The 288,358-nt window shown below is 40.9% G+C and overlaps 9 protein-coding genes and 2 long non-coding RNA genes across 11 annotated transcripts in view; 3 read left to right on the forward strand and 8 right to left on the reverse strand.

Annotated features, from left to right (window-relative positions):
* Window positions 1-2,127: 2,127 nt before the first annotated feature.
* Window positions 2,128-5,548, reverse strand: maip1 (matrix AAA peptidase interacting protein 1). The gene is made up of 5 exons (XM_034186894.1): window positions 5,235-5,548; window positions 5,070-5,141; window positions 4,274-4,400; window positions 2,596-2,731; window positions 2,128-2,440 (listed from the first exon to the last, which is right to left on the reverse strand). The coding sequence occupies exons 1-5, from the start codon at window positions 5,523-5,525 to the stop codon at window positions 2,362-2,364; spliced, it is 705 nt and encodes a 234-aa protein (XP_034042785.1). The 5' UTR covers window positions 5,526-5,548; the 3' UTR covers window positions 2,128-2,361.
* Window positions 5,549-5,743: 195 nt separating this feature from the next.
* tyw5 (tRNA-yW synthesizing protein 5) lies at window positions 5,744-21,918 on the forward strand. The gene is made up of 8 exons (XM_034186884.1): window positions 5,744-5,892; window positions 7,309-7,463; window positions 7,542-7,611; window positions 7,687-7,731; window positions 9,867-10,004; window positions 17,752-17,839; window positions 17,954-18,070; window positions 18,771-21,918. The coding sequence occupies exons 1-8, from the start codon at window positions 5,812-5,814 to the stop codon at window positions 19,079-19,081; spliced, it is 1,005 nt and encodes a 334-aa protein (XP_034042775.1). The 5' UTR covers window positions 5,744-5,811; the 3' UTR covers window positions 19,082-21,918.
* lrrfip1a (leucine rich repeat (in FLII) interacting protein 1a) lies at window positions 21,847-149,335 on the reverse strand. The gene is made up of 28 exons (XM_034186097.1): window positions 148,898-149,335; window positions 112,616-112,702; window positions 91,230-91,247; window positions 90,973-91,044; window positions 87,482-87,532; window positions 75,877-75,903; window positions 75,251-75,380; window positions 71,702-71,893; window positions 51,553-51,689; window positions 50,555-50,638; window positions 50,329-50,391; window positions 49,408-49,485; window positions 46,211-46,309; window positions 45,682-45,708; window positions 45,060-45,185; window positions 44,260-44,331; window positions 42,813-42,983; window positions 41,785-41,877; window positions 41,506-41,598; window positions 41,254-41,346; window positions 40,901-41,042; window positions 32,030-35,834; window positions 29,315-29,358; window positions 29,122-29,171; window positions 25,427-25,547; window positions 25,262-25,341; window positions 22,168-22,272; window positions 21,847-22,059 (listed from the first exon to the last, which is right to left on the reverse strand). Exons 1-28 carry the CDS (start codon window positions 148,985-148,987, stop codon window positions 21,952-21,954), a joined length of 6,258 nt encoding a protein of 2,085 aa, XP_034041988.1. The 5' UTR covers window positions 148,988-149,335; the 3' UTR covers window positions 21,847-21,951.
* Window positions 54,492-58,012, reverse strand: LOC117525065. The gene is made up of 4 exons (XR_004564946.1): window positions 57,763-58,012; window positions 57,305-57,355; window positions 56,152-56,187; window positions 54,492-54,685 (listed from the first exon to the last, which is right to left on the reverse strand). It is a non-coding gene; the product is annotated as an uncharacterized LOC117525065 (long non-coding RNA).
* Window positions 80,762-84,847, reverse strand: LOC117525064. The gene is made up of 4 exons (XR_004564945.1): window positions 84,814-84,847; window positions 83,469-83,516; window positions 81,738-81,797; window positions 80,762-80,824 (listed from the first exon to the last, which is right to left on the reverse strand). It is a non-coding gene; the product is annotated as an uncharacterized LOC117525064 (long non-coding RNA).
* Window positions 149,336-166,995: 17,660 nt separating the features above from the next.
* On the reverse strand, window positions 166,996-175,109 carry LOC117524639 (macrophage mannose receptor 1-like). Its single transcript, XM_034186456.1, has 6 exons — window positions 174,057-175,109; window positions 173,789-173,843; window positions 168,365-168,748; window positions 167,931-168,269; window positions 167,767-167,855; window positions 166,996-167,686 (listed from the first exon to the last, which is right to left on the reverse strand). Exons 2-6 carry the CDS (start codon window positions 173,838-173,840, stop codon window positions 167,579-167,581), a joined length of 972 nt encoding a protein of 323 aa, XP_034042347.1. The 5' UTR covers window positions 173,841-173,843; window positions 174,057-175,109; the 3' UTR covers window positions 166,996-167,578.
* An 8,731-nt stretch (window positions 175,110-183,840) lies between these two features.
* Window positions 183,841-203,830, reverse strand: LOC117524339. Its single transcript, XM_034186098.1, has 6 exons — window positions 203,768-203,830; window positions 196,281-196,409; window positions 189,492-189,619; window positions 188,460-188,816; window positions 184,305-184,381; window positions 183,841-183,873 (listed from the first exon to the last, which is right to left on the reverse strand). The coding sequence occupies exons 2-6, from the start codon at window positions 196,307-196,309 to the stop codon at window positions 183,841-183,843; spliced, it is 624 nt and encodes a 207-aa protein (XP_034041989.1). The 5' UTR covers window positions 196,310-196,409; window positions 203,768-203,830.
* Window positions 203,831-204,446: 616 nt separating this feature from the next.
* On the reverse strand, window positions 204,447-222,630 carry LOC117524340 (gastrula zinc finger protein XlCGF57.1-like). The gene is made up of 4 exons (XM_034186099.1): window positions 222,555-222,630; window positions 218,191-218,321; window positions 210,466-211,584; window positions 204,447-204,472 (listed from the first exon to the last, which is right to left on the reverse strand). The coding sequence occupies exons 2-4, from the start codon at window positions 218,306-218,308 to the stop codon at window positions 204,447-204,449; spliced, it is 1,263 nt and encodes a 420-aa protein (XP_034041990.1). The 5' UTR covers window positions 218,309-218,321; window positions 222,555-222,630.
* A 13,358-nt stretch (window positions 222,631-235,988) lies between these two features.
* Window positions 235,989-238,634, reverse strand: LOC117524516 (zinc finger protein interacting with ribonucleoprotein K-like). Its single transcript, XM_034186318.1, has 2 exons — window positions 238,591-238,634; window positions 235,989-236,952 (listed from the first exon to the last, which is right to left on the reverse strand). The coding sequence occupies exon 2, from the start codon at window positions 236,948-236,950 to the stop codon at window positions 236,036-236,038; it is 915 nt and encodes a 304-aa protein (XP_034042209.1). The 5' UTR covers window positions 236,951-236,952; window positions 238,591-238,634; the 3' UTR covers window positions 235,989-236,035.
* Window positions 238,635-244,765: 6,131 nt separating this feature from the next.
* LOC117524341 (gastrula zinc finger protein XlCGF57.1-like) lies at window positions 244,766-253,212 on the forward strand. The gene is made up of 5 exons (XM_034186100.1): window positions 244,766-244,808; window positions 248,601-248,728; window positions 251,312-251,613; window positions 251,695-252,483; window positions 252,736-253,212. Exons 2-5 carry the CDS (start codon window positions 248,614-248,616, stop codon window positions 253,210-253,212), a joined length of 1,683 nt encoding a protein of 560 aa, XP_034041991.1. The 5' UTR covers window positions 244,766-244,808; window positions 248,601-248,613.
* A 21,541-nt stretch (window positions 253,213-274,753) lies between these two features.
* Window positions 274,754-288,358, forward strand: part of LOC117524708 (gastrula zinc finger protein XlCGF57.1-like) — a 21,603-nt gene continuing 7,998 nt past the window's right edge. Inside the window, exons 1-2 of the mRNA XM_034186523.1 lie at window positions 274,754-274,793; window positions 277,559-277,686. Coding sequence (XP_034042414.1) covers window positions 277,572-277,686 — 115 coding nt within the window. The 5' untranslated portion in view covers window positions 274,754-274,793; window positions 277,559-277,571. The remainder of the gene's footprint in view (window positions 274,794-277,558; window positions 277,687-288,358) is intronic.

The raw sequence follows: 288,358 nt of genomic DNA on the forward strand, positions 1-288,358 counted from the left end.
TGTCCTTTGATGGAGTGAGGATGAAGAAGACAGGTGGGGACTATATAACTGTAAATTAATGTTTTCATTATTATTATTTTTGCAGTTTTATTGTATTAAAGTAACGATTTTCAAATGGAAGAGTTTGCGTAGAAGCGCTGTCAGCTGAATAAAATGAACTCTTGACACGTTGCCATGGAGATGTTTGGTTCCTCAACTCTGGGTTCATTTTGATCAGCAAAGTACAAAATAATTTCAAGTACCTATTTATACCTTGGCTGAAACTATGCTCATGCATTTTGGGTCAAGGATGAAAGCCGCAATAATGGAAAGTTGATAAATATTTTAGAAATGAGTGATTTTTAGCTAACCAGTATCGACGTTGTACTGCACCATGGCAGATCAGGGATTTAAATGTTATTGTGGTTCATGTTAGTTTAACAGGGTTGTTAGTGTGATTGTGTTTTTGTAGTTCAATTGGGTTAGTCAGTTAAGTGTTATGTTGCCATTACCATGAGTGAGTTAAGTGTCGTGCTTTGGATGCCTTTCACCGCTGTTTCTGTTTGTGCATGTCTAGTAATAGAAGTACCTGTTTGCAGCAGAATGCAGAAAAGGCAAAAAGCTCTCTCTGTGTGTGTATAACTTTATTACGGACAAATTGGGGAGAGCTGACATTTACCATTTGGTATGCTTATGTATTTTGGGGCAAGGATGAACACCGCCAAAATGCTATGGATATTAGCTAACAACACTGAACAGCGGACACTGCTACACTCTGGACTAACATGCCATTCCAGGAGGGGGCAGTAAATCATCTTTATATTAAAAGCATGAGTGCGGGTGTGTGCGTGATTTTGTTTAGTAACTTCAATGTAACTACATAATATAATTGTAAATACATTAAAATATATGGATGGCACAAGAAAGAGAAAACACTTATTTCCATTGTGGTCCATTTAAAAATCAAATGACAAAATAGATGTAATAATAAAATAAAATAATAATAGTGTGTAGATGATAACAAAAAACTAAACAACTTATAAATACATTAAGACAGCAAATTAACATTTAAAAATTACATAATTAAGAGGAAATAAAAGGACTGAGTTCTTCTTCTAAAATTGTTGGTCTAAGGTTCTAAAAACATTCTGGACTCACACCACTCCAACTCATTAAACAAGCTTTGCTTAATTTATTAACACCCTGGAAAAATGTCAGCTACCAAACACGACCCAATCTAGACCCATGGATCCCCACAGGCAACATAGTTATGTAATAATAATAGGCAGCATGGTGACTTAATGGTTAGCACTGTTGCCTCACAGCAAGAAGGTCGTGGGATCGATTCCCACCTGTGGCCTTTCTGTGTGGAGTTTGTGTGTTCTCCCCGTGTTTGTGTGAGTTTTTTCCGGTTGCTCTGGCTTCGTCCCACATCCAAAGACATGCAGGTTAGGTGAATTGGAAATGTTAAATTGCCCATAGGTGTGAATGTGTTTGTCTGTCTACAAGTATATGTGACCCTGCAACAGAGTGGTGTCCTGTCCAGGGTGAACCCCGCCTCAGGCCCTAGGACTCCTGGGATAGGCTCCAGCCCCCCGTGACTCCCAATTGGAGTAAGCGGGTATAGAAAATGGATGAATAATATATATATATATATATATATATATATATATATATATATATATATATACACACACAAACACACACTGGAGAAAGCCTGCAGGACATCCCCTGTAGGTTTTCCCATCGAGACTCGAAACAGCTGACACGAAGCTCGTGTCTCGATGCTGATTCATGATAAACTCACTCACTGGAAATCTAATAGTGAACAGTAAATTGTAATAAATCTTGAAAGTATTATTTTAACACAACTGCACCTAAATGAAGCAGATGTTATGATGGACACCACACACATTATTTTGTAACATCAAACATGTAGAGTTGGAGAACACTGAGGTTGAAATGACTGACACCGGAGTGTATGCATGCGTTTGGACTTAACTGTACACATGCACATACAGCACATCAAGCAGGATCAGCAAATAATACTCAAGTGTTTATTCTGAGTGTGGGAACACTTAATCTCAGTCTTCCACAGCAGTAGTTCAAACCCAGCTAACCAGTTGGGTCAACAACACGAGACATATAAAAAAAAAATAAATAAATAAAAAAAAACTATCTCAGAGCAGATGTCTTGCCTTTTCAAATGTGAGTTGTGTATGACTGAAGACTCTGTTGAGGCTTTCCTCAGATGTCCTGTTGTAGACTTTATTTTCTGTTTTCTTGTGGCGGACAATTAACTGTTTCCATCCAGGTCCAATTAAACGAAATACGGATGGAGCGCTGCTATCTTCAGCTAGCTTCTACGGTCACAAAACCACCTCAGTCCAAAAATTTGGAGTGCTCTATCCGTGTGATGGTCCAGTCTGGTGGCACTCCTTTAGTAAACTCCCTCTGAAATCTGACAACAATCCAAGTCAGAAAGAAAGATTACAAGAGGGTCAATCAAAGTCATGCAAATGTTATTTCAAACAGAAATTCAGTGCGTTATATTAAACTGCATTTATTATTATATATCATTGGCTCTGCCTGCTCCAAAATACACTGTATACTCACTCATATTTTGCATGTAACAGTTTCTTAGCTTCGTCACCAACAGCTACCGGAAAGAGGCGTGCTATTATGGCATCTTCAGGAAGCTGGGCACTTGTCAGATACCAGAAACTCATCAGAATACTCACAAACCTTCTCCCTGGGGAAAATAAAGTAAAATAACAAACAGTGACATAGGGTACTTCATCCTTATGCCAAGAGGAAAACGAGAGAACCGTTGGTTCAGTAGGTCATCTGGCAAGAATCCTCAGATTCATGAAGAACTGAGGACAGAGATGCATTTTCTATGGTCAAGTCTGAAATTAGTCTGATAATTAAAATTTCTCAAATCTGTAAAGACGCTCTATGCACTTGTGACACAAAACTTTGCTGGACGATATCTATACTGCCTAAGAAAATATTGTGATAAATGACAAATCATGATGTAATTTTAAGACTATTTTATGCCATAATATTGCATAAAAATGCAAATAATTCAAGATTTGTCTTTCTTTTAATTCTATTGTAAGAGCCACAACTTGATCCAATTCAAGTTAAAGTTAAACTAGCGTGTTGTCCGTGGGGATCCACGGGCTCTAGATCGGGTCGTGTTTATAAAATAGATAGCTGACATTTTTCAAGGGTGGTAATAAATTAAGTAAAGCTTGTATCATATACTGGAATGGTGTGCGAGTTCAGAACCTTAGACCTCAATTTTAGAAGAGGACCTCAACTCTTATTTCCTGTTAATTATTTTTTTTATGTTAATTTACTGTTTTAATGTATTTATAAATTGTTTAGGTTGCTGTTATCATATACACACTATTATTATTATCATCATCATCATCATTATTATTATTTTAGTATTACTTCTATTGTGTCATTTTATGTTTAAAAGGACCAAAATGGAAATAAGTGTTTTCACTTTCTTGTGTCATCCATGTATTTTTAATGTATTTACAATTATATTATGTACTTACATTGAACTTACTAAATAAAATCAGGTACGCAGTCACACTTTTAATTTAAAGATGATTTACTTCCCCCTGCTGGAATGGCGTGTGAGTCCACGAATGTAATTAGCAACATCCATTGTTCAGCGTTGTTAGCTAATATCCGTAGTTTCTCCACAAATATTAGTCCCATCAACGTTTCGTTTTGGCAGCATTCATCCTTGACCCAGAATACATAAGCATTCCAAACGGCAGCTGTCCCTTGATTGTCCGTGATCAAAATTGTATGCATGCATGGAGAGCTTTTTTGTCTTTTCTGCATTCTCCTGCAAGCAGGCACTTTTATTTATTTATTTTTTACACACCCACAAACAGAGACTACATTCATGGTAATGGCATAAGCATACCAAACGGCAAATGTCAGCTCTTCCCAGTTTCACACACACACAGAGACAACTTATAATACAGATATAATGCAAATTTCATGTTTCCTCATTTTGTTACAGTTCATGTCATTTTATGTTATACAGAGCTCATAAATAATGTTAAAAACTGGTTGAAAAATGTCATCATGTCGCTTCAGCTGGCTGTTGCATGGGCACCTCCCACACAGAGCAGAGCATAACTGTATTGATTTTTTTCTTTATGGCTTTGTGGTTATTAAATCATTCTGTGTATAAGCCAATAAACAAAAGTAAAAACAAACAAACACACACAAAACAGATGCTTCATGACACAGGTGTTCTCACCGTTATCATCGTAATAAATTCCTACATCTTCAGGTTTTGTGTACATTATATCATCCGGATCTGCAGAAAGTGCCTTCTTGTAGCTTGATGGAAGCAGGTTGCACTTTTCCTCCAGTTTTCCAACCAACTGCCAGGAAAGAAAAATTAGGCAATACTGAAATGAAAGAGACATCAAAAACTGTGGCCTTTGGGTCACTGTGTGACAAAGTCTACACTCAACACCACGAGAAAGACAAAATAACACTCAACACAGCACAAGATCACTGAATATTCCTCATAAAATTACAGTGTTCATCATGAAACAGAAAGAACACAAAAAACAGTCTCATTAAGACACCACCACCACCACCACCACAACACCCCCCCGAGTTAGAAGCTGCCCTGGCTGTGATTGGCAAGTCGACTGCTGCTTCATCGGTTCATAGTCAAGTCACCCCACTGTGACCTCACCCCAGGTGAAGTCACCCCACTCTAGTAACACAATATTTCAATTCTGATATGTTCACGTACTAAATTATTTTTACAAACCATAGACATAATAGACTGTTATTACTCAGGTTTTGTTAGTGAGATGACGATTTAAGGTAGAGAAATGTAACTGTCAGGTAAAAAGCCCATTGTTCTATATATCACACTGGCAGGTACCTAATTTCAAAGCATGGATAGTGGGGGTGACTGCTCCTGGGGCCAGTTCACAGTGGGGTGACCTTCACCTGGGACGATTTCGCAGTGGGGTGACTTCACTCGCTACACGCTTCATCGGTCACAGAAAGAGGAACTGGATAAATTTACTCACATCATTTGCCACCAGCCCCTGTAGAGCTTCAAACTGACACAGTGACAGCAGCCTGGACACCTGAGAGAAAGCCTGCAACACATACCAACCAATCAATATTAAAATAACAAATGAGCAACACCACTAAATCTTCCACAGATTTAATTTATTTACTTTGACACAGACCTGCTTCGCTCCTTGTATGAACTCTTCGACGTTGAATTCGTGGTCAAAATAAGATCTGATCAAAAAATAGTAAACGCGCGTGCGCAGCCAGTGCACGGGGTTGGTGAAGTTCAAGAAAACAACTTTGTTTTTTCTGTGTCCTTCGTGTTCAGAGCTGAAACAGCGGCCCGCGGTCACCGGCAGGGCCGGTCCCCGTCTCAGCACCAGGCGACCTTCCCGCTGTAACCGACAAACACCGAATACCGACGGAACAAACCGGGAACAACCTCTGAGCCTCGGAGTCAGCGACATCTTTGTTCCTCCCGTCCGTCCCACCGCGTGTGTCTTCCGACGAGGAACACCGACAACAACACGTCTACTAACAAACAGTGACTGTCAGTTTATTAACATTTCTTTAATAAGCGCATTGATGTTAATTAAAGGACTATATTCTAAACTCTGTAGTCGACTCCTTCATGCTGTTTTGTTTGTTTTGTTTGTTTTGTTTCTACGGGGGAGACTAACAGTGTGACACCGCTGGAGCTGCGGACTTCCGCCTCCGAAGAGTTTCGTCTTTTACCGAAACAAATCAGGAGAAATGGACCTCCAGGACAGACTGGACGTCCCCGTGTTCACACAGGTAGACAGAGACATTTTTCTGCGAGACATTTACCCAGAGGTAAGGATGAACTAAATATATAACTCGGATTAATAGCAAACATATGTACGCTACTTAAAAAACCTCTTTCTAAAGATTTTTTTGTACAGACGTGACTATTTGAAAATGCCCAAAAGTGCATTTAAAATACGCATATACAAATTCTGCACTTGAAATCATAATTTGAAAAGGATGCTTATTCCTGCACTGACCAGTAGGAGGCAGTGTTCACCAGACGGCAGCTCCTCGTGGGCCAAAATACGAAATGGAGCGAAATGGGGACTGATAATCACGAAATGGGGGTAAAATGTAACTAAATGGAACAGACCGACCCAGACTGAGTCGAAATAAGTACTTTTATTTATTTGTTTGGCTTTTGTTTTTGTTTTTTTTTTGTGTGTGTGTAGGGGCAGGTCCGCCATCTGGCGTTCAAGAGATGAAACTTCAGTCAGTGGGTCATTCTGCTCCATTTTGTAACGTTTTAGCCCCGTTTTGTTATTATCAGTCTCCATTTCACTAAAAAAAAATTTAATAAAAATACTTAATTTAATTATATTTGGAGTCACTTTGATCTATTTAGCTACGTTTTACCCCCGTTTTGTTATCAGTCCCCATTTCACTAAAAAAAAATTTAATAAAAATACTTAATTTAATTATATTTGGAGTCACTTTGATCTATTTAGCTACGTTTTACCCCCGTTTTGTTATCAGTCCCCATTTCCCTAAAAAAATAATTAAATAAAAGTACTTAATTGAATCATATTTTGAGTCAGTCTGGGTCAGTCTGCTCCATTTCGTTACATTTTTCCCCCCATTTCATGATTATCAGGCTCCATTTCGAACCATTTTGCTCAATTTTGTCCATTTCGTATTTTAGTATAGCTGGTTCCGGATTGTTCCTTTTCTGGGACAATCTTCTAAACACTGGTGTTTCAAATATATAAAAAAATGTATTAGATTTATTTGACAACAACAATAAATGTCCATAAAATACTTAAATTTGTATTTACCAAAGATAACACACACAGAGAGACACACACACACAGAGACACACACACACATGTTTAGATTGTGGTTCTCAACACAACAAAACAATCATAAGACAAAAATACAATATGACACAAATGTCAAATAAAACATTTTAGGTCAGTGTTTCGAGTTGGTGTTGTCATTTGCAGTACCATCCCCAGTCACAGTTTCTACCCATTGTTCAGTTTCAGTTTTCCTGTTTAGTTGTATATTTTGTACCATATTTGGTGGCACAGAAGAGAAAAACCCTCAGCACTGTTGAGCTGATCAGAATTCTATATATGAACTGAAATGATAATTTCCAATTTAACAAATGTATTTGGCATAATTTTTTTGTTATATTGTGTCTTATTATGTATTATATTATCTCTTTAAAAAAACATAAACACCAAACAATTTATTTTCCAGCGGCAGCCAGCTGTGCTCAGAGGTGTACCTCTTGGACCGTGCCTGGACAGGTGGACAGTGAAATACCTCGGAGAGAAAGGAGGTAACAAAGAAGTGAAGATTCACGTGTCTACTGTGCCAAAGATGGACTTCCTTCACAAAAACTTTGTGTACAAGTAAGTTCTCGCATCCTCATGCTCACAAACGCGCTTCACTTTTTCTGCCTCTTCCTGAACTACACTTATTATTCTTAGGACTTTGCCTTTTAATGAATTCATAAGCAGAGCAGCTGAGAAGAAACACAGTGTCTTCTTCCTCTGTGAGGTTAGTTCATAACAGATAAAGTCACATGCATCACACAGTGCAGCACATGTTGGATTAACAAATGTTTCTGTGTAGGATGAGAGCTATTATCTACGATCGCTCGGAGAGGATGTCCGAAAGGTATTTTTGTCTTATTAAATGTGTGACACCAGGAAAACTATTTATTTCTGTATTTATTTTTTAATATGAAGTGGTACTGCTCTGTAAACATAAAAATAATTGTGCAAACAGCAGAATTCAAAAGTTTGGGAAACCTTGGACTTTTACACATTTCAAAGTTTTTTTAGAGGATATTTTTACAAGATGAATGCATCTTGTGCTTGTGTGTGTCAGTGTGTGTGTGTATTTTTATTTTTTTTAAGTGACTTGTTCAGCTGATCCTGCAGTCACTTGGCAGCACCTCCCTGAAAGCATGCATCCTGTTTTACATGTTATATAAACCTAAATATATAACTAGTGATGCACCAATACCACTTTTCTCCAGACTAAGTACAAGTACATACATTTGTGTAGTCGTCGATACCAAGTACCGATACAAATACTTAATGATACCATTACAGTTATATGATGACTTTGAAAACATGTTTTATTCATCAATTACTTTTTGACTGTAACTGCTACCAGTATCAGTAGCTTTGTTTCTATTTACAAACATTTTACTTAAATCATGTAACTTCACTTTTTGACTACAACAAATTGTCCTTTAACATTAATTGTGTGTTTCTTAACAAACATGACACTGACAGACATTTCACTGAAGTGTAACCTGTGGACTTCAGCACTACAAAATATACAACACCGGGAACTGAACTGAAACTGTCCACTAAGGGCCCCTTCACACATAGTGCAAAGTTTGGTCGATGTCTGGTTGATTACGGTGAAACAGCGCAAAACAGTTTGAAATTAGCGCACCATGGAACATTACAATGACGGGTGTGCACGAACCCGGTGCAAGAGTTCATGCACATGCTAGTGTCTTTCGAGGAGGAACAGTGTGAGGTGGAGCACATGGCGCTGCTTATGTGGAAGAAATAAAAGTAAAACCAGCTGGTACGTGTGGAACCACATTGCGCCGCTTATGTGGAATAATAAAAAAAAACAAAAAAAAAACCACACCACCCACTGGATGCGAACTCGTGCCTATCAAAAGCTCTGATTGCCAGTCAACAGTGTTACCACTGCGCTATGCAGCTGTTCTTTGAAAGCTGCGGGAATCTGCCTCATATCAGGAAGGACATGGAAGTATTACCAAAAACATTTAAATCACACACCATATAAAAACACCGCATTTATCAAGCGAGCAATATACGAGGTCTATTAGAAAAGTATCCGACCTTATTATTTTTTTCAAAAACCATATGGATTTGAATCACGTGTGATTACATCAGACATGCTTGAACCCTCGTGGGCATGCAAGAGTTTTTTCACGCCTGTCGGTTACGTCATTCGCCTGTGGGCAGTCTTTGAGTGAGGAGTCGCCCACCCTCTCGTCGTTTTTTTCATTGTTTAGGAATGGCTCAGAGACTGCTGCTTTGTTTGATCAAAATTTTTTCAAAACTGTAAGGCACAACTGAGTGGACACCATTCGATAAATTCAGCTGGTTTTCGGTAAAAATTTTAACGGCTGATGAGAGATTTTGTTCTGGTAGTGTCGCTTTAAGGACGGCCCACGGCGCCTGATGGCGATCTGTGCTTCGAGGCGGCAGCGTCTCGCCGTTTCAAGTTGAAAACTTCCACATTTCAGGCTCTGTTGACCCAGTAAGTCGTCAGAGAACAGAGAGCTTTCAGAAGAAGTCGGCATGAAAACAAAATGAAAAAAACAAAAAACAAAATGAAAAAAAAAAACAAAACAACAACAAAAAAAAAACCCAGAACAAAACCTCATCAATAAAAGCTGCATGAGCAGGATTCAAACCCAGGTCTGGATATTGGCAGGCCAGCTGCTTATCCACTGATCTACCTGCTAGTTAGTATTATTGTTATTAAAAGGTTGTAATACTTATTTATTTAGCATTATTAAAAGGTGCCATGTATATATGTTTTTACAGTGAGTTTATATGATTTTTGGAAATTTTTATTATAGAGAAGTCTTAAACTTTGTTTTTTAGTCATAAAAAATTCAAATGTTTAAAAAGCCAAGGACACCCACAGTGGTTTGTGCTATTTATGATAACGTCTACATTTCTTCATGTACAAATACTGAGTGGTTGTTTGAAAGTCAGAATGAGCTGTGACACATTTCATCTGTCTTGCAGGAACCTGCTGACCTGAGCAAACAGTTCCCCGACCTGGCCCAAGACTTTCACGTCCCACAGTTCTTTGAACCTCATCAGTTTTTTTCCAGTGTCTTCCGGATCAGCTCCTGTGGGCTGCAGCTGTGGACGCACTACGATGTGAGTGTTGGCGACGCCCACTGATGGTTATAAGACCGGTATTAACGCCGTTCTTTTTTCAGTAAGGAGTGATCTAACTAATTACTGTTTCCATCGTTACAATGTCATTATGGTCACTGACAGTAAAATGTGGTGCGTTACTATAATTAAGCTCATTGAAGCTGTTTTCATCTGCAGGCTCTCAGCAGAGCAGCAAGTGTTTCTCTTTTCTTTGGTGGGGGCAAGACAACCACATAAGTGATGGTGATTGGCTAAAACCTCCTTCACACAGGGACGGGGTTGTACAGCGGTCACGAAATTGAGTTGAACACCACATGACACCAAAGAGGTGCTTAGCTGCCTTCAGCACCTTAGGTCCACTAGGTTTCCTCTCAAAAACCACCATGATCACGGTGAAGTATGAAGCTGGACCTGATTTCTGCAGAAGGGTCGCCAAGCCCAGAAGACGCACAAATACCACACAGGGCACCCCATGACTGCTCGACAGTTGCGCCACGGCAACAGCACATCATCCTCTGTAGCATGACCAGAGTTAGTTAGTTAGTTAGTTTATTAAGATCCCCATTAGCCACTGAAAATCAGTAGCTATTCTTCCTGGGGTCCTTTAAAATTCATTACATTCATTTTTCAATACATACACATAAACACACACACACACACTCCTTAAGTATGAAAGCCCATTGTTAACTCTAAACTCATGAATTTCCACTTCCATTAAAATCAAATCTGAATAACGTAACATGCAAGAAAAAGTACAGCTCATTTGAAAAATGTACAAAAAAATATAAAATTAAAAATAAATATAAATATACATACACATATATATATATATATATATATATACATACATGCATATATGCACATACACATAAACATAATCATAATTAGAAATTCATAATAACAGTAAAAAAAAATATAAATAAATAAATATATATATATATATATACATACATACATTAGATCATTATGTGAATAGGAAAAGTTTTTTCTTCTGAAACAACTTTTTGTTTGTTTCTGACACCAAAAAAGTAGGCAGTGCATTCCAGGCGACCATGGCACGATAAACAACAGTGCATTGCATTTGACCCGTTCTACACACAGGGAGCAAACCTCTTATGTTGCTGCTTTGACAAGTTACATAATTATGAACATCAGAGAAAAAATAATTTACTAAAAATAATTTCTGGACTATTGGTTATAATAACATTTCTAATAAATGTTAACAAAAATATTTTCGTCTGCATTTTACCATTAGCCAGGCCAGTTCACTGTGCATTGATGTTACACTGGTTCTGTATGGACAACTCAACACAATTCGTGCCGCTTTGTTCTGGGCAACCTGTAACCTGTGCAAATTATTTTCAGTTGTATTTGACCAAACCACAGAAGCATAATCCATCTGGGAGAGCACTAATGATTGAACTAACTGTTTGGTTAAATGCTGTGGAATACATTTTCTGCAGTGTCTGATCATACCCATACTGCGACCCATTTTCTGCAACATATTTATGTGACTAGTCCATGATAATTTAAAGTCTACTATTACACCTAATAATTTTGTTTCTTCTATCTGTTCAACTTTAGTTTCCTTTAACTTTAAATGGAATTTTTGTTTATTTATTTTTAACATATATTGTGATCCAAGTAACATACATTTAGTTTTCTCTGCATTAATTACTAACTTATTACTTTGAATCCACTGTTCCACTACTGCCAACTCGTCATTTAAGATGTTACTGAGTTGTTCTACAGTCGGTGCAGATGCATACAATGTTGTGTCATCTGCATATATCACCATAGTTGCATGTTTTAATACAAGTGAAAAATCATTGGTGAATATAGAAAATAACAGGGGTCCCAGACAACTGCCCTGGGGCACTCCACAACTCATTACCTCAATCTCAGAATAGCTACCATTGAAAAAAAACGTTATAGTCTCGATTACTTAAATAACTTTTAATCCATTTTAAAGCCGATGACTCAAATCCATAGCAGCTCAATTTATTCAATAAAATATTGTGATCCAACACATCAAAAGCTGCACTTAAATCTAAAAATACAGTGCCTATGAGATTTTTATTATCAATTTCATGTAGCCAATAATCTGTTATTTGAGTGAGTGCAGTTGAAGTGGAATAACCTTTTTTATATGCATGCTGATAAATAGTATTTAGCCCATTAACTGAAAAATATAATTGGATTTGGTCATATGCCACCTTTTCCATAATTTTACTTAACATAGGTAATAAACTTATTGGTCTACTATTTTTACCTGATAATGGTTCCTTGTAGTTTTTAATAAGAGGAATTATTTTTGCAGTTTTCCACTGTGTGGGAAAAATACCTTTAGTTAATCTTAAATTTATTCTGTGAGAGACTGGTAAGTCAATTATATGAGCCACCATTTTTATTAATTTAGTTTCAAGGTTATCAATACCAGCTGGTTTATCCTTACTATTTAGGAGCAATTCTTTAATTTGATTTTGTGTGACTTTATTAAACTTAAATTTGCTTTCTTTCTCCCTCATAATATACTTCCTTATTAATTTATAAGAAATATTTTCATCGTGTACTGGTCCCATGTCATTTCTTAATTTCTCAATTTTATCTTTAAAAAACACTCAAATAATTTGCAATATCTTTTGGCGTAGTTGTTATTTTTTTCTTCCCTAATATCTCATTTAATATTCCCCACACTTTTGCAGGATCACATTTTGCATCTCCAGTCTTACTCTGGTAATATAAACGTTTTTTTCCTTTTATTCAATTTAGTCACATAATTTCTTAGTTTACAATATTTATTCCACTGTACTAGATTATTACTTTCCAGTGCTTCCTTTTTGGTTTTATCTCTTTCGGCCATATATTCCTTAAGTTTATTGATCTAACCACAGAGCAGAGATATTTCTTACAGCTCGCTTTCTTATAGGAGCATGTTTATCCATAACTTGTCATTAAGGTATTAAAAATCTCCACATCTTTACTTGGGTGCTGTTCTTGTGTTACTTCTGAGCAGTTTATGCTTTGTACATCTGTAACAAAATCATCCTTGTTAAAATGCTTAAGAATTCGTTTACTAATAAATTTTTGACCAGGTTTAGGTACTTTTGTTTTTCTTATAATTGCAGTTAAATTGTGGTCACTGCAACCAACAGGAACAGAAATTGCCTCAGTGCATAATTCTGGAACATTTGTAAACATTAAATCAATTAGAGTTGCTGAACAGGTTCCATCAGCTTTTACATTTATTCTAGTGTATTTACTGACAAGTTGTCACATATCACATGTTTTAGCAGTTGAAGATAATTTATCTTTTAAAGCACAACTTTCAGCTTTGAAATCAATATTAATATTATCTCCTAAAAAATAAATTTCATTTCCTTTATCACATACACCATCTAACATTTCACGTAGTTGGTCAAGATACATTACTGAAGCATTTGGTGGTCTGTAACAGCACCCAAGCAGCACAGGTTTTAAATGAGGTAATTGTAACTGATGTTGTGTGGGCCGCTGAAGAGGAGGTACTGCTGGCCCACCACCACCAGATGGCGCCCTGCTTAAAGTGCGGGCTTCAGGCACGAGAGGGCGTCGGAGCCACTGGGAGTGACAGCTGTCACTCATGATCAGCACCAGCTGTCACTCATTCAACTCATCACCATCACCATAAAGGCCGGACTGCAACTCCACCTCCTCGCCGAGAAATCAGCTACCTTGGAGGTAATATTCTCTGCTGTATTTAACGCTGACTAATAGTCTGAACTTCTTTGCAGCCGTTTTCCTGTGGTGTTGCTTTATCTGTGGGATTGGCATTTGGTGTGATCAGCGACGGCTTCGCTTCACACCCCAACCAGATAAGTGGTTAGACAGGAGCTGCACGAGTGTGTGACTGGAGGTGGAGGTGCTCCCTCCCAAAAGAACACAGACTGTGGGATTACTGAGTGTGCGTACTCACACTCACCTGTACTGTTTCTGTTCTCTGCCAGCAGTACCAGGTCTGACAGCTGGAGACGATGACCACCTGGGGACACCAGGACTTGGCAAGCTCCGGTGTTCTTCAGATCCGTTGGCGGTGAGGGCCGTGTGGGATCCGGCTCGGTTCTGGACGGGCGTCTCCTATCCTCAAGCTGTCCACACGTCACCCAACGTGTAATTGACTGTAGTTCCAAACGGTTGTTGTCTGTATTCCGTTGTGCACAATTTACAACATTAAATTGTTACTGTTTGGCTTATCCATTGCCTGTTCTTTTACGCCCCCTGTTGTGGGTCCGTGTTCCTACACTTTCACAACAACTGAATCCACATAATTTCAATTCCTTGATTAAGATCATTTCGGATTTTAACTGGAATGTGGCTTTGAACATAAGTTACTCCTCCACCATTTAAATTTCGATCTAATCTATAAAAATTATATCTATATATACTTAAAGAGGAGCTGTTAATAGTTGAGTCCAAATAGGTTTCTGACAATGCAAATACATGTAAATTATACTCCTGTATTAAATTAAAAACTTCATTCACTTTATTCCTTAAACTGCACACATTCAAATGAGCTATTTTAAATCCTTTTTTTTCTACATAAAAATTCATCCAATATTCTTGCTATAATTTTACTTTTAATGTTACATAGAGCTTTCATAACAAATAAACACTGATAATCACACTCCATTCAACCACACACTCACACATAAATTCACCATGTAATAAAAACATATCAACTGAGCTGCCTGCTCTGATATATATATTATATAAAAAAATTATATAGACGTATATATATATATATATATATATATATATATATATAGGCTTTATAACTATGGTTGATTACTTCCATTAGTCCTTAACTTATATTTCCATATCAAGGATCAAAAATTAAGTGCCTCCTGCGCTCAGTCCCAATAGACCTAGGCCCTTTAGTCCCGTATGTCCCGACATGTGTCCTCGTCCCCACTTGTCTCTGGAACTTGTCTCGAGTTTATCCAGTGTTATTTATCCCTGGCTCAATGGCAGTTTTTACATACGTGTCCGCCGCGCTGTGCTCAGTAAACTTTTGTCTCACCTCTGAATGTTATTATCAGCGTGGCTGGATGAAGCATCCCGTGCCTCACTCCAGCGTCCCGCAGTTTTGTCCTGATCTCCCAAAAACTGGCTCGTTTCTTTGCCATCTCTGCAGATAGGTCCGGGAAAATCCTCAGTTTCATTCCTATGTGTATCACCCCCTCTTTTTTCACAATTTTCAGAATCTCCTCTCTCGTCGATCTTTTCTGAAGGCGCACAATCATTGCTCGCTCCTTGACTTTCCCCGCTGGGCCGACCCGGTGCGCCATTTCCACCTCTGGCTCCGACTGTAACTTCTCTTCAAACAATTCTTTAAACAACTTGGACACGTAGTTGGTCGGATTACCCTTTTCAGTGTCCGTTGTTAAACCAAATACTCGCACATTCTGTTTTCGACTGTGTATTTCCAGCCGCTCTGCTTTATCTTTTAAGTTCCACATTGACTTTACGCAGCCCCTCACACACCGTCTCCAACTTTGCCACTCGCTCCTCCATTGTCAATAAAGTTTCGTCCACTTCATCAAGCCTTTTTACGCAACCAGAAATGTCGTCTTTGATACTTTTATATTGAGACAGCACCACACTTATCTCTCTTATAGTGCGGATCAGATCAGCCAGTTCAGAGTTGCTTAGCGCACCTGTTGCTGCTTCGTCATGTGCCATGGCTTGTTGTGTCTCACTTTCTGCCTCTCCTTCGCTTGCTTTAGGCTGCAGCCTTTGCTTTTTCGGCGACATGGTAATGAGTGTCTCTTGCGTTGATATGGAATTTTTTAAGGCACTTTGCCTAGTTTAAGAACCTTAATTTCACCAATTTACCAGAGCTCGGCGGCCTCGCCGTGTTCTCAGCTGCTGCGCATGCTCAGTAGCTCTGCTTGTGAAGGCACAATGATGGCAGCAAAGTGACATGAGTTTGGACATGAACTCTGAGGAAAAAAAAGAGCAATATCATAGCCAAGGGGCGTGCGGTGATTGGGGCTGTGCAACATGATTTTTATGAATAAAGTTAATTTTATAAAACACAGTGAGTTTGTGCAGAGGTGGCAGACTGTCTCCTGTGAGTGCTTTGGGGCAGTGGAGGGCTCCAGTCCCATGGCACCACCCGCTGCTCATCGAGGACAAACACATCGGTCTCAATAACACCAGGAAAAGTCGCTAGATTTCTCGCTAGTCTCTTTTTTGAAAAAAAGAAAAAAAAATGCTAGAAGGGTCTGAATAATTGCTAACTTGGCAACACTGCAAAATACAACATTAAAAAGCTTCCAAAAAATATTTTACAATGCTGCAACAAACAGAACAGCATTTTAAATTAAAATCTTCAGCCAAACAAGTTAAGAAAATTAAAATCATTCAACTGCACAGAAGCACAATACAAAAAAAAGCAAACGAAAATCATTTTGGCACAAAATGTTTTAAGTATACTTCTGTTATGATGGAAAAACAGGACACTTGACAAATGACAGCATGTGCACAAAGGAACACTCACTGTTACAAAGCATTAAAGCAATAACCACACTGGTAGACTGGCACCACCTACTGGCAAGAAAAGTAACAGCAAATGCTGCCTTCTGATTCTTCCACTGCTTGGTTCTTCAGTCTTCTGTACTCCTCAGCCTCCATGTCGGTGGCGTCCCTCGGTGGCAGAATTCCACTGAGGGAGTGTTAGCAAGGCGTTTTGGCTGAAATGTCATCCATTTTCAAACTTAACTGAGGTCTTGACCCACTGCACCTTTTCTGTTTGGTGACCCTAGAACCTCCATTCCAGAGCATGTTGCGCCATCCAGTAAAATTTTTGACTCTGCCCGATAGCTGAGCAGCTAAGGTCATGACAAGACGTCTTCAGTCTCTCTTATATAACGCTGAGTGGATCCTTGCCATTTGATTGCTGCTTTGTATGTCACGTGACATGGATTATTCGCCCCATTTGTGTTGTGTTGGATTTAGCGTGCAATTTGGTTCCATTTAGTGTGCAAATTTGGTTCCATACATTTTGTACCATTGCATGCTGTGAACCCTGCCCACTAGTGGGGGCAGTGTTTAGCTAAACATGCAGAGTTTGTTTTGCTAATTGATGGTGCTAATTATTCTAACACACACAAAAAAAAACCCAAATCTACTCCGTTGTAAGCTGTCTGGAGGCATGAAGAGCTGTTCAGATGAAAAGATGAAGCGATTTTTCACTGGACTGAGGAACTACACAGTCTTTTTTTTTTTTTGAAGTACACGAAGTCAGTGCAAAGCATCACATTTTATTCAGTGAAAGCTGGAATGTACCATTTAACTCGGCTTTGCCTCGTTGAATGGTACATTCCAGCTTTCACCTCATGAAATATTTTCACCATTGAACTCAAACATTCATTATTTGTATAATAGGTGAAGGGATAACTGCTTTACATTCGTGCAGTGGACAGAATATTTTCATGCATTGAAAAGCAGAACACCAGCTTTCAACACAGGCAAATATTCTCACCATTGCACTCACAGAAATTCATTATTTGTATAGAATTCCATTTCTTCCATTTAACAGCCCTCAGTCTTACATGCTGCAGCGTCAGTTTAGGGAGATCCAAACTTGTGCCTGCCGTGGTGCACCTGTTGATCTGTCCAGTGAGTGTGCAGGCTGCAGCTTTCGTGGTGTTTTCGAAGGATACAAGCTTATTTGGGGCTTTCATTCTTGGTTTCATTCTTTCAGGTGATGGATAACCTGCTGGCTCAAGTGACGGGAACAAAGAGGGTGGTTCTCTACAGCCCCCAGGATGCATTGCACCTCTACCTGACAGGCAAGAAGCTGTGGAAAGATTCCAATGGCTGGCTGAAGGCTCATACTGGAGTCTGCTTGAATATTTTAGGGTTGGCTGCTGGGTTTATTTTTGTACATGTTTTATTATCATCAGGGGATAAGTCAGAGGTTCTGGACGTCGACTGTCCAGACCTGAAACAATTCCCTGAGTTTGTGAAGGCCAAGCGGTACGAGTGTGTGCTGGAGCCTGGAGATCTGCTGTTCATACCTGGTAAGAAGATTCATCCACAGTTCTACGCTACCCCCGAAACTACTGCACGCACCCAACGTTTTCAGTGAAACAACCAAACCCGTTATTACAAATATAAAGTTGATAGATATTAACAGAGTTTTAAACTGTCATCAGAGTTTTCCACATATGTAACAACATACAACAGGTCATTCCATAAGATGTCAACTAGAGGCTCCTGTGTATTCTTGTGTGTGTGTGGGGGGGGTATGTACATGTAGTAGTCTCATGGACAACTCCCAAAACTGTAAAATACAGAACATTAAAATATTATCCCCCCTCCATTGTTTAATACATTTTCCGTCCAACTTTGAACTTCACTAACTCGCTGCTTTCACATGTAGAAATGAGAAATGATAGAATTCAAAAAATCTGCCAAATTTAAAGTCACTTTATCCACACTGAAAGTATGGCTCCATAACTACTACTAACAATAACACCCTAAACCAGCTCTGCCAAAGAGCTGAAATCTGATTTATATGTTCTTACCTTTGCGCTTCCAAACATCACAGTGTTCTCCATGTTCATACATCTGCTAGAATTATGAAAAATGTACACATTTTGAAGTTTTCATAATTTTTTAAATGTTAACCTCACAAATACAGACAAAAGATTAACCCCAACTACTATTAGTTTCATGAAAATCTACGGTGCCTAAAACAGTGCTGTGTCCCTTTTCCAGCCCTGTGGTTCCACAACACGCACGCTCTTCAGTTTGGGGTCGGCGTTAATGTGTTCTGGCGCCATCTACCTTCAGAAAGCTATGATAAAAAGGATCCTTATGGCAATAAAGACCCTTTGCCTGCAACTCGAGCCCTGCAGGCATTGGAAAGAGTCTTACACATGCTTGATGAGCTCCCACCAGACTATCGAGACTTCTACAGGCGCCGAATGATTCAACGCATTCAACAGAGGGCATTCTGTGATGGTCAGACAAGTACAACACTCACTGACACAACATCAGAGTGTCGCCCATCAACTCAACCTGGATAAATGTCCAGAACTGTGACTGTGGCCGACACTCAGGTCGACTCCTATTTGGAACATAACAGCACCAGTTTCAGTCATGTGGCCTCTGGAAACGTGCATTTTTGTTCACCAAAAATTAGTTTGACATGGATCATGTTGATTATGAACAGACAATCGTGAAAGGGATGTTTGTTTGTTTTGTGGTGACAAGAAGTAGTTCACTCATTTTTTGTGCCACCATTTAAAAAAAACCAAAACGGTACACAAATTTACCTTTGCTATGATGAGATGAAAATCTGAGTCTTGACTTATTATGATCTCGTTCACGGACCCGCAACAAAGTATTTACATGCCTAATGAGATAGTTGTAGATGTCCAGTTACTGGATATCAAGGACAGATTTGCATGCCAGCATCTCCACATCATTGGCAGTAAATATGGGTCCTGAAGACTAATCCACACACTCTGCGCTATATGTTTATACTTTGCTGACTTCCCCACAAGAAGTATTTTGCCGTTAGGTTACATAATTTTGGAACATTCATCTGCTGTAAACAATTGATTTCTTTCCACATTTCCATCCAACATGGAGGTGTACCATGTATACCATAGAGGGTGTGGTTTGATGATGTAAGTGCACACCTTTTATTGGTAAAAGTGGCAGAAACAGTGCCATGGATGTGTTCAGTCTGTATAACTGATTGAAATGGTGCATTTACACACGGCCAAAACCAAACTTTTTTTTAACTTATAATTTCCAGATAAGGCATATAATTACATAAATAAGTCAAAATGGTTGCTTGTTCATGGTATGTCACGGTGTAATGTGGATCAGGACTCTGATCCACCTCATCTTGGTAGACATCTGAGGTACAATAAGTCCTTAATATTATAAAAATAAAAAAGCTTTTAGCTACAGTGTGTAAGGTTTACAGTATTTTCTGGACTAAGTTGCACTGGACTATTAGGCACACCTGTACAAAAAAATAATAAAAAAAATAATTGGCCCATTATTTATCTACTGCATTATGTATTTACAACACAAACACCAGGTTGGCAATCGAAAGTTATAGAGGTAATTAATGTTAATATATGAAGCACAAAAAAGAGTAAATTACTTCTTGTCACCACAAAAGAATCAAATGTGCATTGCAATTAAACGTTTGAAAAGAAATGTATATTTGTTTTTTGTTTTTAAAAGATCAATTAATCACTGATATGTTACATCGCAGGACTTCTTGGTTGCTGCTACTTTAATTCAGTCCCAGATTCCTTTGCAGTTGAAAGCAGCTGAAACACACGGCCTGCTGCAGATGGTGAAATGATGCAACAATCAGTGAAGCACAGACTTATGTGGTTTGAGAGTTTATTGCACAAAGATTACAGTTCTTTGTTTCCTTCCAAACATTTTAAAGCTTTGTAAACTGGAGCAGCATGGTGTCGATGTGCACGGTGTCTCCTTATAACTGAGTCCCACTGTTGCCACAGTTCAGTCTGTCTCAGCATTAATGTGCACAACGCACAGAGAGCCAAACAGTGATGTGATCAGCTCAACAATCCTCCTGGATCTTAGAACAAGTGCAGTTACACATGGTGAACCCGGCCACACTGAGCGCCAACATCAGGTGAATAAATGAACTACGTGTGAAAGCTGGTGATTTGTTTAAATGCATTTTTTTTCATCTATGTATTACTGACTTTGCAGTGCTGCATGTCCTCAAAAAACCTCCAAAACGCTGTTTCAACACAAAAGGCCCTATATTCACAATCTATTCCACACGGCGTAAAGTGCACAGCAAGTGCATTTGGGGCTTGTCCAGCAGAGCATAACATGAGCACAAAGTAGGACACAAATGCCTGAATGGCCTCAGGAGGTCCTCATGAGATTCCACACAGAGACCCCTGCAGCTGTTTTAATGGTAAGATAAAAACTGTTCACTCTGAGATGTGCTTTGATGCAGATATGGGTTTTTTTCTGTTATGTTTGGAGTGATTAGACTTTATAATGTCTTTTGGTATCAAAGCATAGACATTACACATTTGATGATGCATTAGAAGTTTATACTGTAAAAAAGTATAAAGAGCACTTTTTAAGCTGTTTGTTGGTGCTCCCTGCCCGCAGACCTGGGAAGTTGCGTGTGTGTGGGGGTACAAACCACTTAAGTGGCCACTTATTGTGTATTAACATTTGTTTATTTTTTTATTTTTCTTGTCAACTTGCTTGCATTTTCGTGTTGCACGCTAACATACAAGTTTGTACGTGTGTTATGAGCCCACGTATGTATGGTGCATCTCAATATTGTCATAAATACCAGAAAAGTCTGTGTGACCACTTCAAAAACATGGGTGCTGGACATGAAAACGAAAACTGCATCGGCTGGAAATGAGCACTATTTGCACTGTGCACCCACTTTGCACCGGGTGGAAGATAGGGCCCATAGCTGACGGACATTTAAACAGGTTTGTTGTGGGTGCAAATGAGGAAAATACATGTAGATTTGCTGAAGACATGACAGAGACATCAAACCCGATCTCAGCTGTGAAGAGGACGGGTCATGTTAACTGTCTGACGGGTTTGTCTCCAGTATTTCTGCGCTCCACGTGAGCAAGGCAAATGAACGTGTTGACTCTTAATCAGATGCAGAAGCAGCATCAGGAGAGACGGCAGTGCAGTGGGTTTTTTTTTTTTGTCTGGAGAAAAGTGTTCTTGGTACCGTTCAGTCCCAATGCACAGATCCATGAGACTCACGGGTCAAAGACACGAAATGGCACATTCCTGGTTGGGTTTCTTTTTTCTTGGACTTGTGATGACCCTGTTTGTTGATTTTGTTCTTTTTATAGTGTCGCTATCAGGTGGACAAAAAAAACAAATCCAAAGTGAAGTCGGGTTGCTGCTACGGAGTCTGTGCCATGCCACGAGTGGTCTTCATCTTCTCCAGTCTTTTTGAGAGGTGGCTGTTGTTGGATTCGAGTTCGTCCACCTTGTCCAGTGCAGACCGCAGCTGTTGTGTCAAACCAAGGAAAGATTTAAAAAATAAATAAATAATAATACAACAATTCCAGCAGAAGCTAAGACGCAGGATTCCCCCGAACGGTAAAAGCAAACGCACCTCTCTCTGTAGCCGTCGTTTCTCTGCCTTCAGCTCGTCCTCCACCTTCTCCGAGTTCTCTGCTGCAGACTTGTAGCGGATCACCTGACCCTCCAGTCTGGTCACCTGGACAACACAGATGCAGTCACATTAACTGAGTTTAGCATCCAAGCTCCACGCTTCAGCCATAGTTATTGAATTTATTGGTTTATGGATTTTTCTGGGACTTGAGGGCCAGGTTTGGTCAGGAAAAATAATAAAAAAAATTAAAAGTTTAAATAAGTGTTTTTGGGAATTAATGGGTTTGACTTTTAAATGCAAAATTATGCACCAGGACCAAAGTTTTCTAGTTTTATTGTGAACAAAAATTTGCTGCTGATTTAAATGTTAACATGTCGATGTGGCTTTTGGACACATAAGAGGTCAGAACAATGTTATTGACGCTGTGCTGGCTGATGAAGACCGTGAAAACAGCCATTCATGGTGGAGCCGCGGAGCAATCCACGGAGTCGTGTCACAGATGTAAAAATCTTTTTGGGAAAATTTAAAAAAAGTGGAAATCCACATTTCCACGAAAAACTTACATGCCTGATGGCGTCCAGGAGCTGCGTCTCTCAACTTCCACTGACGTCCTCACAGATAATGAAAATACAAAAAATCCTGAAGGCCTTGTCCACATTCCCCACACAAGTAAAACGTGCCATCACTGCGTGCACGGGGGTCACTGCATGCACGGGGGGGGGGGGGGGGGGTCACTGCAGGCCCAGAACCATTAGATGTATTTCCACAGCAGTCCTCAGAAAAATAAATAAATACAACCCCAATTCCAGTGAAGTTGGGATGTTGTGTAAAATGTAAATAAAAATAGAATACAATGATTTGTAAATCCTCTTCAACCTGTATTCAATTGAATACACCACAAAGACAAAATATTTATTGTTCAAACTGATAAACTTTATTTTTGTGCAAATATGGATGCCTGCAACACATTTCAAAAAAGCTGGGACGGGGCAACAAAACACTGGGAAATTTGATGAATGCTCAAAGAACACCTGTTTGGAACATTCCACAGGTGAACAGGTTAATTGGAAACAGGTGAGTGTCATGATTGGGTATAAAAGGAGCATCCTCAAAAGGCTCAGCCATTCACAAGCAAAGATGGGGGTGAGGATCACCACTTTGTGAACAACTGCATGAAAAAATAGTCCAACAGTTTAAGAACAATGTTTCTCAATGTTCAATTGCAAGGAATTTAGGGATTCCATCATCTACAGTCCATAATATAATCAGAAGATTCAGAGAATCTGGAGAACTTTCTACATGTAAGCGGCAAGGCCAAAAACTAACACTGACTGCCTGTGACCTTCGATCCCTCAGGTGGCACTGCATTAAAAACCGACATTATTGTGTAGAGGATCTTATCGCGTGGGCTCAGGAACACTTCAGAAAACCATTGTCAGTTAACACAGTTCGTCGCTACATCTTCAAGTGCAAGTTAAAACTCTACCATGCAAAGTGAAAGCCAAACATCAACAACATCCAGAAATGCTGCCGCCTTCTCTGGGCCCGAGCTCATTTGAAATGGACAGACACAAAGTGGAAAAGTGTGCTGTGGTCTGATGAGTCCACATTTCAAATTGTTTTTGGAAATCATGGACGTCGTGTCCCCCGGACAAAAGAGGAAAAAGACCATCCAGATTGTTACCAGCGCAAAGTTCAAAAGCCAGCATCTGTGATGGTATGGGGGTGTGTTAGTGCCCATGGCATGGACAACTTACACATCTGTGATGGCACCATCAACGCTGAAAGGTACATCCAGGTTTTGGAGCAACACATGCTGCCATCCAAGCAACGTCTTTTTCAGGGATGTCCCTGCTTATTTCAGCAAGACAATGCCAAGACACATTCTGCACGTGTTCCAACAGCGTGGCTTTGTAGTAAAAGAGTGCGGATACTAGACTGGCCTGCCTGCAGTCCAGACCTGTCGCCCATTGAAAATGTGTGGTGCATTATGAAGCGCAAAATACGACAACAGAGACCCCGGACTGTTGAACAGCTGAAGTCGTACATCAAGCAAGAGTGGGAAAGAATTCCACTTACAAAGCTTCAACAATTAGTGTCCTCAGTTCCCAAACGCTTATTGAGTGTTGTTAGAAGGAAAGGTGATGTAACACAGTGGGAAACATACCACTGTCCCAGCTTTTTTGAAACCTGTTGCAGGCATCCATTTCAAAATGAGAAAATATTTGCACAAAAACAATATATCAGTTTGAACATTAAATATCTTGTCTTTGTGATGTATTCAAATGAATATAGGTTGAAGAGGATTTGAAAATCATTGTATTCTGTTTTTATTTACTTTTTACACAACGTCCCAACTTCATTGGAACTGGGGTTGTAAAAAGAGAAAAATACAATAGACCGAACAGGACGCATCCAACATGCACGGACAACCGGACTGTGAAACAGCCCGTCCACGCATTGAGACTTAATTCCATTAGATGGCGCAGCTCCTCCGTGGCCGGACAGGACACACTGACACTGTGATCCTTTGGAAGCGCTCCGACAAAAATTCTGTTTAATCCATAATGTAGGTCAGGGGTCACCAGTCCTGTTCCTGGAGGGCTCCTGTCAGCATGTTTTCTAACTCTCCCTGTTCCACTACCAGGCAATTAACTCTATATCAGGTGTTCTCTGCCACTCAAGAGCTGGAACTTCACAAACCCAGGACATAACACCACTCCTGAGTGTTGAAATTTTTTCAGAGGCATACCAAGCATTCGGCAGGAAAACCTGCAAAAAAGACACCAAGACGCCCAAGCAGAGGATCACCCCTTTGAGTCTGGTCTGCTTGAGGTTTCTTCCTCAGAGGGAGTTTGTCCTTACCACTGTTGCTCTGGGGGTTAGTAAAGTTAGACCTTACTTGTGTGAAGCACCTTGAGGCAACCTTGTTGTGATTTGGTGCTGTATAAATAAATGAAAATGAAATGAAATGAAAAGTGGTCAAGGGGCAATTTTTTCACTGAATGTGATTTTTAGAGCTGTCAGCGGATCGGTAAACCAATAAATGCAATAACTATGTCCTTATTATGGATTTCCACACGTTTTGCCTTACATTTTGTTCTAAAGCAGTAACTTCTTGCTCCGCTTTCACCAGTTTGAACTTCAAGTCGCTGATCTGTCTGCTGGAATCTCCTGAAAGGTTTAAGCAAAGACCGTTCAGGTGGAAGAAAGTTCAAAGCATCAAATCCACAGAACACACACACACACGTAGACTCACTCTGCACTTCTATCACATTCGAATCGGGTCCATTGGCCAGCGTTTCGCCGTCGGGGCCGGAGCTGCCATCGGTGCCGTTCCTCTGGGACTTCAGCTCCAACTGGGATTTTAGTTTTTTCACCTGTTCACATGAAATTCAGAACTATTCACAAGAGTTTTCAAACTGTTCAACAGCTCACGTACACAAGGGCTTCAGACTGTCGATACAACGCACACAGACCCAACATCGTACTGCAGCCCCCTGGTGGGTTCCAAAGGTACTGCAGAGAGATCAATAAATATCGTTCTGAGACCCAGAAAAACACGTGTTGCAATTTTTTGCTGCTTTGTATTAAATTGTCTTTGGTGAAAACAACATGCTACAACAGTTTTTTGTTTGTTTGTTTTTGCCAGAAACATTTGTATTTTTATGGAATGTCCTTTGCAGGAGAAGATCAAGTGCTAAACTAAAAAATTCTTTGGAAGGAAAGACGTGAAACTCTTGTTCCTTACAGAGGACAAAAACACACTGCTGGGTCTCAGGAGGATATAATAAAAAAGTAATAATAATAATAATACTTTTTAATTCATATCTTCTATTCTTTAATAATTTAAAAATACCAATAAATAAATAATATGTGATCACAAGTCCTAAAACAAAACTGCAAGATTTAAATTAAGGAGATTAACATGTATACAAAAATTTTAGGTTGTTGTTTTATCTGTCAATCAAAACTGTGATTATGGGTTTTCGTTGGGCTCCAGACGTTCCCGTCTTGAAAACACATTTACATAGAAAAAGTTGTTGAAGCTTCTTGTGTTCAAGCAGCAGTGTGCTCGGTCACTATCAGACCGTCACTGTGCAAATGAAAGAAGGTGACGAGCTCATTTCAAGGTACATACAACTTCAAAACTATACATAGTTTCCATATTTTCTTCTGTTACAACCTTATTCCAAAATAAATGAAATTCATTTTTTCCCTCAAAATTCTCCTCACAATACCCCATAACAACAATGCGAAAAAATATTTTTTTATTTTTTTTTAAAGATTTTTGCAAATTTATAAAAAAAACAAAAAAAAACAAAGAAATCACATCCATAAGTAGTCACAGTCTTTGCCATGAAACTCAAAATTGAGCTCAGGTGTCTCCTGTTTCCACTGATCATCCTTGAGATGTTTCTACAGCTTAATTGGAGTCCACCTGGGGTAATTTCAGTTGATTGGACATGATTTGGAAAGACACACTCCTGTCTACATATAATTTCCACAGTTGACAGTCAGAAGGAATTGTCTGTAGACCTCTGAGACAGGATTGTCTCAAATCTGAGAAAGGGTACAGAAACATTTCTGCTGCTTTGAAGGTCCCAATGAGCACAGTGGCCTCCATCATCTGTAAATGGAAGAAGTTCAGATCCAACAGGACTCTTCCGAGAGCTGGCCGCCCGTCTAAACTGAGCGATCAGGGGAGAAGAACCTTAGTCAGGGAGGTGACCAAGAACCTGATGGTCACTCTGTCAGAGCTCCAGCATTCCTCTGTGGAGAGAGGAGAACCTTCCAGAAGGAAAACCATCTCTGCAGCAATCCACCAATCAGGCCTGTATGGTAGAGTGGTCAGACAGAAGCCACACCTTAGTAAAAGGCACATGGCAGCCCACCTGGAGTTTGACAAAAGGCATCTGAAGGACTCTCAGTCCAAAGATAGGTGCACCAAGCTTGTGGCATCATATTCAAGAAGATGTGAGACTGTAATTGCTGCCAAAGGTCCATCAACAAAGTATTGAGGATGTGAATATTTATGTACATGTGACGTCTTAGTCCCAGTCAGCCTCTGCACACCATCAACAGCAACCAGAGGAGCCCCTTCAGCCACAGACTGCTCCTTCCCAAGTGCAGGACCAACAGACTGAAAAACTCCTTTGTCCCTCAGACCATCAGACTGACCAACCCCTCACTCAGGGGGAGGAGGAGTAACAGGAAGACAGAGAAGGATCGCCATATATTAAAATTTGCAGATGATTCTGTTATAATCAGTCTCCTGCATGGTGGTGAAAGGGAACATGGCCCTGTCGTGGTAGATATGGTTCAGTGGTGTGACGACTCCTTCTTGCAGCTGAATGTTATTGACTTTCGGAAACGGATGTCCTCACTGTCATATTTTCAAGTGGACAGGACAATAATGACCCTATTTTATAAATCTTGTATTGAATCGGTTTTAACTTTTTCGATGATGTGCTGATACAGAAATCTCAGCATTAAAGCAAGGAAGCCACTTTCGCAACATTGTAGAATTGTACAGCAAGCTTTTGGGGGCCCAGCAGACCTCACTGTCTGACTTGTTTTCCAGACAGGTGAGGAGGAAGGCTCAGAGAATTTTATCTGATCTGGCCCACCCTCTCCATGGTGAATTTTGTTATTTGCCATGTGGAGTGAGGCTTAGGTTTCCTACAGTGAGGAGTAACAGATATAAGCATTCCTTTGTACCTGTGGCTATCTCTGTTCTGAATGCTGACCAGAGGAGAGAAGCAGGTACTTAGGGTTGATGGCAAATCGTGTTAGGTAACTCGGTTCCTTTTCCATCGATCCAGGTCTGTACTGTGTCCCCCTTGTGTACTGAATGTTTGGTGTGTTTTGCTTTTCTTTTCTTTTTATTCTGTGCTTTTCTGTATACCCATTGCTGTACAGCTCGTTGCTCCTTTGGAGACATTGAATAAATAAAGTGAAAGTGAAAGAGGATGGGAAGGAGAGGAACAGTAGTAGCCAGTAAACCAGTATTGATCAGTATGTCTGGTATTTATATTTGCAAATTGTTTTTTACTTTCACTTTTGATGCTCTGTGTGCTTCTTACCCTGTGTGTTGCTATACAACGCTGTTGGAACCTCAGTTTCCCTGAGTGAGTCTTATTTATTTTTAACATTTATGAGTGTAATGGTAAGAATATTTGCATTAGTTGAAAAATTGAACATATTTAATGAAGCAGATAGTTGAAAACAGATGAAAATATTCTTGGAGACATTGTACAACAGTGCAAAACGTTAATTGTTTTATATGACACCTAAATAGATCCACGGCACATTATTTATTTTATTGATATTTAACTTAAAATTGCAGAGGTGCTACTTCTCTGACCAGGAATAGGAGGGCTGTGGGACAGTGCAGTTAACTCCAGCTGGCAGAAGAAGAATTGGAAAATTGGTTCTTGTTACAATTTTTTGCAACAAGAAGTTGTCCAATTCTTCATCTGACAGGGCTTGAAGAGCTGTTAAAGACGTCCCTGCAGACACTGGGGCTGCCAAATTTAACATCCTCGTATCATGGAGGAATTTTTAGGAGAAACTAATGGAACTGTGCGACAGAGTGAAAGGGATGAGACAAAAACGCACAGTAGTGATGTTTCCTATACAACGGGACAAATAATTACATAGAATCTACCAATCAAATGATAAGGCTCTACTTAGGCATTATATCAACCCGCTTACTCCAATTAAGGGTCAGGGGGGCACTGGAGCCTGTCCCAGCATTCACTGGACAAAAATGTATTTTTGGACAGGGGTTGTTCATTTAGACTAGACTAAGGATTAGAATTTTATTTTGGGGCTTATTTTAAACTAAAGGGGGCCTTGTGGACTTAACGGTACCATACACTCTTCTACAGTAGTCCAAACTAATCATCATTCCACTTCACACTGCTGTAACCTCTTTAATCAGTGACCCACCTGTTCTATCATTTTCTCACGCTCATCCACAAGTTTCCTCAAGCGAATCTCTACAAGATAAATCACACACAAATCACATCTCAGAGCAGCGTGTTTAACGAAATAAATGTCATTAAATATAATGTACTGCAATGTCACAACAACTCTCAACTACAACGGTTTATCTTCACAAATGAAAAATGTGTTGACATACCAGGGTGGGAGGAGCCAGGTGGATGTAGGGAGGGTGGGGGAAGGCTGGGTCAGGGTGGGAGGCTGACACATGCAACACAGCGGGCATCCGGCAGGAAGTGATGGAGCGCAGCACGAGGGGTGAAGCCGACATGCAAACTGACGGGTCAGTGACACGACACCAAACATCTCACACTCCCTCTACGGCTACGTTCTCACGTATGACGAAACGTCCGATTGTGACTGATGCTGACGTATTTTAATAACTGTCGTTAGTAGCCACCTACATGCCGTAACCAAACGTGGGTGTCCCTTGGCATGGCTCCATTTGGGGGGGGATCAATGTGCTGGATTATGCCCAAAGAAATGTGCCACATGACCAAAAGGTTGTAGCAGACATTCACAATACAAATTGTACGCATCATCTGAGCCTCCCCATGACACCAAGTCATTCCAGAGGTACCCAAAGAGATCCAGTCATTACCTTTGGTCACTGGTTAACAGCCAAGCCTGATAAAAACAGAAAGCACCAGGACCCTAAAGACTTGGACCTTTGACATCGGCAAACACTTCTGTCAAGCAAACTCATAACTTCAGAAGGCTCTTCTCAAGCATCTCTCAATCTAAAGGGTCAAGGATCGAGAAAAGTAAATCTCTCAAGTACCACACTCCCACTGATTAGATTTATTTCTGGTGGCTGAGTCCAGGACACCTTTGGCAGCCTAGATCTTAGTCTTGATCCAGGAAAATAGCAAACTCAGACATTCTGACGTGGCTTTACAAGTGCTGCCATCAGTGTCCACTGACTTCACAAAGATCACACTCTGTGAAGTCAAGGTCAGTGAACCTTTCCTCACCAACAAGGTCACTTGAGCTGCTGTTTTCCACAACCCACTAAGCATTTGACGCCTTATTGACACGCAGATCATGTCTATATTGTGTTTGTAGGGCCCATAGAACATCCATAAGACGTCTAACGTTTAGAACCACTGACCAGTGTAGGAACTGGAGCACATCCCAACCAACACCAGTATTCACTGGTGAAAAACTCAGACACTCTGCTCCATGCAGCACATTTGGAGATGCTGCCTATGACATCCAGAAACTTCATGGGGATCCCGCAAATTCTCAGGATGCCCCAGAGAGCAGCCCAGACAATCAAAAATAAAATAAAGTCCTGCAGATATTCTTGCTAATGTTCAATGAGCAGAAGTGGGATGTGGTCAATGGCTGACTTTTTGAAACCAGACGCTGCTGTTGGTGAAACAGTGACCGTTATTACAACAACAATCACAACGGAACCATTAATGGGGCTTTACCTTGAAATGTGTGTTAACATTTTGTGCAAAGTACTGAACCATTTCTTGTTTTATAGATCAAATTATTCAAGTCAATTCATTTAAAGAATGTGTTTCAACCAACGTTTGAGATGAACAGGCTGTTTATTGCCATTTCAGTGCAGATGCACCACACCCATCTTTACCTTCAAACGCAACAAGACACTTATCTTACATTTATGTGCTTCAGAATGTGTACTCCCTGCAGACAGAACAGGTTTCCAAACTTTTCCCATTTTAACAGACAAAACACTTAAGAGCCAGTAAAAAAAAAAAAAAAAACAACAACAAAAAAAGAATTCTACCCTGAATAAAAAATAAACCACAAGGAGAAAATAAATGCGCTTGTTGAAGTGGAATGTTCACCCACACAGAACAAAACAACAGCTTTAAGAAACAACTGCAGATCAATATTCTTTATGAAAAGTTGTAAAACGTGCATCAATAACAAAAAAATGTCCCGTGTAAGTTCAGCATTCTCTTGCCGTCTTAATTGCAGACCAAATTAGATTTTTGCATGTCTGACCTCAATGAATGGTGCAAAATTAAAATGATACAAAACTCTGAGAAAGCACAAAGTGTTTGATGTTTTGCCTCCACAGTGTATTTTTTAAGAGGTCGAAGCAGCTAACACTCCGTCACACTGTCACGATTTAGCCAGCATATGCCGATTGTATTAAAAATGCTGCCATACGTCTAATAAGTTATGGGTAAGTTTTGTATAAAATAAGAGAACATTGAAGCTCACTGATATACATCGTAATACGCAGAGTACCTCAAATACTTTTGGGCATGTACAACATTTTCGACATATGCGAACGTATGACTCCTACGTCCTGCACACGCAGGACATAAGTTGTAGACAGTCCTGTGGTTTGGTCCTGTTGTTTGTTTCAGTCGGATTCATCATCACATCCTGATGAAAACGTATCCACATAAAGCGTCCTAATTTTGGAAAACAACATCTGAAAATACTTTAGTTCCTTGTTGTGGCTGAAGAAATGTAGAGTTTTAAAGCAAGTCCCTCTGGGGTTTTTCTGTTCCAGGTGTGTTTCAGCTTGAACCAGATAAGCCAGGAAAATTAAATAAAATTAAAACTAAATAATGTTAAATTACTCTGTTTGGTCTCTGTGTAGCGAAGAGACGCCGCACAAGAGCGTACACGCGCTTGATGACTTGCTCGTCAATATTTAAAAGGTTCCACCTGCCAAACAAAAGGGTTCCACTGGTATTGGAAAGGCAAACTAAGCCAGAATTAACTGTTTTGACCTGGACCATACTGTGCAGCAGCGAACTGAACCACTCGGTGGAAACGGGACTGCCAGCATAAGCTGGATAAATCGTCAAGGCGTGACAGGGCCTTAAGCAAAGATGGGTACAGACCAAGCTACTCTAGAAACTAGGACATCTTGCACTCATCTTTTCCTTTGCCTTTCTTGATGTTCTTCTTTGCATCTTTCCCTGACTGTGGTGGTACTTTGCTGAGACCTGTTTGGTTTTCGCTCTTCTGGGCTACAGAGTCCTCACGGTGAACTTCCTGCTTCACAGCACCTGGTTCTTCCTCTATTGACACCTGATTTACGTTGTCAACGCTGCTGCGGTCAACAACACCCAGTTCCTCAACATTCAAACTTTTATCTCCTAAATTCTGCCCCGGCTCCTCAGATCCACAAATTTCCACCGCTGTCGGAGCTTTCGCCTCCTCCCCCGTCGGAGCTTTCGCCTCCTCTCCTTCTTCATGAGCCAAAGAGTTGAGTTCTTCCTGATGTACACCACACATCTCGTGGTCCACCTTGTTTCCTTCGACTGCACACTTCTCGTCATTCACCTCCTCCGACTCCTCTGGTGTTTGCAGCTCTGACTCTGACTCTTCATTTGAAGCCATGTTACTTCCACTTACCACTATTTCAACCTCCTTCTCAGCTTCTTCTTGCGTGTCACAGACATCCATTACTATAGCGGCCTCTAAATCCATGTCGTCGAAATCAAACGACTGCCCTTCATCATCGTCATAGTCGTCTTCTTCCTCATCACTGTGCTGGTGGACGGGTAGAGAGGATCCACTGTTTTCTGACTTCTCCTCACCAGATTCAGGCAGTTGTTCAGCTGAAGGACAAAAACACATCTCACTTTCTTGGTCTTTTCCACCATTGTTACGTTCGTCACCTTCTTCAATGCTTTGTTTCTGTTCAGTAAACGAACTGTGTTCTTGTGGGTTCAGTACCTCAACGACATTGTCCTCTCTTATTCCTAATGAAAACCCTGCATTTAATTCATGGCTTTGATCTGCAGCCTTAGAGATCTTCCATCTGTTGTATTCTCCGTCATCCAAGTCTTCAGCCTCAGTTACAGTCTCCAAATTGTTATTTGTGTGTTTCATTACCTGGTCATTAAAATCTAAACACAACCCTTCCTCTTTCTCCTGCTCTTTGTGACTGTCCTTCTGGACAGCTTGAAATGAATCATTTTTAGACGCGTCCTCATCACGTTCATGCACTGACTCAGCCAAAGGACAAAGAAATGTCCCACTCTGACTAACTGTACTTGTACCTTCCTCATTACTTTGGTCTTGCTCAGTCACATCACACTCTGATGTCTTCAACCCCTCAATACCGTGCTCTTCTATGTCCAGTGATGCTTCTGGACTCAATTTATCACGTTCAGCCTGAGCTTTAGTCTCCAAACGGTTTTCAGCTCCACAGACATCTGTCTGTTTCATTAAAGTTGACCCTTCCTCACCTACGCCTTCATCTCTGTCACTGTCCTGCTGGGCAGGTTGAGGTGAATCATCCTCGTCGTGTTCATGCACTTGCTCAGTCAAAGCACAAAGAAATGTCTCACTTGGAGGAACATTTTGACTCGTACGTGTAGCTTCCTCACTGCTTTGGTCTTGCTCAGACAAACCACACCCCGAAACCTCGTTTAAGTCTGATGTCTTCAACACCTCAACACTGCTCTCTTCCATTTCCAGTGATGTTTCAGGACTCAGTTTATCACATTGATCCACAGATTCTGATGTCATAAAGTTGACGTTTTCTCCATCAGTCGAGTGTTCAGCTAAGCGGTTTTCAGACACACAGGCATCTGTCCGTTTCATTAGCGACAACTGTTCCTCACCCACGCTCTCATCTCTGTTGCCGTTCTCCTGGACACCTTGAAGTGAATCATCATTTGCAGAATTTTCCTCCCTTGATTCATTCAGTTCTTCCTCCACAGGACAACGTGTTGTCTTGCTTTCAGGGCCATTTTGATCATTTCTACTTTCGTTTTCGTGGCTTTGGCTCTGCTCAATAAACAAATCTGCCTCTGGAACTTCTTTCGAGTCCTCTAGTATCAACATCTCAGCAATATTCTTCTCACCATTTTCCAACAGACTCTCAGCACTTGACTCATTACTTTGAGACTCTGATGTTTTCATAATGTGAGATTCTCCATCATCCATGTGTTCATCTTGACGTGGAGTGTCCACACATGTTTCTCCGACAATCGTATCACTCAGTCTCACTAATGAAGCACCGTCACTCATTTCATCTTGTGTTTGGAGAGGTTCTGTTAAATTTTCACATTCTTTCATTTCTCTGTTGAGCTCTTCTTGTGTCCTGACAAGCTGAAGCTCTGAAGGATCATCATGAGCTGAAGAAATAATGCTGGGAGAAAGTGATCCTTGTTCCATCTCTGGTTCTGGGCCTTCTTCTTCTTCTTCTTGGACCATCTCAGTTACCTCATTACATTGTCCGTCAGAAACCTCAGTGGCAGAGAGAGTCTTCTCAGACTCTGGTGGTGTCTCAATGGTGTTTTCCAGACCATCACTGCATGTACTAGTGGATGACGGTGCTCCCAACATATTGTCCTGACTCTCAGAACTGCGTTCAGATCTGTCAGTGGATCTGTCATTAACTGGAACTTGAGCTTCAGCACTGATATTTGTGACTTCATAACTGCCTTCAGGGCTAATAGATGTGCATTCAAATTTCACATCATCAGCACATTCATCCTCATGCTTCATTCCTGATTCAGCGTGGACATCACCATTTGGTGATAAGTTATCCAAACAGGAAGTGGACTCTCCATCATGGGCATCGATCCTCTCCGTACCGTCTGAGTGTTCAACAAGATGAGACATACTGAGATTAGCTTCTGTATCAGGACTCACAACACTTTCTAATTGTTCTATGTTTTTAGTTTCCAAACTCTTGTCCTTGTCCGGGTCCTCTTTGGGATCCATTCTTAGTTCCATGAGAGTTTCTATCTGGGTAAATGTTTGAGTGAGCTTTAATGTTTCTGCATCTCCTTCAGCTCCTTCCAGAACCTGTTGCTTGTCCAGCTCCTCTTCGTCGATCATTAATTCCTCAGGAGTTCCACTGGCAGAACCAATAACCTCAGATTCTGCGGGTGGCCCACTACCTCGTAAAGCTGATGCCAAGTCTTCTGTTTTTTTGTTTCCTTTCTGTGTTCTGCTCTGTTCATCTGCATCTTTTTGTTGCTGAATCCCTGCTTTCTTTTTGCCTTTCTTCTTCTTTTTCTTTCTTTTAGCACCGTGTGCTTGAGCTTTACTTGAAACTTTCCCTGCCTCATCATTCTCTGCCGTTTCTGTGTTCTCCGGCTCTTGTTCATGTTCAGTATTTGCTACACCTGAAGGCAAATCATCTGGTGAGCTTTCTTTCAAATCATTTCCTCCAAAGTCTTCCTGAGGACACGGGTCTGTGCTGATTAAGTTGCTTTCATCAACTACTTCTGCTCTAGTTTCTTGCTCTTCAAAAATGTTACTTTTTGTCTCTACAGTTCCATCAATGTGTGTATCCACACTCACAGCTTTGGTTTCTAGCTGATCTAAATAACTGGTACTTTGTTGTCCTAAAACTTTGGCCTCAGGTTTTTCACTTCCTACAGTATTCTCCTCAGATGTTACTACAGTGTCTGGAGGCTCTGGACTGCAAACGGTATCATTCTGGTAATCTGCATTTGGAATTTCATTCATTTCAACTTTAAAGGCTTTGCTAAATTCACCATCTTCACCACCATTTTCCACAGTTGGAGAACATGACTGTTGTCCTCTAGATGTTTCTGTTGAAGACAAATCAGCATCTTTACAAAGTCTGTCAGAGCTCAAGTGATTTTCTTTAGCTTCTTCAAGTATTCCTTGATGCTGCTCTGGATCCACCTCTTCCTTGATGCTAGTTCTCAAATGAGCCTCCGGTGTGTTGCCTGAGAGATCATGAAGAGCACATGGTGATAGAAGGCCAAAAAACTGTGGCAACAGACAGTTTAAAAAAACTGTAATCTTTATATTGCTGACTGGAAAGATGACAGGCGTCAAGGTTAAGCAGAATCACTTCCAACTGATTCAGGAGCAAAAGAAGGAAAAAGATGAAGATCAAAAACAGAAGAACAAGAAGAAGAAAAGCAGGAGGTACCCTGAAATGAAGCTCTTGATCCCAGTAAACCAAAGTGAAGGAAGTCAAGATGAAATCTAAAAACCATCTCCTTAACATATGTTGGATTTGAGTTGATGTTACTTTATTCCAGTGAAAACACACTAATGATGCTGCTAGTGTTAGAAGGATCACACTGTACTTTGTAAAGTACCACTCAGAGGCTTTTGATGGGTAGCATATGCTTATGGAATTATTCAATGATGCTACCAAAATCACAAAAAACTGAATTGACATTCAATGCCAGCGTGTGTTTGTTAAATTCAGAATTAAAATGTATGAATTGTAATGGAAGAAGAAGAAGAAAAAAAAAACTAAAACACAAAGGAGTGATGAGTTAGATGGATTTGAAAGCCAGGTGATGTTCAGTGATTCTCAGTGCAAATGAAAGCAGGAGACAGAGTTCAGCCATGAAAATTCTGCTTTCACACAACTGGAGGTTTTACTTTTGAAATCTAGGAATCTGGTAATGTCACTGTGAAGAGGTCTGATGAGGTAAGGAACATGAGGGGCGAGATGTTCACAGATCTTTAAAACAAAATCATTTAAATAGACTCACTGGAAGAGAAAGAAATTCATGATCCATTCTGCACGCTGTAAATGTTAATGAGCTTCATTTTAATTGATAATCTGTGATCCTACATGCTCATTGTGGTTTTGTTTTTAACCTCGTTCTCTCTCCATCCTGCGTTTGAGGTCTCCTAAACTTCAGACTTGTCAAGTGTAAGGTTACTGATGATGCCATCTAAAACGGACCTTCATCTCATTATTCATAGTTTATTTCTGCACATCGAGATGTTCAGAAGTGGACGGTTTGATATGTTGACGAACAAACATTTTGACATCTTAGACTGAAACTGGCCAACCCCACTTACAAGATCTGGGTAAAAATCAGCATTTGAAGACCTCACACGCTAAATAATATCCAAAATGTTACAGTCTTCAGGCTGTATTGTTGTTCTGGGCCCAAGTGTTTTCAAAATATAGAAGCAAAGAGTAACATCGTTTCAGACTGTACAACCTTAAAAATTAACATCAAGGAAAAGATAAGCAGCTACTTGCTAAGTGCCTTGGAGTTGGTTGTAGGGTGAGTCAAAAAATTTTGGGCCTAGTTCAAGTAATATAGATTTTGCACTTACTAATGGATGAGCATGCAGCCAGTCTGACCTGTGAGAGCCTGATCCCGTCACAGAGCAGCCTGATCCCGTCACAGAGCAGCCTGATCCCGTCACAGAGCAGCCTGATCCCGTCACAAAGCAGCCTGATCCCGTCACAGAGCAGCCTGATCCCGTCACAGAGCAGCCTGATCCCGTCACATCGCAAAAGCTAAGGAAAGTGGGTCCTGGTTGATATTTGGGTGGGAGATATCTTTTGAAGACCAGGTGCTGTGTGTGTTTCTCTGCATAAACCTGGAGTTGTGTAAGGAAGGGTATCCGGCGTAAAATGTAGAAAATCCCAATGTGGATCTGTGCTGGATCTGCTGTGGCAACACTAAAACGGGTGACTAGTCCCACCTTGCTGGGACTAGTTTTGTGCCACATTTGATTAGTTTTAAACCAAAGGCCATGGGGATATGAGGGCTTTTGTTTTTTTCCACTGGAGGAACTTGCAGACCATTTTAGGGGGCCCAACACCTTTGCACGTCTCCAACCCAGGGACCATGGCCGAAAGGTGATTTTTTGTGAGCCTTTTTCAGGAGCAAAAGTCTCCCTCCTGCAGGGTTATGTACTTTTGAATGGCCCTGACATGCATTTGGGTGGGGCTCAATGGTGATTGGTCAAACTCACCAAGAGAAGCTGATAATGAAACAGAATGGATAGAAGAGGTGACAGATGGACCAATGAGGAGGTACCATGATGGACGATGTCCAGTGAGGATTTGAGCCCTCAAGGAGGAATGAGAAAATCTATCTTAGCACACCTGGATACTAAGGGTGTAACGGTACATGTATTTGTACTGAACCGTTTCGGTACAGGACGTTCAAATCAGGGCTGTGCACGGGTGAGTTCGCATTGTGTGTGTTTACATTCAGTGTTGCCAAATTGATGACTTTCCCACTAAATCTGGTGACTTTCCAAACCCTCTTGACAACTTATTTTCTCAAAAGTGACTAGTGACAAATCTAGCTACTTTTCCTGACCTTACCGGAGACTTTTCTGATGTTTGGCGACTCAAAGTGAAAGTCTCTGTTGTCACCGAGCGGCAGCGGGTCTCCCCCTCCTCCGCTGCCTGCAGCAGTCTGTAAAGCGCTGAGCGGAGGGATATCTACAATCCTCCTCACTCGGACTCACTCAGCCTAGGGACGTCGTTTGCTGTGCTGTGATTAAATAGTACCCAGACTTTGAGAAGCCCTGGCCTTGAGAAGTTATTTAATAAGTGATGACCAATTTTAATGACAAAATAAATAAACAAACCAAGAATCAAGTTTATTTGTGGTTCTAAATATTTTTAAGGTGGTTTAATTACTTTTATGCCTCTCCCACGTTTTTGTTTTCAAGACTTTATTTAAAAAAGATATATTAACAAACATTAAATGAACAGTTAAGGCCACAGTAACATTCATCGTATTATTATAAATAGAAAGAGATAGAAAATAAAATAAATTGTACAAAAGTAAAGAGATTCTTTAATATTAATTCTCTAAAAAAATCCTTTACAGAGTGTGACAGTTTTGGACAAGTTAATTTTTCTGGCAAAAAAATACAAAGGTTGAATAAAATTGAACAGGGCTTCATGCTGGAACCGTTGTGCTGCTCTTTACTTTTTTGGGTTTTAGGTTTTGTTAAAAGCTGTCTACTAGGAATTTATTTTTTTATAATATTTCATATGTTTGTTGTTTATTTGAGAACATTTCATTTAACTTTTAACATTTAACCAGGTAGCACTTTGCAATTATTTTATTTTCCTGTTTGTATAATGTTACAATAAATTGTTGGTTTAAACATTAAGCAGATTTAGGTTTTGTATTTTGTTCCCATACTGTACCGAAAATGAACCGAACCGTGACATCAGAACCGAGGTACGTACCGAACTATGATTTTTGTGCATTGTTACACCCCTACTGAATCCCCATGAAGGTACACACACCACGAAACAGAGGACAGAGAGATGTTGAAGCAGGCCTCAAAGCGTTTGAACGACCACAATGAAAACAGTAGACTGACCGTAACAAACAGAATACTGGGCCAGACGTTAGCGCACCGGCAACGTAGGTACATACGCTGTTTTATTTTTCTTTCAGTAACAATGCAGTTAGCTCGCAAACACACTTTTTTTTTAGTTGCCTTGTATTCAGCATTACAGACTGCTTGCTAGCTATTGACGGCATTAGATGCTTGTTGTCACTGTGAGCTCGAAGTTTCTTATGGAGCCATTCCTGTAAGCGTTCGTCAAGTCTGAGGAGTAGGTCGAGTTTCTGCAGTGGAAACGCGGCTACTGTTGGGTTTTACCCGATTCACGTATTTCATTTTATGTTTTAACTGCATGTCTTGGAGATATAATGGTGAATGGTTGCACGCACACCACTGAATGTTGTTTTGGATGAATCTTTACGATTGTCCTACCATCAAAGCTTCTCACCCCATCAGACTCAGATCTTTGCTCCCTGAAGTTGTTCTTCCAGAACCCACTAATGGCATTTATGGCAACATGCAATCATAACAATGGAATATTAATCAAAGCTATGCAAAATTCAAAAAGACCCCAGTTGTAATGAACACAAAATTTTCATTAAGATCAGTACAAATGACCAGAAGGACCAGTGAAGGTTTAAGTTTACATACATTAAGACCAAGTGAAGCGTTTACTCCAAAATGAGAAATCCACTCACGCACAACTCCAACACTTAGAAGTACAGTTTAGTAGGTGGTGAATTTTTAGAGGACAGACACATCCACGTTAACCAATCTCACCATAAGTTAAAGATGTATCCACATTGAATGTTAATAACAGCCACCGCAATTATCTACCAATAATCATCTTATCAGATATCAAACATAAATTATAATTAGAGAATTTTAAAATTTTAAATTTTAAAATTAGAGAACAACCCCCTTGTGTCTGATGATTTGCGGATGTTAATGCTGGATTTTACAGTTGTAAACTGAGTTTTAAAACGGATATTTGTGACCATAATCAAGCATTAACATATGCAAATCATCATACTCAAGGGGGTTATTCCCATTCTAATCCAATTCCATTGTTTGCACGGTTTATTTTTCTATAGGTAATTCAGTCAGTGAAGTTGACCGTAGCAACAGCATCTTCATGACAAACTGGAAATTCTGTGAGCACACCCACAGATTTCTCCATCTCATCAGCTGCACTGAGTAATTCTTTATCAGAATCCACATCAGTACTTTCGTATGGTAGATTAAATCCACACATTTCTGCATCATTGTCGTTCTGCCAGCTTCTCTCGCTCTCAGCTGACAGTGCCAGCGTAGCAACGCGTTGCGGTCAGGGCGTGGAGTAATACATCAAATGTGAAATGGTCGAGTATTTTGCCACCGTCAACGAGATATTTTATGGTCTCAAATCTCACACGATTAACCAATCAGATTTGCGGAACAAATGTAATTGGATTAGAATGCGACTTTAATACTGTTGTAACAATTAAGTTACAATACTTGATATTAGCACCAAGATTTGGATTTTTCCCCCCTTCATGAATGACTCAAAATAATCCATTTAAATTAATCATTTCTTTTTTTAATCAGTGGGCGGAGCGACGGTCCACAAACAGTTTCAGCACCAGTCAATCACATTCTGGAGTGAACATCTCCAGTTTGTTTCATGCTGAACCATGCAGTAGGTTTAGTTTGTTTAACACCGTTTTACCGAGCATGCTGTTTCCTTCCACAGGTGAAGTCTGTGAAACCTGAGCCAGCTGAAGGGCGGAGTCTCCACTGGACTCGCCCACTTCTGTTTCACCAATTTCCCCGTTAATATTCAGATCAGGTCCCAACACTATTCCATGTTTCTAAAGAGAAGAAGACAAAACATACGTTAGCTCTGCAGATCACACACACACACGAAGCAAATTAAAATGTCAACACGGCACAATTTGATTTTGGAAAAATAAAACATTAGTGAAAAGACTGAACTCAAAGCCTCATGGGTAAAACACGCCGAGCTGAACATGGAGTGGGTGAACGCTGAGGGTACTTTGATTTCACACACAGACTGTGTACCTTCAGAATGTCTTTCAGCTTGACCACCTCTTCTCTGAGCTCATCTCGCTCATTTCGGATTGCATCTGTATATTCTTTCTGTCGCTCTAAGGCCTGAGCACAACGCCCGAGAGGAAGAGCATGCAGACCATTTGTGCAAAAGCAGTGAAAGTGAAAAGCAGAGGAGATTATGAATCCACTGTTGTCACAATTTAGGACAAAAATAATAATGATGATGTGTTTGACTCAAATACAGCTCAATCAGGGCAGTACCCCAATTTTTTTATCCTTCCATTCCACAGTCTCCTGAAGGTCCAATATTTCTCTAACAAAACCGTCCTGTTTCGTACGGAGCTGACGAATCTCCTAAAGAACAGGAAAAGGAGAGCAAGTAGGAAAAAAAAGGAGTTATGTGAACAGAAAGGAAAGCTGGAAAACCTGTGCTCACACATGCAGACGTTCTAAATGAGTAACTGAGTGAGAAAGTAGCAGTTTTCCCCCTAAATCAGAGGACAGTTTCACATGGTGAATAAATGGAAGCTGTGAACTCACGTTTAGCAGCTCTTCACTTTGTTTTAATGTTTCTTTCATTTCATTGAACTGGAACTGAAGGGTACTGTGGGCATGTTTCTCTCGATCATGTTCCTGTAAAAAAGACTGGAATTAAAGTTGATCATGTCGAGCCAGAAATACACCGACTTCACCACCAGGACCCAAGGAGGTTCTATTTTGACACCCCAAGGGATGTTAACTGCTGGGATAGGTTCTATAGTCAGGTTTTATGGCAACATGTGGCACCAGTGCATGTTTGCAGGCCTGACCAGTGTACATACAGTGACAAGAAAAAGTATGTGAACCCTTGAGTTATTACACGTCTTAATTTTGAAGTTACATTAAAAAAAACAAAACAGTCTTGTCAATATAAAAGTTCTCAGAAGATGCTCTTTAAACTCTCAGTGAAAACTAATGTCTGCAACACACAGACAAAATGATGGGCTGTGTAAGTACCTGCACACTTTAGTGTCATATGTAATCATCACTTTACAGCCAGTTTTCTTCAGACAAGTCAAGGGATGGATACATGTACATTTCCAAGTCACCGAATATGTCTTGGATTTCAGTTACATCAAATACAAACAGCACAGTCCAGTACTTTGTGTAAACCTGTCTGGATTAGACCCTTCTCAAAAAGTCACTGACTGTGCAAGAAGACTAGTGAGGAAAGCCACCAAGACACCCAGAAGACTGCAAAGAAGTTACAGGCTTCTGTGACTGCGATTAGACTGCAAACTTTGCACTGTGCATCACTAGTTATATAGCTTCATGATGAAGAGAAAGAGAGGAAGATTTTCTTAAAAAGAAGACTTGAATGCTCAACTAGTTTGCCAAAAAGCACATTTCTGATGCAAACCTTGTTTGGATCTGATTTGTGGGATAAAAATCCATCTCTGCTCTCCTCCACTGTGAAGCTGTGTGTGGCGATGGAAAATAAAAGGTCTGAAACTGAAGGACGTTCCTGAAATGCAAACTCTAAACTCTGCCCACCTGTTTCTAAAATGTACTCTCTCTGCTTGCTGTACCTTGAGTTTCTCCTCATATTGGCGGCGTGACTCGGACAGGAGCTCCTCCAGCTCCATCAGGGAGTCCTTAAGTGTGTCCACCTGGTACATCAGGTTGTTCTTCTCGTTGTCTAGCTGGGCGTTCGACACCATGGCCTTACGGTACTTCTCCTCGACTTCTGCTAACGTATCCTAATAGGAAGTCATGATAATGAAGATGATTATGATGATTATTAATATAGTACAGAACATCACTATATAAAGGTGCATCTCAAAAATTTGAATATCATGCGTTTCCATGGAGACAGAGCACTCTGCACAGCCAGCGCTTTCAGCAATGACCTTCTGTGGCTAACCCTGCCTGTGGAGGGCGTCAGTGAGCATCTTCCTCATGAGTGCGGTTGTGGACTGAAGCAGACTGACAGATTCATGGCATTTACACTGCAGAAAGTCACTTACTCAAACTTAAAATGCAATATTCTATTATTCTGAGACACATTTTTCTATATTTACATTTACAAACCTTAACTATGCAAATTCAAATAAAAATTTTAAAAAATACTTGAAACATTTTTGTTTATATGAAATAAATCTTGAGGATATAGATTTTTTTAAGTTCTGAAATATCAGACAAAAATATTGAACTTTTACACAATATTCTAATTTTTTGAGATGGACCTTTTACGACATAGATGTTGTGAAATAATGCCAGAAAAGTATAAACCTCAAAGCTTCAATGGTGATAAGTAACAGTAAAAACAACAGACTAAATAAATGGTAAATGGACTGCATTCATATCGTGCTTTTCAATCTGCATCAGAAGCTCAAAACGCTTTACAATGATGCCTCACATTCACCCGTTTGCACACAACGATGTCAGGGTGCTGCCATGCAAGGCGCTCACTACACACCAGGAGCAACTCGGGGATTAAGGACCTTACACACAGGTCCTTAGTGATTGTCTGGTCTGGCTGGGGTTTGAACAGAGGATCCTCTGGTCTCAAGCCCAACGCTTTAACCACTAGACCATCACCTCCCCAATAATAATAAAAATTATTTTACCTGCAGATATGAGATATACACACACACACACACATATATAATGGCAGTGACATGCAGCTTGGTGAGAAACTTTGCAAGTTGCCAGCTAAACAGCAAGTTTAAAGCAGAAATTACAAACTGCAGCAAAATGGAAAATTCTGTATAATCAAGGAAAATTTCAATCAAAGCTTTATTGCATATCTTCAGTTTATAATATTGCACAAATTCATTGTTTAGGAAATTATCTGTTGGTTTAAATCTGTAAGAGACATTGTGGCTTTTCATTTCTTAGCAGCAGAGACACAAAAATGAGCCGAGAAGCTTTTCTTTCATGCAGAACAGCCGCAAAGGCGGTGCCGGTCAGGGACAGCAAACCGCCTGGCTAACAGTGATGTCTGCACTTGCTGTGAGAGACTGAGGCTGATACCTTGACTTCTTTTAGGTTCTGTGTGTACTTGGCTTCCACATCTTGAATCTGATCTTTCAGTTCATGAATCTCCTGTGCAGGAAGTGCGAGCAGAGAAGCACGGCGGCGTCAGAAACAGTGAAGCAGGACGTTTGGTTACAGGCCAGTGACAACAGCGACAGGGAGAATGGAGAGAAAAGAAAAAAGCACAGAACCTAATGGAAGAACATGGGTATTTTCAGACAGCTTGACAGTGGAGCAGATCATGGAAAAATCATGCATTCGGTGGTAGAAGCACCACGTGTGGCACGGACACACTCACGATATTACTCAGCATATGTGGACACATCATGCACATGTTCACATGATGTGAGGCAGCTACTGTGTGAAATTTCACTGAATGTTGTAAAAATGTTTTAAGAGCATCAATATCACATGATCCTGCCAATGAAAAACAAAATTCCCATCGTCTCTTCACTGAAGACGTCAGATGGGAGATGTATTCCCCCTCGAAGTTTGCAATAACTTGAAAAATACAACGCGCACCAATAGATTTTAAACCACAAGCACAATGGCTCAGGTTTTATATTCTTTGCAAATTCATTATGTTGCTCAACAATCACATGTAATAATAACTATAACAATAATAAGACAGTGCTCATGTTTAAAATAATGTGTTTTTGGAATCATCGGTTTCAGTCGTGTTCAATAAACCTACGCTGGATCGGACCTTTTAAAAAACTTCTATTATACCCTCTTAAAAACCTTTCCTGTCCAGTAACGTGACGTCTGTGGGGATTTGTGGGTTGTGTTTTTTAAACCTTGATTTCTCGTATGGAAGCCTCTGTGTCTAAGGTTATGGCCGTGTCCCCGCTGCCTCGCCGTGAGGAAGTCCCGCCTAAAGAGGTGAGGGTCCCCGCTGTCAATACAGAAGCTGCTCGAGATCCCTGAGGAAACATTTGATCATATAACACCAGTTCATTTTAGCACATGACAGAAGTACAAGTAACTGTAACTGATTCATTTTTTAAAGGCCCATAACTCAGATACCCTTAAGATTTTCCACCTTAAACTTTGCACGTGTTCATTATATATGTAGAGGCACCAACTGTTTTTTTTTTTTGTTGTTTTTTTTGCCAAATCTGAGTTGGTTACCACGGGACATCTGACTGAGTTCATGGAATGACCCAGTTGTAAAAAAATTAAAAACAATACAAAACTGTAAGTATGACCAGAGTGGGTACATCTACCCCCTCGTTTAATTTTTTTAATGGTTTCTACTACAGGCCAGACAATGTTTTGCAAAATCTTCCTACAAATAAACCAACTAAGAAAAAAAAGTACAACTATTTTAACACCTTTTTTCAAATCATAGCTGTATTTGATGGAATGCCTTCATTTTATGTGACAACTGAAACAACAGTTTTAATGTGATGTACTCACCTTCTCAAGATAATCTCGGTCCTCCACCTGTTGAGACAAAAGAAAACAGAGTCAGATTGATCAGCCGATTTAAAGGCCACCGGACCAAAACAGTCAGGGAGGAAGAAAAAAATCAACATCTCTAAAGCTTCAAGACAGCCAGGTCAGCTTCAGCAACAGAGGGAAAAAGACGGTCTTAAAAACTGCATCGTTCTCATGACAAACATAAATAAAAAGTAAATAAAGATTTCAACTGCAACACATGACACTGATACTGCTTCAGGCGCAGTTATTACTTTGGTGAAATCCATGTGCCTGGTTACGTGTTAATAATATTCATCAATAGTTAATTCTCAATTTTCACACCACATCATACATATAAAAAAAAGCTGTAAATATACAAATTCATGTTAGAGTCCAACACACAAATAAGAAGTTTGATACCATACAGTGTTACAGTCAGCACTCTTCAGTTAACAAAAAAGGATGGACGGCAAAACTAGGAACCAAACAGGAACTCGGCTCAGATCAGGACGGCAAACACACTCACGTTAGAGAAATCTGGAATAACAACATCATCCACATCCCGGGGAAGGCCACTGTTACTGGCTGCACTTCTCAAAAAACTGGCCACAGAGCCACAGTTGCCCTACATTGGCCACCAGGGGGCGAAAAGACCAACAAAGAAGCTAGTCAGCAAATCAGCTAGTTAATTTTGTCAAAATAAAAATATATACATTAATAAATGAAGAATGTGAGATATCTCAGGCCAAACACAGCGTTGCAGTAGTAGTTACTGGGAATATTGGTCATTCCATTTACCTTAGGGTTCTCTCCAGACAATAGACTAACGGTGCCACGCTGTTATACTGCCATCACAGGTGCAGTTATGCTGTGGCATCATCTCACGATGTTTTTTTAATTTGACAGTTTACTGATCAGCCTTCATCAAAGCCATTTAAAGATACCAATAATGACACCTTTTGGCTGATTAAAGTCACTAACTAGGACTCTTGTCTGTTGTTGTGGCAAGAAACGAGAATCATACATTTCCCACTGGACAGTTTTTGTTTGTTCCTCATTACTGTGCTTTTTTGTGGGCAGCCAACAACAGCTCTCAGGCGTGGACTGGACCATTAATATCTCCCACTTGGCCAGGTGGTAAACTGAAGTTACGGTCCCTTGTGTAAAGGAAAAACAATAATAATATCCTCTGTGTGTTGTTATGGGACTTCACCGATTAAACACTTTTCCTCCAAATGACTCGTTCTCTGTTGCTGCCACTGTCTGTTACCGACTGTGCATTTCTCTGGGCTGCAGGTCCGACTGATTAGAAACTCTCTCTCCCTCTCCGCTCGACTCATTCCTGCAGCTCTTCCTGCCCAGTTCTGACTGTCCAGGTGTTCCCTTGTTTCGGGCTGTCGGGTTGTGAGCTCATGAATTGCTTGTTTTGTGAGCCTAAGTACCTGATTGTCCAATATCTTGGAATCATGTATGTAAAAGGTAAAAATATCATGGGCTAAATTCCAGAGCTATTTGGTAGATTTAGAGTGGATTGTGCAATAAATAACATTCATATCATAAGAAGAACTTGGTGTTGTAGATTTTCTTATGTCTCTTAAGTTGTACAGTAGTGTTCAGAATAATAGTAGCGCTATGTGACTAAAAAGATTAATCCAGGTTTTGAGTATATTTCTTATTGTTACATGGGAAACAAGGTACCAATAAATTCAGTAGATTCTCACAAAATCCAACAAGACCAAGCATTCATGATATGCACACTCTTAAGGCTATGAAATTGGGCTATTAGTAAAAAAAAAGTAGAAAAGGGGTTGTTCACAATAATAGTAGTGTGGCATTCAGTCAGTGAGTTTGTTAATTTTGTGGAACAAACAGGTGTGAATCAGGTGTCCCCTATTTAAGGATGAAGCCAGCACCTGTTGAACATGCTTTTCTCTTTGAAAGCCTGAGGAAAATGGATGTTCAAGACATTGTTCAGAAGAACAGCGTAGTTTGATAAAAAGTTGATTGGAGAGGGGAAAACTTATACGCAGGTACAAAAAATTATAGGCTGTTCATCTACAATGATCTCCAATGCTTTAAAATGGACAAAAAAAAAACAGACGCGTGGAAGAAAATGGAAATCAACCATCAAAATGGATACAAGAATAACCAGAATGGCAAAGGCTCACCCATTGATCAGCTCCAGGATGATCAAAGACAGTCTGGAGTTACCTGTAAGTGCTGTGACAGTTAGAAGACGCCTGTGTGAAGCTAATTTATTTGCAAGAATCCCCCGCAAAGTCCCTCTGTTAAATAAAAGATGTGCAGAGGTTACAATTTGCCAAAGAACACATCAACTGGCCTAAAGAGAAATGGAGGAATATTTTGTGGACTAATGAGAGTAAAATTGTTCTTTTTGGATCCAACGGCCGCAGACAGTTTGTGAGACGACCCCCAAACTCTGAATTCAAGCCACAGTTCACAGTGAAGACAGTGAAGCATGGTGGTGCAAGCATCATGATATGGGCATGTTTCTCCTACTATGGTGTTGGGCCTATATATCACATACCAGGTATCATGGATCAGTTTGGATATGTCAGAAAATACTTGAAGAGGTCATGTTGCCTTATGCTGAAGAGGACATGCCCTTGAAATGGGTGTTTCAACAAGACAATGACCCCAAGCACACTAGTAAACCAGCAAAATCTTGGTTCCAAACCAACAAAATTAATGTTTGGAGTGGCCTGCCCAGTCCCGGACCTAAATCCAATTGAGAACTTGTGGGGTGACATCAAAAAAGCGGTTTCTGAAGCAAAACCAAGACATGTGAATGAATTGTGAAATGTTGGTAAGAATCTTGGATTGGAATAACAGCTGAAAGGTGCCACAAGTTGGTTGACTCCATGCCTCGCAGATGTGAAGAAATCCTGAAAAACTGTGGTTATACAACTAAATACCAGTTTAGTGATTCACAGGATTGCTAAAAAAGCAGTTTGAACATAATAGTTTTGAGTTTGTAGCATCAACAGCAGATGCTACTATTATTGTGAACACCCCCTTTTCTACTTTTTTTTACTAATAGCCCAATTTCATAGCCTTAAGAGTGTGCATATCATGAATGCTTGGTCTTGTTGGATTTGTGAGAATCTACTGAATCTACTGGTACCTTGTTTCCCATGTAACAATAAGAAATATACTCAAAACCTGGATTAATCTTTTTAGTCACATAGCACTACTATTATTCTCAACACTACTGTATATTTAGAGAAGACTGAAGGCTGAAGTTGCAGGAAACGGCCTCCATTTGTACTTGAAACAGTCAACATGCTGGAGCTTCGTCCGGAGGAGGAGGACCTGCTCCCCGCGCTGCCTTGGGTGATAATTACCAACAGCACCGCTACACTAAAAATGTCTGGGGAGAACCCTGTACCTCCATGGCTTCAAATGATTTGAATGAGACTCAAATTGTGCCTTAAAATACAACATTCTGGCTGGTGTGTCACACAAAGACAACAGGTTTCAGCAAGTATAAATTATGCTTTCACAAGTCATGCAAACATCCAAACAGCCCAACAAACAGAAGTGAAACGGTCAAATTATGACTTAAATTTGTGAATATCACGTCTATGAAGTCACACACTTATTGATTACAAAGCAGCGTGCAGCCTCATGTGAGCACTTTTTGTGTGGTGCGGCTGTGACGGGCTGAGCTCGGCAGCAGGGTGTGCGGGGAGGCGAGCTCACCACTGGGCTAGCACGGGCTGAGCTGGCCCTGCTGGAGGCTCTGGAGCCGGAGCTGCGGTAACTGCTGAAATCTAAAGGCTGCAGAAATAACACACTTGTAAATGATTTTAAACAAGCACGTACACATTTAGACCAATACACCAGTTGTTCAGTGTGCCACGTCTCTGACCAACGCCAAACTATTGTGTCCAAATCAATATCAGCTTTGTTGCAAAAACTAGCGAGAAGACACTGCAGAGAAAGAAGGCTGATTGCTGTCTTTGCTGAACACCACCACAGTGGAGACGCCGCTGTCAGTGCACGAACATAATACAAAAATATGACATCATGATCCCAAGCTAGCCGGATTCGGTCCACATTTGCGTTCAGACCTCAATGAACCCCGCTCAAATCTGGCTCCCCCAGTGCCCGTTTGTGTTTCGAAACGGTGAAAATCGTTCTGCTGAACGCAGCTCTCTGTGTTGCCAGTGGAAATGTGACATCATCCGTCCATCAGAGCACCAAGTCCACCAGAGACCGACGGGTTAAACGATATTCGCCATCGGACAAATTATTTCAATCTGTTACAAATCAGTTCAGTCATTCTGTCAGTGTGAAAACACCATATTAGGAGAACTACCCCATGTGTAACAAGCACCCCTGCACCCACACACACACACACTCATAAAACAAGCAATATGCCCAAACTTCAGGGGTGTGAACAGACAAAAATGTGACAAAAGTGACACTCTGCATTCACTGTCTGATGTGGTTCCATTCAAAACAAAGGTGTACACTCACATCAGTCCAGAGTGGCTGAATTTAACTCATTCACTCTTGAGAAATAAAGTGAGATTCAAGTGCATGTAAAGAATCATGTTGAGAAATCATCACGTCGTGTGTTAATGTGGGTAAACAGTTTGGATAACGCATGAAACCAACCCTAAGGCAGAGCTGCTGGATGGTCTGACAGTGTGACCTGGAGAACTGAAATAGACAGTGAAGCTGGAAGTAAGAACGAGATCTTTAGCAGGATAAATTCAGCAGCCTGTAGGATGTTGTGAAAACAAAAACTCCGTCTGTGAGATGATTGAGATGACAGGTGCTAAATCTGAGGCCTTCTGTGCTCGTTCATGTGCACCTGTCTAGTATTTCTCTGCATACAGACCTGGAAACCATTCAAAGCTGAACTTGGGACTCGAGCAGAAGACAAGTCAGTGAGACTGTACAAGTCAGAAGAAGCATAAGATGCCTGGAAAGAGGAGAGAACCAAGTTTGACAGGAAAAAAAGACAAAGTTAGAACATGACAACATGTGTGGTTTAACCCAAACCTCATGCAGGCACACACGCTGTATAGATGTTTATCCTCAGGGCTGTGTGTGTGTGTGTGTGTGTGTGTGTTGGGGGGGGGGGGGGGCTAAGTGAGTTAGAACTGTTAAAGATTAAACACTTCAGGTTAATATCTGCTGCCTACGTGATTAATCCACTGAACAGTCTGAAACACTGTCACCATGACGAGCCCAAAGTCTCCACCAGCAGGAGGCTTCGTTCACAATCAGTGTCAAAGAAAATATTAAAGCCAGCTACCGTTTTCATCTGCAAGGTCGGTCAACATTACAGTGTCGCTGAGAACATCAGCTCCCAAACACAAATACAACGCTGGAGAAGATATGGTCCATCACTGTGACAGCTGCAGTCAGACTGACTTATTACTCAACAATGAGAAACCTGATTTTGAAATCATTTGTTAAAAATGTAGAGGAGTGATAGTCATCACAATGTGCACAGGCGCAATAGTCACATCACAGCATATATATTTAGGACTTTTTTTGTGAAATATAATAGCTTGAAGAACTGTGCATTTTCTTTGTCTTGGATTTTATTGAGAAAAAAGCTCTTCTCGATGGAGAAGCAGCAGAACTGTGCTGAAAATGAGTGAAACAGGAGAAAAACAGAAATGGCAGCAAAAAACAAAATCATATACTGTATTTTGTGTGTATATATATAAAAATCATCCTTTGTTCATTGGTGCACTCTCCCTTCACATCACTGTCAGCTAGTAAGTAAGTGAGTAAGTAAGTGAGTAAGTAAGTGAGTAAGTCAAAACAAGACATGAGCACTGCAGAGAGACATGGTCATGAGAAAACCCATGCAGCGCCACCCACCGGCTGCAGGGCTAATCTGGATGCACGAGATGCTCTGCTGTCATCACTCAGTCTGGAGCTCTGAGAGTCATGAAGCACAGATGACATTGTGAGCTGAGCAGCACTCACACAACAAAAGCAAACAATCACATCCCAGACTCAAGAGTGGCCTGTCCCCTACCAGAGGCATGTATGGCCACCTTAACTTCATGGTTTGACATGTGGTGAGGAGTGGCGGTGTGGACTGATGGTCACCTCATATGGTCCCAGTATGATGAGATAAATACGGGTCACATATCACCACGTGGCCCGAGTGCTACATGTCATCACATCCACAGCACTATGAAACTGTCCAGGGCTCTAGATTGCAACCATCCCAACAGACTAATGGTCCATCTCCAACTTTTGAATGGAAACATCTGCTCCAGTCAGGTGTGTGTCCACAATTGTAATTCTTCCTTCCAGAACAGCTCTTAAATAATCATTTGAATCATCTACCTGTTGCCACATGTACAGAAGGGCTGGATTGTCATTCCTACACTCATGTTGTTATATTTAATAAAAATAATAAGCGCACACAGGAGCTGCTGCTGCCGCTGTGTTCAAGTACCTTCGGAAGTTACATGACTTTTTTTGTTGTTTCAAATTCAGCAGTTTCTTGTGGCAGGAGCGTGATTTTTGTTTTATTTTTGGTAAAATAATTCAGTGTATCCACACAAAAGATTAATTCTTCCCTATATAAGGTGCCTGAGCCCATTCAAGCTGACCCCCCACCCAGAGAAAAAATCCAAGCAAACAGGCTGAGTTTGCCCTGTAATTTCCGACGGTACATGAACACAGCTGCAGCAGCGCTCACAAACCGGCTTCCGCACTGTATGAAAACATTCAGCTGGTCGAACGAAGTCAAACTAAGCGCTATCGTTACAAAAACTAAGCAATGATAAGAAACCACTTAGAACGACAGCAAAACGAAATACGGGCAAATTGAGGTTTTTGGTGGGATTCGTTCAAATTTTTCAACAGTGTAAAAATCCTGACGAAGCAGGAACAAAGCTGAGCGAAGGTTAAATGATGCCAACAAAAGTCAACAAAAGTCCAGATTTCTTGTTTGTTTGGGCTTCGTTGCCCTTCATTAAGTGCCATGTGACCGGGCCTTTAACGTGGGGAGTTTTACCCTCAAAACAAAGCAGACACAACAGCATGCCCACGTTTGGGAACCCCTGAGCTTTCACGTGCATCCCTGGTCAATTTTTTTTATGCCATCACATTTTTAAAAACATACTTTGACTTCTTTAAAATTAAATGTTTAAACCTGCACCTTTGAAAACAGCATCATCACTAACAGCCAGTTTTCTTGAGACAAGCAAGGGAAGCGTTACAAGAACATTTCCACATCACTGAACAAGTCTTGGACTTAATTTACACCAATCATCAAGAATTACAAACAATATAGGACCGTTTGGTAAAACTGGGGTAGGCAGCTCTCAGAAACTGAATGCTTCTATGGCTGTCTAAATCTTGTAGACACAGTTTAGAGGAGTGAGACAGTTGGACACATTCTTGTTAGTTGGTCTTGAGCTCCGAGGGTGTGAAAAGTAAAGGACTGTTGTGAATCTGTTGTGATTTGGTGCTATATAAATGAAAATAAATTCAAAAACAACATGCTAGTATTCCCTTATTATACAACAAACCAAAAGCAAATGACTTAAAATGATAGTTTGTCTCCGGTTTCACACAGCGGCTACTGACCCTGGTGGAAACGCACTGTATCATCATGATCATCACAGCCATTCTTCTGTGAACAGGGTGAGAAACACAGCAGTGAATTCTGTGCAGGTCATTTCTGCAGACTTTGATACTTGCACGACTTTGATCCGCGCACTTGCATGCACGTCGTCGTGACGTGCGTCCCACCCATTGTGTTCCCAGCTGGACGCCGTGCTTTGTTCCACTGGCTGCCACGCACTGTGTGCTGGATGCTGTTTATATAAAATAATTATTTTGTAGCAGATTAATCATTTTCTCTGCAAGTTGGTTGTTAAAAATGGCTCTAATCGCTTCCTGAATCACAGAGGGGCGCTCCAGCTGCTGAACGAGCTGGAGAAAGCATTTGGAGCTGTCTAAAAAGGTAATCATTTGTCATGTTTACATCGTCATGGCTGGTAAAACAGTTGCATGTTCTTTCCCCTCTTGTGAGGCAGCTGTAAAAACTATGTTTATGACAGATTTAACATCTCATTATAATCATTCAGATGAGCTGTGCTCTGATGCGATGCGCTGACGCAATCACTTACACTGTTCACATTCTTTTCTTGACGAGTCAATCGTGCAAACACTGCACAACATTTATGCATGAAAGATTTTTTGAACATTTCAAAATTCTCTTTGTGCAATTGCATGCACCAGCGCCCCTCTCATGTTCAGTCTACACCTGTTAATGGCGAGTTTACTCTCCTGCATGACACAGTGCCTGCAACAAAGTCGTGCAATTGTCAGGGGGCCTTTAAGGCACCTCGACAAATTGATCCCTGAAATTATCAGGCCAAGGCCTCCGGTTTTGTGCCGCTTGATGCCACTCTATATAAATAATGATTTTGTAGCCGATGACTCATTTGCTCTCAGAGGACACCACCTCTCATCGCTCCGAGAATTACAGATAAATTATCTACAGCTGCAGTTGTCTCGTGCACGTCGTGCAGTGGAGAATGCATTGGAATCTTATCTCAAAGGTAATTATTTACAATATTGTAATGGATTGGTAAAACAGTTGCATTTCATTCCTTCTTATGCGTTAGATAAGGTATCTGTAAGTATGTTAATTATAGATGCAACATCTCATAATCTAATTTCAGGTTCAGATGCCGTGTGTACAGTAACACGCAGTGTTGTCTAATAGGTTGCGCAATGTTCACGACAAGTTCACGCAAGTGGCACAAAATGCTCAAAATTTTGAACATTTAAAAATTTTCTTTACACACTGGCATGCAGCCATGCACAGTTAACAGTTTACTCACTGGCACACAAGACCGTGTGCCAGTGTGGGGATCAAATTTGTGAAAGTGTTAAGGTGTCTTTTGTTTGAGCTTTTACGTACATCTCTGTGCTTATGTTTCTTCTTTTTCTTTGACTTCTTGTGCAAGTATGAAGAGGAGCCCTTAGAGCAACAAAGAGAGAAGAGCAGTAACGTGCTGAGCCTTGCAAATCCCACCAAATCCAGTATGCACAGTATTGTCAATATTTTCTTGACTAACTCGACTTGCCATCTGTAAAACTAATTTAAATACATTACAGACAAGTAAATTGCCCATAAGGGGCAGGGGTACAACTGTAAGGTGATTTTTGGCTGTCAGCCCAGCTTATTTTGCCAAAAGATAACTTCTCAAGTGAATAAACAGTCAAGATCTTGCCACACATTTGAGCAGCTTTTGTCACCATCTAGTGGGTGATGTGAGCGTTTTAGGGCTTCTGTACATAGCCTACTTAAAACCCAAAATTTTGTGAAAAAGCCATTTAAAAATGTTAGAAATGCATGATTTTTTGACAGGCAGATCTTTGACCTCCCAGTATTAAAGTAGAAAATTTCAATTTTGAGAGGTTTACGGTTCTTGAGTTTTAAGATGCGGAACGTTTTGCCATCCTGACAGACAGAAGGACAGCAATTTCTCTTGACAAGCACAACTTAGAGTTGTGAATAAATACTGCAACCATATCAGTAACAATACTATTATTACAGAAGAACTGCACATTTTTTCATGTAACAGACATTAGAACAAGTACCAATAAATTCCGTTAAGGGAAAATGTCTACTAATTCATGAACATGCTAACACACAACATCGCAACATGAGACACTTTATCAGATTTGCAAAGTATTGCTCACATTACCATATTAGCAAGTTAGTATAATTTTGCAAGTAGTTCAGAGTGGCAGCCACTTAAACACACACATGGATCCACTGGAGCCAACTTTAGTACAACAGCACAGATACACGAATGTCTGAGGTTGGTAGTTTCACAGCAAACAGACACACCGCTGAGGGCTTAGTCAAAGAAACTCTCAGAACTCTGAATCTGTGTTCATCCAGGAAACCAGTGGATCCAGACACTCCAAGTCTTGAGTGCTGCAAACAGAAGATCCACTGACTCCACTGTCCTTGAATACCAGGTTTAGAACCACAGCCCAAACTCTAACCCACCCAATAAGGAAAGCAGGTCAGTCACCTGAAACATACACTAAGGAAAAACAAATAGTGGCTGCAGATGCACTGTTGAACTCAAACGTGCAGTGAAAGCAGCTGAAATGCAATTAAAAATAAATAAATAAGTTGATTCCAAGATATTACAAAAATTCATTCAAATCTAAAAATGCGGCATAAATGTTCTACAAAGCTCAAACTGTGAAATAATGAACCACAAAAAGACAAGACTCGCATGCAATAACGTTACGGCAGCAAAAAACTCCAAATCACCAGAAAATAATGTCACTCAGTGTCAGACAACTTTAACACACAAATACAAAATGCTTTGTTTTATTGGATGTTATTAAGCAGATGTTAGACAAACATTGACACAACCCCTCAAACAGATGGTGGAAAGTAATCCGAGAACAATCAACCCTTACCCCTCCACCGTAGGCCCCAACTGCATCGAGATCTGACTGCAAAACGTATATCATCATCATCATCATCAGTGCCACTCACACCAACACCAAGCAGAACCACACTGCCTTCTCCGTTAAAATGTTCAGGAACTGCCTCTTTGCAAATCCTACTTCACTAAAGCCCCCTTCACACTGGGCCAATGCAGAGTTGCGTAATGCCGCGTACCAACTACGCCAAGTATATGCAGCCCTACGCAAAGTGGTCCATGAAATGGACACAAAAAATTAACTATGTTTAATTTTTTCCACTTACTGTCAGCGTAGAGCACGGATGCAGTATTCTACACACGTTTACACAACAACTGCAATTGTATGTAAATATCGTACACCAAGCCTCCGCAATTGTACACAACCCTACGTCAGGGCGAAAAATCCTTTTACGGTTTTATTTATTTATTTATTTTAAATCAGTACATACCTGCATTGCTAGATTTTATTCATCCTGGCAGTGAAGCTTCAAAACCACAGAAGAAGAGGCGGGTTGCCAAGCTTCCATGTTCACCAACTCCTCACAGAGAGATCACCAGTGAGACGACATGTCCACTGTCCACTCCTCCTGGACGGATCACGCGTGCATGTGACCACCAGCTGCAGCTCCACTGTGCTTTCACCTCCCCAAGTTCTCTCACGATTGTGGCACATTAATTAAAGTCCATTAACTCCAGCTCATGGACCGATCACCAGCGAGAGGATGTTCACTTCTCACGGACAGCTCGTGTGTGCCATCGCCGGCTGCAGCTCTGCAGCGCTTTCACCTTCTTAAGTTCTCTCACAATTGCGGCACATTAAAGTTCATTAACTCCTGGTAATAATGTATTCTGACTCTTTCCAATGTATTAAATCCATCTGTGTGTCCAGGCAGTCTGTAGCAGCGTCATGGAGCCAAGATTCTCCCCCCTGTACACAAGGTTTTTCCCCCTGCGCGCAACTTATGCAGCCATTTCTGTGTACTAGATACGCAGCACAATGCAACTCTATGCAGGCCCGGTGTGAAAGGGGCTTAACTCACTAATTATTTGATTATCTTTTAAAAAGAAAGAAATAAAGGACAAAAAAAAGGCTTTACTGGGACACCAGTGGATTTTAAAGAATGCAAGGTTTGTGTGAAACTGACCCTGATGCTGCCTCGGTTCCCGACAGACATCCGTTCATCGTCATCCGAGAGCTGTGGGACAGATTGGAGAGAGAGGTCAGGATGTCAAAGATACTATCTGATTGAAGTCCATCCTGAATCCGCCTGCAGGGACACAGAATCAGACCATGTTTGTTCTCTGTGACTTCATTACCATCCTGTATGAAAACTATTTTCCCAAAAGTAGTCAACATGAATGCCTGTAAACTGTTTCTGAATACTTATGATGAATATTGCTTTTTTTTTTTATTTTTATTTAAGAACCCGGTTTTAGACACTGGCTAAAGCTATCAATTTGAACTGAACACTGGATTTTGAGTTGCATCTTGTCGTCCTCCACCTATGAGGGTTATATTTCTTGGCAACATTCCCCGAGTGTTGGGGGAGAGGGTTATGAAGATCAGGCAAGAAGAGACAAAAACAAGTAGAACTCTACAAACCGTTTGTATCCGTGAAGGGCGTGAGTACCTCTCACTGTCCTCCTGGATGAAGGAAGCAGGGGGTGAAGATGGAGGAGGAAACGAAAGGTGTGAAGGAGGAGAGCAGTGTTAAAGATCGATGAGACAGGCGGCACAACGAAGGTAAACTTCGTCTGAGGTACAAATGTACTTGATGACAGTTTTTCCTTTACTTCAGTGGTGTCCAGTCATCTTTTACAAGCTGCAACGTTTCATTCAGTCAACAAGTGCTGGTTTTGATTGACTGTTTTTTCAAATTATTATCAGTTTGGCCTGTGCAGGGGTGGTGGCCAAGTGGTTAATGTGCTTGGTTTCAGTTCGGAAGGTTCTGGGTTCAAATCCCACCCCTGCCACATTTGTCCATGTAATGTGGAGTTGCGTCAGGAAGGGCATCCGGCGTAAAACCTGTGCCAAATCAACATGCAAATCCACCTTGGATTTGCTGTGGCGACCCCGAGTACAAACAAGGGAGCAGCCGAAGGGACTTACTATCAGTTTTGGCCTGTAAAATGTGAGAAAATGTGAAAAATGGCTGCGGGACCTTCAAAACTCTTGTCTAAAAGCACAACAGAACACAAATATACAGTATCGATGTGCAGGAATATAATTTCATTGTGTGGCATCTTAATGCATGTACATAGTTGTACAAAAAAACAAACAAAAAAACAAAAAACGCCTGTAGCATTTCCTACATTTTAATGTAAATAGTTCAATAAGACTTTTTTTTTTTGCTACATTTGTTCCATTTTATACTTGCATTCTAAGTTATAAAAATGGTGTTTGAGTTCATATGCACTATTTTGCACCATAGAGGGCTGAGTTTTAATTTTGAGTTTTGAGATCTGCACAATAAATGTTCTCAAAATTACATTTTAGCTGTTTTTGTTTTAGCTTTTGTAAGGGAATATATAACCCATTAGAAACACTTCCATTAGTTATATTGTGATATATATAACATTACCGCAAAGGATTCAATTTACAACCCCCATTCCAATGAAGTTGGGACGTTGTGTAAATTGTAAATACAAACAGAATACAATGATTTGCAAATCCTCTTCAACCTATATTCAATTGAATACATCAAAAGACAAGATATTTAATGTTCAAGCTGATAAACATTATTGTTTTTTGTGCAAATATTTGCTCATTTGAAATGGATGCCTGTAACACGTTTCTAAAAAGCTGGGACAGTGGTATGTTTCCCACTGTGTTACATCACCATTTCCTTCTAACAACACTCAATAAGTGTTGGGAACTGAGCAGCACCACAATGGAGTTAAAATGAATCAAAACACAATGTGACTAACATGTAGAGTCTCAGTTTTAATTCAATTAAAGTTCACATTAACCATTAAGGAATTAGAGACATTTTAGATATGGTTCAGAGTGCAAAAGCAATCGGACAAACTACAAGTATAAAAATGAGGACTATTGGTCATACTGAGACAAAACTCTTTAGCAGAGTGCTGAAGTCTGGAACCCACAGCCATCATTAAATGCTCTGCATTATTATCTTGGGTCATTATCCATCTGTGTTCTGAGCACCATGCTATCAGTTTGATATAACCCTACAAACTTCAGAATGCAGTATCTTACTTCCATCAGAGCAGTATCATCAATAGACACTAGTGACCCAGCACCATACATGCCACAACAGTCTCCAGTGAAGTGGTTTACTTTGGATAGAGAATCCCTCCTTTCATTTTTTTTATATCTGTCTCCAACTATCTGGTTGTCATCTGCCCAAGAACCTGGTGATAGAGCAGGACTTTTAGATGTTTCTGGCAAAATTCTATCCAGGGCCTTCCTGTTAGAGTGACACCAGTGGTTTGCACCCTGTCATTACATTTAGATTCATGAAGGTGGTCTCAGACTGTAACACTGATATGATGAATAGTTGATAGAATAATATGCCTACCATTTCCATCACCTCTTTGCTGGCTACCTCTTGGGTTTTCTTCACCACAAATATAATCTACAGTTATTCGTTGTAGTCGTAGTCTACAGTCTTTTGTCTTGCTCATGGTGCATTGCTTCTTTTATTAATGTACCAAATTGTTGATTTGACCACTCAAAGTTTTCTGCTAGCCTGTCCGATCAGCTTGTTTGTCCTTTCTCTTTTTTCCCCAGCCTAATTATGGCCTCCTTCACTTGAGTCAAAACCTCTTGGGGCTTCATACTGAGAGTTCTGGATTTGTACCATGTGGAAGATGGTGCCTATGGATTTACAACTTTAAAAAGACTGGACACCACAATAATGAAAACTCTACTGTGAATCATCATGCACAGGAATGCATGATGACATGCACAGTTTATTGCACAACATACACAGCTTGCATGAACTCAGGAAACAAGCTACACTGTTAAGAACAAATGCAATCCCACGTTTCAGCCATGCATTAATTTATAACCATCACAGAGATCCAGCACTGCAGCAAAAAAAAACAAAAAACAAACTGATAGACACAAAACCAACTTGAAACACATCCCATAATGGTCCATTCAGACTCACCATTTTTGTGTTGGTGTAACTTGCACTCGAGTAAGTGTATTTATCAGACAGATTACACTGTGGGTTAATCACACGTCACACACCAAGCTTTTCAACCTCTTGGATGATGTAGAACAACTCAGAAGTCACTGCATCATTACACTGAACAGGGCAGATCCCAAGTGGTCTCCCATGCACGGATGGAACATATGGGTCATGCAAACTCAAACCCAGACACACATGCCACTGCTTTGAGTGGATTATCACAATGGTCAACTTCGGATTTATTCTAATCTGTCATTTTATAAAAAGGCTAAACAGGAATTATCTGGAACTCAAAAGCATATTGGGCACCGTAAACCTACAAAAATAAAATATGTACAGAGGCAGAAAAACTAATGAATCACAACTCATGCATTTGGTGCATTTTTTTGAAGGTAACCAGTTTTAGTGCATTTTTAGAAGGGTAAATAGTTTTAGTATTATAGCACAAAAAATGTACCATCCATTGTTCAATGTCTCCCCATTTGCTGTCCGCTCGGTCATCTATTTTGGTGTTCAAGCCGTAATATTTCTAAAGATCAGAAAACAGACAAAGCAAAACTGTGCAGAAAATAAAACTCATCATGTATAACGTGTTAGTGTTTTCTACATCTCAATTTGACTGATGTTGGCTGTAACTTAAGACAAATTCCTGTGATAATATTTAAATCAAGTAACACCCCAAAGTGATGGTAAAGAAGAAGATGAGATGCCTACCTTTTGCACCTGAAAAATCTACATACCAACACAGATGAAGGGTGGAGAAGAATGATTGGAAGACAACAAACACAAAAACAAGAAAACATCATATCAGCCTCCGTAAAACAAAAGAAAGTGAGCAATGACAGAGTGGCAGAGGATAAAACTAAAAAAGTGACAGAAAATATTCAATGAAAATACACAAAGGCAGGTTTCTGATCAAAGAAGCGGAAGAGTGTGAAATACCCCACTGGGTGGCGCTGTGATGGGGCCAACAGTAACTGACCTATGAACACATGAGTGCTCTAGAGACCTGCGGAAAACCTTTGAGACCAGTAACCTAAGGCTACCCCAAAATATGATTTCTAGTCTAGATTAGACCCAAGAATCTATGACTAATATGTTGGTTATTTTTAGATATGAGGGTTCTGCAGGTTCCCCCACAGCATCCAGGTAACTGCAGTGGATCACTGCCACGAGCTAAATTTTGACTTGGCTTCATGTCAAGTGGCATCAATGACATCAGTGCATTGATTCATAGGTTGCTGGCGGAGGAGCAGAGGTCTATGCAGAAAAACATGTTTATGCCATCTGTTCCTAAGATAAGGTCATTCATGTATTTTGTAGAGCGACCTTTGATTTGACCTTAGAGCTATGACCATGATGTGACCTGTGCTATGAGAGGCCGGTTCATGGAGTTGATCCACAGAGTTTGCTTGTTCAGCTCCACTATCAGCATGCACTTCCAAAACCAATCCACTTCCTCCCTGTTCTTATTCACCACTACAGCTCCGTCTCTTTCACTTCTTTCTTTTTCTTTAATATATTTATTTCATTCATTTAAAAGAAAAACAGAAAAGCAAAAAACAAAAGCACCACAATACCAGAATGAAAAGAGCAGAAAGAAGAACAAGTCTTATGATTTCTGCCCCTTTTAACAATACAATCTTTCAATATACAGCATCATAGTCAACATTATTTAACAGATTGCATTTCTTTAACTTGTCACATACCACTGACCCATTTCATAATTATGACCATTAATTAATAGATTACATCACTGACAGGTTACATTTAAACTTAAGACACTCCAAACATTATTAACAGTTTACTTTTTTTTTTTTTTTTGTCTTTCTTGCAGCCCACTGACTTACTTCATAGTTTTTATACTTACTTAATACATCTAATTAATGTTTTTTTAAATAATTTAAGCGACCTTAATTCTTTAATTTCTTATTAAGATTGTTCCATAATTTGACACCATTTACTGCAATACTCCTTTCCTTTACTTTGGTTCTAAATCTTGGTTTTTTTAAAGACTTCTATTCCTTTCAATTTATACTACTTACTCTTTTTTCAAACATATTTTGAATGTTTGTTGGTAAAGTATTTTTATTAACTTGGTACATCGTTTGTAATATTTTCAAATCGACTAAATCATGAAATTTAAGTACCCTATACTTAATAAACAATGGATTAGATGAATCTCTAAAACCACTGTTACTAATCACTTTTAAAGCTCTTTTCTGCAAAATAAATAAAGGTTGTATATAGGTTGTATATGTTGATCCCCAGATTTCTACACAGTAAGTTAAATATGGGACAATCAATGAATTGTACAATGTTAATAAACCATAACTATTTAATGAATATTTTACTTTATGCAAAACAGCAATGGCTTTCGCTATTTTTCCTTTTATGTAATTTATGTGTGACTTCCATGTAAGATCTTCATCATCATGACTCCTAAAAATTTCATTTCTTTTACCCTTTGTATATCCATTCCATCTATTTGTAATGACACATTCTTTTCTTTCGCTCTATCAGTAAACAATATGAAATTTGTCTTATTAATATTTAGTGACAATCTGTTTATATCAAACCAATGTTTAACTTTTTCCAACTCTGTATTTATCACTTGTGCTACTTCCTGTATATCTGATCCAGAGTAAACACAGCGTTGTATCATCAGCAAATAAAATGCTGCCAAGCACATTGGATACATTCACAAATCATTGATATACAAAATAAACAGTTTGGTCCAAGTACCGATCCTTGTGGTACTCCATAAATAATGTTACACAATTCTGATTTGGTATTATTTATCTGAACAAACTGTTTTCTATGTTTCTAAGTAGCTTTTTACCCACTGATGTGCAACACCTCTTATTCCATATTGTTGTAACTTGTGGAGCAATCTTGAGTGGTCTATAACATCAAAAGCCTTTTTCAGGTCAATAAAAATACTTACAAAATAATCCTTATTATCTATTGTTGTTGATATTTTCTCTATTAGTTCCATAATTGCCATAGCTGTCAAATGTTTTGTTCTGAATCCATACTGAGCATTATTTAAAATATCATGTTTCTCAATAAATTTATCCAATCTTGTTACAAAAACTTTTTCCATAATTTTAGAAAACTGTGGAAGCAATGATACTGGCCTGTAATTAGAAAAATTATGTTTGTCTCCATTTTTATATAATGGGACTACCTTAGCAATTTTCATTTCATCTGGAAAAACCCCAGTTGACAGAGACAGATTACAAATATAAGTAAATGGTTCAATAACAATTTCTATTATACTTTTTACAGTCATCATGTCTAAATCTTCATGGTCAGTTGATCTTTGCTTACACAGTTTTTACAATATTTCTTATTTCATCTTTTTCCACATTGTCCAGGAAAATACTATTGACCGTATTTACCATGTACATAATTTATCTTCTATTATGGTTTATTTCCCACCAGACTTGACCCTACATTTGAAAATAATCATTAAACCCATTTGCAACTTATTTATATCATATCTCTCTTTATTTCCTTAAAGTAATTTGGAATAGTTTCTTTCGTTCCATCACTATCAATCACACTTTTTATAATTCCCCATGTTACCCTCATATTATCTTTACTCTTATTTAGTTTTTCATTGTAATAATCTTTTTTTTGTTTCCTAATTATTGTTAATAGTTTATTTTTATATTTTTTGTATTTATGTTCTGATTCCTTTGTTTGCAATTTTAAAAAGCACCTGTATAAATAGTTTTTCTTTGCACAAGCATTTTTTATTCCCTTTGTCAGCCATGGTTTATTTACTCTTTTCTTACTAATTTCAATTAATTTACAATTTTTATTGTATGATTTCATCAATATTTTCATAAATGAGTTATATGCTACATTAACATCACTGACATAAACTTCTTCCCAGTTTTGATTTTTAAGGTCATATTTTAATGCCTCTAAGGCTTTTACTGACTTATCTCTTTTAAAGTTTATATCAGTTTTTTTGTTGTACCTATTTTTATATTTAAATATTGAAAAAATTGGTAAATGGTCGCTAATATCTGTCATGAAGATCCCATTCTTGATAATTTCATCTGTTCTGTTTGTAAATATATTATCAATTACCGTTGCACTTTGCGATGTTATTCCTGGTTGGTTTTGTTATCAAGGGGAATAACCCCAAACTATACATTGTATTCACAAATCACTTAATCTTTGGCAGCTGGAGCTTTCTATGTTAATATTAAATTCCCACACATAAAAAGCGTTTTGTTTTTAATTTGATGGAATAATTCAAGTATTTTATCTGTAAAATTTCACAACCAAGAATCTGGTGCTCTGTATACACAACTAACTAAAATATTCTTAGATGTTTCATGTACAATTCCACTGTTACAATTTCTATGACATCATTCATAATTGTCATTTCTTCAACAATTGTACCCATCAGATCTGTTTTTTGTATACAGAGCAACACCACCGCCTTTTTTATATCTTCTGTTACAAAATACAGCTCATATCCTCCATTTGAACTCATCCATGAGATCATCTTTAAGCCAAGATTCAGTGATTGCAACAATACTAAATCTATTTTTAAACTGATTTAAATATCTTTATTTGTGACCATTTTACAATACAAGCTTCGACTGTTTATATGTAAGAGTGACAGGGTATCTTCTGCAATTTTTTCACTATTCAGCTGTTCTACTGTATAATACTCACAACCAATCGTTTTTAAGTCAAATATACTTTCATCAATATTAGTGTCTATGTCATATATTTATCCTCTGTTTCCATGTTTGATCTGATTTTTTGTTGGTCCAATTACCAACAGATGTTATATTTGATTGTCTATTCAGGTCTGTATTTTGTAAGGTCCTCCATGTTTTTGATTTGTATACCGTTTGTTCCTTCTTTCACTCTAATCCACACCCTACAATTCCAGACCCATGTAGCAACAATATGTTTCTGTTTTCTTAGTAGTCTTGCTTCCCTAGCAATATCTGCATTTTTTTTTGTTAGATGCTCATTTATATAGACACTCGTTCCTTTCAAATTCTTTGCATGTCTTAATAACTCATATTTATATTTCTGCTTGTAAATTGTATAACAATGTTAGATAGTTTATTTTTCTATCTTTAGTTGGAATAGTATAACAGTCTGATATTGTGTCTTGATGGATGACAACACCTTTTTGATATAAAAAGTTTCTAACTTGTTGTTCCAATGATTGTCTTTCTTCAGGTGGTGCATTCTCCCCACTGGCTACACCAGAATCCACCACCCTTGCATATGTCCGATGTCTTGTTTCTAGTCCAGATATTATAACGTCATCTTTTCTAGTAAATTGTTCAAGTTCATCTACACGTTGCTCAAGTTTCTTAATGATCTTGTCCTTCTCTTTAACCAGATTTTGGAGTTCTTTAATTTCCACCATCAGTTTGTCTAGATTAGACATGTCTTTTGATATATGGTTTAATGAGGTCTTTATCTCCTCTATATCTTCCTCGAGTTTATCTGTTTTCCTGGGTGGTGCCATGCCGACTGTCGTGGCTCAGTATGGCCACTATTGATTACAAAAACAATTCTCACCAGTAGCCTCTCCATACATGCTTAGCACACAGACTGTGTACTTATACAGCACAAAACACCCATGACGCCACACACAGATTTTCTGAAGAGTGGCTTTGAAGATCAAATAGGGGAGCTCCAAATATCGCCACCTTGGCAGTGCCTAAGTCTGCCTAACTCCCAGCCAACTCAGAAATGACCAAACAGGTGGAGCATAAGCAAGACCAGTGTGACCTGGGAGGGGCAAATGAGGCATGAACACACACGCATCTCAGTTACCAACCAAGCAAAGCTATAAGCATCACAAAAGTCCACAATAAAAGTCCAATTATCCTACGATTGATGGCGTTGGACTGCAATGATTTGACTTTCATGTACGGTGCATTCAGAAAGTATTCACAGCGCTTCACTTTTTCCACATTTTGTTATGTTACAGCCTTACTCTAAAATAAAGTACATTTTTTTCCCCCTCAAAATTCTACTCACAACACCCCATAATGACAAAAAAAGTTTTTTTAAATTTTTGCAAAGTCATTAAAAATAATAATAATAAAAAAACTAAGACATCACATGTACATGTGAGGCACACATAAGTGACATGCACACATAAGTATTCAGACCCTTTGCTCAATACTTTGTTGTTGCACCTTTGGCAGCAATTCCAGCCTCAAGTATTCTTGAATATGATGCCACAAGCTTGGTGCACCTATCTTTGGGTAGTTTGGTCCATTCCTCTTTGCAGCACCTCTCAAGCTCCATCAGGTTGGATGTGGAGTGTCGGTGCACAGACATTTTCAGATCTCTCCAGAGATGTTTAATCAGATTCAGGACTGGGCTCTGGCTGGACCACTCAAGGACATTCACAGAGTTGTCCTGAAGACACTCCTGTGATATCTTGGCTGTGCACTTAGGGTCATTGTCCTGCTGAAAGATGAACCGTCGCCCCAGTTGGAGGTCAAGAGCACTCTGGAGCAGGTTTTCATCCAGGATGTCTCCGTACATTGCTGCATTCATCTTTCCCTCAATCCTGACTAGTCTCCCAGTTCCTGCTGCTGAAAAACATCCCCACAGCATGATGCTGCCACCACCATGCTTCACTGTAGGGATGGTGCCTGATTTCCTCCAAACATGACACCAAAGAGTTCAATCTTTGTCTCATCAGACCAGAGAATTTTGTTTCTCCTGGTCTGAGAGTCCTTCAGGTGTCTTTTGTCAAACTCCAGGTGGGCTGCCATGTGCCTTTTACTAAGGAGTGGCTTCTGTCTGGACACTCTACCATACAGGCCTGATTGGTGGATTGCTGCAGAGATGGTTGTCCTTCTGGAAGGTTCTCCTCTCTCCACAGAGGAATGCTGGAGCTCTGACAGAGTGACCATCGGGTTCTTGGTCACCTCCCTGACTAAGGTCCTTTGTCATTGTGGGGTGTTGTGTGTAGAATTTTGAGGAAAAAAATTAATTCCATCCATTTTGGAATAAAGCTGTAACATAAAATGTGGAAAAAGTGAAGCGCTGTGAATACTTTCCGGATGCACTGTAGGTCTTCATAATATGGTGTGTTTCACTGAAAGCCAGACAGCGGTTTCGGAGGAGTTAGCTGTGTGATTGCTAATGATCCCACTAAACCACAAATATTCATATTTTCATGACATTGCCTTCATTTGTGTCCAAACTATAATATCCACAATAAAGAGCAGTTAAGAACATTGACCAAAAACTCACATTTCTACATACACACAATCAACATACTCATCAAGGTATAAATCCTTAAATCCTGCCTTCAAAGTGATGTACTTACTAAGAGAATCCAATAAACACTGAAATCCCCCTCCCCCCGCCGGATTGTTTTCCCATCAACAAAGCTGTTTAATCCAGATTTACTACCACAGTTTCTCCAATATGTTCAACAATTGCATTGAAGGCTTGCTTTGAAACTCTTTGTAAGTTTGGCTTTCTCAAACCAGATTGCAGCCAAACATGTTGTCCATTGTATCAAGAGAAACAAAGAGGTGCCTCAAGTCTTTCCTTTCAAAGGTCAAGGTCTTCTGGATGGAGAGTCACAGGCCAAACGTGACTGTAGATGAATGAATTACAGATATAAAATTTTAATTATTATGTTTATTGAAAACATTATATATCTCTGAAATAAAATTTTAAAAAAGAAGAATGAATATACTGCTGTTTAATCAGCACAATAACAATAATTTATTCATTTCAGTGTGGGGGCTGCGGACTGAACATGCTCACAGCCCCCACACTGAGCACACCTGGCTGAAGCCCTTTCACACCGGGCTCACTTCAAGTTGTGTCATACAGCGTCATGACGACGCCACGTGGCTGCAACCTAGCGACAAGACGATGTAGCTCAATGCCACAACACCGTGACGGACGCAAAGGACAAAGCGAATCGGACGCCAAAGATTAAACATGTTTAATTTTTTTCTGCATCGAGCACAGGACGCAGAAAGGAAGTGGTTTCAACGCAAGTCAGAGCAACGCAACGCTACTCAACGTGACTGGAAGCCACACCCTCACAATACAACGTTACCCGACTCCAATTTATCATTCCTGCTGTGTTCCATTGTTCCCAAAGTATAAATCACAGAGAATTGGTTTTATACTGTGTACACAATACAGTAAAACTACACGCTCAAAAGAGCACAGAAAGAAAAAAAAAATGCTGATTGCTGCAGCAGCTCCTCACTCTTAAATTCCCTCACAGCTGTGTTTAAATAAAGTCTATAAAAGTCCTGCTCACAGACTGATTGCCAGAGACAGGACATGTCCACATTAAGTATAACTCCAGACGTCTCCAGTTCACTCACGGACGAATCGTTCACATGCACACGTGAACAATTAAAAGAAAAAAAAAAAAACTGTCTGGCTGCTGCTGCAGTTCCTCACTCTCCCCTCAAACTCTCTCATAACTGTGTTAAATAAAGAACAAAAAAGGACATAAGTCCTGCTGACAGACTGAATGCCAGAGACAGGACATGTCCACATCAGGTATAACTCTAGACATCTCCACATTTACACATGGACGGTTCATTTGCACACGCAGCTCGCGGTCATAGCAAGAAAGATAAACTATAACAGAACTCAGAGTGCAGACCTGCAGCGCAGCACAAGAACAAATATAAACTGGAAGAGAAATCAGAGTGCACAGTCTGTCTGCAGCCAAACTGCCTGCAAATCCTCCTCTGCGTCCTCACCTCCTCTCTGCCCCCTGCTGCGCGCACCTGACGCCACATAAAGCAACTCGACGCAGGCCCGGTGTGAAGGGCTTTAGAGAGACAGAGACAAGGAGACTTCATGACTTCATTGTCTGACAGAATTCCTGCCCAAGGGGTTGTATTAATTCATCAACATTTTATTTGAGGTATACAACAATCACATTTATCTGATTTAGAAGTGTGTGTGTGTGTGTGTGTGTGTGTGTGTGTGTGTGTGTGTGTGTGTGTGTGTGTGTGTGTGTGTGTGTGTGTGTGTGGGGACTCCCCCCCCCCCCCAAAAAAAATGAAAACAGCAGCCTGTCCACAGCGGTTCTCTGCTGACTCTAAACATTTTTAGAGTTAAAAAAAAAAAAAAAAAAAAACCACTTTCTAAAAATTTCAGGAACAACTCTTTTGCCCTGGCGGGCAGTGGGACCTGTACCATGGCAGGGAAAACCATGACGTTTTGACTTGCAGTTCCAATATTACAGAAGAATGGATCCCCCTCCCACCCTCCCACATCTAAATTCATTTTGAGAACACATACAATTAGTCGCAGCTACACTCAACAAAAATATAAATGCAACACTTTTGGTTTTGCTCCCATTTTGTATGAGATGAACTCAAAGATCTAAAACTTTTTCCACATACACAATATCACCATTTCCCTCAAATATTGTTCACAAACCAGTCTAAATCTGTGATAGTGAGCACTTCTCCTTTGCTGAGATAATCCATCCACCTCACAGGTGTGCCATATCAAGATGCTGATTAGACACCATGATTAGTGCACAGGTGTGCCTTAGACTGCCCACAATAAAAGGCCACTCTGAAAGGTGCAGTTTTATCGCACAGCTCAATGCCACAGATGTTGCAAGATTTGAGGGAGCGTGCAATTGGCATGCTGACAGCAGGAATGTCAACCAGAGCTGTTGCTCGTGTATTGAATGTTCATTTCTCTACCATAAGCCGTCTCCAAAGTCGTTTCAGAGAATTTGGCAGTACATCCAACCAGCCTCACAACCGCAGACCACCCCCAGGACCTCCACATCCAGCATGTTCACCTCCAAGATCGTCTGAGACCAGCCACTCAGACAGCTGCTGAAACAATCGGTTTGCATAACCAAAGAATTTCTGCACAAACTGTCAGAAACCGTCTCAGGGAAGCTCATCTGCATGCTCGTCGTCCTCATCGGGGTCTCGACCTGACTCCAGTTTGTCGTCGTAACCAACTTGAGTGGGCAAATGCTCACATTCGCTGGCATTTGGCACGTTGGAGAGGTGTTCTCTTCGCGGATGAATCCCGGTTCACATTGTTCAGGGCAGATGGCAGACAGCGTGTGTGGCGTCGTGTGGGTGAGTGGTTTTCTGATGTCAGTGTTGTGGATCGAGTGGCCCATGGTGGCGGTGGGGTTATGGTATGGGCAGGCGTCTGTTATGGACGAAGAACACAGGTGCATTTTATTTATGGCATTTTGAATGCACAGAGATACCGTGACGAGATCCTGAGGCCCATTGTTGTGCCAACATCCAAGAACATCACCTCATGTTGCAGCAGGATAATGCACGGCCCCATGTTGCAAGGATCTGTACACAATTCTTTGAAGCTGAAAATGTCCCAGTTCTTGCATGGCCGGCATACTCACCAGACATGTCACCCATTGAGCATGTTTGGGATGCTCTGGACCGGCGTATACGACAGCGTGTACCAGTTCCTGCCAATATCCAGCAACTTCGCACAGCCATTGAAGAGGAGTGGACCAACATTCCACAGGCCACAATTGACAACCTGATCAACTCTACGTGAAGGAGATGTGTTGCACTGCATGAGGCAAATGGTGGTCACACCAGATACTGACTGGTATCCCCCCCAATAAAACAAAACTGCACCTTTCAGAGTGGCCTTTTATTGTGGGCAGTCTAAGGCACACCTGTGCACTAATCATGGTGTCTAATCAGCATCTTGATATGGCACACCTGTGAGGTGGGATGGATTATCTCAGCAAAGGAGAAGTGCTCACTATCACAGATTTAGACTAGTTTGTGAACAATATTTGAGGGAAATGGTGATATTGTGTATGTGGAAAAAGTTTTAGATCTTTGAGTTCATCATACAAAATGGGAGCAAAACCAAAAGTGTTGCATTTATATTTTTGTTGAGTGTATATATATTCAGAAAACACTTAAAAGTAGCACAATAGCGGAATGCACTGGTTTTGTATTGCTGCCACAAAAACACACACTCTCCAAATGTTTATATGTAAAAATCTTTACTTCCACAAACAAACAGGACCAGAAAACGGCATAAACCAAATGATCATTTCATCACTTGGTCTGCACTTCCTTCCCAACTCTGCATTGATAACTAACATGTCATTAGTTACAAAACAACTTATGCCGTTTCCTTCTTTTACTACAGATGGTGACGCTAACGAAGACTGAATCATGTGGCAAAAGACACAGAAGCGTTGGAACTGGGTGGTGGAATCCCAACTTCTTACACATCTCATGTTTCTGTACATGTCTGACACTCAGTTCGCTCACGAGTCAGGAATAGTCATAAGCTCGTTGATTGACTATGTTCAACAATCAGCTCACACGTTTCCATCTGCTCTACTGAACTCACCGAGCCCCCCTTCTTGAGCGGAGGGGTTCCTGGGCGCGCTGCAAGGGCAGCCCTCAGCCCCCTCCCTGCCAGCCGACGCCCAGCCGTCCTGCTGCCCCTCAGGGTCCCAGGGCTGTTTGCATCCTTCAGCTGTCAGCGGGGCCAACCGCCGGCAGCCACGCAGACAGGATCGAACAGAACTCGACTGCTGGGCTTCAAGCGTGAACAAGAGCGCTGACCAGACAGTTCCTGTTTGCTGCTATAGAACCAAACATCCAGCCTTAACAATCATCTTCAGCGAGTAAGAAAACATCAAGAAGTCATCATCAGGAAGGTGGTCGCGACTGGAGCGTTCATTGCTCATGTCAACAACAACAACAACAACGGCAGGCGGGACCAAGCAACGCAGCCTGCTAAGCTACTTTAAAACTTGGCCCCAGGGTTGAAAGGACACACACACACACACACACACACACACACACACACACACACACACACACACACACACACACACACACACACACACACACACACACACACACACACACACACACACCAGGCTTGGCTTATCACTGACCATTAATCCAGTAAGTATGACTGCTGGGTGGATGTGTTCTGAAGAGGTCACCACCAGTGTTTGCTGAATAACTGAATTTTTAATGGAATGTCTGTTACTCTAATAACAGCATTTATGAGTTTATTCATTTTCAAGCAATATGTTTCTCTTCTGAATGTCAACAGCACAGATACAGTGAGGAAATAAGTATTTGAACACCCTGCAGTTTTGCAAGTTCTCCCACTTAGAAATCAATCAAATAAATTATTTTAAAAAATCATACATGGTGATTTCCAGATTTTTTTTTTACATTATGTCTCACAGTGGACATGCACCTAAGATGAAAATTTCAGACCCCTCCATGATTTCTAAGTGGGAGAACTTGCAAAATCGCAGGGTGTTCAAATACTTATTTTCCTCACAGATAATAAAATGGAAGGGGACTTTTCCTGGATATGAACAGAACACATGGCTGACAGAATGCCAACAGAGCTAATTCTGCCCAAGTTCCTTCTGTGTTTTCTGCATTATTATTTATTTTTCCACATCCTTACGTGTTTTGGAGCTTTGTTGTCAGACAGGGTGTGTGTGCCAGTGAGCGCAGCCTGTGAAACAACTGGACTACGGAGTGCAGCCTTTCCAACAAAATCCACATTGATAAATCCCCTGTGCACCCTGTTGACAAAAACTGATCGAATCTGAATCTCGGCCTGATCAGTGAGGTGGCAAGCAGCCAGTGGACCGACACACACATAATTTTTTTGTTTAATACACAAACACACTGTTTCACTTTAAATACACAAAGCTGTAAACCTTAAAAATGTTTATTTCACTCAGTGTGCTTCTTTCTAGTGTAGCTTCTGCTGCTACGTTAAATAGCTCCTTACACCGGTTATGCGCACGCTTCATGTTGTCTCTGTTTTTTGTGGGAGTGTGACAGCGCTACAAGCAGGTCTGGCGTATACAGTGTTTTCAGTGGGTTTGTGTGCATTTCTTACACTATTTGAAAACAATAAAGAAACCGAGACTTTTTACATTTTCCATTATTTATTTATGTAGAGTTCACTGAGAAATTCAGTGCGTTTGGCGGTAAAACCTCAATTAGACTTTTTTCCTTTTATTTATTTGAAGTTGACCAAAATTTAGTTGCCCATTTTATTTTTCCTGTAACACTTGAAGTTTTGAAATTGAGTTTAATTGTATAACAGAGATTTTTGTTTATACAGTTGCATAATGTTCTATGTTGTATTTGTTCATCCACTAAAATTGAGTGTGTGTTTCACAATAATTCCGCCCCAGAAAAAGCATTTGCGGTCTAAATTTCACTTTGACACATTAATCTCAATACGATCAATGACTATAACATCACTTTTATAACCATGCTACATGTTGGTAGCAAAGCAAACCTTCCTCTGAGTTATTTAAACAAAACCCTGTTAAAATGTTAAGAGCTAATTTTCTCTTATAATTTTTGTGTGCAAACCCCAATAGAGCGCTTCGCTCTCAGACTGCAGGCTTACTTGTAGTTCCTAGGGTTTGTAAGAGTAGAATGGGAGGCAGAGCCTTCAGCTCAGGCTCCTCTCCTGTGGAACCAGCTCCCAATTCAGATCAGGGAGACAGACACCCTCTCTACTTTTAAGATTAGGCTTAAAACTTTCCTTTTTGCTAAAGCTTATAGTTAGGGCTGGATCAGGTGACCCTGAACCATCCCTTAGTTATGCTGCTATAGACGTAGACTGCTGGGGGGTTCCCATGATGCACTGAGTGTTTCTTTCTCTTTTTGCTCTGTGTGCACCACTCTGCATTTAATCATTAGTGATTGATCTCTGCTCTCTTCCACAGCATGTCTTTTTCTTGGTTCTCTCCCTCAGCCCCAACCAGTCCCAGCAGAAGACTGCCCCTCCCTGAGCCTGGTTCTGCTGGAGGTTTCTTCCTGTTAAAAGGGAGTTTTTCCTTCCCACTGTCGCCAAGTGCTTGCTCACAGGGGGTTGTTTTGACCATTGGGGTTTTTCCGTAATTATTGTATGGCTTTGCCTTAATATAAAGCGCCTTGGGGCAACTGTTTGTTGTGATTTGGCGCTATATAAATAAAATTGATGCGATTTGATTTGAAAGTCTGAATGGTTGACACAAACCAACTCTGTAGAATACAACCCGAAAATAGAATTCAGAGAAAATAACAGCTACACTATTGGAGAATTTACTGACCTCAAATGACTGAGGTGCATTTTTAAAATTAAGAAGCTTTTTAAATTAATAATAAGATACAAGGTGACAGTGTCCTGTGATGTTTACTTTAAGGACTAAATGTAAACACAGTTTAAGGGATGTTGCTTCCAAAATATCAGTTAAGTTTGCACAAGTGAGATACAGAGAAATATTTCTGTGTGATTACTGTAAAAAAGCACAGAACCTAATGGAAGAACATGGGTATTTTCAGACAGCTTGACAGTGGAGCAGATCATGGAAAAATCATGCATTCGGTGGTAGAAGCACCACGTGTGGCACGGACACACTCACGATATTACTCAGCATATGTGGACATCATGCACATGTTCACATGATGTGAGGCAGCTACTGTGTGAAATTTCACTGAATGTTGTAAAAATGTTTTAAGAGCATCAATATCACATGATCCTGCCAATGAAAAACAAAATTCCCATCGTCTCTTCACTGAAGACGTCAGATGGGAGATGTATTCCCCCTCGAAAGTTTGCAATAACTTGAAAAATACAACGCGCACCAATAGATTTTAAACCACAAGCACAATGGCTCAGGTTTTATATTCTTTGCAAATTCATTATGTTGCTCAACAATCACATGTAATAATAACTATAACAATAATAAGACAGTGCTCATGTTTAAAATAATGTGTTTTTGGAATCATCGGTTTCAGTCGTGTTCAATAAACCTACGCTGGATCGGACCTTTTAAAAAACTTCTATTATACCCTCTTAAAAACCTTTCCTGTCCAGTAACGTGACGTCTGTGGGGATTTGTGGGTTGTGTTTTTTAAACCTTGATTTCTCGTATGGAAGCCTCTGTGTCTAAGGTTATGGCCGTGTCCCCGCTGCCTCGCCGTGAGGAAGTCCCGCCTAAAGAGGTGAGGGTCCCCGCTGTCAATACAGAAGCTGCTCGAGATCCCTGAGGAAACATTTGATCATATAACACCAGTTCATTTTAGCACATGACAGAAGTACAAGTAACTGTAACTGATTCATTTTTTAAAGGCCCATAACTCAGATACCCTTAAGATTTTCCACCTTAAACTTTGCACGTGTTCATTATATATGTAGAGGCACCAACTGTTTTTTTTTTTTGTTGTTTTTTTTGCCAAATCTGAGTTGGTTACCACGGGACATCTGACTGAGTTCATGGAATGACCCAGTTGTAAAAAAATTAAAAACAATACAAAACTGTAAGTATGACCAGAGTGGGTACATCTACCCCCTCGTTTAATTTTTTTAATGGTTTCTACTACAGGCCAGACAATGTTTTGCAAAATCTTCCTACAAATAAACCAACTAAGAAAAAAAAGTACAACTATTTTAACACCTTTTTTCAAATCATAGCTGTATTTGATGGAATGCCTTCATTTTATGTGACAACTGAAACAACAGTTTTAATGTGATGTACTCACCTTCTCAAGATAATCTCGGTCCTCCACCTGTTGAGACAAAAGAAAACAGAGTCAGATTGATCAGCCGATTTAAAGGCCACCGGACCAAAACAGTCAGGGAGGAAGAAAAAATCAACATCTCTAAAGCTTCAAGACAGCCAGGTCAGCTTCAGCAACAGAGGGAAAAAGACGGTCTTAAAAACTGCATCGTTCTCATGACAAACATAAATAAAAAGTAAATAAAGATTTCAACTGCAACACCATGACACTGATACTGCTTCAGGCGCAGTTATTACTTTGGTGAAATCCATGTGCCTGGTTACGTGTTAATAATATTCATCAATAGTTAATTCTCAATTTTCACACCACATCATACATATAAAAAAAGCTGTAAATATACAAATTCATGTTAGAGTCCAACACACAAATAAGAAGTTTGATACCATACAGTGTTACAGTCAGCACTCTTCAGTTAACAAAAAAGGATGGACGGCAAAACTAGGAACCAAACAGGAACTCGGCTCAGATCAGGACGGCAAACACACTCACGTTAGAGAAATCTGGAATAACAACATCATCCACATCCCGGGGAAGGCCACTGTTACTGGCTGCACTTCTCAAAAAACTGGCCACAGAGCCACAGTTGCCCTACATTGGCCACCAGGGGGCGAAAAAGACCAACAAAGAAGCTAGTCAGCAAATCAGCTAGTTAATTTTGTCAAAATAAAAATATATACATTAATAAATGAAGAATGTGAGATATCTCAGGCCAAACACAGCGTTGCAGTAGTAGTTACTGGGAATATTGGTCATTCCATTTACCTTAGGGTTCTCTCCAGACAATAGACTAACGGTGCCACGCTGTTATACTGCCATCACAGGTGCAGTTATGCTGTGGCATCATCTCACGATGTTTTTTTAATTTGACAGTTTACTGATCAGCCTTCATCAAAGCCATTTAAAGATACCAATAATGACACCTTTTGGCTGATTAAAGTCACTAACTAGGACTCTTGTCTGTTGTTGTGGCAAGAAACGAGAATCATACATTTCCCACTGGACAGTTTTTGTTTGTTCCTCATTACTGTGCTTTTTTGTGGGCAGCCAACAACAGCTCTCAGGCGTGGACTGGACCATTAATATCTCCCACTTGGCCAGGTGGTAAACTGAAGTTACGGTCCCTTGTGTAAAGGAAAAACAATAATAATATCCTCTGTGTGTTGTTATGGGACTTCACCGATTAAACACTTTTCCTCCAAATGACTCGTTCTCTGTTGCTGCCACTGTCTGTTACCGACTGTGCATTTCTCTGGGCTGCAGGTCCGACTGATTAGAAACTCTCTCTCCCTCTCCGCTCGACTCATTCCTGCAGCTCTTCCTGCCCAGTTCTGACTGTCCAGGTGTTCCCTTGTTTCGGGCTGTCGGGTTGTGAGCTCATGAATTGCTTGTTTTTGTGAGCCTAAGTACCTGATTGTCCAATATCTTGGAATCATGTATGTAAAAGGTAAAAATATCATGGGCTAAATTCCAGAGCTATTTGGTAGATTTAGAGTGGATTGTGCAATAAATAACATTCTATCATAAGAAGAACTTGGTGTTGTAGATTTTCTTATGTCTCTTAAGTTGTACAGTAGTGTTCAGAATAATAGTAGCGCTATGTGACTAAAAAGATTAATCCAGGTTTTGAGTATTTCTTATTGTTACATGGGAAACAAGGTACCAATAAATTCAGTAGATTCTCACAAATCCAACAAGACCAAGCATTCATGATATGCACACTCTTAAGGCTATGAAATTGGGCTATTAGTAAAAAAAAAGTAGAAAAGGGGTTGTTCACAATAATAGTAGTGTGGCATTCAGTCAGTGAGTTTGTTAATTTTGTGGAACAAACAGGTGTGAATCAGGTGTCCCCTATTTAAGGATGAAGCCAGCACCTGTTGAACATGCTTTTCTCTTTGAAAGCCTGAGGAAAATGGATGTTCAAGACATTGTTCAGAAGAACAGCGTAGTTTGATAAAAAGTTGATTGGAGAGGGGAAAACTTATACGCAGGTACAAAAAATTATAGGCTGTTCATCTACAATGATCTCCAATGCTTTAAAATGGACAAAAAAAAAACAGACGCGTGGAAGAAAATGGAAATCAACCATCAAAATGGATACAAGAATAACCAGAATGGCAAAGGCTCATCCATTGATCAGCTCCAGGATGATCAAAGACAGTCTGGAGTTACCTGTAAGTGCTGTGACAGTTAGAAGACGCCTGTGTGAAGCTAATTTATTTGCAAGAATCCCCCGCAAAGTCCCTCTGTTAAATAAAAGATGTGCAGAGGTTACAATTTGCCAAAGAACACATCAACTGGCCTAAAGAGAAATGGAGGAATATTTTGTGGACTAATGAGAGTAAAATTGTTCTTTTTGGATCCAACGGCCGCAGACAGTTTGTGAGACGACCCCCAAACTCTGAATTCAAGCCACAGTTCACAGTGAAGACAGTGAAGCATGGTGGTGCAAGCATCATGATATGGGCATGTTTCTCCTACTATGGTGTTGGGCCTATATATCACATACCAGGTATCATGGATCAGTTTGGATATGTCAGAAAATACTTGAAGAGGTCATGTTGCCTTATGCTGAAGAGGACATGCCCTTGAAATGGGTGTTTCAACAAGACAATGACCCCAAGCACACTAGTAAACCAGCAAAATCTTGGTTCCAAACCAACAAAATTAATGTTTTGGAGTGGCCTGCCCAGTCCCGGACCTAAATCCAATTGAGAACTTGTGGGGTGACATCAAAAAAGCGGTTTCTGAAGCAAAACCAAGACATGTGAATGAATTGTGAAATGTTGGTAAAGAATCTTGGATTGGAATAACAGCTGAAAGGTGCCACAAGTTGGTTGACTCCATGCCTCGCAGATGTGAAGAAATCCTGAAAAACTGTGGTTATACAACTAAATACCAGTTTAGTGATTCACAGGATTGCTAAAAAAGCAGTTTGAACATAATAGTTTTTGAGTTGTAGCGTCAACAGCAGATGCTACTATTATTGTGAACAACCCCTTTTCTACTTTTTTTACTAATAGCCCAATTTCATAGCTTAAGAGTGTGCATATCATGAATGCTTGGTCTTGTGGGATTTGTGAGAATCTACTGAATCTACTGGTACCGTTTTCCCATGTAACAATACGAAATATACTCAAAACCTGGATTAATCTTTTAGTCACATAGCACTACTATTATTCTCAACACTACTGTATATTTAGAGAAGACTGAAGGCTGAAGTTGCAGGAAACGGCCTCCATTTGTACTTGAAACAGTCAACATGCTGGAGCTTCGTCCGGAGGAGGAGGACCTGCTCCCCGCGCTGCCTTGGGTGATAATTACCAACAGCACCGCTACACTAAAAATGTCTGGGGAGAACCCTGTACCTCCATGGCTTCAAATGATTTGAATGAGACTCAAATTGTGCCTTAAAATACAACATTCTGGCTGGTGTGTCACACAAAGACAACAGGTTTCAGCAAGTATAAATTATGCTTTCACAAGTCATGCAAACATCCAAACAGCCCAACAAACAGAAGTGAAACGGTCAAATTATGACTTAAATTTGTGAATATCACGTCTATGAAGTCACACTTATTGATTACAAAGCAGCGTGCAGCCTCATGTGAGCACTTTTTGTGTGGTGCGGCTGTGACGGGCTGAGCTCGGCAGCAGGGTGTGCGGGGAGGCGAGCTCACCACTGGGCTAGCACGGGCTGAGCTGGCCCTGCTGGAGGCTCTGGAGCCGGAGCTGCGGTAACTGCTGAAATCTAAAGGCTGCAGAAATAACACACTTGTAAATGATTTTAAACAAGCACGTACACATTTAGACCAATACACCAGTTGTTCAGTGTGCCACGTCTCTGACCAACGCCAAACTATTGTGTCCAAATCAATATCAGCTTTGTTGCAAAAACTAGCGAGAAGACACTGCAGAGAAAGAAGGCTGATTGCTGTCTTTGCTGAACACCACCACAGTGGAGACGCCGCTGTCAGTGCACGAACATAATACAAAAATATGACATCATGATCCCAAGCTAGCCGGATTCGGTCCACATTTGCGTTCAGACCTCAATGAACCCCGCTCAAATCTGGCTCCCCCAGTGCCCGTTTGTGTTTCGAAACGGTGAAAATCGTTCTGCTGAACGCAGCTCTCTGTGTTGCCAGTGGAAATGTGACATCATCCGTCCATCAGAGCACCAAGTCCACCAGAGACCGACGGGTTAAACGATATTCGCCATCGGACAAATTATTTCAATCTGTTACAAATCAGTTCAGTCATTCTGTCAGTGTGAAAACACCATATTAGGAGAACTACCCCATGTGTAACAAGCACCCCTGCACCCACACACACACACACTCATAAAACAAACAATATGCCCAAACTTCAGGGGTGTGAACAGACAAAAATGTGACAAAAGTGACACTCTGCATTCACTGTCTGATGTGGTTCCATTCAAAACAAAGGTGTACACTCACATCAGTCCAGAGTGGCTGAATTTAACTCATTCACTCTTGAGAAATAAAGTGAGATTCAAGTGCATGTAAAGAATCATGTTGAGAAATCATCACGTCGTGTGTTAATGTGGGTAAACAGTTTGGATAACGCATGAAACCAACCCTAAGGCAGAGCTGCTGGATGGTCTGACAGTGTGACCTGGAGAACTGAAATAGACAGTGAAGCTGGAAGTAAGAACGAGATCTTTAGCAGGATAAATTCAGCAGCCTGTAGGATGTTGTGAAAACAAAAACTCCGTCTGTGAGATGATTGAGATGACAGGTGCTAAATCTGAGGCCTTCTGTGCTCGTTCATGTGCACCTGTCTAGTATTTCTCTGCATACAGACCTGGAAACCATTCAAAGCTGAACTTGGGACTCGAGCAGAGACAAGTCAGTGAGACTGTACAAGTCAGAAGAAGCATAGATGCCTGGAAAGAGGATGAAGAACCAAGTTTGACAGGAAAAAAAGACAAAGTTAGAACATGACACATGTGTGGTTAACCCAAACCTCATGCAGGCACACACGCTGTATAGATGTTTATCCTCAGGGCTGTGTGTGTGTGTGTGTGTGTGTGGTGGGGGGGGGGGGGGCTAAGTGAGTTAGAACTGTTAAAGATTAAACACTTCAGGTTAATATCTGCTGCCTACGTGATTAATCCACTGAACAGTCTGAAACACTGTCACCATGACGAGCCCAAAGTCTCCACCAGCAGGAGGCTTCGTTCACAATCAGTGTCAAAGAAAATATTAAGCCAGCTACCGTTTCATCTGCAAGGTCGGTCAACATTACAGTGTCGCTGAGAACATCAGCTCCCAAACACAAATACAACGCTGGAGAAGATATTGGTCCATCACTGTGACAGCTGCAGTCAGACTGCCTTATTACTCAACAATGAGAAACCTGATTTTGAAATCATTTGTTAAAAATGTAGAGGAGTGATAGTCATCACAATGTGCACAGGCGCAATAGTCACATCACAGCATATATATTTAGGACTTTTGTTGGTGAAATATAATAGCTTGAAGAACTGTGCATTTTCTTTGTCTTGGATTTTATTGAGAAAAAAAGCTCTTCTCGATGGAGAAGCAGCAGAACTGTGCTGAAAATGAGGTGAAACAGGAGAAAAACAGAAATGGCAGCAAAAAACAAAATCATATACTGTATTTTGTGGTGTATATATATAAAATCATCCTTTGTTCATTGGTGCACTCTCCCTTCACATCACTGTCAGCTAGTAAGTAAGTGAGTAAGTAAGTGAGTAAGTAAGTGAGTAGTCAAAACAAGACATGAGCACTGCAGAGAGACATGGTCATGAGGAAACCCAATGCAGCGCCACCCACCGGCTGCAGGGCTAATCTGGATGCACGAGATGCTCTGCTGTCATCACTCAGTCTGGAGCTCTGAGAGTCTGAAGCACAGATGACATTGTGAGCTGAGCAGCACTCACACAAACAAAAGCAACACATCACATCCCAGACTCAAGAGTGGCCTGTCCCCTACCAGAGGCATGTATGGCCACCTTAACTTCATGGTTTGACATGTGGTGAGGAGTGGCGGTGTGGACTGATGGTCACCTCATATGGTCCCAGTATGATGAGATAAATACGGGTCACATATCACCACGTGGCCCGAGTGCTACATGTCATCACATCCACAGCACTATGAAACTGTCCAGGGCTCTAGATTGCAACCATCCCAACAGACTAATGGTCCATCTCCAACTTTTGAATGGAAACATCTGCTCCAGTCAGGTGTGTGTCCACAATTGTAATTCTTCCTTCCAGAACAGCTCTTAAATAATCATTTGAATCATCTACCTGTTGCCACATGTACAGAAGGGCTGGATTGTCATTCCTACACTCATGTTGTTATATTTAATAAAAAATAATAAGCGCACACAGGAGCTGCTGCTGCCGCTGTGTTCAAGTACCTTCGGAAGTTACATGACTTTTTTTGTTGTTTCAAATTCAGCAGTTTCTTGTGGCAGGAGCGTGATTTTTGTTTTATTTTTTGGTAAAATAATTCAGTGTATCCACACAAAAGATTAATTCTTCCCTATATAAGGTGCCTGAGCCCATTCAAGCTGACCCCCCACCCAGAGAAAAAATCCAAGCAAACAGGCTGAGTTTGCCCTGTAATTTCCGACGGTACATGAACACAGCTGCAGCAGCGCTCACAAACCGGCTTCCGCACTGTATGAAAACAATTCAGCTGGTCGAACGAAGTCAAAACTAGCGCTATCGTTACAAAAACTAAGCAAATGATAAGAAACCACTTAGAACGACAGCAAAACGAAATACGGGCAAATTGAGGTTTTTGGTGGGATTCGTTCAAATTTTTCAACAGTGTAAAAAATCCTGACGAAGCAGGAACAAAGCTGAGCGAAGGTTAAATGATGCCAACAAAAGTCAACAAAAGTCCAGATTTCTTGTTTGTTTGGGCTTCGTTGCCCTTCATTAAGTGCCATGTGACCGGGCCTTTAACGTGGGGAGTTTTACCCCTCAAAACAAAGCAGACACAACAGCATGCACCACGTTTGGGAACCCCTGAGCTTTCACGTGCATCCCTGGTCAATTTTTTTTATGCCATCACATTTTTAAAAAACATACTTTGACTTCTTTAAAATTAAATGTTTAAACCTGCACCTTTGAAAACAGCATCATCACTAACAGCCAGTTTTCTTGAGACAAGCAAGGGAAGCGTTACAAGAACATTTCCACATCACTGAACAAGTCTTGGACTTAATTACACCAATCATCAAGAATTACAAACATATAGGACCGTTTGGTAAAACTGGGGTAGGCAGCTCTCAGAAACTGAATGCTCTATGGCTGTCTAAATCTTGTAGACACAGTTTAGAGGAGTGAGACAGTTGGACACATTCTTGTTAGTTGGTCTTGAGCTCCGAGGGTGTGAAAAGTAAGGACTGTTGTGAATCTGTTGTGATTTGGTGCTATATAAATGAAAATAAATTCAAAAACAACATGCTAGTATTCCCTTATTATACAACAAACCAAAGCAAATGACTTAAAATGATAGTTTGTCTCCGGTTTCACACAGCGGCTACTGACCCTGGTGGAAACGGCACTGTAATCATCATGATCATCACAGCCATTCTTCTGTGAACAGGGTGAGAAACACAGCAGTGAATTCTGTGCAGGTCATTTCTGCAGACTTTGATACTTGCACGACTTTGATCCGCGCACTTGCATGCACGTCGTCGTGACGTGCGTCCCACCCATTGTGTTCCCAGCTGGACCGCCGTGCTTTGTTCCACTGGCTGCCACGCACTGTGTGCTGGATGCTGTTTATATAAAATAATTATTTTGTAGCAGATAATCATTTTCTCTGCAAGTTGGTTGTTAAAAATGGCTCTAATCGCTTCCTGAATCACAGAGGGGCGCTCCAGCTGCTGAACGAGCTGGAGAAAGCATTTGGAGCTGTCTAAAAGGTAATCATTTGTCATGTTTACATCGTCATGGCTTGGTAAAACAGTTGCATGTTTCTTTCCCTCTTGTGAGCAGCTGTAAAACTATGTTTATGACAGATTTAACATCTCATTATAATCATTCAGATGAGCTGTGCTCTGATGCGATGCGCTGACGCAATCACTTACACTGTTCACTTCTTTTCTTGACGAGTCAATCGTGCAACACTGCACAACATTTATGCATGAAAGATTTTTTTGAACATTTCAAAATTCTCTTTGTGCAATGCTGCACCAGCGCCCTCTCATGTTCAGTCTACACCTGTTAATGGCGAGTTTACTCTCCTGCATGACACAGTGCCTGCAACAAAGTCGTGCAATTGTCAGGGGGCCTTTAAGGCACCTCGACAAATTTGATCCCTGAAATTTATCAGGCCAAGGCCTCCGGTTTTGTGCCGCTTGATGCCACTCTATATAAAATAATGATTTTGTAGCCGATGACTCATTTGCTCTCAGATGACACCACCTCTCATCGCTCCGAGAATTACAGATAATTATCTACAGCTGCAAGTTGTCTCGTGCACGTCGTGCAGTGGAGAATGCATTTGGATCTTATCTCAAAGGTAATTATTTACAATATTGTAATGGATTGGTAAAACAGTTGCATTTCATTCCTTCTTATGCGTTAGATAAGGTATCTGTAAAGTTATGTTAATTATAGATGCAACATCTCATAATCTAATTTCAGGTTCAGATGCCGTGTGTACAGTACACGCAGTGTTGGTCTAATAGGTTGCGCAATGTTCCGACAAGTTCACGCAAGTGGCACAAAATGCTCCAAAATTTTGAACATTAAAATTTTCTTTACAACACTGCATGCAGCCATGCACAGTTAACCGTTTACTCACTGGCACACAAGACCGTGTGCCAGTGTGGGGATCAAATTTGTGAAAGTGTTAAGGTGTCCTTTTGTTTGAGCTTTTACGTACATCTCTGTGCTTAGTTTCTTCTTTTTCTTTGACTCTTGTGCAAGTATGAAGAGGAGCCCTTAGAGCAACAAAGAGAGAAGAGCAGTAACGTGCTGAGCCTTGGCAAATCCCACCAAATCCAGTAGCACAGTATGTCAATATGTTCTTGACTAACTCGACTTGCCATCTGTAAAACTAATTTAATACATTACAGACAAGTAAATTGCCCATAAGGGCAGGGGTACAACTGTAAGGTGATTTTTGGCTGTCAGCCCAGCTTATTTTTGCCAAAAGATAACTTCTCAAGTGAATAAACAGTCAAGATCTTGCCACACATTTGAGCAGCTTTTGTCACCATCTAGTGGGTGATGTGAGCGTTTTAGGGCTTCTGTACATAGCCTACTTAAAACCCAAAATTTTGTGAAAAAGCCATTTAAAAATGTTAGAAATGCATGATTTTTTGACAGGCAGATCTTTGACCTCCCAGTATTAAAGTAGAAAATTTCAATTTTGAGAGGTTTACGGTTCTTGAGTTTTAAGATGCGGAACGTTTTGCCATCCTGACAGACAGAGGACAGCAATTTCTCTTGACAAGCCCAACTTAGAGTTGTGAATAAATACTGCAACCATATCAGTAACAATACTATTATTACAGAAGAACTGCACATTTTTTCATGTAACAACATTAGACAAAGTACAATAAATTCCGTTAAGGGAAAATGTCTACTAATTCATGAACATGCTAACACACAACATCGCAACATGAGACACTTTATCAGATTTGCAAAGTATTGTCTCACATTACCATATTAGCAAGTTAGTATAATTTTGCAAGTAGTTCGAGTGGCAGCCCTTAAACACACACATGGATCCACTGGAGCCAACTTTAGTACAACAGCAACAGATACACGAATGTCTGAGGTTGGTAGTTTTCACAGCAAACAGACACACCGCTGAGGGCTTAGTCAAAGAAACTCTCAGAACTCTGAATCTGTGTTCATCCAGGAGAACCAGTGGATCCAGACACTCCAAGTCTTGAGTGCTGCAAACAGAAGATCCACTGACTCACATGTCCTTGAATACCAGGTTTAGAACCACAGCCCAAACTCTAACCACCAATAAGGAAAGCAGGTCAGTCACCTGAAACATACACTAAGGAAAACAAATAGTGGCTGCAGATGCACTGTTGAACTCAAACGTGCAGTGAAAGCAGCTGAAATGCAATTAAAAATAAATAAATAAGTTGATTCCAAGATATTACAAAAATTCATTCAATCTAAAAATGCGGCGTAAATGTTCTACAAGCTCAAACTGTGAAATAATGAACCACAAAAGACAAGACTCGCATGCAATAACGTTACGGCAGCAAAAACTCCAAATCACCAGAAATAATGTCACTCAGTGTCAGACAACTTTACACACAAATACAAAATGCTTTGTTTTATTGGATGTTATTAAGCAGATGTTAGACAAACATTGACACAACCCCTCAAACAGATGGTGGAAAGTAATCCGAGAACAATCAACCTTACCCCTCCACCGTAGGCCCCAACTGCATCGAGATCTGACTGCAATAACGTATTCTCATCATCATCATCAGTGCCACTCACACCAACACCAAGCAGAACCACACTGCCTTCTCCGTTAAAATGTTCAGGAACTGCCTCTTTGCAAATCCGACTCACTAAAGCCCCCCTTCACACTGGGCCAATGCAGAGTTGCGTAATGCCGCGTACCAACTACGCCAAGTATATGCAGCCCTACGCAAAGTGGTCCATGAAATGGACACAAAAAATTAACTATGTGTTAATTTTTCCACTTACTGTCAGCGTAGAGCACGGATGCGAGTATTCTACACACGTTTACACAACAACTGCAATTGTATGTAAATATCGTACACCAAGCCTCCGCAATTGTACACAACCCTACGTCAGGGCGAAAAATCCTTTTACGGGTTTTATTTATTTATTTATTTTTAAATCAGTACATACCTGCATTGCTAGATTTTATTCATCCTGGCAGTGAAGCTTCAAAACCACAGAAGAAGAGGCGGGTTGCCAAGCTTCCATGTTCACCAACTCCTCACAGAGAGATCACCAGTGAGACGACATGTCCACTGTCCACTCCTCCTGGACGGATCACGCGTGCATGTGACCACCAGCTGCAGCTCCACTGTGCTTTCACCCCCCAAGTTCTCTCACGATTGTGGCACATTAATTAAAGTCCATTAACTCCAGCTCATGGACCGATCACCAGCGAGAGGATGTTCACTTCTCACGGACAGCTCGTGTGTGCCATCGCCGAGCTGCAGCTCTGCAGCGCTTTCACCTTCTTAAGTTCTCTCACAATTGCGGCACATTAAAGTTCATTAACTCCTGGTAATAATGTATTCTGACTCTTTCCAATGTATTAAATCCATCTGTGTGTCCAGGCAGTCTGTAGCAGCGTCATGGAGCCAAGATTCTCCCCCCTGTACACAAGGTTTTTCCCCCCTGCGCGCAACTTATGCAGCCATTTCTGTGTACTAGATACGCAGCACAATGCAACTCTATGCAGGCCCGGTGTGAAAGGGGCTTAACTCACTAATTATTTGATTATCTTTTAAAAAGAAAGAAATAAAGGACAAAAAAAAAGGCTTTACTGGGACACCAGTGGATTTTAAAGAATGCAAGGTTTGTGTGAAACTGACCCTGATGCTGCCTCGGTTCCCGACAGACATCCGTTCATCGTCATCCGAGAGCTGTGGGACAGATTGGAGAGAGAGGTCAGGGATGTCAAAGATACTATCTGATTGAAGTCCATCCTGAATCCGCCTGCAGGGACACAGAATCAGACCATGTTTGTTCTCTGTGACTTCATTACCATCCTGTATGAAACTATTTTTCCCAAAAGTAGTCAACATGAATGCCTGTAAACTGTTCTGAAATACGTTATGATGATATTGCTTTTTTTTTTATTTTTATTTAAGAACCCTGTTTTAGACACTGGCTAAAGCTATCAATTTGAACTGAACACTGGATTTTGAGTTGCATCTTGTCGTCCTCCACCTATGAGGTTATATTTCTTGTGCAACATTCCCCGAGTGTTGGGGGAGAGGGTTATGAAGATCAGGCAAGAAGAGACAAAAACAGTAGAACTCTACAAACCGTTGTATCCGTGAAGGGCGTGAGTACCTCTCACTGTCCTCCTGGATGAAGGAAGCAGGGGGTGAAGATGGAGGAGGAAACGAAAGGTGTGAAGGAGGAGAGCAGTGTTAAAGATCGATGAGACAGGCGGCACAACGAAGGTAAACTTCGTCTGAGGTACAAATGTACTTGATGACAGTTTTTCCTTTACTTCAGTGGTGTCCAGTCATCTTTTACAAGCTGCAACGTTTCATTCAGTCAACAAGTGCTGGTTTTGATTGAACTGTTTTTCAAATTATTAATCAGTTTGGCCTGTGCAGGGGTGGTGGCCAAGTGGTTAATGTGCTTGGTTTCAGTTCGGAAGGTTCTGGGTTCAAATCCCACCCCTGCCACATTTGTCCATGTAATGTGGAGTTGCGTCAGGAAGGGCATCCGGCGTAAAAACCTGTGCCAAATCAACATGCAAATCCACCTTGGATTTGCTGTGGCGACCCCGAGTACAAACAAGGGAGCAGCCGAAGGGACTTACTAATCAGTTTGGCCTGTAAAATGTGAGAAAATGTGAAAAATGGCTGCGGGACCTTCAAAACTCTTGTCTAAAAAGCACAACAGAACACAAATATACAGTATCGATGTGCAGGAATATAATTTCATTGTGTGGCATCTTAATGCATGTACATAGTTGTACAAAAAAAACAAACAAAAAAACAAAAAACGCCTGTAGCATTTCCTACATTTAATGTAAATAGTTCAATAAGACTTTTTTTTTTTTGCTACATTTGTTCCATTTTATACTTGCATTCTAAGTTATAAAAATGGTGTTTGAGTTCATATGCACTATTTTGCACCATAGAGGGCTGAGTTTTAATTTTGAGTTTTGAGATCTGCACAATAAATGTTCTCAAAATTACATTTTAGCTGTTTTTGTTTTAGCTTTTGTAAGGGAATATATAACCCAATTAGAAACACTTCCATTAGTTTATATTGTGATATATATAACATTACCGCAAAGGGATTCAATTTACAACCCCAATTCCAATGAAGTTGGGACGTTGTGTAAATTGTAAATACAAACAGAATACAATGATTTGCAAATCCTCTTCAACCTATATTCAATTGAATACATCAAAAAGACAAGATATTTAATGTTCAAGCTGATAAACATTATTGTTTTTGTGCAAATATTTGCTCATTTTGAAATGGATGCCTGTAACACGTTTCTAAAAAGCTGGGACAGTGGTATGTTTCCCACTGTGTTACATCACCATTTCCTTCTAACAACACTCAATAAGTGTTTGGGAACTGAGCAGCACCACAATGGAGTTAAAATGAATCAAAACACAATGTGACTAACATGTAGAGTCTCAGTTTTAATTCAATTAAAGTTCACATTAACCATTAAGGAATTAGAGACATTTTTAGATATGGTTCAGAGTGCAAAAGCAATCGGACAAACTACAAGTATAAAAATGAGGACTATTGGTCATACTGAGACAAAACTCTTTAGCAGAGTGCCTGAAGTCTGGAACCCACAGCCATCATTAAATGCTCTGCATTATTATCTTGGGTCATTATCCATCTGTGTTCTGAAGCACCATGCTATCAGTTTGATATAACCCTACAAACTTCAGAATGCAGTATCTTACTTCCATCAGGAGCAGTATCATCAATAGACACTAGTGACCCAGCACCATACATGCCACAACAGTCTCCAGTGAAGTGGTTTACTTTGGATAGAGAATCCCTCCTTTCATTTTTTTTTATATCTGTCTCCAACTAATCTGGTTGTCATCTGCCCAAAGAACCTTGTGATAGAGCAGGACTTTTTAGATGTTTTCTGGCAAATTCTATCCAGGCCTTCCTGTTAGAGTGACACCAGTGGTTTGCACCCTGTCATTACATTTAGATTCATGAAGGTGTCTCAGACTGTAAACACTGATATGATGATAGTTGATAGAATAATATGCCTACCATTTCCATCACCTCTTTGCTTGGCTACCTCTTGGTTTTTCTTCACCACAAATATAATTCTACAGTTATTCGTTGTAGTCGTATTCTACAGTCTTTTGTCTTGCTCAATGGTGCATTGCTTCTTTTTATTAATGTACCAAATTGTTGATTTGACCACTCAAAGTTTTCTGCTATCTGTCCGATCAGCTTGTTTGTCCTTTCTCTTTTTTCCCCAGCCTAATTATGGCCTCCTTCACTTGAGTCAAAACCTCTTGGGGCTTCATACTGAGAGTTCTGGATTTGTACCATGTGGAAGATGGTGCCTATGGATTTACAACTTTAAAAAGACTGGACACCACAATAATGAAAACTCTACTGTGAATCATCATGCACAGGAATGCATGATGACATGCACAGTTTATTGCAAAACATACACAGCTTGCATGAACTCAGGAAACAAGCTACAACTGTTAAGAACAAATGCAATCCCACGTTCAGCCATGCATTAATTTATAACCATCACAGAGATCCAGCACTGCAGCAAAAAAAAACAAAAAACAAAACTGATAGACACAAAAACAACTTGAAAAACATCCCATAAATGGTCCATTCAGACTCACCATTTTTGTGTTGGTGTAACTTGCACTCGAGTAAGTGTATTTTATCAGACAGATTACACTGTGGTTAATCACACGTCACACACCAAGCTTTTCAACCTCTTGGATGATGTAGAACAACTCAGAAGTCACTGCATCATTACACTGAACAGGGCAGATCCCAAGTGGTCTCCCATGCACGGATGGAACATATGGGTCATGCAAACTCAAACCCAGACACACATGCCACTGCTTTGAGTGGATTATCACAAATGGTCAACTTCGGATTTATTCTAATCTGTCATTTTATAAAAAGGCTAAACAGGAATTATCTGGAACTCAAAAGCATATTGGGCACCGTAAAACCTACAAAAATAAAATATGTACAGAGGCAGAAAAACTAATGAATCACAACTCATGCATTTGGTGCATTTTTTTGAAGGGTAACCAGTTTTAGTGCATTTTTTAGAAGGGTAAATAGTTTTAGTATTATAGCACAAAAAATGTACCATCCATTGTTCAATGTCTCCCCATTTGCTGTCCGCTCGGTCATCTATTTTGGTGTTCAAGCCGTAATATTTCTAAAGATCAGAAAACAGACAAAGCAAAACTGTGCAGAAAATAAAACTCATCATGTATAACGTGTTAGTGTTTTCTACATCTCAATTTGACTGATGTTGGCTGTAACTTAAGACAAATTCCTGTGATAATATTTAAATCAAGTAACACCCCAAAGTGATGGTAAAGAAGAAGATGAGATGCCTACCTTTTGCACCTGAAAAATCTACATACCAACACAGATGAAGGGTGGAGAAGAATGATTGGAAGACAACAAACACAAAAACAAGAAACATCATATCAGCCTCCGTAAAACAAAAGAAAGTGAGCAATGACAGAGTGGCAGAGGATAAAACTAAAAAGTGACAGAAAATATTCAATGAAAATACACAAAGGCAGGTTTCTGATCAAAGAAGCGGAAGAGTGTGAAATACCCCACTGGGTGGCGCTGTGATGGGGCCAACAGTAACTGACCTATGAACACATGAGTGCTCTAGAGACCTGCGGAAAACCTTTGAGACCAGTAACCTAAGGCTACCCCAAAATATGATTTCTAGTCTAGATTAGACCCAAGAATCTATGACTAATATGTTGGTTATTTTTAGATATGAGGGTTCTGCAGGTTCCCCCACAGCATCCAGGTAACTGCAGTGGATCACTGCCACGAGCTAAATTTTGACTTGGCTTCATGTCAAGTGGCATCAATGACATCAGTGCATTGATTCATAGGTTTGCTGCGGAGGAGCAGAGGTCTATGCAGAAAAACATGTTTATGCCATCTGGTTCCTAAGATAAGGTCATTCATGTATTTTGTAGAGCGACCTTTGATTTGACCTTAGAGCTATGACCATGATGTGACCTGTGCTATGAGAGGCCGGTTCATGGAGTTGATCCACAGAGTTTGCTTGTTCAGTCCCACTATCAGCATGCACTTCCAAAACCAAATCCACTTCCTCCCTGTTCTTATTCACCACTACAGCTTCGTCTCTTTCACTTCTTTCTTTTTCTTTAATATATTTATTTCATTCATTTAAAAGAAAAACAGAAAAGCAAAAAACAAAAGCACCACAATACCAGAATGAAAAGGAGCAGAAAGAAGAACAAGTCTTATGATTTCTGCCCCTTTTAACAATACAATCTTTCAATATACAGCATCATAGTCAACATTATTTAACAGATTGCATTTCTTTAACTTGTCACATACCACTGACCCATTTCATAATTATGACCATTAATTAATAGATTACATCACTGACAGGTTACATTTAAACTTAAGACACTCCAAACATTATTAACAGTTTACTTTTTTTTTTTTTTTTGACTTTCTTGCAGCCCACTGACTTACTTCATAGTTTCATACTTACTTAATACATCTAATTTAATGTTTTTTTAAATAATTTAAGCGACCTTAATTCTTTAATTTCTTTATTAAGATTGTTCCATAATTTGACACCATTTACTGCAATACTCCTTTCCTTTACTTTGGTTCTAAATCTTGGTTTTTTTAAAGACTTCTATTCCTTTCAATTTATAACTACTTACTCTTTTTTCAAACATATTTTGAATGTTTGTTGGTAAAGTATTTTTATTAACTTGGTACATCGTTTGTAATATTTTCAAATCGACTAAATCATGAAATTTAAGTACCCTATACTTAATAAACAATGGATTAGATGAATCTCTAAAACCACTGTTACTAATCACTTTTAAAGCTCTTTTCTGCAAAATAAATAAAGGTTGTATATAGGTTGTATATGTTGATCCCCAGATTTCTACACAGTAAGTTAAATATGGGACAATCAATGAATTGTACAATGTTAATAAACCATAACTATTTAATGAATATTTTACTTTATGCAAAACAGCAATGGCTTTCGCTATTTTTCCTTTTATGTAATTTATGTGTGACTTCCATGTAAGATCTTCATCAATCATGACTCCTAAAAATTTCATTTCTTTTACCCTTTGTATATCCATTCCATCTATTTGTAATGACACATTATTTTCTTTCGCTCTATCATTAAACAATATGAAATTTGTCTTATTAATATTTAGTGACAATCTGTTTATATCAAACCAATGTTTAACTTTTTCCAACTCTGTATTTATCACTTGTGCTACTTCCTGTATATCTGATCCAGAGTAAAACAGCGTTGTATCATCAGCAAATAAAATGCTGCCAAGCACATTGGATACATTCACAAAATCATTGATATACAAAATAAACAGTTTGGGTCCAAGTACCGATCCTTGTGGTACTCCATAAATAATGTTACACAATTCTGATTTGGTATTATTTATCTGAACAAACTGTTTTCTATTTTCTAAGTAGCTTTTTACCCACTGATGTGCAACACCTCTTATTCCATATTGTTGTAACTTGTGGAGCAATCTTGAGTGGTCTATAACATCAAAAGCCTTTTTCAGGTCAATAAAAATACTTACAAAATAATCCTTATTATCTATTGTTGTTGATATTTTCTCTATTAGTTCCATAATTGCCATAGCTGTCAAATGTTTTGTTCTGAATCCATACTGAGCATTATTTAAAATATCATGTTTCTCAATAAATTTATCCAATCTTGTTACAAAAACTTTTTCCATAATTTTAGAAAACTGTGGAAGCAATGATACTGGCCTGTAATTAGAAAAATTATGTTTGTCTCCATTTTTATATAATGGGACTACCTTAGCAATTTTCATTTCATCTGGAAAAACCCCAGTTGACAGAGACAGATTACAAATATAAGTAAATGGTTCAATAACAATTTCTATTATACTTTTTACAGTCATCATGTCTAAATCTTCATGGTCAGTTGATCTTTTGCTTACACAGTTTTTTACAATATTTCTTATTTCATCTTTTTCCACATTGTCCAGGAAAATACTATTGACCGTATTTACCAATGTACATAATTTATCTTCTATTATTGGTTTATTTCCCACCAGACTTGACCCTACATTTGAAAAATAATCATTAAACCCATTTGCAACTTATTTTATATCATATCTCTCTTTATTTTCCTTAAAGTAATTTGGAATAGTTTCTTTCGTTCCATCACTATCAATCACACTTTTTATAATTCCCCATGTTACCCTCATATTATCTTTACTCTTATTTAGTTTTTCATTGTAATAATCTTTTTTTTGTTTCCTAATTATTGTTAATAGTTTATTTTTATATTTTTTGTATTTATGTTCTGATTCCTTTGTTTGCAATTTTAAAAAGCACCTGTATAAATAGTTTTTCTTTGCACAAGCATTTTTATTCCCTTTGTCAGCCATGGTTTATTTACTCTTTTCTTACTAATTTCAATTAATTTACAATTTTTATTGTATGATTTCATCATATTTTCATAAATGAGTTATATGCTACATTAACATCACTGACATAAACTTCTTCCCAGTTTTGATTTTTAAGGTCATATTTTAATGCCTCTAAGGCTTTTACTGACTTATCTCTTTTAAAGTTTATATCAGTTTTTTTGTTGTACCTATTTTTATATTTAAATATTGAAAAAATTGGTAAATGGTCGCTAATATCTGTCATGAAGATCCCATTCTTGATAATTTCATCTGTTCTGTTTGTAAATATATTATCAATTACCGTTGCACTTTGCGATGTAATTCTGGTTGGTTTTGTTATCAAGGGGAATAACCCCAAACTATACATTGTATTCACAAAATCACTTAATCTTTGGCAGCTGGAGCTTTCTATGTTAATATTAAAGTCCCCACACATAAAAAGCGTTTTGTTTTTAATTTGATGGAATAATTCAATTATTTTATCTGTAAATTTCACAACACAAGAATCTGGTGCTCTGTATACACAACTAACTAAAATATTCTTAGATGTTTCATGTACAAGTTCCACTGTTACAATTTCTATGACATCATTCATAATTGTCATTTCTTCAACAATTGTACACATCAGATCTGTTTTTGTATACAGAGCAACACCACCGCCTTTTTTATATCTTCTGTTTACAAAATACAGCTCATATCCCTCCATTTGAACTTCATCCATGAGATCATCTTTAAGCCAAGATTCAGTGATTGCAACAATACTAAATCTATTTTTAAACTGATTTAAATAATCTTTTATTTGTGACATTTTACAATACAAGCTTCGACTGTTTATATGTAAGAGTGACAGGGTATCTTCTGCAATTTTTTCACTATTCAGCTGTTCTACTGTATAATACTCACAACCAATCGTTTTTAAGTCAAATATACTTTCATCAATATTAGTGTCTATGTCATATATTTTATCCTCTGTTTCCATGTTTGATCTGATTTTTTGTTGGTCCAATTACCAACAGATGTTATATTTGATTGTCTATTCAGGTCTGTATTTTGTAAGGTCCTCCATGTTTTTGATTTGTATACCGTTTGTTCCTTCTTTCACTCTAATCCACACCCTACAATTCCAGACCCATGTAGCAACAATATGTTTCTGTTTTCTTAGTAGTCTTGCTTCCCTAGCAATATCTGCATTTTTTTTTGTTAGATGCTCATTTATATAGACACTCGTTCCTTTCAAATTCTTTGCATGTCTTAATAACTCATATTTATATTTTCTGCTTGTAAATTGTATAACAATGTTAGATAGTTTATTTTTTCTATCTTTAGTTGGAATAGTATAACAGTCTGATATTGTGTCTTGATGGATGACAACACCTTTTTGATATAAAAAGTTTGTAACTTGTTGTTCCAATGATTGTCTTTCTTCAGGTGGTGCATTCTCCCCACTGGCTACACCAGAATCCACCACCCTTGCATATGTCCGATGCCTTGTTTCTAGTCCAGATATTATAACGTCATCTTTTCTAGTAAATTGTTCAAGTTCATCTACACGTTGCTCAAGTTTCTTAATGATCTTGTCCTTCTCTTTAACCAGATTTTGGAGTTCTTTAATTTCCACCATCAGTTTGTCTAGATTAGACATGTCTTTTGATATATGGTTTAATGAGGTCTTTATCTCCTCTATATCTTCCTCGAGTTTATCTGTTTTCCTGGGTGGTGCCATGCCGACTGTCGTGGCTCAGTATGGCCACTATTGATTACAAAAACAATTCTCACCAGTAGCCTCTCCATACATGCTTAGCACACAGACTGTGTACTTATACAGCACAAAACACCCATGACGCCACACACAGATTTTCTGAAGAGTGGCTTTGAAGATCAAATAGGGGAGCTCCAAATATCGCCACCTTGGCAGTGCCTAAGTCTGCCTAACTCCCAGCCAACTCAGAAATGACCAAACAGGTGGAGCATAAGCAAGACCAGTGTGACCTGGGAGGGGCAAATGAGGCATGAACACACACGCATCTCAGTTACCAACCAAGCAAAGCTATAAGCATCACAAAAGTCCACAATAAAAGTCCAATTATCTACCGATTGATGGCGTTGGACTGCAATGATTTGACTTCATGTACGGTGCATTCAGAAAGTATTCACAGCGCTTCACTTTTTCCACATTTTGTTATGTTACAGCCTTACTCTAAAATAAAGTACATTTTTTTCCCCCTCAAAATTCTACTCACAACACCCCATAATGACAAAAAAAGTTTTTTTAAATTTTTGCAAAGTCATTAAAAATAATAATAATAAAAAAACTAAGACATCACATGTACATGTGAGGCACACATAAGTGACATGCACACATAAGTATTCAGACCCTTTGCTCAATACTTTGTTGTTGCACCTTTGGCAGCAATTCCAGCCTCAAGTATTCTTGAATATGATGCCACAAGCTTGGTGCACCTATCTTTGGGTAGTTTGGTCCATTCCTCTTTGCAGCACCTCTCAAGCTCCATCAGGTTGGATGTGGAGTGTCGGTGCACAGACATTTTCAGATCTCTCCAGAGATGTTTAATCAGATTCAGGACTGGGCTCTGGCTGGACCACTCAAGGACATTCACAGAGTTGTCCTGAAGACACTCCTGTGATATCTTGGCTGTGCACTTAGGGTCATTGTCCTGCTGAAAGATGAACCGTCGCCCCAGTTGGAGGTCAAGAGCACTCTGGAGCAGGTTTTCATCCAGGATGTCTCCGTACATTGCTGCATTCATCTTTCCCTCAATCCTGACTAGTCTCCCAGTTCCTGCTGCTGAAAAACATCCCCACAGCATGATGCTGCCACCACCATGCTTCACTGTAGGGATGGTGCCTGATTTCCTCCAAACATGACACCAAAGAGTTCAATCTTTGTCTCATCAGACCAGAGAATTTTGTTTCTCCTGGTCTGAGAGTCCTTCAGGTGTCTTTTGTCAAACTCCAGGTGGGCTGCCATGTGCCTTTTACTAAGGAGTGGCTTCTGTCTGGACACTCTACCATACAGGCCTGATTGGTGGATTGCTGCAGAGATGGTTGTCCTTCTGGAAGGTTCTCCTCTCTCCACAGAGGAATGCTGGAGCTCTGACAGAGTGACCATCGGGTTCTTGGTCACCTCCCTGACTAAGGTCCTTTGTCATTGTGGGGTGTTGTGTGTAGAATTTTGAGGAAAAAAATTAATTCCATCCATTTTGGAATAAAGCTGTAACATAAAATGTGGAAAAAGTGAAGCGCTGTGAATACTTTCCGGATGCACTGTAGGTCTTCATAATATGGTGTGTTTCACTGAAAGCCAGACAGCGGTTTCGGAGGAGTTAGCTGTGTGATTGCTAATGATCCCACTAAACCACAAATATTCATATTTTCATGACATTGCCTTCATTTGTGTCCAAACTATAATATCCACAATAAAGAGCAGTTAAGAACATTGACCAAAAACTCACATTTCTACATACACACAATCAACATACTCATCAAGGTATAAATCCTTAAATCCTGCCTTCAAAGTGATGTACTTACTAAGAGAATCCAATAAACACTGAAATCCCCCTCCCCCCGCCGGATTGTTTTCCCATCAACAAAGCTGTTTAATCCAGATTTACTACCACAGTTTCTCCAATATGTTCAACAATTGCATTGAAGGCTTGCTTTGAAACTCTTTGTAAGTTTGGCTTTCTCAAACCAGATTGCAGCCAAACATGTTGTCCATTGTATCAAGAGAAACAAAGAGGTGCCTCAAGTCTTTCCTTTCAAAGGTCAAGGTCTTCTGGATGGAGAGTCACAGGCCAAACGTGACTGTAGATGAATGAATTACAGATATAAAATTTTAATTATTATGTTTATTGAAAACATTATATATCTCTGAAATAAAATTTTAAAAAAGAAGAATGAATATACTGCTGTTTAATCAGCACAATAACAATAATTTATTCATTTCAGTGTGGGGGCTGCGGACTGAACATGCTCACAGCCCCCACACTGAGCACACCTGGCTGAAGCCCTTTCACACCGGGCTCACTTCAAGTTGTGTCATACAGCGTCATGACGACGCCACGTGGCTGCAACCTAGCGACAAGACGATGTAGCTCAATGCCACAACACCGTGACGGACGCAAAGGACAAAGCGAATCGGACGCCAAAGATTAAACATGTTTAATTTTTTTCTGCATCGAGCACAGGACGCAGAAAGGAAGTGGTTTCAACGCAAGTCAGAGCAACGCAACGCTACTCAACGTGACTGGAAGCCACACCCTCACAATACAACGTTACCCGACTCCAATTTATCATTCCTGCTGTGTTCCATTGTTCCCAAAGTATAAATCACAGAGAATTGGTTTTATACTGTGTACACAATACAGTAAAACTACACGCTCAAAAAGAGCACAGAAAAAAAAATGCTGATTGCAGCCTGACTGCTGCTGCAGCTCCTCACTCTTAAATTCTCTCACAATTGTGTTAAAATAAAGTCTATAAAAGTCCTGCTCACAGACTGATTGCCAGAGACAGGACATGTCCACATTAAGTATAACTCCAGACGTCTCCAGTTCACTCACGGACGAATCGTTCACATGCACACGTGAACAATTAAAAGAAAAAAAAAAAAACTGTCTGGCTGCTGCTGCAGTTCCTCACTCTCCCCTCAAACTCTCTCATAACTGTGTTAAATAAAGAACAAAAAAGGACATAAGTCCTGCTGACAGACTGAATGCCAGAGACAGGACATGTCCACATCAGGTATAACTCTAGACATCTCCACATTTACACATGGACGGTTCATTTGCACACGCAGCTCGCGGTCATAGCAAGAAAGATAAACTATAACAGAACTCAGAGTGCAGACCTGCAGCGCAGCACAAGAACAAATATAAACTGGAAGAGAAATCAGAGTGCACAGTCTGTCTGCAGCCAAACTGCCTGCAAATCCTCCTCTGCGTCCTCACCTCCTCTCTGCCCCCCTGCTGCGCGCACCTGACGCCACATAAAGCAACTCGACGCAGGCCCGGTGTGAAGGGCTTTAGAGAGACAGAGACAAGGAGACTTCATGACTTCATTGTCTGACAGAATTCCTGCCCAAGGGGTTGTATTAATTCATCAACATTTTATTTGAGGTATACAACAATCACATTTATCTGATTTAGAAGTGTGTGTGTGTGTGTGTGTGTGTGTGTGTGTGTGTGTGTGTGTGTGTGTGTGTGTGTGTGTGTGTGTGTGTGTGTGTGTGTGGGGGGACTCCCCCCCCCCCCCCAAAAAAAATGAAAACAGCAGCCTGTCCACAGCGGTTCTCTGCTGACTCTAAACATTTTTAGAGTTAAAAAAAAAAAAAAAAAAAAAAACCACTTTCTAAAAATTTCAGGAACAACTCTTTTGCCCTGGCGGGCAGTGGGACCTGTACCATGGCAGGGAAAACCATGACGTTTTGACTTGCAGTTCCAATATTACAGAAGAATGGATCCCCCTCCCACCCTCCCACATCTAAATTCATTTTGAGAACACATACAATTAGTCGCAGCTACACTCAACAAAAATATAAATGCAACACTTTTGGTTTTGCTCCCATTTTGTATGAGATGAACTCAAAGATCTAAAACTTTTTCCACATACACAATATCACCATTTCCCTCAAATATTGTTCACAAACCAGTCTAAATCTGTGATAGTGAGCACTTCTCCTTTGCTGAGATAATCCATCCCACCTCACAGGTGTGCCATATCAAGATGCTGATTAGACACCATGATTAGTGCACAGGTGTGCCTTAGACTGCCCACAATAAAAGGCCACTCTGAAAGGTGCAGTTTTATCGCACAGCTCAATGCCACAGATGTTGCAAGATTTGAGGGAGCGTGCAATTGGCATGCTGACAGCAGGAATGTCAACCAGAGCTGTTGCTCGTGTATTGAATGTTCATTTCTCTACCATAAGCCGTCTCCAAAGTCGTTTCAGAGAATTTGGCAGTACATCCAACCAGCCTCACAACCGCAGACCACACCAGCCCAGGACCTCCACATCCAGCATGTTCACCTCCAAGATCGTCTGAGACCAGCCACTCAGACAGCTGCTGAAACAATCGGTTTGCATAACCAAAGAATTTCTGCACAAACTGTCAGAAACCGTCTCAGGGAAGCTCATCTGCATGCTCGTCGTCCTCATCGGGGTCTCGACCTGACTCCAGTTTGTCGTCGTAACCAACTTGAGTGGGCAAATGCTCACATTCGCTGGCATTTGGCACGTTGGAGAGGTGTTCTCTTCGCGGATGAATCCCGGTTCACATTGTTCAGGGCAGATGGCAGACAGCGTGTGTGGCGTCGTGTGGGTGAGTGGTTTTCTGATGTCAGTGTTGTGGATCGAGTGGCCCATGGTGGCGGTGGGGTTATGGTATGGGCAGGCGTCTGTTATGGACGAAGAACACAGGTGCATTTTATTTATGGCATTTTGAATGCACAGAGATACCGTGACGAGATCCTGAGGCCCATTGTTGTGCCAACATCCAAGAACATCACCTCATGTTGCAGCAGGATAATGCACGGCCCCATGTTGCAAGGATCTGTACACAATTCTTTGAAGCTGAAAATGTCCCAGTTCTTGCATGGCCGGCATACTCACCAGACATGTCACCCATTGAGCATGTTTGGGATGCTCTGGACCGGCGTATACGACAGCGTGTACCAGTTCCTGCCAATATCCAGCAACTTCGCACAGCCATTGAAGAGGAGTGGACCAACATTCCACAGGCCACAATTGACAACCTGATCAACTCTACTGTGAAGGAGATGTGTTGCACTGCATGAGGCAAATGGTGGTCACACCAGATACTGACTGGTATCCCCCCCAATAAAACAAAACTGCACCTTTCAGAGTGGCCTTTTATTGTGGGCAGTCTAAGGCACACCTGTGCACTAATCATGGTGTCTAATCAGCATCTTGATATGGCACACCTGTGAGGTGGGATGGATTATCTCAGCAAAGGAGAAGTGCTCACTATCACAGATTTAGACTAGTTTGTGAACAATATTTGAGGGAAATGGTGATATTGTGTATGTGGAAAAAGTTTTAGATCTTTGAGTTCATCTCATACAAAATGGGAGCAAAACCAAAAGTGTTGCATTTATATTTTTGTTGAGTGTATATATATTCAGAAAACACTTAAAAGTAGCACAATAGCGGAATGCACTGGTTTTGTATTGCTGCCACACAAAACACACACTCTCCAAATGTTTATATGTAAAAAATCTTTACTTCCACAAACAAACAGGACCAGAAAACGGCATAAACCAAATGATCATTTCATCACTTGGTCTGCACTTCCTTCCCAACTCTGCATTGATAACTAACATGTCATTAGTTACAAAACAACTTATGCCGTTTCCTTCTTTTACTACAGATGGTGACGCTAACGAAGACTGAATCATGTGGCAAAAGACACAGAAGCGTTGGAACTGGGTGGTGGAATCCCAACTTCTTACACATCTCATGTTTCTGTACATGTCTGACACTCAGTTCGCTCACGAGTCAGGAATAGTCATAAGCTCGTTGATTGACTATGTTCAACAATCAGCTCACACGTTTCCATCTGCTCTACTGAACTCACCGAGCCCCCCTTCTTGAGCGGAGGGGTTCCTGGGCGCGCTGCAAGGGCAGCCCTCAGCCCCCTCCCTGCCAGCCGACGCCCAGCCGTCCTGCTGCCCCTCAGGGTCCCAGGGCTGTTTGCATCCTTCAGCTGTCAGCGGGGCCAACCGCCGGCAGCCACGCAGACAGGATCGAACAGAACTCGACTGCTGGGCTTCAAGCGTGAACAAGAGCGCTGACCAGACAGTTCCTGTTTGCTGCTATAGAACCAAACATCCAGCCTTAACAATCATCTTCAGCGAGTAAGAAAACATCAAGAAGTCATCATCAGGAAGGTGGTCGCGACTGGAGCGTTCATTGCTCATGTCAACAACAACAACAACAACGGCAGGCGGGACCAAGCAACGCAGCCTGCTAAGCTACTTTAAAACTTGGCCCCAGGGTTGAAAGGACACACACACACACACACACACACACACACACACACACACACACACACACACACACACACACACACACACACACACACACACACACACACACACACACACACACACCAGGCTTGGCTTATCACTGACCATTAATCCAGTAAGTATGACTGCTGGGTGGATGTGTTCTGAAGAGGTCACCACCAGTGTTTGCTGAATAACTGAATTTTTAATGGAATGTCTGTTACTCTAATAACAGCATTTATGAGTTTATTCATTTTCAAGCAATATGTTTCTCTTCTGAATGTCAACAGCACAGATACAGTGAGGAAAATAAGTATTTGAACACCCTGCAGTTTTGCAAGTTCTCCCACTTAGAAATCAATCAAATAAATTATTTTAAAAAATCATACATGGTGATTTCCAGATTTTTTTTTTACATTATGTCTCTCACAGTGGACATGCACCTAAGATGAAAATTTCAGACCCCTCCATGATTTCTAAGTGGGAGAACTTGCAAAATCGCAGGGTGTTCAAATACTTATTTTCCTCACAGATAATAAAATGGAAGGGGACTTTTCCTGGATATGAACAGAACACATGGCTGACAGAATGCCAACAGAGCTAATTCTGCCCAAGTTCCTTCTGTGTTTTCTGCATTATTATTTATTTTTCCACATCCTTACGTGTTTTGGAGCTTTGTTGTCAGACAGGGTGTGTGTGCCAGTGAGCGCAGCCTGTGAAACAACTGGACTACGGAGTGCAGCCTTTCCAACAAAATCCACATTGATAAATCCCCTGTGCACCCTGTTGACAAAAACTGATCGAATCTGAATCTCGGCCTGATCAGTGAGGTGGCAAGCAGCCAGTGGACCGACACACACATAATTTTTTTGTTTTAATACACAAACACACTGTTTCACTTTAAATACACAAAGCTGTAAACCTTAAAAATGTTTTATTTCACTCAGTGTGCTTCTTTCTAGTGTAGCTTCTGCTGCTACGTTAATTAGCTCCTTACACCGGTTATGCGCACGCTTCATGTTGTCTCTGTTTTTTGTGGGAGTGTGACAGCGCTACAAGCAGGTCTGGCGTATACAGTGTTTTCAGTGGGTTTGTGTGCATTTCTTACACTATTTGAAAACAATAAAGAAACCGAGACTTTTTACATTTTCCATTATTTATTTATGTAGAGTTCACTGAGAAATTCAGTGCGTTTGGCGGTAAAACCTCAATTAGACTTTTTTCCTTTTATTTATTTGAAGTTGACCAAATTATTTAGTTGCCCATTTTATATTTTCCTGTAACACTTGAAGTTTTGAAATTGAGTTTAATTTATTGTATAACAGAGATTTTTGTTTATACAGTTGCATAATGTTCTATGTTGTATTTGTTCATCCACTAAAATTGAGTGTGTGTTTCACAATAATTCCGCCCCAGAAAAAGCATTTGCGGTCTAAATTTCACTTTGACACATTAATCTCAATACGATCAATGACTATAACATCACTTTTATAACCATGCTACATGTTGGTAGCAAAGCAAACCTTCCTCTGAGTTATTTAAACAAAACCCTGTTAAAATGTTAAGAGCTAATTTTCTCTTATAATTTTTGTGTGCAAACCCCAATAGAGCGCTTCGCTCTCAGACTGCAGGCTTACTTGTAGTTCCTAGGGTTTGTAAGAGTAGAATGGGAGGCAGAGCCTTCAGCTCTCAGGCTCCTCTCCTGTGGAACCAGCTCCCAATTCAGATCAGGGAGACAGACACCCTCTCTACTTTTAAGATTAGGCTTAAAACTTTCCTTTTTGCTAAAGCTTATAGTTAGGGCTGGATCAGGTGACCCTGAACCATCCCTTAGTTATGCTGCTATAGACGTAGACTGCTGGGGGGTTCCCATGATGCACTGAGTGTTTCTTTCTCTTTTTGCTCTGTGTGCACCACTCTGCATTTAATCATTAGTGATTGATCTCTGCTCTCTTCCACAGCATGTCTTTTTCTTGGTTCTCTCCCTCAGCCCCAACCAGTCCCAGCAGAAGACTGCCCCTCCCTGAGCCTGGTTCTGCTGGAGGTTTCTTCCTGTTAAAAGGGAGTTTTTCCTTCCCACTGTCGCCAAGTGCTTGCTCACAGGGGGTTGTTTTGACCATTGGGGTTTTTCCGTAATTATTGTATGGCTTTTGCCTTACAATATAAAGCGCCTTGGGGCAACTGTTTGTTGTGATTTGGCGCTATATAAATAAAATTGATGCGATTTGATTTGAAAGTCTGAATGTGGTTGACACAAACCAACTCTGTAGAATACAACCCGAAAATAGAATTCAGAGAAAATAACAGCTACACTATTGGAGAATTTACTGACCTCAAATGACTGAGGTGCATTTTTAAAATTAAGAAGCTTTTTAAATTAATAATAAGATACAAGGTGACAGTGTCCTGTGATGTTTTACTTTAAGGACTAAATGTAAACACAGTTTAAGGGATGTTGCTTCCAAAATATCAGTTAAGTTTGCACAAGTGAGATACAGAGAAATATTTCTGTGTGATTACTGTAAAACAAGAACCTGCCATAGTGCAGATTAAAGGCTCTAAACATGAGCACGCCAAGCACACAGCCACATGCATCCTCTGTGCACGTTCAAGCGCCTTACAGACAGCATGTTATGAGCTGGACGTGAAGTGCAAAACTCAAACTTCTCAGAATTTAGTCAGGGGGGAATTTTTACTTCTGTGGTTCTGAGAATAATGGAAAAAGGTACAAAAAATAGTTAAAGAGTAATTAGTGAGTGTCAGTGAGGCTTCGATACACAGTACACGGAGGTCACCAGGGGAAGCAAACAAAAACGCCCACATTTACTCATCCGTACAATTTCATTTTCACTGGTCAAAGTTTCACTCAAAGTGAAACACACAACTTTTCTTCACTTACCTTTATGGATTTTATCAATGTTCATAAATGATTCTACATTGTGGTGACAAACCATCAATAAGTTAAAAAAGCTCTGTAAAGTTTTTAGAGTTCTGACCCAGTGCCCTCCGCAGGCCGGGTTAGATTTAGGGGCAATTCAATGGTAACAGAATTACAATCTGAGCTAATCTGTCGTGGTTAGATGCCATGTGTCCAGATTTTGCTGCTGTTGTAATTCCGGTACCATAGAATTGCCCTTGGGTAAATAAATCTGTGTATATTTTTGCGTATCAGTTGGCGTGGAGTGGCTCGCACAAAAGGTTGAGTGGATGCGGGTGTTAAAAAAAAAAACACCCTGACCTGCACAGCACTAGTATTTAGGACCATAGCTACAAGTGAGGCTTCTACCTTCATACAACACACTTTAGGTGTGATGATAGTAAGTGAGGTCTTTCAGCTTCTGTTTTTGCTTGAGGTCACCACAGAAGATCCAATATGGATCTACATGTTGATTTGGCACAAGTTTTTTTTTTTTTTTAAATGCTGGATGACCTTCCTGACGCAACTCCACATTACACGGAGAACGGGTGCAAGTGGCCTTGAACCAGGAACCTTCTGTTTAGAAATCAAGTGCCCTAATTCTTTATTTGAGACACAAACACGATGGCTCAATAAATTTAAATTCAGTTTAAATTCTGCAGTATATTAGGTACAGCCAAGTGGTTAATGCGCTTGGTTTCAGTGCAGAAGGTTCCGGGTTCAAATCCCACCCCTGCCACATTTCTCTATGAATGTGGAGTTGCGTCAGGAAGGGCATCCAGCGTAAAACCTGTGCCAATTCAACATGCAGATCCACCCTGGATTTGCTGTGGCGACTCCGAGTGCAAACAAGGGAGCAGCTGAAGGGACTTACTATTAGCTGCAGCGTTCACTTATCACAAACGCAAATGATGCCATCTTGTGGCAATAGATGATACGTTTTGCACTTAATGGTGATGTCATCAGCAAGCGACAGGCAGCCAGTCTGCTACAAACACACAACAGACAGACTAAAACGTTTGATTTTAGGGTTTACCAACATTTTTTGACCATGAAACGTTGCTCACTTTACCAGCAAAAGAAATGTTATGGGACTGAAAGTTATCGGAACTAAATTTATCAGAAGATAATTGGTCCGATGATGGTTTTAAATCTTATCTGAAAAACTAATCCGCTAGCAAAAACATTAGCTCTGATAATTATCTGCTATCAGATTATCTGAACTGTGCCAAAACTGTGTGCAGGTCACCACTAACGGCCAAAAATGCTTCATCTTGGAATACAAAATAAACTAGGACTGCAAGCAGTCATATACGGGCCCTCGTTCCGCGCAACTGCCTACCCAGGCCAGTGGGTGCCCTTGTGACCACATGAGGGCATGTGCATGCAGGGGCAACCACTCATCACACAGTTAAAATTTTAAACAAATCACACAATGCATCAAGGAGTTATGACATGTTGATTATTCACCCACTAGGGGGCGCTCAGTGTACAAACAGAGGGGCCAGGTGTGTTCAGGGGCCAACCGTCATCATACATGTGAAGTTTCAAGTCAATCAGGCAAAGCATGAAGGAGTTATCATGACTTGATGTTCCATGGCAAAGGGTCAAAATGGCGGCACCATAACAGCCACACCCTTCAACATAAAGAAAAGCTTTCGATAACTTTTGGTCAGTATCGTCTGTGGGTGATGTGGAAGAAATTTGAAGTGCATTGGACAAAATCCCTAGGAGGGGTTCGTTCAAATACAACATGTGGAAATCACGCCAAAATGAGAAGAAAATTCAAAATGGCCGACTTCCTGTTTAGAGTAGACCCATGGTGCAAGAGACTTTTTTGTATGTCTATGCAAGTCACACATGTGTACCAATTTTCATCTCCCTACTCCAAAAAAACCCCTATGTGGAGGGGTTTTTGAAAGTTTCAAGGGAGCGCTATTGAGGCATTTTGCCCCGCCCATGGGCGACACCCCTATGAATTGTAAGAGGTTGTCGTGCTCGACCTGTGTGTCAATTTTCATGATGATGTGACAAAATTAAAGCCGTCAAAAGGAAGAACGTAATTTCATGGCGAATGGTCAATACTGGGCACGCCGCCACACAGACGCCATTACTCGTAACTTCACGGCGTTCATCGCCTACGTTCACCAATTTGTTGTGCATGTTTTAGAAGTGGAATGAAGTTGATTGGGTTACGTATGTGACATCAGGACCTCTTAAAGTAAAAATAGGACATTTCCCGCCACCACCGGGGGGCGCTATGGCGCAGGTGGGAACTTAAGATATGTAAACGTTCAGGGCGGAGCCCTCATCATGTCCAGCAAGTTTGAAGGATCTACAATGAAGTATGTGGGCGTGACAGCCGTTCGAAGTGAAATGGCGTGCTCCGAAAAGCTCGCCAAAGTTTGACGACCCCTAGCAGCCACGCCTTTTGACTTAATTAGAATCTTTTGATAACTTTTGATCACCATTGTGTTGTGATGATTTTGACCAAATTTGAAGACAATCGGATGAAATCCCTAGGACGAGTTCGTTCAAATGTAAGTAGTGGAAATGGTCAAAAATGGCAAAAATTTGCTCAAAATCGAAACTTATAATCAAAATGGCCGACTTCCTGTCGCTATTTCACCATGACAGTAAGAGACTTTTTCGTGCGTCCTGGCATGGTAAATGTGTGTACCGAATTTCGTGAGGCTACGATGAAAAAAGCCCAATGCGGAGGGGTTTTTGAAAATTTCTAGGGGGCGCTATTTTGCGATCTTTCTGTGACCATGTGCGACGCCCCCAAAATATCGAATTTCGGATCTGGCCGGACGACTTTGGAAAGTTTGGTGAGTTTTTGAGCATGGGAAGAGGCCGAAATTTTGATTTATAATAATAATAATAAACAGCGCAATTACAATAGGGTCCTCGTAGGACGTTGCCTACTCGGGCCCTAATAATAATAAATAATAATAATAATAGTAATAATAAACAGCGCAATTACAATAGGATCCTCGTAGGACGTTGCCTACTCGGGCCCTAATAATAATAATAATAAATAATAATAATAGTAATAATAAACAGCGCAATTACAATAGGATCCTCGTAGGACGTTGCCTACTCGGGCCCTAATAATAATAAATAATAATAATAGTAATAATAAACAGTGCAATTACAATAGGGTCCTCGTAGGACGTTGCCTACTCGGGCCCTAATAATAATAATAATAAATAATAATAATAGTAATAATAAACAGCGCAATTACAATAGGATCCTCGTAGGACGTTGCCTACTCGGGCCCTAATAATAATAAATAATAATAATAGTAATAATAAACAGTGCAATTACAATAGGGTCCTCGTAGGACGTTGCCTACTCGGGCCCTAATAATAATAAATAATAATAATAGTAATAATAAACAGCGCAATTACAATAGGATCCTCGTAGGACGTTGCCTACTCGGGCCCTAATAATAATAAATAATAATAATAGTAATAATAAACAGTGCAATTACAATAGGGTCCTCGTAGGACGTTGCCTACTCGGGCCCTAATAATAATAATAATAATAAATAATAATAATAATAATAGTAATAATAAACAGCGCAATTACAATAGGGTCCTCGTAGGACGTTGCCTACTCAGGCACTAATAAAGAAATTAACAAGAGCATTTTGACATCTGCCAATCTGGATCAGCTCCAAAATTCACTGGAGTCTTCCACGTCCTAATATCTATCTGTGGCGAGAATTTGAAGTAGTTTTAACGTAATCCTTCAAAGACTATACAATCTAATTTTCTCTGTGCCTTATCCAGAATGGATATTTATTTGTTTAAATAGCTTGTACATATCTTCACTTATTTAAATACTCACATTTTTCACTTGTCTGCTAAGTTATTTACGAGTCATAGGTGATGGCTTCTTTTTATATCTTTTCTTATACTCAAACTCAGGACTCCTAAACTCGTTATATGTAGACAATGACAAAGCTTCTATTCTACTATGAAATCTTGAGCTAGAATCCAGATCATAATGGCCTAATATCTATCTGTGGTGAAAATGTAGTCCAAATTTTGTTTTGACGTAATCCTGCTAACAGACAATACATAAATAAATAAACAAACCCTGTTGATTTTATTACACCCTTGGTGGACATAAGTAAAACCTGCTCTCCACTAAATATATGAATGACTTTTATTGCAGGTTATTTTTTATGTTTTCTAAGTTTTAAAAAAATGACCAGGACGGACGTCCACACACTGTTTTTATTCCGTCCCACATGTGCACAGTGGAAAGAGAGAAAAGAGACACGACACAGAAATTTACGATAGACCCTGAATGCATCACAGGGAGTGTATGTATGTATGTATGTGTATATATATATATATATATATATATATATATATATATATATATATGTGTGTGTGTGTGTGAGAGCGAGAGACCACACAGAGGATTTTAAGACAGAGTGCAGGCTGTCAAAGAAGCAGCTATTTGACCTCAGTTTGAGTCTACATTTACGGTTGTACTCCTGCTATTACTTCCTTCATGCATGGTTTTTTTTTTGTACCTAGGAAATCTTTTGTGATGATCCATGCGATTTAAGAAACAGGTCAACCTCTTGTACATGTAACTGATATGATATATAAAAGAAACAACAAAAGCCCAGTTATCTCCTCCTGGAGACCTCAGACCAGAATTATTTTCCTTCCTGCAGATCTTCCCACGGTGGGTTAAAACTGCATGAAGTTCATTTTAATCATGAAGTGGTTTCAGAGGAGCTGCAATTATAGGACTCACGGACAGATCAGTGAGGATGGACAAACAGGGTGATTCCTCTTAAGGAGAGTATAAAAAAAAAAAAATTACAATTAATTTCAAAGTAGAGATATCCACAAACAGTAATAAACAAGGTTATTTTCCACAGGAAACTCACCGAGTTCAGAAACAAAATGGGTCTACGTGTCACTTTTTTTTTTTTTTTTTTGATGTATGCTCATGTTATAAACTCTTTGTATGAAAATACTCTACTCAGGATCTATTTGGTGGCAGTCCTACATTTCCTTGCGGCTTTAGGGTGCCTGCTCCTCTGGTGTTCCTGCAGAGACGCGTGGCCTCGCTAAACTCTTGTAGATATTCTGTCACTATCTGACTCGCTCTCTTTGGTGACCTGGTCATCAGTAAATTCCCACATCAGAATTGTTTTCTTCCTTTGTCTTATCGAGTTTTAGAGTTGATGATGACTGTACTTATCTACTTTCTCTGCTGTGTCATAGTGTCTGTGGGTCATTTCCTGCCATTTAATTTTCCTCCTCTCAGACAGGAAATGATTATCAGTGTTAAATCCAACATTGTAATCTCAGCCTTCAAACAGGGAAGATGTTGAGGTCAACCTGTTTTTGACTCAGGCCCTGTTCACTACAGGCATTATCGAGGGCCATCATGGATGGGAGGTGCCATCAAGTGAGGTGGCAGTCCTAAATATGCCATTTCCCATCTGGCATTAGAACATGTCTCCACATGAGTGTTGAACATCTTGGGACATTCGCTGACAAGTAATGATCAGCTCTTTCAGTGTTGCCCATTTTCATTTGACTACTATTACACAAAAGACGTACACACTTGGATATGGCCATACAAGTGATGATCTAGTGGTTACACAGGAGACTTGAGACCAGGTTCAAACCCCATCTGGCTGGAAAAATCACTAAGAGGGTTTTGGGCAAGGTCCTTACTCCTCAAGTTGCTCCCAGTGTGTAGTGAGCACCTTGCACGGCAGCACCCTGACATCAGTGTGTGTGTGTTTGTGTGTGTGAGAGAGAGAGAATGGGTGAATGCCAGGCATTATTGTAAAGTGCTTTGAGCTTCTGAAATTTGAACTTTGTCTCTTATAAGGTTTAAGAAGATTCAGTCCCTTCATCAGCCCACATGTACAGTGGTCCCTCGCTATAACGCCTTTCACTTTTCGCGACATCACAGTTTTGCTGATTTTTTTTTTTGGTGCAATTTTGCATGCTGCTGCTTCTTTTTTTTTCCTTTTAACAGCGCATTGTGTTCTGCATCCTTATCAGGCAGGTCGGTCACGGCACCGGTCAGCATCACCGCGATTGCTCTCACTGCCTCTGATGCACTTACTGAGTCTCCGGGCTCGGTCAGCGCGACTTCTTGCGGGAAAATCCACAGCGCTGCATGGTCTCGGTAACCGCAGCCGCAGAGCTCCGTGGCCACTGAGAGAGGTTTGTATCTTTTTAATGACTTGGATTCTTTGTGGGTCCTGCATCTGTCCCACAGCGGTAACACAGGAGGCAGTGAGCGAAGGGAGAGTATGCGCATTGTGTTCTGTGTGTGCCTGTTTATAATCTTCTCGCCCAGAAGAAAAAAGGGCGCCAACAACTACCCATAACTGTGTTCTTCACTCGGAAAAAGACACCTGCACCGAGGTGTCACTCAGTGGAAAAACACACGACAGCGGAGCGGCGCCAGGATGCAGAGGCGCGATCAGAGGAACTGTGAAATACTGGTCAGTCACTATTAATAATTTCTTATGCGTCCAACCTTGTAGGTTGATCGTTAAAATTAAATTCGTTAGTTATAAAAGCCATAATTATTTATAGGAAAACGTTCTATTTTTAGTTCTCAAACAAATGTTTGGGCCTGAAAACAGGTTGGTCTTATTTTTCTACTCAGGTTTGAACTTTGAGAGTGTTTACACACGAGAGAAAAGTGAGAAAATGTTAATGCCTGTTTGAGAAAAGTGTATAAAGTGTGTAGTGAGGGGTTTTACAGCCTTAAAACGTCTATAATAATTGTGAAAAATAACACTGACTACTTTGCGGATTTCGCCTATTGCGGGTTATTTTTAGAATGTAACTCCCGCGATAAACAAGGGACCACTGTGTATATACACAGTTTAGAATGTCATGTGACTTTCTGTATGATTTGTCACATACAATTTCAGATAGTGTTTACATTAGCAGTTTTACAACATCTTTTACACGTTACCTGAAACACCTCACATGGCCATAAAACCTTCTTCTGATTTCAGAGTTTACACAACCCACAGTTAGGTACGTGTAAAATACTGCACTTTTGTGGTTTTACTGTTTATTGTTGCACCCTTTATCTCTAGGCATCCTCAGTGTACTTGGACCACTTCAGATCACCGAAGAGTGTGACTAGGGTCTGAGTTATTGTAATTTAAAGCAAAAATAATGCCATGACGATGATTTGGGGCTGTTTTGCACTTGACCCACTGTACGACAGTGTCCCCTTAACGTCACCCAGAATGTGTCGCTTGTGTCCCACCATTAAAGAGTGTAATGTCTTGTGTAGTGGACCTATACCTCCTTCTGCTGCCTCTCCAGCTCTTTCATGCGGATCTCTCTGGCCTCTGCCCGGGCTGCCCTCTTCGCAGCCAGCCTGGCCTCTGCCTGTGGGGAAGAAAAAGAAGGGGAGAAAATGAAAGACATTAAACTGGGTGAGTTCAGATGATACACTTTGACCATTCAGCGAATGTTCTGACATGCATGCGACAGCAGTCTCAATCTGCAACATTATTCATTAAAAACACCAGAGTTCTGAGGAACTGTGGATCTTATAATTCAAAGTTTTTATGAGGTGTCACACGGAAAAATAAATGTGACGTTTATTTAAATGGAATTAACCTGCAACCTCTGTGCAGCGACACACATTCTTCTTGTCTTATAGGGCTGCAACAAACGATTATTTGGATCATCGATTAATCTGATGGGGTTTCGACACGATTAATCGATTAATCGGATTAGAGGGGAATTTTTTAAAAATGTGCCAGGGAAACAATTTTTCTCTCCTTCCATCACTTTATTTAACAACAGAACATTATTTGAAAACTTAAAATATTGCTTGGATTTTTTTTTCTCTGTGGGTGGGGGGGGGCAACTTCAGTGGGCTCAGGCACATTACATAGGGCAGAATTAATCTTTTGTGTGGATATAATTAATTATTTTGCCACAAGCAACTGTTGAATTTGAAACAACATAAAAGTTGTGTAATTTCTGACGGTACTTGAATGCAGCATCAGTGGCAGCAGGTGGTCCATCGACATCTCCACAGATTCTGTTTGCAGTTTCTCCAGGACTCAGGCGCTACCGTTCCAGCGCAGAGTGCTGGAGCAGACACGCACTGCTACAGCTGTGGCTCCGGGCGCATTTTGTTGAGATCGTGAGCTTCAGTTTTGTTAAGTTCCTCTTTCGTCCACCTTTTCTCAACGAATTGTAATGTTTTTTACTTTTTCCCTTCGTTCAGTAATCGTCGTGTGCCGTGTGACTGGGCCATAAAATAAAGCCTATAAATGAATTTCTGGAGCTCGTTTTATGTGAAGACTTTGACGGAGTTTTTTTCTGCTGCAGCGCTGCTTGGCTCTCTGTCTGCAGGGGGGGCAGTTGTGCGAGAAGAATTTGAATGTTTTAAACCAAAAAAAAAATGCCACTTGTCCGGTCGGACAACGATTTAGAGCTATTACTTGTCTGATCACATTTTACACTTGTCCCGGACAATCGGACAGACGTTAATGTCGATGGTCGGACTTTGACAACATTAATAAAAAACTGTCGGTGCTGTTACTGTTTTCTTTTTCTCTCACTCTGCCCCTCACCTCACTGCTCTGGGAGACACACAGACAGCCTGAGCCTGACTGGCTTCATATCACTGCCTGACTTGTCATACTGAGATGTTACGACTGATTAGACAAAAATAAAGATTTGTTAACTTGCCCAGACACTGAGCTCTCCCCTTCCCCGTTGATGACTTCGACATGCTTTTGTTTGAGATGCATCATTACCGTGCCATGCGAGGTTCGACTTGCAAATGTTGCAGTTAACAAATGTCTTTGCATTAATGTAAAGTGCTCCCACACTTTTGAAGTCTTAACTTTCTTCTGTCTACTTGCTTCTGCCATATTCTAAGTGTGTAGTTCTTCTACGAAACAGCGTCTGATCTGCTCTGTGCACTGGTCGCTTCTGGTGCCATAATCGCTCGACACAAAGCATCGATGACACAATGTGTTGCCAACGCCTGTCATAATCAAATTTTATCGATTTTATCGATTCGTTGTTGCAGCCCTATTATCTTGTCCTGTCATCATCAGATGTCCACTGTTGGAAATTTACTACGCACCTCTTACGCTGGGAAGCAAACTAAATCAGTCATACGGTGATAACATGGACACAAGTGACCTTTACAGCTCAGTTTATCATGCTGCCATTGTTACTGTATCTGACTTCCAAGTGTTTGAGCAGATTCTATAAACTTGTAAATTATAATGTCAAGTAGATGTCTGAATATAAAGTACACAATCTTGTGAAGCTCTAGAGCGCCATCACAACACTGTAAAAGTGAGTGTATTTATTAAATTCTTGCGTTTTAAAGGCTTTTCCTTTTCTTTACTCAGCACTGCGGCGTGTGTGGGGCCTTGTCCTTAAAAGGTTTTGACTGTGTATTTGCATGACAGACTGTACACGCATTTCCTTCCTCCTACTTCGTGGTAGACGGTGCGTCCCTGCAGACCGTTTGCCTCTAGGCGGGGTCACCGTCATCCCTCCTTCCACCACTCGAACAGCAAAACTGTGTACACAGACACACCTTAGAGTTCACACTCGTTTAAACCTGTATGTCCCAACACAGGACCGCTGGGTCGGGACCAAAGAAATTTACATGCTTACTCTGATCTCAGAACACACAAGAAATATTTAACAAAGCAAAAGTTCAGCACTTTAAAGGTACAAGTGGAAAATGAGCCTAAAAGACCCAAAGTTTCAGAGGAGCGCAACAAGCTGGTTTATTTAGGTTCTTAATGGTATTTGGCATCTTTAAGTTTGGAAAATGTATCAACATGCACCAAAATGTTTTTGAAAAGAGATTTGTTCTCAACAAAGTACCCACTTAATACCAAAACAGTAGAACATGTTTCCTTTCAGTTACAGCCCTCTGTGACCTGAACTGTATTCAGTCAGGAGCATATTCAGGGGTTCAGGACTTTTGACTAGAATTCAAACGCCTTAAAGGTCTGTGTAATTAAGATTCACCTCCAATAACATACAATGAATGACCACCAGGATCCGACAATAAGTCATCACAAGCCAAAAGATAAAGAGATAAAAAAAGCTGCGGACAAAATCAAAGTGCGTGTGAGCTGGGTGGAGTTTGTTTCAAACACACCCAATAAACAGCAGCGTCAGAGCAGCACATGTAGACCACAACCTCATCAAGTCAAATCAGACGCTCCTCTGAATGACGTCAAACTTGACATTATAAATGTTGTAACTAGATGCGTAGCTTTATTGTCACTGTACAAGGTGATTGAAGAAACTTCAGTGTAACGTCTGGTTTGCTTCAGAACCTCAGTTTTAGGACGTCTCGTCTGTCGTAGGTTTTGTTTGCTGATATCACCGTGGCTAAAAACAGTACGTGCACACACAGAAGTTAACAAATAAAGCACTGAGCCGCTGCATCTGTACACCGCACCAACACCTTGAATTAACCCACACCCATCTACTGAATGCCAATCAAAACAACCCGAACAATTATTTCTAAGTTGTGCTATTAAAAAAACAGCAGAAAGTGACTTCGTCTGACGTTGAAATATTGACATACAGCTGCAAAACCTGTTCAGTAATAAACAGCACTTTCAAGATATGAACCCTGGGTGTTTTCCAAAACCTGTGTACAAACTCTGTCAAAGACCATTATGTAGCTGTGACATAGGCCCTAACCCTAACACCAACACTAACCTTAACACTAACACCAACACTAACCCCAACACCAACCCTAACCCCAACCCTAAGCCCAACCCCAACCCCGACCCCAACCCTAACCCCAACCCCAACACCCTAAGCCCAACCCCAACCCCGACCCCAACCCTAAGCCCAACCCTAACCCAGACCCCAACCCTAACCCCAACCCAACAACAACACCAACATTAACCCCAACACCAACACTAACCCCAACACCAAAACAACCAACCCCAACACTAACCCTAATCCCAACACTAACCCTAATCCCAACACCAACACTAATCCCAACACCAACACTAAACGTAACATCAACACTAACCCCAACACCAACACTAACCTTAACACCAACACTAACCCCAACACTAACCCCAACACCAACACTAACCCCAACACCAACCCTAACACCAACCCTAACCAACACTAACCTTAACACTAACACCAACACTAACCCCAACACCAACCCTAACCCTAACCAACACTAACCTTAACACTAACACCAACACTAACCCCAACACCAACCCCAACACCAACCCTAAGCCCAACCCCAACCCCAACACCAACCCTAACCCCAACACCAACCCCAACCCTAACCCCGACCCCAACCCTAACCGCAACCCTAACCCCGACCCCAACCCTAACCCCGACCCCAACACCAACCCTAACCCCAACCCCAACACCAACCCTAAGCCCAACCCCAACCCCAACCCCGACCCCAACCCTAACCCCAACCCAACACCAACATTAACCCCAACACCAACCCCAACACCAACACTAACCCTAATCCCAACACTAACCCTAATCCCAACACTAACCCTAATCCCAACACTAACCCTAATCCCAACACTAACCCTAATCCCAACACCAACACTAAACGTAACATCAACACTAACCCCAACACCAACACTAACCTACCACCAACACCAACACTAACCCCAACACTAACCCCAACACTAACCCCAACACCAACACCAACACCAACCCTAACACCAACCCTAACCAACACTAACCTTAACACTAACACCAACACTAACCCCAACACCAACCCTAACCCTAACCCTAACCAACACTAACCTTAACACTAACACCAACACTAACCCCAACACCAACCCCAACACCAACCCTAAGCCCAACCCCAACACCAACACCAACCCTAACCCCAACACCAACTACAACCCTAACCCCGACCCCAACCCTAACCGCAACCCTAACCCCGACCCCAACCCTAACCCGACCCCAACCCCGACCCCAACACCAACCCTAACCCCAACCCCAACACCAACCCTAAGCCCAACCCCAACCCCAACCCCGACCCCAACCCTAACCCCAACCCAACCCAACACCAACCCTAACCCCAACACCAACATTAACCCCAACACCAACCCCAACACCAACACTAACCCTAATCCCAACACTAACCCTAATCCCAACACTAACCCTAATCCCAACACCAACACTAAACGTAACATCAACACTAACCCCAACACCAACACTAACCTTAACACCAACACCAACACTAACCCCAACACTAACCCCAACACTAACCCCAACACTAACTCCAACACCAACACTAACTCCAACACCAACACTAACTCCAACACCAACACTAACTCCAACACCAACACTAACCCCAACACCAACACTAACCCCAACACCAACACTAACCCCAACACCAACACTAACCCCAACACCAACCCCAACACTAACCTGAACACCAACACTAACACTAACCCCAACACTAACCCCAACCCCAACACTAACCCCAACCCCAACACTAACCCCAACACCAACCCCAACCCCAACACTAACCCCAAGCCCAACCCCAACACCAACCCAACACCAACACTAACCCCAACCCCAACACCAACACTAACCCCAACCCCAACCTTAACACCAACCCCAACACCAACTCCAACCCCAACCCTAACACCAACACTAACCCCAACACCAACACCAACACTATCCTTAACACCAACCCTAACACCAACACCAACACTATCCTTAACACCAATACTAACCCTAACACCAACACTATCCTTAACACTACCAACCCTAACACCAACACTAACATGAACAAGAACACGAACATTAACACTAACCCTAAAACCAACACTAACACCAACACTAACCCCAACCCAACCTTAACACCAACCCCAACACCAACTCCAACCCCAACCCTAACGCCAACACCATCCTTAACACCAACACTATCCTTAACACCAATCCTAACACCAACACTATCCTTAACACCAATACTAACCCTAACACCAACACTATCCTTAACACTACAAACCCTAACACCAACACCAACATGAACAAGAACACGAACATTAACACTAACACCAATGCCAACACAAACACTATCCCTAGGACCAACACCAACACTATCCTTTACACTAACACAAACACTAACACTAATGCCAACACAAACACTATAACTAACACCAACACCACTATCCTTTACACTAACACAAACCCTAACACGAACGAGAACATTAACACTAACGCCAACACTATCCTTTACACTAACACAAACACCAACACTAACACGAATAAGAACACGAACACTAACCCTAAAACCAACACTAACACCAACCCTAACACGAACAAGAACATGAACATTAGCACTAACACCAACAACTCTAACGTATCCCTAACCCTAACACCAACACTAACCCTAACTTGAACATATGAGATGAGATTTGTCAGTCATTACACGAGTGGAACAACAACAAAATTATGTTTACAGTCCAATTACCTCAGACAAGATACAGCAATTAATCCACAATTATTACTTGTTTACCATAATAATGGCACACATCAGAATTAAAGACAACACATATACATTTGACATTGTTTATGTGCACTAAACTTTGAAACAGTCCATCATCCGAATTGAGGAAAAGTGGGTGAAGGCTGCAACGGCCGCCCAGCTTGGAGGGCTGAAAGCTGCAGCAGTAAAAACTGCGCTGTCTTCGAGGTGGTAGGGAGGAAGCCAGGATGAGGCGGGTGAAGAGACAATGGGGGAGTAATAGGGATGGAGGGAGGGAGACGTGTCATGTGCAGATGAGTTAAGTTTCTGTCAGTTTCTGTCCATGTGTGTGTAAAGTCTGATGTTGCTAGGCAACAGCAGGCTGGGGAGGGGGGAGTAGATAGATGAGAAGGGGGAGCCGAATTCCTTCACCAAGGCCTTAGATCCTTCTGGGGGAAGAACAAGGTATTTGGCCTTCAGGAGCCGATAATGCTGCCATGTTGATGTTAGATGGCTACAGAATTCCATTTACCGCACATCTGACCATCTAGATTTCAAATTTAAGAAGAATATTCTCTGGTCCTTAGCATCACATTCCTTTGCAATGTAGCATATATGCACCAAGATAGTCTCCATTTTGTGTTTGAGTTCAAGAGTTCACGCAGTCTGAGATTACACAGCATTGCCCAACTCATTAATCATGACGGACTGAGGAGGGGACGAGATTCTGGTAGCAGCCGTCTTGCTAATATTCCTGTGGGTCAGGGAAGCGCACAAACCAATCAGCACCAAACCTCCCACCATAAAAGTGAATAGAAATAAATCCTCAACGTCTTCCACAGAGAGTGGAGCCAAGCATGTCACACCCTGTCTCTCTCAGGCGTTGAGATAATAGTCCGCTGTGTAGGTTCCATCAGGGCATGCAGGGTCCCCCAGCCCTGATTTCCTTGTCAAAAACAAAATGGTGTCAATAGCGTTGAGAGACCAGCTGATCAATTCCATAGTTAATCCAAATCTTAATTTGAAGAATTCACAGTCTGGTGAAACTGGGACATTGAAGGTCAGAACAGAGATAGAGAACAGAAAAAGGAGGAGAGGAGAGGGGAGGAATGTGACTGTCCTTGCAGGAGTCCCAAGCTGCATAACCCTAACACCAACCCTAACCCTAACACCAACCCGAACCTTAACACCAACCCGAACCCTAACACCAACCCGAACCCTAACACCAACTCGAACCTTAACACCAACCCGAACCTTAACACCAACCCGAACCCTAACACCAACCCGAACCCTAACACCAACTCGAACCTTAACACCAACCCTAACCTTAACACCAACCCGAACCCTAACCTTGATGCTGTACACATCCAGTCTCATTACGGGAAATACAGATGTGTTTTTTCATTCTGTTGAAATGCATGCAGCCGCACAGAAATATAACAAAAGCCATATGTCGGTAGTTTTGGCGACCAAAATGCCTTGAACTAGCAACCACTTTTGATAAGAAGAACAGGATACATTTGAATCCACATAATCATTCTGAAAAAAATACAAGTTAGTCTGAAAAAAAAGTCAGTCGGAGCACATTAAATATCACTGTTCTCCACCTTTACTTCAAGCACTTGTTATGATTATTTAAGAGAAACTAGGTACACTAAGACGCAAACTAAAAACCACTTCTACCAGTAATTTTGAGCATCTGAGGTTGTGCCTGACATAAGAAGATTAGCAAATAGCAATCACAGCAGCGTGCCATCCCCAAGTGTGTTTGGAAATTAACTCTGTGTTCTTCTGATTCATATCACTTACATTACGCCATCTGAACCGCCTGAAGAAGTCAAACTCCGGCCAACTGATCTACTAAATACCTTAAATCAAAAGACGCACAACAAAAACAATATTTCAAAAACTACCTCACACACACCATGATATCAGTCAATGTAAGTTAAGAGGAATCCAGGCTCATCTGTGTTTCCACACATCTCATACCTGTGGGATGCACCTGGCTTGAGGAGAGAACTTGCACCAACTAACTAGGCCAAAATACCAAGCCCCCCCCATACAGCTATTTATAATGGCCTACATGGACTCTGGTTCCTTCAAAACTGTTCCAACTCAACAGTTTCAATGATGTGTGTGTGTGTGTGTGTGTGTGTGTGTGTGTGTGTGTGTGTGTGTGTGTGTGTGTGTGTGTGTGTGTGTGTGTGTGTGTGTGTAGAGGTGTGTCCCCCTGAGAGCAAATGAGCCAGTTCATTCCTAAAATAGATTCCCTCCCAAGATTGTTTCCTTCAACATTACATCTGTCATGGATTAAATTCTGTCAGAAGAAGGGGGGGGGGGGGGGGGTCTTTTCCCTGCAGGACATATCACTAACTAATTTGGATTAAACAAAAACTACGCTGCGAGTCCAAACAACATGTCGACGCCCCCCAATAAAAACTGTTTCTTTCACATCCATCGTGTTGGATGATGATGGGGCTCAATTGTGAAACGTTCTTTCCTAAAGTTAACTAACCAGACACAACTGTGTGGTTTTGAGACTTAGAAATGTGCACGACTTTACTCAACATCCACGTGCACACTGACAGAGGCCGACGTGCACTTTCTGACAGACACACATTAGATAAGTTCAGCGTCTGTCTTCCAAAACGACGACATCAAACAGCATCAGGACAGCGGTCACGTTACCGTCATTGTGGACATAAAATTAACGTCAACACAAAACGAAGCACGATGTTCTTCAACACCGCCGTCAGGGAAGTTCACATTTTCAGCCTGCGAATACAAAAAAAACAAAAAAAAAAAACAAAGAAGTACACTTCCTCATAACGTGCACACGCTTCATTTAGGTTGTGGGAAAAAAGTGGACAGTTGACAGTTTTCTCACACAGTGTAGCTCACTGTCCATCAGAAAGTTCTCCACTTCAAATAAATAAATAGAACATCTGATTATTTATTGGAAATGGAGAATGTTCTAATAAACTGAATACAAATTTGGAGTAATGACTTTTGGCGTGAGTGATTCTGATTTTTGACTCAACATATTGATAAAACTGCTGACTGCAGTACAGAAGATTTGACACGGCCAAGACGGCCGTGAATAATCCCAATCCAAACAACAGGTTATAATCAAGATGGCCTCTATCTACACATCTACACTCGCTACAATCAGGACAGTAGCATGATGAATGGGCGATGCAAGCATGGACCAATGAATGGACTCAGACTTCTTATTCACTCTTGAAGGAGTATATTTAGGGAATAACCCTGTTGTATCTGATGATTTGCGGACATAAATGCTGCATTTTACAGTTGCAAATTTGAATTTTATTGTAAAACGGCTTGTTGCGACCATAATCCAGCATTAACGTCCGTAAATCATCAGACACAAAGGGGTTATTACCATTCAAATCCAATTCCAACATTTGCATGGATCCGTGTCCACCACTGAAGGGTACATCTTAATCCAGTTCCTACCAAGTCACATGCTGGCCATGACCTCAGCAGACATCAGTGGATTACCCCTCAATCGTCTCCGGTCTGGTCATGGACGCTTCAGAGACTACCTGCACAAGATGGACCAAACTGCATCTCACATCCTATAGAGATTATGGGTGTCAGAAAAAAAAAAAAAATCGATTCACGTCAGAATCGTGATTCTTATTTATTACGATTCTGAATCGATCCAAAATGTCCAACAATCAATTTTTAAAAAGCATTTTTTAAAACATTTTCTTGCTTATTCGCTGCGCATACTGTTTGTCAGGCAACGGCTTCTGTACGGCAGCGTCCCCGCGAGGGGAGGGTCCGGCGTGCTTCAAACATTCCTGAGCTGCAGCTTAGCATGGCAGACGAAGAGCTAATTCAGCCAGCACCGTCTTTGCTGAAGGCAAATGTTTGGGCGCATTTTGGATTTTATTATTTGCTGCGTAAGAAGGAGCTTGACATGACTTATGCAGTGTGCAAAATCTGCAAAATGAAAGTCAAGTACTTCGGAAACACTTCAAATCCGCAAGCCCACATGCTACATCAACGTGCACCCAGAGCTAAAAGAGCGGAGCAGCGGTCTCTGCCGGCTACTGACCAGCGCTTTGCTAAACTGCCAGCCAACTCTAAACGAGCAAAGCAGATAAGTAAATTTACACCTAGAATCACTTGATTAACCTTGTAAAGCTGCATTTTCTTAAACATAAACATTTTTAAGTAATATAACTATTTCTCAGAGCTCTTTGAATCGAAAATCGATTCTGAACTGAATCGGCACCCCAAGAATCGGAATCGAATCGTGAGTTGTTGTACGATTCACATCCCTAATAGAGATGCCCAATTCATTGCCCGCCTGGGGACATGATCTCTGTAGATGACACCTTCAGAGGATGGATCTCTTCATCTACACTTGATATCTGACATTCTCATATGCATAAATAAATATTAAAATAAAAAAACTAAGAAATCACATATATATAAGTATTCATAGTCTTTGCCATGAAGCTCAAAATTGAGTTCAGGTGCCTTCTGTTTCCACTGATCATCCTTGAGATGTTTCTACAGCATAATTGGAGTCCACCTGGGGTAGACACACACCTATCTACATATAAGATGCCAAAGGTGCATCAAAGTGTTGAGCAAAGGATGTGAAAACTTGTGTACATCTGATTTCTTAGTTTTTTTAATTTTAATAAAATTACAAAAATAATAAAAAATAACTTCATGTTGTCATTATGGGGTGTTGTGCGTAGAATGTTGAGGGGAAAAATGATTTTAATCCATTTGGAATAAGGATGTAACATAAAACGTGGAAAAAGTGAAGCTCTGTGAAAACTTTCTGGGTGCTCTGTACCTACACGTTTATTTTAAACTCCCATTTCGTACGGGATTAACAGTAATCTTCAATTTTGAAAGCAGATTATATTAAACGAGATTGAGTCCATTCTAGTGCAATTTTTATCCACACACTTGAAAGTAAGTACTAGAAAGTACTAGCTCCAAGTTGGGGCCTAATCTCTTTCTTTGAAAGTACTCAAAAGATGGCACTGCCAGACTATGAGCTAAAATAATCTCATACTTAAGATGTCTGTGAGAGACAGAACCCCGGTCTGACCCTGGTTCGGGTCAGCTCAGTTCCCATGCAAAGAATGCCAGTCTGTGCCAGTGTCGACAGACCTAAATGATGTGAAGTGAGACTATGAAGCCGACTTAAAAAAAAAATTTTAAAGTGTTTCCTCATTTCAGAACTCGTATGAACTTAACAGATGCTGCATTAATGGGAGTGACTCTACAGCCAGACATGAGTCAACTAAAAACTGGGTACAAGAAGGCTTGTTTCCAAAACTGCCTAAATATGGCCAAGCTACCCTCATGGAACGCACACTAGGTAATAAATCATTAACCACAACCGATAGTATCTGTAAAGCCTACTACGGTCCAACAGTTTACATTTCTAGAGTGTATCTAAAAAAAAAAAATTCAATATCATGAAAAAGTTGGTTAATATTTATTATTATTATTATTATTATGCAGTTATATATATATATATATATATATATATATATATATATATATATATATATATATATATATATAATAACTGCATTTTTTAATTTAATGAAAGATTAGAAAAAGCATATGAATATATCTGAATATTTCATTAGATGGGGAAAAAAAGGATTTGTAAGACAAAAATGTCTAACTTCTGCAAAGCATGTTCATCTATGTGCTGGATCCTTGGTGGGGGTCATTTTATACAAAGGATCCTTTTGGAGGCAATCAGCTTGTGGCAGTGCTCAGATGTTCTGGATGCCCAGGTTACTTTGGTAGCAGCTTTCACCTTGTCTGCATTGTTGGGTCTGGTGTCTCCCAATATGGACTTCACCTTAGGTAATTTGGCTGGCCACTCGAGCGCAGTAATAACACAGTCAGCAAAGTAATTACTAGTAGTTTTGGCACTGCAGGCAGGTGGCAAGTCTTGCTGAAAAATAACATTAGTATCTCCAGAAGGTTTGTCAGCAGATTTAAGTATGAAGTGCTCTAAAATCCCATGGTAGATGGCTACATTGACTTTGGACTTGATAAAACACAGAGGGCCAACACCAGCAGGTAACATGGCCCCAAATCATCATGGAGGGTGGAAACTTCATCCTGGACTGCAAACCATTTGGATTCTGTGCCTCTTCATTCTCCCTCTAGACTCTAGGACTTTGATTTCCAAACCACATCTGAAAAGAGGACTCTGGACCACTGAGCAATGGTCCAGTTCTTTTTCTCCTTAGCACAGGTAGGACACTTCTGATGTTGTCTCTGGTTCAGGATTGGCTTCATGCTAAGAATGTAACACTTGCAGCCCGTTTCCTGGACACGTCTGTGCGTGATGGCTCCTCATACACCGTCCCCAGCATCAGTCCACTCCTTGTGATGCTCCCACAAGTTCTTGAATCAGCTTTGCTTGACAATCTTCTCAAGGCTGTGGTCATCCCTGTTGCTTGTGCATCTTTTACAGCCATGTTTCCCCTGCAGTCAGCTTTCCATGTATATGCTTTGATACAGCACTCTGTGAACAGCCAGCCCTTTCAGTAATGACCTTCTGTGGTTGAACCTCCTTGTGGAGGTTGTCAGTGAATGTTTTCTGGACTACTGTCAAGTTAGCAGTCGTCCCTGCAATTGTGGTTGTGTGAAAACAGCACAAATACCAAGTTAATCAAATTTGAAATGAAATATTCTAAAATCTTGAGGGGAGGCTCATCTTGGCTTTGAGAACAAAATTACAAAACAGAAAAACATTCCAAAAACTGCATGTTAACAGTATCTGGTGTCACTTGAACCTTTTTTTTTTTCTTTTTTTACCATTTAGTTTTCTGACTTTTTTATTTTTATCTTCAGTTGATTATATTTATGAAGTTAGAGCCATCTGCTGGACTGAATGAGCACTACACACAGCACAAACATACAGATGCAATACATACGACAAAAATAAAATACAGAGGTTTCAGCTTTTGAATTTCAGAACCGTTTTTAGTTCATTCAACTCACATCATAATTAGTCAAGTTTTTTTTTTTTTTTTTTTTTGTTTGTTTGTTTTTTGGACCACCCTCAAACATAATGGGCAACTGGAAAATCACTAAGGGCCCTTGGGCAAGGTGTGGAGTGGGCACCTTGCATGGCAGCACCCTGACATTGGGGTGAATGTGAGGCATTATTGTAAAGCGCTTCGAGGGTCTGATGCAGATGGAAAAGCGCTATATAAATACAGTCCATTTACCAGAGCAGCACAGACTGTAACAGGACCTCCGTAATATTTACTGCATCAGAAGATGACAATGAGTGAGGTCACGATTTCACACGCTGTGGTCTCCGCTCACATCGCAATGCAAGTCAACCACAAGCGGTGCCACAGCAACACGAACAGCTGCAGACCTGGTTATCAGCTGTGCAGGCAGGGTACTTCAGGCCAGGAATAAAATAAATAGTATGCTTCAGACATTTCTAAAAATACAACATGAGAGGCATCTGAGTGTATAACGCCAGGCAATGCTGCACAACGGGCATAACTCTGCAACCTACTTAGATTCTCTTGAGAAGAAACCACAGAAATGTCAAAGTGTTTTCTTCTAACCATCTGTCGTCATAGTTGAGAGCCACCGTAACATACAGACATGAGAAATGTGCCAAACCTTCCACCAACAAACATTATACAGGAACATTCTTCAGAAAGCTGCAGGTACCACGACTACTACCACCACCACTACTACTAGTACTACTACCACCACCACTACTACTAGTACTACTACTACCACCACCACCACTACTACTACCACTACTACTAGTACTACTACTACTACCACTACTCCATTGTGTTATACACGTTAAGTTGAGTATCTTAGTTGAAGACGCCCACGCTCCCAGTTGGTTGGTACCACAAGGCCACTTTGTAAATAAAAAGAAATACACATGGTGCTTCAGGCAGCAGCAGTTTATGTTGCAACCTTCCTTGTCACTACAGCACGATGGGAGGAACTAATACCTGACAGGAAGTTACACAACATGGTTATGCGAGCACACTGACAGATTATATTCAGACAGGAATGACTGCAGCATGAAGCCATTTCTTTACCGTACGCTCTCTGACATGAACACACGTAAAATGATTTATTTGTAGGCACAGAACACGTCATCGTGGAAAGACTCATTATTTAAGGATAACGCTAGAAAGTTTGAACACTTCCTTATTGTTACGGCCCATATTTTGTTCAATGTTCAAATTTCGGCGTGGTGATGGTTTTAAAGGTTAGACAGGCAGGTTTTTTAACCAGAAGAGCCACAGTTCGATTCCCCATCAGACAGGTAGATCAAAAAACCCAAGTTGTTCTTAGTAAACCCCAAAGTTGTTCTTGATGTGCAGTTGAATTCCTTCCATGCCATATGGGTGAATGTGAGGCATCATTGTAAAGCATTATTGAAACTCTGTATCAGATGGACAAGTCCACCAGATTGTGTAAACTGTGGTACCAACACGACTGTATACTTGTCGAGCCACCACTGTTTCCTCAGTTCCTCAGTTTGGAAGAAATTGCAGTAACACTGAACAAACAGGAACGGCCCTGTGATGACAATCTGGGCAGTGCATATGATGATGTCATCAAGGGGAAGTCAGCACACCAAGTGCCTCGGGTTCCTTTTAAGGAGACGGGAGTCAGTTGTGAGTCGCCAACATGTTTTAAACATCTAAGTGACATGTAGATGAGTGGAACAGTTGTGTATCTGACCTTCCTGCACTCTAATCGGTGCTTTTGTTTTTGGGCTGCACTTGGATAAGCACGTCTCCTTCATTAAAGGTTAAGAATAGCTGTATGATGTACGTCGACAGTTAGGTGACACGGTGAGACAACGGGGTTTTCTGTCAGCATGGCTTCCTCTTCCTGTCTAGCTGAGGGTAATCCTCTGTAAACACTTGAGTGTCTTAAACGCTCTGCGGAGCTTCTGAGAGCCTCCGGTGCCTCGGTTTACATCATCTCAGTGAACTCATCAGACAAAACGGAACACTCACTGGCCTCACTGGAGGAGCACCAACTAATTTCTGTGGAACAGAACAGCTGGATGTCTACCAGCTTCCTACTTTTAAACTCTGATAAGACTGAAATAATGGTTCTTGGTCCAGTGAGACATCAGCATCAATTTGACCAGTTAACACTCAGCCTAGGCTCGTGTGTCATACATCACATCACACTGACAAAGTGAGGAACCTTGGGGTAATTTTTGATCCTACATTGTCCTTGACCTCCACATTAGAAATATTACTAGGACTGCTTATCCACCTGCGAACTATAGCGAAGATTCGTCCCATCCTGTCTATGGCTGATGCTGAGACCCTGATCCATGCGTTTATCTCTTCTAGATTGGACTACTGCAATGTTCTGATTTCTGGTTTACTGCAGTCCAGCATTAGGGCTCTCCAAATGGTTCAAATGCTGGCAGTCAGACTTTTGACACGAAGCAGAAAGTTCGACCACATTACACCCATATTGGCGTCTCTTCACTGGCTTCCTGTCCCAGTGAGATCAGATTTTAAGGTTCTGCTACTAACCTATAAAATTATTCACAGACTGGCACCCTCCCTACCTAGCTGACCTAATTAAACCTTACGTACCGACCTGGGCTCTGTGTTTTCAGGGTGCAGGACTACTTTGTGTCCCTAAGGTGAATAAGAAGTCTGCGGGTCACAGAGCTTTCTCTTACTCGTTGTCCCTGTTCTGTGGAATGATCTCCCTGCATCAATAAAACAGTCAGATTCTGTGGAGACTTTTCAAGTCCAGACATAAGACGCACCTATTTTCCCTTCGTATGGCTAGCATACTGGTATAGTATGTTACTATGCTTTTTACTCTTTTAATTCATTTATTAGTAATGGAGCGTGCCACGGCCCCAACTTTACCTTAAGTCTGGGTCTTTTAGTGAAGTTTAGGGCTAGTGGCTGGCGATCACCTTAGTATTTCATCTGTTTTTCTTGTTGCTAAATGCTAATAAATTATACTGTATTTGTTGTCTTTCTGATGCCTGATTCTGTTTTTTTCTCTCTGTTTGAGGTGCGGCCCATCCAGAGTTGGGTGTGGTGTCGCCTGCAGAAGAAGAAGACACCAGCATGGACTCCCAAAATTTCCTGTATATTTGTTTTGTCATCTGTGTCTGTATCATGGCCCAAGCAGAGGGTTGCCCCCCCCGAGTCGGTCTGCTTGAGGTTTCTTCCTCAGTATCATCAGAGGGAGTTTTTTCCTTACCACTGTCGCCTGTGTTCTTGCTCTGGAGGTTGGTAAGGTTAGACCTTACTTGTGTGAAGCGTCTTGAGGGAACTCTTTTGTGATTTGGCGCTATATAAATAAAAATAAATTAAAGTAATTGAAAAACAGTGAGAAAGTGCCTGAACTCCATATGTGTGGAAGGCCAACTCCTGCTGAAATGGGACCCATCACAGACAGTACTACAGCCTCATTGAATAAAAAGCTCAACCATAGGATCCACATTCAGAGCACAAATGAAGTACACGTAATAATCCATCTGTCAGGGTGTGCCTGCTTCCATGGACATTGTGCCACTTTTTGGGTGCCGTCTGTCTCACTGAGCCAAATACCATACGGCACCACTGTGTGCATGTGCAGAATAACAGGAAGTGCAAGCCAGTATTTGGACAATCCAAGCAGGTCAGGTCACATGTGGGCTGCTCCATTTCACTTCCAAACATTGAATTGTTACCCTAACTCTTTCATCATCTGCTGTGAGAGAGTGAACACATGTTTGTTCACACTGGGTGACAGAGAGGCGGGGAATACTGACCGTTTGTCTAACGGTACAATGGTGCAGCCCAAATACCTCATGATTTATATCACTCAACCCAAACCGAGGTAGTACCACTCACTGCTCGGCTCAGTGAGACAAACGGTACCCAGTACCACTTCTTAGGACCCATTATCGCTGGTGTCAAATTAATTGCAAGATACCGTGGGCTGGACTCTAGACAACACGTGACATTACTTTCATTTAGCTGATGCTTTCATCCAAAGCAACATACAACAGAGGAACCACAATGGAGCTGCAGTTCAAAGGGCTACTTCAGCATCACAGTAAATACCACCTTCACAGTTTAAAGGAGGCTTCGGCATAATGAAAAGTAACATTTTTACAAATACCAAGGAGTGATAGTGAAAAAATAAGAGTGAAATGTGAGCAGGCAATGAAAGGTAGAGAGAGAGAGAAGTGCATGACAAGTGTGAGTTAGTCATGCAGCTGCTGTTAAGAGATGTTCAGAGAGGAGGTACTCTCAGAAAAGCTGGGGTTTCAGGAGCTTCTTGAAAGTAGTGAGATGACCCTGTTCTGACAGAATCTGGCAGCTTGTTTGACCGTCGAGGGACTACAGACTGGATTGGCTTGTGTGTAGGCACCACAGTGCCACATGCCACTCCTCTGAGGAACGCAGCAGCCGAGGGGCAGCGTAAGACTCTGAGAGCAGACCCAGTCCACATTTTGCAGGAAAGCATCAGTGACTTGAGTTTGATGCAGGAGGCAACAGGCAGCCAGCAGAGTTTAAATTTCAGAAACAAACATGACCATGGCAATCACCAAAACCAACACAATTCACAAGTTCCTCACATTTCAGGAGCCACCAAGGCTAGAAAGTGGATTTGGGGCTCAACTTCAAGTATCTATATGATAAAATTAAACTGAAATCTTAAGAAACTCCAGTTTAAAACGTTGACTCCAATGAAAAGGCCACCTGTCACTCAAGCAGCATTTGCTCCAAACTCAGTGTATAGAAGGCTACCTAATAGCAGTAGTGGGCACAGATAACCAAAAAATTAACTTCGATAACAGATAGCTGAAAAGTTATCTTTGATAAAGATAAAACAATAAACCACCCAAAAATGTATTGGAAGTTACAGATAACCAATAATATAAATTCCAATATTGTCTCTGGTACATTTACAACTACTAATAAAATGAATTTAAGTTTTAATGCCACAATAGCTTCTAGTAATATTAAAAGTAACAACAGACCCAAACAATGAGGCCACACTTTTGTAATGTTTTATAAATAACATTAATACTGATAGAATAACTCCATTAATGTCAATTATGTCATTTGTACAAAGTTAAAATATAGCATATATCTTTTAATGTTGAATAATGCACTAATTCTGAGGTTTTGTAACAAACACAGACAGATCGCAAAGGATTCTGGTAAAAGTGTCTCTCCTAAACACTGATTGGTTCAGCCATTCATTATGTAAACCAACACGTTAATGTGATGTCTGTCGTGTGTTGGTGTTTACAGATAAATGTGCTTTTGTAAAATATTCCATTTTTTTTTATTTGTAAAAACAGGCATTTTTATGGAGCCCTCGAAGTGTCATCGCAAAATGTTTTGCACGTGGAGAGAATGTGCGCACGTTTTATGATGTTGTAAAACGTGCTTTACACTGTGCGAAATGATTTTTCATGCAGGAATTTTTTGGACCGAGTTTCAGGTTAATCGCGCGTCCTGCATCATGTAGTGTACATGGAGTAACAAGCTGCGTTTAACATCTCAGGACCACCTCCTGATCACCAATCGTATGGTCCAATGAAAATCAAACCTGTTTGATATTATTGTGGTCGGCTGTTGTGAGGGTTTCCTGCTGCTGAAGAGCTACAAGCATCTAACCGCTCGCACTGTGCCTGTGCAAACACCGCAGAGCTGTCTTGTAATGTTATTTTTTTTTTGCTGTTGTTTTGTTTTTAAACTTAATTTATTAAAAAAAAGCCATTTGCAAAGCCAAAAAGTTGATTTGGTGCCCAGACGCTTAGTACTTAGGGTGAATACTGCCATGAACACTAATGGCCAGTAGATGGCAGTAGAGGCCTTGAAAACAAAATTCCAGAAAATCCCTGTCTGCTACAATTAAAATGCATGGAATTTAACAAACGCAAATACAATAACGTCTATAAACCAAGAGAATATATTCACGACAGTTTTAGGCACTAGAGTTTAATGCTGTTGTCCATGGAGCCTGAACAGAGTGTCTGAAATGCAACTGTCCTGTCGTGATTGTACTGAGATTACATCATCCTACCCATAATGCACTGCTGGGCACAGCATGTGCTCACAAAACCTTAAAAATTAGCACATTACTTTAAAACTAAAACATATATCTGATATTTTCACTTTATAAAATGTCAGACATGACAGTAATTTTAAATAACTTGTCCAAAATTAGTTTGGTTAAAATTTGAAGCATAAGTTAAAAATGTATGCCTCTGGATGACTTAGGTGATATTGCCAGCATTTCGGTATGTGTTAAAGGAAATGATTTTTTTTTTTTTGGCCTTTTCACCTTTGTCTACAGATGATAGAGACGCTTTTCATAGAAGCAGCTCTCTTCTGTTAGCAGAGGGTATAACTGTCCATCTGTTACAAAACTTAACAGGCAGGTGCTGAACTGATTTTAAATTTAAAAAAATGCTTGTCGCTGTTCAGCTTTGTTTACCGGTCTAAAAGTTACCGGACAAAAATTAATTGGAAGATAATTGGTCCGATAATGGTTTTTAAAGTTATCTAAAAAGATAATCCGATAATGAAAACATTATCTTCGATAATTATCTGTTATCGGATTATCGGAAGTGTGCCCACCACTGCCTAATAGTTAAATAAGGTGGTCCAATATGATGTTTGTGAATCCATGAACTAATACAGGTGTGAATGTTGGAATGACAAATTCAAATAAATAAATAAAGATGAGTGTTTTATTTAAAAAAATTAAAATGATGCCCTTTAAACATTCAGTGAAAACTAATCCCTACAACATGACATAAATTAAATTAAAAAAAGCCTAAATCATGGGGGAGCTGATGGTCTAGTGGTTAAGGTGTTGGGCTTGAGTCCAGAAGATCATGGTTTCAAATCCCCACCTGACTGGAAAATCACTAAGGGCCCTTGGGCAAGGCCTTTAATCCCCTATTGCTCCCGGTGTGTAGTGAGCGCCTTGTATGGCAGCACCCTGACATCGGGGTGAATGTGAGTCATAATTATAAAGCACTTTGAGCGTCTGATGCAGATGGAAAGCGCAATATAAATGCAGTCCATTTACCATTTATGGGTTGTGCAAATATTGGGATCCTTTAGTGTAACAAGTAAATCATCACTTTTACAGCCAATTGTCTTTAGACAGTCGGGTGAGGGTGGGGGGTGGAATACAGTATGTAAATATTTCCAAGACACTGAATCAATTTTATTTACACTCATTGGTAAAACCAATACCTTTGGTGCATCTTTTTGTATACGAATGATGAATCTTTGCAGGAACATGATAAGACTACATAATTCAGCTTTGGACCCTCGTGTTTTTCTCCTGGGAGGGTGATTTCAAGGGAAAACACTGAATGTATCAAACCACAACACACTGCAAGACAAAGGCATTGGATCCATGTATCGCGATGCCTATTGCACTGTGAGGTAGAACACTGAGCAGTGACATACACACACTTTAGTGACAAACTGAACTGTTAGCAAAATCCATTAATAGTCAACTATTTCACCAAAATAATTGAGTTTTATTACAAAACACACACACACACACACACACACTATAAGAAATCATTTGAAGAAAACTAGACAAGTCATAGGACAGGTACCTATCCAGATTAAAAATCCACAGAAAGTAGGACTGTGGTGACGCACTGATCTCTCAGAAGAGCAATCAGGATGTGATTGTTCAGGGTTAGAAAATAAACCTGTTGTCCTCAGAGCTTTACGATTAACTAGTTGGTAAATAACCTCAATGTCAAAAGCTGCAGGTGACGCGCTCACAAGAGCAAATAACACAACTGACTGACACAATCAGGTATTTTTCCCAGAACCAAAGGTTCCTCTATATATAAACAAGTTCTCAATTTGAAGCTGCTTTGGCACAAAAACTGAAAATGGGTTCAAATGAATTCCTCATCCAGTTGAGGAGTCTTGCTTCTGAACCTTTGAGTGTTTATCAGCAGTCTTAACATTTATTTCTATAAGTAGTGAACATTTAACGCTGAGCAGTCAGAAGGCAGATTCTGACATTTTCATCACAGTGTTTCCACTCTATTTGAAGGGGCGGGGCACGTCTATTTAATTCCTTACGTTACTGGTTGTTTATTGGGGATCTGTCATCTTTCCGATTGAGGCTATGCACAAAAGGTTATCTGCAGATCTAAGTTGATTTGCCAGAAGACCCTGGAGTCAGGGGTGGATCCAGAGGGGCACCAAGCTACTGCGATTCCCACTCCAGAGCAGCAGGTGGCAGTAATGTAACCATTCAGTTGGATGCCAACTGCAGCAAAACAAGAACCTCCAACAATAATCTTGCACCATACTTTAAATATCTATAACAAAAGTTTTTATTTTCTAATTACAATCTGCAAGATATATTCAAAGATGAGTCTTTCCTCAAATCTGAAATTGTAGACAATTGCAAAGGAATGAGATGAAAAGCAATGAAATGTTCACATCTTACTGAAGGCGGAACTGTGCCTGGATGTTCGACAAACTGCACTTGGCCTGTAAAGTCTGGACCATAACTTGGGATAATCCTGTAGATCTGCCTCTGCCTACAGTTGTTTTTCTTTATAATTCTTTTCATTCAGAAAAGTTGTCAAACAAAATAGTAAAAGTATGTACAATCATTAACAGTTCCATTTTTTTTTTTTTTTTTTTTTTTTTTTTTTTTTTTTTACACACACAATGAACTTGATGAACGTAACCACACACTCATCCCACCCTCCCATTTACCTTAAGAAAATAAACCTTGAAGGACACTGTTCCAGATTAGCAGACAAGGAATAATTGACACCTGACAACTGTTGAAATAACAAACTTAAAATCCATGAAAGTGAGGAAATAAAGACATAATAATAAAAGAAAAATAAATAATAGTAATATGTCCAGTGGTGTTATTGAGCAGACATTCTGTAGTTTGCACAAAGAAGAAGACCACCACTAAATTACATTAGGCAGAACTTTAAGTCCCTCCAAATATGTCAACACCTCTGAGTGAGTATTTTATCTTTTCCAACTGTATAAACTGCATGAGGTCACTCAACCACAGAGATACTTTAGGCAGGTTTTTGGATTTCCACTGCATAAGTATTCTTCTCCACACAAGCAACGTTGTAAAAACAACTATATTTTAACGTCCATGTGGTATTGTACAATGTCTTTTATCCATAACACCGAATATTCCAGCTGCCACACTGGGTTTCACCTTTGAAAGTGTTTTAAAGATAAAAGGACCAATAGGGAGCAAAGACAGGGCATGACCAAAACATATGGGCTAAGCTGGCTGGAGTATTGTGACATCTGTCACAACTAGCAGATATGATGGAATATATTTTAGACAATATTGCTTTGGAAAAATGGGTGCGATGCACGACCCTGAACTGTATTATGGTTAATTTAGCACAGGAGGAGCTTTCATTGATTCTTTGTAGGGCACTATTCCACATGTTTTCTTCTATGTCCTCTCCCAGTTCATCCTCCCAAACTTCTATGATTTTTAAAAGGGTTTTGTTCTTGAGAGAAGATGTGCAATCAGTAATCCTTGAGATTAGACCTTTTGTGTTCAATGGAATATCTAACATATCGTCTAAACCTGAATGCGAAGGTAAACCCGGAAAATTAAGGCGACTACGTTGAAGGAAATGGTGGACTTGGAAATACTGAAATAAGATGGATTGTGGAAGGTCAAATTTAAATAATTCATCAAAACTAGCAAATATGTACTATAGTTGTTTTTCCTAAGGGAAATATAAAATATGAATAATTAAATGTTACAGGCTTGAAAATATCAATGACTTTACAGTGAACAGTGCTACCCTCTAAAGACGGACTCTACTGCAGGAACAGGCCCACTGAATGATGGATTGATTTTTTTGGGATTCACAACTTGACCGCGAGTAAAACCTAATCAGGACTTGCGCGTGCGTGAGCTAACGGGGCTCACCTGTACCAAGTGCCTGCCATCTGGACTTGGCATTTATTTCTACTGTGCGGTCTTCACCTGTTTGCTGCGCGACTCTGACACATACAATAAATATACAGCAACAGGTCTTTAAAGCAGCATCCTAACAGTCACCATTTCCAACCCTACAAAGAACAATCTCCTCCGCACATAACGTGTAGCTGTAGAATGTTTATTATAAAAACCATACATTTGCCAATTCCAGGTTTGTGAGTTGGCATTTATATCCACCCATCCCCCTCAAAACGGGGCGCAGCAACAGCTGAAGATTCGGGATAGTCTATTTTTAATGCTCTACTGCAGAACAGGCCAAGCCATCAGGCCCGACATACCATCCTGTCAGCGGGAGACATGCTGTTATTTAAAGGCAAAGGCCTTCTTTTTGTTTGAAAGATGTGACACAAAGCAGACTCCTTTAGTGGAAACCAACACCCAGGTATCGATTCCCTGTCAAACTGCTGCCGAGGCCTTGTGCGTTCCATCCTGCCCCGTCACACACCTTGTACCTTCAAACATCGGAGGAGCGTTCCTGCCACAGCACTATGAAGAGCAGTGATTACCAGCTAGAGGAATGTGTAACCACAGATACACAACCGCAGCAAAAACAGTCAGCGAAGCTACAATTCAAACAGACAAACTCTGTACTGATGTTTTGTGTGCGAGTGTGCGCACGTGCAGCACAATGACTGAATGTGCTATAGCATCCGCGTTGGGTTGGCACAGATCAACCAACCATCCAACTGAAGAAAACCCGACAAATCTTTTGTAATGCAGGATACAGGATTCTGTTCCCCGCGTTCAAACGGAAAAGGGAAAGAAAGCGTTTAGCTCCCCCCCCACCCTTTTTTTTGTGGGAATGCCATCCAAAAGGAATTGAAACTGCCTGGGCTGGTTTCACTGAATGGTTTTCCGATCAATATTAGAAAGCCAAAAACGGAAATCTTTTGGACAATGTGTATGTCTTAAACCTTGTGCTTTATTGTCTCAGAGCTTGCATTGTTATTTAAAATAATTATTGTGTTCATAGGTTAGCTGCTTGTGTTTGTATTTTATGGCGGATGTGTTGTTTTATTATTGCTTTGCCTTGTTGGTGTGTGCTGCTGCCTCCTTGGTCAGATACCCCCTGCGAAAGAGGTCTGGATCTCAGTGGGTTTTCTTATTTGGTTAAATAAAGGTTAAATTAAAAGACGACACCAAAGGTCATGTTCTGGAGCTCAAGATAAACTGTGCCTGTCTGTTCTGGGTAAAAGCCTAAAACTCCAATCCAAACAATCCCTCCTCTCCAGAATAAAATTCTTACCATTTAAAAGAAAAGAAAATTCACTGATAAAATACAGCTGGGAAGATAGACTGTGCTATAAACTAACAATTAATGCATATCAATGAAAATGAGCTTTTACAACTGAAATGTCTGCCTCCGAAAGTCAGCATTTAAGTAGAATTCATCCATCAAAAATTTCATAACCAATCAGAAAAAAAAAAAAAAACACGGATCACTTACGGCACTACTGTGATGTAGCGTGAGCACAGAAAGCTACACATGGTGAAGGTGTGCTAATGCAGAAGTCCTCTCTCTCTCCCTCTCTCTCGCTTTCTCTCTCTCTTCCGCGCTCCCTCTCTCTCTCGCTTTCTCTCTCTCTTCCGCGCTCCCTCTCCGTCGCGCTCTCTCTCTCTCCGTCTCGCTCCTTCTCTTCCGCGCTCTCTCCCTCTCGCTCCCTCTCTCCTCCCGCTCCCCCCCTCTCTCCCTCTCTCCTCTCTCTCTCTCCTCCCTCTCTCTCCTCCCTCCCTCCCTCTCTCCTATCTCCCTCCCTCTCCTATCCTCCTCCCTCCTCTCCCTCCCTCCTCTCCTCTCCTCTCCCCCCTCCTCCCTCTCCTCTCTCCTCTCGTCTCCTCCTCTCTTCTCTCCCTTCTCTCTCCTCTCCTCTCTCCCTCTCTCTCCCTCTCTCGCTCTCTCCCTCTCGCTCTCTCCCTCTCTCTCTCTCTCCCTCTCTCTTCTCTCCCTCTCTCGCTCTCCCCCTCCGCTCTCTCCCTCTCTCTCTCTCGTCTCTCGCTCTCTCTCTCTCCGTCTCTCGCTCTCTCCCTCTCCGTCTCTCGCTCTCTCTCTCTCTCCGTCTCTCGCTCTCTCCCTCTCCGTCTCTCGCTCTCTCTCTCTCTCCGTCTCTCGCTCTCTCCCTCTCTCTCTCTCCGTCTCTCTCCGTCGTTTGACGTCATGGTCCCGAGCTAGCTGGATTTAAGCCACATTTGCTTTCAAATAGAGTGATTCCCACTCAAATCCAACTCAATCCTGGGTTGAAAACAATCCACCTTAAATTTAATTTGCGATGTTCAAATAAAAAAAATAAAAAGAATATGGCTCAAGTGGGATTCAGACTTAATTCTGCTCAAGTCAGACTGCAAGCCCCAGTCTGAACGGGGTCTTAGAATCAGTGAACGAGAGCCACACAGGGACAAACACGGCTGAGCTGCTCATGTATTAGAAAGAAATTCATGAATATGATTACAAACATTCTGATTTGAAAAGTACCAGTTAGACACAGAGACCACTCTGTTGGGCACTGGTACAGAGGACCATGTGTTTGTCACATTATGAGAAAACTAACACAAAATCAAGGTTGGGAGTGATGCCCTCCCACCCCCCACCAACACACAAAATATGGGACACTGATCAATTCTGTCATTATACAAGCATTTATTATCAAATATCTCAGCATCCCAGCAAATGTTCTGTCAAATGAATGAAAGAATTCCTGACTAGACAGTTTTTTTAATTACCTGTTTTGTGTCAGGATGGGTTCAACAGACGAGTATAGAAATGATGAATGACTGTAACAGTAAGAATATTTGCATACCGAGCTCAGTGGTACTTTCCATCTTTCAGTGAAAGAAAATATTCTTTCTACTGCACGAATGGAAACCATTTATTATTTGTTTTACATGACATGTAAATAGATCTGTGTCATTCTATTTAAACGTGTAGAGGTGTTTCTTCTCGGAGCGGGACTCTGAGGGCAGTGGGACCAGGCAAGTTACTCCGTGTGGCACACTGCCGAGCAGAATGAGAGGGTGAGGAATTCAGCAGAGTGTGTGTGATAACACACATCTGCTTGCTCAAATCCAGCGAAATATCGCAACAAGTACTTCTCCTCCTCTTCATCTGACAGCACTTCAACAGCTGCAAAAGTCATCCCTGGGAATGCTGCTGGATTCAACTTCCTTGGATCACGGAAGCACTTTTACAAAAAAAGCTAAGAGCCATGCAATGAAGTGAAACACATAGGACAGAAATGCACGGCAGTGACGTCCCTCATATGGGCAAACAATGAAGATCACATGACATACAATCCATCAATCAAATGACAAGGATCCAATTGGGTGTCATACGTATAATGTACAAATAATGAACGCTTAATTAACATTCATTTAATGAACATGAACATTCCATCTTTCAGCAAATGAAATTTCCATCCGGCTCTCTGGTTCAAAATGTCTGTGCCACCAAGTACAGATTTTCTGAAAAATTAACTGAATTGTTACTGAAAAATCAGCCACTTCAGTGTCCGGAGGCTGTGAAAAAGCAGCTCAGCAGCTCAGCTCAGAGCAGCACAGGAGCAGAGTTGAAGAGAGTTTCTATCTGCTGAATGGGGAAAAAAACTCCATCACAATCCTTCAATATTAATCCAGAGTTCCTCGCATGAGCATCGCTGATGATACATTTAGAAATTTACGGTTTATTTTACAGTTGAAAAACTTCGTGTTTCCAAAAAGTTCCAAGTTTGCTCAGCAGGAAAACGGGGAGCGACTGAGCACAAGAGTGAGAGAGAGGACCTTTTATTTTTTTGGTCCAACACTTGCTTTGACAATGTAAACATATGTTTATGTCAATAAAGCTCCATTGAAATTGAAAATTGAGAATGAGAGAGAGAGAGAGACAGAGTGGGAGAGAGCTGTATTTTCTCCTTTAAGTCTGTAAAAGTCTGTTTAAAAAAGTACTTAATTCTTTTACCAAAACATCAAATCTAGGCTTGTATCTTAGATGTGCCTTCTGGCAAATTGCAGCTGAGGTTTCAGGTCTCCTTTTTAAGAAAATCCTCTGCTAAACACTTTATCATGAAGCTGTGTAACTGGGGATACAAAATACCCTCATAAGATTAACAATAATGACAATAATAACAGTAAAGCAAACAGAGCTCCGGTATCGGAATAGTATTGGTATCGGCAGATATGCAAGATATCGGGATCAGCTCGGAAATGTGGATTGGTGCATCCCTACTCCTCACAGCGTGATAGATTCTGAGCGTTTATCAGAGGAGGCTGGCGAAATCATACTAATTTCCCCATGTTTATGACTTCATTTCTCAGAATATATGGCACCAAAAATAAAATGCGCCAATAGTTTCAAAATTCTTTATAATAGTCGGCTCATTTGACATTTTATTTACTAGTGATACACACTTTAAGGAAGAGAATTTGCCTCTGCAATTTTTATTATGTGGCATTTTTGTCCCTGCAGTAATTGGTTTTAACATTTGACGCGCAGTAAATATTTGGTCACTTTTCAAGTTTATGTTTTTGTCTACTCCCACACATATACATTTTTAGACACCACGTCTTGTGGCATGTGCCAGCTGACACAAGGTGTGAGGTGTTAATTACAGCGTGACTCGCGTACACCAAAAGTCCTTTGTTTCCTGAAAAAATGAACAAAATAAAAAATTTTATATCTAGAAAATGAAATGAAAGGGGAAACACTGTAACAAAAAATCTTGCTTAATTTTCCCCATTCAGCATGGAAATGCCCTTGCAATCTCATAAAGTGGAAGGGGAATTTAAAATGGAGTGTTTTGAAATAATTTGTTATGAGGATAATGCGAAGTAACACAGACTACCCAGGTTTGTATTTCAGCTCAATTTGTATATTTTCACTCATTGGACCTCATGTATCAAAGTTGCGCAATTGTGGTGTAAATTTACGGTGTAATTTGAAGTACACCAAAGTTGCCCGTGACATGTATCAAGCAGTGCGCACCTGCCCATTTCCAGTGTACACCCGACGTGACCTTGATAAATGTGGCGGGTTGAAAACAATCGTAATTATAATGAACACTCCCATAACATATTCAGACTCCGCTTCAGACACACCCTCATTTTACGACATGGAAGCCAGGAAGACAGCAAAGAAAAAGAACTCCACCAATTCACAACGCGTGCCAATAGAGCGTCAAAAGCGGCCGTCGTATCAATTGTTTGTAGTACTAATCAAAAAGTGTTACAGTGGTCCCTCGTTATCGCGGGGAGTTACAATCTAAAAATAGCCCATATTACATGAAACCGCGACGTAGTCAGCGTTATTTTTTACAATTATTATAGATGTTTTAAAGCTGTAAAACCACTTTATACACTTTCTCAAACAGGCATTAACATTTTCTCACTTTTCTCTCGTGTGTAAACACTCTCAAAGTTCAAACCTCAGCAGAAAAATAAGACCAACCTGTTTTCAGGTCCAAACATTTGTTTGAGAAATAAAAATAGAACGCTTTCCTATAAGTAATTATGATGGCTTTTAGAACTAGCGAATTTAATTTTAACGATCAACCTACGAGGTTGGACACATAAGAAATTATTAATAGTGACTGACCAGTATTTCAGTTTCTCTGATCGCGCCTCTTCGTCCTGGCGCCGCGCCTTTTTCCACTGAGTCAAACCTCGGTGCAGGTGTCGGTTTCCGAGTGACAAACACAGTTATGAGTAGTTGTTGGCGCTCTTTTTTCTTCTGGGCGAGAAGATTCTTATAAACAGACACGCAGAACACAATGCACTGTAAAAAAAAAAAAAGCATGCAAAATGGACTAAAGAAATCTGCGAAACTGCGATGGCTCGCGAAAGGTGAACGGCGTTATAGCGAGGGACCACTGTATTCTCTTTTCACATGTCAATATTCTTGACATGTGGATATTTGCTCGCTTAATTTAATAAGACTACACTACACTACAGTTGTAATGATCAATTTCATTGTCTAAAAACGATCACACCACATGAAGTTAAGCTCAGCGCTGCTCTGGCTCCAGGCTCGAAGTCTGGAGAAAAAGGCGAGCAGCGCTTTCTTTGCAGTCAGCGCTGTGACCACGGATCGTGCTCAAGACCAACAATCCCGCAAAAGCGGGATTTGTATCGATTATTATGTATATAATCAGGAAAGTGTATTTATGTAACATATGCATTGATTTGTATAATGGCACTGTTTGTCATGTTGATCAGTTTCATTTTTATGTGGATTCCAGTGCTGGTTCATTTTGGCGTATAATTTGCACCACCTCTCGACCTGGTGTATATTTTCACAACGACCATATTGATAAATGCCAAGTGGTGCAGCCATTTTGGCGTACACCCCATATACGCTCAAATATCGCCATACGCATGTTGATACATGAGGCCCATTATGTGGAACATTGCAGGATCAGCAATATGCAACATATCACAACATACTGTGTCATAATAATACACATCACATCATGAGGTCCCTGCCAAAGCCCAGCCCTGGTGCAGAGCAGGTACGGAGAGAACAATTACACCGCTGAAGAAGACACACCAGACATCACTCCCACCTCAAAACACTCATTTGTCATATTCTCCAGTCTCCACTCATAATGATAAGGGGATTAAGAACCTTTAAACTGTGTGTCAACTTGTCACAACATGACTTCAACGCCAAATAAGGAACCGTGTCAAACAGCTGCCAACAAAAAAATATGCATTGTCCGAAAAAGCAGCAGCAAAAATTCCAGCAAGTTAGCACATGAAGAACAAACTCATAATACACTAAACTAAACCGCCATGATCACCTGCAGGTCACACATGAAAGGCGCCACGCCGCGTGGTGCCACGGTAATAGACGACATCCACTTAACGAATAGACGCAAGAAACACTGTGCCACAGTTTGGATCGACACTTATGGTCCAACTGCTGGTCCTCATGCTGAACCATAAACTACCAGCAGCTACTTTAAAATGCAGAAAACCTGCAATGGAATGTTATTTTCCTTTTAACTTTTCATTTTATTTAAACGTTGTGTTGCGTTCGTGTAAATTAACACTTCCTTCCATGAAAAGTAACTTTCTGGTGTACAGTATTTATGTATTTCAATGAATCAACACTTGACTGCTTGACCACTTCTTCATTTTCCCTCAAAGTTACATTAATCTCAAATCTCACTGCACACAGACAGCATTAAATAAAAAGGGAAGAAAAAAACCCACCAACAACAACAACAACCAGGAACAGTGGTGGTGCAGGCGGAAAGAAAGTCCCTGCCTTGTTCTCCACGTTGCACCCCCAACTATGAGGTCTGTCAATAAAGTAACGGTCCTTTTTATTTTTTTCAAAAACTATATGGATTTCATTCATATGTTTTTACGTCAGACATGCTTGAACCCTCGTGCGCATGCGTGAGTTTTTCCACGCCTGTCGGTGACGTCATTCGCCTGTGAGCACTCCTTGTGGGAGGAGTCATCCAGCCCCTCGTCGGAATTCCTTTGTCTGAGAAGTTGCTGAGAGACTGGCGCTTTGTTTGATCAAACTTTTTTCTAAACCTGTGAGACACATCAAAGTGGACACGGTTCGAAAATTAAGCTGGTTTTCAGTGAAAATTTTAACAGCTGATGAGAGCTTTTGAGGTGATACTGTCGCTTTAAGGACTTCCCACGGTGCGAGACGTCGTGCTGCGCTCTCAGGCGCCGTCGTCAGCCTGTTTCAAGCTGAAAACCTCCACATTTCAGGCTCTATTGATCCAGGACGTCGTGAGAGAACAGAGAAGTTTCAGAAGAAGTCGGTTTCACCATTTTATCCGGATATTCCACTGTTAAAGGAGATTTTTTTAATGAAAGACGTGCAGGCGGATTGCAGTGTCGGCTCGCAGCCGCCGTGACGCTCCGTCACAGGAAAAACACCTCTGTTGAAAGCCTTAAGGACAAGTTGGAACATCTCCAGCTGTTAAACAATTTCTCATATACTCACTCCACTGAAAGCCATCAAAAGCCAACTGGATTTTACAAATGGTTATCAACACGGAGGTGTTTTTCCTGTGCCGCCACACTGCGCCGGCTGCATCCCGACGTGCGGACCCGTCTGCACATCTTTCATTAAAAAAATCTCCTTTAACAGTGGAATATCCGGATAAAATGCTGAAACCGACTTCTTGTGAAACTTCTCTGTTCTCTCACGACGTCCTGGATCAATAAAGCCTGAAATGTGGAGGTTTTCAGCTTGAAACAGGCTGACGACGGCGCCTGAGAGCGCTGCACGACGTCTCGCACCGTGGGAAGTCCTTAAAGCAACAGTATCACCTCAAAATCTCTCATCAGCCGTTAAAATTTTCACCGAAAACCAGCTTAATTTTTCGAACCGTGTCCACTTCGATGTGTCTCACAGGTTTAGAAAAAATTCTGATCAAACAAAGCGTCAGTCTCTCAGCAACTTCTCAGACAAAGGAATTCTGACGAGGGGCTGGACGACTCCTCCCACAAGGAGTGCTCACAGGCGAATGACGTCACCGACAGGCGTGGAAAAACTCACGCATGCGCACAAGGGTTCAAGCATGTCTGACGTAAAAACATATGAATGAATCCATATAGTTTTTGAAAAAATAAAAAGGACCGTTACTTATTGACAGACCTCGTATTCTGTCGGTAAATTGCATTACCGCCGGAAACTACATTACTGTGGTCACGTCACTGAGTGATCACAAAGTTACGGAGTCGTAGAAGCATAAGTCAGGATTTACAGTATGAGGCTGAGTACTTTGATCAGACGTCATACTTTTCCCAGGTGTTCATACTGATGTCACAAGACACCGTCTCACAGTAGTCGTTCAACAGGCCTGGACCCCACAGCGAGGTCTCCATAGAGAACATCTTCAGGGATGAACCCACCAGGTGTGATAGTGGGAGGAAACCAGAGTGCTTGGAGGAAAGCCACAGACACCAGTGGGTGACAAAAGACGAAAATGGAGAGATTTTGTTTGTTTTTACTTCATGCAAAACATTTTAGTCTCATCTTTTTTCCATCAACAATAACGCATGTTAATTTCATTTTAGTGTTTTAGGACAACGTAATGTTTTCATTTCATTTTCATCATGAAAAAAAAAAAAAAACAGATGTTGACAAGCAGGGGTGGTGGCCAAGTGGTTAATGCGCTTGGTTTCAGTTCAGAAGGCTCCGGGTTCAAATCCCACCCCTGCCACATTTCTCCATGTAATGTGGAGTTGTGTCAGGAAGGGCATCCGGTGTAAAACCTGTGCCAATTCAACATGCAGATCCACCTTGGATTTGCTGTGGCGACCCCGAGTGCAAACAAGGGAGCAGCCGAAGGGTTGTTGACAAACATATTTCGTCTCTTCTCATCTGACGAAATGAACACTAGCTAACACTGTTAGCACACGCCATTAAAACAGACGAAAGTTTCACTCAGTGAAAATACTGCACCATAGTGCAGCAGATAACAGAATATTTACAGAGGAATCTTTCACACGGTGATACAACCACCAAAGTTGGCACAAATACTCCTTAAACATTAGTCTGTTGAAAAAACTGATTATCCACTTGAATTTTCAATGGGTGGCCAGGTAGGGGTCAATTGAAGAATTACACAGGGGTCAAAATGTATAAATGCTCCAATCATATTGAAAACTACACCACATTATTTGTCTGAACATAAATATTACAAAAAGGTATAGATTGGACTATCTGTGACTGAATGTTATGGAGGTATGGGATAAAAAACAACAAGAATGGTGACAAAGGTCAGCTTTAGTTTGTACAGGGGTCAGAAATTAAAGTTGCTCCAGACCCTATTAACTCCAGAGTTAATATGGTTTTAAAAAGGAATAGTTTGCACCATGTGTCATGCTTCGTTATCATGTTACAGGGTAACATATGTCACATGTCATAGAATCCAATGGACGTTGACATTGTTTGACCTTTACCTTACAGACCAAACATTTAACACAGTCAGAACTATTCCATTTATTAATCCTATTAGTTCAACCAATAATTTGCACCACTTTTTTTTTTTTTTTAAAAACTAAAATTGGAGCAACTTTAACTTTTGACCCCTGTACAAACTGAAATTGACCTTTGTCACCATTCTTGCTGTTTTGCCCCATAACATTCGGTCATAGATCATCCAAACTATACCTTTTCGGAATATTTATGATCAGACAAATGATGTCGTGTACCTCTCAATATATATGATTGGAACAATTTTTTAATTTTGAGCCCTGTACAATTCTTCAATTGACCCCTACCTGGCCATCTATTGAATATTCAAGTGGATAATCAGTTTTTTCAACAGACTAATGTTTAAGGAGTATTTGTGCCAACTTTGGTACTTGTTTCCAGAAATAACCAATTGTTACAGTTATCTGCTCCATTAGCAGGGACGTCTTAGAAGACCCGTTAGGACGTGTCACCACAAAATAAGACATATTATTCCAAGTGTTTGTGATAAAATATCTAAAATGACAAACACCATCAACACAACAGCTAACAGCAGCGCCAAGCGCCCTCTGAGCTGACAGCTAAAGACGCTACGAGAGGCAGAAACACTCATCTGAGCCGCTGTCACTCAAAGCATCCACACCCCTAATTTTACAGAAATTTATGGTATAAAACATCTTAAACTAAGAAGTTGTAGACATGTATATATTTCTGCTCTAAAGTTGGACATTTTAACTAGGTACGTGACAAAAAAAATTAAAGTTAAAGGAATTGTAACAGAAACTGTGGTTGCAAAGAGCGTACAGAGACCTTCAAAATGGTGTTTCAAAATTTGTTCTATGTCAAATATGAAGAAAGTTATGAGCATCTGAAGGTGGGAAGATCTTGGTAATTTACATCTGTGTGTTTTAAGGGACAAACGCCAGAAAGCGGTGACCGGTGTCTCACTGTTTACATTTCAAAATGATGGTACTCTGTCAAACCTAATTATTATCTCATTTAAATGTGTGATTTGCAACAATCAACCGTATAAACACTGTTTTCTGACAGTAGTTCTCAAGGTTAAAAAATGTCAATTTCACCATGTCCACTGACTTGCTGACTCGACATTGGTTTTGTGGGTCATAAAAACAAAAAAAATGCATGCAAAGGCCTCGATCACCACCAAACGTAGAAGAAAGGTATGCAACTACATGAATTAAATGTTCTATATGATTTGAAAACCGATCTTAGTCACCTTCAAGGCGAATTTGTTGGACTTTTTCGACGCAATTTTTCAGTCACGGAATTTCCTAACTTCTACGCCATTTGAAAATAAGGTTGCAGGGGGGGATTTCAACCACATCATAAAATAGGAGGGTTCCCGGTTGTCAAAAAATAAACACATTCCACAAAACGCAAACTCAGCACTGCTGCCTGGAAAGTGTCTCAGGCCTCGTACAGCTGGTACCTCCATATTTAGGTCATACGTGTCCCTATTTTAACCCAGACTATTAGGCTCTATTTTGGAACCAGCTTCATGTGTAGAGCCAATATTATCGGCTGATATAAGCCCTTTTCAAAGTACTCACTATCGGCCGAAATTTTGCCGATAGAACGCCGATAATTTCTCATAAACAGAACAGTTACTGAAATAATGTTTGTGTCGGCAATGTAAAATGTCCTTGCACCATTTGTCTAGTAGATGGAGCTCTGACTCCATTCAACTAAGAGCTGCTTACACCCCTGCTTAAATGTGTTCATCACCGGCCCCCGTAGTTTGCCGTCACACTGCACTGATTGGCTGACAAAAGCAAACAAGTAAGTTTATAAGGGTCTATATCCTTATCCTGAACCTATATCTAAGTTGCAGCAACAAGAGGTACAAGAACAGATGTATTTCACAACTCTTTTTAATGATATGAATTTGCTAATTTCACAAAGGTTTAATTCTTGATTGCATTTTTTGAACTTGAAAATTTTTCTGTTATAAAGTTAATCAATATGAGGACAAAGCTTCAGCTTTTAGCTCATACCTTTTTTGTTAAGGGTCCAAAAAAGAACATTTTATTCATTTAAAAAATAATAATAACTAGAAGCACTCAGAGTGCAAAGCTCTGCCAAGGCCATGCGGGTCACTGACACCATAACATCTACACGTTGTGGAATCATTAAACCTAAAAAAGTCTAACAATGATGTTTGCTCAGTAGTAAAAAAAGCTTCATCTGCTGTGACTGGATAGCATGTATCCTTAGCGCTTGACATCACAGTTTATTGCAACTTGCACATTTCCCAGAAGCAACTGTCATCTGAGCACTGATATTGATATTGCATGTGCTTACAGACAAAAACAAATAAGAGATCAAATTCAATTTATTATTCAACTAAACTGCAAATATATTAATTTTTTTAGCATTTATGAAACACTTCACTAAACAAGGCCATAGGGTCACTGACCCTAAAGAGATTCCCTCCTTGGCACAGTGATCTATTTCTTTTTGTCTCTTTCTCTAAAACTATATATAATAATCATTAGATTATTAATATATAAACAAAAATAAATGTAAGAAATATTACAATTTGAAAACAAATGCACCCGAACGTGATGACAGCTGCAACTGCTTAATGCTAACTTTTAACATTGAAAATGCCATAGACATGCTAACGCATTAGCATCGGGATCCAGATCACCACTAAAATTTAATCACTTGTTCCTCTTGTCATTTCCAATCACTCCACAAAATTTCATCAAAATCCGTTCAAAACTTTGAGTTATCCTGCTGACAGACAGACAAACAAACAAACGTGACCGAAAACATAACCTCCTTGGCGGAGGTAATAATATCGGCTGACTTATCAGCTATGGGCATATCAGCTGCTTTATTGATTATCGGCATTTTTTTTCATCCAAATATCGTTATCGGCATCGGCCTCAAAAACTCCATATCGGTCGGGCTCTACTCTAGTGGCCAGTCAAGGAACTGCGACTTTTTCTTTTTCGGGCAGGGCTTCGTGTGAGACCGCAGAAGTTGGCCGCTCGGTTTCACGTCCTCCTGACGGTGATTTAAAAGCGACCAGCCGTCGAAGCGGCGGCTCTCGGGATTTGTGGGACTTGTTTCTCACCTCTCTTGCTATGAGGTTGAGCGCATCGTCCTCGGCTGTCGTCTTGTCCGTCTTGGTGCTCCTCTTCCGTCCCGTCCCCTGAGTCCCCATGAGTCCTCACACCTGTGGTCCGAATAATCCCGACAGAGGACGAAGCAGCTTCCCACAGCACGCGTGTCTACAGCGTGGAGACACGACGGGGAGAAAAGCACAAAGCGCTGCTGCTGCTGCTGCTGCTGCTGCTCATGATTCTGTCACACATCCGTTTCCACGCGTCTTCCTGTGTTCACGCTCACACCGGCTCTGGAAAGTTTCCGTCCTCAGAAAACCGTTTCACCGGCTGCCCCGCCGACCAAACTAAACACACGTCGACATTTCAGCACAAGAATCACACAAAGTCACTGTTTTCCAGGAGCCGTTTTCAGTCTGCAGAGCGGCAACAGCTGCTGCTGAGTTCAAAGACGGCAACTCAGCCACGCTGCGTTCAGGGACCGTCGGAAAGACGGCTTTCACCAAGCCAAACTCAAAGGAAGACGTGAAATTGTTGATCCAGGTTGCCAGAATGCGCGTGAAAGACTCAAAGAGCGATCTGATTTGTTGTATTAAGCTGCACGATGCACTTTCTCCAGTCGCAGCCCCAAAGCCGGATAAATTCAGTTACTTCAGGTGTCCTGGCGGCTTCCCTCGAGCTGGCTGTCCTCGCATGGATAAAGTTTTTGATAAGGCCTAGTTCAAAAATAATGAAGCCTAACTGCTGATTTGCATTGCATTTGTCATGAACAAGCCATTATTTTATTTGGCACCATCCAGATTTATCTGTGAGTTGCCTGTAGTCACTTGGTACTGAAAAATTCCACACAGTTCCAGAGACATGCACGAAATTTACCCCCAAAATAGCACTTTTTTCATCAATTTTGTGTGACATTGATATTTAGTATTATAATTTAAAGTTGAATGTTAAAGAAATAACCTTGTATTTTGTCAGTTTGTTTGTGCTTCATACTAACACACAGTAATACATTTTTGTAAAGGTAGAAATGTCATTTCCTAGAAAAAACATCATGTTTCTAAAGCAAAGTAAAACTGTCGCAAGCATAACACTGAGAATAAGTCCTTGATTTATTTGTGTCAAAACCTTAGCTATATCTCCTACTCTGCTTCAGTGACAGCGCCAAGGGGGGCTGGGGGGGCTTAAGCCCCCCCAATAATTAGCCAAACTCCCCCCTCAGCTCCCCCCCAATAATTCTGCCAATAATGTGAATAGCGACTGACATATTTGTGGATCTCAAGTGCAGTTTTGCACTGAGAATGTCTCAATATTGTGTAACTGATCACAGTGATGAATGTGTGTGTTCGATGATCCACCAATGCTGAATCACCCTTCACAAACAGAATTTTCAGTTTTGCAAGTAAACATTTATTTGTAAAAACCCACACACAAGTTACAAATCATAAATTTGTGTTTGTGGATCACAAAACACGTGTATTTGTAAATCACCCTCTGTACATTTGCAAGTATTAATGAGACAAATTTAACTCCATACTCCAAAAATTTAGGTTTCCTAAATATTTATTACGGCCACTCTTAAAACTTCACTTATCTTTATAATTTTATAACTGGTAACTTTTAGAATTGATTTAGATGAGATATACTCATTATCTCACAGGAATATATCAGTTATCTGGGAACTGCTTTTTGCGCAGGAATTCATCAAGCACGTCTATATACAAAAGCTGTATATCGTTGTTCGGCAATCATTCTAAGTGATGTGTGTGTGCGCATTGATACCACATTTTAGAGGAGCACGGGTAACTAAAACATATACCTTGGTATTTATAAAGCAATTTACTATATATTGTTCATTTCAACGACATTTTGTGGAGCCCCTCCAACTTTTACCCCAGCTCCCCCTCAGCTCCCCCAACAAAAATTTCCTGGCGCCACCACTGCTCTGCTTCAATAGAATAATTATATTACTTGTTCAATAATACCAGGAACTAATGGACAGAATTTCTTTGTTTCAGGCTTCTGTAGACTAAAGAAGATCCCTCCAGCTGTTGTCGCAAGCGTTTACGCTCTAGTACATTATAGTATATATGCACTGATCATTTCTACCAATGACTGAACCAAGACCAATAGATATATTCAAACTCTGATATATAACCATACCTAAAATGAAAACATTTCACAAAAAGACCACTTTTAAATGTTGATGGTTATGTCACACTTTGGCTTCATTATTTTTGAACTCGGCCATAAGTGCCCAGTCCAAACATATTTCCCATACAGTACTGTTTGTACTGATGTAAAAATGAACTCCAAGACATATTCAGCCACTTGGAAATGTTCAATAGGCCATTGTGCGTTCTCAGTAGTGTGTAAGTCTTGTGTGACTAAGCCTGAGCTCCAACCACCTCTGTCAGCATAGGGGTTGTGAATTGCCTATTCGTCCAACACAAGTACAAATAGCAGCTCTGATAGCTTATTCCACAGGGTGCTGTTGTTCTATGACCACCCATGATCCAAATAAGTGCTAAAACAGGATGAAATGTCTTATCCTGGTTTGCCTCCTAATAGACCTGGTAACCTGCCTCAAAACAAAAGTAAACTGTGCCAGACTTTCAGCTGCTTTCAGTGCACATTTTACTGTTTCTAAATGCTTGAAAAATATTGAGTTGGTGTTTCCTTTCCACGATGGCTGGTGCATACATACACTTTCGTGTATTTGATGAATGAATGAAATGTTGTGATTTCATAGCATTCCGTCATCTGCCTGACAACAAGAAATGAGCTGTTTTTTCAGCTTTCCTCCCAAACACAGCTGTCATTTAGCATTAAATGTAGTTTGACACAAGTTGTTTTTACTGTTGTAATACTGAATGAGTTTTACAAATGAAGCTGTAACAAAAATGTGCGCACAGTGTGCACAGGATCACAGCTGATGGCACCAATGCTCTCCATTAAATATTGTCTTATTGCTCTGATTGTCACACCTGGGACACATTTAAGGGACTTTGTTCACCTTGTGTGGGCACGTTACAGCCATTTGTCTCTGTGTTATCCATAGATTCAGTCATGTCCGTATATTGACACAGAGGATGCACGTGTGCATTAGAAGGCACTGCACCCCACAGAGTTAACGCCTTGTGGAGCACTCAGTGTGCACGCACCAAGAGGTTTTGACATTTGGACACTAACCGGTACCATGGACTATTATTTATCATGTTGGCCTATGTGCTACCTATGTATCCAGGCCTATGTGCTGGCTCATATCTACAGAAACACATCATTTACCACTTTTGTAGGGAGGTGGTGGCGTAATGGTTTGCATGTTGGACTGGGATGCCAGAGATCCAGGTTCACTTCCCGATTGCAGCCAAGCCCCCAACTGGCACCTTGAACATACGTGTTGGGGAGGAATGACAGACGTGATAAAGTCCTTTCTTTGGTGACCCACATTAATTAATCAACCTCTTCTTCTCTTCCAGGAAGCAGGGAGGGAAAACCTGGGAAGATCTGTTGCCATGTTCCTCGCGGAAGTCCAAGAACACCTCATTGGCATGTCACTGGGAGTGGATGAGATTGCCAGGAGATTTTGAAGTCTATAGATGCTGTTGGGCTGGCACACTTTGAATGGAAGGAATCACACTTCTCAGCCTCCCTGGGAAAGCCAGTGCCAGGGCACGAGACAGGAGACTTAGACCCATGTGCTGGATCATATCGAAAGAAACGCACCACTTTGCCAAAATGTTGTATGTGATGTAGCAAGACAGGAAGCACCAGGACCCTGGAGACTTGGACACTTGTTTTCCTGCATTACCAAACACCTCTGACCAGAGACATCATGATTCCATAACTGAAAACGTAATAGAATATCCACAAGTTCAACACTTTGACCACATACAGACACACTTCTGATGGTTGAGTCCAGGAAGTCATTAAAAGCTTTAGTCTTACTCTTGATGCAGGACAATCTCAAACCCAGACACAACATCGCCCACAAAGTCAACGTTAGCAAATCATTCCCCACTGACAAGTCACTGGTTCCCACAACCCTCAGCACTAAAGCGTGTAGGAGCCAGAACACACCCCTGATGAACACCAGTGTACGCTGGGATAAACTGAGCACATTAAATTCATTTCTCAGTTTTCCATTGATCCTGGAAGGACAATGTTAATTACAGACACATCCCACCTCAGAACAGAACTAAACACCAAACTGAAGTCAACAAACTCATCACAGCATCTGTTGATCCTGGTTGGTTGTTATTATGGAGCACTTTTTGGCAACATACATGTTCAGGGGCTGGATTTCCACTGAGAAACCACAGTGCTGGAGTGTGTTCTCTCTCACACCCCCTCTGCTATTTTTAATGATGACCAGTAAGTTCTAAAAACACTCTTGTCCTTCTTAAAGACACAGACAAGAACACAGCATTGAAGAGCAGATCCCTCAATGGAAACCTTTAGCAGATATTTGCAGTATATGTTTGAACTGCACATTTGAGAGCTTGACATAAAAAACCACAGCTGAAGCAATATAAAATCTGAGTATGCTTTAAAAACTAGAACAGCACCGTGCGGAGTGCATACCACGGCCAAAGTCCCTCAGTCCTGTTTCTTTGACATTAAACTCCAAACCACATTCCAGTTCTTATTCCGCTCCACAGCAGACCTCCACTGCCTGAAAATACATTTTTGTCCACTAGATCCCGATGATCAACTAGTTCTGGATCAACGTACACCAGATAGCCAATCGTAGCATCCTGGATATTTGCTGTTAATCCTTTAGCGACTGAGTGGGGTCGTTTATAACCCCGGGCATACATTTTTGTGCACCATTTTTCTAATTTTAATCAGAAAAAAAATTCCTACCATGAATCTGTTGATCTATTTGTCCTGCATTTGTTCATAGAATTTTGCAAGGATCGGTTGATCCGTGTGGCGAGTATAATCCAAACTTGTGTGGGGTCATTTATGACCTCAGGAAGATCTATGAGATTTTCGACATTATAGCTTCAGATGTTTTTGTAATTTTCCAACTCTAATCATTATATTTTACTGTTTTTCTGAGAAGCCAACAGACCTGGAATAGTGAGACTTACAGCTGCACAAGCGTCAACACTGATTCTTGATGCCCAGAGTGAGGATGAAAAGGATGATGGATAAATATATCAGAGAGTGAAATGAATATGAAGAACCCCAAAACAATCATTTATATAGAAGGATTCCAGTATAAAGTCAATGGGGTCGTAAAGAACCCCACTCGGTCATATTAGTCACTAAAATAGTTTGGTCGCTTGAGGGTTAAACCTGATAAAAGAGAAGTCAGTTTTTAATTGATCTGTTTTTAATTGATCAGCAATCAAGATCAAAGTTCAGCAATGAACTTCATGTCAGGATCAAAGTATGGATCAAAGGTTTGTGATGACAAATGAAATATTGGAATTGAATTTCCATTTTCTTTTTTGTTTTTGTTTGTTTTCCCATTCTTCAAAATGTTTCCTGTTTTATTTTATTTTCCCCACTTTTCTCTTTTCTTTCTTTATACTAATTCACTTTGTTTAAACACCAACTATTTATTTATTTTTTTTTTTTTGCAAACATGTTTTTGGAAAAACAACATTATTCAGTTGAAAATGTTAATTATTTGTAACAGATACTCCTCCAAATAAATATGAAGTCTTTGATCAAAAAGGTTTGAAAATGTTTGCTGAAGCAGTGTATTGTTTTCACTGGTGTGTCTGTGAGACTGTGGACAGAATAACTCAAAAACAGCCTGAAGGATTTCCATCAGACTCGGTGGGAATATTACTTGGACATATATCTAGAGGTTGTTAGATTATGATGCAGCTTGTTCAAAGGTCAAAGGCAAAGGTCAAGGTCTGAAAAACACCTCTTTTGTATATCTCAGCAATCAAAATCTAGATGGATGTTCTGAAGCATATATTGATCAGCAAAATATTTGTGATTACTTGGTATGAATGACTTCATAATGATGTGTGTACTGACACGTAGGGTCATCAACCTGCTGATGCATTAAATTTAACTACACAACCACGAACATGTCATGAATCATCAGGAATGAACATGAATTGAGTGCCCTTATAGATAAACACTATACAATAATTTAAGCATTAACTAAGGTGAGCACATCATCATGATTTATTATTTATTAAATATGATGTATTGTTTGTTCACAAAAACGTGTTCCTTAATACCAAAGTGGGTAAATCTAGTGTTACTGTGCATGAGTTATTGTGAAATTACTGCATAAAGTAATGCACAGGTCTTATAAAGTGTTATTCTTCGTCCATTTTTATGGGAATATACGAGAATTCACATTATCTCAAGCGTGTGTGCCTGCTTATGTTTGGTGTGTGCGCCATCTAGTGGTCGTCTTAAAGTACTATGCATAGTACGCATACATAGTCTTAAAGTACTATACATGGGTGATTCTTAGACTACGGACACTTATTATGTCCTTTGATCATATTGTATGAAAAACAGAAAAAAGGGGAAATTTTACACTTTTATAGTTATCTTTACAATGAAAGTGTTTTAAGAAATTTGTTCTAGTAGTCTATGATGACTTTTTCACCTTTTTTCAGCATCATTATATGCAAATATTGCCGTTTTGTGCATGTCCCACACCCAGACTTTTGATCTTCAATGATAAAAATGAATGGTAAAAAAACCGTTTTTTTTCTAATGTTTTAAAATATCTCTGAATAAAATATCAGTAAAATAATCAAAACATAATTGGGGTATTCAATGTCATACAATTGTTGTGATTTTTTTAAACAAAATGTAGTTGTCCCACACTATTGCCGTAATTTCCACCACAACACTGTAATGTCCCTTTAAACAGTTTGTATGAAAGATTGTTTGGGTAGTTTCTATGGAGATAAACAGTGACATCAGAGCACATGTATATAGTGCCAAATCACAACAAACAGTTGCCCCAAGGCGCTTTATATTGTAAGGCAATGGTGTGGTGGAAATTACATTTACAAGGCCAATAGTGCCCGTAGTTAAAGAATCACCCACATTACCTACACTCGGGACAGTGTAGAATGTATTACATTATGTTGTTGTCCGTTCGGCTGCTCCCATTTTGTGTTCGGGGTCGCCACAGCGGATACAACCAGATCCGCTTTCATATTTGGCACAAGTTTTACGCCGGATGCCCTTCCTGATGCAACTCCAGTGTTACCTGGGGAAACACACACAGCCGCTGGCATTCCAAAGAGGTCTCCCATCCAAGTACTAACCAGATCCTGCACTGCGTAGCTTCTGAGATCTGACGGGATCAGACTGACACAGAGCAGACCGGCTGCAGAATGTACTCGATTATAATTATGACAATAATGAAAACACATTATGTATTACATAATTCCACATAGACATCTATCACAGCACCAATAGAGGTGATATCAAAACATTTATAACGGGGATAACATGACTGAATTTAATTTAATTTGGTAATATAATACATATAAGCAGACATATACCAAAAATATGATAATTATAAAGCAATACAGGTGTACACGTGATGAACAAAATAATGACAAACTATATACAATATGTCCGTATGTATAGATATTGTTAAACTGTAAAAGCAGGAAAAAATGATTCACCAAAAATGCAATAGCACATTATATTTTAAAACAAACTCATGCAGTGCCCATAGGAAGTTTGTATTCTTATAAGAAATTGGGAGCTTAAGTAGATTTTTCATGGCTGGTCGTATGAGGCTGTGTTTGAAGGTGGGATGTACAAAGAGGTGAACTTACTCTGACATAGTTTACACAGACAAAGTGTAAGTTAAGACAGCGTTGATATTGAGATAAAAATACAGTTATTTTAAGAAAAAGGGTGACATTCTCCTGTCCTGTGCACCAACAGCATTTCCTGTTATTTGTTTTGTGAATTGTTCTGTAATTTATGTCTGTATCATGGCCCAAGCAGAGGGTCACCCCTTTGAGTCTGGTCTGCTTGAGGTTTCTTCCTCAGAGGGAGTTTTTCCTTACTACTGCTGCTCTGAGGTTAAACCTTACTTGTGTGAAGCGCCTTGAGGCAGCTCTGTTGTGATTTGGCGCGATATAAATGAAAATAAATGGAAAATTATATTGAATTGAGATATAGGGAGAAATAAACACAGTTAGTGTTCATGAAGCACAAACATAAAGATGTGAACACAGTAGTTAATGTAATGTGAGTCAGGGACATTTAGGTTTGTTGTGAAATGTGTGGATTGATTGATAACTATTGTGTTTTCATATATTTTGACTTTTAGCAAGGACACTGCAGGGAGTCGAAGTCCGTTCCACTAATGTGAAAGTACCAGTGCCAGTGCCTTTTGATTTTTTGGCCATTGGGGAAAAGCAAAAACAGTAATACGAGAGCATAAGCTTTAAAAGTGTTTTGAAGGCTCAGTCTGGTTAAATTTCTTTTCTGAGGTAAAGTAAAGGATATGTATGGTGGAATATTGTAATAAGTACAAATTTGTTTAGGTGATCTGCAGATAGTTTTAGCCATAAGGTCAAGTGAGAGGGGGAAGTTGTTGTGTGGGCCGCCAGAAGAGGAGGTACTGCTGGCCCACCACCAGAGGGCGCCCTGCCTGAAGTGTGGGCTTCAGGCACGAGGGGGCGCTGCCGCCTTACAGGAACAGCCGAGGTGACAGCTGTCACTCATCAACTATGAGAGCTGTCACCGATCATCTGCACTTCACCCTGGATAAAAGCAGGATGACACCTCCACCACGTCGCCGAGATATCGACTTCTGTGAGAGGTAACTTTCTCTGCCTACGTTGATTGATTCCAAGAGCTATTGTGTTGCAGCTGTCTACTCAGAGGACCGGCGTGGGTCGCGACTGTTTCATCCTACTTCCCACCAGATAAGTGGTTACTCAGACGCTGCACGAGTGTGTGTTAGAGGTGGAGGTGGAATTCCCACCGTTATTGTTACGGGGTGTACACACACCCACACTTGACTGTCTTTGTTCTCCGCCAGCAGTACCAGATCCGACACGCTGAGACGGTGGCCACCTGGGGACTTCGGGACTTGGCGGCTCCAGTATCCTTCGGGTTCGGTGGCGGTGGAAATCGTGTGGTTCCGGTTCATCTCCAGACGGACGTCTCCTATCGTCGAGCCTGCCCACACGACACCTTCATTCATTGACTTGTATCTATTCTATAATCTGCTGTGTGTGGTTGTGACATTCACAACAGTAAAGTGTTCAAATTTAACTCCCTCTATTGTCCGTTCATTTACGCCCCCTGTTGTGGGTCCGTGTCACTACACTTTCCCAACAGAAGTGTTGGCTTTTTAAATACTTGAAAGCCTCTGGACTCATCCAGAGTCTTTAGTACTGCTATCATGGACTGATGCAGCAGGTGACAGCAATGTAACAATAAAGATGACGGCTGCAGTTATCCACCATAGAAGAAGAGAGGTGTACTTGATTTGCATACTCTCACGAGCACCACTAGCTTAGCTTATGGCAAAACCCACTGGAGAAGAAGGGTGTGACCAGGCTGAAAACCTGTATCTGATGAGATTGGAGACCCAAAGCCCTCCAGAGAAAGAGGACAGCTCACGAGAGGAGGAGTCTTCTGAGAAGAGACCCGCCACTGCAGATAGGATTGGCTTTACCACGAGAAAAGGCGACACCCGGAGGCCATGGCTAAAGATGACACAATAACATGATGTTAGCAACTGCACAATGGCAGTTCACCAAAAGAGGGTGCCAGGGCAACAAGTGAAGTCATCAAAAGTCAAGGGTAAAATATATTCGGGTTCACGGGTTAAAACCAGAGAAGGTAACATAAAAAGTGAACTGAATTTATTTGAAGTGAAAGGTGATGGTTGGGTAAAACCTTACTTTGGGTATCTGGATGTAAGTGGTAGGAAACTGAAGATGGAGATGGACACTGGTGCATCAGTGTCAATTATTTCAGAAAAAACTGTTTAAACACAGATTTTAAAGGTTTGAGCTAGTACCATCTAAATGTGATTTGAAAGCATATAATGGTGGACCCTTGGAGGTTAAAGATTTTCTCCAAGTGGGCATGAAATGTAAGGGTAATACGCATTCTTTGATATTATATGTGAAACGTGTTTGTGGTCCACCCCCTTTGGAGAGAGATTAGATTGAGAGATTACAGTTAGACTGGTCCTGTATCAAAAGAATGGCATCTGAATCTGTTGAGGAATTGTGTGGGAGGTAGTCAGAGGTGTTTAATAAGAACCTGGGGAAAGTGAGAGGCATCAAAGCCAAACTACAGGTTGCGCCTGAGGTCATTCCAAAGTTTGACAAACCTCGACCAGTGCCTTATGCTCTGAAAGATGCTGTGGAAGCACAATTGAACAAAATGTAATCAGAGGGGATTCTAACCCCAGTAATGTACAGTGATTGGGCCTCACCCACTGTGAACATCCCAAAGGTGGATAATTCTGTAAGAATTTGTGGAGATCACAAAGTATCTATAAATCCATGGCTGAATGTTGACAAATATCCAATACCAAACTGCAGGATTTATTCACAAACCTGGCAGGGGGTGACAGGTTTACAAAACTGGATCTGTCACAAGCATACTAGCAGGTTGAATTAGGTCAGGATTCGAAAAGTACCTGACAATTAACACTCCTAAAGGGTTATAGCAAGTTAATACACTCCCTTATGGAGTGGCCAGTGTGCCTGACATATTCTAAAAGTTGATGGATCAAGAGTTCCAAGGGTTAGAATGTGTCATATGTTATCTGGATGACATACTGATTACAGCAGGGGTCTTCAACACACCTGAGTCTATAAATGAGGTCATTAGCAGCACTCTGGAGAACCTGACTGCACACTGAGGAGTGATTTCAGCCATTTGATTCAGGTGTGTTGGACCAGGGACACATCGAAAAGGTGCAGGTCACTGGCCCTCGAGGACTGGAGTTGAAGACCCCTGGATTACAGGAAAAGACCATGAGCAACACATGGTCAATTTGAAGTGTTGAAATGATTGAAAATGCACAATCGTGGAGTAAACAGTGACAAATGTGACTTTTTCCAGTGCAGTCTGTCATATTTGGGGCACATGATCAATGATGAGGGCATCTATCCTTTGAAAGAAAAATATGAAGCGATTTCTCAAGGGAAAACTCCAAGTAACGTGACAGAGTTATGGACTTTCTTTTCCTTGTTGAATTACTATGGGAAATTCATACAGAATTTGTCAACAATGATAGCACCAATGATGACTCGTACAAAAAGATGCAGAGTGGGAATGGTCAGTGTCATGTGACAGGGCTTTTGCAGATGCTCAAACACAGCTAATGTCAAGCCAAGTCTTAGTTCATTACAACCCAGATCTGTCATTGATCTTGGCATGTTGGATCACCTGTTGGAGTGCGTGCTGTGATTTCCCACAATATGTCAGATGGAAGTGAAAAACCTATTGCTTTTGCTTCTTGCATGCTAACAAAAGCTGAGGAAAAACTATTCTCAAATCGAAAAATAAGAAATAAGATAAGTTTTTGGAGTGATGAAATTCAGTGACTATCTGTTTGGACACAAATTCACGTTGATCACGGAGAGTGTGTTGGGAAAGTGTAGTGACACGGACCCACAACAGGGGGCATAAATGAACGGACAATGGAAGGAGTCAAATTATAACACTTTACTATTGTGAATGACACAACCAAACACAGCAGATTACAGAATGTGCAAAAGTCAATCAATAAAGGTGTCGTTTGGGCAGGCTCGACGATAGGAGACGCCCGTCTGGAAACGAACCGGAACCACACGATTTCCACTACCACCGAACCCGAGGAATACTGGAGCCGCCAAGTCCCGAAGTCCCCAGGTGGCCACCGTCTCAGCGTGTCGGATCTGGTACTGCTGGCAGAAAGCAAAGACAGTCAAGTGTGGGTGTGTGAACACCCAGCAATAATCCTGGTGGGAATTCCACCTCCACCTCTCACTCAATACTTGCAGCGCGTCCTCAGAGGAAAAAGAGTGCCGTATTGCACAGCCTCCACAAAAGGACCGGAACTCCTGCAAACACTCACAATAAACAGATTCTCAATATTACCACAAAGGCTGAGGATATTACCTCTAGATGAAGATGATATCTCAGCAGTGTGGTGGAGGTGTCTTCCTGCTTTTATTCCAGATGTGGATGATTAGTGACAGCTGTCACAGATGATGGGTGACAGCTGTCACCATGGCTTGTTCCTGAGGCGGCAGCGCCCTCTCGTGCCTGAAGCCCGCACTTCAGGCAGGGCGCCCTCTGGTGGTGGGCCAGCAGTACCTCCTCTTCAGCAGCCCACACAACAGGACCCCCCCCCCTCAACGGGCGCCTCCTGGCGCCCGACCAGACTTGTTCGGGTGGCGATGATAGAAATCGGCCAGGAGGGCCGGGTCCAGGATGAAGCTCCTCTTCACCCAGGAGCGTTCTTCGGGTCCATACCCCTCCCAGTCCACCAAATACTGAAAGCCCCAGCCCATTCGACGGACGTCCAAGAGCCGGCGAACTGTCCAAGCCGGCTCCCCGTCGATAATACGGGCAGGAGGCAGCGCCGGACCGGGTGCACAGAGGGGTGAGGTGTGATGCGGCTTGATCCTGGAGACGTGTAAGACCGGATGGATCCACAGTGAGGCCTGGAGTTGGAGCCTCACTGCGGTAGGACTGAGGACCTTGAGGATGGGGAAGGGTCCAATGAAGCGGTCTTTCAATTTGGGGGACTCGACCTGTAATGGAATGTCTTTGGTGGAAAGCCATACCTCCTGCCCGGGCTGGTATGCGGGGGCCGGGGACCGTCAACGGTCTGCATGGGCTTTAGCCCTCGTCCGGGCCCTCAACAAGGCCGAACGGGCGGTGCGCCACACCTGACGGCATCTCCGCAGGTGGGCCTGGACCGAGGGCACACCGACCTCTCCCTCCACCAAAGGAAACAAAGGGGGTTGGTACCCCAGACACACCTCGAACGGGGAGAGGCCGGTGGCAGAGGACACTTGGCTGTTATGAGCGTACTCGATCCAGGCCAGATGTTCACTCCAAGCCGTCGGGTGTGCGGAGGTCGTGCACCGAAGGGCCTGCTCCAACTCCTGGTTGGCCCGTTCGACCTGTCCGTTAGTCTGTGGGTGATACCCAGACGAGAGGCTTACGGTGGCCCCCAGTTCCCGGCAGAAACTTCTCCACACCTGCGAGGAGAACTGGGGACCGCAATCCGAAACGATGTCTGTAGGTATCCCATGCAGCCGGACGACATGGTGGACCAGGAGATCCGCTGTCTCCTGGGCTGACGGGAGCTTCGGGAGGGCCACGAAGTGGGCCGCCTTGGAGAATCGGTCCACTATCGTGAGAATGGTGGTGTGTCCCCGGGACGGCGGAAGGCCCGTGACAAAATCCAGACCGATGTGGGACCAGGGGCGGTGAGGCACAGGAAGTGGCTGTAAGAGTCCCTGTGCCTTCTGGTGGTCCGCCTTGCCCCTGGTGCAGGTGGTGCAGGCCTGGATGTAAGCCCGGACATCAGTCTCCAGGGACGCCCACCAGAAGCGCTGCCGGACCACTGCCACGGTCCTACGCACCCCTGGGTGGCAGGAGAGCTTGGACCCGTGACAGAAGTCCAGAACGGCAGCTCTGGCCTCTGGTGGGACGTACAATCTGTCTTTTGGTCCTGTTCTGGGATCCGGGCTCCGTGCCAGGGCCTCCCGGACGGTCTTCTCCACGTCCCAGGTTAGGGTAGCCACGATAGCGGACTCCGGTAAGATGGGTTCCGGTGGATCCGACAGCTCGGTCTTGACTTCCCATTCATGCACCCGGGACAGGGCATCCGATCTTTGGTTTTTGGTCCCGGGGCGGTAGGTGATCTGGAAGTCAAAACGGCCGAAAAACAGTGACCAGCGGGCTTGCCTGGGGTTCAGTCGCTTGGCGGTCCTGATATACTCTAGGTTCCGGTGGTCAGTAAAAACCGTGAAAGGCACTGACACTCCCTCCAGCAGGTGTCTCCACTCCTCAAGAGCCTCTTTCACCGCAAGGAGCTCTCGATTGCCCACGTCATAGTTCCGCTCTGCTGGGGTCAACCTGCGGGAAAAATAGGCACACGGGTGAAGAACCTTATCGGTTTCTCCGCTCTGGGATAGCACGGCTCCTATCCCTGAGTCAGAGGCGTCCACTTCAACCACAAACTGGCGACTAGGATCGGGCTGCACCAAGACCGGTGCAGTCGAGAACCGGCGTTTCAACTCCCTAAACGCGGCTTTGCACCGATCCGACCAGGTGAAGGGAACTTTTGGTGAGGTCAGGGCCGTCAGGGGGCTAACTACCTGACTATACCCCTTAATGAACCTCCTGTAAAAATTTGCGAAGCAGAGGAACTGTTGCAGCTTCCTACGGCTCGTAGGTTGGGGCCAGTCTCTCACCGCTGCAACCTTGGCCAGATCCGGGGCGACGGAGTTGGAGGAGATGATAAACCCCAGGAAGGACAAAGAAGTGCGTTGAAACTCACACTTCTTGCCCTTCACAAACAGCCGGTTCTCCAACAACCGCTGCAGGACCTGACGTACATGCCGTACATGGGTCTCAGGGTCCGGAGAAAAGGTGAGTATATCATCCAGGTATACGAAGACGAATTGGTGCAGGAAGTCCTGCAAGACGTCATTAACCAAAGCTTGGAACGTCGCGGGGGCGTTAGTGAGGCCGAACGGCATGACCAGGTACTCAAAATGACCTAACGGGGTGTTGAATGCCGTCTTCCATTCGTCTCCCTTCCGGATCCGAAGTAGGTGGTATGCGTTCCTAAGATCCAACTTTGTGAAGATTTTGGCTCCATGCAGGGGGGTGAACACCAAATCCAACAAAGGCAACGGGTATCGGTTGCGAACCGTGATCTCGTTCAGCCCCCGGTAATCAATGCATGGACGAAGACCGCCATCTTTTTTGCCCACAAAAAAGAAACCTGCTCCCATCGGAGAGGTGGAGTTACGGATCAGCCCGGCAGCTAAGGAGTCCCGGATGTAGGTCTCCATTGATTCGCGCTCAGGTCGGGAGAGGTTGTACAGCCTGCTGGACGGGAACTCCACGCCTGGCAACAAATCGATGGCACAATCATACGGACGGTGCGGGGGAAGAGTGAGTGCCCGATCCTTGCTAAAAACGTCAGCAAGATCGTGGTACTCAACCGGCACCGCCGACAGATTGGGGGGAACTTTGACCTGCTCCTTAGCCTGGGAACCAGGAGGAACCGAGGATCCCAAACACATCCGATGGCAGGTCTCGCTCTACTGTACCACCACCCCGGACGGCCAATCAATCCGGGGATTGTGTTTCATCATCCAGGGGAACCCCAGAATCACACGGGAGGTAGAAGGAGTCACAAAAAACTCAATCTCCTCCCTATGATTCCCTGACACTACCAGAGTTACTGGTGGTGTCTTGTGTGTGATTAAAGGGAGTAGGGTGCCATCTAGTGCTCGCACCTGCAATGGTGTAGGTAGCGCCACCAGAGGGAGCCCTACCTCCCTGGCCCATCTGCTGTCTAGCAGATTCCCTTCTGACCCTGTTAAATCCCCACTAAGGATTGTAACTGGGAGTCGTGCGGCAATATGTGTGTGTCCCACGTGAATTTCTTGGCCCACCCTAAGCCCAGTTTCTAGGGGCGGGCGTTGGTGTTTAACCGTTCGGGGCAATTGCTCAATTGATGCTCCATTGAGTCACAAACAAAACACGCCCCGTGTGGAAACTTCCTCTGTCTATTAGGTGGTCTAAATGTGGCCCTGCTCGTGTCCATAGCTTCGTCAGCAGGGGGAGCTGTCACCCCACGGGACGTAGAGGCCAGGGAGCGTGGGAAGGGCGGACCTTTCTCGGACCCGGAAGGAAGAGGGACGGCGCGCGCCCGGCCACGTCCTTCGTCTCGTTCCCGACGGCGTTCCTCCAACCGATTGTCTAATCGTATAACGAGATCAATAAGCCCATCTAATTCCCGCGGTTCATCCTTGGCCACTAGGTGCTCCTTTAGGACTGACGACAGTCCGTTTACAAAGGCGGCGCGGAGCGCAGCGTTATTCCAGCCGGACCTCGCAGCCGCGATGCGGAAGTCGACTGCATAAGCGGCTGCGCTCCGGCGTCCCTGTCTCATCGACAGCAGCACAGTTGAAGCGGTCTCTCCTCTGTTAGGGTGATCAAACAGTTCTGAACTCCCTCACAAACCCAGTGTACGTGTGAAGGAGCCGTGAATTTTGCTCCCAAAGCGCCGTAGCCCAAAGCGCGTGCCTCTCCCCGAAGCAGAGTGATCACATAAGCTATTTTGTTTGCGTCTGACGCGTACATGACGGGACGTTGTGCGAAGACGAGCGAACACTGCATAAGAAAGTCCGCGCACGTCTCCACACAACCTCCGTACGGCTCAGGAGGGCTTATGTATGCTTCAGGGGATGGTGGGAGGGGTTGTTGAACCACCACTGGAACGTTAATATCCTGCACAGGATCGACAGGAGGAGGAGCTGCAGCAGCGCCCTGAGCGCTCGCCACCACCTGCGCGGAGAGAGCCTCCACCCTGCGGTTCAGGAGGATGTTTTGCTCGGCTATTTGATCCATCCGAGCTGTAAAGGCGGTGAGAATGTGCTGTAGCTCACCAATCACGCCTCCTGCAGACGCCTGCGCTCCCTGCTCTCCCATTGGTTGTTCAACAGCCTGGTGACGCCCCTCGGAGTCCATGACACTGGCCGAGATATCCTGTTGGGAAAGTGTAGTGACACGGACCCACAACAGGGGGCGCAAATGAACGGACAATGGAAGGAGTCAAATTATAACACTTTACTGTTACTCCCTTCAATACGGTGCAGTCGTCCTGTCCCCTTTGCAGAAGAGCACCCCCAGAGTATGACGTTTCCACCCCCATGCTTCACGGTTGTGGTTTTTCTCATCCTCCAGTTGAAGTGTAGACAGACCTGTCCATTGTTGGTAGGTGGGAAAACTTGCAAAATTGAAAGTGAATCCAATATTTATCTGTCTCGCTGTCTATCTATCTATATAAATGTTTTTGTTCGTTCCATTTGTTTGTACTTTTAAGTTTTATTTTACTTTTTTAAGTTTTATTGTGTGCATATATAATGTTTGTTCTCAGATGTTAATGTTTTAAGTTGTCATTTGCTTTTGGAAATCAAGTATTTTTGTACTTTCTGATTTTCATGTGATAGTGGGAACACTTTGCAAATGTGATTTCATGCTGCATACTTTGCACCACTTTTGTTCCAAATAAAAATTTGAATATAAAAAAGTAATATGGTCAAATAAACATGAATTGCACAACATACTGGAAGTTATTTGATGCGGATGAAGATGAATCGCCGGCACACAGTGTTAGAAAACATGATGATAAAAAATATGAGTAGATTAGATTGTTTTTTAAAATCAGTTCTTTAATTTGAGATTTAGTGCATCATTGCAGTTGTACTTCTGTTATTGGTGTTTTTTTTTATTGGAGTATATTAGTTTTACACACTTCTGGGAAAGCTCTAAATTAACAGTTAATTTTTATTTATTATTAATGACAAACGCATGATTTTTGTTTTTCAGTATATAAATAAATCACACCAGAGTCGAAGTTGCAGGACCTCACAAACATATTTGCCGGAAAATGCAACAATACCAAACAGACATGACAAAAAAAATCAGGACCAGAGTTTTCAGTTGATCAAGAGGACAAAGGGCAAGCGTTGTTGTTTGTTTCTCATCATAAATGATGAACTGTGGAATCACAGCTTCACAATGTTTAATTCCACAAATAACCATCAAGATCAGAACAGGAATAAGTGGTATGTTTGATTAGGGATAGTTTTCATGACATTTGAGAGACATTTTCATGTATTTCTGCTGATGTCAACATCAGTTCCAGCATCTTATGAGATAAATGTTTTATTTGAGAGTTTCATTGCATTGTGGATATCTTCAGTTAGACTGCAGTGGCTGCTCATAACTGACCAAGAAAATGTAAAATATTTCACAACAGTTAAGGTGCAAAATCTTTAATGTTGTTGCAGATTAAATATAAGTGTAAAACAGAGAGGACAATGTTATTAGGTAGTGCTTTTTACACATCTCTCTCCACACTGTGAAACTGGTGATTTAATAGAAATAAAGACACGTCAGAGAACCGTGTAATGAGCGTTACATGTTGCTTGTTCATCCAGTCACCAGTTGCTTGTATTCTTCCATGGTTCTATGACTTTTCTTCTTGTGGTGTTCAGATGAACTTGAATCATTCTTTCAATTTATTAAATCCACCAAGTCAACAATATTTGTACCATTTTCTTGGCTGTCAATAGAACTCAAAACGTTACAGTTTCTCATGAACACTGGGGACATGTGGACCTTGTGTTGGTAAGTAATAAGTAAGTAAATAAAATTTACTTGAGAAAGCAAACAAGTAACATACATAAAATACAGAACATAGGTTTTAAAAAGAGGAAAACAATAAAAAGAACAATAAAAACTCTTGTGTAATTAAAAAGCCTGTTTGAAAAGAAAAGTGTTTTCATGATAAATAATTCTAATTATTTAACAGTGATAAATGATTGGATTTTTAAAGCTAATCTTTGTGATGTAATTACTGTAATATTATTGTGATTATGATACAACATCTGCTGGTGGGTTTATACAATCTACAGGTTGTGGGAACGGCGCCCCCCAGTGGAAGGTCATCACACTTAAGGACAGGCAGATGGAGGACTGTTGGACTTTGACGGGGGTTTGTCCTCTCTCAGTGTTCTCATTGTGACGCTCGTCACTCCTTGTGACGCCAACAGAGTGTGTAACTAGAAATGGAGAAAACACCAACAAATATCACTGATGTCAAAGTCACTTTATCTCGTCAGCTGTTCTGTGATGTTTTTACCTGCTGGGTAAACTGATGCTGAACGTCCTCGTCGTTCATGTCCACCGCAGAGTGAATCCTCATCTTGAATATGAGCCTGGACTTGATGACTGTGAAGTGAGACACAACATTAAACCCGTGCACATCACAGTCCGACAGAACCAGATTTCAAAGTGAAACCTCACTGTTGTAACAGAAGAAAGACAGCTTGCTGTCACAGCCTGAACTGATCCATTTTTCTGAGCTGCTGGAAACAGCAGCACACAACATAGAAGTACCACTAGGAGGATGACCATCCTTCCAGTTGGTAAACCTGGATGTGCTGTTGTCTGACCAGTAGTGCCACGGATCTCTATAAAGTCCGGTCCACGCCCCGCCGGCGTTCCAGTCTGGTAAAATTCTTTGGACCTTGTTGTTCTCCTGCAGGTTTCTGATGCTAACCAGGTCTCTGTAATGTGTCCTGCAGTATGTCTGAGCTGCCGTCCAGTTCTTCGACTCCACAACAAAGACGTAGGTTCCATTAGCTGTGAAAGTTCAGAGAGGCGTAAAAATCAACACAAAACAAAATCAAAGATTCATTGAGAAATGTGGGAACAATGATTGAAATGTTTGTTTGTACCAGTAACACATATGACGGAGAAAAGTTGATGACAAGGACCATCGTACCAATCACCATTCCTGATCCGGACACAACCTTCAGTACCATTGTAATTGTTGGGTTCACCTAGGTGCCACTTCCTGAAGTCTGCCTCTCCATCGCCATAGAAACTCTTGTCCTGCAGTGACCATTTCCAGTCTAAACGGTCATGAAGCCCGATCCACATATTAGTATCCTGTGCAAATGTTGGTGCAGATGTCAGAAGCTTTTGGTGGTCGTCGTCATTTTCTACGGTGGCCAGGTCTGTGAACCTCTGTCTGCAGTAATGCTGAGCTTCAGTCCAGCTCAAACACTCGTCCACATAATAGTATTTTCTGTTGATGGACGTAGACAGCGTGGCCAGCCCTAAAAAGACAACAGTTTATACTGTGAGGATTATTCATATATTTCACATATAAATCATAGGACCCGTTTACAATGTAGTTATTTTGTCAGAGTTGTTTTGGGACTGTTGGATAAAAAAGAGACGATATCCTACGTATTCAGACTGCACTTTTCTCTTTTTTCCCCAGAAAGACCACTTCTCAGGAGTCCACGGCCCGTATTCACAAAGCATCTCAGTCTTCTCAGAGAGCTCCCAACTTTTTTTTTTTTAAATATCTTATTTTTGTTTCCCAACATATGAACTTACAAAAAGGAAAAAAAGAGAAAAAACAAACAAAATCATGGTTCCAGACCCTTCCCTAAGCCACCCACATACAAACTAAAAACACCTTAAAACACAAGGCAAGACAAAAATATTGATATTAATGACCATTGTACATGCTATCCACTGGAGAAGTTTGCAGGGTGTCTATATACAGTACAACTGTTCATTTCCAAAACCCATCGTGATACAGAGAGGTGGGAGTCAGATTTCCACCAGGCTGTGCACCTCCTGGAAATGCACAAAACCAGCGCAAGAAATTTCTTTTGGGTTCTTCTTAATTGTGCATCAATGTGTGTAAGGTCTCCTAACAGACAAATTTGAGGATCTGATAAGTTTTGTGCATAACCATGTGCAGCGTGCAGGAATGAACCTTCTTCTATACTAAAGCACAGACTGGATATCTCAGGTTTATATTTATGTCATTTTTCAGGTGTAATATAGGTTTGGTAGACCATTGGTGGAACATTTTCTTTTTCAAAAAGAAAAGAAACAAGACTCATTTGGGCAGCCAAATAATGCTTTTTAAGATTACACAGTCTAAACCCCCCCAGTTTATAATCATTTTTTCTGTTGAGACCCTTGTATTTTTCCAGTTCCATATGAATTGTCTAACGTGTTTATTAAGGTTTTTATAAAAGCTGAGTGGCACTGGAACTGGCAAAGACTGAAAAAGGTACTGCAGCCTTGGTAATACATTCATTTTAATACACTTTATTTGGCCAATCAAAGTAATAGGTAAATTTGTCCATTTCTGTAAATCCTCCATAATTTGCCTAACTAGTGTTACATAATTAAGTTTGTATAGGTTCTTAAAATTATTATCCACCATCATTCCAAGATATCTTATCCCATTTGGCGAAATGGACTGCATTTATGCAGCGCTTCATCTGCATCAGATGCTCAAAGTACTTTACAATGATGCCTCACATTCAGCCATTCACACATACACACCGATGTCAGGGTGCTGCCATGTAAGGCACTCACTACACACTGGGAGCAACTCGGGGATTAAGGACCTTGCCCAAGCGCCTTATTTTCCAGTCTGGGTGGCTCTTGAACTGAGGATCCTCTGGTCTCAAGCCCAACACTTAACCACTAGACCAGGGGTGGGCAACTTGTTCCAGAAAGGGCCAAGAGGGTGCAGGTTTTCTTTGCAGCCACTGACTCCAGCAGGTGATTTCACTGATTAACTGATTCCATCTGCTCAAAGTGATATTGATCAGTGAAATCACCTGCTGGAGTCAGTGGCTGCAAAGTAAACCTGCACCCTCTTGGCCCTTTCTGGAACAAGCTGCCCACCCCTGCACTAGACCATCACCTCCCCATTTCATCATCATGAAAGTTTTATCCTAATTTACCTTATATCCTGAGACAGATCCAAAAGTATATAACACTGATTGTGATTTAGCAAAGAGATTCAAGTGGACTTGTTAAATACAGAATTGTGTCATCTGCCAGAAGATTGATTTTGTGTGTCATCTGACCCACTTTTACATCCTTTATCTCTGAATCTTGTCTAACCAACTCAGCCACAGGCTTGATGGTTTGTACAAAGAGCCCAGGGGACAGAGGGCAACCTTGTCTGCTGGACCTGCTTAGGGGGAAGGCAGTGGACATTCAACAACACTCTGGTCCTCCAGACTCAGTTTGGGCAACTCAGTATCAGATACAAATGTGTCTGATTTACATAGATTAACATAGACATTTTTAAATGTTTCATTAATTTCTTTTGGGTTCTGTTTAATACATCCACCTTCATTTTCAATTTGATTAATTGTTCTCGAGCTTTATTCTTTCTTTAATTGCCTGGATAAGACTTCATGAGCCTTCTCCCTCAGCTCATATCGCCATTACTTTACTCCCAATTTTTTGTCTCATCCCTGTATGTGCATAATGTATTATACTTCAGTTTTTTTTACTAACCTATAAGCTATACACCTTCTTATCACAATGTTGCTGAAAGTCTTTTTTGAGCCTATGAATTTCTTTTTCTAATTCTTCCATTTGTGCTGAGAAGGAGTTTTTAAGTGCTTTTGTGTAGGAGCTTATTTGTCCTCTCAAATAGGCTTTTACAGTATCCCCAAATATAAACTATTAGGGGAGGAGGCACCGTTTGTTACAAAAAATAGTTTCATTTGTTCCTGATAAATTTACAAAAGTCAGACTTTTAAGGAGGGTCGGATTCAAATGCCACCTGCGCACACTGAATTTTCTCAGGTATTTCTATGGACAAAGTTGATGGAGAGCATCCTTGGCAGATATTCAGACTCTAGTGCTCTGTAACTCACTTGTGTCGACAGTAAGAAAAGATCTGTTCTAGTACGTGAATTATGATGGCCAGAATAATAAGAATAATCTATGGTTTGATGATTCTTCTGCCTCCAGATGTTTGTTAAATTCAAGGCATTCATAAATGTCAGGGTAGTTGAGGCTGACTTAGCTTTAGAAATAGAAGTGGCTGATTTATCCAACATTGGATCTAAACAGAAATTAAAATCCCCCCCCTCACCCCAGACATCACAGCACCAGCTGTAGCTGAAGGCTCAGACAAGGTGTGTCCCTGACTACTGAAGACCTGCACGACTGAACCGCTACAACATATCTTCCACCTTAGCCTGCAGCTGGGGAGAGTGCCCACCCTCTGGAAGACTTCATGCATTGTTCCAGTTCCTAAGAAGAACCGACCCAGTGAGCTGAATGACTTCTGACCAGTGGCACTCACTTCACACCTGATGAAGACGTTGGAGCGGCTCTTCCTCAACTTCCTCAAATCCCAGGTGCAACACGCCCAGGACTGTGTGCAGTTTGCATATGAGGCAGGTGTTGGTGTGGAGGATGCCATCCTCTACCTGCTACACTGAGTCCATTTGCACCTGGATGAGGGAAACGGCACAGTGAGGATTCTCTTCCTGGACTTCTTGAGTGCCTTCAACACCATCCGGCCCCTTGTGCTCCAGGACAAACCGAACAGGATACGAGTGGACCCCTGCCTGGTCACTTGGATCTACAGCTACCTCACCGACAGGCCGCAGTATGTCAGGCTGAGGGACACCACGTCTGTCACTGTGATCAGCAGCATCGGAGCACCCCAGGGCACGGTGCTGGTTCATCTTCTCTTCACTCTGTACCTCTGACTTCTGCTATAACTCAGTTTTGTCACATCCAGAAGTTCACAGATGACACAGTGATTGTTGGAGGTATCAGCAATGACAGAGAGGAGGAGTACAGGAGCCTAGTGAAGGACTTTGCTGCCTGGTACCACACAAACCATCTACAGCTCAACACACATCAATACAGTTCTAACAAAAGTCAATGGGAAGTTTGGGAAGTTCAGAACAAATCCATGACCAGTTCTGATTGAGGGAGCTGAGGTGGAGGCTGTGGGTTCCTACAAGTACCTTGGCTGTGGCTGGACTGCAAACTGGACAACTCAGAACAACCACCTGTACAGGAAGGGACAGAGCAGGCTGGACTTTCTGAGGAGGTTTTTCTGGTGTGTCTTTTTCATTCTTGCACTTTGCAGACAGTCCCTAAACTTTCGTTTCTCAGCCGCCTGCTTGTTCAGATCAGTGTTATTTTTCTGGCTCAGAGGACGGCTCATATGGATAAAAATAAGCTCGTTGTCTACTTTCCTGAGGTTATAAACTAGTGTTTGTTTTCTATGTTTCTCTTAAGATGTATTGAGCTGTGAACTTTGAATCTGTGAATATCTTTCAAACTTGAGTCTCCAGGGGAGGTTTCTGTCCTCCGAGTTTGACACCTATGTAACTGTTTGACAGCTGTCCCGCCCCAGTCAAACTCCCCACCTGCCGCTATCCACGGAGCGGGACACACATCTCGTCAGCACACAGGGTGCTTGACACCAGAAGCGAGAACCACCGCCCCCCCCAAAAAAAAATTTTTGCGGAGATAGGATATTTATATATATGTATATGTACACACACACACACACACACACGCAAAAACACTCCTTAAGTGTCAAATATTTCTAATATCAAAAATTACATGAATATTTTTACAGTTTTGTAGCTACAGTTGAAGAAACTCAAGTTTTTTTCTCGAATGCAGATTCTTCTTCAAAATTGTAAAATTATTCATGTAACTTTTGATATTAGAAACATTTGAAACCACTGTATATCATGATCATAGAGTTACATATGTACCTCTATGATCATGAATGATATTCGCGGTTTGAGGGTTAAGAAGTGTGTTACTGAATCACTGTCATTCTACATATGGAGAATGTCTTTGTTTCCTCTCTGTCTTTCCCCCGTCTCGTCTGTTTTAAGACACTCTTAGGCTTCTTAAAAGTCCTCCTCCCTCCTCTTAACAGTTTGGCACCTTAAGAGCTCTCTGAAGGTCCAAGATGCTTTGTGAATAACTTTTATCTTAACAAGGGAAAATTCTAAGAAATGTCTAAGAGTTCCAGAAATTCTAACATTTTTCTTAGTGTAACGTCACAAAGAGCGACTTTTAGCCTGAGGATACTTTGTGAATACGGGCCCTGGTGTTCAGATCAGGCTGGTTCTTATTTTGGTTCGTTAGTTATATTTTAAATAAATGTGAAATGTCTTTCCAGTTTTCACAGATTTTTCAACACAAACCAGACTGATTTTCTAACTGCTGATGATTCCAAAAATAATTCAGATTTGTATGAAAGCAAAGAAAATGTTGAAGAGTTCAGGATCCATGTGACATTTCTCATGTGCTAATTGTGAGTTGTGTGTTTTACAGACCGGAGAGCAGCAGCAGGACCACCAGAGTAGTTTGCACCATGTTCAGGTCCATTCACTGCACAGTGGATATCATCATCAATATCATCGATCATGTGCATCGTCCTCATCATAATCACAACCATATCCAACATTAAAATTAATGTATTTATGTTGAATATGTTGAAATATGACATTTGCCTTTAAGAACCAGTGGAGTAAACCTTTACTCCAGACATAAATGACAGCTTTGATTTGTGTAAGTTGGAGTGAAACAAATGAACAAACTTACTTCACAATGTTCTTCTGATGACCAGCTGCTGGATTCTCTGCAGTCTGTCAAAGTGTTCAGAGGGAATCTGACTTTTCAGTTTGATGAATGAATCCAGCTCTCTGGGTGGGACGAGACGTTCCAGTGGGTTGGACCATCATAGAAAAAGAAACCAGGAGAAAAAACAGGTGGGTCAGTGGACACAAACTCAACAAGCATCACAAAGAATTTGAATGTTTCTGCATTTTATTTAAATCCTCCTGTCATGCACCAACAAAAGAAAGATATTCAAATAAAAAACCAGTCATGATGTAATTTGTCTGCATGTAATGTGAGATCTTCAAATTTTCTCTTCACTGATTGCTGCCCAATTCAAAGCAGAGGGAAGCAGAAGAAAAGTGGAAATGAAGACTTATTCAAATCTGAGATTCTGCAATCTTTGCTGGAACTCAGGGGGGAAATATAGAGCTAAATCCAGGCCAAAACATAACTGACCATTTTAAAAAGGTTATTTCAGTTTGATGAGTGTGGTATTTTAGAAGATTCAGATACTGCAGTAACCAGAGTTACCTGCAGGGGCGCTAGTCCCAATATAAAAGGCTGTGACGGCAGTGAAACAGTCGCAGAGGTAGAGTGAATGGAAGGAGACCAGACGGTTGTTTCTGATTATTGCTATCAATAAATGTCAATAGTTTCCATGCGGCTTCATTGTTTCTTCAAGCTTACTGAACCTAAACTAAGCGGTACACAACAGAAAACAGCGACGAGGAGCAGACAGAGCTTTGAAGAAGAGTTTTACGTCAAAGACTGAACTCCACTGAGACAAAGCAAGCACATGGAGAAACTGGTGACCGCGTTCACTGGAGATGAAGACCTTCAATAAAAAACAAAAATAAAAATGGGCAGATCAGTGGACATGAACTCAACAAGCATTCCAAAGAATTTGAATGTTTCTGCATTTTATTTAAATCCTCCTGTCATGCACCAACAAAAGAAAGATATTCAAATTAAAAAATTAAACAGTCAAACTGGATGAAAAACATTAAAGCAAAACAGAACCTCACTCACTCCCGTTCAACCTCCTTACTCCAATTAAGGGTCACGGGGGGTGGAGCCTATCCCAGCAGTCACAGGGCCGTTTCCAGTCCATCTAACCTGCGTGTCTTTGGATGTGGAAGGAAGCCGGAGCAGCCGGAGGAAACCCACACAAACTCCACACAGAAAGTCCACAGGTAGGACTCGATCCCATGACCTTCAAAACATAACCTGTAATGCAAAAATGAGTCATGATGTAATTTGGCAGCAAGTGGAGTGAGCTATTCAAATTTTCTCTTCATCATTTGCAGCCTAATTCAAAGTAGAAGACAAGAGGAATTAAAGAGTTATTCAAATCTGAGATCCTGAAATCTGTGCAGGGACTCAGGTGGAAAACACCAAAAAAGTACAAACTGAAATTACACAGAAGAAGAAACAAAGAAAGGGAACCTAAGAATTCATAGTGTACTTGTTTTTATTTTTCTGTTAACAGAAACGAGTCCCTCATGTGGGATCAGTACTGTTGTAATTTTGTGAGTGGCCTTCCTGAGAACGTGTTGTGGTGATACCGGGAACTGGAAACGGACTCCAAATGCTGTGAGGTAGGAGTTAAGGGAAAACAGTTCATTATAATAACACTGGTCAATAAAACGTAATACTGCAAATGACAGATCAGGGACCTCATGTACAAAGCGTACGTACGCACAAAAATGTGACGTACGTCCGTCTCCAAGTTCACGTTCAGATCTATCAAAAGTGAAATGACTGTGGAAATGTGCAGTGTATCACGAAAAATCCTGGCTGGCGTCCGCACGTTTCCACAGCTGTTGGTCCTCCGCCGACATGTAGAGGTGATGCTGGGAACCGTTAATATTGTGAAAACGAAGTGATCAGAGTGATGAGGAACATCAGAGACACACTGATGAACAATTAACACACACGTGTTTGCAGTTATATGGGAGGATATAAAAACATGAGCAAAGCATAAAACAGCACTAACAGTGGCTGTGTTAGCGCTGTGTTAGCGCTGTTAATCCAACATGAGCATGTATTCGAGTAACGTGAAGATTGAGTTGCATATAAGAATAACTGGCTCTGAAACAGATTTCAATTACCACGACCACCGTTATTGGAGTTGCACGCAGAACTGCAGCCGGCCCAGAGTGCAATACGGTGAGGAGCCAGGGATCATCTGTGCCCACACAGGTACTGACCATGCTGGGCTTCCTGGCATCAGGGGCATTCCAGCGGGAGCTGGCCGATCGGTCAGGAGTGTGCCAGTCAACCATGAGTCGAGCCACGCCAGCTGTGTGGAACGCACTCATTCGAATGTCATCCAGGTACATCACATTCCAACAACAACAGCTCAGAGCAACACAAGGAGAGAGCAAGCAAGCAGAAATCCATTTACCCGTTCTAATCAGGGCAAAAGGCAAAAACAAAAGGGCATGCTGAACACACACACACACACACACACACACACACACACACACACACACACACACAGTGGGGAGAATAAGTATGTAGCCGCAACAGAAAACAGTATTTCTATTTCTCTTCAGAAACCACCATTACGGGATAAAAACCCCCGAAACAGTTTTTGAGGGTGAAATATGTATGCCATTTTTGCCACGAGGGGTATAACAGCCCGGCTTCTCATAATTGTCTGTCTTATTGTAAAATTTGTGAAAACTAAGACTGTTATACCCAAAAACATAACCCCATATTTTGCAGAGACTGTAACAAGACATGTCGCTCGGGGGTGTGTTACAGCCTACACAAACAGCCAAACTGCCATCCTCTCACTGCTAAATTTGTTAGCGTGTGTGATAATGGGAAAATATACTTGATGTAAACGCGAGTATTACATAGCATTCTCTAAAAGGGTGATTCTTTAACTACGGGCACTATTGGCCTTGTAAATGTAATTTCCACCACACCATTGCCTTACAATATAAAGCGCCTTGGGGCAACTGTTTGTTGTGATTTGGCGCTATGTACGAGGTCTGTCAATAAAGTAACGGTCCTTTTTATTTTTTTCAAAAACTATATGGATTTCATTCATATGTTTTTACGTCAGACATGCTCAAGGACCCCTTTAAGGACGCTCGGCGAGCCACGCTCCGAGCTGCGATGACGCGGCACAAGCCACCGGACCATTTCTAAACGGATGGCTCTGTGGATACGAGACCGTCGTGTGCTCTTTCTCTGGTTATCACAAGAGCTGGACAACAGCCATTTTCTGGCAGATTTCACTTTTAACAAGAGATTTTGTCATGGAAAGCCACACGGAGGCTTCGCGCATCATGACCGATTCGCTGATGAAGCAAGACAAAGGAACACCTCCGTTTCGGCGTGTCAGAGGACAAGTTTATCTCGGCTTTCAATGCTTACCAGTCCAGTAAGTATCAGTGAAATTGTGGAGAGCTGGACATGTCCAAACTTGTCCTCTGACACGCCGAAACGGAGGTGTTCCTTTGTCTCGCTTTCAAAGCGAATCGGTCTTTACGCGCGAAGCCTCCGCGTGGCTTTCCATGACAAAATCTCTTGTTAAAAGTGAAATCTGCAGGAAAATGGCTGATGTCCAGCTCTTGTGATAACCAGAGAAAGAGCACACGACGGTCTCGTATCCACAGAGCCATCCGTTTAGAAATGGTCCGGTGGCTTGTGCCGCGTCGTCGCAGCTCGGAGCACGGTGTGCTGAGCATCCTTAAAGGGGTTCTTAAAGCTGTAGTAACAGTCATTCTCTGTGAAGACCGTAAAATTTTCACCAAAAGCCAGATAAATTTTTCGAATGGTTTCCAGGTGCCAGTCTCTAACAGCTTCTGAAAAAATTCTGATGGAAAAAAAGTCCTTTTCATTCCACCATTTCCAGACAATGAAAATCCGACGAGGGGGCAGGACCACTCCTTCCCAAGGCGTGCTCACAGGCAAATGACGTCACCGACAGGCGTGGAAAAACTCACGCATGCGCACGAGGGTTCAAGCATGTCTGACGTAAAAACATATGAATGAAATCCATATAGTTTTTGAAAAAATAAAAAGGACCGTTACTTTACTGACAGACCTCGTACATGTGCTCTGATGTCACTGTTTATCTCCATAGAACTACCCAAACAATCTTTCATACAAACTATTTAAAAGGGACATTAGTGTTGTGATGGAAATTACGGCAATAGTGTGGGACAACTACATTTTGTTTGAAAAAAATCACAACAGTTGTATGACATTGAATACCCCAATTATGGTTTGATTATTTTACTGATATTTTATTCAGAGATATTTTAAAATATTAGAAAAAAACGTTTCTTTACCATTCATTTTTATCATTGAAGATCAAAAGTCTGGGTGTGGGACAAGCACAAAACGGCAATATTTGCATATAATGGTGCTGAAAAAATGTGAAAAAGTCATCAGACTACTAGAACAAAGTTCTTAACACACTTTCATTATGAAGATAATTATAAAAGTGTGAAATTTCCTCTTTTTTCTGTTTTTCATACAATATGATCAAAGGACATAATAAGTGCCCATAGTCTAAGAATCACCCCAAAACAGCACTCCACACATCTGTAAGCAGAAAACGTGTCCAATATGCAGCGACGTGCTCGAAGAATCGAGCGAGGGACACCTCTGCTATATGACGCCGCTCAAAGCTGAAGAGGCGCATTCCGACAAATATGTGTTTTATGACTTTGACACGTTTGTCAATAATGTACCGTTTTACGTCAGTACTGCAACAAAGACTGGGGATTTTTGGAATGCATAGGGGACAGACTGCGTAGCCCAGTTCTTTAAACATTTTAGCACCAGAAAATTCAAAAAATACGTGTTCATCGCTCACAACTCCAAAGGGTTTGACAGATATCTGCTTCTATGGTATTTAGTCGAGCAAGGTACAACCCCAATTCCAATGAAGTTGGGACGTTGTGTAAAATGTAAATAAAAACAGAATACAATGATTTTCAAATCCTCTTCAACCTATATTCAACTGAATACACCACAAAAACAAGATATTTAATGTTCAAACTGATAAATGTTATTGTTTTTGTGTAAATATTTGCTCATTTTGAAATGGATGCCTGCAACAGGTTTCAAAAAAGGTGGGACAGTGGTATGTTTCCCACTGTGTTACATCACCTTTCCTTCTAACAACACTCAATAAGCGTTTGGGAACTGAGGACACTAATTGTTGAAGCTTTGTAGGTGGAATTCTTTCCCATTCTTGCTTGATGTACAACTTCAGTTGTTCAACAGTCCGGGGTCTCCGTTGTCGTATTTTGCGCTTCATAATGCGCCACACATTTTCAATGGGCGACAGGTCTGGACTGCAGGCAGGCCAGTCTAGTATCCGCACTCTTTTACGACGAAGCCACGCTGTTGTAACACGTGCAGAATGTGGCTTGGCATTGTGTTGCTGAAATAAGCAGGGACGTCCCTGAAAAAGACGTTGCTTGGATGGCAGCATGTGTTGCTCCAAAACCTGGATGTACCTTTCAGCATTGATGATGCCATCACAGACGTGTAAGTTGTCCATGCCATGGGCACTAACACACCCCCATACCATCACAGATGCTGGCTTTTGAACTTTGTGCCGGTAACAATCTGGATGGTCTTTTTCCTCTCTTTTTCTGGAGGACATAACGTCCATCATTTCCAAAATCAGTTTGAAATGTGGACTCATCAGACCACAGCACACTTTTCCACTTTGTGTCTGTCCATTTCAAATGAGCTCGGGCCCAGAGAAGGCGGCGGTGTTTCTGGATGTTGTTGATGTTTGGCTTTCACTTTGCATGGTAGAGTTTTAACTTGCATTTGTAGATGTAGTGACGAACTGCATTAACTGACAATGGTTTTCTGAAGTGTTCCTGAGCCACCGTGGTAAGATCCTTTACACAATGATGTCGCTTTTTAATGCAGTGCCACCTGAGGGATCGAAGGTCACGGGCAATCGTTGGTTTTTGGCCTTGCTGCTTACGTGTAGAAAGTTCTCCAGATTCTCTGAATCTACTGATTATATTATGGACTGTAGATGATGGAATCCCTATATTCCTTGCAATTGAACATTGAGAAACATTGTTCTTAAACTGCTGAACTATTTTTTCATGCAGTTCTTCACAAAGTGGTGATCCTCACCCCATCTTTGTTTGTGAACGGCTGAGCCTTTTGGGGATGCTCCTTTTATACCGTCATGACACTCACCTGCTTCCAATCAGGTGTTCTTTGGCATTCATCAATTTTCCCAGTCTTTTGTTGCTCCGTCCTTGTTGTGAAAGTGTCGTGACACGGACCCACAACAAGGGGCGTTGATGAACGGACAATGGATAAGCCAAAAGTAACAATTTAATGTTGTGAATCGCACAACGACGTACAGACAATAACAATATGGTGGCTGTCAATCATACACCAGGTGACGTGTGGGCAGGCTCGACGATAGAAGACACCTGGCAAGAGAAGAGCCGGATTCCACACAGCTTCCACTGCCAACGGAGCTGAAGAACACCAGAGCCGCCAAGCCCTGCACCCCAGGTGGCCGCTGTCTTCAGCAGTCAGACCCGGTACTGCTGGCAGAGAACAGAGACAGTCCTGATGAGTGTGAGGTCGCACAATCAGTAATCCCAGTCTGTACACAATTAGGAGGGAGAACCTCCACCTCCAGCAACAATTTCACCCGTGCAGCTCCTGTTGGTCTCTTTCCTGGATGGAGTGAGAGGCGAAGAACGTCGTCCTCTCACTGTCCGCCAATCCAGCCTCCGACAGAGCAATGTTTTGGACAACAATAATTACAGCAGAGAAGGTTACCTGAATGGTAGCTGATTTCTTGGCGGGGAGGTGGAGTTGCAGTCCGGCCTTTATGGTGGTGGTGATGAGTAGTGGATGAGTGACAGCTGGTACGGATGATGAGTGACAGCTGTCACTCCTGGTCGCTCCGACACCCTCTCGTGCTTGAAGCCCGCACTTCAAGCAGGGCGCCATCTTGTGGTGGTGGGCCAGCAGTACCTCCTCTTCAGCAGCCCCCACAACAGTCCTCACTTTTTTGAAATGTGTTGCAGGCATCCATTTCAAAATGAGCAAATATTTGCACAAAAACAATAAAGTTTATCAGTTTGAACATTAAATATCTTGTCTTTGTGGTGTATTAAATTGAATATAGGTTGAAGAGGATTTGCAAATCATTGTATTATGTTTTATTTACATTTCATACGTCCCAACTTCATTGGAATTGGGGTTGTATAACCGCTGCTGATTATGACCAGGAGTAAACTATTACTCCTGACAAACGGAGTGTTTAAACAGAAATATATAGATTCCTTATTTCTCACAATGCGTTTGGCACAAATGCTGAAAGCCATGTGAATTCAGATGAAAGATGGATTCCTCCGCAAAGGTTCCTTTCCACACCTGTTCAGTTCAGAAAAAAATGTGAACTATGCTGGTCCATACCCCGACTTTGCCGCTTACAGGTTAGCCAATATGTCAGAGGGGGGAAGACGGGAATTTAATGTGTGGTACGAGACAAAAAAACCCCCCCAAAAACAAAAAAAACAACAAAAAACGCTGTTTTTTGATTTTTAAAGCCGAGGCCATAATGTAATGCGACAAGGATACAAAGATCCTGGCTACAGCGTGCTCCAAGTTTATGTCAGAATTCATCTCTGAAACACGTGTGGATCCTTTCACACACGTTACAATTGCCTCGGTCTGCATGAAAGTCTTCAAAACCAAGTTCCTCGCCCCAAAAATGCTGACGATCCCATCCGGTGACAATTATAGAATGAGGCATAAAAAATTATTCACATGTAGTGGTGCAGTGGTTAGAATGGGTTGCTGAGACACAAAACATAGCGATTAATCATGCTCTAAACAGAGGTGAGAAAAAAACAGGGGGGATATTATGTGGATGGCTATGCTAAGATCAATGGACGTGTTACACCCTGAAGAGGGGGAATATCAATAAAGACGCTCAGACACGATGTTTCCTCTCTGGCAGCTTCATTGAGAATCAATATTTGTTTCAAAAGTTATTTACAAATATACAAAAGTTCCACATTCATTCTGTCCTTTAACAGGTAAATATGTTTTTCTCTTTAACAGTGAAGCAATTTAAGTTTTCTACTTTCTGCTCAACAGGTTAACTGAAATACCACAGGCAAAAACTATGAAATTGTCCTTTACAATAATGAACATCAAATTATTCAAAATGAAATGTGTCCTAAATTAATACAGTATATTTTAACATTTGTCTTTGTTAAGTTCTTTAAACAGTTACTTGATGAAATAAATCCACAAATACTGTGATAACTATAAAAACACAACAGTAGCAGCAGCATTCCATAAAACAAACACAGTCCAGCGTCACGTGTTTAACGAGGTGCTGCTCCGTGTGTCCACGAGGTAGATGAAGTTAAGCTAACTACCTCAATAGTACACCAGTTAAGGATTAACACATAAGAAAACCCTAAAACATACTCAAGATCTTCATAAAACACATACAGAATATCCCAGAGATCATAAACACTTTTTACATACCTGAAGAGGAGGAATATCAATAAAGACGCTCAGACACGATGTTTCCTCTCTGGCAGCTTCATTGAGAATGAAGCATCGTGACCGTGAGCTCCCCCTCCTAGTCCCTGCAGGAATAACTAATCAATCACCATCAATTACTCTGAAGGCTCAACAAGTGGATCCCAGATAAAATAACCTGACATGTATATTTATGGCCGTTTTAACCTTGTTTTAACCCATTGTTAGTTCTTTCCTAGGACTTAATATTTTAACAGCTCTCAGAGTATTAATGTAACTCAAAATGAATTTTAAAATCATTAATGATGAGAGAGTCTTACATTTCAGGCATTTGTCCATAGATTAACTCCCAATTTTACTGTGTTAACTGACTGCTCTTAATTGTGTATTCTAAAACTACTTTTAATGACTGTTTTGCTGCTTTATGACATTATCGGTTTCTTAATAAAATTAATCTATCACAGACACATAAAAGTCTGGGAGTTTCTCAGATGTTTTTACCTTGGCTGTCCATGTTTTACACAGCATGAGATAAATCCTCTGACAAACACCTCATTTGAAGAGCTGCATGCTCGGTGTCAGGAAAAAAATAGCGGCTCTGCGTATTATGCCAGGTGTCAGCGTCACTGTAATCTGGGAGCACGAGTGGGCTGATATGAAACAGAGGGGTGAAAGCATTCAGCAATTCCTCGCTCGCAGGGGTTTACTGGCCCCCCTCGAACCTCGCGATGCTTTATACGGAGGGTGAACTTCCGCCTCACGGTTGCGGTACACGGCTAAGCAAGGCAAGCAGGTCCATTACATCAATGTAACCTCTCTCTGCCCTTACATCAACGTAAATTTTACATACCCCACGGGGCATCCGAAAATTATCGACAGAAATTTCCAAGACCCCAGGACTTATTTCGGGGTCATGAAAGTCACTGTGTGTCCACCCCGGGGATTAAAATTTCCCGTCCTCCCGCACAGAACTCCTCACGGTAAACTGGTGTTTGCTCACGTTCTTTTTGTTGTCGCTCCAACGAGAGCGGTACGCTGAGCAGGTTTGCCAAAGTAGTCCGGCAAATTCCATATGTGGGCGAGCTATCCCACAATACCAAAATAGCAGAGATGTCGGTTCAATGACAGCGGCACTCTGAGCAGGGTGGCCTCCCTCCCCAGTGCGCAAAGGATTCTGGGACACTCTAAAACCACGAATGCTCCAATTTTCTCTGAACTCGTCACGCAGCTGACGTATCAGCTGCTAGGTTTTCAGCGAATCAACGATCAGAGAATACTGCAGCCAGAACGCAGACGTTAACAGCTGTTTCGGGTGTGAGTCTTAACCTGCTCTCCTTTCATTAAGAACCAATGCGCTGTGCTCTGGTCTGGTCTAATCTAGTCATCAACAGAAAATGAACGGGAGAACTTTTTCTTTTGGTGTGACATTTCTTGCTTGTGTGTGAAGGCTTTATTTTTGTTTGCTGTTGTGTCTGCATGCTTTTTGCTTCATTTGCTGTGCTTCTGAGTTCTGCATCCTCAGTTATTGTCATGGCAACCCCAGAAGCACCTGACTCTTGTTTAATTTGTTTACCTACAATCAACGCACCTGAGGCATGGCGCGTAATGTGGCCAATAAAAGACAGTGGAGTTTGGCAAAAAGCAGGGAGCAGGGCAGAGGAGTAGGAACATGGATGAGGAGCAGGGCAGAGGTGACGGTATCCTAACCTGCGTGGCGCAGACAGCAGAGGACGGGAGGAGAAGCTGCTGGAGAAATCGGGACACAGGGCCAACTGGATTACCGTCTGGAAGGAGCACCATAACGTGGATTACACTCACAGAGTGGCAGGGGGAACCCTGATGCCACGTGAGTACAGTTTATGTGTTTGTAGTGGTGCTCGTGAAGTAAGAGTCTTTGGCTCCAGGGATGTTTCACTGTGCGTTCACTGGCCCCTGTGTGTGTTTGCCAGGTGTGCTGGGAGAGGAGCCGAGAGGTGAGCCGGGTACGGTGAAGTTGATCCCATGTAGCGGAAGGGGAGGAACCCTGCCCCGCCTGAGAGTATTTGTAACGGTGCTTGGAACAGTGTAACAGATAGCCTTTGGCGTTTGAAGTACAACCCCTGCCAAAAATGATGGAATCTCCGGCCTCAGAGGATGTTCATTCAGTTGTTTAATTTTGTAGAAAAAAAGCAGATCACAGACATGACACAAAACTAAAGTCATTTCAAATGGCAACTTTCTGGCTTTAAGAAACACTATAAGAAATCAGGAAAAAAAATTGTGGCAGTCAGTAACAGTTACTTTTTAGACCAAGCAGAGGGAATAAAATATGGACTCACTCAATCCGCATAATTATTTTTAGTTTAGAGACCACTCATTTTTAACTTGTTTTTTCTTTTTAAATGCTTAAATTATTTGTTAAATAAATTAACTGCTAATGAGTGGCTACCTTGTTTGGTTGTTCCAGCTCTCCTTTACAATATCATCTTAAATCGGCACACTTCATTCATCATATTTCATCTTTCCAAAAATTACAATATTCATACTTACTGCTCCCCCGTTACACCCAAACTGTAGCATACAAAAAAAAGCACATTTAATAATAAAAAACAAACAAAACCAAACAAACAAAAAAACTTTTATTTTGGTCTTACCATTACTTATAAATACATGTGCCGCTCCTTCTGAACAAAAGCATCAATGACTTGTTTGTAGAAGTTTTCCTTATCTTCCTTCAGTTTTAGTTTCTGTCTCAGTGGAGATCACTGCCAGGGGAAAAAGTCATCCTTCATCAGTCCTGTTCTGACTGTATGTTTGGAGACTTTTCTGGCTCTGAATGTGCGTGGTCGACCGCCAGTGTTGCCAGATGTACGATAATTATTGTATTTGTACGATAGTTTTGCCCTCTGTACGATCAATAATGGGAAAAAAATCCAAAATGTACGATAATTTCAGTTGGTTGCCCAAACACGTATCTCTCTCTGACACCCAAGAATCATTTTGCAGGTGTTGCACTCAGGTGGCATCAAAGACACAACACACACAGGGCTGCTGCTGGCTTTGGCAGGCCTGGGACGTCATTTGAAAGCCCGCCCCCTCTCCATACAAAGTAATGAGTTCCCATCCAATCTCTGCAGTGACAGGAAGATTCCCCAACCAACATGTTTTTTTTTTGAAACTTTATTTCAACAAATGCAATAACAAACGAACAAAACACAAGAGCAAAGAGATATACAAGAAAAATAAAAAGTTCACGTTCCTTATGGAGGTGTCAACATTTTTTCTGTGTTCAACAAAATCTGCACAAGTGGCATCGGATGACGACAGCGACCTCGAGGTTGAATTTGACTCTTTCTAGTCTGGTAGTGCATGTGTGTTCTTTTTGTGCTATAGTTTCCCCATTACTATAGGGAGATTGTGAATTACTGTTTAAAAATGTGACATAAAATTCTTTGGAAATTTGGAAACGATAGTTGCATATTTCGTATCTGGCAACACTGTCGACCTCTCATCTGTGATGACACTTTTTTATAAATTCTTCAGGTCACAATATCCGCCGTGAAAATTTTGAAAAAAAATAGTGCCTGGAGTACCCCTGAGTACATTTAAAGATTGAGTGGAAAAAAAATTGGAGTCAGTCTGGGTCAGGGGTCTGTAACCATTACTATCAAAAGAGCCATTGTCCCGTCTTCCACAAATAAAATTCTTCTCAAACTAAAAAAACATATTTCACCTTGAGTAATGAATGAGTAAAGATAACACAGCTTATGTTTTTCTATATACAACCCCAATTCCAATGAAGTTGAGACGTTGTGTAAAATGTAAATAAAAACAATACGATTTGCAAATCCTCTTCAACCTATATTCAATTGAATACACCACAAAGACAAGATATTTAATGTTCAAACTGATAAACTTTATTATTTTTGTGCAAATATTTGCTCATTTTGAAACGGATGCCTGTAACACGTTTCAAAAAAGCTGGGACAGTGGTATGTTTACCACTGTGTTACATCACCTTTCCTTCTAACACTCAATAAGCATTTAGGAACTGAGGACACTAATACAACTACATTAAGCTATGATTAAGATCAAGATCTAAAATAAATATATTTGGAAAACAGCCTATTAAAGTTCAGAGTTCTCACCTGATTTATGTGATTTCTGCTTCGGAACATCACTGCAGAGTTTCTCCACATCAGGTTTTTAACACGTGTGTGGGATTTTTATAATATTCATGTATATATTCTTTTTTTTAAGGAATTTTGACCATTTATATCATCTCATGAATTCAGTATAACTGTCACCGACACGTGCACACGATGTGAACAGGGCATACCATCAGAACAGTCCAGGGAGAAATAAAGGTAGCGCCAAAGTTTTGTTTGTTTTCTTAAACGTGTTGCTTCTCCTTCTGCTCTGCGCGCAATGTCTCTCTGCACTGACTGAAGCAGCTCATGCCCCTCCCTCCTCGCAGCCAGCTGACTACACACACACACACACACACACACACACACACACAGCTCCAGCAATCGGACCCAGTCCTAACTTTTGACGGCTTTGAGCAAGCCGGCCACTATATTTTTGGACGTCTTTTTCGAAAACTGACCATCCAAATTATGACTGGACGGCTGCCTAAAAAATTGCTTCACACTGCCTTTTTACCCAAATCTTTGACCACACTGAGAGCTGCCTTTTTTGCCTCTGTGTGAATTATAATGTGTCTGCTCAGACTGTTCTTATGTCCAAATCTTTGACCACACTCAGAACACCCAAATGGCTTTTCTCCTGAATGAATTATCATGTGTGAATTCAGATGGCCCTTTTGTCTAAATCTTTGGCCACACTCAGAACATCCAAATTGTTTTTGTTCTGTATGAATTATCATGTGTTTCGTCAGACTGCTGTTGAGTCCAAACCCTTTCCCACACTCAGAGCAGCCAAATGGTTTTTGTCCTGTATGAATTATCATGTGTGCATTCAGGTTGCCCTTTTGTCCAAATCTTTGACCACATTCAGAACAAAAAAACTGTTTTTGTCCTGTATGAATTATCATGTGTTTCGTCAAACTGCTCTTTAGTCCAAATTTTTTGCCACAATCAGAACAGCCAAATGGTTTTTGTTCTGTATGAATTACCAAGTGTTTCATCAGGTTGCTCTTTAGACCAAATCCTTTGCCACAAACAGAACAACAAAATGGTTTTTGTCCTGTATGAATTACCATGTGCTTTGTCAGACTGCTCTTCAGTCCAAACCTTCTGCCACACTCCAAACATCCAAATGGTTTTTGTCTTGTATGAATTATCATGTGTGTGTTCAGACTGCTCTTTCGTCCAAATCTTTGCCCGCACTCAGAACAGCCAAATGGTTTTTGCCCTGTATGAATTATCATGTGTTTTGTCAGATTTCCCTTCTGCCCAAATCTTTGACCGCACTCATGACAGCCAAACGGTTTTTGTCCTGTATGAATTATCATATGTTGCATCAGAATACTCTTGTGTCCAAATCTTTTGGCACACTGAGAACAGCCAAATGGTTTCTTTCCTGACTGAATTCTCATGTGTGTGTTTAAGGTACCCCTTTGTTTCAGTCCTTTACTCTGATTAGAAAAGGTAAATGGATTTCTGCTTGCCTGCTTCCCCTTCTGTTGGTTTGTACTGATCATGTGACCACACGCTTTTCCATATTTGGAGCAATTAATTTGTTTTTCAGCAATGTCACAATTGTTTGAACAAACAATGCTGGTATTTTTTAGACAGTTAAAACCTGACTGAAGTTCTCTGGTCTGTTTCCAGTCATAACTGTCATCAGTCTCTGTTCCAGAACTGTCTGAACTCCTACCGTTGGTATCTGGTTGTAAATGACTGTTTGGACGCAGGTTGCTGGCTGGTTGTGGTCCTCCATAGTCCTCTCCTTCAGCTTTTGTTGTCAGTATGCTGTGTACAGATGAGCTACTGGCTACAGGCTCAGCCTCTGTGCTCTCATCACGTCGGCTTTGATGAAGGTTTGATGTCTCTGGTTTTTCATCATCCTCATCAACATCATCCGTTTCACTCTTCACAGTGACAGCACTGAAACCAAATGTGGTGAGATCTGCCTCCTCCAGCTGCTGAAGTTGCTCTCCCTGCTGACTTATCCACAGCTCCTCCTCTTCTTTGATATTCTCCAGGTCAAAATTCAGATTCCATTTGTGGTGTTCAGGGAGAATTTCTTCTTTGCTCACCAACAACTGCTGCATGTCTGCAAAGAAACAATTAAGTTAAATGCCAGAACAACACTAATTAAAATAAACTAGCAGAGTGCAGCGTTTGACCAGTAAGTTATTGCACTGATGGAACTGATAAAGGGCAGCACAGTGGCTTAGTGGTTAGTACTGTTGGCTCACAGCAAGAAGGTCATGGGTTCCTTTCTGTGTGGAGTTTGCATGTTCTACCTGTGTTTGTGTGGGTTCTGTCTGGGTGCTCTGGCAGGTTAGATGAACTGGACACTTTAAATTGTCCATAGGTGGGTGTGTTTTTGCCTATATGTGGCCGTGTGACAGACTGGCGTCCTGTCCAGGGTGAACCCCGCCTCGTGACTGCTGGAATAGGCTCCAGCCCTCCGTGACCCTTAACTGGAGTAGGCAGCTGAAGATGAGTGAGTGAGTGGAACTGATTTGGGGCTCAATAATCCATATGATCAGTCAGAGAGGAATTAAGAATCCATTGCTCTCAAGCCTGTGGCTTTAAACTCTTGACCCCGGATTCCAAAATGGTTGTAAGTGCACCCCTTGGTTTCACAGGTTGCTGTGAGAAGGTGTGCAAGTGAAAGTTTACAATGGTGTTCATAAAAATATTTACAACCTTTTAGTCCATTTAGTTTGCTTTCACACTGCAACGCTGCTGTCAGAAAAAGAAATTTTCATGATGTACTTACATCCTGACGACATCGTGTGCGTAGGCTGCTTCCCGTACTTGACGGTGATTATCTTGAAAACGTGTGCGTCCAACATTGGCGTGATGTTTTGTTTTGGCCGTATACAGCCAAAACGGGACAGAATCACCCTGAATGCAAAAGTTTTTTATTTATTTATTTTTTTTGAGCGCATGGTGAGCAATTCCACAGCACTTGTCAAAAGGAAAATGAATCATTTCAAAATGGATGGTTTTATCTTTGACACTGACAAAAGAGAGCATAGCACTGAGTAACCCGGTGTTGCAGACTGAACGGTCCCGCCTAAAAATCAGTCCGCCCTGCTTTCACTGCACATGCGTCAGCCGTGGTTCACAGATAATCACCTCAGTTCTGCTTAAAACTGCACTCCAGTCATCATCCGTCTCAGTGTCAGATATCTGAAGCTTTTGTACAACATTCATTTCCACATAAATTTAGCATTATTTCATAATAAAAGACGGAGGAAGCGATCAGAGTGCAGCAGCCAGAGGAGCTGCTCCTGCGTTCACTACGCCACCGTTATTTCAAAGCATCAGCAGTGACTCACCAATAAGCGAAGTGCACATCTCGGGCCACGCGGTGCATTATGGGTACCCTAAATTTTTCGGCTACCAATCCACATGCTATGACGGCAGAAAGCAGCGAGGAGTGCTATGATTTGGATCATTTCAACCACTGGAAAGTTGACGATTTAAAGCGTTTTCGTAAGCTCCGCGGATTGCCTGTTACAACCAGGACTACGTACAGCAGTGGACAGAAACGGAAAGAAGAGCTGGCTGCCTTTGCGTGTGCTGCATCATTACAGAAACTACCGTTGGTGCCGATAAAGGAGGAAGAGAGAGCTGCTGTCGAAAATGACCAGTCCTTGTTGATAGTTGGAGACAAATTTCTGACCCCTTGAAGGCAACTGACGGATGTTAGACGAAGTCCAGAGTCTGAAACTGTGGATATTGCAGAATATTTGCTAAGCAGGGATGAGAAATCGCTACTCCGCCAGCTTTGTAATGAATACAAGGAAGGTGGGTCTCACATATAACCTCTTTGGTGTCACATTTCTTTTGATAAGTTGAAAGACATACAATATGTGCATGCACGCAGTTCGTTTATAGAACATGTCAATATTACAATATTACGCGCCACGTCATTTATGGCGCGACATTACAGTCATAAGCCGATGAACAAAAACGGCATCATCAGCCACATTATAATTCGGCACAGTTTGAGGATATTGACAAAATAAATGTGTGTAAGAAACTTACAATTTTAGTCCATCTTTTACGTCCGTCTGGATCTTTTTTTTCTGTGGGGAAATTGTGTAGAATGAACGGAGGTTTACAACCACATTTCTTCTTCTTTCCGTCTTTGTGCAGACCTTTTTGGAGCTTTGCAATTGGGTGTTTTCAGCCAACTTTCAAGCCTATAAATTCCTTTCGAGCATTTGAAAACAGCACAATGCGCACCTGTCATTATTCTATGTGCCGCTTAAAGCAGGGGGTGGGCAACGAGGGCCGAGACACTGCAGGTTTTCCTTGCAACCAATCACCTCAGCAGGTGGGTTGCTGATGAGCCTCTCCCTTGAACATAAACACCTGGTTATCAATGAAATCACCTGCTGAGGTGATTGGTAGCAAGGAAAACCTGCAGTGCTTCGGCCCTTCATGGCACATGATTGCCCACCCCTGGCTTAAAGCCTTTAAAACAATCCCTGTAAGCCTTAACTTTTATAGTCCGCTAATGCTACTGTATACGAAATTCAACGGGAGCGGTGTGAGTTTGGTAGCTGGAATCTTTGCCCCCGTTTGACCCACGCATGCACAGATGCATTGTGCACTTATCACCTAGTTTCTGCTTAAACGGCCTCGTTTCTGCTTAAAGCTGACTTTAGGATGATTTAAGAGGTTTTACTTTGTCACCTGATGGTTAATAATCACATTATTCCCTTTGAACACGTTGGATGTAGAGAGTCCGTCTCAGACGAGCTGCTGTGGTCCCAAATGCAGTGGTGGGCACAGCTAACCAAAACGTTGGCTTCGATAACTGCTAATCCGCTAACTGAAAAGTTAACTTTTATAGTGGTAAATGGATAAACTGATAAAAATTTAGCGGAGGCTGCAGCTAACCGATAACTTTTAGTATTGACTCCAGTACACTATCAGTTACTGACAAGCCAGCTTTGAGTTTAAGCACCGCTGATGCTTCTGAGTAGAATCAAAGTCCATCAACAACACTGAGTCAGAGCTTCTGTCTTTGTGTGCCCTGCCCACTGCTGTAGGAACAATCATTTACATGCACACATACAGTAACTTGTGTGTTGTTGTTTTTTTTTTTTACAAATAAATTAAGCCAACCAACCAGTGATAAGGAGGCTCATTTTCCCATAATGCCTTTTGGCATCTGGGAGTTTTGATGGTCAGACTTTCAGAATTAGTGCATTATTTTAAAACAAAAAGGTATTTCTGATATTTTAACTTTGTAAAAATGACAGAATTAACGTTAATATCAATAAACTGTCTGGAATTAGTTTCATTTTTAAATCAAAACATAAGTCAAACCTGCTTTGCTGTTACGCCTTTGGCCACACGTGTGTGGCACTGTATGCTGTGAATGTAAAAGACTTTTTTTGTAGCAGCCAGGCGGTCCTTCTGCTGTGGTTGGGTTGAGCTCAGCACCTCACAGACATAACAGACAGGAACTAATGTGTGATTTTAGGGTTTACAAACGTTTTTGACTGTTCGGCTTTACTTACTATGCCAGCAAAAAACGTTAGCGGACTAAAAGTTAGCAAAACTAAATTTAGTGGAAGGTAATTGGTCCGGTGATGGTTTCTGAAGTTAGCTGAGAAGCTAATCAGCTAACAAAAAAGTTAGCTCGCTGGTTAGCAGAACTGTGCCCACCACTGCCCAAATAATTAATGCGCAGTGAAGGCAGGGTGGACAAATTTTTAGGGGTAGGCTCTGCATTGTCTAACACCGCAGTAACTCCTCGACCAAACTTTTTCACCTAATCGTGACATTATGCGACCACTTCTGAGTGTTTGTTGTCTAAACAGCTTCAATCATGTTCATACACTTTTAAACGGGGTAGTCCTAGTGAGTACAGTTGGGCACTGGCTTGATTGTGCCCCATCAGGGTAAAAATTTGAAGCAAAAGTAGCGTTTGTTGCAGCTCTGGCTGAGAACACAGGCAGCCGCAGCGTTACTTTAATTTATGAGTGGGTTGCCAGGTATGCCCTTTATAACCCAGCCTGATAGGAGGCATGGCAGAGTACGCCGTTTCATCCCATTTTTACACTTTTTCTGGATCGCAGGGGATCGTAAAAGAATGGCATCTTGTTGAATAGAATAGAATAAACTTTTGTCTATCCCAAAAAGGTCAGAAATTCTTCTCCAACTGGCTCATAACACATTAAATACTCACACAAAACTTCACTGCCCCTGTAAAAAAAAAACCCAAAACAAAACAAAAAACCCACACACCCCACAATTGACAACACAAGCAGCCATCTGGTCTTATTAAGGGTTGCTACAGCAGAGGGGATGAAAGATTTCTTGTAAATATTTTTTCAGGCCAGAGGGACTTTATATCGGAATAGGGTTTTAGATTCAGAACTTCAAATACTTTTTCAAACAAAAGAGAATATCTACACTATCTATGCTGAACATTAGCTTCCACAGTTAAATCACAGTGGTGAGTCAGCGGCAGTGCATCTGGAAAGTCTTCACATCACTTTTTCCACATTTTGTTATGTTACAGCCTTACTCCAAAATGGATGAAATTCATTTTCTCTCAAAGTTCTGGTCACAACATCCCATAATGACAACAAAAAAAGGTTTTTATTTGTGCAAATTTATTACAAACAAACTAAAAAAAAAAAAAAAATCAAATGTATGTAGGTATTCACACCCATGTCTTCAAGTCTTGTTGAATATGATGCCACAAGCTTGGTGCACCTATCTTTGGGCAGTTTGGTCCACATCAAGATGTCTGGACTGAAGCTGCAACTTTTCCAGAGACACCTGTCACAGATGGAGCCCGGCACTACACATTTTCCAGCTTTGCTTGAGGTCATGGACAGTTTTCCACACGACAGAATCAGTGCTCAAATGAAGAGGTACGCAACAGCCACTGCAACTCTAATGCCACGTTCACACCGGGCGCGATCAGACGCTACAAATTTGCGGGGGTCGTGTGGCGACGGACGCGCCTCCTTCGCCCGGTGTGTCGCTCTGCTTTTGCTGCGAAAATTCGCCCCGGTGCGTCATCAAATAGGAGGAGCTTCCATTCCACTCGCCGGCTCCAGTTGTCAGTCAAGTTAACATAACGGACCTTGATCACACGGAGCGAGTTGTTGTGGAAAGCTGACAAACGTCATGAGACGTTCCCAATACAGGGAGTATCATTATTTGCTGCAGGAGCTGCGTCTGGATGACGGCCGCTTTCAGTGGTCCTTCCGCCTCTGCGGGACTCAGTTTGAGGACCTCCTGTCCCGTTCACACACGCACATGTAAACAAAAAAGAAAAAAAAAAGAAAGAAACTCTGCTGCTTGCTGCGTTGCTGCTCCTCGCTCTTTCCCAAAAAACTCTGTCATAATTGTGTTTAGAAGCCAGTCACCATTTGTTTTATTATACATCGGTGTAGTTAATAAGTAAAATAATCTCCATGGACGATTCGCTTGCGCGCGCATGTAAGATAAGAAGAAAAAAAAAACACTCTGCTCCCTGCTGCTGCTCGCTCCAAAAACTCTGTCATAACTGTGAAATAAAGGACAAAAGAGACATAAGTCCTGCTCACAGGCTGCTACCAGATACAGGACATGTTCACATCTTCAGTCAAACTCCAGACATCTCCACGTCACTACATATTCAGTCCCTGATTGGTCATTGCAGCGCGATGAGACGAAAAAGTTCAGATTTTTCAACTTGGGGAGGAGGGCAACGCGACGTAATGCGACGCAATATTGCGCCACAAACGCACCAATCGCTTCACTCGCGTCGCGCTGCGTGACTTGGCGCCAAAACGCGTCGTTCCATAGGGATTACATGGCAACCTGTAGCTGCTGTCGCTCACGTCGCACCTGGTGTGAACGCAGCATAAGAGTGGAATTTAACCAGTGCTTTCAGAATTCTGCAGCTGCAGAAAAGGACGTTGACGATAGAGGTGCACGATCAGGATTTTTTAGGCCGATCACCGATCACTGAAATTTTGATCTGCCGATACCGATCAAGTACATATTTGGATCATGCCCAAAATAAGAATATAGGTATAATGTACAGGACTATTTTTGCATTAAAACTTAATGATGAAAACAAAAAACATGCATTCAAATAAAGACACTAGAATAAACTGCCAACTTTTGTTTTATTACACTGACTTTGTTCTACCAGCAAGCTTTTTTTTCCCCATGTTTCATGTTGCTCAGGTTACAGCCTACAGAGAATACGTTGAGAATGCAAAATACAGCCCTCATTCTATGGGGTTAAAACTGTCTTATTAATATTTGTAAATGCACACAGGGTGATCTACAAATAATCATTGATTTGCAAATGTGTTCAGATATCCACAAATGCTAATTTATATTTGTAACTTGTAAATTGGTCTTTGCAAATAATGTTGTATTTGCAAATATAAAACTTAATTTGTAAAAAAAAACAAAAATACATTTGTAAAACTGGAAATTGTATTTGTGAATTGAGTTTCAGCATTTGTGGATCACCAATTACATGCATTCATCGCTTTCCTCTGTGACGTAATTTTAAGACACTTTTCACGAAATCCACAGATCCACAAACAAATGCCTACTGATTCACAAATACACACTCACGCACACTAGATATCCACTAGATGGCAGTGTGGTTCCATTCATTACACAGCAGTCTATTTAGATCTCTGAGCCATTTGACTCATTTTGACTTCTGATATGAGCTGGCTGGACATGGACTACATTAGATGATGGCGACCTTCTCTCCTTGCCTGTCCAGCTCATATCAGAAGTCAAAGTGAGTTTACGTCACAGAGGAAAGCGTGTCATGACAGGACCAAGCACTCCCTGCGCTACTGCCTGCACTGTTGTGATCGGTCCTTTTGATCGGCGCATTTTGCAGATCACAGATCAAACCAATCAAGGCGTGATCGGCCGATAATGATCGGTGCACCTCTAGTTGACCATCTCTTCTCTGTTGACTCTGCTCCACTTCAGCTACACAGTGAGCTCACAGAGCTGCAGCTGGACAACGAGCGGCACAAAAACACCAGCAGCTTTCACTGGTCACGTTTTACCAGCAGCCGGATAAACAATGATTCCCAGAAATACAAAAAGAAAATGCTTAACTTTTTTGGATCCATGTTTGTGTGAACAGATATTTTCAGTTATGATGAACTTCAACAAGAACCACTTGAGGTCAAGATTCAGTGACTCCCACCTGCGTGATATTTTACACATCTCAAACTCACTTTTAGGGCTGCAGCTATCAATTATTTTAGTAACTACTAACAACAACATCAAGTGATTAAGCCATTGTGGTTAGACAGGTGGTGCTATGATTTAATTCTTTCAGAAACATTCTGTATTGCTTGTGCATATGGAGATGTAAATCCAGCCTTTTCAGATATATCCGCTCTGGGACCCGTTTTTAAATTCTATGGTTTTCAGCTGCCCAAAACGCTGTTTACGTGTGGATGAAATGCGAATACAAAGCTTCTGCAGATAAACGTAAATCTGTTCCCATGTGGACGGGGCCTTAGAGGATTAAAAACAGCATCCAGTTCTTTACCTCTTTTGTTCTCTTCTTTTAAATGACATGTTTCTTTTTCCAGGTCTGTGATCGTTCCTTCATCAGCAGGTGTTAGCTGGTGTTTCAACATGTTCCTCAGCTGCTGGACATCAGACATTTGTAGAAACACTTAAAAAAAAAAAAAAAACACAAAAGAAAGAGAGTCAATGACCAAGTGGAGGAAAGACTGAAAAACAGGCTGATTTAATCATCATCTGTTGCTCTGCTGTCCAGGCTGAAGAATCACAAGTGTGTGACAACACTGAAATGTCCCTGTGCTGAGACACAAGTCGTAAAGCAGGAGTGACCAACCCTGATCTAAGAGATCACCTGATGTGCACGTTCGCCTCACGTACCTGCTGCAACCACAGCTAATTAGTCAAGATGGTATTTTGTCCTTCTTGTCAAGCTGTGCACAGCTAACTTAGTTACTTAGCAGTGGGTGGAGCAGTAAGAGTTTGGTGTCTGTCCCATGCTTCAAGAAAGACACCAAATATGGCGCATCACCTGTTAGCGCACTATTCGGTGTTTCACAGTTATGAAATCTCGCGCTGTCTGGCGGTCTGTGACTCACGCAAGAGGTTGTTTCAGCAGAGTTCTGGTTTAGGGCACAATGTAAACACACCTTGTGAAGCGTGGACAACAAGACAACATTGGGGCACAGCAGAAATTTATCACAGGTGCTCCACCTCCTCTAGATAACCCTCTCAACTTGAGAGAATGTGTCGTCATCATCATAATCACTTGTGAACTCGCTGAATCTGCGCCATTCACATCCTCACTTTGCCATTGTTTACATGCGCTGTGAGACAGCGAACTCTGCTGGCACCGCGGTGCATTCTGGGAAGTGTAGGCAGCCGCCAGGGGCATTATGGGAAACTGTGAAACACCGAATGGAACTTCGCGAAATATGCAACAAGAGAGCTCTAAGAGCACAACATCCCCCGCTGGCAAATGCTGCTTTGGTATAAGTGCTTACTACATTCTGAAAACATTTCAAGGAATTTTACCAAGTTTCTCAAAACTTCTCTGACTGCAGGCACCCAAGCATGAAAGTGAACGAGATTTGCTCTGTTAATCAAGGGCCATAACTCTGATAAAATGAGCCCAACTGGAACAATATAAAAATATACATATTACAAACCTATAACAAGGACTTTTATCAAGTTTCACAAAATACCTCCTAAAACTGTGAGGAGGTGATTTCAGAACACTTCTAGTGAGGCAAATAAGTATCTGATCCACTGTCGATTTTGCAAGTTTTCCACCTACAAAGAATGTAGAGGTCTGTCATATTATCAAGGTACACTTCAACTGTGAGAGACAGAATCAAACAGAAAATCACATTGTATGATTTTTAAATTAATATAAGTATTAGATCCAATAGAAAAACAGACCTTAATATTTGGTACTTTGTTTGCAGTTCCAGAGGTCAGATATTTCCTGTAGTTCATGACCAAGTTTTCACACACTGCAGCAGGGATTTTGGTCCACTCCTCCATACAGATCTTCTCTAGATCTTTCAGGTTTGGAGTTTCAGCTCCCTCCGAAGATTTTCTATTGAGTTCAGGTCTGGAGACTGGCCAGGCCACTCCAGGACCTTGAAATGCTTCTTACGGAGCCCCTCCTTAGTTGCCCTGGATGTGTGTTTGGGGTCATTGTCATGCTGGAAGACCCAGCCATGACCCATCTTCAATGCTCTTACTGAGGGAAGGAGGTTGTTTGCCAAAATCTCGCAAAACATGACCCCATCCACCCTCCCTTCAATACGGTGCAGTCGTCCTGTCCCCTTTGCAGAAGAGAATCCCCAGAGTATGATGTTTCCACCCCCATGCTTCACGGTTGGGATGGTTTTCTTGGGGTTGTTCTCATCCTCTAAATATGGTAAGTGGAGTTTGTTCCAAAAAGGTCTATTCTGGTCTCATCTGACCACATGACCTTCTCCCATACCTCCTCTGGATCATCCAGATGGTCACTGGTGAACTTCAAACGGGCCTGGACATGTGCTGGCTTGAGCAGGGGGACCTTGCTGCCCTGCAGGATTTTAAACCATGACAGCATCATGTGTTACTAATGTAATCTTTGTGACTGTGGTCCCAACTCTCTTCAGGTCATTGACCAGGTCCTCCTGTGTAGTTCTGGGCTTTCTCAGAATCATCCTTACGCAATGAGGTGAGATCTTGCATGGAATCCCAGACCGAGGGAGATTGACAGTCATCTTGTGTTTCTTCCACTTTCTAATAAATAATCATAACAGTTGTTGTCTTCTACCAAGCTGCTTGCCTGGTGTCCTGTAGTCCATCCCAGCCTTGTGCAGGTCTACAGTTTTGTCCCTGGTGTCCTTAGACAGCTCTTTGGTCTTGGCCATGGTTGACAGGTTGGAGTGTGATTGATTGAGTGTGTGAACAGGTGTCTTTTATACAGGTAACAAGTTCATTCGGGAAGAGCTCGGAGTCGAGCCGCTGCTCCTCCATGTCGAAAGGAGTCAGTTGAGGTGGCTTGGGCATCTTTTCCGGATGCCCCCTGGACGCCTCGCTGGAGAGGTGTTCCGGGCATGTCCCACTGGGAGGAGGCCCCGGGGAAGACCCAGGACACGCTGGAGGGACGACATCTCTCGGCTGGCTTGGGAACGCCTTGGGGTTCCCCCGGAGGAGCTGGGGGAGGTGTGTGTGTGGATCGGGAGGTCTGGGCGGCTTTGCTTGAACTGCTGCACCCGCGACCCGACTCCGGATAAAGCGGAAGAAAATGGATGGATGGATGGAAGTTCAAACAGGTGCAATTAATACAGCTAAAGAGCGCAGAATAAGAGGGCTTCTTAAAGAAAAACTAATAGGTCTGCGAGAGACAGAATTCTTGCTGGTTGGTTGGTGATCAAATACTTATTTTATGCAATAAAATGTCAATTACTTCTTTAAAAATCATACAACGTGATTTTCTGAATTCGTTTTTAGATTCTTTGTCTCACAGTTAAAGTGTACCTACGATAAAATTACAGACCTCTCCGTTCTTTGTAGGTGGGAAAACCTGCAAAATTGACAGATCAATTACTTATTTGCCTCAATGTATACCTGTTTTGTGAGGGATGGACAGACAGACAGACATCGCAACGACACAGACAGAAACACCGGTAAGCCCCAGAAGCAAGCCCCAACTCTCCCAAAGACATAAAGACGTGTTATCAGTCACACCACGACTTAAAAGCCACTTCATTTAATATAATCTCACACTAAGGTGTGTTAGCTGCTTAGCTAATGTTTGATGCTAGTTAGTGATCAAAATGTGAGGGGGGGGGGGGGTCAAATATGTCAAATGTGTGTGTCTGTGTGTTTTTATACACGTTTCCATTTGTCTGTGAGTTCGAGAGAGGGATGAGATTAATGTCTACTGGATGTTTGTTTAAACAAAACTATGCTGGTGTTAAAATAAAATTAAGTGTTCTGAACTTACACAGTCAGGAACGGCGAAAGAGGCCAATGAGACACTGTCCCCATTTTGTAGCAAATGGGACAATTTCATTTACAATAAGACATTTGACAAATATCGCGCAACAAATTTCTAGCAATTTTAACACAAAACGCATTTAGTTTTCATTTAGATTGGTTTTATATCTTTATTTACCAATGCTTCCTGCATAGTTGCCTCAATGGCCAAACTTGCAGCATTACTGAGTGCATTTACACACAGACATCAAAAGTAGAATCTCACTGTGCTGTTACTGTTGGCGAGTAGTAGGAGACAAATATGCGAGAAAACACATGAATTAGCAATAATTTTAACTTGAAATCACACTGAAATGACAACATGGGACAGCTGTGGGCTGCAATTATATGAGAAGAGGCTGTGGAAATACCCCATACTGTAGCCACGGAAGGCAAAGCCTTGTAAATAATAATAAAATAATTAAAAACCTAGCATGGCTCTATGGAGAAGAAAAAAGGGAACACAAGACTTGGTGTTTCGTGTGGATGGCAGCAGAACTACTAATTTGACAAACGATGGTCAGCTGAGTGAATATTACTTTATTAATTTTGAAAAACAGACAATAAAAAACCTAATTCAGAAGTTATCCATCAATGATATCATCACTGACAATAAAAACCAAGTTGAAATAGAAGTAAGGGATTTCTACAGTTACTTGTACAAATCTAACTTTCCTGAGCAGAATTGTGCTACATTTTTAGTAAGAGTGATGAAAACAAGAAGCGATGGCTGTAGACTTCACGTTGTTTTGGAGGATGAACTCAGAATTGAATAATTAGACAATACAATTTTGCACACGTCTAAAGGAAAGGCACCAGGTCTTGATGGTTTGACTGCTGAATTTTACCCTTTTTGGAAAGTTATTAAGGAGTTGTTGTACAATACTTTTAAAGATTGTATATCAACTGGGCACCTGTCACCAACTGTAAAACAGGGCTCATCACCCTAATCCCAAAACTTAATAAGGCTAAATTCCTGCTGGACAATTGGAGGCCAATAACCTTGTTATGTAGTGATTATTAATCATTACCACACGTGTATTCTAACAGTTTAGATAGGAGTTTATCTCAGCTGGTTGACGAATGTCAGTTTGCTTTTGTAAAGGGTGGAAATATACATAACTACATCAGACTGATACTTGATATTATTACATTTATTAGTACAGAAAGCTATGCATTATTTCTGTATTTTTACAAGGACGTTTACTGTATTGGACACCCCTTCCTGTTGAAAGCATTACACTTTTTACGCTTTGGAGACAAATTTTGTATTATTATTATTATGCTGTATGATGCATACGGATATAATCAGCTATGTCCCCAAGAACCCTGGTATTCCTGATATTCCTTCTTTTGATACCATTAGTATTCTCTTCTTTATAGATTATTTAAACCCATGAATACCATATCCACAGTAGCAGGTGGAAGAACCAAAAACCCTCCTTCAACAGTTTCATAAATGAGTTCATTTTCTTTTCTCTATCGCTTAAACAAAATGAAACTGGCAAGACTGTTAATAAGATCAGTGCTGAACTGTCTCTTTTTTGGGCAGTGGATATTTTGCCAGATACGGCAAACATGCACCTAGCGATATCTGACTGGATCTCCTCGCCGATTGGCTAGTTCAAATGATATCATCGTAGAGTTTATTTCAACATGGCGGGCCCTTGGCATTGGTGCTAATTTTTCATCTTTAAATGCCGTTTTGGGTGCCATAAAGTCGTTTGAATAAGAACAGAAAATCACCTACTGGTGGTGGGATTCTCGGACGCTAAATGCAGTTCAAAAACATGGCATAGCTGTGCCCGAAATTATTTCCACTGTGTTGTGAAAAATATTTTCACTGGCGCTTTTCGCCACATGGTGGAAATAATGTCGGGCACCTGTGGAAATACTTTTTGCAGTCTTGGTAATTTTCTGTGTAGGGCTGGGATGATAAAACAAAACCTGCAAATTCAAGACAGAATAAAAATGAAAATACAGAAGTCCACATCGACACGTGTGTTTATCCTGTTTTTTTTTCTCTGTCAGTGTCATGAAAATTCAGTAAGGTATATCTTATATATTATATTCCAATTCTAAGGTGGAACTATGCTAGTATATAAAGGTATATCTAAAAAGGAAGAGTAAAATAGGAGAGTAGAAAAGAGTAGAGCCACTTAGGTGCCTGGTCTTGAGAACCAGGGATGGTCATGACTGCAAAACCTTTGATCAGTCTACCCCTGAAAATAGTGGATGCTAAAATATGGCAATTTTCAATCACCAATATCGAGCTACTATCATGAATGTGAAATAAGGAGATCTTAAACTCCGATCACCTTTAAGTTCCCGCCGGACCGTGGCCGTTCCGTCGTTTAGATGGCCGGCAAAACATCACAAGCCGCGTACAACGAAATATCATCCCCTTCAACTTTGCTGGAACTGATTTCATCATAGGTTCTGGTACCAATTATGTCAACTGAATTAGCCAATCAGACAGGAGATCCGGCAAAACATTGCTAGCTGCAAGTTTACCGGTCCGGCAAAATATCCACTACAGACGGTTGCCTAGTTGCGGATCACCTTTTTTAAAGTCCCGCTATACGGAGCCATAATGCAACTGAATGTCCTTTAATTGTGTATTGTTGTATTGGGTATTTGGATGTTATTTAGCTGAAAACGTCTGGGTGGAGTAGCGCTTCTACTTAAAGTGTGAAGCCACATTATGTGTGACGCAAACATTTCCCAGAAATGGATCACTTTTGCCAGTTCCGGATCACGACACTCTGCCTCACTTTGTGGGCATTCCTGGCATCTGGCTGGAGCCCTTCTAATGCAGAATGATACACACTGTGCCTGAGAATGTGTTTTGAACACAAAATTATATAAATTATACTTATTAAATGAGAATTTACTTCGTTTCAAAAGCGCCGTTATACGTTTTTACGAGCAAAAAATTAAGTGTGGAGGTGAGATTTCTCCCGAATTAAAAAGTAAAAGCCCCCACATTCATGCCCATTAGTGATGTTGAGATGATCCCCAAAGTCCACATGGATCACAACTACAGACACGAAGCTGCTGCTTCAAGTGATCCGCAACCGGCAAATTTTCGCGTCGGAGATAAATGCGCGCAGCAATTAAACAGCAAGACATTGACTAACATTTTCTACCTAAGTTAAGTATTTTCCCACTCTAGAACCAAAAACACCGAACGGCTAACTCACCTCTGCTACGTTTTAGAGATCGTTACTTTAAAATTTGCAGGAGTGAGTCCGCAGACACCGGGATGTTTTGATTCCTCTGCTGGTCACAAGGACGGCTGGATCGGGTCGAGCTTGTGGTCGTTTGTAGACAAAACATCAATCTTTCCATTGGTACCAAGTATTAGCTTATTCGTGCTGATTATTAGAAACGGCGGCGCAAAAACTACAGCAGTGATCTGGAACTGGCAATGATCCGGAACTGGGCAAGTGACTGTACCTCTTTTTTGTTGTTCTTTTGATTTCTGGTCTGTGCTGTGTGTTTCTGTCCTTGCTCCAGTTTTCTGTCTGTTTACATTTGCATGATAGAAGGGATTTTTGCTCATTAATTCGCCCTGTTCCTGAGTATGTTGTTTTTGCTGTGGTATTTATCTTCTAAGTTCAGCTTTTTGTTTGTCCCCTCAGTCCAGCAGTGCTAAGCTAATGCTAACGGGCGCGCTAGCCGCCCGACACCAAGATCATCGAGAGTCCGTAATATTTAAACCCAAAGAACTAAGACGATGCTTTAATTACGGACTAGACTCTCGAGGAGGACAACCAGGTCTAACAGCACTGCACAAACCTAAAATAAACCTTTGTGCACGAAGTAAACACTGAACCGAGTACAGGAAGTTAGCGCAGGCTAACAGCTGGTAAGCTAAACTAACCACTCCTGAGATTCACACGGGAACAGAGCAGTGAATTAGAAGTTAAGAATTAGAAGCAGTAGAAATTAAAAATAACAAGATTAAAGTACGGGTAGTTAGACTCAAAGAGAAACGATTGCAACCTTTTGTTAAATAGAGAAGCGCTTCCCACCGTTCATCAGCAGCACCGGAAGTCCATCCAAGAACATCCGGTAAGAACGTCTTCTTCGCGTTTAATGGCGGTCGGCAACCAGCTTACGCGTAGCATTACCGCCACCAGCTGGACTGGAGCTAGGAGGCTAACATCACCCTGCTCAGCGTGCCGTTTTCATTGGACTGACATCTCTGTTATTTTAGTACTGTGGGATAGCTGCTTGCGCATGCAGGTTGAGCTCGTCGGACTACTTTCTCCACCCTCAGTGTTGCCAGATGTACAATAATTATCGTATTTGTACGATAGTTATGCCCTCTGTATGATGTAGGATCAATAATGGGAAAAAATGTACGATAATTTCAGTTGGTTGTCCAAACACGCATCTCTCTCTGACTCCCAAGAATCATTTCGCAGGCGTTGCACTCAAGCGGCATCAAAGACACACCAAACACAGGGCTGCTGCTAGCTTTGGCCGGCCTGGAACAAAGTTATTTGAAAGAACACCCCCCTCCATACAAAGTAACGAGTTCCCAATTCTCGGCCCTGCCCCTCCCTCCCTGGGCCCGAGACAACTGACCTGTAATGTAGACTGTTTTGGCTGCACATGCGCACATACATAGCTTAGCCCACCCCGTCACCATCACTACACACAGACACAACTTTTGAGCCTAGCAGCTAAGCGAGAAGAGAGAAACTGTCAACACAACGTAAAAAGAAAAGTTTGTAAATTACGCTAAAATAGCTACGTTATATGCGTGTTGTTTGTGTACGATAATTTCTCCCAAAATACCATAATTTTGAGGTTTTGGTACGATAGTTGCATATTTCCTATCTGGCAACACTGTGCACCCTGCTCAGAGTGCCGCTCTGGTTGGAGCGACAACACAGAATGTGTCTCTTTGGCCCAGATTGATCTCTTTCAGTGCAGCTTCTTGTTCTGACTTTAACACCAAGTTAACACCCAAGTCTTTCATCGCCAACTGTAAATGGTCATCAAAACCAATCGTATCTTTCTATCCATCGTGTCAATGTTTGCAATGTGCTTGAGCAATAACAGGTGAAGTTGTTCATAAACTTTAAGTTTCTTAAATATTTATTACGGCCACTCATAAAACTTTAGTTATCTTTATAATTTTATTACAGGTAAATTTTAGAATTGATTTAGATGAGATACGAGGTCTGTTAGAAAAGTATCGGACCTTTTTATTGTTTGCAAAAACCATATGGATTTGAATCATGTGTGATTGCATCAGCCAAACTTGAACCTTCCTGCGCATGCGTGAGTTTTTTCACGCCTGTCGGTTGTCATTCGCCTGTGAGCAGGCTTTGTGTGAGCACTGGTCCAGCCCTCTCGTCGGATTTTTATTGCGAATAAATGTCTGAACGATTTGGAGCTTTGCTGCATCAAATTTTTCCAGAAACTGTGAGAGACCTCCAGGTGGACACCATTTGGAAAATTCATATGGCTTTCAGCGATGATTTTATGGGGATTACACAGACTAAGGAGTGCTCCAGCCAGTTTAAAGACCGCCCAGTGTCTGAGAGCGCGGCCCACTCCGAGCGCCGATCGATAGGCTGACACCCTGCTGAAACAACCAGATCATTTCCAACGTGAAGGCTTTGTTGATCCGGGACGTCGTCTGACTTCCACAAAAATGGCAGAAGACGTGGACATCAAGACTTTTTCGGCACATTCCACTGTTACAGGAGTTTTTTTCATGGAAAGAGAAGCGGAGGGATGCGCCACGGAGCCGCAAATGGCGCGGGACAAAAGCACCTCCATGTTGGTCTCACAGGATGGCTTTCAGACGGCTTTCGGTGGCTTTTCAGTCGTGTGACTATCCGAGAAATTGTGCATGAGCTGGACATGCCAGGACATGTCCTGTGAGGCTTCATCACTGCGTTGCTTTGCGCCATGCGGCTCCAGCGCGACGCGCGGAATTCTTTTGTAACAGACCTTGTATACTCATTATCTCACAGGAATATATCACAATTATATTAATTGGGGGCAGCACGCTGGATTAGTGGTTAGCACTGTTGCTTCACAAGTTCATGGGATCTGTTCGCACCTGTGGCCTTTCTGTGTGGGGTCTGCGCGTTCTCCATCATGAACTGGTTCCAGTTAATAACTGGTGTCAGTGAGCCAGAGCTCACCCGGGTTCTTCAACTTTTTCCCACATGATGCAGGTGAGGGAAATGATGACATACCCAACATAAAATTCTTTACCAATGGCTGTAAATTTTGAGTCATTTTAGCATTTACACTATTGTGTAAATACACTTTTAAATGAAACCTGAAGTTCCAGGTGAAATGATTATAACAGTATGTCAACTGTACTGGGTGACACTAATAGAAATACATTTTGCTGGAAGATTTTTGCTGTTGAGATTCTCTTCCAAAATTTTAATGATGACGTGTAAACTTTGTGGAATGCTGTCTTGTTTTGATTTTTTTCCCCACAGCATCTATGCATGGAAAATGCCAATTTTTTTTAGTGAATTTCATTTTTTGTTTTTGAAATGACCAAATTCAAAACTTAAAAATTCTGCAATGAACAGTGTTTTGATGAAAAATTAATTATATATATATATATATATATACACACACACACAGTAGTGTTCAGAATAATAGTAGTGCTATGTGACTAAAAAGGTTAATCCAGGTTTTGAGTATATTTCTTCTTATTATATTTCCAACAAGACCAAGCATTCATGATATGCACACTCTTAAGGCTATGAAATTGGACTATTAGTAGAAAAAAGTAGAAAAGGGGGTGTTCACAATAATAGTAGCATCTAATGTTGACGCTACAAACTCAAAACTATTATGTTGAAATCGCTTTTTTAGCAATCCTGTGAATCACTAAACTAGTATTTAGTGTATAACCACAGTTTTTCATGATTTCTTCACATCTGCAAGGCATGGCGTCAACTAACTTGTGGCACGTTTCAGCTGTTCTTACACTCCCAGATTCTTTAACAACATTCCACAATTCATTCACATTTCTTGGTTTTGCTTCAGAAACAGCTTTTTTGATGTCACCCTACAAGTTCTCAATTGGATTTGGGTCCGGGGATTGTGCAGGCCACTCCAAAGCATTCATTTTGTTGGTTTGGAACCAAGATTTTGCTCGGTTACTAGTGTGCTTGGGGTCATTGTCTTGTCGCATACCTGGTATGTGATATATAGGCCCAACACCATAGTAGGAGAAACATGCCCATATCATGATGCTTGCACCACCATGCTTCACTGTCTTCACTGTGAACTGTGGCTTGAATTCAGAGTTTGGGGGTCGTCTCACAAACTGTTTGCGGCCCTTGGACCCAAAAACAACAATTTTACTCTCATCAGTCCACAAAATATTCCTCCATTTCTCTTTAGGCCAGTTGATGTGTTCTTTGGCAAATTGTAACCTCTTCTGCACGTCTTTTATTTAACAGAGGACTTTGCGGGGGATTCTTGCAAATAAATTAGCTTCACACAGGCGTCTTCTGTCACAGCACTTACAGGTAACTCCAGACTGTCTTTGATCATCCTGGAGCTGATCAATGGGTGAGCCTTTGCCATTCTGGTTATTCTTCTATCCATTTTGATGGTTGTTTTCTGTTTTCTTCCACACATCTCTGGTTTTTTGTCCATTCTAAAGCATTGGAGATCATTGTAGATGAACAGCCTATAATTTCTTGCACCTGTGTATAAGTTTTCCCCTCTCCAATCAACTTTTTAATCAAACTACGCTGTTCTTCTGAACAGTGTCTTGAACGTCCCATTTTCCTCAGGCTTTCAAAGAGAAAAGCATGTTCAACAGGTGCTGGCTTCATCCTTCATCTGATTCACACCTGTTTGTTCCACAAAATTGACGAACTCACTGACTGAATGCCACACTACTATTATTGTGAACACCCCCTTTTCTACTTTTTTTTTTTTTTTTTTTTACTAATAGCCCAATTTCATAGCCTTAAGAGTGTGCATATCATGAATGCTTGGTCTTGTTGGATTTGTGAGAATCTACTGAATCTTCTGGTACCTTGTTTCCCATGTAACAATAAGAAATATACTCAAAACCTGGATTAATCTTTTTAGTCACATAGCACTACTATCATTCTGTACACTACTATAATTAATATATATATATATATATATATATATATATATAAATAAATAAGAGAGAGAGTCACTATGGCTAAATTTTTATTGTTTTCCCAACAAAACAATTCACAATTTCAAATTTTGTGAGGAAGAATTGTGAAGTCTTTAAATTATTCAAACAAACTCATTTGAATCAAAAATCAATCAAAAAATAAAAAACATTTTAGGTAAAATTTTACCCAAAAGAAGTCCATATTTTTCCTAAAAATGTATAATTTCTTATTCTCAAAAGAATTGTGAACAGTGTTAAGATGAACTAAACAAAACCATCAGAATTAAGACCTCTCAAAAACTGTAGGCAAATATGTATGCAAATATTTTTACAAAAAAAAAAAAAAAATTCAAAATTCTGTGAGGAAGAATTGTGAACAGTGCTTTGAGGAATCAAACAATAACATTCTTATCAAAACCCAACAACAACCAAAGAAGGGGAAAGGATTTTAAGTCAATTTCAGATTTTACCCCCCAAGATGTCCATGTTTTCCCCAAAATTAAAATTTCTAAATTAAGTCATTACAACATTCAGAGAATTAGAAAGTATCTCAGCATGCAGCAGGACTCCTGACACAGACACGCCATCACGCATCTCGATGCCTGCTATACCTTGCTGGTAGGTGAACAAACATGAACATCCAAACACATCAGACCTTTACACTGTCTTTTAGTCCAAAATTTTGCACCTCATGGACACTTGGGTGACCAGGGATTGCCTCAAGGTATTTCTTCAAGTGGGTCTTCATAAACCCTGTCGCTCCACCACAACTAATATACGTTTCTCTTTCTTCCAATGACCATGTTGTTCGTAGGTCATTTTAAAGGTCTCGGTATTCAGGCATTTTTTTTTTCCTCCCCTTTTCAGCCCTATTGAGGCCACAGTCGTTGGCGACTGTTACATTGATAATTTTGCCATTTTCTCTTTTGTGCTCCACATGACAGTGTCAGGTTTTATTGCACCTCCTTCAATATGTCTTTCTGCTGAGATCTCTGTCGTAGAAGATGGTTACATTTCCGTTGGACGAGACCGGTGCTGGCTCATGCTCCCAGATGTTTTCCTTTACGTCCAGCTCCATTCCGTGCATGCTTTCCAGTGTAAATATTTACAGATCTCCTTGTGTCGGGATGTATAATGTCGTCTGCCCTAAGGGTGTGGCGTGCTGATTTACACTCCCAACAGCTTTATGATAGAATCAGCATTTGTCATTTTGCGAAATCCCTGCCATTTTTTTTTTAAAGCCATTTGTTAGAAGTCCCTGATCTTGTGCTCCAACTGGAATTCTTTCTCCATCAAAACCAAGTTCTCCAATTTTTTTTAGATACTGTATTGATTTATGTTTATCTACGTATTCTTTTTCAAGCTCTTCTTGGAATCGTGGTGAGAGGTTGTCTCCTTGGAAAATCCCTCTATACTTGTACATCTGGATTATTTGTCCCTCTGTGTTGTTTAGGGTGATAGTAGTTTTCCACTTGGGTCATTAGGAAAGTTCTAAGCACCTTATTATCCCAGAGCGTGGCATGCTGTCAAATGCCTTTTTGTCATCATTCCGTACTAATACCCCTGTCAGACGAGAGGCCGAATGCCGTCCAAATGAAAGTTTGGCCCACATTCTGGAAATGTAGAGGTGCATTCATGAACGTCGGACAGCATTCTGAGAGCAGTCTAAACAGTGGGGCAGATTCCTGTGGCTGCTCTGAATATTTTACACGAGCAAAACAGCTAAGGTGGAGAAAAAAAAAACTGACAGTCGGCGTGCAGTCTGACCGCAATCTAAATATTCGTACAGCACGAAAATGGCATTCAAAGCATTCTGATCATGTTCAAGGAACGGTTCGAAATGATACGCCATTTCAGACCCTGGTCGAATAGCCTGACTGTGCCTGAACGCACCACTCGCACACCTTGAGTACTGCCGGATTAGATTTCCTCCACCTGCATCGGACCTCACTCACACACCAAAGCAGCTGCATTTGTCATATTCTCACTGTATTTTCACAGCTGTCTGGGTAATCCTAATGTGTTCTACCAACATCTGTAACGTGTACAGGGGCTTAACATTCACCCCGATGTCAGGGTGCTGCCATACAAGACGCTCACTACACACCGGGAGCAACAGGGGATTAAAGACCTTGCCCTGTCCTTAGTGATTTTCCAGTGGGACTTGAACCGAGGATCTTCTGGTCTCAAGCCCAACACCTTAACCACTAGACCATCACCTCCCCTAAGTGCACAGATCAATTGGGGCGGGTCACAGCACAGTCTGAGTAGTCACACAGCTGCCACAATTCATATTCCCAGGTGTGGCACAAATTATGGCTTTTTTTTTTTTTTACATTCCATCTGGGTTGGCTTGATTCTTGCCAAGTGTGATGGGGCTAAGCATTCTCTCTGCATCCATAAAGTAGTATTGTGTGACAAAGTTGTGTCTTTGGGTGGTAAGTCACCCTCTTGGTATGTTTTTCTGACTGGGGCAGTTGTGGTTATACTGTATGAATTATCATGTGTGTGTTCAGGTGGCTCTTTTGTCCAAATCGCCGACCACATTCAGAACAGCCAAATGGTTTGTGTCCTGCGTGAATTATCATGTGTGTGTTAAGGTGGCTCTTCAGTCCAAATCTTTTACCACACTTAGAACAGACAAATGGTTTTTCTCCTGTATGAATTATCATGTGTGTATTCAGACTGTTCTTTAGACCAAATCTCTGACCACATTCGGGACAGCTAAAAGGTTTTTCTCCTGTATGAACTATCATGTGTCTGTTGAGATTGCCGTTTCGTCCAAATCTTTTGCCACACTCAGAACAGCCAAATGGTTTTTGACCTGTATGAATTATCATGTGTCTATTCAGACTGCACTTTAGTCCAAATCTTTGACCACATTCAGAACAGCCAAATGGTTTTTGTCCTGTATGAATTATCATGTGTCTGTTCAGATTGCACTTTCGTCCAAATTTTTGGCCACAGTCCGAACACTGATATAGTTTCTTTCTCATGTGTGTCTTCAGAGTGCCCTTTTGTTTCAGTCTTTTACCCCCATTAGTACAGCTAAATGATTTTTCCCTTGCTTGCCTCCCCTTGTGTTGCTCTAAGTTGTTCATGTGACCAGATGCTTTTCCATATTCAGAGCAATTAAATTGTTTCTCAACAATGTTGCAATTGCTTGAACTAACAACATGGTTATTTTTTTGACAGTTAAAACCAGACCAAAGCTCTCTGGTCTGTTTCCAATCATAACTGTCATCTGTATCGGTTTCAGAACTATCTGAACTCCTGCCATACGTATCTAGTTGTAAATGACTGTTTAGACCTGAGAAACTGGCTGGTTGTGGTCCTTCATTGTCCTCTCCTTCCATTTTTGTTATCAATGTTCTGTGTACAGATGAGCTGCTGGCTACAGGCTCAGTGTCTGTGCTCTCATCACTTTGGCTCTGAGGAAGCTGTGATGTCTCTGGTTTTTCATGATCATCATTTTCAATCTTCACAGTGACGGCAGTGAAACCAAACATGGTGAGATCTGCCTCCTCCAGCTGCTGAAGTTGTACTCCCTGCTGACCTATCCACAGCTTCTCTTCTTCTTTGATGTTCTCCTGGTCATCATTCAGATTCCATTCCTGGTGTTCAGGAAAAAATTCTTCTTTACTCACCAACAACTGTTGCATGTCTGCAAAGAAACAATTAAGTTCACAATAAATGTTAGAACAACACATTAAAATAAAGTACCAGAGTGGTGAGTTTGGCCTGATGACAGTAAGGTAACTGCACTGACAGAAGTGATAAAGTGAAAATGTACATCAGGACAATTTGTTTCACATTCACACATACAGTTGTATGCAAAAGTTTGGGCACCCCTGATAATTTTCCTGATTTTCCTTTATAAATCAATCATATAGCATATGAACACACTGATATTTGAGAAGTGAAATGAAGTTTACAGGATTTACAGAATGTGTGCAATAATTATTTAAACAAAATTAGGCAGGTGCATAAAATTTGGGCACCAATGTGAAGTTGGGAAATGAAACCTTCCCCTTAGACTTAAACTTAATTAAATAAATTATTAATAAATTAATTGCCCCTGGTGGGATGAATAAAGTTGTCTAAGTCCTTGAATTATAGGGGAAATTTCACTTAGAACTATGACAGATGAGCCTCACAGCTCTGCAATAGTATTTAATTAAAATCCACGAAAATAGGGATGTCATCCAACTACTCCTCGAGGAGGTGGACTGGTGTCGCGGTCTGATCGGTCCCCCTGCCTTCACTGTGCATGTGTCATTTCAGAGTGTCAGCAGCGATTAATCAATTATTGCCTCATTTCTGCTTAAAACCGCACTTTAGAATGATTTAAGAGCTTTTACATTGAGCACTAATTATTGAAACACAAAATTGGTTTGGTAAGCTCATTGACCCTTGACCACCTTCCACAGGTGAATCCAATCATGAGAAGGGGTATTAAGGTGGCCATTTACAAATGTTTCCCCTCTTTGCATCTCTTCTAATGAGTGGCAACATGGTAGCCTCTAAACAACTCTCAAATGACCTGAAAACAAAGACTGTTCAACATCATGGTTTAGGGGAAGATACAAAAAGCTACCTCAGAGATTTCAGCTGTCAGTTTCCACTGTGAGGAACATAGTGAGGAAATAGAAGACCGCAGGCACAGTACTAGTTAAAGCCCTACGAGCCAGGCCAGGAAAAATCTCATCTCACAATACACGACCCCATCCATCCTCCCTTCAATACGGTGCAGTCATCCTGTCCCCGTTGCAGAAGAGCACCCCCAAAAATGTTTCCACCCCCATGCTTCATGGTGGGGACGGTGTTCTTGGGGTTGTTCTCATCCTCTAAACATGGCGAGTGGAGTTGATACCAAAAAGCTCTATTTTGGTCTCATCTGACCAAATTACCTTCTCCCACGCCTCCTCTGGATCATCCAGATGGTCACTGGTGAACTTCAAATGAGTCTGGACATGTGCTGGCTTGAGCAAGGGGACCCTGTGTAACCTGCAGGATTTTAAACCATGACGGCGTTGTGTGTTACTAATGTAATCTTTGCAACTGTGGTCCCAGCTCTCTTCAGGTCACTAATCAGGTACTCCCGTGTAGGTCTTGGCTGATTCCTGCCCTTTCTCAGAATCATCCTTACCCCATGAGGTGAGATCTTGCATGGAATCCCAGACTGAGGAAGACTGACAGTCATCTTGTGTTTCTTCCACTTTCTAATAAATAATCATAACAGTTGTTGTCTTCTACCAAGCTGCTTGCCTTTTGTCCTGTAGTCCATCCCAGCCTTGTGCAGGTCTACAGTTTTGTCCCTGGTGTCCTTAGACAGCTCTTTGGTCTTGGCTATGGTGCACAGGTTGGAGTGTGATTGACTGTGTGAACAGGTGTCTTTTATACAGGTAACAGATTCAAACAGGTGCAATCAATACAGGTAAAGAGTGCAGAATAAGAGGACTTCTTAAAAAAAAAAAAACTAACAGGTCTGTGAGAGACAATTCTTGATGGTTGGTTGGTGATCAAATACTTATTCTATGCAATAAAATGCAAATTAATTCTTTTTTAAATCATACACTTTTTTAGATTGTCTCTCACAGCTGAAGTGTACCTATGATAAAAATGACAGACCTCTACATTCTTTGTAGGTAGGAAAACTTGCAAAATCAACAGTGTACCCAATACTTATTTTTTCGACTATAAAAGACTGGACAGCTTTGAATTTTTTAAAAAAAAAATTAATGACAAGAAAACTAATGTGATGGTTTTTAGTGGCACCACTGGTACCTGCTGATAGATCTGGGTTCCCTGGCCCAGTATATGAGCCCAACCATAACAAATCTAGGGGTTAAAGTGGATGCAGATGTGAAATTTGACAGTCATATCAGGGCCATTATCCAATCAAGCTTTTTCCATTTGAGGCAGCTACCCAAAATAAAGCCAGTTCTTTGGAGGCAGCATTTTGAAATGTTAAATGGTAAATGGACTGCATTTATATTGCACTTTTCCATCTGCATCAGATGCTCAAAGCACTTTACATACTAATGCCTCACATTCACCCCCGATGTCAGGCTGCTGCCATACAAGGCGCCCACTACACACCGGGAGCAACTAGGGGATTAAGGACCTTGCCCAAGGGCCCTTAGTGATTTTCCGGTCAGGTTGGGATTTGAATCGAGGATCCTCTGGTCTCAAGCGCAATGCTTAACCACTAGACCATCACCTTTGAGACAGTAATCAATGCCTTTGGCAGTACTTGGCAGAATTACTGTAATTCACTGTACATGGGGGTTAGTGCATCTTCCATCACCCATCTACAAATGGTAGAGAACGCTGCTGCACATCTTTTAACAGGTACTCGTAAATACAAGCACAAATCACCCATTTTAGCCTCACTCCACTGGCTGCCCATACATTTTAGGATTCATTTTGAAATTCTTTATAAATCCCTGGATGCGCTTGCCCCGCCCTCCCTCTCTGAGCTCCTACACTCTTATAAACCCACCCGCTCTCTCGGGTCAGCTGTTTAGCTGCTCCCGAGTGTCCCTAAAACTAAGTAGAAGCTCAGAGCGGGCCGCGCATTTGCTGTTGCAGCTTCAAAATTATGGAACAACCTGCCTCAACAGATTAGACCAGGGGTAGGCAACCTGTTCCAGAAAGAGCCATGAGGGTGCAGGTTTTCTTTGCAGCCACTGACTCCACCAGGTGATTTCACTGATTAACTGATTCCATCTGCTCAAAGTGATATTAATCAGTAAAATCACCTGGTGGAGTCAGTGGCTGCAAAGAAAACCTGCACCCTCATGGCTCTTTCTGGAACAGGTTGCCTACCCCTGGATTAGACAGACCTTACCTCTGTCTGTTTTTAAATCCTGTCTCTTCTCCTTGGCCTTTGACATTTAGTGAGACAATGAATTCATGCATTTCTTTTATTTTATTGTTTTTATAGTATGGTTGATGTTTTTATTCATGTTTTATGGCTTTTAATTAGTTTAGTTGTATTTTGTCTATAATTTTATATGAATTATGTCTTTTATGATGATTTTTATTTTCTGTACAGCATTTTGGTCCACTATGGTTGTTTTAAAGTGCTTAAGAAAAAAAGAATTGGTTAGTTGGTATCTTGCAGGTTCATCTTTTCTTGATCCAAAATAGTTCCAAATGACTGAAGGGGATTTCTTTTTTGCAGCCACTTAATCTTTTTCAGTTGTTCTCTCCCCTTCATCACTCACTTTTCAGCTAAGGCTTTGTCTACACAGAAAAGGAACTTTCCCTCGACAATATTTTTCTTTGTGATTTTCAGAGAGCGTTCCGTAAACATGGCAGCGGTTCCAGAAATACCTCCTTCCAAACAAATCCACTGAAAATGCGTAACAATTCTGTAGTACATATGCCAGGCCTGTATGTGGCAGTGTAACACTTCCACAAAAAAAAAAACATTAGAAGATGAGCGCATGTGCATAACTAGTGTAAGGACTTAATCAATGTAGCAGCACAAGGCTAGAACATTTTAAAACAGCAAACTAAATGTAGTGTTTTAATCTGAACTGTTTTGTCCTTTCAGTTGGTTTCATAAACGCAGTGTGTGGAAAATTATCAAGAGAAGACATCCTTGTTTTGGATGCTGTTTGGAAATTGCTTGTTTTTCCCAGTAGATGGCAGTGTTCGGTGTTCACGGGGGTGGGGCTGGTGATGAGAGCAGCTAATTTGAATTTCCCATAATGCCTTGCAGTACATGTGTCTGTTTAATGCTCAAATCGTCAGGAATTAGTGCATTACTTTAAAAATATGTGCAATAGGGCAATTCTATGGCAACGGAATTACAACAGTAGCAAAATCTGGACATATGGCATCTAACCATGAGAGATTAGCTCAGATTGTAATTCCATTACTGTAGAATTGCCCAATATCATATTTTAACTTTGTAAAAATAACAGAGTTACCATTAATTTCGCTCAACTGTCCAGAATTAGTTGGTTTTAAATGAAACCATGAGTGAAAGGTGCTTTGCACTTCATATCTCCTGCCCTCTGTCTCAGTATTGACATGTTGAAAGTAAATGACTTTTTTTTTCTTCATTGTGCTGGCAGCTGGTCTGTCCCCTTTCACTGGGGGAGGACTGAGCTTCTCACAGCGGTCCGTTTATTGCAAAGCACACAACAGGAATTAACATGTAGGATTTTAGGTTTTACAGATGTTTCTGGTGACACTCCACATCCCAACAGCCAGGGGCTGTGAGCACGGACCGGGCCGCCTGCACTCGACCACCACCCAGTCCTCTCTGCACCCGACCCCCATGGCCCCCTCTGCAGGTGGTGAACCCACAGGAGGGCGGGCCCACATCGCTCTTTCAGGCTGAGCCCGGCCGGGCCCCATGGGTTAAGGCCCGACCACCAGGCGCTCGCGCACGAGCCCCAACCCCAGGCCTGGCTCCAGGGTGGGGCCCCGGCTCCGCCATACCAGGCAACGTCTCGGCCCTTGATTTTTTACTGGTCATGGGAGCTTCTGAACTGCCCTTAGTCTGATCCGTCACCTAGGACCTGTTTGCTTTGGGAGACCCTACAAGGGGCACAAAGCCCCTGACAACATAGCTCCTAGGATCATCCGGGTATGCAAACTCCCCCAGCATGATAAGGTGGCAGCTAGAGGGGGAGATGCTTTGCCCTCTTCAGGTCGGTGGAGTGTCCTTGCCTCAAGTGGAGGAGTTTAAGTATCTCGGGGTCTTGTTCACGAATGAGGGACGGATGGAGCGTGAGATCGACAGACGGATCGGTGCAGCATCTGCAGTGATGCGGTCACTGTATCGGACCGTCGTGGTGAGGAGAGAGCTGAGTAGGGGGGCAAAGCTCTCGATTTACCGACCGATCTACGTTCCGATCCTCACCTATGGTCATGAGATCTGGCTCACGACCGAAAGAACGAGATTGCGAGTACAAGCGGCCGAGATGAGTTTCCTCCGCAGGGTGGCTGGGCGTTCCCTTAGAGATAGGGTGAGGAGCTCGGTCACTCGGGATGAGCTCGGAGTCGAGCCGCTGCTCCTCCATGTCGAAAGATTTCTTATAAACTTATATATAACTATAACTTATAAAGGAAACATTTATAAGTTCAAAAAGAAATATAAAGAAATTATGTTAGCACAGTACACAAACGAGTAAAAATGTTAACAGAGTTAGTAAGAAGTGTAGACGATTGTATAGACATTGAACAGTATTTGGTGTATGACATTATGTCAGTAATGATCAGGGTGCAAGACTATTTGTAATTGCTTAGAAGGTAAAAATGTGTTAAACTTTAAATGAATTGAAAATAATGGAATGCCACTGATGCAATTGTTAGTACCTAACTATATTCTAATGTAGATATAAAATGTAAATGTAAATATGAAATTGTTCTATTCTGTTTAGTTATGTTATTTTCTGATTTCTATCTTATTTGAGTGTATTTAACTGTGGATGGTAACGGGTGTAGGGGGTGGGCGTTTATAAGCTTTTGCTTCAGCCCATGCCCTTTCGGCTGCACCTAATTTGAGAAACTGAGTTATTGTTGTATTTTTCTTTTGTGTTTTTTTTATGTATGTTAGTAAGAGTTTATGTTGGTATTTTGTTTTGTTTATGTGCGTGCTGACTAAATTCATTCATTCATTCGAAAGGAGCCAATTGAGGTGGCTCGGGCATCTTTTCCGGATGCCCCCGGACACCTCACTGGAGAGGTATTCCGGGCATGTCCCATCGGGAGGAGGCCCCGGAGGAGACCCAGGACACGCTGGAGGGACTACGTTTCTCGGCTGGCTTGGGAACGCCTTGGGATTCTCCCGGAGGAGCTGGGGGAGGTGTGTGGATTGGGAGGTCTGGGCGGCTTTGCTTAAGCTGCTGCCCCCGCGACCCAACTCCGGATAAAGCAGAAGAAAATGGATGGATGGATAGATGTTTCTGGCTGTTAAGCTTTACTCACTATGCCAGCAAAAAAAATGTTGGCGGACTGAAAGTTAGCCGAACTAAATTTAGCAGAAGCTAACTGGTCTTCTGATGGATTTCAAAGTTATCGGAAAAGCTAATCCTTTAATAAAAATGTTAGCTTCGCTAATTAGCGGTCAGCGGAACTGTGCCCACCACTGCATATAAGTATAAACAAACTCAATGGAGGAATATCAAAGAAAATATTTGAGAGTTCCAACATGTTAGAAGGTATCACAAACACAAACAAAGCTGAGTGAACAAACCTGTTCTGTAGAAGTGATTTTTAGGATTAAAAACAGCATCCAGCTCTTTACCTCTTTTGTTCTCTTCTTTTAAATGATATGTTTCTTCTGCCTGGTTTGCGATTGTTCCTTGATCAGCAGGTGTTAGCTGTAGTTTCAACATGTCTCTCAGCTGCTGGACTTCAGACATGCTTGTAGAAAGACTTTAAAAAACACAAAAGAGAGAGTCAATGACCAAGTGGAGGAAAGACTAAAAACAGGCTCATGTAATCATCTGCTGCTGCTCTGCTGTCCAGGCTGAAGAACCACAAGTGTGTGACAACACCAAAATGCCCCTGTGTGGATAACTGCCAACCTTTTATCTCTCCTCTCAGAGCTACGTTGTCTCTTGGGCAGTTAATTTTTTACCATGCATGCGATTGTGGTTAGCACACCCTACAACAACACAGCTTCATGGCATGTACCGTCTGCTGGAACCAGGCCAACACATGAATGAATTTGTTTTCAGCGGCTCTGCCATGGCAAGGCAGCCGGGGGGGGTTGGTTGGGGATGACTTCCAGGCTGCATGGGCAGTAAATGCCTGGGTGTCCGCGGATGATGTAAACCATACTAGATTTGTGTATTCACTATCTACACATGCAAAAAACCGGAAGCTTATTCTGTACTGAATTTGCGCTTTCTCTACGCAATGTCACAACGGTGAGAGCTGGTTTCAATTTATGGAGAAAAACCCACCTATAAACCCGATTTTTTTTCCCTCTTTCTTTGGACATACATAGATAGCGACTGTACAAATCTGGTACGGTGTAATCTCAGTATGTATTTTCCCCTCCTTCAAAATTTTATTTGGCATTTCAAAATACAAAAACAAACGTGGTATATAAATGCAGATAACTGACACAAAATACAACACAATCCTTAATGTAACATTGAATATATCAAACCTTGTCAGTAAAAAGAAAGAAAGAAAGAAAAAACCCAAAGAGATGTAAAACGGTATTTGACACAGCAAACTCATCCAAGGGCTATTAGTGATAAGTCACCAAGGTACTGCAGCGTATATTCACTTTTCTTATGTGTTAGCGCCAGAGTATTTGTATACAAATTAAATTCTACCAGAAATATTTGAAAACTCAGAAGAGATTTGGAAATTATCATTTTGTGTATGTAAAATTTGCCAATTAGCAACACAAGATTAATTACAAAAGAAAAAGGCTTATCATTATATTCAAATCTTGTAATGGTATCCTTCAAGCCAACTGCGATGGTATGTCCAGTTTTTTCATAGATATATTTTTTTTAAATGTTATTGATGATGATATATATTTTTTTAAAAATCTCCAAAATGTAGATGACACACGGCAAATACAAAATAAATGTGAAATTGTCTGATTCAATCCTACAAAAGGTGTATTTATCATCTATGTCAGTGAACCTGGAAAGTGTGTTACTGCAAGGATAAATGTTGTGTAGTATTTTGAACTGAAGTTCTCTTATTTGACATGAAATGTAAAACTGGAAGGAGCACAACCATGTTTTCTGTCAATTTATTTTGCCTTCCAGAAAAATTTTCTTTTGAGGGAAATCTTGTTATAGCGCTGAAGTGTATTCCTAACATGTTTGTTTGTACATTTTCTGACAAGCATATCAATCCCCCCAGTCATAAGGTGTTTGAACCTCAATCTTTTGATAAGTTAGATGACACTTCATTAACTCAAGCAAACTCTGAGGAATGGCCTTTATAACAGAAGCAAATTATTTGTATTTGATTGGAAATGATTTTGTTTTTAAGACATTTCCATAACTATGAAGACTGCCATTACCACCAAATAAATCTGAGAAAAAAAAAAAAAAAAAATATATATATATATATATATATATATATTCTTTTCAATCCAGTCTTCCTTGTATAAAGTTTTGTTTTTGACAGCAATATTGCCATTGTTCCAAATTATTTCCTTGTGTGGAGAAAAGTTATGCACATGGCATAATTTCCATGCTAATAAGCAAAACTGCTAACTGTAACTGATACAAAATTTCTTGGTGTGGTTTTTGATGATAAACTGTGCTGGAAAACGCATATTAATTTTGTTAAATCTAAAATGTCAAAAGCCATTGCAATTTTGCATAAAGCTTGAGATTTCATTTCCCAACACTCATTAACTATTCTATATCATTCATTGCTCGTTCCATATATGACCTACTGTATTGAAGTTTGGGGAAATACATATAAAACTAATACTAATCCAATATTTATGTTGCAAAAGAAAACTAAGAATTATTTGTAACAAATCATATTGTGAGCCAACAAATCCATTGTTTGCTTGTTTACATATTCTAAAATTCTGGGACTTGGTTGACTACATTACAAATTATGTATAAAGTTAAAAATAAATTGCTGCCGCAACATGTCCAGGATCTGTTTAAACTGAGGAACTCTAGTTATAACTTGAGAGAAATTTTGTTGTTTGAGAAATTGAAGATCCAAACTACTGCAAAGAGTCACTGTCTGTTAAAGGGGTTAACAACTGGAACAACTGTCCTGACAACATTAAAGTACTTGACACTTTGGTGGGCTTTAGGAGACATTATAAGAATGATAAAATTTCTTGTTAGTTGAAGACTTGGGTTTATTGTTTTTGTTATTGCTTCTGAGATTGTGTGTTGTGCGACAGTGTTTGTCTGGTTGTATTCTGAAAATTGTGTTTATGGTTGCATGCTTGTATAAATGTGTGTATGTAATTCTTATTTTTAGTATAAAAATGGCCGAAAGGGTGCACTCACCCTTTCGGCCACATGGGATCTTTGTAAAGTTGTTTTGTTGTCGAACTGTGTGCTGAATAAATTCATTCATTCATTCAATAAGGCCTACTGATAAAACTTTGAACGTTTAACTGGTAATTTAATGACGGTAAAATTGCAACTTAGCTAAAAAATTTCAGCCCACCTACCATTTTAAATAAATTGTGTAGAATAAAATACCACAGTGACATTGGTTTCTCCAAACATTTCTTAAGCCATTTGATTTTAAAGGTGGAACTTAGATGAAAGAAACCCAAAAGTTTTATTTTAACCCACCCCCTGCTAGGGACGAAGACAAAAAAAAAAAGAAAAAGAAAAAAGTCCATAAATTGTTCTTTTTACAGGTGCAATTGATAGAGCATGAAAAAACAAAGAAATTGACACAAAGATTGTCAAGATTGGTTAAGAAATAAGGAAGTTATGGTAATTTTAGTCTAAAAAAAAAAATTACGATCAATTACGCATGGTCATTTTCGTGTTCTCGAAACTGCTCTCTCAAAATTGAGGATGCCTTTTTTGAGATGGTGTTTGTCCAAACAAAATGTACAAAGAAACTATTTCTCTCTTTACAGAGTGAATCATTTATAAAAAGTGATAATGCAGGATAAACCAACGTTGACACACCTTCAGCTTTTGACAATAACACTCTCCCAAACATGGAGAGGTCTCTTTGTAACCACATATCAAAGAAGGATTTTGCGTTTTTGATTCTCAGGGGAAGTTAAAAACCTCTCTTGGAGATGTTTTTGTTATATGAATCTCTAAATATTTGAGATTGTTTGACAGGAATATATTAACATAAATTGCACAACAGTCTCATAGAGACATAATTCAAGATTCTTTTATTTGTCCCCAAGGGGAAATTTGTCTTGGACACAGGCAGCCACATAAACTACACTAACCAAGTACAGACATGACAAGACAGACCCAGACAATACAATCACATTCGAGTACATTTGTTTAATGAAGCTGCTGTAATTTAAGAAATTCATCAAATGTAAATTAAGAAATTCATCAAAAATATCGACGCAAATTGCGAAAGTGTTTGCTTCTTTCATCGTCCATCCACCTCAAGTTCAAAGCGCTGTTTTCTAAGCGAGGCGGAAATAATTGTACGCGACACCGGACCTTTAGCCGCATATGGTGCGGGTACTGACATATTTGCGCATTCTGATTGGTCGGTAAGACACCCTCCGTATCTTCAGAACGGTCTCTGTAAATACGGGTCCGTATAAAGGAAGGTGACTGTCACGTTCGTGTCAGTCACTGTCATGGTGACGTGACGGAGCTAAGCTAATGTTAACGGACGCGATATCCGCCCAGACACTAAGATCATCCAGTGTCCGTAACGTTTAACCCCCCCAAAAAGTAAGAGCCTGCTCTAATTTACGAACACGACTCTTTAAGAGGACCACCTTGCCTGACAGTATCACACAAAACTAAAATATACCTTTGCGCATTAAGTAACCGCTGAACCGAGTACAGGAAGTTAGCGCAGGCTAACAGCAAATAAGATAAACTAACTACTCTTAAGATTCACACAGGAAAAGAGCAGTGACTTTCTTATTAGTGAAAGTTGACGTTAATGACATTAAAGTGCAGGTAGTTAAACTACAACAGAAACGATTACGACCTTTTGTTAAACGGAGGAGCGTCACATCATTCATCAGCAGCACCGGAAGTCCGTCCGAGAAAAACATCCGACTGGAACAAACAGCCGCAGATTTAATAATAATAAATTGCTGACATGTATTAATAAACCATTGAGTGGCTTCTGCATGTCAGATCACGGATTCGTTCGTCCACAGTGTCAAACACAGTCACCATATGATGAAACTACTGAAGCTGTGACCGTTTATAACAGACCTATTTGTCTGTTAAACAACGACTATAAAATTATGGCTTTACTATATGCCACAAGAGTTAAAGAGGTTCTTGACACAATTATTGATGAGATGCAGTCAGGCTTTATGAGGAAGAGACACATTTCAAATAATATTAGACTCATCTTAGACATTCTTGACTATTCTGATTTAGTGTCTGATGATAGTTTTTCCCTCTTCTTAGCTTTCTATAAGGCCTTCAACACTATAGAACACCAATTTAGCTTTCATTCTTTGGAAAAGTTAGGATTTGGCACGTTTTTTTGTAAGGCAATTCAAACATTATATGCTAATGGAAATACTTCTATCAAAATGAAAAATGGCACAACCCCGAGATTTAATGTGAAACGAGGTATTCGCCAAGGTTGATCAACCTCCCCTTAGTTATTTCTGCTTTGCACACAAATTGTCACGATCCACATCCATAATAGTGCTGTCCAAGGTATTTCTATTGCAGGTAGAGATATCATTAGTCAGCTTGCTGATGATACCACGTTGTTTTTGAAAAATGCAAGTCAGGTATGTGTCACTCTGGATGTAATTAAGGATTTCTCAAAAGCTTCTGGCCTTTATCTAAACATTAACAAGTGTGAATTATTGCCTATAAAAGACTGTAATATACACACTATCTGCAACAGTCCAAGGAAGAAGTTACATATTTAGGGATTCTTATTTCTAAAGAACAAAACACACGATGCTCCTTAAATTTTACTCAAATTATTAGGAAAACTCAAAGGAAATTACATCAGTGGCTGCAGAGGGATTTATCCCTGAAAGGCAGAGTGTTAATTACTAAGGCTGAAGGAACATCAAGGCTCATATATGCAGCTCTGTCTTTACATCTAGATACCAAAACCACTAAAATTATTGATCACATGTTGTTTGACTCTATCTGAGAAAATCGTACACACTATCTATCTATCTATATATATATATAAACATGTTATGAATAATTATGAAGCTGGTGGGCTAAATTTTCTGTACTTCAGTACCTTAAATAATACATTTAAAGTTAATTGGGCTAAGCATTTTCTAAAAAAAAATCCTTTTTCAATCTGGAATTTTATTCCTCAACATATTTTCTCTCGTTTTGGTGGAGTTTAATTGTAATTACAACGTGGACAAACTCCCTGTAAAATGATCTACATTCCATAAGCAGGTCCTCTTAGCCTCGTCTTTGATTTATAAACATAAATTTTCACCGCACAGATATCTCATTTGGAATAAAAAAGACATTTTATATAAAAACAAATCACTTTTCTTTGAGAGATGGGTACAGAATCAGATTGTGCCGGAGAGTCAGCTGCTCCATAAAGGAGGACTGTTGCTGTCAATATACAACTTTCCAGTTACACCAAAAGAATTTAGTATTTGATGCAATCCCATCAGGCACTATAATGCTCTACACAAAGTGGTCCTCCTTCGACCCCAATCTTCCTTCCCAATCCAGCTGATTCACCAGTTGGAAAAATTTGCTTTTCACAACATTCTTCAAGAAATAGCAAAAGAAACCTTTCAAAAAGATATTGTCTGTAATCCATCTTCTATGTTTTACTGGAATCCATGTCAGTGAGATCAACTGGAAAAAAGTCTGGATGATTCCTCATAAAAACCTGATAGTAAATAAAGGAGGTGTCTTTTAGAATCATTCATAGATATTACCCAGCCAATCACTACATGCTGAACTTCAAGAAGGATATAAACACAAACTGTTCCTTTTGCAAGGGTCACCCTGAAACAGTTGCTGCACCTTTTTTTAAGCACTGCTCACACACATGTAAATTTTGGCAAGATTTCAGTAAATTTATCATTGACCATGGCTGTAGAGATTTGACTTTATGATGGGAGACTGTCATTTTTGTTTTTGTTTTTTAGAAAATGTAAGATCAATTCAACAGCAGAAAACCTAATTTTGTACCTTTCCTTAAAAAGACTGAACAATATGTTAAACTAATTTCTAAATCAAGTAACCAAAAGGCGATAAAAACTGTCACTATATGTACCTCCTTGAATATTTTTGTTCGATACCCCTGGGCTTTCCTGTCGCAGTTCTGTTTTCTATGTTTGTATACTTTGGGTGAATTTCACTACAAAGAAGTCCATATGTTCCCTAAAACATATAATTTCATATTTTCATGAGGAACAAGCGTGAACATTGTTTAGATGAAGCCAACAAAAATATGATAATCAAAATCCACCAAGAACCAAAGGAAAAAGCATTTTGGGTGAATTTCAGTTAACCAAAAATAGGAATTTTCCTCCAAAAAAATTTAAATTTGAAAATTACATTAAAACATTCAGGGGATCAATCGGTATCTCAGCATGCATCTGGAACCCTGACACAGACATCTCACACCTCGACTACTGCAATACCTTGCTGACACGTAAACCACCATGAACATCCAAACACATCAGACCTTCACACTACCTTCTTTATCCAAATCATTTTCCACACAGAACCAATTTTTTGCCCTTAAGTTTTAATTTCTCTTGGATTTCATATTAGAATGCAATGGGCCCCATACCCATAGTCTATAGTTGTATCCTAAATATTGCTGGCATTGTATCCGAGAGCTCTCTTTAAGATGGTGACTGTTCCCTTATATGCTGATAACTGCACCTTGTGGGCCTCAAGGTATTTCTTCAGATAAGCCCTGTCACCTTCACCACAACTGGTATTATATCCATTTCTTTGAATGACTTAAGTTAATTTATTAAGCTCACCCTGTGGCCAGTCTACTATGCCAAACCCATAGGTCACCACTGATATTACAAACTGGTTTATGGCTGTGATCTTATTCTATGGTGTTAAAGTCTGACTGGCAGATCTTTTTAAGCAGTTTTGATATTCTTGTGTTTCTTACTTTCTTGTGTTCTCTTGTAGCATTTTCTTCTATTCCCAAGTATTTGTATGTGGAATCTTCAACCAAATCTTCAATATAGCTCCCCCTCATCCAACTGTATGTTTTCTGCTGCTCCCTTCCTACCTTTTGTAACTGTGAATTTAGAACATTTATCCAGTCCAAATTCCATACCGATGACCACAAGCCAACTGAGTCTATGCTCTGAGTCTGCATAGATTTTTAAATCATTCATGAATAGCAGATGGTTCACTATTTTTTTAATTTTTCCTTCCTCTGCCTCTACTTAGGTTATACCCGATATAATGTTCCTTCCGCATCTTGCTTCTCTGAGGTTGCTTGCTTGCGTCTGCTTCTCTGATATGTTTCCTCTGAGGTTTGTTACCAACTGTAAAGCCTTGCCCCATCATTGTGAACTGTATGTTCGAGTGGGATGGCCTTCTTTGTCCACCAGGAGGTTGGGACATTGGTATAGTTAGGCTACTGTCCTCCTACATCTATAATTTGATCACATGAAGAAGTGTTGATTCTTACTCTGTGTGTTTAAATGACCATTTGTTGCTCTGTGTTCCATTTGCCCGCACAGAAATTGGGGAAAAAGTGCTTTTGTTTACTCTGTTTCGTCTACATGGAACATGATGCAAAAAGACTGGAAATTAACTGAACTTATTTCATTGAGCACTTTTAAGTCCATACAGAGGACTTGAGATAACTTCTTTATGGCCCAGTCACACGGCACACGACGATTCCTGAACGAAGGGGAAAAAAGTAAAAAAAGTCACAATTCGTTGAGAAAAGGTGGACGGAAGAGCTTTATCACCGAATAGCCTGGGAAGCAAGAGCGCAAAAGGGACGAAAGAGGAACTAAACAAAACCGAAGATAATGATCTCAACGCTTCAAACTAAACATACCTGGAGCCACAGCTGGAGCAGTGTGTGTCTGCATCTGAGTTCCAGGACTCGGTGCTGGGACGGAGCCCATAGCGCCTGAGTCCTGGAGAAACTGCAAACAGAAGCTGTGGAGATCTGTGTGCATGTCCGTGGACCATCTGCTCTGGTTCCTAGTCCAGAACAAAAGAATATATATATATATATATATATATATATATATATATATATATATATATATATATATATATATATATATATATATATACAGTGAGGAAAATAAGTATTTGAACACCCTGCGATTTTGCAAGTTCTCCCAATTAGAAATCATGGAGGGGCCTGAAATTTTCATCTTAGGTGCATGTCCACTGTGAGAGACATAATCTAAAAAAATTCAAGAAATCACAATGTATGATTTTTTTAAATAATTTATTTGTATGTTACTGCTGCAAATAAGTATTTGAACATCTGTGAAAATCAATGTTAATATTTGGTACAGTAGCCTTTGTTTGCAATTACAGAGGTCAAACGTTTCCTGTAGTTTTTCACCAGGTTTGCACACTGCAGCAGGGATTTTGGTCCACTCCTCCATACAGATCTTCTCTAGATCTTTCAGGTTTGGAGTTTCAGCTCCCTCCAAAGATTTTCTATTGAGTTCAGGTCTGGAGACTGGCCAGGCCACTCCAGGACCTTGAAATGCTTCTTACGGAGCCCCTCCTTAGTTGCACTGGCTGTGTGTTTGGGGTCATTGTCATGCTGGAAGACCCAGCCATGACCCATCTTCAATGCTCTTACTGAGGGAAGGAGGTTGTTTGCCAAAATCTCGCAATACATGACCCCATCCATCCTCCCTTCAATACGGTGCAGTCGTCCTGTCCCCTTTGCAGAAGAGCACCCCCAGAGTATGATGTTTCCACCCCCATGCTTCACGGTTGGGATGGTTTTCTTGGGGTTGTTCTCATCCTCTAAACATGGTAAGTGGAGTTGATTCCAAAAAGCTCTATTCTGGTCTCATCCAACCACATGACCTTCTCCCATGCCTCCTCTGGATCATCCAGATGGTCACTGGTGAACTGCAAATGGTCCTGGACATGTGCTGGCTTGAGCAGGGGGACCTTGCTGCCCTGCAGGATTTTAAACCATGACAGCATCATGTGTTACTAATGTAATCTTTGTGACTGTGGTCCCAGCTCTCTTCAGGTCATTGACCAGGTCCTCCTGTGTAGTTCTGAGCTTTCTCAGAATCATCCTTACCCCACAAAGTGAGATCTTGCATGGAATCCCAGACCGAGGGAGAATGACAGTCATCTTGTGTTTCTTCCACTTTCTAATAAATAATCATAACAGTTGTTGTCTTCTACCAAGCTGCTTGCCTGTTGTCCTGTAGTCCATCCCAGCCTTGTGCAGGTCTACAGTTTTGTCCCTGGTGTCCTTAGACAGCTCTTTGGTCTTGCTATGGTAGACAGGTTGGAGTGTGATTGATTGAGTGTGTGAACAGGTGTCTTTTATACAGGTAACAAGTTCAAACAGGTGCAATTAATACAGGTAAAGAGTGCAGAACAAGAGGGCTTCTTAAAGACAAATTAACAGGTCTGTGTGAGACAGAATTCTTGCTGGTTGGTAGGGGATCAAATACTTATTTGCAGCAGTAACATACAAATAAATTATTAAAAAAATCATACATTGTGATTTCCGTTTTTTTTTTTTTTTTTTTTTAGATTATGTCTCTCACAGTGGACTTATTTTCCTCACTGTATGTGTATGTGTATATATATATATATAGAGAGAGAGAGAGAGAGAGAGAGAGAGAGAGAGAGAGAGAGAGAGAGAGAGAGAGAGAGAGAGAGAGAGAGAGAGAGAGATTTATAACAGAAAACTGTCAAAACAGGGAATAAATATAAGTGTAAAGATGATTGACTACAACCCCTGGCAATAATTATGGAATCACCGGCCTCGGAGGATGTCCATTCAGTTGTTTAATTTTGTAGAAAAAAAGCAGATCACAGACATGACACAAAACTAAAGTCATTTCAAATGGCAACTTTCTGGCTTTAAGAAACACTATAAGAAATCAGGAAAAAAAAATTGTGGCAGTCAGTAATGGTTATTTTTTTAGACCAAGCAGAGGGAAAAAATATGGAATCACTCAATTCTGAGGAATAAATTATGGAATCATGAAAAACAAAAGAACGCTCCAACACATCACTAGTATTTTGGTGCACCACCTCTGGCTTTTATAACAGCTTGCAGTCTCTGAGGCATGGACTTAATGAGTGACAAACAGTACTCTTCATCAATTTGGCTCCGACTTTCTCTGATTGCTGTTGCCAGATCAGCTTTGCAGGTTGTAGCCTTGTCATGGACCATTTTCTTCAACTTCCACCAAAGATTTTCAATTGGATTAAGATCCGGACTATTTTTTGACCCTGTCTTTTTGCAAGGAATGTTTTCACAGTTTTTGCTCTATGGCAAGATGCATTATCATCTTGAAAAATGATTTCATCATCCCCAAACATCCTTTCAATTGATGGGATAAGAAAAGTGTCCAAAATATCAACGTAAACTTATGCATTTATTGATGATGTAATGACAGCCATCTCCCCAGTGCCTTTACCTGACATGCAGCCCCATATCATCAATGACTGTGGAAATTTACATGTTCTCTTGAGGCAGTCATCTTTATAAATCTCATTGGAACGGCACCAAACAAAAGTTCCAGCATCATCACCTTGCCCAATGCAGATTCGAGATTCATCACTGAATATGACTTTCATCCAGTCATCCACAGTCCACGATTGCTTTTCCTTAGCCCATTGTAACCTTGTTTTTTTCCTGTTTAGGTGTTAATGATGGCTTTCATTTAGCTTTTCTGTATGTAAATCCCATTTCCTTTAGGCGGTTTCTTACAGTTCGGTCACAGACGTTGACTCCAGTTTCCTCCCATTCGTTCCTCATTTGTTTTGTTGTGCATTTTCGATTTTTGAGACATACTGCTTTAAGTTTTCTGTCTTGACGCTTTGACGTCTTCCTTGGTCTACCAGTATGTTTGCCTTTAACAACCTTCCCATATTGTTTGTATTTGATCCAGAGTTTAGACACAGCTGACTGTGAACAACCAACATCTTTTGCAACATTGTGTGATGATTTACCCTCTTTTAAGAGTTTGATAATCCTCCCCTTTGTTTCAATTGACATCTCTCATGTTGGAGCCATGATTCATGTCAGTCCACTTGGTGCAACAGCTCTCCAAGGTGTGATCACTCCTTTTTAGATGAAGACTAACGAGCAGATCTGATTTGATGCAGGTGTTAGTTTTGGGGATGAAAATTTACAGGGTGATTCCATAATTTATTCCTCAGAATTGAGTGAGTCCATATTTTTTTTCCCTCTGCTTGGTCTAAAAAAGTAACCGTTACTGACTGCCACAATTTTTTTTTTTCCTGATTTCTTATAGTGTTTCTTAAAGCCAGAAAGTTGCCATTTGAAATGACTTTAGTTTTGTGTCATGTCTGTGATCTCCTTTTTTTCTACAAAATTAAACAACTGAATGAACATCCTCCGAGGCCAGTGATTCCATAATTATTGCCAGGGGTTGTATATCAGAGCAGTAAATTGATCAGTCCGTGTGAACGCGCATTGACTCTCTTGAGTTGCCTTTAATTTTATTTCTCTTAGATTTCTTTTTTTTACAGAGTGCAATGGGCCCCAAACCTGGGGTCTATAGCTGCATCCTAAACAACTGCACCTCATGTGCTCTTGGGTCACCAGGGATTGCCTTGAGGTATTTTTTCAGGTTATTCTTCATCAGGCCTGTTGCCCCACCACAACTGGGATGATATCAATGTCTTTCAATGACCATGCTGTTCGTAGGTCATTTTTAAGGTCTTGGTAGTTCATGATTTACTCCCTTTCAGCTCTATTCAGGCCATAGTCATTGGGGACTGTCACATCGATGATTTTGGCCGTCTTCTCTTGCTTGTTCCAGATGACAATATCAGGTTTGATTGCACCTCTTTCGATATGTCTTCCTGCTGGGATCTCTTTGTCGTAGAAGACAGTTTCTTTTCCGTTGGACGAGACTGGTGCTGGCTCATGCTCCCAGGCGTGTTCTTTGACTTCCAGCTCCAGTTCCTTGCATACTTTCCAGTGGAGATATTGACAGATCTTGTTGTGTCTGGATGTATAATGTCCATCTGCCATGAGGGTCTGGCATGATGATGTTAGATGGTTTACACTTTCAACAGCTGTATGACAGAATCGGCATTTGTCATTTTGTGAGATCCCTGCCATTTTTTTTTTAAGCCATTTGTTAGAAGTCCCTGATCTTGTGCTCCAATCAGAATTCTTTCTCCAGCAAAAGGAAGTTCTCAATTTTTCAGCCACGACATTGATCCAACATTGTCAATGTATTCATTTTTGAGCTCTGCTTGGAATCATCCAGCCCTTTTGTGCTGTTTTTGTCTTTTTACTTTTTTTGATTGTGCATTTTGAGCATTTGTCCAGTCTAAATTCCATACCAATGTCTTTGGAGAACTTATGGACTGTTTCCACGAGCTGACCCTGTCCCTTTTTGTGTTGGCATAGATTTTCAAATCATCCATGAACAGCAGATGGTTCACAATTTTTTGATGTTTCCTCCCTCTGCCTCTGCTTAAGTCATACCCGATGTCATGCTCCTTCAGGATCTTGCTGAGCGGGTCTGTGATTAAACAGAATAAAAGTGGTGAGAGGCTGTTTCCCTGAAATATTCCTCTCTGGAACTCATATGTCTGGGATTATTATTTGTCCCTCTGTGTGATTGATGGTGATGTTCCACTTGTTCCTTTGTGCTCACAGGAAAGATCTTATTTCCTCATTAATGTTGTAGAGTTCTAACCACCTCATGATCCAGAAGTGTGGCACGCTGTCAAATGTCTTTTTGTAATCAATCCAAGCCATACTGAAGTTTCTCCTCCTTTTTTTGTAGTCCTCCAGGATAGCTTTGTCTATCAGTAACTGGTCTTTAGCTCCTAATCTTTTTCTGGAACAACCTTTCTGTTCATTTTCCAGGTAGCCACCAGTGTCCAGATGTTTGTAACTGGCATCACCTATGATTCCTGTCAGCCATTTGTATGTTGTTGTCGGGCAGCAGATGGGTCTGTACTTGTTGGGAAGCTGTGTTTCCTTGATGTTTGGAAGCAGGCTTGCGTTCCCAGTTGTTAGCCAGTCTGGTGTGTCCTCTTCTCCGTTCAATATTTTTGTGAAAGCCACGGCACAGTGGTGGTACCATGCTGTCATTCTTTTCAGCCAAAAATTTGGGATTTTGTCGATGTCAAGTGCCTTGAAGTTACTGTATTCACTCATTTTCTTTCTGATCTCCTCTTCAATGATTACAATTGCTGTGATTTGCTGTTTGCCTTGTATGAAGTATCATGTGTGTTCAGACTTCCCTTTTGTCCAAACCATTTACCACACTCAGAACAGCCAAATGGTTTTTGTCCCGTATGAACTATCATGTGTGTGTTCAAACTGCTCTTTTGTCCAAATCTTTTACCACAGTCAGAACAGTGAAATGGTTTTTGTCTCTTTTTTTTTATTTCTCTTCAATTTCTTTTTTTACAGAGTGCAATGGGCCCCAAACCTGGGGTCTACAGTTGCATCCTAATCATTAATCATTATTGGCATTGTATCCGAGGGCTCTCTTCAAGATGGTAACTGTTCCTTTATCTGCGGATATCTGCACCTCATGGGCACTTGGGTGACCAGGGATTGCCTCAAGATATTGCTTCAGGTTCTTCTTCATAAGCCCTGTTGCTCCCACCACGACTGGTATGATATCAATTTCTTTCAATGACCACGTTATTCGTAGATCATTTTTAAGGTCTTGGTATTTCGTGATTTTCTCCCTCTCAGCTCTATTCAGGCCATAGTCATTGGGGACTGTCACATCAATTTTTGCTGTCTTCTCTTGCTTGTTCCAAATATCAGGTTTTACTGCACCTCCTTCGATATGTCTTCCTGCTGGGATCTCTTTGTCATAAAAGACAGTCACTTTTCCATTGGATGAGACTGGTGCTGGCTCATACTCCCAAACGTGTCCCTCTACTTCCACCTCCAGTTCCTTGCATACTTTCCAATGTAAATACTTACAGATCTTGTTATGCCGGCTTGTGTAATGTCCGTCTGCCATGAGGATCTGACATGCTGATACTAAGTGGTTTACACTCTCAACAGCTGCATAACAGAAACGGCATTGATCATTCTGTGATATTCCTGCCATTTTTTTGAAGCCATTTGTTAAGCCATTTGCCTGTCTTGCTAGTGTCGTTGCAGGTGTCAGCTCATTGCTTTCTCTCTCTTGCAAAAGATCTTCGCCAAAGTTTTCTGCCAATTTTATAATAGAAGTCTGTCGTGGCATAGTCTTAATATGATGTTGAGAGCTCTTTAAGTACTGCCCAGGGGGCAGAGGGTCTGACATGCTGATACTAAGTGGTTTACACTCTCAACAGCTGCATGACAGAAACGGCATTGATCATTCTGTGATATTCCTGCCATTTTTTTGAAGCCATTTGTTAATAGTCCTTGATCTTGCGCTCCAACTATAATTCTTTCCCCATCAAAACCAAGTTCTCTGTTTGTAAGCCACCACATAGATCCTTCTTTGTCTATGTATTCCTTTTCGAGTTCTTCTTGGAATCGGCCAGCCCTTTGTGCTGTTTCCATCTGTTCATTCGATGTTTTTGTTCTCTTTTGCTGTATTTTTCCCTGGCCTGTCTTGCTAGTGTCGTTGCAGGTGTCAGCTCATTGCTTTCTCTCTCTTGCAAAAGATCTCCGCCAAAGTTTTCTGCCAATTTAATAATAGAGGTCTGTTGTGGCATAGTCTTAATATGATGTTGCATAACCTTTTTCATAACTTCTTCTTGAGAACTCTTTAAGTACAGCCCAATACTTATTATAGATGCTCTATAAGCCTGGTTGATCTCCATAAGACCTAAGCCGCCTTCTCGACGAGGGAGATATATTCTATCCATGCATTGGTTTCTGTATGTAATTTTATGTAGGGTGAGCATCTTCCTAGTTTTAGTATCTAACTTGTTAAGCTCACCCTGTGGCCAGTCTACTATGCCAAAGCCATAGCTCAACACAGGCAATGCAAACTGGTTTATGGCTGTGATCTTGTTCTTTGGTGTCAATTCTGATTTACAAATCTTCTTTAAGCGGTTTAAGTATTCTTGTGTTACTTTCTCTCTCATTATTTTATGCTCTATTGTAGTGTTTTCTTCAAATCCCAAATATTTGTACGTGGAATCCTCAGCCAAATCTTCAATAGTGTTCCCCTCCTCCAACTGTATATTTTCTGTGACCTGCTTCTTACCACCTCTGATTGTACATTTAGAGCATTTATCCAGCCCAAATTCCATACCGATTTCTTTAGAAAACGTATGGACTGCCTCCACTAATCTCCTGAGTCCCCTCTCTGAATCTGCAAATATCTTCAAGTCATCCAAAAACAGAAGGTGGCTCACCACCTGTTTATGTTTTCTTCCTCTACCTCCATCTAAATCATACCCGATGTCAAATTCCTTGAGGATCTTGCTTAATGGATCAATACTAAGACAAAAAAGGAGTGGAGAGAGACTATCTCCCTGGAATATCCCTCGCGTCACTTTTATGTCTGGGATTATTATCTGCCCCTCTGTATGGTTTAGAGTGATGGTGGTGTTCCACTTATTCATTTGTGTTTTCAAGAGAGATCTTACTTCCTTATTGATGTTATAAAGTTCTAGGCATCTCATAATCCATGAATGTGGGACATTATCAAATGCCTTTTTGTAGTCAATCCAAGCCATGCTGAGGTTTCTCCTCCTTCTTTTGCAGTCCTCCAGGATAGCACTGTCTATCAATAACTGGTCTTTAGTGCCTAATCTTTTTCTGAAACACCCTTTCTGCTCATTCTCCAGGTAGCCACCAGTGTCCAAATGTTCATAAACGGCATCGGCTATAATTCCTGTCAGCCATTTATAAGTTGTTGTTAAGCAACAGATGGGTCTATACTTGTTGGGAAGCTGCGTTTCCTTGGTCTTTGGGAAACTTCTCATGTGTGTGCTAAGACTGCCCTTTTGTCCAAATTTTTTGCCACATTCAGAACAGCCAAATGGTTTTTGTCTTTTGACTTTTTATTTCTCTTCAATTTCTTTTTTTTTTACAGAGTGTAATGGGCCCCAACCCTGGGGTCTACAGTTACATCCTACTCATTAATCATTATTGGCGTTGTATCCGAGGGCTCTCTTCAAGATGGTAATTGTTCCTTTAACTGCAGATATCTGCACCTCATGGGCACTTGGGTGACCAGGGATTGCCTCAAGATATTTTTTCAGGTTCTTCTTCATAAGCCCTGTTGCTCCCACCACGACTGGTATGATATCAATTTCTTTCAATGACCACGTTATTCGTAGATCATTTTTAAGGTCTTGGTATTTCGTGATTTTCTCCCTTTCAGCTCTATTCAGGCCATAGTCATTGGGGACTGTCACATCAATAATTTTTGCTGTCTTCTCTTGCTTGTTCCAAATGACAATATCAGGTTTTACTGCACCTCCTTCGATATGTCTTCCTGCTGGGATCTCTTTGTCATAAAAGACAGTCACTTTTCCATTGGATGAGACTGGTGCTGGCTCATACTCCCAAACGTGTCCCTCTACTTCCACCTCCAGTTCCTTGCATACTTTCCAATGTAAATACTTACAGATCTTGTTATGCCGGCTTGTGTAATGTCCGTCTGCCATGAGGATCTGACATGCTGATACTAAGTGGTTTACACTCTCAACAGCTGCATAACAGAAACGGCATTGATCATTCTGTGATATTCCTGCCATTTTTTTGAAGCCATTTGTTAAGCCATTTGCCTGTCTTGCTAGTGTCGTTGCAGGTGTCAGCTCATTGCTTTCTCTCTCTTGCAAAAGATCTTCGCCAAAGTTTTCTGCCAATTTTATAATAGAAGTCTGTCGTGGCATAGTCTTAATATGATGTTGAGAGCTCTTTAAGTACTGCCCAATACTTATTATAGATGCTCTATAAGCCTGGTTGATCTCCACTAGACCTAAGCCGCCTTCTCGACGAGGGAGATATATTCTATCCATACATTGATTTCTGTATGTAATTTTATGTAGGGTGAGCATCTTCCTAGTTTAGTATCTAATTTGTTAAGCTCACCCTGTGGCCAGTCTACTATGCCAAAGCCATAGCTCAACACAGGCAATGCAAACTGGTTTATGGCCGTGATCTTGTTCTTTGGTGTCAATTCTGATTTACAGATCTTCTTTAAGCGGTTTAAGTATTCTTGTGTTACTTTCTCTCTCATTTTTTTATGCTCTATTGTAGTATTTTCTTCAATTCCCAAATATTTGTACGTGGAATCCTTTTGTCCTGTATGAATTCTCATGTGTATGTTCAGGCTGATCTTTTGTCCAAATCTTTTGTCACATTCAGAACAGCCAAACGGTTTATGTCCTGTATGAATTCTCATATGAGTCTCCAGACTGATCTTTTGACCAAATATTTTGTGTGAATGTGTGAATTACCATGTGTTTTGTTAGATTGCTCTTTAGCACAAATCTTTTGTCACATGCAGTACAGCCAAATGTTTTTTGTCCTGTATGAATTATCGTGTGTTTCATCAGATCACTTTTCTGTTTAAATAGTTTGCCACACTCGGAACAGCCAAATGGTTTCTTTTCTCTCTGAATTCTCGTGTGTGTGTTCAGAGTGACCTGTTGTTTCCTACTTTTACCCCCATTAGGACAGTTAAATGATTTTAAGCTTGCTTGCCTCCCCTTGTGTTGCTCTGAGTTGTTCATGTTACCACATGCTTTTCTATATTTAGACCAATTACATTTTTTGTCAGTCATGTTGCAATTGCTTGAACTATCAATACTGCTATTTTTTTGACAGTTAAAACGTGGCTGAAGTTCTCTGATCTCTTTATAGTCATAACTGTCACTAGTCTCAGTTTTAGAACTGTTTGAACTCCTCCCATTGGTACCTGGTTGCAAATCACTGTTTAGACCTGAGAATATGGCTGGTGGTGGTTCTCCATTGTCCTCTCCTTCCATTTTTGTTATCCGTGTTCTGTATACAGATGAGCTGTTGGCTACAGGCTCTGTGCTCTCATCACTTTGGCTTTGATGAAGTTGTAATGTCTCTGGTTTTTCATAATCATCATCATCATTTTCAATCTTCACAGTGACAGCAGTGAAACCAAACGTGGTGAGATCTGCCTCCTCCAGCTGTTGAAGTTTCTCTCCCTGCTGACCTATCCACAGATTCTCTTCTTCTTTGATGTTCTGCTGGTCAACATTCAGATTCCATTCCTGGTGTTCAGGGAGAGTTTCTTCTTTACTCACCAACAACTGCCGCATGTCTGCAAAGAAGCAATTAGTAAGTTAACTATAAATGTTAGACATTAAATGTTAATGTTTTTGCACTGATGGAACTGATAATGTGGAAATGTACATCAGGAGGATTTGTTTTACATTTCACACATACCTGAACTGGACTCGAACAAAATGTCAAATTTCATGAAATATGACATAAACACATCGACTGTGACATGACACCTTTTTAAAAAATATAAGCCAACTAATTTAATTTATGCTGATCTCAAACACAATGTTAATGGATTACATTTCTGCACCACTGACACGCATGCTCAAAGGGCTTTACAGTGATGACACATATGCACCAATTAAAACTCACAAACCAGGAGCAATTTGGGGGTTCAACAACCTTTGCGATTTTCCAATCTGACGGGGAACTGGGGATCCTCCGTGCTATAGCTCGTGGCTGTAAGCTCGTGACCCTGTTTCCAAAATTGAGGTACGTGTGAAAATGTTCTCCACTGTTGATGCTTCATACAGGTTTTGGCAGATCCTCTTGGACATGAACAGCCATAAGCTGACAACATTTATACTCAAATTGGCAGGTTCTGCTCCTGTAGGCTCCTTCTTATGCTCACCCTGGCTCCCAACATTTTCCACAGTCAGATGTCCACACTGATTAAGTACCACGAGGGAGTTGTTTTGGTAATGGACGATGATACACTAATATACACAGCCACAACTGAGGAGCATGATAAGTGTCCGAATGCTGTTTTAAATACCATGAAAGACAGTGGCCTGAAACTCAACAAGGCTAAGTGCTTTTGGCAAGTCAGAAATCCAGTACTTTGGCCATATCATCAGTGCAGAGGCCGTGAAACCAAATCACATCAAAGTGAAAACAACTCCCCCTACCCCAACACATGTGGCGTGTGTGGGGGGAGCACACTTGCATGGAATGCTAATATGTATGTACAGATGGGGAGGGGCCAGACAGTATGCACACAACACAGCGAGGCGCCTCTCAGCTGATCGCTGGCCAGAGACTCACTGACAGCTGGAAAGGGTTTTGTTCATGAGCAGGGGTTAAGTTGGACTGTGAGATTTAAAGACAGATTGGCGCGGCGCCTGATGTTTTGCATATGCTATACCACATTGCTGAGCCAGAAGGTGAGGTTCTCAATTTACCAGTTGATTCATGCTCCTATCCTCACCTCTGGTTATGAACTCAATAAACGACTATCCGGGAGAGACTCCTAGTAAAACCACTGCTCCTTTGCCTCGAATGGAGACAGCCGAGGTGGTTTTGGTATCTGGTGAGGATGCCCCGTTTGTCTCCCTAGTGAGGTCTCCCAGACACGTCCAAGTGGGAGGAGGGCCCGGGAAGATGCAGAATACACTGGAGGGATTATATTTCCTAGCTATCTTGGGAACATCTTGAGATCCCCAGGAAGAGTGACAAGACATAGCAGAGGATAGGAAAGTGCAGAGTGAGCCGCTTAGTTTGCTGCCACAACCCAGACCCAGATAAACGGTAGAAAGTGAATGAATGTAGAAATTTTACATACATCGTGTAAAAATCGTCCTCATCCAGTGGCGCAAGTATTCACAAAATCACTGAGTGAACAAACCTGTTCTGTAGAAATGATTTGGAGGATTAAAAACAGCATCCAGCTCTTTACCTCTTTTGTTCTCTTCTTTTAAATGCCGTATTTCTTCTTCCTGGTCTGCGATCATTCCTTCATTAGCAGCTGTTAGCTGTAGTTTCAACATGTCCATCAGCTGCTGGACTTCAGACATGTTTGTAGAAAAACTTTAAAAACACAAAAGAGAGAGTCAATGACCAAGTGGAGGAAAGACTAAAAACAGGCTGATTTAATCATCTGCTGCTGCTCTGCTGTCCAGGCTGAAGAACCACAAGTGTGTGACAACACCAAAATGTCCCTGTGCTGAGACAAAAGTCCTAAAGCAGGAGACACCAACCCTGATCAGAGAGATCACCTGATGTGCACGTTTTTCTCACGTACCTGCTGCACCCACAGCTAATTAGTCAAGATGGTGTTTCCTTCTTCTTGTCTAGCTGTGCACAACTAACTTATGGGCCTTTAACAATACGTGCGCAGTGGGCTGTATTTTCCACAGACGCTTTGTCGCAATGGAACATGCAAAGAACACACATGGGGTGGAGTTTTACATCACTGTTTCTGTTCTGGAAGCTGAACAAGTCTGAACATTACCATGTTTGTAAAGCCTCTTGTATTCCCAAAAATAAATAAATAAAAAATAAAATGTGGAAGCACAGTTTGCAGCAAAAAGCAGAAGAAGGAGTGACAGAAATCACCCTGATCACAGATGCAGTTTGAGCAAAGGCACCTCTGCAAGTTTGTCTAAAGCACGAGTAATGTGAAAATAAAATGGGACGTTAGAGCAACCACTGAACACTGACATTTTATCAGCAAGCTTAGCATAGCCATTAACAAATGGCTGTGTGTATGCTAGCGCAATCACTCACCTACACTCACTGAATAATTTATTTGCAAATTGTTCAATCTATTTTTATTTTTACCCAATAATTCTATACCATAGTTGTTCAAATATTACTGCTCTGTCTACAAGAACGATCTAAACTTTAAATGACTTTGCTAATAAAGTAAGTCCCTTTGAAGAATTCACAGTCTGGTGAAGAAGGGACTTTGAAGGTTGAAGCAGAGATAGAGAAATACAGAGGAGAGGAGAGAGGAGATGCGACCGCCCTCACCGAAGTCTCAGCTTGACCCACATCTATTAATGCTGGCCACTGATTGGCTGAAACCAGCAGTCCTCATGCAGACAGACTGTTTCATTTACACACAGAGTAAATATTACCTGTTCGCTTCAGTCCGAGCCATCATCACAGTCTGATGGACAAGTATCCACAAAATAAAGCGTCCTGATTTTGGAAAGCAATGTCTGAAAATCCTTTAGTGCAGCATTTTATAACAAGTCCCTCTGTGGTTTTTCTGCTGCAGATACATTTCTCAGAGGATGCTGGGGTCACACTCTGATCACACAGAAGCACTGTGATGATTGAAACTTTTAAAATGCCACTGCTATAATCATCAAGCAACCTGATCGATCAGGTGTGGTCAGAGCCGAATAAAGTGCTTTGACTCTTTAAACTTTTAAAGCGCTGTCAGGTGTGATCGCATCTGATTGCAGTCGACTGGTGCTTTAAAAGTTTAAATCATCACAGAGTTTCATTATTCAGGTCTGTGATGACCTGATCAGATGACCTGATCAGGTCTGCTAGCCAGTGCTTTAAAAGTTTAAAGAGTCACAGCACTCCATTCATTCACGGCAGTATTTCCCACAGCCTGTTGACTCATCAGCATTCTGTGCTCAATGAAAATGGTCCACGAACATAAAAAATAAAATAATAAAATAATGTTAAATTACTCTGTTTCTGACCCGCACTGCACTGTGCAGTATGGACCCAAACCACCAGGTGGAAACGGGGCTATCGGCATACGCTGGTTAATAGTCAAGGTGTGACAGCTGTATTAATTTATTAGAAGTACGTCAGCATGTGCCACTGTTTTTAACACGGTTGGCATACACAGGCTAAATTGTGAAGGTGTGACAGGGCCTTAAAAGTCTGTCTCCAAAGTTACAAAATGATTGTGGATAAAAACAGCTATTAATCTGTCGTGCATCTTTCTGGTGCACATCTTTCAAGGCAAACAATTCTGATGTTAAAACCAAAAAGGCTGCTGCTGCTGTGATGCAGAGGAGGTTAGTTTTGCTACATAAGTTCTGTTGTCATTGGGTTAATGTCGTGGAAGTAGTCATGCTGGATTTGGTCGGTGTCTGTTTTGGGTTAGCTACGCACTCACTGCTGAGAACTTATTTATTTGAATGTAGAATTTTGCCTCAATATTAGCAGTTGTCCAATGCAACTGGAAACTCTGGCAGTATAAGTTAGCAGTTTGTATCAGCTGTCCATCCAAACAAGCGCTAAATCAGTCCGACATTATGATTAAATCTTGGGATGTCTTCAGCAGCATCAGTCTGATAAAGGCTTCTTTTTTTAATGGCCAGTCAGCTCTGCCAGAGTTTAACACATATTTTAAAAGTACATGAACTCATTAACTCACTTTAAAAATGAAACAAGTGTATTTTATTCACACAGATCAACAGTGCGCCTCAGTCTCGTCCATTTCATAATGCGGTACCGATGCAGGGAAAATGGCCCATGAACCCATGGTGCAAGTTTGAAAAGGACATTAATTCTTAGGCTGAAACAATTATTCAACTAACCTGAATAATTTGATGACAAAAAATGTTTGAAGCAAATTCTTTGCCCCGAGGCTTCATTTAATTCCTGTCACCAAAGCCCTTCTATTAAAAAAAAAATCTCTGCTATCACTCGTGTTATGTGGCCTGCTCAGCTCCAGTATCACTGTTGCAAATGAACGGTTATTATTGAAGCCCAGCGCATTCAGATTTAAAAGGCAGAACTTTTCCAAAGTTTGGGATCATTTTAAAATTAAAAAAACGACAACACACTACAAAACAGACCTGTCACATCACAACAGCACGTCATTCTTTTAATATCAATTTAGATTTTTAGTTGAACCATTCAACCAGAATGTGAGAGGATCCTCTCAATATAACGTGAAGAACTGCTCTTAAGCTTATTCTCGCTATTTTTTTCTTACTTTATTGGACAATGGCCAATAAATCCAATGTATTCCACTGGAATACATGGTACAATTTAAAAAAAAATATATGAGAATAAGCATGAGAGTGTAGTTCTTCACAATATCCTGACAGTCTTTTAACTTGTACTCTAAGTCATTTTGTTTTTGAAAGCAAGCACACCTGCTTTGCGACTAACGAGAGGCTCCTCTCAAGATGTGACTTACACATTTTACTTCATAGCACTCCAGACTGAATATAGTTTTTATTATATAATTGTTGAATTTGTCAACTTTGCGCAAAAACAGTTATGAAATGAATATGGCACATATTTTGGGGTGGGGTGAGGGCGGGGATTAGCACAAGAGTTGTAACCTAGCCATATGTATTTGTTACACATACAGAGTCACATACTGAGATGACCCCCATACCAGATTTGTATAGTTGCTATCTGCACATGCACGAAAACTGGGACGATTGCGCTGTACTAAGGTTACCCTTTCTGTGTGCAGAAAGGACAGAGCTGGTTTTAAAAGTAACTCCCCTGTTCGTTTGCTTTAAACCCTGTCCAGACAAAGTACTGCTGAATGAGTCCAGTGAAGGAATATCATTATGAGAGAAGATCACAGTTTATTCATATTAAACCTGATTTTGGTCCACACATAGAAAGGGTAAATTCAGTACAGAAAAAAGCTCCTTCCTGTTTTTCACACATGTACAGATAGAGAATATACAAATCTGGTACAGGGTCATCTCAGTACATAACACCGCCACAATAATGGCGATGATGTGACATCACCAAAAAAAAAAAAAAAAAAAAACGTGTGTCTGTTTTTTAGTGTACGAGTCTGTTGCTCATTTTATTTTTTCAGACGAGCTAATTTCCTTTTAGCTAATCTGGAACATAAAACAAGTCACACACACACACACACACACACACACACACACACACACACACACACACACACACACACACACACACACACACACACACACACACACACACACACACACACACACACACACACACACACACACCACACACACACACACACACACACACACACACACACACACACACACACACACACACACACACACACACACACACACACACACACACACACACACACACACACACACACACACACACACACACACACAACATTGACCATTCTCCGTGACCGTGTTTGTGCAGGTTAGCGCAGGCTAAGAGCTATTAAGATAAACTAACCACTCCTGAGATTCACACAGGAATAAAACAGTGAATGTCTTCACAGTGAGAGTAGAAATTGAAATTAATAAGATTAAAGTGCAAGTAGTTAGATTAAAACAGAAACGATTACAACCTTTTGTTAAACAAAGGAGCTTCACATAGTTCAACAACACCGGAAGTCCGTCCAAGAAAAACATCCGACCGGAACAAACAGCCGTAGATTTAATAATAATAATAATAATACCGCTACTACTACTACTAATAATAATAATTTAATGTTTACGATTATTTTTAAAAAGAATTTAGTACTATACAAAAATGGATTTAATTAATGCAGCCTGTGTGATACAGGTCCGTGGTGGACAGAAGTGCTCTGTCGGACGCCGCCGCTGCTTTATCCTGATATTCCGCTGGCAGGCGCTCGTCGTGTGTGTGTGTGTGTGTGTGTGTGTGTGTGTGTGTGTGTGTGTGTGTGTGTGTGTGTGTGTGTGTGTGTGTGTGTGTGTGTGTGTGTGTGTGTGTGTGTGTGTGTCGGGGAGCGCTTGGCTGTACCTGCTTGCTGTCTGCCCAGACGCCCCCCGTTGACGTGACCTATTTGACAGTTGCATCAGATGCTGGATTGTGTGGCGCGAGGGCGCCCTCATGTGGCTGTGTTCAGTAATGTTTTAAATTGTTTTATCATAAATTGTTATTAATAAACGTATCTGTATTGTGAACCACCTACTCTGTCGCTCTTTGCAACGAACCTGTGCGATTTGATGGAGTTTGGAGATCCCTGGGTGAAATTCCCAGGGTGGTGTCAGAAAATACCACCTGTCATTTCCACTCATGATTGTCTCAGTGATTAAAACAACTCGTCCGCTTGTCCACACTGACATCAGAAAAAGTGATCAACTTCAACAAGTGTTACTTTACTGGAAATGAATATTTAAGCACAATTTTAGTCCCCACAACAACCCGCTCTGGAACTCCCGATATACGTTATTTAGAAACAAATCTTTATTTTACAGGAATTGGTTGGATCGAGGTATATGGACAGAGATGCATATTCTTGACGATTCTGGAAATGTTCTTCGTTTTTGAAAAATTTTCTTCTAAACTTATGTTAAATGACAGAAAACAATATAACACTGTAATTAAAGCACTTCCTCAGCCATATGCGATAGTCATATAATTTATTCCTCAGTCATGCTCAGACGAAGCTTCCTTCTCTGTCATTTAATGGACAATCACTAATCCAAATTTGCCCAACACCTTCATACGTTCTTTATTTGTCCTATATTATCTCGCAGAAATCTGATTTCTAAATACATTTCCAAAGAGGAAATGAACAAATTAAGATGTAAACATATAAAATTTCCCATCTCTCCAAAAATAAATGGAAGTTCATTTCAAAATCATCAATGACATATATCCTTCCAAAAATGTTTATGAGAATTCGATTTGGTTTTGAAGAGAATTATTGCATCTTCTGTGAATGTGAAATAGAGACTTGATCACTTGTTTTTTTTTTTGTGTATTTGTGAATATTTTCTGGGAGGACTTCTGTTTCTGGTGTTCATCAAAATTTGCATCTCCGTCTCTTTTGGGCAAGAAAATGTCTTATTTGGTATATCTGTAAAGACTGCAAGATTTAGCTTTGAATGTTTAATTAATGATGGGGAATTTTTTTCATTCACAAAAACAAATATATGAAGACCAAACCAAACTTCAATGTTTTTCCACAAAGAGCTTTGTTTATTCTTTCAATCACTTAAATTTATGAAGAAGAAAAATGGTATAATATTATGTAAACTTAATGAAAACCCCTAGAGTACATGTAACCTCGTGTTTTTTCTCTCTTTTTCTTTTTTCTTTTGTCCTTTTTTCTTGTTTTATCAATGTTGTTGTTTTGTTGTTGAACTGTCAATAAAGTTGTCTTAAAAAATACTGCGCGTCACCATTGTTGCAGGTATGCGCACTACTGCTGGTGTCGAACGATGTGAAGTTCTCCTCATTTAACAAAAGGTTGCAATCGTTTTTCTTTTATCTTAATTACCCGTACTTTAATCGTGTTATTTTCAAATTCTACTCTCACTCCGAAGAAATTCACTACTTTATTCCTCGGTGAATCTCAGGAGTGGTTAGTTTATCTTACTAGCTGTTAGCCTGCGCTAGCTTCCTGTGCTCTGTTCAGTGTTTTTTTTTTTTCGTGCACAAAGGTTTATTTTAGTTTTGTGCTATGCTGCCAGACGGGGCGACCATACTAGAGCACCGTGTCCGTAAATTAGAGCAGTTTCTTAGTCCTTTAGATTTAAATATTACGTACAGTCCAGCTGATTTTCGTTGTGGGGCGGCTAGCGCGCCCGGTTAGCGTTACCTTAGCTCCGTCGGCTCCAAAACAGCTGGTTATTCTGCGATTGTCTTCCAAATCGCCGCAACATATTTATATTTCATTTTGCTGCTGACACTGAACCACAGGAAGAGTAGAACACAATTTCACTGCAATACTTTCATTTAGGCGTCCACCTGGTGGGTTGTGAAGGTGCTGCAGATAAGTTGTAACGCAAGAGACTAAACAAATCACTTTTCTTCGAGAGATGGCTACAGAATCAGATTCTGCTGGTGAGTCAGCTGTTCAATAAAGGACTGTTGCTGTCTTATGCCGAGTTCTGATCAATATACAACTTTCCAGTTATCTCCCTTCCCAGTCCAGCTGGTTCACCAGTTGGAAACATTTGCTTTTCACAACATTCTTAAAGAAATATACGTGCCTTGTTTCAAAAAGAAGTCTGTAATCCGTCTTATGTTTTACTAGAATCCATATGTCAGTGATATCAAAAAAATATGTTTGATGATTCCTCATAAATACCTGATAGTAAATAAAGGATGTCTTAGAATCATTCATAGATATTACCCAGCCAATCACTACATGTTGAAATTCAAAAGGGACAAACTTCCTTTTGCGAGGGTCACCCTGAAACAGTGCTGCACCTTTTTTTTTTTTGGCACTGCTCACACATGTAAATTTTGGCAAGATTTTAGTAAATTTATCATTGACCATGTCTGTAGAGATTTGACTTTATTATGGGAGACTATAATTTTTTTTTTTTTTTTTGAAAATGTAAAGTATTTTTTGATTAGCCTTTTATTACTACAGGCGTGTCAAACTAATTTCTAAATCAAGTAACCAAAAGGTGATAAAACCTGTCACTATATGTTCCTCCTTGAATATTTTTTTTGTTTGATACTCCTGGACTTTCCTGTCTCTGTTCTGTTTTCTATGTTTGTATACTTGTTATTTTCAATAATGTTTCTTAACAAAAAAGATCAAATAATCCTATTATCAAAACATATCACAGTAATAGATTAGTACTAATAGTAGTAATTTTCTTTATTACGGCATTAAATACATTTGTTTTTATGTTTCCTCGCATCTCTAGTTGCAGTACCTTCACAGTCCACGAGGTGGCATGCTCATACTTAGGAAACAACTGCAAAATCAAAAATACTGCAGTAAACCCACATGATTTCTTCAGGTTTCAGTCAAATACTTTAATAAAAATATAAAATCTATTTGAATGAAAACTCAGTTTTGTGTTAGAATTAATGTTATAAATTTGTTGCCGCGATGGCCAACTGTTCCATTGTAAATTACATTGTCTCACCATCTTAGTTTTATAAAAAAAAAAAAAAAAAAATCTTATGTACATTAAAATCATCTCTCTCACATGCACATGCAACCTTGTTGTTGCCACAAACATTCCCCTTTCTCTTGCACGCACACACACACACACACTTCACGCTCTCTCTCATCGTGGGGCCACAAACATTCATTCACATTTCAATCGCTACCTAGCATCAAGCATTAGCTAAACAGGTGACTTAAGTAGTGGTGTAACTGATGACACGTCTTCGTGTCTTTGGGGGTGTTGGGACTTGCTGGTGTTTGTCTCTGTGCCTGTGTTTTTTTCATCCACTTTAGCATTTTAGCATGTTTCGCTAAGTTCCGCAGTGCGCTAACAAGTGATGCACTGTATTTGGTGTCTGTCTTGACTCTCACTGCTCCACCCACTGCTCACTAACTAAGTCAATTGTGCAGAGCTAGTCAAGAAGAAGGAAACACCATCTTGACAAATTAACTGTGGTTGCAGCAGGTGTGTGAGGAAAACATGCATATCAGGTGATCTCTAGGTCGGGATTGGTGACTCCTGCTTCAGGACTTGTCTCAGCACAGGGACATTTCGGTGTTGTTGCACACTTGTGGTTCTTCAGCCTGGACAGCAGAGTAGCAGCAGATGATTAAAGCTAGAGTTGGTAGTCCTGGAGAGCTAGCAAGAGAGCTAGGAAGATTTGAAAGTAGCACCTCCTCTAGGTTCCACCCACTCTCCCTACCCCATCAGTGCTCCGTCCAAAGCCACGCCCCCACAAACTTGAATGCGCATCTGACTGTGGGACTCAGTGGGACAGAGGAGCAGCTTGACTGAAAGGCGCAGGACACGCAGGAGCTGAAAATATCACGTGTACGAGGCCTGGAAAAAAAAACAAACGCTGGTGTGCCGTGATGGCTGCTCTATCACTGTATTGCGTTACTAAACCATATATATTGATTTATAACACAAAACTGTCAAAAGGGGGAATAAATATGTGTAAAGAGGAATATATCATCAAAGCAGCAAATTGAGTCCTTTCGAAAGCCGCGCAGATCACTGCTGTGTTCATGTACCGTTGGAAATTACACCATGTTTGTTTGGATTTTTTTTATGTGGGTGGGGGCTCAGCTTCACTGGGCTCAGGCACCTTATATAGGCAAGAAATGATCTTTTGTGTGGATACAGTGAATTATTTGACCAAAAATAGAATGAAAACCACACTCCTGCCACAAGCAACTGCTGAGATTGAAACAACAATAAGGTCCTGGAATTTCTGCCGGTACTTGAACACAGCAGCAGCACTCTGCATGGTGTTCAAAAGGACTGCACTGATGATCTATTCAATCATCTTTACACTTATATTTATTGCCCCATTTGACATTTTTGTGTTATAAATCAATATATATGGCTTAGTAAAGTAATACAGTGATAAAGCAGCCACCATGGCACACCTGTGTTTTTTTTTTTTCCCCCCCTCAGGCCTCCTTGCACACTCCTGCGATATTTTTGGCTCCTGTTCCCCCGAAGCAAAACTAATTACCTGTCCAACAGAAAGAGCAACCTCTGCATCACTTTTCAGGCCCTTCAGATGCTACATTGTTTCCATCGAGAAAATGCTGCACTGACGTTGACTCTCGTCTGACCTCTTGCTTTGTCCCGAGTCTTTTTCACTGCAGCCTTTTCTGCCTCCGGCTTTCTTTCCCTTGGCTTTCTATCGTGGTGAGCCGTTAAACGTAACAGTAGAAGTGGTAGTTTTGGCTGTATGCCCTCTGCCATTGTACTGAAGTGAACTTTTTCGGTGAAACGTGATGAGTGTGCACGTGTGGAGGAGGGAGGGACAGAGGGGTGCGTTGAGCCTGGTGACGCAAGCAGGAAGAACTAGACATGAAGGCATCTGATTTTTTTTTTTTTTTTTTTGAGAGCACACCACTAGGCTTATAGTGGTCGGAGTTTTATCGATCCTACAGCTGCTACAGACGTATGATTTTTTTTTTCGTTCCTTTTTCTGAATACATAATGTATTGATGACTGTTAGGATAGATGGACCATTTCACCCAATATAACAAAAAATGTTTCTGAACAGAGTTACCTACCCTAGCTTTAAATCAGCCTGATTTTATTCTTTCCTCCACTTGGTCATTGACTCTCTCTTTTTGTGTTTTTAAAGACTTTCTACAAACATGTCTGAAGTCCAGCAGCTGAAGGACATGTTGAAACTACAACTAACACCCACTGATGAAGGAACGATCACAGACCAAGAAGAAGAAATGTGTCATTTAAAAGAAGAAAAAAGAGGTAAAGAACTGGATGCTGTTTTTGTAACTTACTTTTTTTGTTCATTTCTTATTAAAGCCAAAAAACAAAACAAGAATACGCATAACATGGGGAGGATCTGAAAATTAAAAACAAATCTGCAAGTTAAACATAGTTGGTGTCTGCTTATGTAGACATTTGCACCCAGGTACCCCTTTGTCCCAGCAAAACATTGATTGATTGATTGAATGTTTTTTATTAGTGTCATGCACCACTGGTGCCCAGCTCGCATGGACTTATAGGACACTCCATATACAAAACAAGATAACCACATACATGTCACAAGTTTCACAATTTCAGGATACAACGGGGTACAACACGTTGCCTCCTTTCTCAGGCTTTAGAGAGAAAAACAGCAAAAGCAAATGTTTCATTTTCAAAAATCCAACTCAAGATTTTCGCCTCAGAAAACCAAAACACATCTACATTATTTTTTTTGCACACATTGAAATAAACAAAGTCATGAATCAGAGTACAATGGACAGTAAAGAAAAAAAAAAGATACTCATCTTCCACAACATCAAGGTCACAAAAAATACAAACTCTCTCCTGTTCAGAAAGACCCTTATACTGTACCTGCCCACTTCCACTGCCATAGGAAGACTACCAGATCTAATCTGGGCACAAAGGGGCCGCTGTTTCCGAGACAATTTTAGCTTCACATAAGGCCCAGTCTGGTATTCCTCCTTAAATTGTATATTATTCCTTAGTATTTGTTTTCTTACAAATATAATTTTTCCATTGCATTTTATAATAAGTGAAAATAAATTGTTTTAAGAAATTTAAATTACACTACAATTTATTCATGTAAATGTAATTCAAATTCGAAATTGTGAATAAGTTATTTCTTTGGCCCACGGATAATTATTTGAACAATCCCATAAGAAACTCTTTTTTTTGGTCAGCCTGTCCTCTGGCAGCTGAATGAAGCTGTTCCATAAACGAAGCATCTCTACTCTCTGCTTTATAATGCAGGGCTCCCACCCCATATCACCCTCTACAGCCAGATCCAATTCAAACAGTGCACATTTCTTTTGCTGCTCCCGTTTTTTGGGAGGTCACCACAGTAGTTACAGCCAGATCCGCATTGGGATTTGGCGCAAGATTTGCACCAGATGCTGTTCCTGACACAAGTCCAATTTTATCTGCAGAAACATACACAGCCCCTGGTGTTTCAAAAAGGTCTCACATCCAAGTACTCACCAGGCCCCACACTGCTTAGCTTCTGAGACCTGACAGGATCAGGCTCAGACAGAGCAGGTGAACATTAGGGATGCATGATCCACAATTTTTCACTTCCGATACCATCCATCCATCCATTTTCTTCTGCTTTATCCGGAGTCGGGTCGCAGGGGCAGCAGCTCAAGCAAAGCCGCCCAGACCTCCCGATCCACACACCTCCCCCAGCTCCTCCGGGGGAACCCCAAGGCGTTCCCAAGCCAGCCGAGAGATGTAGTCCCTCGATAATTGGATTTGGATATCTGCCGCTACCGATACTATTCCGATACCAGAGCTCTGCTTGCTTTATTATTACCATCGTTATTGTTATTGTTGATGTTATATGAGGATATTTTGTATCCCCAGTTATGCAGCTCCATGATGAAGTGTTGAGAGGATTTTCTTAAAAAGACTTGAAAGTTGAGCTACAATTTGCCAGAAGGCATATCTAAGATGCAAGGCTGGATTTGATGTTTTGATGAAAGAATTAAGTACTTTTATAGCCTTATTTTTATATACTTAAAGAGAAAAGACAGCTCTCTTTCTCTGTCTCTGCTCAATTTTCAATTTCAATGGAGCTTTATTGACATGGGAAACATATGTCAATAAAGCATTGTCAAAGCAAGTATTAAAAGTAAAAAATGAGGTCCTTTCTCTCCCTCACTCACTCTGTCTTGCTCACTGTTTTCCTGCTGAGCAAACTTGGAACTTTTTGGAAACACAAAGCCTTTCAGCTGTAAAATAAACTGAAATTTACTAAATGTATCATCACCGACGCTCACGCTTGGAACTCTGGATTAATATTGAAGGTTTTTGTTGGAGATTTTTTCTCTTTCAGAGGATAGATACTCTATTCAGATGTGCTCTGAGCTGCTGTTTCATAGAGGGGTGCAGGCTGATGTCCACTCTAGTGGCCTGTACAGATCTATGCTCAAACACATAGCAGGCTGACTCTCCTTTCTCCTTCAAAAATAACAGACTGGAGTAGACACCAGTGAGGAGGATCAAACAAAACTCAGATGTTATTTAATAAATTTTTTTTAAGCATCTTGAATGCTGGGACATCCCACACCTTTGACAATGCGATTCACTCTGCAGGATGCGCTTTACTCTGCAGGATGTGCAGGAACGATATGTCACAGGTTAGGGTGGCGTCAGCCTATACCCTGGTGTTTGCCAGTCCAGTTGAAGTATGTGTGAAATGTAAAACAAATCCTCCTGATGTACATTTTGACTTGCTCAGTTCCATCAGTACAATAACTTGGTGCTGTCAGGTCAAACTCACCACTGTGCAACTTTATTTTAATATCTTGTTTCCACATTTACTGTTAACGTTTTTCTTTGTAGACATGCAGCAGTTGTTGGTGAGGAAAGAAGAAATTTTCCCTGATCATCAGGAATTGAATCTGAGTGTTGACCAGGAGGACATTAAAGAAGAAGAGAAGCTGTGGATAAGTGAGCAGCCGGAGCAACTTCAGCAGCTGGAGGAGGCAGGTCTCACCAAGTTTGATTTCACTGCCATCTCTGTGAAGAGTGAAAATGATGATGATGAAAAACCAGAGTTATCACAGGTTCGTCAAAGCCCAAGTGATGAGAGCACAGAGACAGAGCCTGTAGCCAGCACCTCATCTGTACACAGAACACTGATAGCAAAAATGGGAAGAGAGGATGATGGAGGACCACAACCAGCCAGCAACTCAGGTCCAAACAGTCATTTACAACTAGATACCAATGGTAGGAGTTCAGACAGTTCTGGAACTGAGACTGATGACAGTTATGACTGGAAACAGACCAAAGAACTTTGCTTCGGTTTTAACTGTCAACCAAATACTGATCTTGTTAGTACAAGCAAATGCACCATTGCTGAGAAACAATTTAATTGCCTGAAATATGGAAAAGTTTCTGGTCACATTGACAACTCAGAGCAACACAAGAGGACGCAAGCAAGTGGAAAATCATTTACCCGTCCCATTTGGGATAAAAGGCAAAAACAAAAGGCCTCTCTGAACAGAGACAACAGAATTCATACAGGACAAAAACCATTTGGCTGTTCTGAGTGTGGTCAAAGATTTGGAAGAAAGAGCCACCTGAGCACGCACATGATAATTCATACAGGACAAAAACCATTTAGCTGTTCTGAGTGTGGTCAAAGATTTGGACGAAAGAGCCACCTGAACACACACATGATAATTCATACAGGCCAAAAACCTTTTGGCTGTTCTGAGTGCGGTCAAAGATTTGGACTAAAGAGCAATTTCAACACACACATGAGAATTCATACAGGACAAAAACCATTTGGCTGTTCTGAATGCGGTCAAAGATTTGGACAAAAGGGTAGTCTAAATACACACATGATTATTCATACAGGACAAAAACCATTTGGCTGTTCTGAGTGCAGTCAACGATTTGGATTGAAAAGTAGTCTAAATACACACATGATTATTCATACAGGACAAAAACCATTTGGCTGTTCTGAGTGCGGTCAAAGATTTGCACGGAGGAGCTGTCTTACCAAACACATGATAATTCATTCAGGACAAAAACCATTTGGTTGTTCGAAGTGTGGTCAACGTTTTGGACAAAGGAGCAGTCTGTGCAGACATATGATAATTCATTCAGGACAAAAGCCATTTGGTTGCACTGTATGTGGTCGCCGATTTGGACGAAAGACCTATCTCACAAGACACAAGTTAATTCATACAGGGCAAAAGCCATTTGGCTGTTCTGAGTGTGGTCAGAGATTTGGACGAAAGAGCTACCTGAGCGCACACATGATAATTCATACAGGACAAAAACCATTTAGCTGTTCTGAGTGTTACAAAAGATTTGGACTAAAGAGCAATCTGACAAAACACATGATAATTCATACGGGAGAAAAACCATTTAGCTGTTCTGAATGTGGTCAAAGATTTGGACAAAAGAGCAGTCTGAACACACACATGTTAATTCATACAGAACAAAAACCATTTGGCTGCACTGAGTGTGGCAAAAGATTTGGACAAAAGGGTAATTTGAATACACACATGGTAATTCATACAGGACAAAAACCATTTGGTTGTTCTGAGTGTGGCCAAAGGTTTGGACAGAAGAGTGCGCTGAGCAGACATAAGAGAATTCATACAGGACAAAAACCATTTAGCTGTTCTGAGTGTGGTTACAGATTTGGACGAAGGAGCCACCTGAACAGACACATGAAAACTCATACAGGAGCAAGAAAGAAAGGAGAAAGGAGCTCAGAAAGAAAATGAGTGAATACAGTAATATTTAATTTTTTTTTTGGATGACTTGAAGATATTTGCAGATTCAGAGAGGGGAATCAGGAGATTAGTGGAGGCCGTCCATACGTTTTCTAAAGAAATCTGTATGGAATTTGGGCTGGATAAATGCTCTAAATGTACAATCAGAGGTGGTAAGAAGCAGGTCACAGAAAATATACAGTTGGATGAGGGGAACACTATTGAAGATTTGGCTGAGGATTCCACGTACAAATATTTGGGAATTGAAGAAAATACTACAATAGAGCATAAAAAAATGAGAGAGAAAGTAACACAAGAATACTTAAACCGCTTAAAGAAGATTTGTAAATCAGAATTGACACCAAAGAACAAGATCACAGCCATAAACCAGTTTGCCTTGCCTGTGGTAAACTATGGCTTTGGCATAGTAGACTGGCCACAGGGTGAGCTTAACAAGTTAGATACTAAAACTAGGAAGATGCTCACCCTGCATAAAATTACATACAGAAACCAATGCATGGATAGAATATATCTCCCCCGTCGAGAAGGCCGGCTTAGGTCTTATGGAGATCAACCAGGCTTATAGAGCATCTATAATAAGTATTTGGCAGTACTTAAAGAGTTCTCAAGAAGAAGTTATGAAAAAGGTTATGCAACATCATATTAAGACTATGCCACAACATAGATTGGCAGAAAACTTTGGAAATCTCTTGCAAGAGAGAGAAAGCAATGATCTGACACCTGCAATGACACTAGCAAGACAGGCCAGGGAAAAATACAGCAAAAGAGAACAAAAACATAGAATGAACAGATGGAAACAGCACAAAAGGGCTGGCTGATTCCAAGAAGAACTCGAAAAGGAATACATAGACAAAGAAGGATCTATGTGGTGGCTTACAAATGGAGAACTTGGTTTTGATGGAGAAAGAATTATAGTTGGAGCGCAAGATCAGGGACTGCTAACAAATGGCTTCAAAAAAATGGTAGGAATTTCACAGAATGATCAATGCCGATTCTGTCATGCAGCTGTTGAGAGTGTAAACCACTTAGTATCAGCATGTCAGATCCTCATGGCAGATGGACATTACACAAGCCGGCATAACAAGATCTGTAAATATCTACATTGGAAAGTATGCAAGGAACTGGAGGTGGAAGTAGAGGGACACGTTTGGGAGTATGAGCCAGCACCAGTCTCATCCAATGGAAAAGTGACTGTCTTTTATGACAAAGAGATCCCAGCAGGAAGACATATCGAAGGAGGTGCAGTAAAACCTGATATTGTCATTTGGAACAAGCAAGAGAAGACGGCAAAAATTATTGATGTGACAGTCCCCAATGACTATGGCCTGAATAGAGCTGAAAGGGAGAAAATCACGAAATACCAAGACCTTAAAAATGATCTACGAATAACGTGGTCATTGAAAGAAATTGATATCATACCAGTTGTGGTGGGAGCAACAGGGCTTATGAAGAAGAACCTGAAGAAATATCTTGAGGCAATCCCTGGTCACCCAAGTGCCCATGAGGTGAAGATATCCGCAGTTAAAGGAACAGTTACCATCTTGAAGAGAGCCCTCAGATACAATGCCAGTAATGATTAATTATTAGGATGCAACTGTAGACCCCAGGTTTGGGGCCCATTGCACTCTGTAAAAAAGAAATTGAAGAGAAATAAAAGAGCAAGAAAGAAAGGAGAAAGGAGCTCAGAAAGAAAATGAGTGAATACAGTAATATGTGATGAGTGAATACAGTAACTTCAAGGCACCTGGCATTGACAAAATCCCAAATTTGTGGCTGAAAAGACTGACAGCATTGCACTGCTATTATGCCGTGGCTTTCTCAAAAATATTGAATGGAGAAGATGACACACCAGAATGGCTAACGACTGGGAACACAAGCCTACTTCCAAAGACCAAGGAAACACAGCTTCCCAACAAGTACAGACCCATCTGCCACCTAACAACAGTGTACAAATGGCTGACAGGAATCATAGCGGATGCCATTTACAAATATCTAGACACTGGTGGCTACCTGGAAAATGAACAGAAAGGTTGTTCCAGAAAAAGATTAGGAGCTAAAGACCAGTTACTGATAGACAAAGTTATCCTGGAGGACTGCAAAAAATGGAGGAGGAAGCTCAGCATGACTTGGATTGACTACAAAAAGGCATTTGACAGTGTACCACACTCCTGGATCATGAGGTGCTTAGAACTCTACAACATCAATGAGGAAATAAGATCTTTCCTGAGAGCACAAATGAACAAGTGGAACACCACCATCACCCTCAATCACACAGAGGGACAAATAACAATCCCAGACATACAAGTTCAGAGACGGATATTCCAGGGTGACAGACTCTCACCACTTTTATTCTGCTTAATCATAGACCCGCTCAGCAAGATCCTGAAACAGCATGACATCAGGTATGACTTAAGTAGAGACAGAGGAAGGAAAAAACATGGAATTTAGACTGGACAAATGCTCAAAATGCACAATCAAAAAGGTAAAAAAGACAAAAACTGAAAACATACAGTTGGATGAAGGGAACTACATTGAAGATCTGGCTGTAGACTCCACATACAAATACTTGGGAATTGAACAAAATACTACAATCGAGCACAAGAAAATGAGAATGAAAACAACACAAGAATACCTAAACCGCTTAAAGAGCTTAGATCTGCAAAATAGAGTTGACACCAAAGAACAAGATCACAGCCATAAACCAGTTTGCAATTCCAGTGGTGACCTCTGGGTTTGGCATAGTAGACTGGCTTATAAGTTGGACACAAAAACCAGGAAGATGCTCACCCTCCACAAAGTCACGTCCAGAAATCAGTGCATGGACAGAATATATCTCCCTCGCAGAGAAGGCGGTCTGGGTCTCACTGAAATCAACCAGGCCTACAGAGCATCGACAATAAGTATTGGACAGTACTTAAAGAGCTCTGAAGAAGAAATCATGAAAAAGGTTGCACAAAACACCACGAGAAGACCCTATCCGAACAGACCTCAATCACCAAACTGGCAAAAAACTTTGGTGGAGAATTTCTATAAGAGAGAGAGAAAGCAACAGTTTGACGCCTACAACAAAACTTGCAAGACAGACCAGAGAACAATACAGCAAAAGAGAAGGGAAAAGATCACGAAATACCAAGACCTGAAAAATGACCATGGTCACTGAAAGACATCGATATGATCCCAGTTGTGGTGGGGGCAACAGGCCTGAAGAAGAAGAACCTGAAGAAATACCTTTAGGCAATCCCCGGTCACCCAAGTGCACATGAGGTGCAGTGGTATGCAATTAAGGGACCGATCACCATCTTGAAGAGAGCCCTTGGATACAATGCCAGCTCTGGTTAGGATAACTATAGAACCTAGGGTGCAACTGTAGACCCCAGGTCTCGGACCCGCTGCATTCTATTAAAAAGACATCAAAGATAAATGAAAAAACAAGAGCAAGAGATTACAGCAGAAAATCGGCTGTTTAAGAGCAGAGATCCCCCTAAGGACAACTCTTATGGGATGCCAAACCACAGAAATAACCTTCTCAGAAAAGTTAATTGCATAAAAACTAAATAGTGTCTGCTCTTTTTCTTTCTATCCAAGGTGTGGAGGGAAATATGCAAAAATTCTGTACGTTATCGAAATTAACGTCATCTCTGTCATTTTTACAAAGCGAAAATATCAGCTATATGTTTTAGTTTTCAAGTAATGCACTAATTTTGAAGGTTTCTGCATTTACAGACACACATGCCAAAAGGCATATGGGAAAATGAGCTTCCTGTTATCAGTGGTTGGTCGGTTTATATATGTAAAAACCAACACACAAGTTACTGTAACGTGTGTTGGTTTTGTACAAATAAATCTGTATTTGTAAATTTCATTTTTTTTATTTGTAAAAAAAAAAGGCTATTTGAAAACTGAAAATTCTGTTTAAGTGTGATTCAGCATGTAGTGAATGTGTGGCAGTTGATGGCAGTGTGAATACCAACTGCCACACATTCACTATATAGTGGCTTTCAAAAGTATTCAGCCCCTTGGTATTTCATGCATTTTAATTTGTTTTATGGCATTTCAAATGCAAAACGTAGATCAGGCTTCTTAGTATAAAAGTTTCTAAAATGATCTTCCTTAGACTCAAACTGAAAGTAAATCTGTACAACTTGTTATAAATTAATTAAAAATATAAAAGTCAAGGTAATGGGTTGCTTAAGTAACCAGCCCCTTTGGTTTTTTAAAAATAAGACCTGAAAGTTCAGCTACAATCTGCCAGAAGGTACATCTGAGATACAAGCCTAGATTTAATGTTTTAGTGAAAGAAAATCCTCCTCTGTACCACTTAATCATGAAGCTGTATAAATGGTGATACAAAATGCTAAACATGCACTGTGCACAATTTCTCCAGTCACAGCCACAGAAGCCTAAAACATCTTCTGGGTGTCTTGGTGGCTTTCCTCACTCTTCTTGCACAGTCACTCAGTTTTTGAGAACTGTCTACTCCACAGATTTACCATAGAGTGTCATACTGTTTGTATTTCTTCACAACTGATGTAAATAAAGTTCAACACATTCAGTGAGTTGGAAATGTTCATGTATCCATCCCCTGACTTGTCTGAAGAAAACTGGCAATTAAACTGATTATTTACAGGTATTATAGCAAAGGAGCTGATTACTTATGCAACCCATCATCTTGGCTTTTATATTTTTAATTAATTTACATCAAGTTGTACAGATTTACTTTCAGTTTGAGACTAAGGAAGATAATTTTATACATTTTTATATCGAGAAGTCTGATTTACTTTTTGTATTTGAAATGCCATAAATTAAAATGCATGAAATACCAAGGGGCTGAATATTTTTGCAAGCCACTGCAATTGCTGAATCATCTCTTCCTTCCTGTCTGATAGCCACGTCTCCTCTGCTGGCAGAGGATTGAGCTCTACCTCTCATAGCTGTCTGTCTGCTACAAAACATGTAGCAGACAGGAAATAAATCAATGAGTTCAGGCTTTATAAATGTTTTTAACTGTTACACTTTATGCGCTATGGCCGCAAAAAGATGTGAGCGGACTTATCAAAACTAAATTTAGCAGAAGTTAACTGATTCACTGATGGTTTTCAAAGTTAGCTGAAAAGCTGATCAGCCAACAAAAAAAAGCTAGCTTCTCTAATTAGCAGATTAGCAGAACTGTGCCCACCACTGTTCCGAACTTTATATAACATTGTTAAACTGTAAAAACCTTGTAACTGTTAGAATGGTCTCGGGAGTGGGTCACCTCTGTGAGTCTGGTCTGCTTTAGGTTTCTTCCTTGATAACATCAGAGGGAGTTTTTCCCCTTACCACTGTCGCCTGTGTGCTTGCTCTAGGGCATGGCTCTTCAACTCCAGTCCTCGAGGGCCGGTGTCCTGCACGTTTTAGATGTGTCACTGCTTCAACACACCGGAGTCAATTAATGAGGTCATTAGCACCACTCTGGAGAACTTGACTGCACACTGAGGAGGTAATTCAGCAATTTGATTCAGAACACAAAACTCTGAGTGAGAAACACAGACAGGGAGGCCAGGTTTACCAGGCAGGAATCACTGAGCTTCTAGCAAAGATCAGATCAAGGTGTGACAGCTGCATTAATTTATTAGACATATGACAGCATGTGCCAGCGTTTTTAATGTGGTCAGCGTGCGCGGGCTGGGTCGTTGGGGTGTGGCAGGGCCTTTAGACCTTCGTTGTGTGAAGTGCCTTGAGGCAGCTTTGTTGGCACTATATAAATGAAATAAATTGAAATTGAAATCATGTGGAGAGTGAGGGCTTCTATACAGGTGTGGTGATGAGAGGCAGGCATGTCGATCAGCTTGAGGCAGAGAACAGAGGCACAGACCAAGGCAACCCACAGCAGCTTCATTTTTTGGTTCCTTTAGGGGGAAAAATAAATTGGATGAAATTTAAACATAATAACCACTGCCGCCCAGCCGCGACGTGCGAGTGACATTTTGAGTTCTGGGCTGGATACATTTGTGGCAGAGTTTGTTCCATCCGCCTCAGGCGGCATTTTTGAGGCATTTCATTGTCAACATGCACGTCCTCATCAAGCACCCTCAGAGTGGGAGGACGACCCGTCATTCCAGTCCTCACAGCAGGTCCTGGATAACGTTGCTGCTGTCAGTGTTTTTGCTGAGCAAGAAGTTGCACTTATCCAGGATTACAATCAGATCCTGACCAAGGATGAACAGCAGCGCCACCTGCTGCAAGTTGTTGAGTGGCATGAAAGTTAGTTCCTGGAGGCGAAGAAAATCTGAACCAAAGGCCACTCCCCATTTTCACCAAGTAGTAGGTGGACAGTGATGTAATACTTTTTTTTTATCTCTCCTGTATGGTCAGTTAAAGCAGAAAGGATTGTTGTTTCACTTGTCAACAGGTTCATTACTATTGCTGGTTTGCACTATTATCATCACATATTGCAATTTCCACCCTGCGTGTGGCAGTGGTTAGAATAGTCGTATCAAAATAAAATTTTGCAGAAAACATTTTCTCATCAAGATGAGTAATTTTGTCAGGAAGCACCTTAAGAAAGTCACATTGTAGAGGACCACCCTAATAATGAGGTACTTAGAAGATGTACAAGTGCAGAGAGCGATATTCCAGGGAGACAGCGTCTCGCTCCTCCCTCCTCCTAATAGACCTGCATAGCAAAATATTGAAGGAATATGACATTAGATATGACCTACAAAGAGACAGAAAAAGAAGAAACCTAAAACCTGTGAACCATCTGTTATTCATGTTGTCCTGTCAGTGGTTTTTGTTTGTCCAGGGTCACCACAGCGGATACAGCCAGACCACATTGGTCTTTGGCACAACTTTTATACTGGATGCCCTTCCTAACCCGAACTTCAATTTTACCAGAAACCATTGGCCCTCTGAAGATATCTTCCATCCAAGTACTAACCAGGACCCACACTACCTACCTTCTGAGATCTGACGAGATCAGGCTGGCACAGAGCAGACTGGCTGCAACCATCTGCTATTCACGTATGACTTAAAAATCTACATAGGCATCAGTCATGGACTCAGTCAGCTAGTGGAAGCAGTCCATAGGTTTTCCATGGACATTGGTATGGAATTTGGACTGGATAAATGTTTGAAATGCACAATTAAAAAAGGTAGGAAGGTAGCAGCAGAAAATGTACAACTGGGTGAGGGGAGCTATACTGAAGGTCTGACTGAGGATTTCATATACAAATACCTGGGAATATAACCCCTGGCAAAAATTATGGAATCACCGGCCTCGGAGGATGTTCATTCAGTTGTTTAATTTTGTAGAAAAAAAGCAGATCACAGACATGGCACAAAACTAAAGTCATTTCAAATGGCAACTTTCTGGCTTTAAGAAACACTATAAGAAATCAAGAAAAAAAGATTGTGGCAGTCAGTAAGGGTTACTTTTTTAGACCAAGCAGAGGAAAAAAATGGACTCACTCAATTCTGAGGAAAAAATTATGGAATCACCCTGTAAATTTTCATCCCCAAAACTAACACCTGCATCATATCAGATCTGCTCGTTAGTCTGCATCTAAAAAGGAGTGAACACACCTTGGAGAGCTGTTGCACCAAGTGGACTGACATGAATCATGGCTCCAACACGAGAGATGTCAATTGAAACAAAGGAGAGGATTATCAAACTCTTAAAAGAGGGTAAATCATCACGCAATGTTGCAAAAGATGTTGGTTGTTCACAGTCAGCTGTGTCTAAACTCTGGACCAAATACAAACAACATGGGAAGGTTGTTAAAGGCAAACATACTGGTAGACCAAGGAAGACATCAAAGCGTCAAGACAGAAAACTTAAAGCAATATGTCTCAAAAATCGAAAAGTGTACAACAAAACAAATGAGGAACGAATGGGAGGAAACTGGAGTCAACGTCTGTGACTGAACTGTAAGAAACCGCCTAAAGGAAATGGGATTTACATACAGAAAAGCTAAACGAAAGGCATCATTAACACCTAAACAGAAAAAAACAAGGTTACAATGGGCTAAGGAAAAGTAATTGTGGACTGTGGATGACTGGATGAAAGTCATATTCAGTGATGAATCTCGAATCTGCATTGGGCAAGGTGATGATGCTAGAACTTTTGTTTGGTGCCTTTCCAATGAGATTTATAAAGATGACTGCCTGAAGAGAACATGTAAATTTCCACAGTCATTGATGATATGGGGCTGCATGTCAGGTAAAGGCACTGGGGAGATGGCTGTCATTACATCATAAATAAATGCACAAGTTTATGTTGATATTTTGGACAATTGAAAGGATGTTTGGGGATGATGAAATCATTTTTCAAGATGATAATGCATCTTGCCATAGAGCAAAAACTGCAAAAACATGCCTTGCAAAAAGACACATGGGGTCAATGTCAACAAGCAGATCTGATTTGATGCAGGTGTTAATTTGGGGGATGAAAATTTACAGGGTGATTCCATAATTTTTTCCTCAGAATTGAGTGATTCCATATTTTTTTCCTCCGCTTGGTCTAAAAAAGTAACCGTTACTGACTGCCACAATCTTTTTTTCTTGATTTCTTATAGTGTTTCTTAAAGCCAGAAAGTTGCCATTTGAAATGACTTTAGTTTTGTCATGTCTGTGATCTGCTTTTTTTCTACAAAATTAAACAACTGAATGCACATCCTCTGAGGCCGGTGATTAACATAAGTAACACAAAAATACCTAAAGTCATTAAAATAGATCTGCAAATCAAACTTGACACCAAAACACAAGACCACACCCAAAAAACAGTTTGCAGTGCCAGTGGTGACCTATGGGTTTGGCATAGTTGACTGGCCACAGCGTGCGTCACAGTAAAACTACATTTTGAGAGAAGCATTTTCTATTTATGGGAGCTGTAGGCTGTAATTATCAAAATTTTAAAAATGAAACATTTTAATTTCTATGTATACTGAAACTTGAATATTTCAAAATGTCACTCTGAAATTCCTGACCAAAAATATTGAACTTTTTCACAATTTTTTTTTTTTTTTTTTTTTTTTTTTTTTAGATGCACCGGTAGTCAAGGTGTAAGCTGGCGTGTCTGTCAGGAGTCCTGGGGCATTTTATGATCATTTCTGATTCTCTGAATGTTGTAATGGTCTTAATTAAAAAAAAATTAGAATTTTGCTGATTATTTAATTTTTTTTTTTTTTTTTGTGAAAACTGAAATTTACCCAAAAGGCCTTTTTTTCCTTCTTCTATTCTTTGATAATTCTGTTCTTTTGATAATTGAGTTTTTGTTTGCGGCAGCACAGTGCACTAGTGGTTAGCACTGTTGCCTCACAGCGAGAAGGTCATGGGTTCAATTCCCGCGGCCTTTCTGTGTGGAGTTTGCATGTTCTCCCCATGTTTGCGTGGGTTTCCTCCGGGTGCTCCGGTTTCCTCCCACATCCAAAGACATGCGGGTTAGGTGGATTGGACTCTAAAATTGTCCGTAGGTGTGTGTGTGTGGGTGTGTCTGTGTTTGTTTGTCTATTTGTGGCCCTGTGTCAGACTGGCGTCCTGTCCTGGGTGTACCCCGCCTCGCACTCTGACTGCTGGGATAGGCTCCAGCCCCCCGCAATCCTTAATTGGACTAAGCGGTAGAAAATGAATGAATGTTTTTGTTTGCTTCATCAAAGCACTGTTCACAGTTTTGACTCACATAATTTTGAAATTTTCAATTGTGGGGAAAAATGTTGCAGTTTTGTGGTGAAAATAGTGATATTCATCAAGTTTTTGTGAGATTTGAATTCTTTTGTTTGCTTCATCTCAGCAATACTCACAATTCATTGTTGCAGAAATATGAAATTGTAATTAAAATAAAATGTAGACTTCTTTGGGGTGATATTTACCCAAACATATTTATTCTCTTTAATTTTTTTTTTATAAATTTTGATGAAAATAGATTTGTTGTTTGATTCATTTAAATACTGTTCACACTGCTTCCTGACAAAATTTAGAGTTTTGTTGTAAATATAGACTATTGAGAAAACAATAAAATTCACCCAAAATGCTGCTTTTCCTCCAGTTTCTGATAGGGTTTTAATTCCATTCATCAAAGCACTGTTCTAAATTGCAGAATTTTGAAATTCGATTTGGGGCAAAAATGCAGACACTTGATCATTAAAAAAGCCATGAAATTGACCCAGAAATGGTCATCTTCCTGAATTGCTTGGTTGCTGGAAAAGAAAATTCACCCAAACAAGATAGCATTCAACATTTGTCGTTAAAAATTTTGGAAGAGAATCTCAACCAAAAATGTTTCCAGCCAATTATCCCCGAATACAGTTAACACACTACTGTAAACATTTCATCTGGACCTTCAGGTTTCATTCAAAAGTGCATTTACACAATGGAGGTAACACTGAAATAAAAATTTACAGCCACTGATAAAGAATTTACTTTTGGGTATGTCATCATTTTTTCCTTGCATGCATCACGTGGGATAACATTTGGAAGAATAAACCCAAGTGAGCTCTGTTTTTGTTTTCTTTGGTTAGCATGTCTTTTTTGGTGAATAAATCCGCTGATGCTTTGAGTGATTTCAGACTCCAGACGTTCTATTTTTCATATGCAAAATTGAGGCTGCCTGAATGTCTTTAATTTCCATGTGTGTGTTCCTCACGTACCTGCTGCAACCACAGCTAATTAGTCAAGATGGTGTTTCCTCCTTCTTGACTAGCTGTGCACAACTAACTTAGTTACTTAGCAGTGGGTGGAGCAGTGAGAGTTTGGTGTCTGTCCTGTGCTTCAAGACAGACACCAAATATGGCTCAGTACCTGTGAGCTCGCTGTGGAACTTAGTGAAACATGCTAAAATGCTGAAGTGGATGAAAAAAACACCGGCACAGAGAGAAACAACAGTAAGGCTGCAGAACCAAGTCCCAACACCCCTGTGAGAGGTGGTTTAAGCAATAACTCGCCTGTTCATTTGATTTAAATCCTGTCCAGACAAAGTACTGCTGAATGAGTCTAGGGAAGCAATATCATGAAAAGATCAGATCAGAATTTATTCACATTAAACCTGATTTTGTTCCACACCACTGATCTGAATTTAACACTGGATCACTCATTGGCCAATATTTTTGAAACAAATCGGCTGCCATATTACCACTTGCATGTTCCACTCCTGCTGTCTTTTCTGCCAATTTTTAACCTGGCGCATGTGATTTTGCCAAAAAATGCCTTCATGTGCAGCTATAAACTGCATAAATAGTCAATTCAAAGGCTGTTGACAAACATTTCAGCTGTGAGTATTATTGAAAGGAAAAGTAATGAACAATAATTTGAAAAGTTGTATCCCTTATTCCAGCATATAGACATAGATGATGATAATAATAAGTGGCTTGTGTGTAGCCACATGTGGAGTTCTGTTTTGGACTATTTTAAGACATCTACTTTAGGCATTGTTGCTACGAGCTTTACTACTAATATTAGGCTGAAGCTCATAGAGCTGTGTGTAATAAATATTGTCATTGCAGGGAAAACGAAAACTTCTGTTACTAGTTAAGTAGTTTTATTCTTTCAAAAATCCACTATTGCTATATTATCCATCATGACATTTGTTATCCATCCACTTTTGTTCTTGTTCATGATATGAAACCTGTGTGTGTGTGTGTGTGTGTGTGTGTATGTATGTGTATATATATATATATATATATATATACATACACACACACACACACAGAGTTGTATGCAGACGTTTGGGCCCCCCTGATAATTTTCATGATTTTCCTATAAATCATTGGCTGTCTGGATCAGAAATTTCAGTTAAATATAGCACACAAACACACTGATATTTGAGAAGTGAAATGAAGTTTCTAGTATTTACATAAAATGTGCAATCATTATTTAAACAAAATTAGGCAGGCACATAAATGTGGGCAGCCTTGTCATTTTATTGATTTGAATACATTTAGCACATAATCACTGGAACACAAAATTGGCTTGGTAACCTCATTGACCCTTGACCTCCTTACACAAGTGAATCCAGTCATGAGAAAGGGTATTTAAGGTGGTCATTTACAAATGTTTCCCCTCTTTGCATCTCTTCCACTGAGTGGCAACATGGGAGCTTCTAAACAACTCTCAAATGACCTGAAAACAAAGATTGTTCAACATCATAGTTTAGGGGAAGGATACAAAAAGCTATCTCAGAGATTTCAGTTGTCAGTTTCCACTGTGAGGAACATAGTGAGGAAATGGAAGACCGCAGGCACAGTACTAGTTAAGGCCTGAAGTGGCAGGCCAAGAAAAATCTCAGATAAGCTGAAGCAAAGGATGGTGAGAACAGTCATAGTCACCCACAGACCTGCTCCAAAGACCTACAACATGATCTTGCTGCAGATAGTGTCTCTGTGGATCGTTCAACTATACAGCACAAAGAGATGCTCTATGATGTAATGCAGAGGAAGCCTTTTCTGTGTACACACCACAAACAGAGTCACTTGAGGTATGCTAAAGCACATTTGGACAAGTCAGCTTCATTTTGGAATAAGGTACTGTGGACTGATGAAACTAAAATTGAGTTATTTGTACATAACAAGGGGCGGTATGCATGGCTGAAAAAGAACACAGCATTCCAAGAAAAACACTTGCTACCTACAGTAAAATTTGGAGGCAGTTCCATCATGCTGTGTGGCTGTGTGGCCAGTGCAGGTACTGGGAATCTTGTTAAAGTTGAGGGTCACATGGATTCCAGTCAATAAGATAAACTTTATTGATCTCACAGAGGAGAAATTCACGTTATGTCAGCTCTTAAAAAAACACACAAGATGGGTGTAAGTAGAGGAAAATGTTCATCAAACAGCGTGTGCAAGGATAAGCAATAATAATAATAATACTTGTAACTACAATAAAATAAGAAAATGAGGTAGAAATAGAATATATATATATATATGTATATGTGCACACATACCTATACACAGACACGTATGTGTATATCAGCAGATTCTTAAGAACAATGTTCATGAATCAGTGACAAAGCTGAAGTTGTGCCAGGGCTGGATCTTTCAACAAGACGACCCTAAACACTGCTCAAAATTTACTAAGGCATTCATGCAGAGGAACGAGTACAACGTTCTGGAATGGCCATCTCAGTCCCAGACCTGAATATTATTGAAAATCTGTGGTGTGATTTTAAGTGGGCTGTCCGTGCTCGGAAACCAACAAACCTGAGATGTTTTGTAAAGAAGAATGGTCCAAAATACCTTCAACCAGAATCCAGACTCTCATTGGAAGCTGAAGCGTTTAGAGGCTGTTATTTCTGCAAAAGGGGGATCTACTAAATATTGATGTTTTTTTTTCTGTTGGGGTGCCCAAATTTATGCACCTGCCTAATTTTGTTTAAAGAATTATTGCACACTTTCTGTAAATCCTATAATCCTATAAACTTCATTTCACTTCTCACATATCACTGTGTTTGTCTGCTATATGATATATTTAACTGAAATTTCTGATCCAAACAACCAATGATTTATGAAGGAAAATTATGTAAATCATCAGGGGTGCACAAACATTTACATACCACTATATATATATATATATATATATATATATATACACACACACACACACACACACACACACACACACACACACAGGGTAGGCCAATAAAATGTTACCACTTTTTTAATTCGTAGGCAATTACAACAATTTGGAGAATCCCTCTTGAGATGTGTGGCAATGTTATCACAAACGTCAATGTGCGTGTTGCAGCTGTAATCCAAAGAGTGTGGATTGAACATGTCATCAATTATTGAACTGTGCAGAAAACAAGAGACAAAGTGGGAAACCTTTGGTATCAAATGTTAATTTGATGCTTCTGTTACAATTCTGCAAATAAAATTTTTGAATAAGTTCTCATTTCAAGAATTTGGGTATGATCAAAAAGTGGTAACATTTTATTGACCCACTCTGTATATTCCAGTTGTCCAAAATTGCTTCCCCTCCATCCAGTGCCTCTCTCACCAGGGCCTCATGTACAAAGCGTGCTTAGGCACAAAAATCTGGCATACACCCATCTTCACGTCCATGTGCAAATGTATCAAAAGTGACTTGAGCGTGGAAATGTGCGGTTTGTCACACAAAAATCCAGGCTGGCGTACACGTTTCTACAGCTGTTGTTCCTCTGCTGACACGTAGAGGTGATGCTGGGAACATTAATAGTGTGAAAACATGAAGTCATCAGAGTGATGTGCACATCAGAGACACACTGATGAACAACACACACACACATTTGCAGTTATATGGGTGGATAAAAGTGCACATAACTTGATGTGTAAAATGGCACTAACAGTGGCTGCGTTATTAGAGGACCTTGCAAATGGAGCAATCTGACATGAATGTCACACTGTCAGTGGAGGTGCACCTCACCATTTTTAACATCAGTGTGCCCGCTGTTCTGCATGTCGGCCTCACACGCTCCGTAGCTCCCACAAACATTTTCCAGCTTGATTACTTTGTTTAACAGCGTACTGAATAAAGCGTACCTGCGTGTCTCCACGTCATTTCCAGTCATCTGTAGTAATATGTATATGTTGTGGACATGAAAGAGTGAAGCTCTTCAGCATCTCACCATGTCATTTAGGTCTAGGGATGGGTATTGATTTTATATAGTTTTCGTTTTACATTACTTAGTCCACATTTTATTTTACCTTATGTTTATACAAGTATTAGTTGTACATATACTCTGAATAATTTACTGTTAAATTTCACTATCTTTTATTTGGCTAAAAATTATTTGCACCACAGAAAGCACCTTTTTGGAGTTGCAGTCAAATCTCATAATGCAGAATACAATGATAATAAAGGTGATTCTGATATCAATACCATTATCAATTCCACTTATCGATCTGATTCTTTATCGATTCCCTTATCAATACCTCCTGTGAATTTTCTGTGTACTAAAAGTAGTCTTTATGGGTTTTCTATGTCAACAACATTTTATTGAGTCTTAAAGTAAATAAATATGAAATTGGTCACTGGATCCTTGATCTCTGGACATAAATAAAAATAAACAAAATCTGTAGTTTTTGTCAAAAGCATTTCCTTTTAGAATGACATGAATGTCTCTCCATACCTCTGAGCTGGCTGCACGTCAGCATCAAGATAATTCATAAAGAACGCATGATGTCTCATTTTAAGCGGAAAAAATGTTTTCATCAATTGCAGTTTGTTGTCTGTGTTGCAACGTTTGGAAAAATGGTGTCATTTGATTTAAAACGGCGATTCGCTTTGAAGTTATTAAGTCTGGCTGGAATCTAACTTGACTCAGCAGAGAACGGCGCAGCGTTTGGAGCTGTGCGAATGGAACAGAGGATGATTCTTGTTTTTTGCCTGCAACAAGACGGGAGTCCCAGTTAGTGACTTTAATCCGCACAAAAGTGACTCGTGATTGACATCTTTAAATGGCTTTGAGAGGGGTTAAGAAGTGGACTTGCTGCTTCTGAAAAACATTGAAGCAGAGAACCAACGAAGCAGCGGGTCAGAGCACTGCTTCATTGGTTCAAGCTTCAAAGCAGCAGAGCCATTGCAGGAGCGGTTGATTGCAGACCCACTGCAGGGTTTGTAAGCACCTCCTTCAGTCTATGTGGAGATGATGGGGGTTTCTTTGTCTTCCAGTTAAAAAGAATCAGTCTGTGAGCAAGTAATAAAGTTTGTGATGTTACAGTTGGGGGGGGGGGGGCTATGCCGAAAATGGCTGTGTGGAAATCCAGAGCTCTGGTCTTTTTGCACATATGAGAGAATACCTCAAACATACTACCCCAATAACTGATTCGGGAGGGCCAGGCCCAAAACGTGTGTCCCACTGAAGCTGGGCTGTTAGAGCATCTCAGGCAGGCAAAGTTTGTAGTGAGAAAAATTCTGGCAAGTTTGTCCATTGAGTAGTGGAATCGATGGAGCACCTTAAATTGAATTAATCTGTGGCGTACACATAATGAAGACGTGTGTACTCGAGACAGGACGTCCCTCCACGCTATGAAGGGTCAAAGTGATCAAAATTAATTGAACTATTGAATGTGGTAAATATGAACACAGTAAAACACAGATTGTGGTAAAAATGAAAGCAAAACTTTGAATGTGGTGAAAATGAAAGCAGTAAAACAATGTGGTTAAAAGTGAAAGCAGTAAATATTGAGTGTGGTAAAAAAATCAAAAGGGTAAGACTGGACTTGATAAAAATGGAAGGTGTGAAGTACTAAACATGAAAATGAGGAGTCGCGGGCGAAGAGCGCCCAAATCTAAATGCGCTTTTCTACTTCACAAAAGTAGCACTACTCGGCTCGACTCTACTCGTTTTTTTTTGTTTTTTTTTTTGCTTTTCTATTAGGGTTAGTACCTGGTACCGAGTGCTTTATTTAGTACCTGCTCAGAGGCGGTTCCAAGCGAGCCGAGGCGATACTAAAATGTGACATCAACAGGCTGCCGGCCACTGATTGGTCAGAGAATGTCGTCACTGGACGAGTCATGAGCGCGCCATCCGAGACGAAAATCAAACCCGCCATGACTTCCCAAGATGGCAGCTTGAGCAGACGCTGCTTTTTAACCTGTTGCACCAAACAGCATTTTTTTTCCTGCGGAAAACATACCCAGAACGCTTTTCATGATTTCCCGTGCCTATTTACTTGACATACCACGCAATGTTTTCCAGAGACAGGAAAAGAGGACCCAAAGAAAGCAAGAACCCGGTTACAAGAAACAGCATCGTGGACGCGGGACACGATTACTCCAAAATGACCGACAACCAAAACTTGCAGCTGGGAGAGGAAGAGTTTCCACCCTTGACTATTTCACCCGTAGCGACCCCGTGCAAAGAACCTGCTCACAAGAAAGCCCTTCTTGAAGGTGAGGCCAAATCTGCATGCGACAAAGAGATCATTGGTGTTCTCTCAAACTTAATCAGTTCCCGCTTTGATGCTATGGAGAAGCTCATTAATGCTAACACATTGAAGATTGAGGGCGTGAAGAAATCAGTCGACTTTGCCTTTGATGAAATTAAAGTTGTGAAGAAATGAGACGACACAGTCGAAGGTAACACAAACAAATATGGCACCATCATTCAACAGCTACAGAAAGATCTTGCCGAAGCTGAAGGATATTCAAGGCGCTGGAATCTTAAACTTTATGGGATTCCTGAAACAGTAACCAATGAAAACATAAAGAGAGAAGTTATTAAGGTTTGCCAGAGCATTTTTCCAGAGGGCAAACAGAAGATGCCTGATGTGATAAACACTGTGCACTGTTTGGGAAAACCCACTGAAAACATGACCAGGCCGAGAGGAGTCATCATACGGTTCTCGCACAGGTCATCAGTATTGCCACAGTTACTTTGAAAAAGTAATCCAATTACTGATTACTCCTTGAAAAAGTAACTTAGTTACTTTACTGATTACTCTTGGAAAAGTAACTAAGTTAGATTACTAGTTACTTTTTTAGTTACTTTCCCCAGCTGCTGACAACAACCCTCTGCCACCTCAACATGACAATGATACCTGTTTTGCCAAAACTCACTTTATAGTCACCCTTTCTTGACTTCAATGAAAATAAATACTTGTTTTATAAAAAGTAAAATAAAGACCTCTTTCTTGACCTCATATTTAACTGTTGACAGCACTGTAACAGTAAAACTTGCCATTTCTAACCTGCATTGTTTATAAATGTAACTTGAATTCTTTCTAACATTTTTTCTAACATTTAAATTCTCTCTAAACATTTTACTTGTCCAAATTATTATTATAAGTAGTATTAGTAGTTGTAGTAAACAAAAAAAGGCTTCAAAACTGGACCTTTCATCTAGGGGTGTTTTTTTGGGGGGGGCACATCCCTGCCCCATGCCCCCATTCAATCTGGATTTGCCCCTGCTTTGACGTTTGCACAAAGAATGGATAACATATTTATGCAGAAAACATGACCAGATTTACAGGTAAGAAAGTTATATTGCATTTTCACATCATGTGGTCCTCAGAAAGAGAGTTTAGGTGCATTTGAGTGGAAAATAGTGTTAGTTGTTGACGCGTCGTGGAGGATCAGCTGTTTTTAGTGAGCAGATACGGAGCGACTCAGCTCAGAATTCTAAATAAAGGAGAAAAAAAGCATAAAAATGTCTTTGTAAAGCTCAGTGCAGGTGTGCTGTTGTCACTGTGCTTTAAGAGGTGAGGAAGAGTCGTAGCTGTTGCAGAAAACCGCAGATGAAAAGCTCACAGCTCGCTTAAAGTGGGCAGTTCAGTCGAACCCCGACCTCCTGCCCACAGACCAAGTTTAATGCTGCTATCGACCCACAATGTAAAAATAATAGTAACGCACAGTGACTTGGAGAAGTAACTTTAATCTGATTAATTGATTTGGAAAGATTAATGCGTTAGATTACTCGTTACTAAAAAAAGTGGTTAGATTAGATTAACGTGTTACCGGCATCACTGCAGGTCATACAGGGATTCCGTGTGGGGAGCTGCGAGAAACAACACCTTCCTGGAAGACAACCATCTTCGCTTTGCAGAAGATTTTTTGCCTTGCGGTTCGAGAAAGAAGAGCTATGCTGTACCCACAGGTCAGAGCTGCAAGATTAGCAGGAAATGTTGTCTACTATAGAGGAGCCCGGGCTTACGTTAATGGCAAGGAGGTCAAGCTGCCCGGTGAAGCCTGACTACTCGTCAAGCATTTCTTCACATCCATCTGACATGTTCCTGAACTGTTCATTCAACGTGCTTTAAACCTCTTGAAAAGTTACAGCACTTCATGTTTCAGGTCTTCTGTTTACTGCTTAAACTGTTCCTTATGCAGGTGAATTCAGACGTTACAACAATGATTAAACACATTATATAATGGGGGAAAAAAAGCATTCTAAAGACAATTTGTTTAGTACATAAATGGACTAAATGGACTGCATTTATATAGCGCTTTTCCATCTGCATCAGACGCTCAAAGCACTTTACAATTATGCCTCACATTCACCCCGATGTCAGGATGCTGCCATACAAGGCGCTCACTACACACCGGGAGCAACTAGGGGATCCTTGCCCAAGGGCCCTTAGTGATTTTCCAGTCAGATGAGGATTTGAACCCATGATCTTCTGGACTCAAGCACAACACCTTAACCACTAGACCATCACCTCCCCTATATGTTTTTCCACTTCAGATGGATATACTGGCGCTTACTGAGGATTTACCGCAGCACACTGAGTCTATCCACTGAGTTTCTTGTTCCTTTGTTTTTATAAACTGTCTTTTTCTTTAGATTCCTTGAATGCCAGGGGGTTAAAAAATGCCATAAAATGTAAAGCTCTATTTTTGTTTTCTAAAGGGCTTAATACAGACTTATTCTTTTTTCAAGAATCCCACTCTACAGGTGACGATACAAACTTCTGGAGATCCCAATGGGGTGACAGTATTTTTCTTTCCCATGGAAGTCAGCACTCAGCTGGCACTCTCACGGTAAAACACAAATATGGAGGTGAGATTCTCACTCACAAATCTGACAACCATGGTCATTTTGTTTTTATGATATTATCATATCTAAACTATCTTCATTGTGGTTAATATCTATGGTTATAACTCACAACGTGAAAATTTAAACTTATTAGTTTCAATTGAAAATGAAATTACAGATGGTCTAAAGTATCCTAATTCAGTTATTATAATAGGAGGAGACTTCAACATGGTGATAAACAGTCAGATTGATAGGTGGCCACCTAAACAATCTAGCCCCAACAATCAATTACTGCTATTTATGCAAAGATTTCATTTGAAAGATATATGGAGAGAAAAATTTCAAACAGAATTAAATTTACCTGCAGCAATAACAATGGTTCTAAACAGTCACACATTGACTTCTGGCTGGTCTCTGATTGTCTAAATGGGTGATTCTTAGACTACGGGCACTTATTATGTCCTTTGATCATATTGTATGAAAAACAGAAAAAGGGAAATTTCACACTTTTATAGTTATCTTTACAATGAAAGTGTTTTAAGAAATTTGTTCTAGTAGTCTATGATGACTTTTTCACCTTTTTTCAGCATCATTATATGCAAATATTGCCGTTTTGTGCTTGTCCCACACCCAGACTTTTGATCTTCAATGATAAAAATGAATGGTAAACGTTTTTTCTAATGTTTTAAAATATCTCTGAATAAAATATCAGTAAAATAATCAAAACATAATTGGGGTATTCAATGTCATACAACTGTTGTGATTTTTTTTAAACAAAATGTAGTTGTCCCACACTATTGCCGTAATTTCCACCACAACACTGTAATGTCCCTTTAATCAGTTTGTATGAAAGATTGTTTGGGTAGTTTCTATGGAGATAAACAGTGACATCAGAGCACATGTATATAGCGCCAAATCACAACAAACAGTTGCCCCAAGGCGCTTTATATTGTAAGGCAATGGTGTGGTGGAAATTACATTTACAAGGCCAATAGTGCCCGTAGTTAAAGAATCACCCATATACAGATGATATTGAAGTTCGTATCCTTCCTTCTCCGCTCCCTGATCATAAAGCAATCTATCTCTCGATTAAACTATCTAGAAACAGGAAAGGCTACTGGATGCTTAATAACTCTTTACTTAAACTGGACATTGTGCAACAGAAGATTTTAAAAATACTCACTATGTAACTAAAGCTAAAAATGAGAATTCTTTTGGAACAAACTGGGAGCTTTTTAAATATGAAAGTGCTAAATTTCTTAGAACATACATTTCCTACCTGGCTAAAACCAGGAAGGCTGAAGAAGATAAAATAGTTCTAGACATTATGACAACATCCAAATTAATTCCATCAGACTTGTCTGATGAAGACAAAATTTATCTAGCATCTTTACAAAACAGATTATATATATAAGGACAGAGCACAAGGTGCATTTGTAAGATCTCATCTAAAATGGTTGGAAGAAGGTGAAAGCAACTCTTCATATTTTTTTCAATTAGAAAAGCATCGTGCTAAGTCTAATACACTCCAACAATTAAAAATTAATGGCCAAATAATCTCTGACCCAGCTTGTATTGCAGATCATGTAAGCTCATTTTATAGCAATCTTTATAGGCCAAGTGATGCTGCTGGGAATACTGAGCAATTTTTAGCGGATATTAATATTCAACAAATTCGGTCTTCCCAAAGAGAAACATGTGATTCCCCTCTTTCGATCAGTGAAATTCACTCAGCTATAAATCAATTAAAAACAATAAATCCCCAGGACCGGATGGTCTAACATCAGAATTCTACAAACTTTTTAATAATCAGATTTCTCCATTCTTAATCCAAGTATTTTTGGAGAGCATAGAAAAAGGGACCCTTCATCCTACATTAAATCAGTTACACTAATCCCAAAACCCAAAAAAGACATACTCTTAATCGATAACTGGCGTCCTATATGCTTATTGAATAATGATTATAAAATCCTGGCATCTATCTTTGCCAAGAGACTAAAATCTGTGTTTAACACTAATAGGAGAAACACAATCCGGTTTTATGCAAAATCGACACACCTCCGAATGGTTTGTTCCGACACCGCACACTCCACCCGTGTGTCACCCCTGATGCTGATGAACGGTGTAAAGCGCCTCTGTTTAACAAAAGGTCGTAATCGTTCTCTTTTAGTCTAACTACTTGTATTTTAATCTTGTTCGTTTCGATTTATACTTTCACTGTTAAGACATTTAGTAATCTGTTCCTCTGAATCTCAGGAGTGGTTAGTTTAGCTTATTAGCTGTTAGCCTGCACTAACTTCCTGCACTCGGTTCAGCGGTTACTTCGTGCACAAGAGTTTATTTTAGTTTTGTGCGATGCTGTCAGGCAGGATGCTCCTCCTGGACTGTCGTGTCCGTAAACTGGAGCAGCTTCTTAGTTCTTTGGAGTTACATATTACGGACAGTCCAGATGATTTTAGCGTCGGGGCGGCTAGCGCACCCGCTAGCATTAGCTTAGCTTCGTCGGTGTTTGCTCCAAAACGGCTGGTTATTCTGCTGTTATCTCTCGAAAACATATTTTATATTTTATTTTGCTGCTGACACTGAGCCACAGGAAGAGCAGAACACAATTTTACTGCAATATTTGTGCTTTGATTGCGCGCTGTTGTTTCCAAAGTATGGGCGTGTCCACCTGGTGGGCTGTGAAGGTACTGCAGGTAGGTTGTAAAGCAGTACTTGGACACTGATTATCAAACTCATTCACTCATCTTCAACCGTTTACTCCAATTAAGGGTCACGGGAAGCCTGTCCAAGCAGTCAGAGGGCGTGAAGCTGGGCTCACCCTGGACAGGACGCCGGTCTGTCTCAGATTAAATAATCCTGTTATCAAAATGCACCATATGGTTCCTCGAAGAGATCAAAATACACATTTGCAAATACTTTTCCTACAATAATGGCCCCATAAATGTCCAAAAGACAAATGTCGGTCTGGAAAAGGAGACAATTTAACAAGTCAAAGATGCAACAGTGTGAAAACTACAAATAAACACAAAATATAATACAAATGATTTAGAACACATAAAATACATTGGTTAAATTAGCATGTGCTTATATGCACTTGACCCACATAAATAAATGACACTGGAGTAAAATATACAAAAATGAAATTTTAAATGTCCAGCAGCTACTTAAAAAAAAAAATACAAATTTCACTTTTCAAAGGGCTGCTACTTGAAATCTGTCTCAGTCTTGACCAAAAGTCCAGCGTGGATGTTGCTACTGCAGCCATTTTAATTCCGGGCAAGTTAGTGATTTGCGTGCATAGAAGTTCAAGAAACAGGTGGAATATCCCGGAACGCTGTGCATGTTGGCAAAGCCAGAAACGGAGGAACAAGGGAGACAATATTTCCTTCCATAAGTAAGTGGTTTTGGTTCTTCTTGTCACTTTGTCCGTGATATTTGGATGATAAACAGCTGTATGTCTCCTGCCGTACCTGTGTCACCTGATGACACGGACCATTAACTCTTCACTTATGACTAGTTGATATTTTCCACTGCTAGACCAATGTCTAGTTAAAATACTTGTCGTCAGTGATTAAAATTGTTCGACAAGACTGGCGAGTTTTTTTTTTTAATTTGCACCGTAAAATAATGAGATTATAATGACCCGCACTGTGCTGCTCACAGTCACACCCACACATAGAAATGTGTACACACACCACTGACTTCATGAATGAGACTCAGTCAATTAAGGACAGTTGTGTAAAAATATAATATATAAATGTGTTGTAATGGTTTTAGGAGCCGCTCTGCATTGAACACAACTACAGCTGCAGCAGGACGCCTCAGCTCATCAGCTTGAACAGCGCAGATCTGTGTAACTTTCAACACTAATATTTGAGAATGTGTGTGTCCGAGTAAATTTAATACTTTCCTGACATAATTTAATGTAATTTAATTTTACTGGCTCGATATCCAGGTCAAAATGGCATTTTAACACGTATTTTGAGAGCATTTTTCTGAGTGTGTTCAGTCCGTACTGTGTCACCCAGTCTAAACTGAGCCTTTATTTCTCAACAAACTGAACAGAATTAAATGCACTCAACAAGGCTGCAGGTTTGACCATTGAGGCATCAAACATAACACTTCTCTCTCTCTCTCTCTCTCTCTCTCTCTCTCTCTCTCTCTCTCTCTCTCTCTCTCTCTCTCTCTCTCACTCTCACACACACACACACACACACACACACACACACACACACACACACACACACACACACACACACGTGATCCCCACTTGTTGCAAGTTGCATTACAAACATTACCAAGCGCATCATTCACATTTCACTCGCTAACTAGCACTGAGTATTAGCTCAGCAGGCAAACTCATTGTAGTTTCAGATAGTGTTGTTGAATGAAGTGACTGTTAAGTCGTGGTGTGGCTCTGATAACATGTCTTTGGGGTGTTGGGACTTGGTTCTGCAGCCTTACTGTTGTTTCTCTCTGTGCCGGTGTTTTTTTCATCCACTTTAGCATTTTTGCATGTTTAAGTTCCACGGTGAGCTAACAGGTGCTGGACCATATTTGTTGTCTGTCTTGAAGCACGAGACAGACATCAAACTCTCATTGCTCCACCCACTGCTAAGTAACTAAGCTAGTTGTGCACAGCTAGTCAAGAAGGAGGAAACACCATCTTGAGTAATTAACTGTGGTTGCAGCAGGTACGTGAGGAAAATGTGCACATCAGGTGATCTCTAGGATCAGGGTTGGTGACTCCTGCTTTAGGACTTGTCTCAGCACAGGGATATTTTGGTGTTGTCACAAACTTGTGGTTCTTCAGCCTGGACAGCAGAGCAGCAGCAGATGATTAAATCAGCCTGTTTTCAGTCTTTCCTCCACTTGGTTGTTGACTCTCTCTTTCTTTTGTGTTTTTTAAAGTCTTTCTACAAACATGTCTGAAGTCCAGCAGGTGAGGGACATGTTGAAACTACAGCTAATATCTGATGAAGGAACAATCACTAACCAGGCAGAAGAAACATGTCATTTAAAAGAAGAGAACAAAAGAGGTAAAGAGCTGGATGCTGTTTTTAATCCTAAAAATCACTTCTACAGAACAGGTTTGTTCACTCAGCTTTGTTTGTGTTTCTGATACCTTCTAACATGTCAGAACTCTCAAATAGTTTCCACACAGTGATTTTGTGAATACCTACGCAACCGGATGAGGAGGATTTTTCTGAAAGATGTATGTAAATGTTTTTACAGGTTTCCTGCAGATCCTTAAAAAGTCTCAAAAGCTATTAAATTTATTCATCTAAAAATAGATCAGAATTTTTATTAAAGAAAGATTAAGGGCCTTTGTCATTGTACATACATGTATATAACGAAATTTGTCCTCTGCATTTAGCCCATCCTAATTACAGTTAGACACAATCTAACCACTAGACGCTGCCTTGGTCAGGGGCAGAGAAAGGAGCAGACCCTAAATAAGCATGTTTTTGATTGTGGGAGGAAACCATGGTGCCCGCGTGAAACTTATGCGAACACGGGGACACCATGCAAAACTCCACACAGAAAGGCGGGCAGCAATCCCATGACCTTCCTGCTGTGGGTTATCAGTGCTAACCACTAAGACACTGTTAATATGTCTCAAGTAAGTTTTTGAAACCTCTTAAAAATGCAGAGACTCAGGGATCAGGATCTTTTGACACTGGATTTAAAAATATCAAAATAAATAATATGTATTTTGATTGTGTGTGTGTGTGTGTGTCATCACTCCAGTCCAGTAAGTTTTTGTAATGTAGCTGCAGCTGTCAAACCACAGAGTAATGCATTAGGACCGACTCGATGGAGCACTGGTAGAAAGACACCAACGGCCTCTCTGACAGTTTGCTCTTCCTGAGACTTCTCAGGAAGTACAGCCTCTGTTGAGCCTTTCTCAGGAGCGCAGTGGTGTTTGCGGTCCAGGTCAGGTCCTCCTTGATGTTGGTGCCAAGGAACCTCACATCTGAGACCCTCCACATATTCTAAGTTGATGCAGATTGGCTGAATGTCTGGTTTATTTCTCTTGAAGTCTAGGATTAGTTCATTGGTCTTAGAGGAGTTGAGGATAAGGTTGTTCTCAGCACACCATATCAACAGTGACTGGACCTCCTCCTGGTATTCAGTCTCCTCCCCTACTGGGATGAACCCCACCATGGTTGTTTTGTCAGCAAAATTAATGATGGCATTACTCAGGTGGGTTGGGTGCAGTCATGGGTGTTTGATGTTATACAAATCAGGGATGTTTCTGAGTTCACCTCCTTGAATGGAACATTCCATCTTTCGTCTCATGAAATATTTGTTCCATTGAAAGAATGTAAAAACATTCATTATTTGTTTTATATAACGGCTAAAATAGTTCTTTATCATTTGATATTTTATTAATTTGTAAACAACAGAAAAGAGACTTATGTTTTGGTGTGCATCACTGCTGCTTAACAGTCCAACACGAACTTTAAATAGGAGTCCAGAATTGTTCTCAGTCAAATTGGACAAGCAGTAGTTTGTGATGCCATGCTCCGACTTAGTGTACTTCCAAAAAAAAAAAAAAGACTGTGTGTGCTTCCTCAGTGCAGCATAAAAATCACATCTGAAATTAGTCCAGTTTTTCATCCTAACAGCTCTTTATGCCTCCAGACGGCTAACAGCATAGTGGATTTGTTTCTTGGTGTGTGTGTTAGAAGAATTAGCACAGTCAGTTAGCTCCTTCAAATCATCGTCCGTCAACAAGACACGCTCCACATGTTTATGGCAGGGTTCGCAGTGTATGGCAGGGTTCGCAGCGTGCAATGGTACAAAACGCATGGAACCAAATTTGCACGGTAAATGGAACCAAATTGCACACTAAATGCAACACAACACAAATGGGACGATTAATCAATGTCACGTGAAATATAAAGCACCAATCAAATGACAAGGATCCATTCAGCTATTATATAATTGCTTATATTTTACATAGCCTGCTAAATTATGCTTAAAAAGTCAGCATGCCATAGAGTGTTCTCTTATCGTTCCCGTGTCCTGTGGAACGATCTCCCTGCAGAGACAAAACAGTCAGATTCTGTAGAGTCATTCAAGTCCAGACTACAGACTCATCTATTCTCCCTCTCGTATGGCTGGCATACAGGTGTAGTATGGAATTATGTTTTCTCTCCTTGTAAATCATATTAATAGTTCACAGTTCCACCAGATTTGGCACTTCAAATCTAACCAAGACATTCATACACCTGCCAAAGTTCATGTAGTTTGGGTATCCAATTAATGTTTCCAATCACAACCACATAAGCCAAGAGCATCTTCTAGGTTGTCTGTGTGTCTTGGTGGCTTTCCTCACTCTTCTTTCTTGCACAGTCACTTAGTTTTTGAGAACTGTCTACTCCACACAGATTTACCATAGAGTGCCATACTGTTTGTATTTCTTCATAACTGATGCAAGGCTTTAGTTTCGTTGATAACTGGCTTTCGTTTTGGGGCTGCTGTGGCTTACTGATGCCAGACGGCCTTCATCCTACCAGAGAAGGCGCCACCATCTTGTCTGTGAACAGTGATAGAGCTCCACAAGGATGGTAACATTAAGACTTTACTGCAGGTCACGGAGCAGCTGATTAGAGACGCTGCAGGGCTTATGACAAATGTGGATGTGGAATCCACTTGCTTAGTAGGGATTTAGTGCAGAAAATACACTATGGTGATAGTGCAGTTTATGTAGCAGGGAGGGAAATTCGTCCAGTTGAGACTGTGGCTTGTTTCTGCAGATGTGGTCATAGAAGGCATAGAGGGATATGCTTTGAAAACTTAATACCCATTACTACCTTGGATGATGTTGAAATTGAGGATGGCCCGCTGGCTGTTCCTGCAATATCAGATATTTTGTGTCTGCTGCCTATAGCTCACATGGAATTTCTTAAACCTAAACCTACTTCTAGGCATCTTATGTATGCTACTCTGGAACCACCCCCAAATCCCAGCAGTCTCATTGTCATCCCCACTGAGGTCCTTAGTCTGGGTCTCATGAACATAAGGTCACTGTCCTCAAAATCACTGTTGATTAATGTTCTAATTGTGGCTCACCACTTAGATATGATTGGTTTATGTGAAACCCTGCTTAAATCTACTGCTGTCCTCCCCCTAAATGAAGCCTGCCCACCCGGGGTACACATTTAGTCACATCCCTCCTGCTGTGAAGCAAGGCGGGGGTGTTGCTCTAATTTCTAAATCTGTGTTTAGTTTACAAGCTGTTAGTGGTCAAAAATATAATTCATTTGAACATCTGATTCTCCGCTCTGCCCAGGACACTATGTATTGCCAAGATCACAAGAATAAAAATCAACCATGTTACTTTGTGACTGTATATCGGCCTCTGAGCTCATACATACAATTCTTAGATGAATTTGGTGAGTTTATCTCTAATTTGTCAACCTGTGCAAATAACATTCTGATTGTCGGTGATTTAAACATTCATATAAATAAGCCCCCTGGGCAAATCATTTATGGATATTATGGATGTATTAGAATTCCAGCAATACATTCAGGGTTTGACACACATTAGTGGAAATACCCTGGATTTGGGCCTCGTTCACGGTATTGCTGTCACAAATACTGACATCATGCGTCAGTGGTCTCTGATTAATCGCTTACTAAGTTTACAGTTTCGCTGCGATGTTTAATGGAACAAGAACCTTATTTATCACTGTGGCGACGCATCAAATCTTCAACTGTGATTGAACTCAGAACTAGACTGCTTGATATCTTTGCGTCACTTTTAGAAAATGACCATTCAGTAGACAAGGCTCCAACCTGCAAAGCTGATCTGGCAACAGCAGTCAGAGAAAGTTGGAGCCAGATTGATGAAGAGTACTGTTTGTCACTCATTAAGTCCATGCCTCAGAGACTACAAGCTGTTATAAAAGCCAGAGGTGGTGCAACAAAATACTAGTGATGTGTTGGAGCGTTCTTTTGTTTTTCATGATTCCATAATTTTTTCCTCAGAATTGAGTGAGTCCATATTTTTTTCCCTCTGCTTGGTCTAAAAAAGTAACCATTACTGACTGCCACAATTTTTTTCCTGATTTCTTATAGTGTTTCTTAAAGCCAGAAAGTTGCCATTTGAAATGACTTTAGTTTTGTGTCATGTCTGTGATCTGCTTTTTTTCTACAAAATTAAACAACTGAATGAACATCCTCCGAGGCCGGTGATTCCATAATTTTTGCCAGGGGTTGTAGAACGAAAATGGTGCAGTTCAAATCTAGAATTATTCCACCTTGCATGGTGATGCTATCTTAGACTATAATCATACACTACTGGCTACAAAGCGAACTTATTACTCTGATTTGATCATCAAAAACAAGCATAACTCAAAATTCTTGTTCGACACGGTGGAAGCACTTATTCATGGACGACCACCTGTAAGTCGCTTTCCTTTACAGCAGAAGATTTTTTTAAATTAATTCGAGAAGAAAATAGAGGACGTTAGGTTAAATTTATCCCAGCATGCCTTAACCCAGCCGCTACACCATTATTGAGGTGGGTGTCATTACTGAGGTGTTACCCCGATTTACATAATTTGATAGTATCTCTCTAGGCATGCTGACAAAACTTGTATCATCTGCTAAAAGCACAACCTGTTTATTTGATAATATACCAAAAAAAAAATGTTTAAGGACCTGTGGTCCACTCTTGGACCAAATGCTGGAAATTATTAATCTTTCATTAACTTCTGGATCTGTTTCTAAATGTTTCAAATCTGCAGTAATTAAACTATTAAGAAATCTAATCTTGACCCTAGTATATTGAAAAACTATCGGCCAATATCAGATCTCTCATTTTGCTCTAAAATTCTGTAAAAAGTGGTTTCACAGCAGCTCGTGGACCACCTGACTGAGAATAATCTTTTTGAGCCACTGCAGTCTGCTTTTAGAAAATATCATTCCACAGAGACGTCTCTCACTAAAGTGAATGGTCTTCTGCTTGCAATGGATTCGGACACCACTACGGTTCTGGTGCTGTTAGATCTCAGTGCTGCATTTGATACCGTAGATCATATTGTAATCGATAGGCTGCAAAATCATTTTTTGGATTACTGGGAGTGCCCTTGCATATTGTCTTGTACAACAGCAGTACCTCTAACCTTAGTGACATGAAATTTGGTGTTCCATAGGGGTACATCTTAGGTCCCTTGCTTGTCTCCCTTTATATAGCACCCATTGGACACATATTGCAATGTTTTGGGATTAGCTTTCAGGTTCAGGTGACTTTATTTGTACTGTAGGTAGATTTGTCTTGCAGCAAACAGAAAAGGGTTTCCATGTTAGTCAAACACAACAATAACCATAAAAACACTGAAAACACTAACTAACAAAGAACATATACAAAACAAAAGTGTAACACAGACACAACTGGGCACTCACAAGCTTACTAAAAGACTAAAAACAGGCAGCAAGAGAAACCACTAAAAGACAGCCAACATAAAATCGATGTGCAAAAGGCAAATAAATAGTTCCATAAATAAATAATGAATAAATAAATAAATATGTGAAAACTCTGCTGAGATTTATTCAAGTGGACAGTTACTGCTGGAATAAAGCTGCTCTTGTAGCATTTTGTCCTACACCCTGGGAACCTATGACCAGAAGGTAGGGGTTGGAATTCATTAGCCAGAGGGTGGCTGCTATCCGATGTAAATGTGTGGTCTACAGGGATTCTAAGATCAGTGGCGACTCACCAATCAGATGACTGGACCATTTGATAATCTTACACAGTCTGTTCCTGTCCTTCAGTGTCAGACTGCCAAACCAGCCCACCAAAGGAGAGGATAAAAGAGACTCAATAAAAGTACAATAAAATAGAGTTAACATGGTTCAGCTGATGTGGAAGTAGGATAGCTTCCTGAGGCAGAACAAGCACTGGTGCCCCTTCCTACTCAACACCTCACAGTTTGCCTCAAACTTCAGCGAATTATCAATGATAGTTCCTTTCATTGCTATGCTGATGATACTCAGTTATACTTGCTGATACCTGCTGGTAATCCCGTACAGATAAAATCCTTAGAGATTGCTTTACATCAGTGAAAAGCTGAATGTCTAGCAATTTCCTACTTTTGAACTCAGACAAGACTGAAATGATGGTTCCTGGTCCAATGTTTCTGTGTAGGCTCTCAGTTGTCCAGGTGGTTTCCATAGTAGAGAAACTTGAATCTTCGACTGGACTGGGTTGCTTGATGTGAGGACGTTTCGCTTCAAATCGCAGAAGCTTCCTCAGCTAAAATTCTTGCTCTGGTAGTCTAACTTCTGTCTTGACTCTTGTAGAGAAGAAACAGAAGCCAACAAAAGCTGGAGTTTTTAACCTAACCAGACCCCTCCTACACAGAAGCCGACTGCTACAGGCTAGTGACTAAACAATAGCTCTAATTAGCACCTATTGTGCTCTAGTTAGCACCCTCCTAATGACAGGGCAGCTGTCCCTCCTAATGATGGGATGGAAGCCTCTCCTGATGGCTCCCTTGACGACTCTCCTGATGATGTGAATGGCTCATTACCATGAACAAAAGACTGAAATTGCTTTGACCTGAGTACCCCATTGTAAACAGGGGACAAAGCGTGTCTGAGACCCCTTCCCCGGTTAAGGCTGGGTTTACAAAGAATGCTTCCTTGACACCTCTCTCAAACCATTTCTTCTCTCTGGCTAAGATTTTAACTTCAGACTACCAGAGCAAGAATTTTAGCTGAGGAAGCTTCTGCGATTTGAAGCGAAAGGTCCTCACGTCAAGCAACCCAGTCCAGTCGAAGATTCAAGTTTCTCTACTATGGTTCTTGGTCCAGTTAGACATCGGCATCAACGTGACCAGCTAATGCTTAACCTAGGCTCTTGTGTCGTACATCAATCACACTGACAGGATCCTTGGGGTGATTTTTGATCCTACGTTGTCCTTTGACCTCCACATTAGAGATATTATGAGGACTGCTTTCTTCCACCTGTGAAATATAGTGAAGCTTCGTCCCATCCTGTCTATTGCTGATGTTGAGACCCTGATTCATGTGTTTGTCTCTTCTAGATTGGACTACTGCAATGTTCTATTTTATGGTTTACCACAGTCCAGCATTAGGGGTCTTCAATTGGTTCAAAATGCTGTTGCCCGACATTTGAGAGGAGGCAGAAAGTTTGAGCACATTACACCCATTTTGGTGTCTCTTCACTGGCTTCCTGTCCCAGTGAGATCAGATTTTTAGGTTCTGCTATTAACCCATAAAATTATTCACGGACTAGCACCTCCCTATTTAGCTGACTTAGTCGAGCGCTACGTACCGGCCCAGGCTCTGCATTCTTAGGGCACAGGACTACTTTGTGTCGCTAGGGTGAATAAAAAATTCTGCAGGCCACAGAGCTTTCTCTTGTACCCCTGTTCTGTGGAATGATCTCCCTGCGTCAATAAAACAGTTAGACTCTGCAGAAACTTTCAAGTCCAGACTTAAGACACATTTATTCTCCCTTTCCTATGGCTAACATACTGGTGTAGTATGGTACTATGCTTCCTACCCTTTTAAATGTATTTTATTAGTAAACAGAGCGGGTCTCGACCTCAACTTTATCTGAAGCCTGGGTTTGTTATTGTGGCTTAGGGCTAGTGGCCGATGATCTCCTTTGTATTTCTTCTGCTTTCCTGTTGCTTAATGCTGACAAATTATACCTTAATTGTAGTTTTTCTGGCCGACTGATTCTGTTTTCTTTTTCTCTCTGTCTGAAATGCGGCTGGATCCACGTGCTGGATTGAATGATTTCTGTGGAAAACGCAGGACGGACTCTGCTGTGGGAACTGATCCAACGAGTCGTTCGATGACTCCCTGCCCCAATCTTGACGGTCGACTGGACACCTGCATGGACTCTCGTCAATTGTTGTTGTGTTATGTTCTATATTGTAAACCTTTTTGGTAGCATGGCCTAAGCAGTGGGTCACCCCTTTGAGTCTTGTCTGATTGCGTTTTCTTCCTCGGTATCATCAGAGGGAATTTTCCTTACCACTGTTGCCTGTGTTCTTGCTCTAGGGGTTGGTAAGGTTAGACCTTACTTGTGTGAAGTGCCTTGCAGCAGCTTTGTTGTGATTTGGCGCTATATAAATGTAATAAGTACAATTAAATTGACTGATGCAAATAAAGTCCAAGATGTATTCAGTGGCTTGGAAATGTTCATGTGTCCATCCCCTGACCTGTCTAAAGAAAACCGGCAGTAAAACTGATTTGCATGTGTTATACCAAAGGGGACTATTACTTAGGGCCCCTTCACACATACTGGGAATTTGGTCATATTGCACATGAAGTGCGCATGAAGCAGGACTCCTATGCAAAACATGCAAAATCGTAGCTGCCTCCAATGCTTCGTGCATCTTTTGCTACAACTATGTACGCACACCAGAAGCTGAAAGACTGTGTGCTGTGTGAGCCCATCAAACCCTCTCATGGCAGGTGTCGGCCAAATTCCAGGTGACATGCATAAACACCTAACACCGCTCGCTTGGCACTTAGTAAATGTGTGATCATTCGCACTGTTAACATGACAACAGTTAGACCAGGGGTGGGCAATCATGTGCCATAAAGGGCCGAGACACTGCAGGTTTTCCGTGCAACCAGTCACCTCAGCAGGTGATTTCATTAATGATCAGGTGTCTCAGCAGGTGATTTCAGTGACAACCAGGTGTTTATGTTCAGAGGAGAAGCTCATCAGCAACCCACCTGCTGAGGTGAATGGTTGCATGGAAAACCTGCAGTGTCTCGGCCCTCAATGCCCACCCCTGAGTTAGACAGTCACTGTCGAGCTGGATGTGAAATTTGTGTAAATGCCCCATGAGTGTGGCCTTGCAAACAGACAGTGACGTCGGTGTGTGCGCTGAACTGACGGGGTGTGGCCGCCTACAGGAGTGGGTGTGGCCACCCACAGTAGCGGCTGTGGACATCTGTGGATCTGGACGTCACGGCTGGGGAACACGTACTGTGTTTGGATGGACATGGACTAACAACTGCCCACTGTTATGTGCATGTGTCTGCTTGCTGTCATCATGTGGACATACATAAAAACATATATAACTGTTGCAATGGGCTGCAGTGAGTGCGTGCACGCCGCGCACATTGACAGGATACTCCAGGTGATCCGGACCGCCAGATCATAACACTCTACGGCGATCTGAATGTCACGTGAGCTCTGTTCCACATGACGTGTCAGTTCTGCGGTGTGCGTCCATAAGACGCGTGTCAGGCAGGACACGCACGCAGGGCTGGCTGGACACACCGGACCAGTAGATGTGGACATGATGAGAGCGCACTGCTTCTCATGTCATTTCATGACTGTGCATCTGTGACCATGGGTCATCTACAGAGGGATTATACTTGTATTGTCCGCTCGATAAGAGGGATTCAGTAAAATGCAGTGTTTTATATGGTGTGTGGTTTTATTTATTTTTTTAAATACGTCAATGTCCTTGATTTCAGGCATTTTCTCACACCATTTATAGGATAGCTATGAGCTATGGTAGCGCAGTGGTAAAGTTTCTGTCTGCTAATCAGAGTTTATGGGTTCGAATCCCGTGAGTGACATTTTTTTCAATCAGGGCTATTTAACCGCGGGGTTCTGTATTGCATCCCCTTTTATGTATTATTTATATCATCCCAGTGATATTCACTAATTATATAGCTGGTTTTTATATTATTGTTCTCCACATCAGCGGCGTGAAGTGGTGCATCTGCTTGCACTGTGTTCCTGCTTGAAAGACACCATCGCGTGCACGAACTCTCACACTGGGATCATGCATGCCTGCCGGTCGGCGCAATGTTTTGTAGTTTGCTCATACAAGCTGTTTCGCCGGAAGTCGCCCTGAGTTGTATTTATTCGTACTATGTGTGAAGGGGTCCTTATGCAACCCATCATTTTGGCATTTAGATTTTTATTTAATTTATATCAAGTTGTGGACATTTGCTTTGAGTTTGAGTTTAAGGAGGATAATTTTAGAAATTTTTACAGTGAGAAGCCTGAATTACTTTTTGTATTTGAAATGGTATAAACTAATTAAATTGTGTGAAATGCCAAAGGGCTAAATACTTTTTCAAGGATGCTGAGGATGGAGCCACCAGACAGGAGATGAAGAGGGAGGCCAAAGAGGAGGTTTATGGATGTGGTGAGGGAGGACATGCAGGTGGTTGGTGAGACAGGAAAATACAGAGGACAGGGTGAGATGGAAATGATTAATCTGCTGTGCCGCCCCCTAACGGGATCAGCTGAAAGAGGATTAATGAGAAAACGCGTCATTAATTAAATAGCGTCACAAATGGTAAAATTCAAAGTCAAGAAACGTATGAACAAAGTAAAAAAAATAAATAAAAAAATGTCACAAACTAGAGAATGTTTTGACAGCAATCTGGCCTTTCTGTGTCCGAAGTCCAGAGATGAATTTCCTTCTACCTATTTTGCATATTTTGCAATATTGCAAAAACTCCATTGAGGCACACAAATTGCACATCACCATTGGAAAGAGCTCACTCCACTGATCACAACAATATAAAGTTTTCTTACGTTTGAGCCATGGATCAAAAATATTAGAAGGTATTTTTGTCCAAGATTTAAATTTTTTGAGGCACCACTATGGAGCTAAATCAAGGCCAAAAGTTTTGTAATCTGAAAATAAAAAAAGATTGAAAAAAAAATTTTGAAACTGAAAA

This window comes from Thalassophryne amazonica, chromosome 14 (assembly GCF_902500255.1).
Source record: "Thalassophryne amazonica chromosome 14, fThaAma1.1, whole genome shotgun sequence".
In the NCBI taxonomy this organism is placed as follows: domain Eukaryota; kingdom Metazoa; phylum Chordata; class Actinopteri; order Batrachoidiformes; family Batrachoididae; genus Thalassophryne; species Thalassophryne amazonica.

What these genes read in the sequence shown, in the direction of transcription:
- maip1 (XM_034186894.1), bottom strand. Translation starts at nt 5,525, where the DNA reads ATGTCGCTGACTCCGAGGCTCAGAGGTTGTTCCCGGTTTGTTCCGTCG. An exon ending in TCATACAAGGAGCGAAGCAG is followed by an intron (nt 5,142 to 5,234) that starts GTCTGTGTCAAA and finishes TATGTGTTGCAG; the next exon opens with GCTTTCTCTCAGGTGTCCAG. An exon ending in AATTTATTACGATGATAACG is followed by an intron (nt 2,732 to 4,273) that starts GTGAGAACACCT and finishes TATTTTCCCCAG; the next exon opens with GGAGAAGGTTTGTGAGTATT.
- tyw5 (XM_034186884.1), top strand. Translation starts at nt 5,812, where the DNA reads ATGGACCTCCAGGACAGACTGGACGTCCCCGTGTTCACACAGGTAGAC. An exon ending in ATTGCACCTCTACCTGACAG is followed by an intron (nt 17,840 to 17,953) that starts GCAAGAAGCTGT and finishes TATTATCATCAG; the next exon opens with GGGATAAGTCAGAGGTTCTG. An exon ending in AGATCTGCTGTTCATACCTG is followed by an intron (nt 18,071 to 18,770) that starts GTAAGAAGATTC and finishes TCCCTTTTCCAG; the next exon opens with CCCTGTGGTTCCACAACACG.
- lrrfip1a (XM_034186097.1), bottom strand. Translation starts at nt 148,987, where the DNA reads ATGGGGACTCAGGGGACGGGACGGAAGAGGAGCACCAAGACGGACAAG. An exon ending in AGAACCTAAAAGAAGTCAAG is followed by an intron (nt 42,984 to 44,259) that starts GTATCAGCCTCA and finishes ACTTCCTATTAG; the next exon opens with GATACGTTAGCAGAAGTCGA. An exon ending in GTGAGAAAATGATAGAACAG is followed by an intron (nt 25,548 to 29,121) that starts GTGGGTCACTGA and finishes TCATGTGAACAG; the next exon opens with GTGAAAAAACTAAAATCCCA.
- LOC117524639 (XM_034186456.1), bottom strand. Translation starts at nt 173,840, where the DNA reads ATGGACCTGAACATGGTGCAAACTACTCTGGTGGTCCTGCTGCTGCTC. An exon ending in CTCCGTCATATGTGTTACTG is followed by an intron (nt 168,270 to 168,364) that starts GTACAAACAAAC and finishes GAACTTTCACAG; the next exon opens with CTAATGGAACCTACGTCTTT. An exon ending in GTCTTTCTTCTGTTACAACA is followed by an intron (nt 167,856 to 167,930) that starts GTGAGGTTTCAC and finishes CTCACTTCACAG; the next exon opens with TCATCAAGTCCAGGCTCATA.
- LOC117524339 (XM_034186098.1), bottom strand. Translation starts at nt 196,309, where the DNA reads ATGTCATTTAAAAGAAGAGAACAAAAGAG. An exon ending in TGGAGGACCACAACCAGCCA is followed by an intron (nt 184,382 to 188,459) that starts GCAACCTGCGTC and finishes TGCTCCTTCCAG; the next exon opens with ACGGTAATCCAGTTGGCCCT. An exon ending in CTGCTGTCTGCGCCACGCAG is followed by an intron (nt 183,874 to 184,304) that starts GTTAGGATACCG and finishes TTCTGGCTGCAG; the next exon opens with TATTCTCTGATCGTTGATTC.
- LOC117524340 (XM_034186099.1), bottom strand. Translation starts at nt 218,308, where the DNA reads ATGTCTGAAGTCCAGCAGCTGAGAGACATGTTGAAACTACAGCTAACA. An exon ending in AAAAGAAGAGAACAAAAGAG is followed by an intron (nt 211,585 to 218,190) that starts GTAAAGAGCTGG and finishes GTTTCTTTGCAG; the next exon opens with ACATGCAACAGTTGTTGGTG. An exon ending in ACCATTTGGCTGTTCTGAAT is followed by an intron (nt 204,473 to 210,465) that starts GTGGTCGGCGAT and finishes TTGTGTTGACAG; the next exon opens with TTTCTCTCTTCTCGCTTAGC.
- LOC117524516 (XM_034186318.1), bottom strand. Translation starts at nt 236,950, where the DNA reads ATGCGGCAGTTGTTGGTGAGTAAAGAAGAAACTCTCCCTGAACACCAG.
- LOC117524341 (XM_034186100.1), top strand. Translation starts at nt 248,614, where the DNA reads ATGTCTGAAGTCCAGCAGCTGAAGGACATGTTGAAACTACAACTAACA. An exon ending in CTGTACACAGAACACTGATA is followed by an intron (nt 251,614 to 251,694) that starts GCAAAAATGGGA and finishes CAACTAGATACC; the next exon opens with AATGGTAGGAGTTCAGACAG. An exon ending in GGAGCTGTCTTACCAAACAC is followed by an intron (nt 252,484 to 252,735) that starts ATGATAATTCAT and finishes CTGAGCGCACAC; the next exon opens with ATGATAATTCATACAGGACA.